Source organism: Oncorhynchus tshawytscha, linkage group LG33 (genome assembly GCF_018296145.1).
Source record: "Oncorhynchus tshawytscha isolate Ot180627B linkage group LG33, Otsh_v2.0, whole genome shotgun sequence".
Taxonomy (NCBI): domain Eukaryota; kingdom Metazoa; phylum Chordata; class Actinopteri; order Salmoniformes; family Salmonidae; genus Oncorhynchus; species Oncorhynchus tshawytscha.
Genome location: NC_056461.1, coordinates 323,189 through 569,649, shown reverse-complemented (window position 1 = coordinate 569,649; position 246,461 = coordinate 323,189). Strand labels below are relative to the sequence as shown.

Sequence of the window (246,461 nt, the reverse complement as noted above, 5' to 3'; positions counted from 1 at the left end):
ACATGTCAGTTCATGCTGCAAGAGCTCTGATAGGCTGGAGGACGTCCTCCAGAAGTTGTCATACTTTTATGGAAGGGGGTGAGAACCATGATCCTCCAAGGAAGTCAATGTACCCAGAGGAGAATGGAAGCTAGCTTTCCTCCGGCTACACCATGGTGCTACCCTACAGAGTGCTATTGAGGCTACTGTAGACCTTCTTTGCAAAATAGTGTGTTTTAATCAGGTATTTGGTGACGTGATTATATTTAGTATAGTTTCATCTAAAAGGGTTAACTTCTTAAATGTTTTACAATTTACATTATGAAATTCACTTTGGAGGATGGTCCTCCCCTTCCTCCTCTGAGGAGCCTCCATTGATGAAGAGGGATCCTGGAGGATGAACAGATCTTCTTATATACAGTAGATCATCTTACCATGATTAGTGCAGTTATTCATGATAAGTCAATGCATTTGCATATCGGTTTTCTAAATGAATAACACTTATACTCCTGTGAAACCTTTTGCTGACTTTTCCTGATATGAAAGGCAATGTCGGCGACAAAGCCTCTACTTTTATTTCCACCAACCGACCTAGTCGTGATTGCGGTTAAGTTCTGCCTACGTTTTAGTATGAAATGTATAATACTAAAATATTATTGGAATCTGTGAAAGTTGACATCAATTAAAGGGCAATTCCACCAACTCCATTTCCACAAAAACATTTGAAGCAATATCAATGTCAATATCAATGCATGGAAAAGATTAAGAACACCTTCCTAATATTATGTTGCACCCCTTTTGCCCTCACAACAGCCTCAATTGCTCATGGCATGGACTCTACAATTTGTGTGTTGAAAGTGTTCCACAGGGATGCTGGCCCATGTTGACTCCAATGCTTCCCCCAGTTGTGTCGAGTTGGCTGGATGTCCTTTGGGTACACACGGGAAACTGTTGCGTGTGAAAAACCCAGCAGTGTGGCAGTTCTTGACATACTCAAACCGGTATGCCTGGCACCTACTACCATACCCCGTTCCATGGCACTTAAATATTTTGTCTTGTCCATTCACCCTCTGAATGGCACACACAAACAATCCATGTCTGAATTGTCTCAAGAATTAAAAATCCCCCCCCCCATTATCACCACTGATTTGAAGTGTATTTAACAGGTGACATCAATAAGGGATCATAGCATTCATTTGGATTCACCTGGTCAGTCTTTCATGGATGGAGCAGGTGTTCCTAATGTTTTGTCGACTCCGTGTATAAAAAGCTTATCCCGGCAAGAATGTGGTAAAAATGGGACTGTATGAATTCGGAGGGCATAATCTGATGTCCTTTCCCGGTGTAGACTGGGGGAGTGCAGTTTCATTAAAAATGTTGTGCTGCAGTTTTTTACTGTTCATCCACATCCACGGGAATTCTTTTTTTCAACATTTTTATAAATGAATTACAAATGAAAAGCTGAACAGTCTTGAGTCAATCAGTATTCATTCCTTTTGCAAGCCTAAATCATTTCAGGACTAAAAATGTGCTTAATATGTCAAATAATAAGTTGCATGGACTCACTCATTACAGATTTTTAAATGACTAACTCATCTCGGTACCCCACACATACAGTCCAATTATCTGTAATGTCCCTCAGTTGAGCAGTGAATTTCAAACACAGATTCAGCTACAACAACCAGAGAGGTTGTCCGATGCCTCGCAGAGAAGGACACCTATTGGTAGATGGGTAAAACCAAAAAAAGCAGACATTGAATATCCCTTTGAACATAGTGAAGTTATTAATTACACTTTGGATGGTGCATCAATACACCCAGTCAGTACACTGATACAGGCATCCTTCCTAATTCAGTTGCTGGAGAGGAAGGAAACCGCTCAGGGATTTCATCATGAGGCCAGTGGTGACTTTAAAACAGTTAGACTTTAATGGCTGTGATAAGAGAAAAATTAGGATGGATTAACATTGTAGTTACTCCACAATACTAACCTAAATGACAGGATGAAAAGGAAGCCTGTACAGAACACAAATATTCCAAACATGCATCCTTTTTGCAACATGGCACTAAAGTAATACTGTAAAAAATGTGGCAAAGCAGTTAACTTTGTGTCCTGAATGCAAAGTGTTATGTTTGGGGCAAATACAACACATTATTGAGTACCACTCTCCATATTTCCAAGCATGGTGGGGGCTGCATAAGGTTTCAGTTATGCTTGTAGTCATTAAGGGCTGGGGAGTTTTTCAGGATAAAAAGGAAACAGAATTGTGCTAAGCACAGGTAAATCCAAGAGGAAACATGCTTCAGTGTGCTTTCCACCAGACACTGAGATTAATTCACCTTTCAGCAGAACAATAACCTAAAACACAAGGCCAAATCTACACTGGAGTTTGTTACCAAGAAGATAGTGAATGTTCCTGAGTGGCCAGGTTAGTTTTTACTTAAATCTACATGGCAAGACCTGAAAATGGTTGTCTAGCAATGATCGACGAACAATTTGAGCTTGAAGCATTTTGAAAAGAATAATGGGAACATGTTGCATAATCCAGGTGTGGAAAGCTCTCTTACCCAGAAAGACTCACAGCTGTAATCGCTGCCAAAGATGCTTCTACAAAGTTTTGACTCCGGTGTATGAATACTTAAATGACATCGTAAATACGTAAATGACATCTTTCTATATTTTATTTTAAATTAAATAAATTTGCCACAATTTAAAGAAAAGTTTTTTTCACTTTGTCATAATGGGGTATTGTGTGTAGATGGGTGAGAGGTTTTATTTACTTAATCCATTTTGAATTCAGGCTGTAACACAACAAAATGTGGAATAAGACAATGGGTATGAATACTTTCCAAAGAGTCTTTCTTGGTAAATGTCTGGGAAAGCATCATGATCATCACCGGGCACTTTCACCACCCTGTGAAGTTAATCATTAAAAACATGTTCTAATGTAGTCTAATTAACTGCATAGTTTCCTGAGTCGTAGTGGGAGGACCACACACCATATCATCGTGTGACTCCAATTTTACTTCAATATGATGGCTATTATATCAATATTTGCTAATAAAGCATTTCACCGCCATTTCTCGCATAAATCTTCTTTGGGATAGGGGCAGCATTTTCACTTTTGGATGAATAGCGTGCCCAGAGTGAACTGCTTCCTACTAAGTCCTAGATGCAAATACATGCATATGCGTATTGGATAGAAAACACTCTGAAGTTTCTAAAACTGTTTGAATGATGTCTGTGAGTATAACAGAACTCATATGGCAGGCAAAAATCTGAGAAGAAATCCAAACAGGAAGTGGGAAATCTGAGGTTTGTAGTTTTTGAACTCACCCCTATCGAATTCACAGTGGGATATGGATTATGTTGCACTTCCTAAGGCTTCCACTAGATGTCAACCATCTTTTAGAACGTTGTTTAAGGCTTCTCGTGTGAAGGGGGGCCGGATGGGAGCTGTTTGACTAAGGGCTCTGCCAGCAGCCTCGTTCTTAGTCACGCGCATTTCACATGAGAGGTATCTCGTTCCATTGCTTTTCTACAGACAATAGAATTCTCCGGTCAGAACATTATTGAACATTTATGATGAAAACATCCTAAAGATTGATTCTATACTTAGTTTGACAAGTTTCTTCGACCTGTAATATAACGTTTTGAACTTTTCGTCCGACTGGACGCGCTTTTGGTTTTGTTTACCAAACAGCCTAACAAAAGAAGCTATTTGGACATAAATGATGGACATTATCGAACAAAACAAACATTTATTGTGGAACTGCGATTCCTGGGAGTGCATTCTGATGAAGATCATCAAAGGTAAGTGAATATTTATAATGCTATTTATGACTTAAGTTGACTGCGCAACATAGCGGATATTTCTTGTGGCTGGTTTGGGCTCTGAGCACCGTTCTCAGATTATGCTTTTTCCATAAAGTTTTTTTAAAAATCTGACAGCAGTTGCATTAAGGAGAAGTGTATCTAAAGTTCCATGCATATCACTTGAATTTTCATCAACATCTCGATTCAATCTCTGATCCTTTGAGTGGGTGGGCAACATGTCAGTTCATGCTGCAAGAGCTCTGATAGGCTGGAGGACGTCCTCCAGAAGTTGTCATACTTTTATGGAAGGGGGTGAGAACCATGATCCTCCAAGGAAGTCAATGTACCCAGAGGAGAATGGAAGCTAGCTTTCCTCCGGCTACACCATGGTGCTACCCTACAGAGTGCTATTGAGGCTACTGTAGACCTCCTTTGCAAAATAGTGTGTTTTAATCAGGTATTTGGTGACGTGATTATATTTAGTATAGTTTCATCTAAAAGGGTTAACTTCTTAAATGTTTTACAATTTACATTATGAAATTCACTTTGGAGGATGGTCCTCCCCTTCCTCCTCTGAGGAGCCTCCATTGATGAAGAGGGATCCTGGAGGATGAACAGATCTTCTTATATACAGTAGATCATCTTACCATGATTAGTGCAGTTATTCATGATAAGTCAATGCATTTGCATATCGGTTTTCTAAATGAATAACACTTATACTCCTGTGAAACCTTTTGCTGACTTTTCCTGATATGAAAGGCAATGTCGGCGACAAAGCCTCTACTTTTATTTCCACCAACCGACCTAGTCGTGATTGCGGTTAAGTTCTGCCTACGGTTTAGTATGAAATGTATAATACTAAAATATTATTGGAATCTGTGAAAGTTGACATCAATTAAAGGGCAATTCCACCAACTCCATTTCCACAAAAACATTTGAAGCAATATCAATGTCAATATCAATGCATGGAAAAGATTAAGAACACCTTCCTAATATTATGTTGCACCCCTTTTGCCCTCACAACAGCCTCAATTGCTCATGGCATGGACTCTACAATTTGTGTGTTGAAAGTGTTCCACAGGGATGCTGGCCCATGTTGACTCCAATGCTTCCCACAGTTGTGTCGAGTTGGCTGGATGTCCTTTGGGTACACACGGGAAACTGTTGCGTGTGAAAAACCCAGCAGTGTGGCAGTTCTTGACATACTCAAACCGGTATGCCTGGCACCTACTACCATACCCCGTTCCAAGGCACTTAAATATTTTGTCTTGTCCATTCACCCTCTGAATGGCACACACAAACAATCCATGTCTGAATTGTCTCAAGAATTAAAAATCCCCCCCCCCCATTATCACCACTGATTTGAAGTGTATTTAACAGGTGACATCAATAAGGGATCATAGCATTCATTTGGATTCACCTGGTCAGTCTTTCATGGATGGAGCAGGTGTTCCTAATGTTTTGTCGACTCCGTGTATAATTTTGAATTTTCATCAACATTTATAATGAGTATTTCTGTGAATTCATGTGGCTCTCTGCAATATCACTGCATTCTTTTGTAACTACTGAACATAATACACCAATGTAAAATAAGATTTTTGGATATAAATATGAACTTTACCGAACAAAACATACATGTATTGTGTAACATGAAGTCCTATGAGTGTCATCTGATGAAGATCATCAAAGGTTAGTGATTAATTCTATCTATATTTGTGCTTTTTGTGACTCCTCTCTTTGGCTGGAAAAATGGCTGGGTTTTTCTGGGAGTTGGTGGTGACCTAACAATCTTTTGTGGAGCTTTTGCTGTTAACCTCTTGAAGCTAGGGGGCACTATTTTTATGTTTGGAAAAATAACGTTCCCAAAGTAAACGGCCTATTTCTCATGACCAGATGCTAGAATATGCATATAATTGACAGATTAGGATAGAAAACACTCTAAAGTTTCCAAAATTGTAAAGATATTGTCTGTGAGTATAACAGAACTGATATTGCAAGCGAAAGCCTAAGGATAATCCAATCAGGAAGTGCCTCTTATTTGAAACTTCAGTGTTCCTATGCGTACCTGTCCTTCATTTAAAGGGATATCAACCAGATTCCTTTTTCTGTGGCTTCCCTAAGGTGTCAGTCTTTAGACATAGTTTCAGGCTTTTATTTTGAAAAATGAGCGTGAAAGATCACATTGCGTAAGTGGATAGGTGGGGGCTCTCAGAGTGAGTTGGTGCGCAATTGAGTAAAACGGCCATTGTTCCTCCTGCTGTTATGGAAAAAGCTACACACTCGGTTGATATATTATCGAATATATATTTTTTAAACTTTGAGGAATGATTATAAAAAACGCTTGACATGTTTCTGTGGACATTATGAAGGCTATTTGGAATTTCCATCTGCGTTGTCGTGACCGGTCTTTCCTGTGGATTTCTGAACATAACGCGACAAACATACATCGGTATTTTGGGTATAACAATAATCTTTATGGAACAAAAGGAAGACTTGCTGTGTAACTGGGAGTGTCGTGAGTGAAAACATCCGAAGATCATCAAAGTTAAACGGTTAATTTGATTGCTTTTCTGATTTTCATGACCAAGCTTCCTGATGCTAAGTGTACATAATGCTATGCTAGGCTATCGATAAACTTACACAAACGCTTGGATTGCTTTCGCTGTAAAGCATAATTTCAAAATCTGAGACGACAGGGTGATTAACAAAAGGCTAAGCTGTGTTTCAAAATATTGCACTTGTGATTTCATGAATATGAATATTTTCTAGTAATATTATTTGACTGTTGTGCTATGCTATTCAGCATTGCTGATGACAATTATCCCGGATCAGGGATGGGTGGTTCAGAGAGGTTTAAGCATTTTTTAAATCAGACACTGTGGCTGGATTAATGACAATGTTATCTTTAAAATGGTGCTTAGTACTTGTCGGTTTGAGAAATTTGATTTATGAGATTTCTGTTGATTTGTATTTGGCACCCTGCAATTTCATTGGCTGTTGGCGAGGCAGTCCTAGACAGGATAATTAATTTTATCGGCACTAAAAGATCCCGCCACAAACGAATAAATGATATGTCGTCATTTTTATAAAATTGTACCGAAACTTCCAATTTCCATCGCCGCTGTCGTGATTAATTTGACGGTATGACTTTACTTACTTAAACCGTGGATGGAAATGTGGTTACTGGTATGAATAATTGCAGTCACAGTAATGTATTGAATTTACCAAGCTGACTTAAATAACTCTGACCACACATTAGAATATTGTGTAGGCCTACTGATCTGTCCAACCAGACACTTCCTCATTGCAGACTATTTTTGGATGTCACATGTCAGAATATGTGCCAGGTGGTGGCACTGTGGTTTCCTACATGGGAAACAAAAATCAGAACTAATGCATGATCACTGCATGGCGGCTCAAATGTGTGCGTCTCTTATGTTATCTACAATACATAGTTATGTAATGTACATGCACTTACAAGCTGTTAGATACAAAGGCTGTGTTTACACAGGCAGCCCAATGCTGATATTTGTTCCACTAATTGGTCTTGACCAATCGCATCAATCAGAAAAGATGAAAAAGATCTGGTCAGGAGTCCAATTAGTGAAAAAAAAACAGAATTGGGTTGCCTGTGTAAATGCAGTCTTACATAATTCTTACCTAAACACCTACCTTGATGTTTATTTCCTTGCTGCATGGTGTCTGATTTGTTTTGCATTTGATTTGAGATTTAAAAAATGTAGTGTAGAAGCTTTCAACCCTGTCTTAGGTGGTTTCATATGTAGAAGATTATTGCAAACCCTGAATGATGCCAGAAATAATTACCATATGGTACCTGAAATAAAATGATCAACCAAATAAATTATAGTATATAATATGAACCTGAAACGGAATAACAATATATTCATATTGGACATTGCAGTTTCCCCTATGTTCATCTAGCAGTAGTGGACCACTCTCAAAAAATATAATTGAAAGAAATGTTTTCAATGTGAAACTTTAAATGACTAAAACCCTGATATGAAGTCAATCAAATGTATTGATAAAGCCTTTACATCAGCAGATGTCACAAAGTGCTGTACAGAAACCCAGCCTAAATCCCCAAACAGCAAGCAAGTCTGAAGCATCTGGTTGGCGTTTTGTTCACTACCAAATATGGATGTGAGAGGAAGCCCAGTGTCTGGCAGTGAGAGAAGATGGAGCGAGATGTATTTGGGCAAACAGTCTGCCAATCTTCTCATTGAAGAAACATTTGATCTCAATACAGTTTAAACAATATGTTTTTATATTTTTAACCCCCCCCCCCTCACCCCAAATATCGTCGTTTTTTGTTGACAGCTTTTTTGCTCTATATATACAGTTGAAGTCGGAAGTTTACATACACTTAAGTTGGAGTCATTAAAACTCATTTTTCAAACGACTTCACAACAAAAGTGAAAAGATATTAGACAACGATAGGACAAAGTGACAGTAACAGACGAGCGTAACAACACATTTTTTCAAAATTGTATATACAAACATACAATAAGAAAAATAATAATAATGAGACATTGGATCACCTGCCGTAAGCTACATATTATACATTACGTGTGAAACACTATGTGAGGATTATATAGAGATTCAATCAATGAGATGTGGGAGGAGATTCTCCATATAGCCAATAAAAGGTTGCCATATTCTGTAAAATGTCTTTAACTTATTCCTCAAGCAGTAAATTATTTTCTCCAAAGGGATACAACTATTAACTTCCGATAGCCACATTGCAACTGGCAGGGAGGAATCCAATTTCCATTTCAAGGCAATCGCTAGCAATATTTCTGTTAGTTTTATAGTATGGCTTTGCCTAAGATTGGTGTTAGTAAAGTTGCCCAGTAGACAGACCTCCGGGTCTAAAGGGAATGCAACCCCGTGAATTGAGGATATGGTATCGCATACCCCCTGCCAGAAACCGTGTAGTTTTGAACACTGCCAAGTGGAATGGAGGAATGTTCCTTCATCTGAGCCACATCTAAAACACAGGGAGGATATATCTGGGTTGAACTTGTGCAGTCTAGATGGGGTGATATAGAGCTGATGGAGGAAATTAAACTGGATCAGTCTGTATCTGGAGTTCAATGTGGATGTAACACCATCCCTGCATAGGTCACTCCATAGACCCTCATAAAGATCAATACCCAGATCTTTTTCCCATCTAAGTCGGGGTTTATCTAGCCCAGGCACTGTTAGTCCTGACATAAGAGCATCGTATACACGGGAAATGGTCTTGAACAGTGGTTCGTCTGCGTGGCAGAGTTGTTCAATAGGTGACATCTTAGGTAGGTTCCATTATCCCTTGAGTCACCCTAATAAAGTTTCATAGTTGTAGGTAGCTAAAGAAGCCCCTGTTAGGTAAGTGGTATTTCTGTTTCAGCTGATCAAAAGACATAAGAACTCCCTCCTCGTAACAATGTTCCAGAAGAGTGATCCCCTTATCAGACCATGGTTACTATTCTGGATTCTTACTATTCTTACTATTCTGGATAAACATAGGAATCAATCTATTGTTCCATAACGGGGTTTTAGGGGAAAGGAATCCCCCTCGTCCGAACAGCAGTTTGCACCATGCCACGACAGAATGTATGATTAAAGGGTTGTCTGTGATGGTTTTTATAGATTTTCTGACCCATTTGTAAAACAATTCTGCCCCAGTGTCATCATTCACCTCAAACTTTTCAATGTTCAACCATGAGGGAGAGGGACCATTGTCAAACCTCTGAGCTAGAAACCTAGACTGTGCAGCCCAGTAGTACATTCTAAAATTGGGGAGGTTTAAGCCCCCTTAACTGTAATCAAGGGTCAGTTTATCCAGGCCAACCCTAGGGGTTTTGCCGTGCCAGATAAACCTTCTGGTCAGCTTGTCAAGAGAGGAAAAAAATGCTGCTGGAACAGGGAGAGATTGAAACAAATATAGAAATCTGGGCAGGACATTCATTTTACTTACCTCTCACTCTACTGGGTAGAATCAATGTAAGTCCATTTATAAAGGTCACCCTCCACCTTTTGCAACAAACTGGCCAGATTGAGTTTATATAGGTTGTTCAGATTATCATCCACCATTATTCCCAAATATGTGAAGCCCATAGGCGACCATCTAAAAGGAAACTTGTGCTTGATGGTATGATGGTCAAAGACAGACAACGGTAAGATATCACTTTTATAAAAATTGACCTTATATTCAGAGAAAGAACTATAACACTGTAGTAGGATCTGCAAGTGAGAGTGGGAGTGTTCTGGGTTTGTTAGAAATAAGATAAGGTCGTCCGCAAAGAGTGATAATTTATGGGTATGGGGGCCCACCTCAAAGCCATGTATGTCAGGGCACGTTCTAATAGCCTCAGCCAATGGTTCGAGGGCAAAGAGGTGGGGGCTAATTGGGCAACATTGTCTGTTCCCCCTAGAAAGAGGGAAAGAGGAGGAAGTAATCCCATTGGTAGCAATCCTAGCTTTAGGAGATTTGTAAAGTGATTTTATCAAATTTACAAATACGGTACCTAAACCAAACTTTTCCAAGACGCGGAAGAGTTATGGCCATTCAACCCTATCAAAGGCCTTTTCAGCGTCGAGGGAGACTGCGACACTAGGTATTTTGTTTTTGTTAGCTAGGTGAATTATATCAAAAAACCTTCTGAGATTATTGGAGGGCAATCTATTAATTATGAAGCCAGTCTGATCTGGGTTGACCAACAGGGGAAGACATGACTCCAGTCTCTTAGATAACATCTTGGTGACCAGTTTACAATCTGTTTTAAGGAGAGAGATTGGTCTATAGGAGGCGCACTTTAGCGGGTTTTTCCCTTTCTTGTGGATTACAGTAATCACTGCTTGAGAGAAGGACTCTGGAAAGCAGTTGTCTTCCCCGGCTTTTTTAAGTACCTCCATAAGGTAGAGGACCAACAGCTCCCTAAATTCTTTATAGGACTCTGGAGGGAAGCCTCCCGAGGAGATTTATTAGAAGGTAAGGATTTAATGGCCTCCAACAATTCAGGAACTGAGAAGTGTTCACTCAGGCGCTCGCTGTCTTCCCCTGACAGGCATGGGAGATTGAGAGAGGAGAGAAAGGAGTCGATCTCTGATAGATCATCGCTTGATTGGGAAGTGTAGAGGTCTTCATAGTATTTCTTAAAAGTATTATTAATTTCAGTAGGGTCGAAAGATATCTCATTAGTAAGAGTTTCTATAGCATTAATTGTCCTCTTACTTTCCTCTGCTTTCAGTTGCCATGCCAATACTTTGTGAGCTTTCTCTCCAAGCTCGTAATAACGCTGTTTTGATTTAGTGATGGCCCTCTCAGCTTGATATGTGTTCAGAATATTATATTTAAGTTTTTTATTTACCAAAAGCCTGTATAGATCTTTTGTCGGGCCTCTTTGGTAGGTTTTCTCTAGCTCAGAGATTTCAGATTCAAGGGCACTCAGTTCCGCACCGTGTTTTCTCTTCAGCCCTTTAGTATAGAAAATTATCTGTCTCCTCAGATAGGCCCAAAAAGGTGTCCCAAAGAATTAAATTGTCAGGAGCGGAGGGTTTGTTTGTCAAAGTAAAAATATTGACCTGCTCTTTGATGAATGCACAAAATTCAGGTTGCGTTAGGAGTGTAGAATTTAGTCTCCATCTATATGCTCCATTTACCTTGGTAGGAATGAAGATTGATTATACCAGAGGAGAAAGGTCACTAAGCAATCTGGGGAGATCCTCAACATCTAACACTCTATGAAACAGTTGTGTTGAAAGTAAAAAGTTATCTATGCGTGTGTGTGTCTTGTGTGGGTGTGAATAAAAAGAGTAGTCCCTATCCTGTGGGTGCAACTGTCTCCAGATGTCTAATAAATTGAGATATTTTATGAATGACATGGTGAGCTTGCCGGCTTTGGTAAGAAGTGAGGGTTTATGAGAGGACCTATCAAGAACTGTATCTAAACAAAAATTTTAATCTCCTCCAACCAGTAGCCATCCTGGTGGTGCTTGAGCGACCTGAAGGAAGACATTCTGAATAAATATATGGTCATCGAAGTTAGGAGCATAAATATTCAATAGGGTCCAAGACTCTGAAATCATATGCCCCTGCACCAAAACAAACCTGCCCGAGGGATCAGAGATGGTGTTGTTGAATGGAAATCTATCCTATGTAGATAATTAGGAAATGTTTCAACTTTGGTTTGAACACAGAAGTGACTTATGTGTCTCTTTAGGAAGGAAACAATAAACATAGAAAAAAAAAAAAAATCCCACCCACCCCGATTGTCAGACTAAAACAACAATCCCAACAATCAAACATGAATACACTTGTAGAGATACGTTGCTGCTCGTTTTCCATCTTGCTCTTACTAGCTAAACCTTGGCGTAAACTAAAACCTGCGAGCTCTCTAAGTTGAAAACAAACGTTGTGAATAGATATTTATGGCTGAATATTTACTGCCCACAGTAAGGGCTGCTTGAGTCTCTTTTCGAAAGATTAACATAATTGAGGGGGAAAGCAGTGGGCTGTCTATACCTGTCTATTTGTGGAGAAATCACCCTGATAAACTGTGATTTGACTAAAGAGTTAAACTATTTGCTTATGGATTCGCCTATACCTCGTGACCTGCTTTTTAAATGATATGAACAAAAACATTTTTTTGATTTGGAATGGCAAGTCAGACAAAATTAAAAGGGCCTATTTATACAACGAATATGAATTCGGAGGGCAGAAATTATTACAATTTAAAGCATTAGACCTCTCACTAAATTTGATCATATTACTCCAGTGCTAGCCTCCCTACACTGGCTTCCTGTTAAGGCAAGGGCTGATTTCAAGGTTTTACTGCTAACGACAAAGCATTGCATGGGCTTGCTCCTACAGGTAAATACCTGTCTTTATGGAAAAATTGTCCTGATTAACTCCTGTTTACTCACTCACTTATGGCACTGCCTACTCCTGATTATTTTATTTTTTCAAATCATAAGAGCAAAAAATATTTGCTTTATCTGGGGCGCTAAACCAGACAAAAAAAAATTAAGCATGCCTATCTATAAAATGAATGGGGTGGGTTGAGATTATTAAATATAAAAGCAATAAACCTCTTTAAAAGCTTCACTTATTTACTTGAACCCTAAATGGTTCTCAAGTAGATTACTAAGAAAGGTTCATCCATTGTTTAAAAATAGCCTTTTTGCCGATTGCCATGTCTCATTTTTGGTTAATTGAAAGAGTATGTCTTTTTCAAACAAAAATTGCAGAGCTGGCTACAATTTCTTTCCCCTGGAAATATAGAACACACAAATATTATGGCTGAACGCAAATATACTTGTTGATAAAATACCTGCATTTATGGGAAAGATGTTTGAAAAGGGTATTTTGTTCTTATATGATATTGTAAATTGGAATGGTATAGTTATTTCTTTCATGGAGTTATCAGAATTGTACAGGAAGGTCTGCTCAATCCAAGAGTACAATCAATTGATTACAGCATTACCCCAAAAATGGAGGTGGCAGGTGGCAGCAGGAGGAGGTAGGGAACTGGTCTGTCTGCCCAATATAAAGGATCAAAGCTGGCAGAGGAATAAAAAATAGCATATATAGGAAAGTCTACCAGTTTCATTTGAGTACCAGGATGTGGACCGCTGTGCCATACAGCTTTCAAAATAGTTGGGAAGAGATGTTTGATGTACCGCTTCCATGGTACAGGTTGTGTGAGTTGATAATGTATATAAAACAGCGCAAGATTCAAGACTTCATGCCTTTCAGCAAAAATTATTGTATAGGATTCTTGCCACCAACAACATGTTGAATATTTGGGGCATTCAACCATCGAATGATAGTCAAAGATGAAAGTATAAAAAAATAAAGTCAAAATATAACAGAGGTTTGAATGACACTGAGGGGCAGTGTTCTTGGTGTTTTGCCTGTGTAATGAATACTCAGGGAGAAAAAGGTGTAGATTCACGCGCAGAGCACGGCAGGTGTTTATTTCACCTTCTCAGAAGGCAGGAATCGTGGTCACAGGCAGTCAATGGTCATACACAGATAGGCAAACAGGCAGGTGAATCAAAACTAGGACTGAAGGCTTTAACTGGTTCTCACAAACGAGCTTGGAAAAGGCTTAGTAGAGTCAATACGAACAAAGGCACAAATAAAATGAACTGAACTAAATAAGGAGCTAATGAGACCAGGTGAGTAACTAACACAGGTGAAATCAATGAACAAAATTGAAAGACAGGGCTACGTTCAAGAACACAACGAAACAGAACACAAGGTTGACTAAGACAATAAATACAGAACCTTACAGCCTGAGGCTGATGCCGTGCAGGTGTTTGTACACCTGAACTTTAGTTCAGTTCTTTGAACTTTAGTTCTGGGCAGTTCCATTGTAACGAAAATGTGCTGAGACTTAAAATGCACTGAGACTTTTTCACTTAAAATTTATGCCAAACAAAACCCATTTGATTTTAAAGTTTAACAAACCATACAACTATTCACAATAACTACTTTTTAAATTTACACTGAACATTTGACAAAAACCACATTTACTGGAAGAATTGTGCCGATTACAAACTTTGGTAACAGAATTTTAGTATAAGCTCCCTCAGTTTTTAATGTAAGTTTTCCAAAACTTTACATATCTGCTCGAATTAAGATTCAAAGATGTCTGCAGAAGAATGGGGTATTAGCTATGACATGACTGTCACATACCGGTCTGTTTCTCCTGTCCTCGTGCTTGTCCCAAACCCCCTCCAGGTGTCGCTTATTATCCCTGGTGTATTTATCCCTGTGTTTCCTGTCTCTCTGTGCCAGTTCATCTTGTTTGCCAAGTCAACCAGCATTTTTCCTAGCTCCTTTTTCCCCCAGTCTCTGTGGTTTCCAAGTCCTCCTGGTTTTGACCCTTGCCTGTCCTGACGCCGAACCTCCCTGCCTGACCACTCTGCCTGTTCTGACCTCGAGCCTGCCTATCCCATTGTACTGTTTGGACTCCCCGATCTGCCTTTTGCCTACCCCTTTTGTTATAATAACTATCGGAGCTCAACCATCTGCCTCCTGTGTCTGCATTTGGGTCTCTCCTTGTGCCCTTATAATGACACCTTGAGTTTGAAAAAAAATATTTTGGTTATTGAACTACATTGGATTTACACCCAGTAACAGAATTGCATTATGTTACTGGGTGGATATGGATATGAATGTCAAATCAAATTGTATTTGTCAGATGCACCAACAACAGGTGTAGACCTTACAGTGAAATGCTTACTTACAAGCCCTTAATAACCAACAATGTAGTTTTAAGAAAATACCTTTAAAAAAGTAAGATATAGGAATAACAAATTATTAAAGAGCAGCAGTAAATAACAATAGCGGGGCTTTATACAGGGGGTACCGGTACAGAGTCAATGTGCGGGGGCACCAGTTAGTCAAGGTAATTGAGGTATTATGTACATGTAGGTTGAAGTGACTATTCATAGATAATAACAGAGTAGCTGAGTTATTAAAGTGACTATTCATAGATAATAACAGAGTAAAAGTAGCATTCCAGAGAGGGTGTGGGGTGAGGGAGGAAAATTATCTGGGTAGCTCTTTGATTAGCTGTTCAGGAGTCTTATTGCTTGGGGGTAGAAGCTATTTGAGAGCCTCTTGGACCTAGACTTGGCGCTCCGGTACCACTTGCCGTGCGGTAGCTGAGAGAACAGACGATGACTAGGGTGGCTGGAGTCTTTGACAATTTATAATTTTTAGGGCCTTCCTCTGAATGTCATTCTCTTCAAGGTGATGTATCTTAAGGTATACAAAGGTAGAAATATGCAATATCCTCTTTTGCATATTTGTGTATTATTCTACACAATGGCTAGTATTAATGACTTAATGGGGCGGCAGGTAGCCTAGTGGTTAGAGCATTGGGCCAGTAACCGAAAGGTTTCTGGATCGAATCCCTGAGCTGCCCCGGAAGAAGGCAGTTAACATCATTGTAAATAAGAATTTGATCTTAACTGACCTGCCTAGTTAAATAAAGGTTTAAAAAAATATTATAATAATGAGCCCTGCCGCCAAACAAGACCAAATTTGATTGGTCCAGACTGGACCAAATCTGATCCAATCAAAAATGTTTGGATAGACAGTACAGTACAGTAAGAGTGTAAGAGTGAAATATATATATATATATATATATATATATATATAGTTCAGTACATTATAGTGTGCTCTACTGTGTGGAATTCTACCCCACTCTCTTCTACTGTACTCTTTTCTTTATTGTACTGTACTGTACTCTAGTCTAACTGTACTGTATGTACTGTACTGAACCTTTCATTAATATACTTTTCTTTACTGTACTCTACTGTGCTCTACTCTACTTTTTCTTTTCTATACCCCACTGTACTGTGCTGTCCAAACTTGTGAAACGTAGACGTCTATGATTTGGTTCAGATTTGGCCGTTCTAAACTTTGTGAGGCATGTCCCACCACTATGCATGCAGGCTCTCTAACCACAACCGGGGATCAATAATGACTGTGGGATTGAATATCACTGAATATCACTGAATATCACTGAATTCCAATTGGAATAATAGGCTAATGCCATTGAAGGTATTTATCATATTGTTGCTCACTGAAACTCCCAAAGTCATCCAGCCGTTTAAATACTTTAAATAGTGCGGTCACCTAGAATTTCAGCACTGTTATGATTGGGACAGCGTTATCGTGGGTCTCGATAAATAAATTAATGTTTTTGTTTTCATGGAAGCTCCGTTTGGATATTTGGTTACAATTAGGCTTGGAAAATGTTAACGAAATTGAGGTGAGTGTTCATGAAAATAATGTATTGTCTAGTTTGCTCGTCTAACAGTGTTATCAGAACATTTTGCTAGCATGTTATGTAGCTAGCCTAGTATAACAGGTGGATTATTTTGCTCTTCACTTGCGTAGTAGCCTAGGCTATATCCCGACTAAAAGTACTTGGCTGATAATCAATCAATTTTGTTTAATCAAATCTCCTTCTGTACATTTGGTCATTTGATCTCTGGCTGGGCAAATACGTAATATCTGATCAGACATATTGAGAATGCACATTTAGCATGTAGCATAAATCAAGTGTATTATTTTGCTATTGACTCGTGTATATAGGCAACTCGAAAGCACACGGAGGTTGTGAAATATGAACACGAGACTCACATCCTATTGAAAATGTAGATTCTTTTCTGTGCATATCATGAAAGAAAATAGTCCCAATTTAACACCCTACATCTGCTCCCTACCAGGCGTAGAATCCACGTCCAGGCATAGCTCATATAAGGGCTTGCGCCCAGGTGGTGCAACAGGCATCATTTTTAGGTCCTAGTTAGAGCACAAGGACTACTTCAAAATAGAGAGAGCCTCAGTGGAGCTGCCCTTGCTATCACAGACGCTATAAAGGTACAGATACAAAATGAGTCCTCTATCTATCTCTACGGTGTCTTTCAAGTAACAGTATGTTCGCCCTCTGGTTGGTATTGTAATCGGAACTACGTAGTCCTTTCAGAATAGATAATAATACGAGTAATGATAAAGAACAGAGTGGCAACAGCATAGGATGAGTGTGAAAGTGTGTGTTGTTTGTGTGCGTTTGTAGTGTAAATGAATATGTGTGGGTTTTGTGTGAGAGTGTCAGTGTAGTGTGTATGAGTGAGTATGTACAGTGGTTCTGTCTTTAAAAGTTTGAGTTTATGCCGCGACCATTTGTGGTAGATGGTGGCAGATTGTGGTAAATTACGCCATTCTGGCAACAACGGCTGACACTTAATAAATAACGTTCTATAGAATTCTGTGACACCCCGCAAACTGGGCTGCAGTATGACAACTTTTAAAGGAAGAACCAGTGATTGTATACAGAGTGTACAAAATATTTCCTCTTTCTTTTTGAACACTTGCTCTTTCCATGACAGACTGACCAGGTGAATGCTATGATCCCTTATTGATGTTACCTTCAATTGGTGTAGATAAAGGGGAGGAGACAGGTTAAAGAAGGATTTTTAAGCCTTAAGACAATTGAGACATGGATTGTGTCTCAACGCTGCTGGGTATTTCACAGTCAACAGTTTCCGTGTGTATCAAGAATGGTCTACCACTCAAAGGTCATCCATCCAACTTAACACAACTGTGGAATGCTTTCGACACCTTGTAGAGTCCATGCCCTGACGAATTGAGGTCGTTCTGAGGGCAAAAGGGGGGCGTGCAACTCAGTTTTAGGAAGGTGTTCCTAATGTTTGTGAACTCAGTGTACAGTCTTGAGTGTGTATATAATCAGTGCAAGATAAGGTCAATGCAGATTGTCTCTGTCACCATTTAATTAACTATTTAGCAGTCTTATGGCTATTCAGCGGTCTTGTTGCTTGGGGCTAAAAGCTGTCTCAGAGCCCGTGGTCTGAGAGCTGATGCTCCGGTACCGTTTTCCCGGACTTTAGCAGAGTGAACAGTCTGTGGCATGGGTGGCTGAAGTCTTTGGCAATTTTTAGGTCCTTCCTCTGACACCACTTGATATAGAGATCCTGGATGGCAGGGGGCTCGGCCTCTGTGATGTACTGGGCCATCCGCACCAAACTATGTAGCGCTTTGCAGTCCAGGGCGGTGTCACGTCTGCTCCTCCTCTCTGGTGCTCGTTGTCGCCAGTTTACTCATTATTACGCACACCTGTCACACACACCTGCACCTAATGAGACAACTGAACTACATCACCTTCCTGATGACCTCCCCTATATATATCTGTCACTCCCTTTGGTTCTTTCCTCAGGAGTTATTGTTTCTATTTATATGTTTCATATCTGTACGCTACTCGTGTTTCTTGTTTTGTGCCATGTTCGTTTATTTATTAAATTTACTCCTTGTACTTGCTTCCCGATTATTAGCATACGCGTTACAGGTGGTGCATTTGCCATACCAAGCAGTGACGCAGCCAGTCAAGATCCTCTCAATGGTGCAGCTGTAGAACATTTTGAAGATTCGAGGGCTCATGCCAAATCTTTTCAGCCTCCTGAGGGGGAAGAGGCACTGTTGTGCCCTCTTCACAACTGTGCGGGTGTGTGTGGACCATGTAAAGTCCTTAGTGATGTGGATGCCAAGGAACTTGAACTCGACCCACTCCACTACAGCACTGTGGATGGGGGTGTGCTCTTCCCTCTTTCTCCTGTAGTCCAGGCCTAAATGCATAAAAATCTTGACAGCTTTATGAAATTAAATATTAAAGCCACACAATACAGGCTTCCATTGCACACCAAAAAAGCACAACCACAGTATATTGACAAATTATACCTAGCCTAACTATAAAACGTGGATGAGCATCCACACTGGAGCTCAGTTTGTTCAGTAGGCCTACATCTGTCAATCAACAGATGGCGTAAATCAGATCAACTCAGCCAGGGAAACATAGTAGACTATTATCAGTTTTCACACCTTTCATTATGTGACAATGGATAGGCTAACGGGTAGCCTACGGAATGTAGCCTATTGGAATATAATTAAATAACAAGGGGCCTATTGCAACCATCGACGGCACTAGATTATCGCCAGTTGATGTCTCGTTAAGCCATCAATAAGCACTAAATTGACCCACACAGCTGATCTCAATTGCAACAATTAGGGACAGATCAAAATGTACAGAATGGTTACCTGCAGGAAAATGGGGGATGGTCATGCTTTTAAAATTTCAGTTAAGGGGGAGTGTTTAGTCCAGGGGAGTCTCATGTCATTTGTAATTGATGAAAAGTCAATATTTCTCAGTGTTTTAGAATTAGTTGCTTATTAGGCTATATATCAATGTGTGCCGGATGCTGCCCCTTACCTCTGATTCGCCGCTGGGTGCGCAATATCAATTGAACCTATAGGATATTTAGTGTGGTTTTAACCAAATGATCCATAACCTATAAGCTATAGCCTACGAAGTGCATGCTGGGAGAAGCACAGAGCAAAATTACATTTCTAAGATAGCTGCTGGGATTTAAATAAAACGGGGCTGCATTACACACTGCAATGGAAATTCCAACCCTGAGCCCCTGCCTGCTCTGCTCTTCCTGATCAAAAATATTTTTGTGTGCTGCTTAACCAATGGCTCTGCTGTGTAGGGCTACGGTCAGAGTTCAGGAGGAGGGTCAAAGAAAGGTTTCTTCCAAAAATTATTTTTTAATTCTGCCTAGTCCAAAATATTTACTATCTTGCAGGCGGACTAGCCTTTAGCCAATTTTCTGTTTGGTTTGAGAAGGAGAACGCAAAGATGAGAAGGAGGACTGAAGGTCAACTTTGATAGTTTGATACTACTATAATTGAATTTATTGGCCATGATGTGATAATCAGAGTTATTGACCTCACAATTAACTCGATTCAAATAACTTACATTGTGGTGCTAAAACTTGAAGCAACAGAAGCGGCACAATCAATCGGAAATGGACAGCTCATGGTGTTGAAAGTAGGCAAATTCAAGTAGGCATAATTCATTTAAATGGTCTTAACTTTAAATAGACTTTATGAACAAAAAGAGGGCTTTGTGTTGGAGCCTATTTCTTCCTATTTAAGAAAGATGAGGTAGGCCTACCTGTTTGACAGAAGGAATTAGGCTAAAGGCTGCTAAATCCATCGATTTGTAAGTAAATTCCTCCACCTACCATGCGCTCTTTAAATAGCCTACCTCTGTGTCAGTGAAGGGCTGTTAAGTTAAAACCAAGAATCTAATTGAGGCGGTATGAGAGGGTATGGCAACAGTGAAGAGGCGACACCGGGATGCTCGCCTTCTAGGCAGAGTTGCAAAGAAAAAGCTATATCTCAGGCTGGCCAATAAATAGAACAGATTAAGATGGGAAAAAGAACACAGACACTGGACAGAGGAAGTCTGCCCATCCCAGAGTCGTCTCTTCACTGTTGACGTTGAGACTGGTGTTTTGCGGGTACTATGAAGCTGCCTGTTGAATACTTGTGAGGCGTCTGTTTCTCAAACTAGACACTAATGTACTTGTCCTCTTGCTCAGTTGTGCACCGGGCCCTCCCACTCTTTCTATTCTGGTTAGAGACAGTTTGCGGTGCTCTGTGAAGGGAGTAGTACACAGCGCTGTACGAGATCTTCAGTTTCTTGGCAATTTCTTGCATGGAATAGCCTTCATTTCTCAGAACAGGAATAGACTGACGAGTTTCAGATGAAAGTGCTTGGCCAAGTGTTTCTGGCCATTTTGAGCCTGTATTCGAATCCACAAATGCTGATGCTCCAGATACTCAACTAGTCTTATGAAGGCCAGTTTTATTGCTTCTTTAATCAGGACAACAGTTTTCAGCTGTGCTAACGTAATTGCAAAAGGGTTTTCTAATGATCAATTAGCCTTTTAAAATTATAAACTTGGATTAGCTAACACAACGTGCCATTTGAACACAGGAGTGATGGTTGCTGATAATGGGCCTCTGTACGCCTATTAAGAAATTCCATAAAAAATCTGCCATTTTCATCTACAATAGTCATTTACAACATTAACAATGTCTACACTATTTCTGATCAATTTATGTTATTTTAATGGAAATTTCTTTCAAAAACAAGGACATTTCTAAGTCACCCCAAACCTTTGAACGGTAGTGTAAACCCTACCAACGGGACATTAAAAACTGTAATATCTTATGTTTCACCGAGGTGTGGCTGAACAACGACATGAAAAACATACAGCTGGAGGTTTTTTTTCGGCAGGATAGAACAGTAGCCTCTGGTAAGACCAGAGGTGGCTGTCTATGCATATTTGTAAACAGCTGGTGCACAAAATCGAAGAAAGTCTCACGGTTTGCTAGCCGGAGGTAGAGTATATCATGATAAGCTGTAGACCACACTATTTAACAAGAGATTTTTAGTCTATATTCTTCGTATTTGTCTATTTACTACCACAAACCGATGCTGGCACTAAGACCGCACTCAATGAGCTGTATACGGCCATAAGCATAAGCAAACAGGAAGACGCTCATCCAGAGGCGCTCCTATTGGCAGGGGACTTTAATGCAAGGAAAATTAAATCAGTTTTACCTAATTTCTACCAGCATGTAAAATGTGCAACCAGAGGGAAAACAACTATACCTTTACTCCACACGCAGAGACGCGTACAAAGCTCTCCCTCGCCCTCCATTTGGCAAATCTGACCATAATTCTACCCTCCTGATTAGTGCTTACAGACAAAAACTAAAGCAGGAAGCACCAGTGACACGGTCAATAAAACAATGGTCCGATGAAGTAGATGCTAATCTACAGGACTGTTTTGCTAGCACAGACTGGAATATGTTCTGGGATTCTTCCTATGGCATTGAGGAGTACACCACATCAGTCACTGGCTTCATCAATGAGTGCATCGATGACGTCGTCCCGACAGTGACCATACGTACATACCCCAACCAGAAGCCATGGCAACATCCGCATTGAGCTAAAGGGTTGAGCTGCCGCTTTCAAGGAGTGGGACTCTAACCCGGAAGTTTATATAAGAAATCCCGCTATGCCCTCCGACGAACCATCAATACAGTAATAAGGTTGAATTGTACTACACTGGCTCCGACGCTCGTCGAATGTGGCAGGTCTTTCAAACTATTACAGACTACAATGGGAAGCATAGTCGTGACATGAGCGTACCAGACAAGCTAAATTACTTCTATGCGTGCTTTGAGGCAGGTAACACTAAAACATGCATGAGAGCATCAGCTGTTCCGGACGACTGTGTGATCACGCTTTCCATGTGAGTAAGACCTTTAAACAAGTCAACATTCACAAGGCCACAGGACGTGTACTCTGAGCATGCGCTGACCAAATGGCAAGTGTCTTCACTGACGTTTTCAACCTGTCCCTTACTGAGTCTGTAATACCTACATGTTTCAAGCAGGCCACCATAGTCCCTGTGCCCAACAAAGTGAGGTAACCTGCCGAAATGACTACTGCTCCGTAGCACTCAAGTCGGTAGCCTTAAAGTGCTTTGAAAGACTGGTCATGGCTCACATCAACACCATTATCCCAGAAACCCTAGACCCACTCCAGTTTGCATACCGCCCCAAAAGATCCACAGATGATGCAATCTCTATTGCACTCCACACTGCCCTTTCCCACATGGACAAAATAAACACCTATGTGAGAATGCTATTAATTGACTACAGCTCAGTGTTCAACACCATAGTGCCCTCAAAGCTCATCACTAAGCTAAGGACCCTGGGACAAACACACCTCCCTCTGCAACTGGATCCTGGATTCCTGATGGGCTTCCGCAGCTGGTAAGGGTAGGTAACAACTCATCTGCCACGTTGACCCTCAACATGGGGCCCCCACAGGGTGCGTGCTCAGTCCCCTCCTGTACTCCCTGTTCATGCATGACTGCATGGCCCGACACGACTCCAACACCATCATTAAGTTTGTCGATGACACAACAGTGGTATGCCTGACAACGATAAGACAGCCTATAGGGAGGAGGTGAGATACCTGGCCATGTGGTGCCAAGACAACAACCTCTCCCTCAACGTGATCAAGACAAAGGAGATGTTTATGGACTACAGTAAATGGAGGATGGGGCTGTATGGGGCTGTAGTGGAGCAGGTTGAGATCTAAAAGTTCCTTGGTGTCCACATCACCAACAAACTAACATGGTCCAAGCACACCAAGACAGTTGTGAAGAGGGCATGACAACCTATTCCCCCTCAGGAGACTGAAAGGATTTGGCATAGGTCCTCAGATCCTCAAAAGGGTCTACAGCTGCACCATCGAGAGCATCCTGACTGGTTGCATCACTGCCTGGTATGGCAACTGTTCAGCCTCTGACCACCTCTGACCAGTACATCACTGGGGCCAAGCTTCCTGCCATCCAGGACCTCTGTACCAGGCAGAGTTAGAGGAAGGCCCTATAAGCCCAAGATGCTTCTAAACAACTTCTACACCCAAGCCATAAGACTCATGAACATCTAATCAAATGGCTATCTAGACTGTTTGCATTGCCCCCCCCCCCTCTCTACGCTGCTGCTACTCTCTGTTATCTATGCAGTCACTTTAATAACTCTACCTACATGCACATGTTACCTCAATTACCTCGACTAACTGGTGCCCCCGCACATTGACTTTGTACCAGTAACCCATGTACAGTTGTGGCCAAAAGTGTTGAGAATGACACAATTATTAATTTCCACAAAGTTTGCTGCTTCAGTGTATTTGCATTGTGACCCTTCTTTTACAAGACCTCTGCAATCCGCCCTGGCATGCTGTCAATTAACTTCTGGGTCACATCCTGACTGATGGCAGCCCATTCTTGCCTAATCAATGCTTAGAGTTTGTCAAAATGTGTGGGTTTTTGTTTGTCCACCTGCCTCTTGAGGATTGACCACAAGTTCTCAATGGGATTAAGGTCTGGGGAGTTTCCTGGCCATGGACCCAAAATATCGATGTTTTGTTCCCTGAGCCACTTAGTTATCACTTTGCCTTATGGCAAGGTGCTCCATCATGCTGGAAGAGGCATTGTTCGTCACCAAACTGTTCCTGGATGGTTGGGAGAAGTTGCTCTCGGAGGATGTGTTGGTACCATTCTTTATTCATGGCTGTGTTCTTAGGCAAAATTGTGAGTGAGCCCACTCCCTTGGCTGAGAAGCAACCCCAGACATGAATAGTCTCAGGATGCTTTACTGTTGGCATGACACAGGACTGATGGTAGCGCTCACCTTGTCTTCTCCGGACAAGCTTTTTTCCCAGATGCCCCAAACAATCGGAAAGGGGATTCATCAGAGGAAATGACTTTACCCCAGTCCTCAGCAGTCCAATTCCTGTACCTTTTGCAGAACATGTCCCTGATGTTTTTCCTGTAGAGAAGTGGCTTCTTTGCTGCCCTTCTTGACACCAGGCCATCCTCCAGAAGTCTTCGCCTCACTGTGCATGCAGATGCACTCACACCTGCCTGCTGCCATTCCTGAGCAAGCTCTGTACTGGTGGTGCACCGATCCCGCAGCTGAATCAACTTTAGGAGACGGTTCTGGCACTTGCTGGACTTTCTTGGGTGCCCTGAAGCCTTCTTCACAACAATTGAACCGTTCTCCTTGAAGTTCTTGATGATCCGATAAATGGTTGATTTAGGTGCAATCTTACTGGCAGCAATATCCTTGCCTGTGTACCCCTTTTTGTGCAAAGCAATGATGATGGCATGTGTTTCCTTGCAGGTAACCATGGATGACAGTAGAAGAACAATGAATCCAAGCAACACCCCTCCTTTTGAAGCTTCCAGTACGTTTATTTCGAACTCAATCAGCATGACAGAGTGATCTCCAGCCTTGTCCTCGTCAACACTCACACCTGTGTTAATGAGAGAATCATTGACATGATGTCAGCTGGTCCTTTTGTGGCAGGGCTGAAATGCAGTAGAAATGTTTTTTTGTGGTTCAGTTCATTTGCATGGCAAAGAGGGACTTTGCAAATATTTGCAATTCCTCTGATCACTCTTCATAACATTCTGGAGTATATGCAAATTGCCATTATACAAAACTGAGGCAGCAGACTTTGTGAAAATTAATATTTGTGTCATTCTCAAAACCTTTGGCCACGATTGTATATAGCCTCGCTATTTTAGTGCGGCTCTTTAATTATTTCTTACTTTTCTTACTTTTTTAAAATTTATTTTTTTACTTTTTTAATGTATTTTCTTAACTGCATTGTTGGTTCAGGGCTTGTAAGTAAGCATTTCACTGTTGTTATAGGCGCATGTGACAAATAACATTTGATTTGATTTATACACTATTTTAAGGCCAGCTTTCGGAACTTTGGCTTTCCTGGATATAGCCACCGTATTGTGATCACTGCATCCAATGGATATGGATACAACTTTAGAACTAAGTTCTTCTATATATGTTATATCCTTGTATCATCAAATGAATTATCTAAGTGAGACTTAGAAATGGCTAACATATGAACATTATCTGATGTTAGCAAGTTATTGATTTCATTAACTTTATTTCTAAGGCTACATATATTAATATGAGCTATTTTCAGCCATTTCCTGTGTAGCTTATTAAAGATTAACATAATATGGAAAAGAGAAAACAAAACAAGAGAAAACACTTTTCAGCAGTCCATTAATCAATTTGTGTGTGTGTGTGTGTGTGTGTGTGTGTGTGTGTGTGTGTGTGTGTGTGTGTGTGTGTGTGTGTGTGTGTGTGTGTGTGTGTGTGTGTGTGCACAGCGGGGTTGAAGCTATGAACCCATAGGCTTGGCTCTCTCATCTCTTCCAGGCTTCTGGGAGGGAGGTCGGACATTTAGCCTTTCATAGATGATGTAAACAATGTCCCCACACGCTGTGGCAGCTTTCATGGCTGGGATGTTCTTTTTTTTTCTGGTGCACAGCTTCAGGATCGTCCTTGTTAAGGAAGATATAGGTTCCTCTCAAGTTCTTGGCTCTGTCCAGAACAGCTACCTTGTCCTTGAACCTCAGGAACTGTGAGTGGCCATGTTGCCTGGTGTACGAACTGTTAGGGTCAAAGTAGTGGTGGGTTTGTTGGGGATAGTGGTATATACCGTGCCTTCGGAAAGTATTCAGTCCTTTTGACTTTTTCCACATTGTTACTTTACAGCCTTATTATGAAATTGTTTTTTTTTTAAATCCTCAGCATTCTACACACAATCCCCCATAATGACTAAGCAACAACAGGTTATTAGACAATTTTGCAAATGTAAAAAAACAACAACTTATTATTAGATAACTATCCAGACCCTTTGCTCTGAGACTCAAAATTGAGCTCAGGTGCATCTAGTTTCCATTGATAATCCTTGAGATGTTCATACAACTTGATTGGGGTCCACGTGTGGTAAATTCAATTGATTGGACATGATTCGGAAAGGCACACACCTGTCTATATAAGATCCCACCATTGACAATGCATGTCAGAGCGAGCAAAAACCAAGCAATGAGGTCGAAGGAATTGTCCATAGGATTGTAGGATTCTCCGAAACAGGATTGTGTTGAGGCACAGATCTGGGAAAGGGTACCAAAACATTTCTGCAGCATTGAAGATCCCTAAGATCAAAGTGGACTCCATCATTCTTAAATTGAAGAATGGAATCACCAATACTCTTCCTAGAGCTGTCCGCACGACTAAACTGAACAATCGGGGGAGAAGGGCCTTGGTCCGGGAGGTGACCAAGAACCCGATGCTCACTCTGACAGAGCTCTAGGGTTCCTCTGTGGAGATAGGAGAAACTTCCAGAAGGACAACCATCACTGCAGCACTCCACAAATCAGGCCGTTATGGTAGTGCCCAGATGGAAGCCACTCCCCAGTAAAAGGCACAAGACAGCTTGCTTGGAGTTTGCCAAAAGGCACCTAAAGAATCTTAGACCATGAGAAACAAGATTATCTGGTCTGATGAAACCAAGATTGAACTGTTTAGCCTGAATGCCAAGCATCATGTCTGGAAGAAACATGGCACCATCCCGACGGGGAAACATGTTGGTGGCAGCATCATGCTGTGGGGATGTTTTTCAATGGCATGACTGGGAGATTAGTCAAGATCAAGGCAAAATGAACGTAGCAAAGTACAGAGAGATCCTTGATGAAAACCTTCTCCAGAGCGCTCAGGACCTCAGACTGGTGCGAAGGTTCACCTTCCAACAGGACAAAGATCTGAGCACACAGCCGAGACAACGCAGGAGTGGCTTCAGGACAAGTCTCTGAATGTCCTTGAGTGTCCCAGCCAGAGCCCGGACTTGAACCCGATTGAACATCTCTAGAGAGACCTGAAAATATTTGTGCAGCAACGCTCCCCATCCAACCATACAGAGCTTGAGAGGATCTGCAGAGAAGAATGGGAGAAACTCCATATAACAGGTGTGCTAACCTTGTAGCATCATACCCACGAAAACTTGATGCTGTAATTGCTGCCAAAGGTGCTTCAACAAAGTACTGAGCAAAGGGTCTGAATACTTATGTAAAGGTGACAGTTTTTTTACACATTTGCAAAAATTCCTAAAAAACAGTTTTGCTTTGTCATTATGGGTATTGTGTGTAGATTGATGAGGGAAAAAAATGTGATGCATTATAGAATAACGTAACAAATTTTGAAAAAAGTTCAGGGGTCTGAATACTTCCTGAAGGCACTGTACAGGATTTAGGGTTAGATTTCTTTTTTCCCCCTTTTCCCTTTTTTGAGAACAAAATGTGCAATTCCCTTTCCGACCTGTGAAAAGTCTGAAATACACAACAAAGCATCTAGTCTGCCGTAAAACCACACGAAGAAGAAGAAGCAGTCTGTAGGTTGATTGGGCATGTTTGAGTGTTAAACTGATAGTAGCCGACTGTAGACGGAAGTCGACAGGTAATGTTGGGGGAGGTACATACTGCACTGACAGCAATTCGGATAACTTGTGATGATTCTAGGAAACCCGACAATGGCAGACATGGCATTCGCCTTTGTTATTGTCGATGAAGTGGATGCTATCGATATTCCACTTCTCCTACACTAAGCTGAACTTAATCAACATGGCCCAAGGAATGAATAACCTGATAAAGAAATTAGATACCAGCCCAAGATCTTTCTAAGAGAGAAAAAAATACTAATTACAGATAATTTTTTATTTTATTTCACCAGGTAGGCAAGTTGAGAACAAGTACTCATTTACAATTGCGACCTGGCCAAGATAAAGCAAAGCAGTTCGACACACACAACAACACAGAGTTACACATGGAATAAAACAAACACAGTCAATAATGGGGTGGGGTGCAAAGGAGCAAAATAAATAAATACAGTAGGGGAAGAGGGAGTTGTTTGGGCTAAATTATAGATGGGTTATGTACAGGTGCAGTAATCTGTGAGCTGCTCTGACAGCTGGTGCTTAAAGCTAGTGAGGGAGATAAGTGTTTCCAGTTTCAGAGATTTTTGTAGTGATAAAGACTAATCTTCAGTTTAATGATGCCAAAGACACGACAAATGTATTTGGCTAAGGTGTATGTAAACTTCCGACTTCAGCTGTAAATACAAAACAAAACCAGGTAGTGAGTGCATAGGCTACTAGAATGTGAACATATACTGTAGGAGTTTTTGCGGCATATGGGATATGCTCTTCCTCATTATTATTTGTGATTGTTCAACATGGAATTGTAACAGATGTGATTAAATGGAGTCCACAAATATTCTTACTGTGTGGTAATTGATTGTATGTTAGCATCACTACAACCTGCAGTATATTTCTTTAATTCTCAATGTTCATGTTGTTTTTGTCAGTAAGAATGTCAAGCATGTCAATTTAATCACATGAAGGACAAAACACTCATTGTACAGAAAAGGATTCGACTATATACAGTGCATTCGGTAAGTATTCAGACCCCTTGACTTTTTCCACATTTGATTACGTTACAACCTTAATCTAAAATGGATCAAATTTGTCTTTACCCCGCATAATGACGAAGCAAAAACTGGTTTTCAGACATTTAAAAACAGAAATACCTTATTTACAAAAACAATGCAAGATGTTTTGAATACTTTACGAAAGCACTGTATGTTACTGGGTAAACAATAAGAAAAGGATTAGATTATACATGTACATCAGTTCACATAAGTTACCGGGTAAACAATATGCCAACCAATATACCATGCAGTCAAATGCACTTGGTATTAACCCCACGACTGTGGGGTAATTACTCAGTCAGGGGCCGGTTTCCTACACACAAATTAAGCTTCTAAAATTGCCAGTGTAGAAATACCCCAACATAACCGACGTGTAGCCTGCAATATGTCTAACATTTTATTCACACTTAATAGACAATTAACACATTGGAATTTGTTTGGTGAGAACAATATTACAGACAAGACCAATTGTAGGCTTTAACATGGGACACAACATCACAGTAACATCTAGATACATATATTAGCTATATTGTTGTTGGATATATCATTTATTTATGTTAGAAATGTGGATTACATGTAGGCCTACGTAATTACATTGTAAGGATGGAAGGATGAATATGTATTTAAGCTCTAAAAAGTTATCCACCCAAAACAGTAAACATACATCAATAATAACCAATCATAGGTGGCGACACCAACCATTTATGAGCATGTTAAAAAACAGAAGGTTGTCTCCCATATTGCTTCGGTTCCGACTTCATGTTGCAGTTGGTGAGGAACAACTGCAGAAATTTCCAGTCAACTGCAGTCAAAAGTTCATAACTTTAGATCACATGGTTGTTGTAAAGGTCATGCAGTCGACTTGTAGCAAAGATTGTCTTTCTCTCCTAACAATGGGAATCCTTGTCCACAAAGCGGCATGGTGGGCTGTCAAGCTCCCGCCTGTCCTTTCTTTGGATTGGTGGACACATCTCATTATTGTAATCCTCTTTTGAATATTCGGGTTGTTGACGTCAACCGCCTGTATTCAATGGAGAGAGATGCTATGCTACTAGCCTCATGCCATGAATATGCATAGCCATCACAGGTCCTACTTATATCAGTACACTCGTAACAACGTAAGCAGTACGAAACTTCTATTCGATCAAATAAACCTTACGTAGCAAATAAACTCTCTCATTGAACTCCATACAAAAACTCCTTGCTTGGTGGGCGAAACGATGATAAAAAAAACGCCACCTGCTGGAGGGAGACAGATTTTCCACCGAGGTGGACCGCTATTCCTCTTCCTCTCTGCATGTAGTCAAGTCAGACAATGTTTAAACACACAATGCAACACACTTTGAAAAGTGGTGACCAATGTTGGTTTAAGTCTTGACAAAAGTGATCCGCTTGAACCAAGAGGCCAGGGTTTCGGTGTAGAAGCACTGTTTGAACTGCTCCTATAGTTTTGCTTCGGTACTGCAGTTTAAAACTGACGCCAGGCCCAGAAAGACAATTTCCATAGATGGCCACAGAAGTCAGATATGAAAATTGCTACCGAGACACTTTAGTCATCACCTTTGTGCACAAAACATCCATTTAATTATTCAAATAATTATCGATGAGTCCAATTTTTTCCATCACTCACAGCCAATGTCTGCCATGTTTTTGGATAACATAATCGCTCCTCTCTTTGCACACAGGTATCAACCTGATGCAATTTGGATTAGTTGAACCATGAATCAGGGTGTGCAAGCCTGAGTAGATTACCTTGAAAACAACGGTAGGACATCTTGGATGCTGTCTCCAGCTGTTATTATACCTCAGTGTCTCGAATTATCCAATGTCTTTAAACCTTAGTGTGCCCTGGGTGTTTTCAGCTGCCAATGGTTTGTGCCTATTTACTGTTTAACTTTCTTTGCAGTTTTAAAATAAATCTACAACATTATTCTCAGTCATTGTTTTAATCCTTTTGAAGTCGTATCACATGCTGACAGACTTAAACACGAGTCACTTATCATTAATTGTCAACCTTTGAAAGTTGATCTAACGTTTTAGATGAGATTCAGTCATTGCCTAAAATTACTCAAAATACGCCAATTTATGCGCATTTTACGGTATGTAGGCGAAATGTCACTGCTCTATCGCTCCTCCCACCCGACCCTCCCCCAATTACCTACCTCCCCTCTTCCATAGAACCTAATAAACGATCAACTCCAGGACAGGAAATGGCGACGGCGGGGAGCCGGACCTCGTCGTCGGGAATGTGTGAGTCGAATAACAGCACAAACGTTGGAAGTGGTCCTCAGGGAAACTCAAGCACTCCTGGTCTTCCAAGCTGTCCCGGTAAGGCGGAGAGTAGTGCCGGGGAAACCTCGCAACGGAGACGTAAAGAGCTACTGAAAGTCCGAAGTGTGGATCTGGATAAGCCCGAGTCGCTGCTCCTGTCTCCAGAGACTGGGACGGCCCCGAAAGCAGTGCAACTGCACTTGTCTATGTCCTCGTCTGGTGCGGTGCAGGCTACTTTATTAGAGCAAACTCACTACATTCAGCAGAGCAACTCACTAACCGACCACACTGTCTCAGATAAAACAAGTACTAGTTTGTCTACAGACGCACAGGAATTGTTGAACACTTATTTAAAAAACAGCAGCGACCATCTCAGTCCCGATAATGGTGCTACCCGAACTTCAATAGAAGTGAGCGCTACACAAAATAGGTAAGGTTTATAAGATTGGCTCTTGTGCATGGATTTTTGATGATCATTAATACTTTGTTGGTTGCATTCTGTCAGTTGCACACATAACAGCTTGTAATTTGTTGCACAATTTTAAATTGATTTGTGAGATTTCCTCATCTTAACTTCCATTTATTGAATTCAAGTGCGTCTTTACTGTAAAGCGTGACAGTAAACGTTTTTATTGTTTTATAAATGATTAATTAATAATGATTATGCTTCTTATGTAGGCTATTTATATATTATAATTATTCAAACGCATATCCCAATTCCATGACCAGATAATTTAAGATCTGAAATGCTCCATATCTAACCCAGTATAACTTTTTGTGTAAACTATAAAGGAAAAAGTGATACTTTTCACAGATGTGTCACAGCAGCACTAGGTTGCACTAGCAATTGATTGTCGGGGAGTAAGATATTTAAATGTCATTACACTGAGAACATACGTGAAAAGCAAACAATATTTAAATACAATTGTCTTATTTATAAACATTTTGGATTTAAATCATTTATGTATGACAAACTCAGATTTATAGCAGGTCACCTGCTTCAAGCCGGTATTCCAATTCTACTGTTGATCCTTTGCTATGCAATGTTCTAACATTAAAATAAATGTACACACACACTACAATATATCTCTCAAAAACAATGTGACCTGTCATAATAATGTTACTAATTTACTCCTTGTTTTGTAATGGTTGTCATAAAAAAAAGAGTCAGCTTCTAGGTGTTTATTTCTGTGAGTAGTGTTTAACAGTCAACAGCTTAGTGTCAGTTATGGTTCCCGGTTAATTTACAGGGCATGCAGGTGCTTCGGCTCACTGAACATGTCAATTCTGTGTACCTTTACAGAATGAAGAGCCTCGGTTAATGAGTGATATATAGTGCATAGATCATTGAACATAATCACATGAGAAAGACGAGTCGCCTTGGATGAATGACAGCTTTTTAGAAAAGAAAGATTGTGAGACGACAATTTGTTGCAACATGAGACGTTGGCTTCTGGAACTGTGCATATAATAAAAGATGAATAGGATGTTGAAAGCTAAAGAAATGGATGGAAAGAGAGCTGGATTCCATTGTGGCGTTTCTTGTCCGGGATAATGGGCCAAGGCAAAACATCAGTATCCCCTCACCGCACAAATGTAGAATTCCAACAAACAACTGAACCCCATTCACCGAGACCCACTACTGGACCGCAGAGGCCCAAACCTTTTCTGACACAATCGTTTCCAGGTTGACCTTTAGTCCTCTCTCCACTGATCCTTTAGAAACAACACAATGAAATATACAGAACATTTGGACATTTCTGTATTATTACAAATGAACACAACAGCATTCATAATTGTAAGCAGCATACAGAAATGTTGGTCATTTCACTAACCACGTTTCCATCCCCAGTTTTTATGCGAGTTAAGTCATGTTGTATAAAAAAACAACAGCAGCTGTGATGGAAACAGGAAGATTCGCTACAATTTTATTAATGCTGACAGATAATTTGTTTGTTTGACAAGGTGGGATCTTTTTGTCTGTAAAATGATTTGTGTGATGGTGGTGGAAACGCCTTTGTGTGCAAATATTGACATAATTTACATCATATCGAAGTAAATTTGGAGTCACCCGATGATATGGTGTGTGGTCCTCCCACTACAACTCGGGAACCATGCAGTTTATTAGGCAACAAATGAAATAGGTTACGATGAACTTCACAGGGTGGTGAAAGTGCATTGTGATGAGCTTGATGCTCCTTTCCAATAAATATCGAGGTTCTTAGTCTGGTGATATGATGATCGATGCTTGACTGCCATTTGACAAATGCAGTGCCTCTAGAAAGTATTAATACCCTTTACTTATTCTCCATTTTGATTTTTTTCAGCCTGAATTAAAAATGGATGACATTTCTCACCCATTGCTACACATAATAATACCCAATAATGACGAAGTAAAGACACATTTTTTGAGATTTTAGCAAATTTTTTTGAAAATGAAATACAGAAATGTCTAATTTACATAAGTATTCACACCCCTGAGTCAATACACGTTAGAATCACCTTTGGTAATGATCACATCTGTGAGTCTTTCTGGCTAAGTCTCTTAAGCGCTTTGCACACCTGGATTGTAACAGCCCAAGGAGTGCCCAGCTGTTAAATGCTTCTGGTACAAAGTTAGACAATTAATTTTGAAGTGCATGAATGTAAATATTCAATGCTTTGCTTCTACTACTTTACTTAACGTTGGTGGCTCCTTGAATCTCTCAATCAATCATAGATTGAGCCCAGGACAAATATACTTGACTCTAAAGAATAATCTAATTTAAAGCCTAACACACAAATAAATAATCTATACTGAACAAAAATATAATCGCAACATGTAAAGTGTTGGTCCCATGTTTCATGAGCAGAAATAAAACATACCAGAAATGTTCCATACGTGCAAAAAGCTTTTTCTCAAATTTTGTGCACAAATTTGTTTACATCCCTGTTAGTGAAAATTTCTCCTTTTGCCAAGATAATCCATCCACCTGACAGGTGTAGCATTTCAAGAAGCTGCTTAAACAGCATGATTATTACACAGGTGCATCTTGTGCTGGGGACAAAAGACCACTCTAAAATGTGCTGTTTTGTCACAATGCCACAGATGTCTCAAGTTTTGAGGAGTGCAATTGGCATTCTCTGTTGCCAGAGAATTGAATGTTAATTTCACTACCATAAGCTGCCTCCAACATAATTTTTTTGAGAATTCGGCATTACGTCCAACCGGCCTCACAACTGCATGATTTATGTGTGTAACCACGCCAGCCCAGGACATCCACATCTGGCTTCTTCACCTGCAGAATTATCTGATATATGCCACCTGGACAGCTGATAAAACCGAAGAGTATTTCTGTCTGTAATAAAGCGCTTTTGTTGGGAAAAACTCATTCTGATTGGCTGGGCCTGGCTCCCAAGTGGGTTTGGCCTATGCCCTCCCAGGCCCACCAATGGCTGCGCCTTCGCCCAGTCATGTGAAATACATAGATTCAGTCCTAATGAATTCATTTCAATTGACTGATTTCCTTAAATGAACTGTAACTCAATAACATGTTGAAATTGTGCATAGCATTTACACTGAGTGTACAAAATATGAAGATCACCTTCGTAATATTTAGTTGCAACCCCCCGACTCCAATACTTTCCACAGTGACTCCAATACTTTCCACAGTTGTCTCAAGTTGGCTGGATGTCCCTTGGGTGGTGGACGATTCTTGATGAACACGGAAAACTGTTGAGCGTGAGAACTAGCAGCATTGCAGTTCTTGACATACTCAAACCGGTGCGCCTGGCACCTACTACCATACCCCGTTCAAAGGCAATTAAATATTGTGTCTTGCCCATTCACCCTCTGAATGGCACACTTACGCAATCTGTGTCTCAAGGCTTAAAAATCATTATTTAACCTGTCTCCACCCATTCATCTACACTGATTTCAAGTGGATTTAACAAGTGACATCAATAAGGGTTCATAGCTTTCACCTGGATTCACTGGTCAGTCTATGTCATGCAGTGGTGGAAAAAGTTCTCAATTCTAATACTTGAGTAAAAGTAAAGATACCTTAATAGAAAATGACTCATGTAAAAGTGAAGGTCACCCAGTAAAATACTAATGTAATTGTTAAAATATACTGAAGTTTCAAAAGTAAAAGTACAAATAATTGAAAATTCATTTAAAAAGAAAATTAAGGATAGCCAGGGTCACATTGCAACACATAATTTACAAACAAAGCATTTGTGTTTAGTGAGTCCACCAGATCAGCGGCAGGAGGGTTGACCAGGGATGTTCTCTTGATAAGTTGCGAATTTGACAATTTTCTGTCATACAAAGCATTCAAAATGTAAAGAGTACTTTTGGGTGTCAGGGAAAATGTATTTAGTTAAAAGTACATAATGTTCTTTATGAATGTAGTGAAGTAAAAGTTGTCAAAAATATAGATAGTAAAGTAGAGACACCAAAAAACGACTTAAGTAAAAATACTTTAAAATACTACTTAAGTACTTTATAACACTGATGTCATGGAAAGAGCAGGTGTTCTTAATGTGTTGTACACTCAGTGGGAATACTGTATATACTTCAGAAAGTATTCATACCCCTTGACCTAATCCACATTTGGTTGTGTTACAGCCTGAATTCCAAATGGATTCAATATTATTTTTGTCTCACCCATCTCTACACAATAGCTCATAATGACAAAGTGAAAAACATTTGTTTAAATTTTTGTAAATGAAATAAAGAAATATCTTATTTACATAGGTATTCACCTCCCTGAATCAATACTTTGTAACGGCATTTTTGGCCGTGAGTCTTTCTGGATAAGTCTCTAAGAGCTTTCCACACCTCGATTGTGCAGCATTAGCACATTTATTATTTTCAAAATTATTCTAGCTTTGTCAAATTGGTTGTTGATCATTGCTAGACAACCATTTTCAGGTCTTGTCATAGATTTTCAAGTAGATTGAAGTCAAAACTGTAACTGTAAGACTGAACCAGGTTTATCTGTAGGATTTTGCCTGTGCTTAGCTCCATTCCATTCATGTTTTATCCTGAAACTCCCCAGTCCTTAACAACTACAGTCATGGCCAAAAGGTTTGAGAATGACACAAATATTAATTTTCACAAAGTCTGCTGCCTCAGTTTGTATGATGGAAATTTGCATATACTCCAGAATGTTATGAAGAGTGATCAAATTAATTGCAAAGTCCCTCTGAATCCCCCCAAAAACATTTCCACTGCATTTCAGCCCTGTCATAAAAGGACCAGCTGACATCATGTCAGTGATTCTCTTATTAACACAGGTGTGAGTGTTGACGAGGACAAGGCTGGAGATCACTCTATCATGCTGATTGAGTTCGAATAACAGACTGGAAACTTCAAAAGGAGGGTGGTGCTTGGATTCATTGTTCTTCCTCTGTCAACCATGGTTACCTGCAAGGAAACGCGTGCCGTCATCATTGCTTTGCACAAAAAGGGCTTCACAGGCAAGGATATTGCTGCCAGTAAGATTGCACCTAAATCAACCATTTATCGGATCATCAAGAACTTCAAGGAGAGCAGTTCAATTGTTGTGAAGAAGGCTTCAGTGCACCCAAGAAAGTCCAGCAAGCGCCAGAACCGTCTCCTAAAGTTGATTCAGCTGCGGGATCGGTGCACCACCAGTACAGAGCTTGCTCAGCAATGGCAGCAGGCAGGTGTGAGTGCATCTGCATGCACAGTGAGGTGAAGACTTCTGGAGGATGGCCTGGTGTCAAGAAGGGCAGCAAAGAAGCCACTTCTCTCCAGGAAAAACATCAGGGACAGACTGATATTCTGCAAAAGGTACAGGGATTGGACTGCTGAGGACTGGGGTAAAGTAATTTTCTCTGATGAATCCCCTTTCCGATTGTTTGGGGCATCCGGAAAAAAGCTTGTCCGGAGAAGACAAGGTGAGCGCTACCATCAGTCCTGTGCCATACCATCAGTAAAGCATCCTGAGACCATTCATGTGTGGGGTTGCTTCTCAGCCAAGGGAGTGGGCTCACTCACAATATTGCCTAAGAACACAGGAATGAATAAAGAATGGTACCAACACATCCTCCGAGAGCAACTTCTCCCAACCATCCAGGAACAGTTTGGTGACGAACAATGCCTCTTCCAGCATGATGGAGCACCTTGCCATAAGGCAAAAGTGATAACTAACTGGCTCGGGGAACAAAACATCAATATTTTGGGTCCATGGCCAGGATACTTGGGCGGGTGGACAAATAAAACCCCACAAATTCTGACCAACTCTAAGCATTGATTATGCATGAATGAGCTGCAATCAGTGATGTGGCCCAGAAGTTAATTGACAACATGCCAGGGCGGATTACAGAGGTCTTGAAAAAGAAGGGTCAACACTGCAAATATTGACTCTTTGCATCAACTTCATGTAATTGTCAATAAAAGCCTTTGACACTTATGAAATGCTTGTAATTATACTTCAGTATTCCATAGTAACATCTGACAAAAATATCTAAAGACAAAGCAGCAAACCTTGTGGAAATTAACATCTGTGTCATTCTCCAAACTTTTGGCCACGATGGTAGAAGCATACCCATGACATGATGCAGTCACGATTATGCTTGGAAATATAGAGAGTGGTACTCAGTAATGTGTTGTACAGAAACATAACACTTTATATTCAGGACAAAAAGTTAATTGTTTTGTCAAATGTTTTGTACTTTTGCTTTAGATTTCATGTTTTGCATTCTAATAAGAGGTTCCCTTCTTTTCACTCTGTCAATTAGGTTAGGATTGTGGAGTAACTACAATGTTGATCCACCTCAGTTTTCTCCTATCACAACTATTAAAGTCTGTAACGGATTTAGAGTCACCATTGGCCTCATGGTGAAATCCCTGAGTGGTTTCCTTCCTCTCAGCGAACTGAGTTAGGAAAGACGCCTGTATATTTGTAGTGATTGGGTGTTTTGTTACACCATCAAAAGTGTAATTAATAACTTCACCATGCTCAAATGGATATTCATTGTCTTTTTTCTTGTTTTTAAAATTCATGAATAGGTTCCCTTCTTTCATTAACCTGTGCTGTAAGTCAAGGAGCATGGACAAGGTCAATGATTAATCAAAGCTCTGGATGTTCCAAAGTCATGAAATGTTGTGGAGGTTAGGCCTCAGTTCGGCTGAAGATCAAATGCATTACAACAAAAAATGGAGACCCTATTTTTATATACACTCTGTTCAAAAGTTTTAGAACACCTACTCAATTCAAAGGTTTTTCTTTATTTTTTAAAACTATTTTCTACATTGTAAAATAAGACTGAAGACATCAGAACTATGAAGTAACACATGGAATCATGGAGTAACCAAAAAAGTGTTAACCTCTCTGGGATATGTGGGACCTGGCCAAAAGCCAGGGAAAATGAAGAGCGCCAAATTCAAATAAATTACTATAAAAATCAAACTTTCATTAAATCACACATACAAGATAGCAAATTAAAACTGCACTTGTTGTGAATCCAGCCAACATGTCAAATTTCAAAAAGGCTTTTCGGCTAAAGCAAACGATGCTATTATCTGAGGATAGCACCTCCGTAAACAAAGAGAGAAAAGCATATTTTACCCTGCAGGCGCGACACAAAACGCAGAAATAAAAATATAATTCATGCCTTACCTTTGATGAGCTTCTTTTGTTGGCACTCCAATATGTCCCATAAACATCACAAATGGTCCTTTTGTTCGATTTAATTCCGTCTATATATCCAACATGTCCATTTATTTGGCGCGTTTGATCGAGAAAAACACTGGTTCTAACTTGCGCAACGTGACTACAAAATAACTCAAAAGTTACCTGTAATCTTTGCCAAAACATTCCAAACTACTTTTGTAATACAACTGTAGGTATTACGTTAAAAAAAGTAATTGATAAAATTGAAGACGGGATGATCTGTGTTCAATACAGGAGGAAAACAAACTGTAGCTAGCTTTCTGGTCATGCGCCTCTAACAGTCCACTTCAAGTGACCCTTGTTCAAGATGGCCGTACTTCTTCATTACACAAAGGAAAAACCTTAACCAATTCCTAAAGATTGTTGACATCCAGTGGAAGCGATAGGAACTGCAAGAAGGTCCCTTAGAAATCTGGATTCCCAATAAAATCCCCCCCCCCTAAAATCTGAATGGTTTGTCCTCAGGGTTTTGCCTGCTAAATAAGTTATGTTATACTCACAGACATGATTCAAACAGTTTTAGAAACTTCAGAGTGTTTTCTATCCAAATCACATAAGCATATCTTATCTTCTGGGTATGAGTAGCAGGCAGTTGAATTTGGGCATGCATTTCATCCGGTCGTGAAAATACTGCCCCCTGTCACCAAGAAGTTAAACAAATCTAAATATATTTTATATTTGAGATTCTTCAGCCTTTGTCTTGATGACAGCTTTGCACACTCTTTGGCATTTTCTCAACCAGCTTCTTGAGGTAGTCCCCTGGACTGCATTTCAATTAAAATTTAATTAAAAGTTAATTTGTGTCCTTCTTTAATACAATTGAGCCAATCAGTTGTGTTGTTACAAGATAGGGGTGGTATACAGAAGATAGCCCTATTTGGTAAAAGACCAAGTCCATATTATGGCAAGAAAAGCTTAAATAAGCAAAGAGAAACGACAGGCCATCATTACTTTAAGACATGAAGGTCAGTCAATCTGCAAAATTTAAAAAACCTTGAAAGCTTCTTCAAGTGCAGTTGCAGAAACCATCAAGCGATATGATGAAACTGGCTCTCATGAGGATCGCCACAGGAAAGGAAGACCCAGCGTTACCTCTGCTGCAGAGGATAAGTTCATTAGAGTTTACTGCGCCTTCGATTTCAGCCCAAAAAATACTTCAAGGAGTTCAAGTACAAGCAGCACAGTAATGAAATCATCAACATGTGTTGATCACATCTTTACTAATGCTGCAGAAATTTGCTTTAAAGCAGTATCCAAATCCATAGGTTGTAGTGATCACAATATAATAGCCATATCTAGGAAAACCAAAGTTCCAAAGGCTGGGCCTAATATAGTGTATAAGAGGTCATACAATAAGTTTTGTAGTGATTCATATGTTGATGATGTAAAGAATATTTGCTGGTCTGTGGTGTGTAATGAGGAGCAACCAGACGCTGCTGGTCTGTGGTGTGTAATGAGGAGCAACCAGACGCTGCTGGTCTGTGGTGTGTAATGAGGAGCAACCAGACGCTGCTGGTCTGTGGTGTGTAATGAGGAGCAACCAGACGCTGCTGGTCTGTGGTGTGTAATGAGGAGCAACCAGATGCTGCTGGTCTGTGGTGAGTAATGAAGAGCAACCAGACGCTGCTGGTCTGTGGTGTGTAATGAGGAGCAACCAGACGCTGCTGGTCTGTGGTGAGTAATGAAGAGCAACCAGACGCTGCTGGTCTGTGGTGTGTAATGAGGAGCAACCAGACGCTGCTGGTCTGTGGTGAGTAATGAAGAGCAACCAGACGCTGCTGGTCTGTGGTGTGTAATGAGGAGCAACCAGACACTGCTGGTCTGTGGTGTGTAATGAGGAGCAACCAGACGCTGCACGTGACACATTTATGAAACTACTTATTCCAGTTACTAATAAGCACCCATTCAGAAAATGACTATAAAACTGTTATATCCCCATGGATTGATGAGGAATTGAAAATTGTATGGTTGAGAGTAGAGGTCGACTGATTATGATTTTTCAATGCTGATATCGATACCGATTTATTGGAGGACCAAAAAAAGCCTTTACCGATTTAATCGTTTTTTTATATAGATATATTTGTAATAATGACAATTTATAACAATACTGAATTAACACTTTTATTTTACCTTAATATAATTCAGAAATAAAATCAATTTAGTCTCAAATAAATACATACTATTGAAACATGTTCAATTTGATTTAAATAATTCAAAAACACAGTGTTGGAGAAGAAAGTAAAAGTAAAGTATGTGCCATGTAATAAAGCTAGCATTTAAGTTCCTTGCGCAGAACATATGAAATTTGGTGGTTCCTTTTAACATGAGTCTTCAATATTTCCAGTTAAGAAGTTTTAGGTTGTAGTTATTATAGGACTGTTTCTCTATACCATTTGTATTTCATATACCTTTGACTATTGGATGTTCTTATAGGCACTATAGTATTGCCAGCCTAATCTCGGGAGTTGATAGGCTTGAAGTCATATACAGCGCTGTGCTTCAAGCAACAAGCACATGCACCGCATTAATTATATGCAACGCAGGACAAGCTAGTTAAACTAGTAATATCATCAACCATGTGTAGTTAACTAGTGATTATGTTAAGATTGATTGATTGTTTTTTATAAGATAGGTTTAATGCTAGCTAGAAACTTACCTTGGCTCCATGCGCTGCACTCGTGTAACAGGTGGTCAGCTTGCCATGCAGTCTCCTCGTGGATTGCAATGTTACCGAAAATGAAAACTTATGAAAACTTGAGATCGGCCCTAATTAATTGTCCATGCCGATTAATCGGTCAACCTCTAGTTGAGAGGGATGAGGCAAAAGGTATGGTAAATAAGTCTGGTAGCCCAACTGATTGGAAAACGTACTGAAAATTAAGAAATCATGTGCCTAAACTAAATAAAAGAAAATTAAACTATACTATGAAACAAAGATAAATGATATAAATAATGATTGTAAAACACTTTGGAGCACCTTAAATTACATTTTGGGAAAAAAAGCCAACTTGGCTCCATAATTCAGTGAATCAGATGACTCATTCATCACAAAACTCACTGATATTGCCAAATACTTTATTGACTTTTTCATTGGCTAGATAAGCAAACTAAGGGAAGACATGCTACCAACAAACACTGACACTACAAATCCAGGTATATCTGACCAAATTTAGAAATTACAAGTATTGTATATTTTGAATTCTGTAAAGTCAGTGTGGAAGAGGTGAACAAATTATTGTTGTCGATCAACAACGACAATCCACCGGGGTCTGACAATCTGGATGGAAATTACTGAGGATAATAGCGGACGACATTGCCACATCTTCAATTTAAGCCTACTAGAAGGTGTGTGCCCTCAGGCCTGGAGGGAAGTAAAAGTCATTCCGCTACCCAAGAATAGTAAAGCCCCCTTTACTGTCTCAAATAGCTGACCAATCAGCCTGTTACGAACCCTTAGTAAACGTCTGGAAAAAATTGTTTGACCAGATACAATGCTATTTCACAGTAAACAAATTGATGACAGACTTAAAGCATGCTTATAGGGAAGGACACTCAACAAGCACAGCACTTAGACAAATGACTGATGATTGGCTGAGAGAAATTGATGATATAAAAAGATTGTAGGGGCTGTCTTGCTACACTTCAACACCCACTGGCTGGGGTCTTTGACAATTTTCAGGGCCTTCCTCTGACACCGCCTGTTGTAGAGGTCCTGGATGGCAGGCAGATTAGCCCCAGTGATGTACTGGGCCGTGCGCACTACCCTCTGTAGTGCCTTGCGGTCGGAGGCTGAGCAATTGCCATACCAGGCAGTGATTCAACCAGTCAGGATGCTATCGATGTTGCAGCTGTAGAAGCTTTTGAGGATCTCCGGACCCATGCCAAATCTTTTTAGTTTCCTGAGGGGGAATAGGCTTTGTCGTGCCCTCTTCACGACTGTCTTGGTGTGTTTGGACCATTATAGTTTGTTGGTGATGGACTGCTTTTCTCCACTACATCACCCGATTCCTGCCACAAGCTCTACCATTACACCAGATCATCGCAGCTAGTTACCGGGTGGCTATTGTGGCTAACGTCCCTGTCTAGAAGCAAGCACCAGTTAGCCTTGAGCTAGGCCCATCTCCCGGCAAGCCAACGAAGTACACCAACTACAATTCCTCTCTTGCCAATTGGCCTCGACCCTTTGTCGACACGGCGCCCCGCCGATCCATCACGACCCGGTCTGCTGACATTCTGCTGATGTGCTCTCAACCGGAATCTCTGTGTCATGGATGTCAGTGAAGACCCATCTGCTTGCTCCAGCCCGCTAGCTTTCTGAATGCTGTGTCTCCCGCTTGCTTAGCGTAGTAACGACTAACGAACAGCTCCCTGTTTCATCTATTGCTGCTCATTGGACCCTATGATCACTTGGCTACACAGCTGATGCCTGCTGGACTGTTCATTAACACGGTACTTCATTTTGTTTATCTGTCGGCCCCAGACTCGAACTCAGGCCCTGTGTGTAGCTAACTGACCCTCTCTGCCCATTCATCGCATTGTTGTTGTCTTAGCTGTTTATCTGTTGTTGCCTTACCCCTTTCTGTCTTAGCTCTCCCAATCAACACCTGTGATTGCTTTATGCCTCTCTCTAATGTCAATATGCCTTGTATACTGTTGTTTCGGGTAGCTCTCGTTTTATTTTATTGCGGAGCCCCTAGTCCCGCTCAACATGCCTTAGATAGCTCTTTTGTCCCACCCCCCACACACGCGGAGACCTCGCCTAGCTTAACTGGTGCTTCCAGAAATGCAACCTCTCTCATCTTCACTCAATGCCTAGGTTTACCTCCACTGTACTCACACCCTACCATACCCTTGTCTTTACATTATGCCCTGAATCTATCCTACCACTCCCAGAAATCTGCACCTTTTATTCTCTGTTCCCAACACACTAGACGACCAGTTCTTATAGCCTTTAACCGTACCCTCATCCTACTCCTCCTCTGTTCCTCTGGTAATGTAGAGTTTAACCCAGGCCCTGTGTGTCCCCAGGCACTCTCATTTGTTGACTTCTGTAACCGTAAAATCCTTGGGTTCATGCATGTTAACATCGGAAGCCTCTTCCCCAAGTTTGCTTTATTCACTGCTTTAGCACATTCCGCCAACCCTGATGTCCTAGCCGTGTCTGAATCCTGGCTTAGGAAGGCCACCAAAAATGTAGAGATTTCCATCCCCAACTACAACATTTTCCGTCAACATAGAACTGCTGAAGGGGGCGGAGTTAGCCTGCAGAGTTCTGTCATACTATCCAGGTCTATGCCCAAACAGTTCGAGCTTCTACTTTTAAAAATCCATCTCTCCAGAAATAAGTCTCTCACTGTTGTTTCCTGTTATATACCCCCCTCAACTCCCAGCTGTGCCCTGGACACCATATGTGAATTGATTGCCCCCCATCTATCTTCAGAGTTCGTGCTATTATGTGACCTAAACTGTGATATATTTAACACCCCGGCAGTCCTACAATCTAAGCTAGATGCCCTCAATCTCACAGAAATGATCAAGGAAGCTACCAGGTACAACCCTAAATCTGTAAACATGGGCACTCTCACAGATATCATCCTGACCAACTTGCCGTCTAAATACACCTCTGCTGATTTCAACCAGGATCTCAGCGATCACTGCCTCATTCCCTGCGTCAGTTATGGGTCCATGGTCAAACGACCGCCCCTCATCAGTGTCAAACGCTCCCTAAAACACTTCAGGGAGCAGGCCTTTCTAATCGACCTGGCCCTGCTATCCTGGAAGGATATTGACCTCATCCCATCAGTAAAGGATGCCTGGCTGTTCTTTAAAAGTGCTTTCCTCACCATCTTAAATAAGCATGCCCTTTTCAAAAAATGTAGAACTAAGAACAGATATAGCCCTTGGTTCATCCCAGACTTGACTGCACTTGACCAGCACAAAAACTTCATGTGGCATATTGCACCAGCATCGAATAGTCCCCGTGATATGCAACTTTTCAGGGAAGTCAGGAACCAATATACACAGTCAGTTAAGAAAGCAAAGGCTAGCTTTTTCAAACAGAAATTTGCACCCTGCAGCACTAATTCCAAAAGGTTTTTGACACTGTAAAGTCCATGGAGAATAAGAGCACCTCCTCCCAGCTGCCGACTGCACTGAGGCTAGGAAACACTATCACCACCGATTAATCCACGATAATCAAGCATTTCTCTACAGCTGGCCATGCTTTCCACCTGGCTACCCAAACTCGGCCAACAGCTCCGCACCCTCGCAGCAACTGGCCCAAGCCCCACCCAGAAACTGGCCCAAGCCCCACCTGCTTCTCCTTCACCTAAATCCAGATAGCTGATGTTCTGAAATAGCTGCAAAATCTGGATCCATACAAATCAGCTGGGCTAGACAATCTGGACCCTCTCTTCCTAAAATTATCCGGCGTCATTGTTGCAACCCCTATTACTAGTCTGTTCAAGCTCTCTTTCATTTTGTCTGAGATTCCTAAAGATTGGAAAGCGGCCGCGGTTATCCCCCTCTTCAAAGCAGGGAGACACTCTAGACCCAAACTGTTACACACCTATGTCCATCCTGTCCTGCCCTTCTAATGTCTTCGAAAACCAAGTTAACAAACAGATCACAGAGCATTTCGAATCCCACCGTACCTTCTCCGCTATGCAATCCGGTTTCCGAGCTGGTCACGGGTGCACCTCAGCCACGCTCAAGGTCTTAAACGATATTATAACCGCCAATGATAAGACAGTACAGTGCAGCCGTCTTCATCGACCTGGCCAAGGCTTTCGACTCTGTCAATCACCGTATTCTTATCGGCAGACTCAACAGCCTTAATTTCACTAATGACTGCCTCGCCTGGTTCACTAACTACTTCTCAGATGGAGTTCAGTGTTTCAAATCTGAGGGCCTGTTGTCCAAACCTCTGGCAGTCTCTATCTGGGTGCCACAGGGTTAGATTCTTGGGCCGACTCTTTCCTCTGTATATATCAATGATGTCGCTCTTGCTGCGGGGGATTTTTTTGATCCACATCTACGCAGACGACACTATTCTGTTTACATCTGGCCCTTCTATGGACACTGTGTTAACAAACCTCCAAATGAACTTCAATGCCATACAACACTCCTTCCGTGGCCTCGAACTGCTCTTAAATGCTAGTAAAATGAAATGCATGCTCTTCAACCGAACGCTGCCCGCACCCGCCCGCCTGACTAGCATCCACTACTCTGGACGGTTTTGACCTAGAATATGTGGACAACAATAAATCAAATCAAATCAAATTTTATTTGTCACATACACATGGTTAGCAGATGTTAATGCGAGTGTAGCGAAATGCTTGTGCTTCTAGTTCCGACAATGCAGTAATAACCAACAAGTAATCTAACTAACAATTCCAAAACTACTGTCTTATACACAGTGTAAGGGGATAAAGAATATGTACATAAGGATATATGAATGAGTGATGGTACAGAGCAGCATAGGCAAGATACAGTAGCTGATATCGTGTACAGTATATACATATGAGATGAGTATGTAAACAAAGTGGCATAGTTAAAGTGGCTAGTGATACATGTATTACATAAGGATGCAGTCGATGATATAGAGTACAGTATATACGTATGCATATGAGATGAATAATGTAGGGTATGTAAACATTATATAAGGTAGCATTGTTTAAAGTGGCTAGTGATATATTTACATTTCCCATCAATTCCCATTATTCAAGTGGCTGGAGTTGAGTCAGTGTCAGTGTGTTGGCAGCAGCCACTCAATGTTAGTGGTGGCTGTTTAACAGTCTGATGGCCTTGAGATAGAAGCTGTTTTTCAGTCTCTCGGTCCCAGCTTTGATGCACCTGTACTGACCTCGCCTTCTGGATGATAGCGGGGTGAACAGGCAGTGGCTCGGGTGGTTGATGTCCTTGATGATCTTTATGGCCTTCCTGTAACATCGGGTGGTGTAGGTGTCCTGGAGGGCAGGTAGTTTGCCCCCGGTGATGCGTTGTGCAGACCTCACTACCCTCTGGAGAGCCTTACGGTTGAGGGCGGAGCAGTTGCCGTACCAGGCGGTGATACAGCCCGCCAGGATGCTCTCGATTGTGCATCTGTAGAAGTTTGTGAGTGCTTTTGGTGACAAGCCAAATTTCTTCAGCCTCCTGAGGTTGAAGAGGCGCTGCTGCGCCTTCTTCACGATGCTGTCTGTGTGAGTGGACCAATTCAGTTTGTCTGTGATGTATATGCCGAGGAACTTAACTTGCTACCCTCTCCACTACTGTTCCATCGATGTGGATAGGGGGGTGTTCCCTCTGCTGTTTCCTGAAGTCCACAATCATCTCCTTAGTTTTGTTGACGTTGAGTGTGAGGTTATTTTCCTGACACCACACTCCGAGGGCCCTCACCTCCTCCCTGTAGGCCGTCTCGTCGTTGTTGGTAATCAAGCCTACCACTGTTGTGTCGTCCGCAAACTTGATGATTGAGTTGGAGGCGTGCGTGGCCACGCAGTCGTGGGTGAACAGGGAGTACAGGAGAGGGCTCAGAACGCACCCTTGTGGGGCCCCAGTGTTGAGGATCAGCGGGGAGGAGATGTTGTTGCCTACCCTCACCACCTGGGGGCGGCCCGTCAGGAAGTCCAGTACCCAGTTGCACAGGGCGGGGTCGAGACCCAGGGTCTCGAGCTTGATGACGAGCTTGGAGGGTACTATGGTGTTGAATGCCGAGCTGTAGTGGATGAACAGCATTCTCACATAGGTATTCCTCCTGTCCAGATGGGTTAGGGCAGTGTGCAGTGTGGTTGAGATTGCATCGTCTGTGGACCTATTTGGGCGGTAAGCAAATTGGAGTGGGTCTAGGGTGTCAGGTAGGGTGGAGGTGATATGGTCCTTGACTAGTCTCTCAAAGCACTTCATGATGACGGATGTGAGTGCTACGGGGCGGTAGTCGTTTAGCTCAGTTACCTTAGCTTTCTTGGGAACAGGAACAATGGTGGCCCTCTTGAAGCATGTGGGAACAGCAGACTGGTATAGGGATTGATTGAATATGTCCGTAAACACACCGGCCAGCTGGTCTGCGCATGCTCTGAGGGCGCGGCTGGGGATGCCGTCTGGGCCTGCAGCCTTGCGAGGGTTAACACGTTTAAATGTCTTACTCACCTCGGCTGCAGTGAAGGAGAGACCGCATGTTTTCATTGCAGGCCGTGTCAGTGGCACTGTATTGTCCTCAAAGCGGGCAAAAAAGTTATTTAGTCTGACTGGGAGCAAGACATCCTGGTCCGTGACTGGGCTGGATTTCTTCCTGTAGTCCGTGATTGACTGTAGACCCTGCCACATGCCTCTTGTGTCTGAGCCGTTGAATTGAGATTCTACTTTGTCTCTGTACTGACGCTTAGCTTGTTTAATAGCCTTGCGGAGGGAATAGCTGCACTGTTTGTATTCAGTCATGTCACCAGACACCTTGCCCTGATTAAAAGCAGTGGTTCGCGCTTTCAGTTTCACACGAATGCTGCCATCAATCCACGGTTTCTGGTTAGGGAATGTTTTAATCGTTGCTATGGGAACGACATCTTCAACGCACGTTCTAATGAACTCGCACACCGAATCAGCGTATTCGTCAATATTGTTATCTGACGCAATACGAAACATCTCCCAGTCCACGTGATGGAAGCAGTCTTGGAGTGTGGAGTCAGCTTGGTCGGACCAGCGTTGGACAGACCTCAGCGTGGGAGCTTCTTGTTTTAGTTTCTGTCTGTAGGCAGGGATCAACAAAATGGAGTCGTGGTCAGCTTTTCCGAAAGGGGGCCTGGCAGGGCCTTATATGCGTTGCGGAAGTTAGAGTAACAATGATCCAAGGTCTTTCCACCCCTGGTTACGCAATCGATATGCTGATAAAATTTAGGTAGTCTTGTTTTCAGATTAGCCTTGTTAAAATCCCCAGCTATAATGAATGCAGCCTCCGGATAAATCGTTTCCAGTTTGCAGAGAGTTAAATAAAGTTTGTTCAGAGCCATCGATGTGTCTGCTTGGGGGGGGATATATACGGCTGTGATTATAATCGAAGAGAATTCTCTTGGTAGATAATGCGGTCTACATTTGATTGTGAGGAATTCTAAATCAGGTGAACAGAAGGATTTGAGTTCCTGTATGTTTCTTTCATCACACCATGTCACGTTAGTCATAAGGCATACGCCCCCGCCCCTCTTCTTACCAGAAAGATGTTTGTTTCTGTCGGCGCGATGCGTGGAGAAACCAGTTGGCTGCACCACCTCGGATAGAGACTCTCCAGTGAGCCATGTTTCCGTGAAGCATAGAACGTTACAGTCTCTGATGTCCCTCTGGAATGCTACCCTAGGTGTCTGGCTAGACTGTAAACTCTCCTTCCAGACTCATATTAAGCATCTCCAATCCAAAATTAAATCTAGAATTGGCTTCCTATTTTGCAACAAAGTCTCCTTCACTCACGCTTCCAAACATACCCTCATAAAACTGACTATCCTACCGATCCTTGACTTTGGTGATGTAATTTACCAAATAGCCTCCATCACTCTACTCAGCAAATTGGATGCAGTCTATCACAGTGCCATCCGTTTTGTCACCAAAGCCCCATATACTACCCATCACTGCGACCTGTATGCTCTCGTTGGCTGGTCCTCGCTACATTTTCGTTGACCAAACCCACTGGCTCCACGTCATCTATAAGTCTTTGCTAGGTAATGCTCCACCTTATCTCAGCTCACTGGTCTTCATAGCAACACCCATCCGTAGCATGCGCTCCAGCAGGTATATTTCACTGGTCATCCCCAAAGCCAAAATCTGCTTTGGCCGCCTTTCCTTTCAGTTCTCTGCTGCCAATAACTGGAACAAATTGCAAAAATCACTGAAGTTGGAAACTTATATCTCCCTCACTAACTTTAAGCATCAGCTGTCAGAGCAGCTTACTGATCCCTGCAAGTACACAGCCCATCTGTAAACAGCCCATCCAACCAACTACCTACCTCATCCCCATATTTGTTTTTGTTTTTCTGCTCTTTTGCACACCTCTATTTCTACTTGCACATCCTCATTTGCACATCTATCTAGTGTTCATTGCTAAATTGTAATTACTTCGCCACTTTTGTCTATTTATTGTCTTACATCCTTACTTCATTTGCACACACTGTATACAGATTTTTCTATTGTGATATTGACTGTAGTTTTGTCTATCCCATGTGTAACTCTGTGTTGTTGGTTTTGTCGCACTGCTTTGCTTTATCTTGGCCAGGTCGCAGTTGTAAACGAGAACTTGTTCTCAACTGGCCTACCTGGTTAAATAAAGGTGAAAAAATACCTGATCCGGTCGAGCCTCACTAGCCAGTTGAAGCTAGCTAGCTGCTTATAAAATTAGCTTTGGGCAACAGGGTAGCTGGCTAGCTATATATGTTCATGAATAGGAGAATAACAAGTGGCTACCTAGTTAATACTTAGTCACATGGATTCCTAAATCATTGGTGAGAATATTGAAAATAACTGCAGTTTCTACTGGTCTTTGTTTTCAGGCTGGTTGCATTTGTGCTAGCTAGGATGGTACCAAGCTCAAGCTAACTAGCTACCCCAGACGTTTCTAATAACATCTGTATCAAATATATTTGCAAACATGTTTGACACTGCTCGTTTGATCTTGCTCTTATTTCAATTGCTCACTCATACGTTTTCCCATTTGGGTCATTTGGGTCATGTGAAAGAAATGCTTTCACCCCCAACCACATCTTGCCAAGTGGATGGGTCTCTACAGAAGGTGTAAACAGAACAGCCAAATGGTTACTTGCATAGTAGCAATATCAGAAATAAATAGTGTCAATAAAATAATATTAATTATTTAAAAGAACAATAACAATATCAGTGATAGATTAGGATATGCATACAATCAGGGGTAAAGTGGCTGAGCAGCAGGATAAAAAAAATGAATGCAGAAACATATAGCGTGTGTGTTAGGAGAGAGTAATTTGAATAGAGGCACTGCAGATAGTGCTGATGACTGGTCTGTCCGAACCACGCAGGAAATCTTTATTTGGAGAGCCTCTTTCTGTCCTGCCCTTGAGTTAGGCACAGGGCATGTGTTGTCCATAGCCTCTTCGTCAGCAAAACTCTCTGATCTCAAAAAGATAAGTTTGTCTAGCTGTGTCCAGTCCGGGTGGTGCTTGTACAAGCAGACCATCTATGGGAGGAAGGATGTCAGCGCTGCACAGCAACTGAAACCTGGTCCCGAATGAGTCCGAACACTCCTTGGTGACAACAACACCAGGCTCCAGAGCATCAGAGCTGTAAAACAGGAAATAACAAAACAAATGTAGAAGACATTACATCCTTGCACAACATCACATCAATTCACCTCCTAAGTTTAGGATAAGAAGAATAACCTCATACAATGCAATGAAAATGATATTCACCTGAAGTGCTGGTATTGCTTGATCTGTGGCCGCGGCCTGAAGTATGGAGTCAGGTGTTGTTGCCAGCAGATAGCTTTCCACCAACACCGTACCATCCTCCAGTCCAACCAGCTGTGGGATGTTGACCCCTGTCAGTGCTGTCCTTCACAACACCAGCAATCTCAGACAAAGTGTTCACTCTGGTCTTTCTGAAGCGCTGCTTGATGAGGCTGAAGCACTAGTCGGGGGGGCAACTTGGTGTGGACTGTGATGTAGCTTTTGCATGGTCCACCAGGCACAATACCAGAGCACAGACTTGTTCTTGTTTTGGCCACTTTAGTTGTGAGGAGTTAAAAAGTAGATGGGACCTGGCTGCATCGGGTCAGAAGGATAGTGCACCCGTAAACAACAAAAGAACATTAAGATAAGTTAATGAACAGAAAGAATTATGTAAATCGTATCAATATCATTTTTTATGCATCATTGTCAGGTAAGTTTCACTTACCTACAAATGTGCAGAGCAGCAGCACTGCATACAGAAACATAATCTTGGAAACTGGAAGTTAAAATGATAACACACAGCCAGACTACACGTAACTCTGTAAAATACAGAAATAATGTGAGATTAATAAAAGTAGTGCCAATCATGTTGGAGGTCAATTAACCTCTTGATTCTAGCCATCCTGGATCCGGGATCGTGAATACAGCCTCAAGCTCATTACCATAACGCAACGTTAACTATTCATGAAAATCGCAAATGAAATGAAATAAATATGCTAGCTCTCAAGCTTAGCCTTTTGTTAACAACACTGTCATCTCAGATTTTCAAAATATGCTTTTCAACCATAGCAAAACAAGCATTTGTGTAAGATTATTGATAGCTAACGTAGCATTTAGCGTAGCATTCAGCATGCAACATTTTCACAAAAACAAGAAAAGCATTCAAATAAAATCATTTACCTTTGAAGAACTTCAGATGTTTTCAATGAGGAGACTCTCAGTTAGATAGCAAATGTTCAGTTTTTCCAAAAAGATTATTTGTTTATGACAAATCGCTCTGTTTTTGTTCATCACGTTTAGCTACGAAAAAAACCTGTATCCAGGAGTGTAATTATCCCCGCAGCTCATTAGCATAACACAACGTTAACTATTCATAAAAATCGCAAATTAAATGAAATTAATATGCTAGCTCTCAAGCTTAGCCTTTTGTTAACAACACTGTCATCTCAGATTTTCAAAATATGCTTCTCAACCATAGCAAAACAAGCATTTGTGTAACAGTATTGATAGCTAGCGTAGCATTTAGCGTTAGCATCAGCAGGCAACATTTTCACAAAAAACAGAATCATTCAAATAAAATCATTTACCTTTGAAGAACTTCGGATGTTTTCAATGAGGAGACTCAGTTAGATAGCAAATGTTCAGTTTTTCCTGAAAGATTATTTGTTTAGGAGAAATCGCTTCGTTTGGTGCGTCACGTTTGGCTACCAAAAAAAACAAAAATTCAGTCATCAAAACGCCAAACTTTTTCCAAATTGACTCCATAATATCGACTGAAACATGGTAAACGTTGTTTAGAATCAATCCTCAAGGTGTTTTTCACATATCTCTTTGATGATATATCGTTCGTGGAAGTGTGCGTTCTCTTCTGAATCTCATGGGAAAATGCCTCCAGTTGAAGATTACGCACCAATTTAGACAAAGGTCACCGGGCGGACCCCTGGTAAATGTAGTCTCTTATGGCCAATCTTCCAATGATATGCCTACAAATACGTCACAATGCTGCAGACAACTTGGGGAAACGACAGAAAGGGCAGGCTCATTCCTGGCGCACTCAATGCCATATAAGGAGACAATGGAAAACAGAGCCTCAAATTCTGCTCATTTCCTGTTTGAAGTTTAATCTTGGTTTCGCCTGTAGCATGAGTCCTGTGGCACTCACAGATCATATCTTTGCAGTTTTGGAAACGTCAGAGTGTTTTCTTTCCAAAGCTGTCAATTATATGCATAGTCGAGCATCTTTTCGTGACAAAATATTGCGCTTGAAACGGGCACGTTTTTTTATCCATAAATTAAAAGAGCACCCCCTATATCCAAGAAGTTAAATAATCAAAACGTGTTGTTTATGTTTTACATATCAAGTGTTGTCATCGATTCCTTGTAGAGATGCCACACTGCCGCTTTTGTCACATGGGATGGCAGCAGCTTTCCACCAAAGTGTTTGTGTCCTATTTTGGCATTATTATACAATAGATAGCCATAATCACCTTCAGACACACATGGCTAACTTAATGGGTCATGTAATCATCTGGCGAAGTGGAGTGTTTTGTTTAGACATGCTAGCTAAACAATTAACCATAATCCATAGAGTACTGGCAATACAAACTGATTGTCATAGCTAGCTAAAGTTAACCAAATACAGTGCCTTGCGAAAGTATTCGGCCCCCTTGAACTTTGCGACCTTTTGCCACATTTCAGGCTTCAAACATAAAGATATAAAACTGTATTTTTTTGTGAAGAATCAACAACAAGTGGGACACAATCATGAAGTGTAATGACATTTATTGGAGATTTCAAAGTTTTTTAACAAATCAAAAACTGAAAAATTGTGCGTGCAAAATTATTCAGCCCCCTTAAGTTAACACTTTTGCTGCGATTACAGCTGTAAGTCGCTTGGGGTATGTCTCTATCAGTTTTGCACATCGAGAGACTGACATTTTTTCCCATTCCTCCTTGCAAAACAGCTCGAGCTCAGTGAGGTTGGATGGAGAGCATTTGTGAACAGCAGTTTTCAGTTCTTTCCACAGATTCCACAGATTGGATTCAGGTCTGGACTTTGACTTGGCCATTCTAACACCTGGATATGTTTATTTTTGAACCATTCCATTGTAGATTTTGCTTTATATTTGGATCATTGTCTTGATGGAAGACAAATCTCCGTCCCAGTCTCAGATCTTTTGCAGACTCCATCAGGTTTTCTTCCAGAATGGTCCTGTATTTGGCTCCATCCATCTTCCCATCAATTTTAACCATCTTCCCTGTCCCTGCTGAAGAAAAGCAGGCCCAAACCATGATGCTGCCACCACCATGTTTGACAGTGGGGATGGTGTGTTCAGGGTGATGGGCTGTGTTGCTTTTACGCCAAACATAACGTTTTGCATTGTTGCCAAAAAGTTCAATTTTGGTTTCATCTGACCAGAGCACCTTCTTCCACATGTTTGATGTGTCTCCCAGGTGGCTTGTGGCAAACTTTAAACAACACTTTTTATGGATATCTTTAAGAAATGGCTTTCTTCTTGCCACTCTTCCATAAAGGCCAGATTTGTGCAATATACGACTGATTGTTGTCCTATGGACAGAGTCTCCCACCTTAGCTGTAGATCTCTGCAGTTCATCCAGAGTGATCATGGGCGTCTTGGCTGCATCTCTGATCAGTCTTCTCCTTGTATGAGCTGAAGGTTTAGAGGGACGGCCAGGTCTTGGTAGATTTGCAGTGGTCTGATACTCCTTCCATTTCAATATTATCGCTTGCACAGTGCTCATTGGGATGTTTAAAGCTTGGGAAATCTTTGTGTATCCAAATCCGGCTTTAAACTTCTTCACAACAGTATCTCGGACCTGCCTGGTGTGTTCCTTGTTCTTCATGATGCTCTCTGCGCTTTTAACGGACCTCTGAGACTATCACAGTGCAGGTGCATTTATACGGAGACTTGATTACAAACAGGTGGATTGTATTTATCATCATTAGTCATTTAGGTCAACATTGGATCATTCAGAGATCCTCACTGAACTTCTGGAGAGAGTTTGCTGCACTGAAAGTAAAGGGGCTGAATAATTTTGCACGCCCAATTTTTCAGTTTTTGATTTGTTAAAAAAGTTTGAAATATCCAATAAATGTCGTTCCACTTCATGATTGTGTCCCACTTGCTGTTGATTCTTCACAAAAAAATACAGTTTTATATCTTTATGTTTGAAGCCTGAAATGTGGCAAAAGGTCGCAAAGTTCAAGGGGGCCGAATACTTTCGCAAGGCACTGTAAGTTCAATGTTAGCTCATTAGCTAGCTAACATTAGGCTATAACTAGCAATGCAAATGGATTTCTGAGATAATATTACTACACACAGATCATAAATGTAATGTTAGCTAGCGAGCCAGCCATCTAACGTCAGCTAGCTAGCTAACAGTAAGCTTAAACTTAGGGTCTTTTGTTTATACATGGAGCTAGCTAGCTAGTTAAACAAGGAACCATAATCCCAATTCATAGAGTACTAGCAATACAAACCGATTGTCATAGCTAGCTAAAGTTAACAAAATAGGTTCAATGTTAGCTAGCTAACATTATGCTATAACTATCAATGTGAAATGGCATTCTGAGATAGTATTACTACACACAGATCATAAACGTAATGTTTGCTAGCGAGCCAACAGTCTAACATCAGCTAGCTAGCTAACAGTAAGCTTTAACTTGCAATGAAATAACTTTATGACTTGAAACTTATATCTTAAACTGTAGCCTGACTCTTTTCCGTATACAAGGATAAATGCTTCACCTCCGACTATAACCCCTTTCATTAAATAAGACATCCTGTGTCGTTTCCGTTTTGCATGTATAGCTTGCTTGGCCCGTTGTTGTGTCAAGTCACTCTGCTTCACACTGACCGTGTGCAATGCCATAAGAATCATCTTAAACTTCAGCCCCCACCCAAAATCTGACCATTTTACTCGCCGTACCAGAGCTGGTTAGGCTGTTTTCATGTTATCCTGAGCGTTGGTGACTGTAACTGTGCTCCTGGCAACAATTGAATTATGCTTTTTTGTTGACGTTTACTGACACCGGCCATATTCAACCAGTGTTGAGCATTTGTAAATTCATCAGTTATTCTGCGCACTGCTACACTCAGAAGAGAGTGTTCTGAAAAAGATGTTGCAGTGATGTTCTATGGAAATGGATACTTGCATAAGGGAGTATTTTGTTAAGTTTTAATACTCAATACATTTTTTTATGCCGCATTAGACAGGATTACCCTACGCATACTGACCAGCTCAAATAGACAGAAGCATGCTATATGGCAGACCAATCCAAACTCATCTCTCGCCGTGTCCAGGCCACTCATTATCTCAGCCAATCATGGCTAGCGGAAGGTTGCTGACTTTTTCTGTGGCTTAATCAACTAGGCTCGTAATTTAACAATTGTATTTGTATTTACATATGGCATACAAGTTTGTTATTATGAAAGTTCACATGTTCGAGAAGGCAAATCTGCCCAAAACTTTTAAAAAAAAGTTTACATTCAAACGGCTCTCCTGTGTAGTGACTCGCGACATACGCCTAGTTTCCTGAAACGGGTCACATATGTTAGTAGATGAAGAAGATTGCATTCTTCATTTCACCTGTCACATAATTTGTCATTATGAAGCTCACTGGCAGTCCCCAGTCACGTGGTCATGTTTACAAGCACTCAACGACCAGAGACCGGAGCCTTGTGAGTCACTCACTGTTGTGTTGCACGTGCCAGATTATCTAGTTACAGTACTAAATTCACAACTAAATGTTTACCAGCTAGATATCTTATAACTATTACGTTAGCTGTCTAAAACGTGCTAAATGCTCTCCAGTTGTGCATTTAATAGCTAGTTAGCTATCTAGTTAAGTGGTTAGCTTCTTCCTTGCTGTCTGTTTGTTTTGTGCATGCAGAAAACTGTGAGTAGCATTTTTCAGGTACTTGTACACTTGTATAGTTTAGGCCAGAGACTGTATAAAATAGTTTGCAATATGCTCGTTATCATTTAGTTAGCATTCTCTATGGGATTTTACATGTACTTGTTAGCATTGCTAACCTTTGGATTACATATCCTCAGTGTGTTTTGAAAACAGCGGCCCTTGTTTTCAATTCCAGTATTGCCGAATATCCTGGTATGGCACAAGGTCGGTATGAAAATCTGGGTACCGCCCAAAACTAAATTTAATAGCTATCTTTAACTACGTTTTTATCTGATAACCTTTTCAAAGGTCATGCGTTGTTGAGAGAGCGAAGCCTGGTAGTCGGCCTGTTTCTGTAGCCCTGCCCCAGCGGTAGCACAGGACTCCTCAGGTTTGGTGGGGTTTACATTTTGTTTAACCAGCCTTCCCGGGCATCCCCACAGTCACCAGAACCGGCTGTTTAAAGCCCGGGTTAGCTCAACGCTAAGAGCTGGAGGCCGCCAACAAAAGGCCTGGATATTTCCATCCCCATTAGGCGTGTTGGCAGGCCTAGGGTCGCCCCTCCCAGATTCTGTTTAGTTAGCAGCAGGACGAGGCAAGCTGGAGATTACATGTTAAAAGTAAGCACATGGGTTCCTGCCTAAACAGGGTCAGATTACCAGTTAAAACAACGGGTCTCTTGCAGGCCCTCAGTAGACGCATTCAACACAGCCCACATACACACAGATGTGTATACACACACACACACACACACACACACACACACACACACACACACACACACACACACACACACACAGCAAGTAAGAAAATAAGAACAAAGAGTATGAAATATTATGTGAGTGTTCTGGAGGCTTGTGGAGGTGAGAGAGGCTAGAGTCATTTACTGAATATACAGTGCCTTTGGAAAGTATTCAGACCCCTTGACTTTTTCCACGTTTTGTTACGTTACAGGCACTTATTCTAAAATGGATTAAACAAAAAAAAATCCTCAACAATCTAATATGCCAAAAACAAGTTTTTACAATTTGTTGCACTTTTATTATAAATAAATACCATATTTACATAAGTATTCAGACCCTTTGCTATTTGACTCGAAAGCTCAGGTGCATCCTGTTTCCATTGTTCATCCTTGAGATGTTTCTACAACTTGGAGTCCACCTGTGATAAATTGTGAGAGAAAAAAAACCAAGTTGTGCCAACTCTGTTCTACCCAAAGGAGTTGAGTCGCATAACTATAGCTGGCCATTTATGCGTATGGGGACCTTGCTTTGAAATAAAATATATGACTATATGATGTATTCATACCAAGTAACACGTGAACTTTAATTTATTACCTTAATAAGGGATTAATTAGGGCCTAAAAGTAGCTCTATTAAGAATCGTTCACTTATTGAACACGATGAGGCTGTAAGGAGGGTGACGGAATAGGAATTGTGAACCCCAAGTCAAAAACAGCGTCAGGGCAGTCAGGGGCAGCAGGTAGCTGTAAGCGAATGAGTGATGTGCATTTGGTGCAATACTAGCTATATCCAAGGCTCAGTGTAGCCTAGTGGTTAGAGCGTTGGACTAGTAATCAAAAGGTTGCAAGATCAAATCCCTCAGCTGACAAGGTAAAAATCTGTCATTTTGAACAAGACCGGTAACCCACTGTTCCTAGGCCATCATTGAAAATAGGAATTTGTTCTTAACTGACTTGCCTGGTTAAATAAAGGTTAAAAAAATAAAAATTCAAGTGACTGGCGTGTGAGATCCAAAAAGTGATCAGTGGAGGCATACATAATTGGGAGAAACTTAAGCGCTCAAAGTTACTCTATAACCTCAGTGGGGAATCCTCTAATATCAGAAAAATTGGATAAATAGCTCTTGTGTTTCATCGCAGAGGCTGTTCTGGCCCAGATTGACAAGTATAATTTTACAACCACATTACGTGTTGATAAACTGAAAGTTGTAATACTAGCTTGGGTGATTGATTGTTATTTTCACTCCCGATCCCCTCTGGGTTTTGCCATGGGCGATCAGCTTGTAAACAAGACGGTGTCAGAGCCAATTAATTGGTCCTCTCCCAGACACATGCTCCATGTATGTCCATAGGGGGGTAGCCGGCAGATCAACAATGGACAAAGGCATACATTGTGGGGCCCTCTCTTCTGATTCCAAGCCCCTCTTGTCACATAACGAGGAGGGTCCCTTGACTCTACTTTACCCCTCATTAGTTACAGCCTGAGCTGTTTATAGAAGGGCTTGGAAAGGCTTTCTTAGCCACGCCTTTCTTCCACAGTGTGTTCATCTGGGCAGCTGCCTTGGCCTCCTCACACTCCCCCAGATAAAGTTGTTTTGTTTCAAGCTACGTTTCCTCAAGCAGATTGCTGAAAACGCTGGCTTGTGCCTGGCTGAATGCTGCTGCATTCATCTTTTCACCCTCATTTGAGTGTCCCTGCCTTTGACGACAGCGAGGGAAGCACTTTTCTTCAGCTATCCACGAGCCAGTTTGAATGAGTCTTGGAAGAGATTACACATGTTGTTAGAGGCTCTGAGTTTCTTAGCGAGATACTATCTTGTCTTACGATAGAGCTGTTACCTGGTAGTCTAGTCAAAAACAACTTCTGATAGCCTCTGACAGTCAGCCTCACTTATCTACTGCTCCACAGAGAAGAGAACTTTGCAGTTCTACTGCAGTGCCAACCTTGCATATTGCTCTCCCTCCCACACTCTCTTTCTCTCCCTTCTCTCTTCCTCCCTGTCAGTAGTGCTAGAGGAGAGGCCATGCATGTAATTCTCTGGGTAGATTTGGCCCAGATTCTCCCATGAATCGAGTCGCTCTCACATGTGACTAGGGAGGGCCTGCTGAAATCCTGTGATCCTGTGCTGCTGCTGTTGCCTCTGCTCACTGTGAGGACGGGCGAGTGGAGCGAGCGAGGGAGAATGAAAGAAAGATGGATAGTTAGAGGATAGGGGGGTGTCAACCACTGCCCCATGTAGTAGCCACCCTTGCCCTGAGAGGCTCCCAGGGGGTTCTGAGTTTTTGTGTTTGGACATTTGTTAAAGTGTTTTGTGCTTTGCGTTTAATGCATGTACCCCTATGGGCCCTGTGCGAGCTCCATTGTTTTCCCCCTGTTAGCTTTCCTCTCCCGCGAGGATCCTGATGTGCACAAGGACAGCAGCTCCAAACATTATCTCAGAGAGATAATGACTGCAGCAGCCAGTATCTCATCCAATATACACGAGGAAAGGTCATTGGCAGTTCATGAACTATATCTACAGACTCCCATGCTAGCTCCTTTGCTATATACACAGTTATCCAGCTTCAGAATAAAGGTTATTACAGGCTCCATTCCGCTGATCTATGTGTGCATGCAGGCACGTGGGTGGAGTGGGATTTTTGGAGTAGCGGGGACACCTTTTGGTAACATGATATCCTTGACGGTCCCACTCCCATTCACAAGGGGGCAATGGCAACGTATTTTATTTTTGTCTTGATTTTGTGAAAACAAGAAAGAGTCGCCTTTCCTTGCTAGTAGTAGCTACAGTGGTTCCTCCTTTAAAAGTTGCGAGCTTACACCGTGGGACTTAGAGGTACCCAGCATCACGGCTTCATTGCTCCAGACCACCACAATGGGGAGGTAGAGCACTCATTATGCATTTGGGTCCCACAGTTTTTATATGACCAATCATATCGAGTGGTTCCAATGATGAATTTGATGCGAGCCACCCCTCCCTGGTGACTTTCTTCAGCAAAGATGGCTGACAAAACATTATGGGGGAAGCAGATGAAAGTAATTATAACGTCATAACAAGTCAAGCTAAAAACGTACAATTGAGAGGAATATGTTAGTTCATGTAGAGACAAACGATTGTGTATATTTTTTTGTCATAAAGTTAATTTACGAAAATTGCGACTTTGCAAGTTAACTGACTAGCTAACATTAGCTAGCTGGTGTAATGACATGAGTACAGTATGACTTGTAATTCGTGTTGTTTAATGTAGGGACTACTGAGAAAACTAGCAAACCAGGCTGTCATCTTGGGAAACAGTGGATGTAAAGAATCTAGCTAGCTAACGTAAACTCACCCCATTCCATATGAATGTGCACAACCGCAACATTCAAACAAAGACAACTAAATCGGACTGTAGCAACTGGGTTGACTACAAAATCTGGGTTGTGAACTACGCTTCTATGCAAGCGTTGATCGACATGCTAATGGCTCTATAGTATTGGAGAAAAGTTGAAAAAAACTGACCCTCCGTTACATCTAGACGTGTCATGCCGTAACGTACAGCACGCAAAAAGCAACTATTTCTGTCTTTCAATCTATCTCCACCAGATAGATGTAGCACTTCTCTCATCCTTTAAAAACAAGAAATGGACAGTGATGGGGGTAAGGGGGGATACCCAGTCATTTTTTGCGTCATCATTGCATACGATCATTATTCTCAAAGCCGCTGTTTACTTCTAAGATCACTTTAACACCACCCTAAAAACCCGATTCAAATTCGACACAAACCTTCAAATAGGTATGTAATGACACATTATATAAACTCTTTATAGTGTTTTATTTATATTTTAGAGGCGATATGGTGATAAGTTGGACAGATCGAGTGAAAAAAAGCAATTTTCCCACACAACATCTCTCCTTCTCACTATCACGGATTAGTTTCGCTTCCCCACCCGCCATTTTTAAAAAGACCCGACGGGGCTCTTTGCCTTCTTGAATCATGCAGAAACAAACGGGCAGCGTGGGGGTCATGGAATTGATTCTGTTGGAAAGGGGAGAAAATGTGCTTTACAATGGTATTGACATTACAGTTGATCTGGAAGTATTACGTTTTTGGGGTGCTAAAATAAGGTCAATTGTACGGACCAAGGCGATGTACAAAAGTGAGTGAGTTTACATTAATGCATTTACTGCAAATTGAATGTACAATTGTGAAAGCTTGCCTTGCCGTGTAATGCAGCTTAAATAACATAGCTAACTTTAGCTAACTATTTACTTGCTTAATGTGTAGTGGAGAATAAAAATAACTGTATGCTTATGGATGTATAGCTAGCTACAGTATTTAACCAATCTGTATGCCTATGGATCTGTAGCTTGCCACAGTCTGTAGCCGATCTGTGTATGGACCCTAAAACGTTAGGTTCTGAACTAATATTCATACCAATCTAAGAACCTCAGCTATCATAGTTGTTGTATCAACTTCAAGTCTGAATGGCATTAATGAAGCCTATGGATTGAGTAGAATATAATAACTTATACATGTACTGTAGTTATTACCACGCATGAGATCCCCACATTGTAGCCTGTACATTGAATATATTCACTGATAATGTACTCATATCCAATACCAGGTGTATCAAACTCCATTCGTTGAATGATGCTGTGTCTGCAGGTGTGTATTACAATTATACACTTCAACAGTGTTTACCACTCCTGCTCCTGGGACATCAATGATTACACAATGTAACTATGTAATAGACTAGAAACATGATTGATTTGTAATTCATATATACAGAAAGAAAACTACGCATATCTAACTCCCTTCATCTGCATTAATCTGAGGACACAGGATAGTATTTCAATGAGACATTTAATTTCAACCAGTGGAGAATGTAAAACGCTTTATTGAAAGAAGTTCATTATCCAGGTGTTTGAAATACATAATACATGCATTATAATTATGATAAAAATACCACTTGAAGCTTGATGATGACTTGATCATTTGAATCAGCTGTGTAGTGCCATGGCAAAAACAAGAATGTGCACAGGTGTTTGGAGCATTCCGATATGCCACAGCTGGTGAGGTCTTAGGTTTGCCTCTGTGCTTAAAGGGGGGTTACTCCAACTCTCTGTGAAATGCTGCAGATCTGCCCGCACACGAGGTAGGAACACATTCCACACGGAAGAGGTGGATAGAATTCGACAGGTCAAGGTATTCTTCTTCCAAATTGTGCATGTGAGACCGGATCCATGTACAACATTTTGTCACGTTTCTTCAAAATCGAACCCAGAAGCAGACCAGGACAAGGAGAGTAGGAAGAAGGTGAGTATTTATTTACAAGTGAATGTGAATGGGTAGATATATCCAGGTGGCGTAGCGGGCAGCGGTGGTGAGTTGATGGGAGTAAATAGGTGGATCCAATGGGAAAGCGGAATCCTCCGACGACCAGGCGGGAATGGGGTAAATGATCCGGGTGAGTAACTGAAGACAGAACAAACAGAGGTAAGTTTAAGGCAAGCAATACGTAAAAAACAACAAAACAAATTCTATCCAACTTGAGGCTGATACTATGGCACAACATACTGTTCATGGCTAACGATCCGGCAGGGAATGGATGTCAGGTCCGGGTTTATGAAGAGGAGAGATGATGATCAGGACCAGGTGTGCAGATAGCTGATGGGATACAGGTGCGGGTAATCAGAACTCCCAACTGGCTACATTGCCCGGCAACCAGACAGGGTGCGTTCCAGGACGCCGGAAAAAACACTCCAGAACAGAACACAGGCAAAAACCAGACTCAGGAAACGGGATTCGTGACAGTATCCCCCCTCAGACGAACGCCACCGGGCGGACTACCCGGAGCGCCAGGGTGGAGGCGGTAAAAGTCACGAAGCAGGTCATCGTCAAGGATCTGACGCCGAGGAATCCAACTCCTCTCCTCAGGACCATATCCTTCCCAATCCACTAAATACTGGAACCCTCGACCCCGCCGTCTGGAGTCCATGATGCGGCGCACCGTGTAGACAGGACCACCTCCGATCATCCGAGGAGGAGGAGGACGAGGAGGAGGGGGCAACAGAGGACTGAGGAGAACCGGCTTGAGGCAGGAGACATGAAAGGTGGGATGTACTCTTAGTGTAGCAGGCAACTTGAGTCGAACCACAACAGGATTAATGATCCTCTCCACTACAAACGGACCAATGAACTTCGGTGACAGTTTCCTCGACTCAGTCCATAGAGGAAGATCCCGTGTAGCCAACCAAACCCTATCTCCAACTGTATAAGCGGGGGCAGGAATACGGCGACGATTCGCCTGGATCTGATACCGGTCAGAAACCTTAAGGAGGGCCTTCCTGGCCCGATGCCAGGTGCGGTGGCAACGACGAATGTGGGTCTGGACAGAAGGAACCGAGAGATCCCGCTCCTGAGAAGGAAACAAGGAAGGTTGGTAACCGTACAGGCACTGGAAGGGAGACATCCCAGTGGCAGATGAAGGGAGAGTATTATGAGCATACTCGACCCAGGGTAATTGAGAGGACCAAGAGGTGGGATCAGAGGAAACAAGACAGCGCAGCGTGGACTCCATCTTCTGGTTGGCTCTCTCCGCCTGACCATTAGATTGGGGGTGAAATCCAGATGTGAGACTGACTGTAGCTCCAATGGCCAAACAGAAGGATTTCCAGACAGCAGAGGTAAACTGAGGACCACGGTCAGAAACAATGTCACAGGGCAACCCGTGGACCCTGAACAACTCCCTAACCAGGATCTCGGACGTCTCAGTGGCAGAAGGGAGCTTGGAGAGGGGAACAAAGTGGGCAAACTTGCTGAATCTATCCACAATGGTCAGAATAACCGTGTTACCAACAGAAGAGGGCAATCCCGTGACAAAATCCAGGGCCAGATGCGACCAAGGTCGCCGGGGAATAGGTAGGGGGTGAAGAAGCCCAGAGCTGGCCCGATTGGTACTCTTATTCTGCGCACAAACAGGACAAGCGGCAACAAACCTCCGGGTATCTTCTCCCATGGCAGGCCACCAAAATTGTCTGCGCAGTAACGCCATAGTCCGAGCAACACCAGGGTGACAAGCTATCTTGCTGGCGTGGGACCACTGAAGGACAGCAGAACGAACCGACTCAGGCACGAACAACCGACCGGGTGGACCGTTATCGGGCCCGGGCTGTGTCCGAAGAGCCGCCATCACCACCTCCTCAATCCTCCATGTAACGGCTCCCACGACAACGTTCTGGGGAAGAATCGTCTCAGTCTTGGCCCCACTCTCCTCCGTCTTGGAGAACATCCAGGACAGGGCGTCTGCCTTCCCGTTCTTCGACCCAGGTCGGAACGTCAGGGAAAAATTGAAGCGTCCAAAAAACAAAGCCCACCGGGCCTGACGGGCGTTGAGACGTTTAGCCGATTGCACGTAAGCCAGATTCTTGTGGTCAGTCCAGACCACAAACGGTTGCTCCGCTCCCTCCAACCAGTGATGCCACACCTCCAAGGTAAGCTTCACAGCGAGAAGCTCCCGGTTACCCACATCGTTGTTTCTTTCAGCTGGAGAAAGACGACAAGAGTAGAAGGCGCAGGGATGGAGTTTACCGTCAGTGGAGCTACGCTGGGACAGGATGGCGCCCACCCCCACATCAGACGCATCCACCTCCACAACGAACTGACGGGAAGTGTCAGGTTGAGAGAGAATCGGGGTATTGGTGAATCGGCTCTTCAAATCTAGAAATGCTCGGTCTGCCTCAGGAGACCAACAGAACTTTCTGGTGCAAGACGTCAGTACAGTTAAAGGGGCGGCCACCCGGCTGTAATCACGGATAAACCTCCGATAAAAATTCGCAAACCCCAGGAATCTCTGGAGCTGCAATCTCGTACCGGGCTGGACCCAATCCCGAACCGCCCGAACCTTCTCTTGGTCCATCTTGATCTCTCCCCTGGAGATGATGTACCCGAGGAAGGACATCGTGTGGGCGTGAAAATCGCACTTCTCAGCCTTCACGAACAGACGGTTCTCCAATAACCGCTGCAGGACCAGCTTGACATGCTGAACGTGGCTAGAAAGCTCCTTCGAGAAGATGAGGATATCATCCAGGTAAACGAACACAAAAATACCAATCATATCTCTCAGAACGTCATTCACCATACTTTGGAACACAGCAGGAGCATTGGTCAGTCCAAACGGCATCACCTGGTACTCGAAATGTCCCATCAGAGTATTGAACCCAGTCACCCACTCGTCCCCCTCTTTGATCCGAACCAAATGATAAGCATTACGTAAATCAAGCTTCGTAAAAACCGTAGCACCCTGTAAAGAATCGAAAGCCGAGCTCATCAAGGGCAGGGGATACTTGTTCTTGACCGTAATATCATTCAAACCCCGATAATCAATACACGGTCGAAGAGAGCCATCCTTCTTGCTCACAAAAAAATCCTGCTCCCAGAGGTGATGACGAGGGCCGAATGAGACTTGCAGCTAGAGACTCCTTGATGTAGGTCTCCAAGGCCTCACGTTCAGGTCGAGAGGTACTGTATAACCGTCCCTTGGGAAAGGCGGCTCCAGGAAACAGATTAATCGCACAGTCATAAGGTCGGTGGGGAGGAAGGGACTGAGCCTTCTGTTTACTGAATACTTCACCCAACTCGTGATATGTTTCTGGAACCAGGGACAAATCAGGAGGAGCAGAGTCACTGACCTGACTGGAAACGGCAGGAGAACTAAGACAGTTAGCATGACAATCAATGCTCCAACTAGATACCTTACCCGTCACCCAATCAAACGAGGGATTGTGTTCCTTCAGCCAGGGGTAACCAAGAACCAGAGGAACATGGGGCGAGGACAGAATGAAGAAGGAGATAAACTCTGAATGATTCCCCGACAACAACATCTTAACCGGTTCAGTCCTCATAGTGATCCGTGCCAGACTACTGCCGTTCAGAGTGGTTGCTTCAATGGCTTCCGGCAATTGCTCCTTGGAAAGCCCCAGCTGTTCCACCAAGTCGGCATCAATAATGCTGCCATCGGCACCTGAATCGATAAAAGCGACCAAGCTAATTTCCATAGCCAAATTCAACAAAATATGCAATCACCAAACGCAGGATTAAAATAAAAATAATTTCACTAACCTTTTGAAATCTTCATCAGATGACAGTAATATAACATGTTACACAGTACATTTATGTTTTTTTCAAAAATATGCTATATATATCCATAAATCTCTGTTTACAATGACGACATGTTCAAACAAATGCTACTCGAATGTCCGGAGAAATGCGATAGCTCCAGCATATGCCGTCAGCTAACATGGAATACACATCATAAACTTTGACTAAATATGCATGTTCTACATATATATAGAAAGATACACTTCTTCTAAATGCAATCGCTGTGTTACATTTATTTTTAACGTTACAGATTTCGTTCAATAGGCTATAATATGAGTCGGCGCTCAGGAATTAGCATTTTGCCTCCTCTACTTCGGAGTCCACAGAAACCCATAATAAACACATAAATATTCCCTTACCTTTGCTGTTCTTCCATCAGAAGACCTGGAAGGGTTTATACTTACCAAAAACAGCTTTAGTTTGGAAGTCTGTGTCTTTCGGTGATCAAACACGACATATTTCGGTTGAAATGCAGCCAAAAAGTCAAGTGGGTGCGCACCAAAACGTCGAAATTACATATTATATGTCGACTAAACTTGTCAAACTATGTTCAGAACACAGCATTAGCATGTTATCTAGCTTCACAGCAATTCTCAGGACGAAGAGAAACACACGAGTCGTTTAATCAATCTTGGAACAAAGACATCACCCGAGCAGAGCGCGCATGAGAGTAGCCTGTTTTCTCGCGTGACCGAAAGGTTTCGGCCCGCCAAAAGCCTCGTGAGCGAGCGATTCTCACAATGAGAAGCCCCATTGAAAGCAGACACCGCGCTGAAGAGATAGAAACTGTTCCCAGGACTGTAAGTGCTTGGGAAGGTAAGCACGGTTTTAAACGGTTTTAGAAGCTTTAGTGTTTTCTATTCAATAATAATTTTTATATGCATATATTAGCAATTTTTGACAGATTTTTTTTCTGTTTACTATGGGCACCCAATCACCCCAAAGGGGGCAGCAATCAGCCCTAGCTCCTAACAGGTTTTAACGAGCGCTGTGGACAAGCGGAGATGTAATGTCCTGAGCTACCACAGTAGAGACAGCTGTTGGTCTCACGTCTACGTTGGCGCTCCTCCTTAGTTAGCCCGTGTCGCCCCACTTGCATTGGTTCAGGATCTGGTGGCAAGACCCCTCCACTAATCCCGTGTGGGGAATAACGATCTATACGTTCTGGTTCACTTCCTGAACCGAATGGTAACCGAGTTGCTGATTGATTGGATGGGCCCCACTGCTTCTCCCTCTTTCTCTCTCGGACTCTATTATCTACCCAAATAGATAAAGTGACCAAGCTGTCTAGGTCACTAGGCTCTGGATAGGATATTAGCTCGTCCTTGAGTTGCTCCGACAACCCCTGGTAAAAAGCTGCTTGTAGTGACTCCTCATTCCAACCACTCTCCACAGACAATGTCCTGAACTCGATCATAAAGTCTGCCACACTGCGAGCTCCTTGGCGAAGAGTGAACAAACGTTTAGCTGCGTCCTTACCTCGGACTGGATGGTCAAAAAGCCTTCTCATCTCTCCCGTGAATTCCTGGTATGAAGCCATGCAGGTCTCCTGTCGCTCCCAAACGGCTGAAGCCCATTCCAGAGCTCTTCCACTCAGCAGTTCAATAACAAAGGCTATCCTAGCCTTGTCAGTGGCGTAAGAATGGGGCTGCAGATCAAACACTAACCCACACTGCATAAGAAACGAACGGCATCTTCCCAAATCCCCTTCATATTTATCAGGCGTCGGTACCTTGGGTTCACGGAAGGAGACTGCATCAGACACGGCAGGTGAGATGGGTGAAACAGGTGGTGAATGAATCGCCAGCAACCTGAGCTGATCCTGGATTTGTGTCAAGCTAGCAGATAAGTTCTGGATTGTACCCGCTATCTCCTGTAGCGCCGTCTTGTGTTGTCCCAATGTCTTCCCCTGCTGGGTAATGGCATGGCAAACGGAATCCAGGTCCGCTGGGTTCATCCTTGGCCGGATCGTTCTGTCACGTTTCTTCAAAATCGAACCCAGAAGCAGACCAGGACAAGGAGAGTAGGAAGAAGGTGAGTATTTATTTACAAGTGAATGTGAATGGGTAGATATATCCAGTTGGCGTAGCGGGCAGCGGTGGTGAGTTGATGGGAGTAAATAGGTGGATCCAATGGGAAAGCGGAATCCTCCGACGACCAGGCGGGAATGGGGTAAATGATTTGTCTAGAATGTTCCAGAGACCTTGAGATTTGAGTCTTTTAGCTATGTTCTCATAGCTCATAGTTCTCTGTGGCTTGGGTTTATGTGTTCTACGCCACCAGGAGCCATATTGACTGCATTTCCAGCTAGGAAATAGCTACTTTGCATAGTTATTCTCTTTGCAGCTGTCATTGGAATTCCTTCTATAGTGTCCTCTACCTGCCTTTGACACGTGCATTGGGATTGTCCAAGCCTTGTTTGAAAAGGGAGAGAGAGAATGAGATTGAGCCAGCCAACCCCCCCCTTCCTAAAACCAGTGTTCATTCTGCCTCATGAGCACCCTCCCCTTTGGAGGCCATGCTCCACTTTCAGCGCACTGGCTAGTGGGCCATTTATGTGTGCTCGTCAGGGCACTGCGCACAATCACACTGATACGTTGGGGGGAAGAGAGCACTAAATGTATTCGGTTGTGAGAATTGGAGCCCCCAGCAGGCACATTGGCCTGGTTTGTGTGTTGATGAGAACGCTGAGGGCTCCCAGGTGAGGTTAGTGGGGATTCCCCTGCTGTGAGAGGTAAGGTGTGGAGTGGTTGGGGTCCCCCCCCCCACCACAGTGGGGGCAGAGCGCTCTGAAAGACTCTGGGTGGGAGGAATTTCTCTGCATTCCATCTACATTCCAGAGCAAAGCAATGGGTACACAAAGCTCCCACTTGCCACCTGCGTCAGCTGTAGTGGAATGACTCAGATAAACTGTGTGTTGCTACTTTTGTGACTTTAAATTGTATATTGGAAGTTTATCAGACACATTTAGCAGGTGAGACCTTACTAGCACTACATTCAGAAGTTAGCAACACTTAAATGAAAGCTTCAGATTATTTCCAATATAAGATCTACAGAAAGTGAATACCCGATGAGTTAATTCTGTCAGCAGCCTAAATCATATGTGATTATGGAATAGAGAGACCTTTCAAAGGCAGGGTCACAGCTTTAGTCCAACATTTGGTAGATTTCTACTCTTGTATTTGTTTCAAATCAGAACTAGAGAACTCAGCTAGAAAAATATTGGGAAACAAACTAAATTGCTATTAAATGGGTAGACCTGCCATTACTAAGTCTCCAAAGGGGGGCCCTGAAAGGTACACTGTGGACTCTGTCCAGTTTCCTGTTTTGCATAATATTTGACATGAACTCAGCTTTTACCTCTTGCATGGTGCCCCAGTTACACTCCCAACCAGGGATGTGATTTGGACCCAAACCTCTTCAGGCGAGCAAACAAAACAGCAGATTATGTCAGAGAGGAACAAAATGAGTCTGTGCGGATGTCTCTGTGTCTCTGCTCTGTGTCTCTGCTCAAACCTTTTCATGGTTTTGGCCTTCTTAATAAGTTGTGGTTGTGTTTGTTGCATTAGCTTTAGGAAACCCTTTTTTTTAACGTACAATTGAAGTCGAAAGTTTACATACACTTAGGTTGAAGTAATTAAAACTCAGTTTTCAACCACTCCCCACATTTTTTGTCGGTTAGGACATCTACTTTGTGCATGACTCAAGGCATTTTTCCAATAATTGTTTACTGACACATTATTTCACTCTATCACAATTCCAGTGTGTCAGAAGTTTACATACACTAAGTTGACTGTGCCTTTAAACAGCTTGGAAAATTACAGAAAATGATGTCATGGCTTTAGAAGCTTCTGATAGGCTAATTGACATAATTTGAGTCAATTGGGTGTGTGCCTGTGGATGTATTTCAAGGCCTACCTTCAAACGCAGTGCCTCTTTGCTTTACATCATGGGAAAATGAAAAGAAATCAGCCAAGACCTCAGACTTTGTCCCCAGCCAAGACCTGGGGACAAAGATCATACCTTTTGGAGAAATGTCCTCTGGTCTGATGAAACAAAATATAACTGTTTGGCCATAAAGACCATCGTTATGTTTGGAGGGGAAAGGGGGATGCTTGCAAGCTGAAGAACACCATCCCAACCGTGAAGCATGGGGGTGGCAGCATCATGTTGTGGGGGTGCTTTGCTGCAGGAGGGACTGGTGCACTTCACAAAATAGATGGCATCATGAGGGAAATTATGTGGATATATTGAAGCAACATCTCAAGACATCAGTCAGGAAGTTAAAGCTTGGGCGCAAATGGGTCTTCCAAATGGACAATGACCCCAAGCATACTTCCAAAGTTGTGGAAAAATGGCTTAAGGACAGCAACGTCAAGGTATTGGAGTGGCCATCACAAAGCCCAGACCTCAATCCTATAGAAAAGTTGAGGGCAGAACTGACAAAGCGTGTGCGAGCAAGGAGGCCTACAAACAATGGCTCAGTTACACCAGCTCTGTCAGGAGGAACGGGCCAAAATTCACCCAACTTATTGTGAGAAGTTTGTGGAAGACTACCCGAAACGTTTGACCCAAGTTAAACAATTTTAAGGCAATGCTACCAAATACTAATTGAGTGTATGTAAACTTCTGACCCACTGGGAATGTGATGAAATAAATAAAAGCTGAAATAAATCATTCTCTCTACTATTACTCTGACATTTCACATTCTTAAAATAAAGTGGTGATCCTAACAGACCTAAGACAGTGAATTCTTACTAGGATTAAATGTCAGGAATTGTGAAACTGAGTTTAAATGTATTTGGCTAAGGTGTATGTAAACTTCCGACTTCAACTGTACCCATCGGATAGCATTTCCGCCCAATGACATCACCTCTGTCTGTAGTAAATCCCTTAAAAAAGTCTCAGAAGCAGGGAATCCTGTTTTTTCCCTCTTTGCATCAGATTGCTATTGAAGCCCTCAATCATTTTTGCTCTACCTATCATTTATCTGAATTGACAGGGGTGGCAGTGTATGGTTTCAAACCGGCAGCTTGTGGAATGCATCTTTCAAAATCTTGTGAAATATCTCAGGTCATGCTGTTGTTTTTTCCCTCGCCTGTCCACGTGATCTGAAGCGGAAGTAGGCAGTCGCTCCTCTTGATATTGGTTGACCAGTTTCAGTCTGTCAGGCATGTATATTGCAGGATATCTGCTTGGATTTATTTCCCCTCTCTGACCTAAACTGCTGTTTTGTTTGCTTGCCTGCGAGGAAACTAACGCCGAAGATAGAGCTTCAACACGACATCTGAAATGTCCCCTCAGTTGAGGTTATTACAAATTACGATATAGATTTTCATGTTTGTCTAGTTCAGACGGGCCATTTGAATATGTTGGAATGAAATGTCAATGGGTTTATTCCCCCGGACCTGTTGTTTCTCTAGAGAAAGAATGTCTTGTGATAGATGCTAAAATGTTCATACTCACGTGCTCCCCTGCCCCCCACACACTCCCATCTCTAGATAGAGGGGAATATGTGTGGGCAGGCTACCTGATGATGAAGATAACATTCAGTGAGGCAGAATTCCACTCTGTTTCAGTGGATGTTGTCTTGTGTGCTGTCTTCTATTGGGAACACTGATGCACTTTGTCACAATAGTTATTCCATGGCTGATTCTCTCACCATGGAAACGATGGACATAATCCTGCTTTGAAACTGCATTTGATTTTTCTGGCTGTTTACATTGCTGATGTTCTTTGAATCAGCATTAATAAGACTAATGGGTCTAAAAGCAACCAGATTCATCAGCAAAGTGGCTTAAATCACATTGATTGATTTGGAAGCACTCATTTAAAACGTCATCCCAATTTACGATCCACTTAAAACTACCTCCACCAGGTTGTTTAGTCTCATGACTTGACAAGTTGTTGTGGGGATTGCATTGCCTTTTTCAGTTCCTTTTCAGCTGTCTAACTGGTTCACTACCGTTGGTTCCCAAATTATAATAGAAACATTGCCTCAGATCTCAGGTCAACTTTTATTGGTCTGTCGAGGACATCTCCCAGGATCCATTAGTTCACCATTGGTTGCTCGCTTAGGTGGTCTGTGGAGTTAGATCACCCACTGCATGGTGATGATGCCAGCCAGCTGTAATACAGCTGAAGTTAAGTTACCTCCTTCCCCCCACACTAAAGTCATTGTTAATGTTGTAAATGACTATTGTATCTGGAAATGGCAGATTTTTTATGGAATATCTACGTAGGCGTACAGAGGCCCATTATCAGCAACCATCACTCCTGTGTTCCAATGGCACGTTGTGTTTGCTAATCCAAGTTTATCATTTTAAAAGGCTAATTGATCATCAGAAAACCCTTTTGCAATTATGTTAGCACAGCTGAAAACTGTTGTCCTGATGAAAGAAGCAATAACACTGGCCGTCTAACATTGGAACACAGGAGTCATGGTTGCTGATAATGGGCCTCTGTATGCCAATGTAGATATTCCATTAAAAATCAGCCGTTTCTAGCTACAATAGTCATTTACAACATTAACAATGTCTACACTGTATTTCTGATCAATTTTATGTTATTTTAATGGACATAGAATTAGCCTTTCAAAAACAAGGACATTTCTAAGCAAGCCTAAACCTCTGAACGGTAGTGTACATTAGTCAAAACAGTTGACCTTTTTGTTGCATCAGTTAGTCATGTGCATATGTTTCTTTCCCTTTTAAATGTACGTTTATTGGTTAGGCCAAATTCAATTGCTGCTTTTTGATTTGTCTGAAAGGTCACCTATGCCGTGTCCGTTTTGAAGTGGTGTTTAAAGTTGTTGTTGAGTCTCCTCAGCCTTGTTTTGACCAGAAACACCAGGCGCCGTCTGCCATTATCCTCCATTAAGCAGCAGTGGCTCCACTGTCCCCTCCAGCAGTGAACAAGTAACCAGAGTTTTGGGAGTGCAGAGGCTCATGAGAAAGTGTGTGTGCCCAGCGAGCCTGGCGCTGTGTGCGTGTGTGTATGTGAGTGAAATAGACTCCCAGCCTGCCGGCCCTTCCACGTCCCACCTCCACAGCCCCACAATGCCCCTTTGTTCCTGGACCACAGCACTGTGGGATAGCTGTTATTTGAGAGGCGAGGCGATGGCCACACCGCCAACCCTTTATTCAGAGGAAAGATGGTAAATTCCTGCTATCTGGTTTCATTGTCCCCACTCACTCACTGCCACTCATTAAATACACACAAGGCTTGCCACTAGTCCATAGGCTACAACTTTCAAGGCAGCACACTTGAGCCCCCCTCTGTTTGCGACCAACATGTCATCCACAGAGTAAAAGCCCAATACATGGTAGCTAAAGGCCTTCCCACACTAAGTCAGATTCACTCTTTTACGATTATTACATGTCACACTGCGATGTTACCAAATAAAAAATCTTCATATCAACCTGTCCAGATTGTACAATTTGCTTTAGTTCTGTCGTCACATTCTGCGATTGGCTGTTGAGGCTACGTCAGCCGACGTAGTCTACGTCAGCAGCAGTGGAGTATTTGATCTGTGCCAGCAGCGCAAGCCTCCCTCAGTGTTCATGTGTGAGTGAAGTGGAAAAACATAAATCAAATCAAATGTTATTGGTCACATACACATGGTTAGCAGATGTTAATGCGAGTGTAGCGAAATGCTTGTGCTTCTAGTTCCGACCGTACAATAATATCTAACAAGTAATCAAATAATTCCTAACAATTTCACAACAACTACCTTATACACACAAGTGTAAAGGAATTAATAAGAATATGTACATATAAATATATGGATGAGCGATGGCCAAACAGCATAGACAAGATGCTGTAGATGGTATAGAGTACAGTATATACATATGAGATGAGTAATATAGGGTATGTAAACATGATATAAAGTGGCATTGTTTAAAGTGATACATTTATTACATCCACTTTTTAATTATTAAAGTGGCTAGAGTTGAGTCAGTATGTTGGCAGCAGCCACTTAATGTTAGTGATGGCTGTTTATCAGTCTGATGGCCTTGAGATAGAAGCTGTCTGATAGAAGCAGTCTCTCGGTCCCAGCTGTGATGCACCTGTACTGACCTCGCATTCTGGATGATAGCGGGGTGAACAGCCAGTGTCTCTGGTGGTTGTTGTCCTTGATGATCGTTTTGGCCTTCCTGTGACATCGGGTGGTGTAAGTGTCCTGGAGGGCAGGTAGTTTGCCCCCGGTGATGCATTGTGCAGACCTCACTACCCTCTGGAGAGCCTTACGGTTGTGGGCGGAGCAGTTGCCGTACCAGGCGGTGATACAGCCCGACAGGATGCTCTCGATTGTGCATCTGTAGAAGTTTGTGAGTGCTTTTGGTGACAAGCCAAATTTCTTCAGCCTCCTGAGGTTGAAGAGGCGCTGCTGCGCCTTCTTCACGCGTTGTCTGTGTGGGTGGACCAATTCAGTTTGTCTGTGATGGGTACGCAGAGGAACTTAAAACGTACTACCCTCTCCACTACTGTCCCATTGATGTGATTAGGGGGGTGCTCCCTCTGATGTTTCTTGAAGTCCACAATCATCTCCTTTGTTTTGTTGACGTTGAGTGTGAGGTTATTTTCCTGACACCACACTCCGAGGGCCCTCACCTCCTCCCTGTAGGCCGTCTCGTCGTTGTTGGTAATCAAGCCTACTACTGTTGTGTCGTCCGCAAAGTTGATGGTTGAGTTGGAGGTGTGCATGGCCACGCAGTCGTGGGTGAACAGGGTGTACAGGAGAGGGCTCAGAATGCACCCTTGTGGGGCCCCAGTGTTGAGGATCAGCGGGATGGAGATGTTGTTACCTACCCTCACCACCTGGGGGCGGCCCATCAGGAAGTCCAGTACCCAGTTGCACAGGGCGGGGTCGAGACCCAGGGTCTCGAGCTTGATGACGAGCTTGGAGGGTACTATGGTGTTAAATTCTGAGCTGTAGTCGATGAACAGCATTCTCACATTCCTCTTGTCCAGATGGATTAGGGCAGTGTGCAGTGTGGTTGCAATTGCGTCGCCTGTAGACCTATTTGGGCGGTAAGCAAATTGGAGTGGGTCTAGGGTGTCAGGTAGGGTGGAGGTGATATGGTCCTTGACTAGTCTCTCAAAGCACTTCATGATGACGGAAGTGAGTGCTACGCGGCGGTAGTCGTTTAGCTCAGTTACCTTAGCTTTCTTGGGAACAGGGACAATGGTGGCCCTCTTGAAGCATGTGGGAACAGCAGACTGAGATAAGGATTGATTGAATATGTCCGTAAAACACACCAGCCAGCTGGTCTGCGCATGCTCTGAGGAAGCGGCAGGGGATGCCGTCTGGGCCTGCAGCCTTGCGAGGGTTAACACGTTTAAATGTTTTACTCACGTCGGCTGCAGTGAAGGAGAGTCCGCAGGTTTTGGTTGCGGGCCGTGCGTCACTGATTCATTGCTCCAGATCACCACAAGGGGGAGGTAGAGCACTGATTACTCTATTGGGTCCCAAGGCGCTGATGTGTCTCTATCTGACAATGAATGGGCAACATAAACAAAATAAAAACTGATAGTTGTGCATGACTTCAAAATAAAATTTCAGTGAACTGAATGATGAGGATGAAGAAGGTGATTGAATTTATAACAATAGTGTAAGAATTGCTATTCCTCTGTCCTGCATGCGCACACCCTGAAAAATACACTTATTTTGTTTCTACTCTTCAGTATTACTTACTAAAACTGTTGTTACACTAAGGTTTTTTATTCTAAGGGAAACAAAAACGTTGAATTATATTCCATGATATTTTTAAGATGTGTTGACTGAATATAAACAAGTGATGTCTGCTAAATAATCAAGTTGATGGCGCATTCATATAGCTTCGGCACCTACATAAAGCTGAATGACTCACTCATATAGCCTCGGCACCTACATAAAGCTGAGTGACTCAGTCATATAGCCTCGGCAGCTACATAAAGCTGAGTGACTCAGTCATATAGCCTCGGCACCTACATAAAGCTGAGTGACTTAGTCATTCATGGCTTTTATCAAAATAAATAAGTACCAACATTCTTTCTGATAGTCTTGAATAAAGAAATGTTTTGGTTATCCTGACCTGGACACCATTTATTATAATAGCCATTAAATAAGTTCATATTATTATTTACACTGAACATCAATATAAACATGCAACAATGTAAAAGATTTCACTGAGTTAGTTCATATAAGGAATATCATAAAAGTCAACACCATCAGTACTGACTGACTTACCAATCATGTATGTAGTAAATAAGTAGTGAAGCATGTGTTAGAGAGTAGAACTTGTAAGGTAGTGATGAATAGTTTTTTGTGGCGATATATTGCCATCTGGTGGTGACTAGAAACAATTTTATAAGAGGAATGATTACAAATTGATGGTCCTTGAAAACACATTTTTGTTCCTGAAAAAGTTATTGAATTTCACTTGCCACTGTCTATACGAACCCTATGAATGAGACTTAGACGTGTAGCATGGCAAGACCACCTATTATGTTACTCTACTCCCTCTCCCTTTGGTAGCCTTTTGAGCTAAAGCCTAGGCATTAGCTCAGGGAGCTAACGCAAATCTTCATGTCTTAGACAAGGTTACTCATACTCTGTAGAGTTCTCTTCCTCTGCTCTCTCTGCGGGCTCTTTAGTCACAACATGTGTTAGCTTCCCAAAATCCAAGTTTTCAGGTCTTAGACAAGGTTACTCATCATGCAAGCATGGTTCACCATACCACATCCCTACACTAGCACATTATGCCCACTCTGCAGAATGTATTGTTTAACTATGCTTTCTCTGTGGTTTTTGTGTAGTCGCGACATGGAGAGTATAGACACCCTGCGAGGCCTGCAAAAGATTGAGGACCGCCCTGAGGAGAGGATGATCCGGGAGAAACTCAAAGCTACCTGCATGCCCAACTGGAAGCACGAATGGCTGGAGAGACGCAGTAGGAGGGGCCCCGTGGTGAGCTGCTGTAACCTGACACACAAACACATGTGCGATCATGCAGACACACTCACATGCACGTATACACACACACACACAGGGCCATGATCTGCCCAACAATGCCTCTTTTTCAGACCTACTCAATGCATTTTATGCACGCTTCAACAATAACAACACCGTACCGTGCATGAGGGCCCCCGCCGACCTAGAGGACTGGGTGATCTCAACACTCGCAAGGCCGCAGTGCTGGATGGTATTCCAGGGAGCATGCACAGAAATGCTGGCAGGCATATTCACTGTAATTTACAACCTCTCCTTGTCCCAGTTTGTAATCCCCACGTCTTAAGATGACCACCATCGTTCCTGTTCCCAAAAACTCTTAAGGCTTCATGCCACAATAACTACTGCCCTTGTAGCACTCACATTTGTAATCATGAAGTGCTTTGAAATGCTAGTTATGGCACATATCTACTCCATCATCCCAGACACCCTAGACCCACCCGTCAAGTTTGCTGACGACACAAGGTTGGTAGGCCTAATCAGTTGGTTTTGGGTGGTGCGGACAGCCCAGTACATCACTGGTGCCGAGCTCCCTGCCATCCAGGACCTCTATCAGGCGGTGGGAAAGGAAGGCATGTCAAATATTTAAAGTCTTCATCCACTCAAGCCATAGACTGTTCTCTCTGCTTTCACACCGCAAGCAGTACCGGTGCATCAAGTCTGACACCAACAGGCTCCTGAACAGCTTCTATTCCCAAGCCATAGACTGTTCTCTCTGCTTTCACACAGCAAGCAGTACCGTTCATCAAGTCTGACACCAACAGGCTCCTGAACAGCTTCTATTCCCAAGCCATAGACTGTTCTCTCTGCTTTCACACAGCAAGCAGTACCGTTCATCAAGTCTGACACCAACAGGCTCCTGAACAGCTTCTATTCCCAAGCCATAGACTGTTCTCTCTGCTTTCACACAGCAAGCGGTACCGTGCATCAGACCTGACACCAACAGGCTCCTGAACAGGCTCCTGAACAGCTTCTATTCCCAAGCCATAGACTGTTCCCTCTGCTTTCACACAGCAAGCGGTACCGTGCTTCAAGTCTGACACCAACAGGCACCTGAACAGCTTCTATTCCCAAGCCATAGACTGTTCTCTCTGCTTTCACACAGCAAGCAGTACCGTTCATCAAGTCTGACACCAACAGGCTCCTGAACAGCTTCTATTCCCAAGCCATAGACTGTTCTCTCTGCTTTCACACAGCAAGCAGTACCGTTCATCAAGTCTGACACCAACAGGCTCCTGAACAGCTTCTATTCCCAAGCCATAGACTGTTCTCTCTGCTTTCACACAGCAAGCAGTACCGTTCATCAAGTCTGACACCAACAGGCTCCTGAACAGCTTCTATTCCCAAGCCATAGACTGTTCTCTCTGCTTTCACACAGCAAGCAGTACTGTGCATCAAACCTGACACCAACAGGCTCCTGAACAGATTTTTTTCTTAACTGACTTGCCTAGTTAAATTAAGGTAAAATAAAGAAATAAAAAAATAGACAGGTGCCTTTCCAAATTATGTCCAATCAATTGAATTTACTACAGGTGGACTCCAATCAAATTGTAGAAACATGTGAAGGATGATCAATGGAAACAGGATGCACCGGAGCTCAATTCCGAGTCTCATAGCAAAGGTTCTGAATACTTATGTAAGTAAGGTATTCATGTTTCTTGTTTTTTTTACATTTGCAAAAAAATCTAAACCTGTTTTCGCTTTGCCATTATGGCGTATTGTTTGTAGATTGCACATTGTAAATATGGTATTGGAACTGACCTTGTATCTAGGTTTCTTTGTTCTACCTTATGTTATTTTTAATGCTACATTGATATTGATTACTGCAGTGTTGGGTTTGGTACAATAAAGGCATTTGTGCACGTGACAATGAGAACTTAAAATGACTGCGTGTCTCCGTACTAACCGTTCGAAAAGCAATACGTTTTTTGGGGGGACGCACATTTTTCTCCTCTTTCACATCATGACTGTGTTCAAATCAATGATGCCATAAAGGGTGGACTGGCAGCCATTGTGAGTGTACCCAAAGGAGCAATGCAGGAAGTGAAAGTACGTCTAGCCATCAATGTAGGGTGTCCATCCTCTCTGCCCAGAGTGGGTGAAAACACGTTTTGGTAATGACATTTCACTTATGTTATAAAATACATTTTACCAAGACAAATATGATTCTTCATGTTTTGAATTGTTCAGTGGGATCTTTCTCTAACATATCATTAACATTATATCCAAGAAGTTGGATTTTCTAACCTAATACAGCCGATAATAAGCAACGAGTTCTGTTGACAGATGCGGTGCAGTTTTATCGCCAAAACTTTTGAGGATTTTACATTTTGTGGTCGTTGTAGCCACGGGTCGCAAATAGTAAGATTAGTATGGCAATTGCTGAATTCAATGTAAAAGGCTTTGAAAATAAAAACGCTTGGGGTACACTCAGTGCTCACAGATTTCACAGACATGCGTGTGTTTTTGTGAGAAGTCTTCGAAAAAGAACAGGAACTTTAATTAATATAAACAGAGTATACTACACTGAACAAAAATAGAAATGCAATATGCAGCAATTTGAAAGATTTTACTGATTTACAGTTCATGTAAGGAAATCAGTTGATATAAATTCATAAGGCCCTACTCTATGGATTTCACATGACTGGGAATACAGATATGCATCTGTTGGTCACAGATACCGTACAAAAAAGGTAGGAGCATGGATCAGAAAACCAGTCAGTATCTGGTGTGACCACCGTTTGCTTCATGCAGCACAACACATCTTTTTCACACAGAGTTGATCAGGCTGTTGATTGTGGCCTGTGGAATGTTGCTTAATGGCTGTGCGAAGTTGCTGTATATTGACGGGAACTGGAACATGCTGTTGTACACGTCAATCCAGAGCATCCCAAACATGCTCAATGGGCACATCTGACACAATGACACATCTGGTTAGTATGCAGGCCATGGAAGAACTGGGCCATTTTCAGCTTCCAGGAATTGTGTACATATCCTTGTGACATGGTGCTGTGCATTATCATGCTGAAACATGAGGTGATGGCTGAGGATGAAAGGCATGACAATGGGCCTCAGGAACTCGTCATGGTATCTCTGTGCATTCAAATTGACATTGATAAAATGCAATTGTGGTCGTTGTCCGTAGCTCATGCCTGCCCATACAATAACCCCACCGCCAGCCACCCTAAGGCACTCTGTTCACAACGTTGACATCAGCAAACCTCTCGCCCACATGATGCTGTACACGCTGCCTGCCGTCTGCCCGTTACAATTGAAACCAAGATTCATCCATGAAGAGCACACTTCTTCAGCGTGCCAGTGGCCATCGAAGGTAACCATTTGCCCACTGAAGTCGTTACGACACCGAACTGCAGTCAAGTCAAGACCCTGGTGAGCTTCCTTGAGATGAGATTCCTTGAGACGGTTTCTGACAGTTTGTGCAGTAATTATTTGATTGTGCATTCCTACAGTTTCATCAGCTGTCCAGGTGGCTGGTCTCAGACGATCCCGCAGATGAAGAAACCGGATGTGGAGGACCTGGGCTGGCGTGGATACACATGGTCTGCGGTTGTGAGGCCAGCTGGACATACTGCTAAATTCTCTAAAACAAAGTTGGAGGTGGATTATGGTAGAGAAATGAACATTCAATTCTCTGGCAATAGCTCTGGTGGACATTCCTGCAGTCAGCATGCCAATTGCACATGCCCTCAAAACTTGAGACGTCTGTGGCATTGTGTTGTGTGACAAAACATTTTGGAGTGGCCTTTTATTGTCCCCAGCACAGGGTGTGCCTGTGTAAGGATCCTGTTGTTTAATCAGCTTCTTGATATGCCACATCTGTCAGGTGGATGGACTTTCTTGGCAAAGGAGAAATGCTCACTAACAGGGATGTAATCGAGTTTATGCACAAAATTTGAGAGTTTTCAGGGATCTTTCATTTCAACTCATGAAGCATGGGTTGACATGTTGCATTAATATTTTTGTTCAGTATAAAATATGAAAATACTACGTCAGTTCTCAAAATCTATATTGTTTTATGTTTTATGTCCTCCAGATTTGAGAAGAAAGACGACGAGTACAATGGTAAGCTTGTCAAGTAGACTTAATTCTCACACAGCATCCAACCTAACTGACGCAATGCTATTTTCCTGATTTCTAACACATTTTTTCTCTGTCATCCATTTATTTAGTCTAATTTTGACCTACAAGGGTAAAGTCTTCAACAAGTTTTGAACGGTTTATGATAGAGACATTTTGGACCATTGGTTTTCTTAGAGGATTATCCACACAATTAACATTTTATTTTAACCAGATGCGTTTTTGATTGGACACCCTAAAATATGTGCTGTGATTTGTTGATTCAACTTAAAATACATTCCATTGTATGAGCCACATCAATTAACATCATTAGAATTCAAATTTGACATTACCATGACATGTTTGCATCACAATACAAGCTATTGCAAGAATCAGGGGTTATATCTTTCCTTTCTGTTTGTTTTTTGTGCAGAACGGCACCAGATTAAAATCATAACACGTCATACCTTTTTGTAGTTAATAAATCCAATGTTAAACTATAGTATCCTTAACAAGCATTGAAAAGGTTCATCCATTCTTCTCTAATTTAAAATGTCTCATAGCCTACTGACGTTCTTGCTACTAGACTATGCTTGCCTACAAACACACACACACACACACACCAGGTTTTCCATTAGCCGGTAGGCATAATTGCAAAAAAGACGATTAAATGAAATTGTAGCCAGGAGAGGCTGTCTATCATAGCCTTCAGCCCGAATTTGCGCTTCACCATCATTCTCACACTCATTGCGGGCATCTGCTGAGGAGAGAGAGGAAGAGAGTGTAACCTTGGTCTAGGCTTTTTTCTGAAACCAATTCAATAAAATTGTAGCCAGCAATGGCCAGGAGAGGCTGTCCGTCTAATGTCTAACAAGGAGAGAGCGAAAGAGAGTGGATCCTTGGTCTAGGTTACTGTTGATTACGAAGATGGAGGCCTTTTTGTTAAACAAATGTTAGATGAAAAAGAGCAGGCTTATGCCTACAGTGAAAAAGTGTACAAGAGGAATATCCTCTTTTATTGTAGTGGACTAAGATGGGAAGAAATTTAGTGTGCAACTCGCAATTCAGGTAGGATACAATTTTGGAACTTACATTTACATTTTTTTATTTTTTTTATAATCATTTGTTTTATTATTATTGTATATCATTGTTATTATTGTAAGCCTATTTATTAATTGAAACCAGATCTTTTTTTCCATATAAACAATGGCTTGACTTAATTTGAAAATTACCCCAATAAAGTTAAAGAATCTTTTGTGAAGGTTTGGTGTGGTGTGGCTATTATTAAGCTTTAGCTACTGCAAGCTATGATTGCAGTGAGCGCCGACGCTCCAACTGACTCCAACATTTGACCTTGAGGTGAGGAAGAATGTTTTAGGCCTACCAGAGTTACTCCTATAATCTAATAATATACTGTAATGCTTATCTTTATACAAAATATTTTGATTAAACATTCACGAGTTAGCCACCTTATGTAACCCTATATCTGTATAGCAGACGCAGTACCCATCTGACATAATCGGTGTTGTACAATGCCGCTGGTAAATTTATTTCTCTATCTCTCTGGGGCTAGGCCTAAGCTTATCTCCCTTTTATTTATATAAACAGTACCAGTCAAAAGTTTGGACACCTACTCATTCAAAAAGTTGTCTTTATTTTGACTATTTTCTACATTGTGAAATAATAGTGAAGACATCAAAACTATGAAATAACACATATGGAATCATGTAGTAACCAAAAACATGTTAAACAAATATATTTTCAATGTGAGATTCTTCAAAGTAGCCACCCTTTGCCTTGACGACAGCTTTAAACACGCTTGGCATTCTCTCAACCATTGTTAAATCAAATCAAATTGTATTTGTCACATGCGCCGAATACAACCTTACAGTGAAATATTTACTGACAAGCCCTTAACCAACAATGCCATTTTAAGAAAATACAACAAAAAAAGTTAGAGATAAGAATAGCAAATAATTAAAGAGAAACAGTAAATAACAATAGTGAGGCTATATTACAGGGGGTACCAGTAGAGAGTCAATGTGTTAATATGCAGGGGCACCGGTGTCGATGTAATTGAGGTAATTATGTACATGTAGGTAGAGTTATTAAAGTGGCTATGCATAGATAATAACAGAGAGTAGCAGCAGTGTGAGGGGCAATGCAAAGACTGGGTAGCCATTTGATTAGATGTTCAGGAGTCTTATGAAATAACACATATGGAATCATGTATACCACCCCTACCTTGTCACAAAACAACTGATTGGCTCAAACGCATTGACCAAACAACAGAGTTTGCCAGTGCTGTGATAAGATATTGTGTAAAATAATGAATCTGAAGAATTTATATGCACTGTATGTTTGTAAGCTGTTAAACTCTGACCCCCTCTGGTGGCATTTTCTAAACGACGCATACTATTGTATACTAATCTCATGAAATAAATGTTTTAAAACTTTTAAATAAATGTTTTAAAATGTTTTAAAACTATAATTCTGACTAACACATGCTTAGTACTGTTAGAAAGGAAACAATGTGACTACTACAGAGCCTGAGATACAGCAGACCCCCCCAAAATGTTTTTTTGAGGGGATGGGGGTCCCCAAAAATGTTTATGGTGAATAATATATTTGTCTAGGTTTGAGATATTAAAGAAAAAAAAAATATATATATCAAATTAGTAGATTTGGCTATTTCAGCCACACCCGTCACAGACGGATGGATAAAATTGAGCACACAGCCATCAATCTCCTTTGACAAGCATTTGCAGTAAAATGGCCTTACTGAAGAGCTCAGGGACTTTTAAAGTGGCACCGTCATAAGGATGCCACCTTTTCAACAAGTCAGTTTATCAAATTTCTGCCCTTCTAGAGCTACCCTGTTCAACTGTAAGTTCTGTTATAGTGACGTGGAAACGTCTAGGAGCAACAACAGCTCAGCCGCGAAGTGGTAGGCCACAAAAGCTCACAGAACGGGACCGCATTGTGTTAAAGCACATAGCGTGTAACAATCTTCTGTCCTCAGTTGCAACACACGCTAGCGAGTTCCCAACTGCCTCTATCGAATGTCTATTGAGGAGAGAGAGAAAGACTGTGGAGCCTTGGTCTGGGTTAATGCGTTTGAGCCAATCAATTGTGTTGTGACAAGGTAGGGTTGGTATACACAAGATAGCCCTATTTACAGGCTCTAACCAATAGTGCAAAAAAGGTATTATGCGAACAATTAGGTAAGTAAAAAAGACAGGCTATATACAGTAGCGAGGCTATAAAAGTAGCGAGGCAACATACAGACACCAGTTAGTCAGGCTGATTGAGGTAGTATAAACAGAGAGTAGCAGTAGCGTAAGAGAGGTGTTGGTGTGAGGCGGACACAATGCAGATAGCCCGGTTAGCCAATGTGCGGTTGGTCGGCACTGGTTGGTCGGTCCAATTGAGGTAGTATGTACATGAATGTATAGTTAAAGTGACTGTGCATGTATGATAATCAGAGAGTAGCATCAGCGTAAAAGAGGGGTTGGGGGGGGTGAGGTGAGGCACACAATGCAAATAGTCAGGGTAGCCATTTTATTACCTGTTCCGGAGTCTTATGGCTTGGGGGTAAAAACTGTTGAGGAGCCTTTTTGTCCTAGACTTAGCACTCCGGTACCGCTTGCCATGCGGTAGTAGAGAGAACAGTCTATGACTGTGGTGGCTGGGGTCTTGGACAATTTTTAGGGCCTTCCTCTGACACCGCCTGGTGTAGAGGTCCTGGATGGCAGGCAGCTTAGCCCCAGTGATGTACTGGGCCGTACACACTACCCTCTGTAGTGCCTTGTGGTCAGAGGCCGAGCAATTGCCGTACCAGGCAGTGATGCAACCAGTCAGGATGCTCTCGATGTTACAGCTGTAGAACCTTTTGAGGCTCTCAGGACCCATGCCAAATATTTTTAGTTGCCTGAGGGGGAATAGGCTTTGTCGTACCCTCTTCACGACTGTCTTGGTCTGTTTGGACCATTCTAGTTTGTTGTTGATGTGGACACCAAGGAACTTGAAGCCCTCAACCTGCTCCACTACAGCCCTGTCGATTAGAATCACTTTAAGACATGAAGATCAGTCAATCTGGAAAAGTTTCATCAAGTGCAGCCGCAATAACCCTAAAGCGCTATGATGAAACTAGCTCTCATGAGTACTGCGACAGGAAAGGAAGACCTAGAGTTAAGTAAGTTAGAGTTACCTACCTCAGAAATTACAGCCGAAATAAATACTTCAGAGTTCAGGTAACCAACACATCTCAACATCAACTGTTTAGAGGAGACTGCGTGAATCAGGCCTTTATGGTCAAATTGCTGCAAAGAAACCACTAGTAAAGGACACCTATAAGAAGAAGAGACTTGCTTGGGCCAAGAAACACACAGTGGGAATCTATCCTTTGGTCTGATGAGTCCAAATATGAGATTTTTCTGAGACACAGAGTAGATGAACAGATGATCCCGAATAGCCTATCAGAAGCTTCTGAAGCCATGACATAATTTTCTGAAATTTTCCAAGCTGTTTAAAGGCACAATCAACTTATCGTATGTAAACTTCTGACCAGTGGAAAGCTGAGCAGGGGGCCTCCCCCAGGGGGAGTGGAGCTGGGTGGTTAGGACGGTTTCGGTGGAAAACCAGGATTATGGTTGGGTAGAGGATGTCCTGGGAAGGGACCCAGGACCGTTCTTTGGGTCCGTACCCCTCCCAATCCACCAGGTAGTGGATGTGACCACCCATGCGCTTGGAGTCAAGGAGGGCTTGGATGGAATTAGCCGGTGCACCGCCGGCGTCAAACGGAGGAGTACAGACTTCAACTGTAATTGAGCGTAGCATGTACAGTTGAAGTCGGAAGTTTACATACACCTTAGACAAATGCATTTAAACTCAGTTTTTCACAATTACTGACACAAGCATGGAGAAACAAAGATGTAAAAATATTCCATGATAACTGAATATAAGCAAGTCATGTCTGCTAAATAATCAAGTTAGGTTTCTCCAGAAATAAATATTTCTAAATAACAAACTGGCTTTATTTACAAATTAGTGAGAATGTCTCACCCCATGTTCGATCATTGCCAACAAAGGGTATATAACAAAGTATTGAGAAACTTTTGTTATTGACCAAATACTTATTTTCCACCATAATTTGCAAATAAATTCATCTGGATTTTTTTTTCTAATTTGGTCTGTCATAGTTGAAGTGTACCTATGATGAAAATTACAGGCCTCTCATCTTTTTAAGTGGGAGAACTTGCACAATTGGTGGCTGACTAAATACTTTTTTGCCCCACTGTATATAAACATGTACGTCCAAAGGCATATAAAGGTAAGCCCTCATATGTCCGCACATTAACATATTAATCCTTATGCATAAACGTGTGTCCATATAAATATACACTCACATGCAGGAATGCTACACACATGAAGTATAAAAACAGATACACACAAACATCACAGAACAACACATACAGTACATATGTGCTTTGCTTACTGAGTCACACTCAATATTAACAACATGATCGTCGTAAGAAGCGGACCAAAGCGCAGCGTGGTGTGAATACATTGTTTAATGGATGACGAAAAACACGAAGTAAACTGAACAAACTAACGTGACTGCTAATGAAACCGTGCAACCATGCAACGTAACATAGACAATCACCCACAACCCACGATGACAAAACAGGCTACCTAAATATGGTTCCCAATCAGAGACAACGACTAACACCTGCCTCTGATTGAGAACCATATCAGGCCAAACACAGAAACAGACAAACTAGACATACAACATAGAATGCCCACTCAGATCACACCCTGACCAAACAAAACATATAAACATACAAAGCAAACTAGTCAGGGCGTGACATACAAGCGACTATCAAATATTCCCTACTCTACTAAAGACTGATATGATACTGTTTTTGCTTTGAAATAAGGATTTTTTTTCATGACTAAGTGAAATCTAGCAGACTAAGGGAATTGGACATTTTCCAACTCTGGGCATTGCACTAATTAAATTGCAGCCAGTCTTTCACAGCAGACACAGATGCTGACTTCTAAATTGACCTCTAGTCTGGCCCCTGTGTGCCATTCAGAGGTAGAATGGGCAAGACAAAATATTTAATTGCCTTTGAACGGGGTATGGTAGTCAGTATCAGCCACACTGCTTTGTCTCAAGAACTGCAACGCTGCTGGGTTTTTCACGCTCAACAGTTTCCAGGTTCCCCATCAAGAATGGTCCACCACCCAAAGGCCATCCAGCCAACTTGACACAACTGTGGGAAGCATTGAAGTCAACATGTGGAACGCGTTTGTGTAGTGTCCATGCCCCAACCAACTCAATATTGGGAAGGTGTCCCTAATATATGGTATCCTCATGGTAAGTATTATGGTAATATAGCTACATCTTGCCTTCAGATTGGCTGGGTGGAATGTCACCATAATGCTTCCACCTTGCCAATTCTCTAAGATCTACAGGAGTGGCTAGGGAATAGGGTTTTGACCAGATTTTGCATTTAGCCACTGTAATGGAACTCTGTCATTTGGCCCAACCCCAAACCACATACTGACATCCCACTCCCCCTCTCTCTCCCTCCCTCCCCCTCAGGTGGTGAAGCCCATCCCCCTGCGACCAGACGGGAGCGAGGCAGGTTGCAAGGGGGCCGAGGATGAATCCAACACGCTCACCAACGCTTCCCCCCAGCAGATCGGTGGCCTCCGCAGCCCCTCCCCTGGACACCCCTCTTCCTCCTCCTCCTCTTCCTCTGGCAGGGCCTGCGGGAAGCCTGAGTCCCCAGGGGTGCACAGGAAGAGGGCCTCGCCCGTGCCAGTGAGTAGCCACACACACATACGTAGCATGCATACACACACATATGAGAACATCAGCTATGTGTTTAAGCGTACTTCATAGTATTTGAGAATGCATAGACATATAGTTTCAAGTTTCAAATATTATTCGCCACGTGCACAGGATACAACAGATGTAAAACAGTATAGGGAAATTCTTACCTTGACTTCATAGCTCTTTCCCAAGAATGCAGTGATCATAATATAGATTAAAAAAAACTTCAATGAACTATGATGTGAGTTAAAGAAACATGAGAATGCAAGACATTTTATAATAATATACCACTGATTAGATATTAACCCTCTTCACTTTGGGTTTGAAGAATTGTTAAGTCCTAAGTGACTATTTATTAGACAATAACTATGAATGGGAGAGGAATAAGACTTGTTTTTATTTGAGGCTGTCTTGATCTAATGTTGATGTCATTTTGTTATTGTTGATTTGTTGTTGTGTAGTTTCAGAGTGGCAGGGTGACCCCCCCTCGCCGGGTGCCCTCCCCAGATGGATTCTCCCCCTACAGTCCCGAGGAGACTAGTCGCCGTGTCAACAAGGTCATGAGGGCCCGCCTCTACCTACTGCAGCAGATAGGCCCAAACTCCTTCCTGATTGGAGGAGACAGCCCTGACAACAAATACAGGGTGTTCATTGGCCCACAGGTAAGAAGTGCTCGCAGTCCACTCAGATCAATGAAAAAAGATGAGACAGAATTAAAAGACACACGCTCAATTTCAAATCAACTCCCTCTACCCTATAGGTAATAAAATGATTGGATGGGTGTTTAATATTACATAAATTCCACCTAGCCTATCAGAAGACAAGGTCACCGTATTGCCTATTATGCTTATGCAGTTATTTCAAATGTATAAGTAGCTAGTTGGAATTGGGCCTTTTGTGTCAGTTTGATTTAGCTGATGCAAGTTTGCGAGATTCCAACTGTCTGGCAAGATTGAGGCTAAGCTGCAACAAGACCCCAACTTTTACCAAATTGCATTTACAGCAATAGATTTTCGTTTTAAAGGGACACTTGGAATGAAGCCCTTTATTCCATTGTTATAATGGCGCCGGTATGGATAGCTGCTGTTTTACGGGCTCCGAACCAACTGTGCTATTTTGTTTGTTTTTTGCATTGTTTGTCAATTATTTTGTAGATAATGTTTCTGCTACATCTCTTATGAGCAAGAAGAGCTTCTGGACATCAGAACAGCTTGAACTGGACAAAGATGTTTTCTTTAATGAGTCTGACGCGAAGGATATACTGCTTAAGACCAGGACCAAATCCCTGTCATTAGCGTGAAGAAAAGATGGAGAAAAAGGGGAAAGAGAGTGGGGTGCCTTGTAAAAATTAGTCGACGAGTAGGTAAACCAACACTACCCTCTGTATTGTTGGCCAACGTGCAATCGGAAAACAAACTGGACGATCTACGATTTAAGATTATCCTACCAACGGGACATTAAAATCTGTAATATCTTATGTTTCATAAGGATAATATAGAGCTGGCTGGGTTTTCCGTGCATCAGCAGGACAGAGCAGCTACGTCTGGTAAGATGAAGGGCTGGAGTGTATGTCTATTTGTCAATGTCTGCTGGTGCGCAATGTCTAATATTAAAGAAGTCTCGCAAAGTATTGCTCGCCTGAGATTTATACCTCATGAAAAGCTGTAGACCACACTATCTACCAATAGAGTTCTCATCTATATTATTCATAGCTGTCTATTTACCACCACACATCGATGATGGCACTAAGACCGCAGTCAACGAGCTGTATAAGGCGATAAGCAAACAAGACAATGCTCATCCAGAAGCGGTGATCCTAGTACCGGGTGACTTTAATGCAGTGTAACCTCTTTTCTACCAGCATGTAACATGTGCAACCAGAATTTGAAAAGCTCTAGACCACCTTTACTCCACACACAGAGACGCATACAAAGCTTTCCCTCCATTTGGCAAATCTGACCATGATTCTGCTTACAAGCAAAAACAAAATCAGGAAGTACCAGTGACTCGCTCAATGCGGAAGTGGTCAGATTATGCAGATGCTACCCTACAGGACTGTTTTGCTAGCACAGATTTAAATATGTTCCAGAATTCATCCAAATGGCATTGAGGAGGAGTATACCACCTCAGTCACCGGCTTCATGAACAAGTGCATCGACGACGTCATCCCCACGGTGACCGTACGCACATATCCCAACCAGAAGTCATGGATTACAGGCATCCCCTGTACTGAGCTAAAGCTGCCGCTTTCGTGGAGCAGGACTCTAACCTGGAAGCTTATAAGACATTCCACTATGCCCTCAGACGAACCATCAAACAGGCAAAGCGTCAATACATGACTAAGATTGAATCCTACAACACCGGCTCTGATGCTCGTCGGATTGTGGCAGGGCTTGCAAACTATTACGGACTACAAAGGGAAACCCAGCCACGAGCTGCCGAGTGACGCGAGCCTACCATACGAGCTAAATGCCTTTTATGCTTGCGTCGAGGCAATCAACACTGAAGCGTACATGAGAGCACCAGCTGTTACTGACGACTGTGTGATCACGCTCTCCGTAGCTGATGTGAGCAAGACCTTTAAACAGGTCAACATTCACAAAGCTGCTGGGCCAGACTGATTACCAGGACGTGTACTCCAAGCATGCACGGACGAACTGGCAAGTGTCTTCTTTCAACCTCTCCCTGACCTAGTCTGTAAAGGTAACCTGCCTAAATGATTACCGCCACATAGCACTCACGTCGGTAGCCAGGAAGTGCTTTGAAAGGCTGGTTATGGCTCACATCAACACCATTCCAATTCGCACACCGCCCCAACAGATCCACAGATGATGCAATCTCTAGCGCACTCCACACTGCCCTTTCCCACCTGGACAAAAGGAACACCTATGTGATAATGCTGTTCATTGACTACAGCTCAGCATTCAACTCCATAGTTCCCACAAAGCTCATCGCTAAGCTAAGCTCATCACTGACCCCGGGACTTAACACCTCTCTCTGCAACTGGTTTCTGGACTTCCTTACCCCAGGTGGTAAAGGTAGGCAACAACACATCTGTCACGCTGATCCCCTCAAAGGTGCATGCTTATTCCCCTCCTGTACTCTCTTTTCATCCACTACTGCGTAGCCAAGCACGACTCCAACACTGTCATTAAGTTTGCTGATGACACAACAGTAGTAGGTCTAATCACTGACAACGATGAGACAGCCTATAGGGAGGAGGTCAGAGACCTGGCAGTGTGGTGCCAGGACAACAACTTCTCCCTCAATGTGATCAAAACAAACGAGCTGATCGTGGACTATAGGAAGAGGAGGGCTGAACAGGCCCCCCTTCACGTAGACGGTGCTGTAGTGGAGCAGGTCGAGAATTTCAAGTTCATTGGTGTACACATCACCAACGAACTATCATGGTCCAAACACACCAAGACAGTCGTGAAGAGGGCACGACAACACCCTCAGGAGAATGAAAAGATTTGGTGTGGGTCCCCAGATCCTCAAAAAGTTCATTTGAGAGCATCCTGACCGGTTGCATCACCGCCTGGTATCACAACTGCTCAGCATCTGACAGTAAGGCGCTACAGTACGGCCCACTACATCACTGGGGCCAAGCTTCCTGCCATCCAGGACCTTTACACTAGGCGGCGTCAGAGGAAGGCCCAAAAAATTGTCAAAGACTTCAGTCACCCAAGTCATAGACTGTTCTCTCTGCTACTGCAAGGCAAGCGGTACCGGAGCGCCAAGTCTAGGTCCAAAAAGCTCCTTAACAGGTACTGGTACCCCCTCTATATAGACTCGTTATTGTTATTTCATTTTCTTGTGTTACTTTTTCTTTTCTATTTACTTTAGTTTATTTAGTATATATTTTCTTAACTATATTTATTGAACTGCATTGTTGGGTAAGGGCTTGTAAGTAAGCATTTCACGGTAAGGTTGTAAGGGCGCATGTGACAATTAACATTTTATTTTATTTGATCTACTTCCACAGAGTCAGATGAAGTCATGGATACCATTTTTATGTCTCTGCATCCAGTATGAAGGAAGTTAAGATGTAGTTTTGCGAGCCAATGTTAACTAGTGTTAACGCAATGACTAGAAGTCTATGGTATCTACTAGCATGCTAGCTTGAGCTAACGCTAGTTTTCAACTTCCTTTAAATGCTTGCGAAGACATAAAAAAAGATATCCATGAGTGCCCCTTACTCAGGGGAAGTAGATAAAGAGCCTCATTGCCAAAATCCTGAAGTATCCCTTAAGAATTTACTTTACTTGTACATTGGCCAGCTTGTTTTTTTTACCCAGCCATTTGCTACTATAGAGATGGATTGATGTAGAGCTCCATTGCCTCTTACTAAAGGTTTACACTACCTTTGTCAAAAGTGATGCACTATATGTGGACTACAGTGTCATTTGGAACGCACACAATGATTCTTAATCAGATGTAGATTAAATTGGGCTCCTGAGTGATTTTTGACTGAGTGTTCTGTCGAAAAAGGGAAGTTGCTGTAGATGTGTTTTTTTGCATCTCTGTGTGTGCTTGTGTGTCTGTGTAGCAATTTATGAGTGTGTGCATGTGCATGTGACCATAATGGAGTGTCTATGTGACCACTGTATGTATATACACACACACATTCATGAGTAACCCCCGGTCTGCGTTCATCCTCTCCTCTCTCTGTAGACCTGTAGCTGTGGCCGAGGGGCATTCTGTATCCACATCCTATTTGTCATGCTCAGAGTCTTCCAGCTGGAGCCCTCAGACCCCCTGCTCTGGAGGAAAAGCCTCAAAAACTTTGAGGTAACCTTCCAGCAACCAACCGACATGCCCTCTAACCAATCTGTATAATTCCCCTTATCCACCATAGTGCTTGAACTGTGCTTGACAGGACAATGTGGAAAGACAATATCCGTGCCAGCACAGTATGGTTCGGGTCAGCACAATAGTGTGAAAGGGGTATACATGATTTGTTGAACCCATTGTATGTAATGACCAATTTTCTAAAAACTTAAGAGCCAGAATATGTCCACTTTAGAATATGTGACTCACCACCTGGATTCGGTCTTTTGTAGCAAAATTTGAAATTGTGTTTGTTTTACATTTTTTTTTTTTACATTGGATTAAAGTAGAGACCCAGAGCTACAAAATGGTATATCATACTGCATTGTTGGGGAACAATGGGAAAGTAATTCTGCTTTGAAAGTTGATAAACTTGTAAACTCAATGGCCTTTGAATGTTTTGGTACCTTGTGAAAAGCTCTTCTTTGTTTACATTTTTTATTTATTTCACCTTTATTTAACCAGGTAGACTAGTTGAGAACAAGTTCTCATTTACAACTGCGACCTGGCCAAGATAAAGCATAGCAGTGTGAACAGACAACAACACAGAGTTACACATGGAGTAAACAATTAACAAGTCAATAACACAGTAGAAAAAAAGAAAAAAAGAGAAAAAGGGATGAGGAGGTAGGCGAATAATTACAATTTTGCAGATTAACACTGGAGTGATAAATGATCAGATGGTCATGTACAGGTAGAGATACTGGTGTGCAAAAGAGCAGAAAAGTAAATAAATATAAACAGTATGGGGATGAGGTAGGTAAATTGGGTGGGCTATTTAACGATGGACTATGTACAGCTGCAGCGATCGGTTAGCTGCTGAGATAGCAGATGTTTGAAGTTGGTGAGGGAGATAAAAGTCTTTATTTATTTACTTTTGCAATTCGTTCCAGTCAAAGGCAGCAGAGAACTGTAACGAAAGGCGGCCAAATGAGGTTTAGGTATGATCAGTGAGATACACCTGCTGGAGCGCGTGCTACGGGTGGGTGTTGCCATCGTGACCAGTGAACTGAGATAAGGCGGAGCTTTACCTAGCATGGACTTGTAGATGACCTGGAGCCAGTGGGTCTGGCGACAAATATGTAGCGAGGGCCAGCCGACTAGAGCATACAGGTCGCAGTGGTGGGTGGTATAAGGTGCTTTAGTAACAAAATGGATGGCACTGTGATAAACTGCATCCAGTTTGCTGAGTAGAGTATTGGAGGCTATTTTGTAGATGACATCGCCAAAGTGGAGGATCGGTAGGATAGTCAGTTTTACTTGGGTAAGTTTGGCGGCGTGAGTGAAGGAGGCTTTGTTGCGGAATAGAAAGCCGACTCTAGATTTGATTTTAGATTGGAGATGTTTGATATGAGTCTGGAAGGAGAGTTTACAGTCTAGCCAGACACCTAGGTACTTATAGATGCCCACATATATTCTAGGTCGGGACCATCCAGGGTGGCGATGCTAGTCGGGCGTGCGGGTGCAGGCAGCGAACGGTTGAAAAGCATGCATTTGGTTTTACTAGCGTTTAAGAGCAGTTGGAGGCCACGGAAGGAGTGTTGTATGGTATTGAAGCTCATTTGGAGGTTAGATAGCACAGTGTCCAAGGAAGGTCCAGAAGTATACAGAATGGTGTCGTCTGCGTAGAGGTGGATCAGGGAATCATCCGCAGCAAGAGCAACATCATTGATATATACAGAGAAAAGAGTCGGCCCAAGAATTGAACCCTATGGAACCCCCATAGAGACTGGCAGAGGACCGGACAACATGCCCTCCGAATTGACACACTGAACTCTGTCTGCAAAGTAGTTGGTGAACCAGGCAAGGCAGTCATTAGAAAAACCGAGGCTACTGAGTCTGCCGATAAGAATATGGTGATTGACAGAGTCAAAAGCCTTGGCCAGGTTCGATGAAGACGGCTGCACAGTACTGTCTTTTATCGATGGCGGTTATGATATCGTTTAGTACCTTGAGCGTGGCTGAGGTGCACCCGTGATCGGCTCGGAAACCCCATTGCACAGCGGAGAAGGTACGGTGGGATTCGAGATGGTCAGTGACCTGTTTGTTGACTTGGCTTTCGAAGACCTTAGATAGGCAGGGCAGGATGGATATAGGTCTGTAACAGTTTGGGTCCAGGGTGTCTCCTCCTTTGAAGAGGGGGATGACTGCGGCAGCTTTCCAATCCTTGGGGATCTCAGACGATATACGAAAGAGAGGTTGAACAGGCTGGTAATAGGGGTTGCGACAATGGCGGCGGATAGTTTCAGAAATAGAGGGTCCAGATTGTCAAGCCCAGCTGATTTGTACGGGTCCAGGTTTTGCAGCTCTTTCAGAACATCTGCTATCTGGATTTGGGTAAAGGAGAAGCTGGAGAGACTTGGGCGAGTAGCTGCGGGGGAGGCGGAGCTGTTGGCCGAGGTTGGAGTAGCCAGGAGGAAGGCATGGCCAGCCGTTGACAAATGCTTGTTGAAGTTTTCGATAATCATTTATCGGTGGTGACCGTGTTACCTAGCCTCAGTGCAGTGGTCAGCTGGGAGGAGGTGCTCTTGTTCTCTATGGACTTTACAGTGTCCCAGAACTTTTTGGAGTTAGAGCTACAAGATGCAAATTTCTGCCTGAAGAAGCTGAACTTTGCTTTCCTGACTGACTGTGTGTATTGGTACCTGACTTCCCTGAACAGTTGCATATCGCGGGGACTATTCGATGCTATTGCAGTCCGCCACAGGAAGTTTTTGTGCTGGTCGAGGGCAGTCAGGTCTGGAGTGAACCAAGGGCTATATCTGTTCTTAGTTCTGCATTTTTTGAACGGAGCATGCTTATCTAAAATGGTGAGGAAGTTACTTTTAATGAATGACCAGGCATCCTCAACTGACAGGATGAGGTCAATATCCTTCCAGGATACCCGGGCCATGTCGATTAGAAAGGCCTGCTCGCAGAAGTGTTCAAGGGAGCGTTTGACAGTGATGAGGGGTGGTCGTTTGACTGCGGACCCGTAGCGGATACAGGCAATGAGGCAGTGATCGCTGAGATCCTGGTTGAAGACAGCAGAGGTGTATTTGGAGGGCCAGTTGGTCAGGATGACGTCTATGAGGGTGCCCTTGTTTACAGATTTAGGGTTGTACCTGGTGGGTTCCTTGATGATTTGTGTGAGATTGAGGGTATCTAGCTTAGATTGTAGGACTGCCGGGGTGTTAAGCATATCCCAGTTTAGGTCACCAAACAGAACAAATTCTGAAGCTAGATGGGGGGCGATCAATTCACAAATGGTGTCCAGGGCACAGCTGGGAGCTGAGGGGGGTCGGTAGCAGGCGGCAACAGTGAGAGACTTATTTCTGGAGAGAGTAATTTTTAAAATTAGTAGTTCGAACTGTTTGGGTATGGACCTGGATAGTATGACATTACTTTGCACGCTATCTCTGCAGTAGACTGCAACGCCTCCCCCTTTGGCAGTTCTATCTTGACGGAAAATGTTATAGTTGGGTATGGAAATCTCAGAATTTTTGGTGGCCTTCCTAAGCCAGGATTCAGACACGGCAAGGACATCAGGGTTAGCAGAGTGTGCTAAAGCAGTGAGTAAAACAAACTTAGGGAGGAGGCTTCTGATGCTGACATGCATGAAACCAAGGCTTTTTCAATCACAGAAGTCAACAAATGAGGGTGCCTGGGGACATGCAGGGCCTGGGTTTACCTCCTGGCTGTGCAGAAGGTAAAAGCTGCTAGCAGTGGCTAACAATGACTAAATAGCTTGTAGCTAGTTAGCTGGTTAGCTTCTGAATGTGTTCTAAAATTTAAAATAGTGATTCCGTATCACATTGGGTGTTGGCAGGTTACCGGAAGGTATAATCGAATTAAAAATCGAAAAGAGATTGAAAATAAATATGGGTCCAGTGAGTGGTTGGGCTGGCTGGGGACACGGCGATTCAGACAGTTAGCAGGCCTGTGCTAACAAGCTAACAGTTAGTAGGCCGGGGCTAAACAAGCTTGCAGTTAGTAGACCGGGGCAGGCTAGCAGTTAGCAGGCCGAATTAGCAAGCAAGCAGATAGCAAGGGCTAGAAAGTTAGCCTTTGGGGGACGTCGCGATGGGGTTAAGTCTGTTTATGCCTCTTCATGCGGTGACATCGATAGACCGGTTGTGGAATTATTAGGGTTCCAAATAGCTCTAGGTAGCTAAGCAGGCCTAGCTGGTTAGTATAATGGGCCTTCAGCGGGCATCGTGCCTGAGTCCTTGGGCAGAGTATGTCGGTATTCCAGTCGTAGGGGATCTGCGGGGTCCATGCCCATACCGGCTGTAGAAGGGGTCAGGATATTGTAGCCCAGGAGTATGCTTCGGTGGTAGTACAGGAGCTCTGGCCGGGCTAGCTTCAAGCTAAGTGGATGGAAACACTAGCCAGGAGTAGTCATCCGGGGTTGCGGTTAGCTAGTTGTGAAGATCCAGATGAAAATGTTCCATTTGCGGTGGGAATCCGGGGATGAAAATAATAGGTCCGATATGCTCTAGTTAGAGTCGCGTTGTTCGAACTGGCGAGAGCTTTCCGAGCTAAAGGTTTGCTGACTGATAGCTGGTAGTTAGCTGGCTAGCTTCAGTTGAGGGGTTCCAGATCCGAAGTAAATATAAATACTTTAGAAAAAAAGCAGATCTTGGATTCGTCTACACCCATTCATCATCGTTCACACCCTCTTAAAGTGTAGCCCCACCCATCTTGTTTCGAGCGCACATTTGACGCTCTGGCCAATGATTTGTTTACCTATGGATAACATGAAAACAGTCTAACCATCTCTGCTGGCAACAATCTCATTACGCTTCTTTGTAGACATTTACTGATGCGGGCCGTATTCAAACACGTGATGTACACATTAGCTTAAGACATGTAGCTAGCTAGTTAAACAATGAACCTAGCTAGGTAAACAATGTGTAAAATAACACACGTCACGTAACGTTAGCTAACGAGCCAGCCAGCTAACGCTAGCTAGTTAAACAACAATGAACATAGTGCCAAATCATGTCGTTACTACACTGCATGAATATGCTGGGAACTAACTAACCAGGTTCAATGTTAGCTAGCTAAAATTAGGCTCTAACTAGCAAAGCAAACAGCTCTGGAATACGAAAAATAGGGAGCAAGCCAGTTGGGGAGACAGCCAGCTAATGTTAGCTAGTTAGCTAACAGTACACTTTAGCTTGAAATGAAGCCACTTTCTGTCAAAATTAGAAACATGTAATATCTAAAAATTCTGCTAGCTAATGCTAGATTATCTTACCTGTGTACATCATCATGCATGATGGACACATCTCCCTGTCATGGATGCCATGCCAGAGTTGCCCTTAGTTTGAAGATGTAATCCGGTTTTCTCTTTAGCTATCCAACTCTATTTCCACTGATGTCAAACCCTGATTCTCCAGACAGTGGACACTTAGCTATGCAGCTCCATTACACAATACTATTTTTTTTAAAGCCGTGTTCGACAGGATTACCAACAGACTGACCAGCTCAAATATACAGAAGTCCTCTATTTGGTAGACCAATCATCTCTCCTCTCTCAGCATGTCCAGCCCACTCATTAGCTCAGCCAATCATGGCTAGTGTTAAGGTTGCTGACTTTTTCTGTGGCTTAACCAACAAGGTTCGTAATTTAGCAATTTTATTCGTATTTACAAATGGCATACAAGTTTGTTATTACGGCACATGAAAGTTCACATGTTTAAGAAAGGCATTTCTGCCCAAAAAATGCATTTTGATTAAAAAATATATTTTTTACATTCAAATGGCTCTTGTGTGTAGTCGTGACTTGTGACATACGTCTCGTTTCCTGAATCGGGTCGCATATGTCCATTTACAATGAGGATAACTTTCAGTGACTTGCACTGTATTGAATGCACGTTAGAAAAACGTAGATACTTCATGATGGTTAAGGTTGACCTCTATGGTAAACTGGCTCCGGGGTGAAGTATCCCCTAGGGACAGATCTAGGATCATCTTCCTCTGCCCCAATCCTAGCCTTAATCACAAGTGGGGGAAATGTTAAACTGACCCAAGATCAGCATCTAACTGTATCATTGTCTCCACGTCGTCCAGGTGGAGAGCTTGTTCCAGAAGTATCACAATCGCCGCAGCTCGCGCATCAAGGCGCCATCGCGCAACACCATCCAGAAGTTTGTGTTGCGCATGTCTAACCCCCTCATGTCCTGTCCATCCAGCACCTCCAGCGCCTCCAGCAACGAGAGCAGGTAGAGTAGACACACGCACGCACATGAACAGTCAATCGCACACAGATACACCAGGTTTAGATGTTGTACTGTAAAACCTATTTTCCCAGAAGGCCCTTGAATACGTCCAAGTTGTATTTTGATACATGTTTTGATAGATGTTTAGATTTTTACATTAACAGCACACTGATTCTTTGGAGAACCAAAAACGTTACTGGCTAATTTTTCCTTTATTTGTATCTTTCCTTTCTTTTTCCGTCTTTCTGTCTCTTAATGTTTCTCTCCCCTGTACCTCTCTCTCGTGCTCTCTCTCTCGCGCTCTTTTGTGCTCTCTCTCGCTCTCTCTCCCTTTGTTCCTATCTCCCATGTCTTTCTTCATCCCTCTTTCTTTCCCCTAATCGATTTCTCTCTCCCCCTCTCTGTCAGTAGTCTGAAGGATGAGGAGGAGCAGATGTGTCCTATCTGTCTGTTGGACATGCTGGACGAGGAGAGTCTGACTGTGTGTGAGGAGGGCTGCAGGAACAAGCTGCACCACCACTGCATGTCCATTTGTGAGTACAACTGTACACTATCAAAAACGGTGGAGGCTGGTGACTTGACAAATTGAGGAGAATGAGACCCACGGCATAGGCGTGGACCGCACAAAGACGACAAGGTGTGTTTCAAACTGTTTTAACCTAAAACATTTAATAAAGATACATATAGTAACATATTATGGGAGTGTGAATGAGGGCTACTTAAAGTGTTGGGAAGGGATCACAGCAGTGATAAAATGAGGGTATGAGGTTGAGTTGAGGTGTTCAGAGGCTTGATTTCCTGATTGCACGTTGAGGTGTTCAGAGGGTTCAGTGCAGGACAGGCTCATCATGGACATATGGTGTTGGAGAAGAGCTCTACTCTTCCACTGAGGGCAGGACAGGATTTGACTGAGAAGACAAAAACAACAACACAGTTAGACAAAAGAGCTAAGAATGAGCTAGTCCAAGCAAGGACTAAAATCACATTGATTTTTAATAATGTGATTGTGTTTGTGTATGTGATTGACTCTACATACAGTAATGAGAGAAAATTGACAGGGCTACTCAATGCTTGAAAAGTAAACATTCAATGTGCCAATGGATGAGAGGGCACATGAGACACATGGCTTCAGTTCATATCAGAGACATTTGAGTGACATTTGAGTGGAGTGGTCATCTCCTCTTAACCGTTTGACACGTACCAACAAAAGGGTGTGATCATTCTATAGTGGTCCCTTAGAACGTCCAGTTTTGATTGACACAACAGTCAGTATTTGAGCTGGTCAGACAGCTTTTTCACAGAAACATTTTGCACAAACACAGTCCTTACAACGTTATGTCCTAAATGTGACCCGTTTATTTTTGGATGCAATGTTGAGACATTGACAGAAGTGGTGACAGCATAACACAAAAATGTAGGCTACATTAGTCCTAGCACTATCTGAGGAAAGACATAACACAGTCATATTTAGAGAACTCCTGGCTGACATAAACCACAATATGAATTAGCTAATTGTAATTACTACTGTGAGTCTCATAAAGACACGGCGGTTGGAACCAAAAATCTCAAAAGGACAGAGTTCCACTGGTCTAATGTCCATTGCTCGTGTTTCTTGGCCCAAGCAAGTCTCTTCTGATAGGTGTCCTTCAGTCGTGGTTTCTTTGCAGGAATTCAACCATGAAGGCCTGATTCACGCTGTCCCCTCTGAACAGTTGATCTTGAGATATGTCTCTTCCTTGAACTCTGTGAAGCATTTATTTTGGCATTTATTTTGGCATTTATCTGAGGCTGCTAACTCTAATGACCTTATCCTCTGCAGCAGAGGTAACTCTGGGTCTTCCTTTCCTGTGGTGGTCCTCATGAGAGCCAGTTACATCATAGCGCTTGATGCTTCTTGCAACTGCGCTTTCAAGAAACTTTCAAAGTTCTTGAAATTCTCCAGATTGACTGTCCTACATGTCTTAAAGTAATGATGGACTGTAGTTTCTCTTGGCTTATTTGAGCTGTTCTTGGCATAATATGGACTTGGTATTTTACCAAAAAGGGCTATCTTTTGTATACCACCCCTACCTGTGTAAGGCGGGGCTTCCGGTGAGACAAGGTGTTCATTGGCCTTGCAGGCATGATTCTATTGTCCTTCAGTAGAGGGCACTAGTGTGCAAACTCCCCATAGCTGTGTTGTACCTCGTTTCCCTCCTTCAGGTTAAACAGTGCCTTACACACACACATGCAATGCACCCCTCCAGGTACTCCTGTTCCATTTCCCCCTGCACACACACACACACACACACACACTTCCAGCACTATACAGCCCCCTCGATAGAAATCTGATATGTTCATCCCGAGGCCCTGGCCCTTCTCTTCTCTCTAAAAACTCAAGTCTAATTTTTGCTCCATTTTATCGGAGCCTTGACTTCCGTGACAGCCAGTCGGTGCATTGTCCCCTATTTAAACTGGGGGTAGAGCTAATGTTGTCTGTCTCTCTGTCTGTGTCTCGCAGGGGCTGAGGAATGCCGGCAGAACCACGAGACGCTCATTTGCCCCCTCTGTAGAACCAAGTGGAAGTCCCATGATTTTTACAGGTAATTTTAAGATGTACGCCGTCTCGAACTCCTGGTCAAGACTCCTGGAGTGGGGGATGAATTCAGCAGCCTACCAGCTGGTTGTGTGAAAGGCAGGGGAAGCGGCTTCACTATATTTGTTTCTGGGAGGAAAGGAAACATCTGCCTCAGTCTGAGACGTCAGAACAGCTTTTCCGTTTTGCAAATCTCATGCGAGCTGAATGCGAGTTATGGTTAACTTAAAGTTAGCTAACTATTAAATGGTTTATAAGCTATTTATACTGTATGCTCACGAAGTGTTAATGATTTAAACTAGAGCATTTAGTGTGGAAATGCACTCAAACCTGTGATGGATTTATTGTAGACTACGTCAATGGCGCAACAGTAGACTAGAGACAGGAAAGAGCCTTGAGTGTTTAGCGGTGAGATAAGCTATATTAGACTATGCCTCACATAGCTAACAGTGTGTCATTACATTAGCATTTTAGCATGGCACTAGGCTATATTAGACTATGCCTCGCATAGCTAACAGTGTGTCATTACATTAGCATTTTAGCATGACACTAGGCTATATTAGACTAGACCTCACATAGCTATCAGTGTGTCATTTCAGTCAACTCAGTCTGTGTAGCCATTTGTTAGCAATTTAGTTAGCTATTTAGTAGTCTTATGGCTTGGGGATAGAAGCTGTTCGGGAGCCTGTTGGTGTCAAACTTGATGCACTGGTACAGCTTGTTGTGCGGAAGCAGAGAGAACAGTCTATGGCCTGGATGGCTAGAGTCTTTTAACAATTTTCCAGGCTTTCCTTTCACACTGCCTGATTTAGAGGTCCTGAATAGCAGGGAGCTCTGCCCCATTGATGTACTGGGCTGACGCAACACCCTCTGTAGCGCCCCACGCTTTGTAGCGCCATGCCATCGAGGGCGGTGCTATTGCCATATCAAGCGGTGATGCAGCCAGTCAAGATGCTCTCAATGGTACAGCTGTAGCATTTTTTGAGGATTTGAGGGTGCCAAACATTTTCAACCACCTGAACGGGAAGAGGAGCTGTCGCGCCTTCTTAACGACTGAGCTTTCGACCCACTGGGCTGCAGTGGAGGGGTTGCAGTGGAGCGGTCAGTGGACTTGCAGTCCTTGGTCTTACTGACGTTGAGGGAAAGGTTGTTGTTCCTGCACCATACTGCCAGTCCACTGACCTCCTCCCTGTAGGCTGTCTCATCATTGCCGGTGATCAGGCTACCACCGTCGTGTCGTGAGCAAACTTGATGATGGTGTTGGAGTCGTGCGTGGCCACGTAGTCGTGGGTGAACAGGGAGTACAGAAGGGGACTAAAGGGGTCTACAGACAAACGCAAACAGTGCTGACGGAGCGTAGTGCGGTGTTTCAATGTCGTTTTCATCACAAAAGGGGTGGCTCCTTGTTATTCGCTTCGTCATTTGACACAGTTTTTTCCTACCTGGAAATTGAGACCACCATTCCTTGCGATGACTGAGGGGCAGTACTAAGTGAGTTTTGCAACGGAAGTCCTGCCCCTGTGTCTACATCACATATTTTCCAATATCATTTCTAGTATAAACTCAGAACCAATGAACATTCTTCTACTTTGCTTCTGCTACTCTCAAGCTTCCTTTTTTGTGCTTTTTATTTGAGATTTTCTAAGCGTAATTATGTCTGTCCAGTTTTGAGGAGCGTCTGTGCAAGCTGGTGAGACAATAAGAGAACCTTTACAACCCTTCGATGGGGTTGTATTTGGACAAGCATGCAAAAGACGACAGCTGGAGGGAGATTTCACGAAATTTGAACACCAATACTGATGTCAAAGAAGCATTGAAAAAGAGCCAGTATGTTCCCAATTTGAAAAGGGTGAAGGAGATGAGGAGTGGGGCTGCCACTGGTGTGTAGGGGTCCCACCGTTTGTCAGACAACAGGATTGGCTCGGTGTTCACGTGAAACATCGTCAGACAGACACCAATATGCCGGATACGGTATGTACTCGTCATACATCCAAGTCTATTTGTACAGTGTGTGTGTTTGGGATCTTATGTTTAGCAGACCTAGTTAGAACATGTAAAATTAGTTATTTTCTGGATGGGAGAAATTGTGAGTGGGAAATATTCAGTGCCTGTGTTGTTGTCATAATGATTAGCAGGGCTAGTTCAAACATCTGACACAGGCACTGTGGTGTGTGCTAATTAGATTGAGATGTTAATGAAATCAGCTATTTTGGGTAAACATTTTAACTCAAAGGAGCCAATGGAGATGTTTTAAGATTTCTTGCATAGTATTCTAATGTATTCACCATCTGCTTGTAGGTGTTGGAGGGTGGTGGTGTGTTGGACAGTCCAGAGACAGAGCTGAGCCCTGAGGGCCAATCTACCGGTGGTTCATCGCCCCTTGATTCATCATCTCCCCAACCTGGTTCATCACCTCTCAGGCCCCTCTACCCAACACCCAGGTCCCTTCTCACCAACACCCATCCCACCGTCCAGGCTCACCCTTGCTCTCTGCCCTGCAACTCCATCAACCTCCGCCCCATCTCCCCGACCCAGCTCCAGTGGCTGGAAGAGGAAGACAGCTGAGGGTCCTTCGGACACTGACACGATGCAGCAGGTGGATGACTTAAAGAAACGGCAGCAGTGTCCAGTAAAGTCTGTCTACGACATCATGGTGCCATGGACGGTGTCTAGTCCTGCTGATCAACATCTCCCGTTCGTCTCACCCCGTTTTCATTTATTTAACCAGGCAAGTCAGTTAAGAACAAATTCTTATTGACAATGACAGCCTACACCAGCCAAACCCGGATGATGCTGGGCCAATTGTGCGCCGCCCTATGAGACTCCCAATCACGGCCAGTTGTGATACAGCCTGGATTCGAACCAGGGTGTATGTAGTGACGCCTCTAAGACTGAGATGCAGTGCCTGCGCCACTCGGGAGCTCAAAAATGTTGCTCTGTGCTTTTTTTTCTTATTCATACTTTAGGGTAGTGGGTATTTTTTTGTGCCGTTTTTTCATACTTCCTCATTCACATTGAATGAGTTGCTGGTATATACAGTACTTTTGTGTTTTTTCTCTTATTTCCCCTTTCATCACATTTTTTACATTTCCTCTTGTGATGGAAAATAAATATCTAAAAGGTCTGCAAATGTATTTGTCTAGTTATTTTTACTTGTGGCAGAAAATATTACTGTTTTGAATCAGTCACTCAGTAAACTTGTACTGCTTTGTACATGAGCTGTCTAGATGAGGTTAATGTATTGGCGGGTCTGCTCTTAATGTCTACAGCTGGACACTCACCCATGTACTAAAGCACAAAGGTCTCCATTGAAAGGACACTACACATGACCATGTACAACCTTGTTATGTAGATGAGGTTAATGTCTCGAAGGTCTAGCCTTGTTGTCTACAGCTGGACAGCCATTCTCACCCATGTACCATAGCAGAAAAGTCCCCATTGTAAGGCCACTACACATAACACAAGGTTAGATCAATGTCTTGACGGTCTAGCCTCCCAAAAAGTGACTGTCATTATAGTACTCTTTATTGTGATTTGTAAAGTGTGAATAAGAAAAACAGCAAAACCAAGTGTGTAAGTCACAACATGACATAATCAACCAGAAGAAGAGAACGTACAGTATCAGTCAAAAGTTTGGACACACTTACTCATTCAAGGGCATGTCTGCTTTTGTGGCTAAAGAGTAGTGTCGTAAAGCATAAAAAAATAAAAAGCTTAAATATCACATTTACATAAGTATTCAGACCCTTTACTCTGTACTTTGTTGAAGCACCTTTGGCAGCGATTGCTGCCTCCAGTCTTCTTGGGAATGATGCTACAAGCTTGGCACACTTGTTTTTGGGGAGTGTCTCCCATTCTTCTCTGCAAATCCTCTCAAGCTCTGTCAGGTTGGATGGGGACCGTCGCTGCACAGCTATTTTCAGGTCTCTCCAGAGATGTTCGATTGGGTCCAGGCTAGGACTGGGCCACTCAAGGACATGCAGAGACTTGTCCCAAAGCCACTCCTGCGTTGTCTTGGCTGTGTGCTTAGTGTCGCTGTCCTGTTGGAAGGTGAACCTTCACACCCAATCTGAGGTCCTGAACACTTTGGAGCAGGTTTTCCTCAAGGATCACTCTGGACTTTGCTCCGTTCATCTTTCCCTCGATCCTGACTAGTCGACAAGTCCCTGCCGCTGAAAAACATCCTCACAGCATGATGCACCACTATGCTTCACCATAGGGATGGTGCCAGGTTCCTCCAGACGTGACACTTGGCATTCAGGCCAAAGTGTTCAATCTTGGTTTCATCAGACCAGAGAATCTTGTTTCACATGGTCTCAGAGTCTTTAGGTGCCTTTCGGCAAACTCCAATCGGGCCGTCATGTGCCTTTTACTTAGGAGTGGCTTCCGTCTGGTCACTCTACCATAAAGGCCTGATTGGTGGAGTGCTGCAGAGATGGTTGTCCTTCTAGAAGATTCTCCCATCTCCACAGAGGAACTCTGGAGCTCTGTCAAAGTGACCATTGGGTTCTTGGTCACCTCCCTGACCAAGGTCCTTTTCAAAAGAATACTCAGTTTTACTGGGTGGCCAGCTCTAGGAAGAGTCTTAGTGGTTCTAAACTTCTTCCATTTAAGAATGATGGAGGCCACTGTGTTCATGGGGACCTTCAATGTCGCATAAATGTTCTGGTGTCCTTCCCCAGATCTGTGGCTTGACACAATCCTGTCTCAAAGCTCTACAGACAATTCCTTCGAACTCATGGCTTGGTTTTTGCTTTGACATGCACTGTCAACTGTGGGACCTTATATAGAAACTTGTGTGCCTTTCCAAATCATGTCTCAATTGAATTTACCACAGGTCGACACCAATCAAGTTGTTGAAACATCTCAAGGATGATCAATGGAAACAGGATGCACTTGAGCTCAATTTCGAGTCTCATAGCAAAGGGTCTGAATACTTACTTAAAATATTATTTCCGTTTTGGTGTTTAACAAATTTGCAAACATTTTTAAAAACCTTTTTTCACTTTGTCATTATAGGGTATTGTGTGTAGATTGAGGAGGAAAAATATTGATATAATCAATTTTAGAATACACCTGTAACGTAACAAAATGTTGAAAAAGTAAAGGGGCCTGAATACTTTCCGAGTCAAGAAGAGTGCCTCAGCCCTTCTTGCTTGGTGAGCTACTCTGGCTCCCCAAGCCCACTAGTGGATATACTGTACACTACACAAGGCTGACTTCCTCTCTGGGTGGAACGAAACGAAAAGAGTCCGCTGAAACAAATAATGATTCCACCCACGTGAACGCACACACGTACAATACGTCAACGGAGTGGAGCCTTACGCACACAACCCTCTGTGCCCCCATGTTGAGGTTCTGCCTACCCTCACCACCTGGGGCTGGCCAGTCAGGAAGTCCAGGATCCAGTTGCAGAGGGAGGTGTTCAGACCCAGAGTCCTAAGCTTTAACTTTATTGCCCCTAGTGGCGAAGGAGACGTGTTTATGGAAGTTGGGCATAACATGTCATAATGACGCAGAATTAAAATCGTTGGCTGCCAGAAAAGCAGCCTCCGAATGTACAGCACCAGTCAAAAGTTTGGACACTCCTACTCATTCAAGGGTTTTTCTTTATTTTGACTATTTTGTACATTGTAGAATAATAGTGACGACATCAAAACTATGAAATAACACATTGAATCATGTACTAACTGAAAAAGTGTTAAATATATTTTAAATATATTTTATATTCTTCAAAGTAGCCACTCTTTTGCCTTGATAACAGCTTTGCACACTCTTGGTATTCTCTCAACCAGCTTCACCTGGAATGCTTTTCCAACAGTCTTGAAAGAGTTACCACATATACTGAGCACTTGTTGGCTGATTTTCCTTCACACTGCGGTCCAAATCATCCCAAACCATCTCAATTGGGTTGAGGTCGGGTGATTGTGGAGGCCAGGTCATCTGACGCAGCACTCCATCACTCTCATTTTTGATCAAATAGCCCTTACACAGCCTGGAGGTGTGTTAGGTCATTGTCCTGTTGAAAAACAGATGATAGTCCCACTAAAAGCAAACCAGATGGGATGACGTATCGCTGCAGAATGCTGTGGTAGCCAATCTGGTTAAGTGTTCCTTAAATTATTATTAAACCACAGGCAGTATCACCAGCAAAGCACCATCATACCTCCTCCTCCATGTTTCACGGTGGGAACTACACATGCAGAGATCATCCGTTCACCTACTCTACTTCTCACAAAGACACAAATCTCAAATTTGGACTCATCAGGCAAAAGGACAAATTTCCACTGGTCTAATGTCCATTGCTTGTGTTTCGTGGCCCAAGCAGGTCTCATCTTCTCATTGGTGTCCTTTAGTAGTGGCTTCTCTGCAGAAATTTGCTTGCTGCCGACACAGAGCCCCGTCGATCCATCACGACTGGTCTGCCTACGTAACCGTCCGAGGGGGTTACAACAGGCTCTCCCGTTGCTTCGTCCCCCTGAGGCCCATCTGCTAGCCTACTATCCCCGGCCTGCTAGCTGTCTGAATTGCTGTGTCCCGGATGTCCTTGCAGTGTCTGAATCCTGGCTTAGGAAGGCCACCTAAGCCAAAATCCTGGCTTAGGAAGGCCAACACTAACTATAACATTTTCCGACAAGATAGAACTGCCAAAGGGGGCGGAGTTGCAATCTACTGCAGAGATAGCTGCAGAGTTCTGTCATACTATCCAGGTCTGTGCCCAACAGTTCGAGCTTCTACTTTTAAAAACCCACCTTTCCAGAAACAAGTCTCTCACCATTGCCGCTTGTTATAGACCCCCTTCATCCCCCAGCTGTGCCCTGGACACCATATGTGAATTGATCGCCCCCCATCTATCTTCACAGTTTGTACTGTTAGGTGACCTAAACTGGGACATGCATAACACCCTGCTGTTTTACAATCTAAGCTAGATGCTCTCAATCTCACAGAAATTATCAAGGAACCTACCAGGTACAACCCTAAATCCGTAAACATGAGCACCCTCTCAGATATCATCCTGACCATCTTGCCCTCCAAATACACCTCTGCTGTCTTCAACCAGGATCTCAGCGATCACTGCCTCATTGCCTGCGTCCGTAATGGGTCTACGGTAAAACGACCACCCCTTATCACTGTCAAACGCTCCCTAAAACACTTCAGGGAGCAGGCCTTTCTAATCGACCTGGCCCAGGTATCCTGGAACGATATTGACCTTATCCCGTCAGTAGAGGATGCCTGGTTGCTCTTTAAAAGTGCTTTCCTCTCCATCTTAAATAAATCAAATCAAATCAAATCAAATTTATTTATATAGCCCTTCGTACATCAGCTGATATCTCAAAGTGCTGTACAGAAACCCAGCCTAAAACCCCAAACAGCAAGCAATGCAGGTGTAGAAGCACGGTGGCTAGGAAAAACTCCCTAGAAAGGCCAAAACCTAGGAAGAAACCTAGAGAGGAACCAGGCTATGTGGGGTGGCCAGTCCTCTTCTGGCTGTGCCGGGTGGAGATTATAACAGAACATGGCCAAGATGTTCAAATGTTCATAAATGACCAGCATGGTCGAATAATAATAAGGCAGAACAGTTGAAACTGGAGCAGCAGCACAGTCAGGTGGAAGTTGAAACTAGAGCAGCAGCATGGCCAGGTGGACTGGGGACAGCAAGGAGTCATCATGTCAGGTAGTCCTGGGGCATGGTCCTAGGGCTCAGGTCAGTTGAAACTGGAACAGCAGCATGGCCAGGTGGACTGGGGATAGCAAGGAGTCATCATGTCAGGTAGTCCTGGAGCTCAGGTCCTAGGGCTCAGGTCCTCTGAGAGAGAGAAAGAAAGAGAGAAGGAGAGAATTAGAGAACGCACACTTAGATTCACACAGGACACCGAATAGGACAGGAGAAGTACTCCACATATAACAAACTGACCCCAGCCCCCCGACACATAAACTACTGCAGCATAAATACTGGAGGCTGAGACAGGAGGGGTCAGGAGACACTGTGGCCCCATCCGAGGTCACCCCGGACAGGGCCAAACAGGAAGGATATAACCCCACCCACTTTGCCAAAGCACAGCCCCCACACCACTAGAGGGATATCTTCAACCACCAACTTACCATCCTGAGACAAGGCTGAGTATAGCCCACAAAGATCTCCGCCACGGCACAACCCAAGGGGGGCGCCAACCCAGACAGGATGACCACAACAGTGAATCAACCCACTCAGGTGACGCACCCCCTCCAGGGACGGCATGAGAGAGCCCCAGTAAGCCAGTGACCCAGCCCCTGTAATAGGGTTAGAGGCAGAGAATCCCAGTGGAAAGAGGGGAACCGGCCAGGCAGAGACAGCAAGGGCGGTTCGTTGCTCCAGAGCCTTTCCGTTCACCTTCCCACTCCTGGGCCAGACTACACTCAATCATATGACCCACTGAAGAGATGAGTCTTCAGTAAAGACTTAAAGGTTGAGACCGAGTTTGCGTCTCTGACATGGGTAGGCAGACCGTTCCATAAAAATGGAGCCCTGCCTCCAGCTGTTTGCTTAGAAATTCTAGGGACAATTAGGAGGCCTGCGTCTTGTGACCGTAGCGTACGTGTAGGTATGTACGGCAGGACCAAATCAGAGAGATAGGTAGGAGCAAGCCCATGTAATGCTTTGTAGGTTAGCAGTAAAACCTTGAAATCAGCCCTTGCTTTGACAGGAAGCCAGTGTAGAGAGGCTAGCACTGGAGTAATATGATCAAATTTTTTGGTTCTAGTCAGGATTCTAGCAGCCGTATTTAGCACTAACTGAAGTTTATTTAGTGCTTTATCCGGGTAGCCGGAAAATAGAGCATTGCAGTAGTCTAACCTAGAAGTGACAAAAGCATGGATTAATTTTTCTGCATCATTTTTGGACAGAAAGTTTCTGATTTTTGCAATGTTACGTAGATGGAAAAAAGATGTCCTTGAAATGGTCTTGATATGTTCTTCAAAAGAGAGATCAGGGTCCAGAGTAACGCCGAGGTCCTTCACAGTTTTATTTGAGACGACTGTACAACCATTAAGATTAATTGTCAGATTCAACAGAAGATCTCTTTGTTTCTTGGGACCTAGAACAAGCATCTCTGTTTTGTCCGAGTTTAATAGTAGAAAGTTTGCAGCCATCCACTTTCTTATGTCTGAAACACATGCTTCTAGCGAGGGCAATTTTGGGGCTTCACCAAATAAGAATGCCCCTTCCAAAAAATGTAGAACTAAGAACGGATATAGCCCTTGGTTCATCCCAGACTTGACTGCCATTGACCAGCACAAAAACATCCTGTGGCGTTCTGCATTAGCCTCGAATACCCCCCACAATATGCAACTTTTCAGGGAAGTCAGGAACCAATATACTCAGTCAGTTAGGAAAGCTATGGCTAGCTTTTTCAAACAGAAATTTGATTCCTGTAGCGCTAATTCCAAAACGTTTTGTGACACTGTAAAGTCCATGGAGAATAAGAGCACCTCCTCCCAGCTGCCCACTGCACTGAGGATAGGAAACACTGTCACCACCAATAAATCTACGATAATTGATTATTTCAAGAATAATTTTTCCACGGCTGGCCATGCTTTCCACCTAGCTACCCCTACATCTCAGCATCCCCTGCAGTAACTTGCCCAACCCCCTCCCCCCCTGCTTCCACGTCACCCAAATTCAGACATCTGATGTTCTGAAAGAGCTGCAAAATCTGGATCCATACAAATCAGCTGCGCCAGACAATCTGGACCCTCTCTTTCTAAAATTTTCCGCTGAAATTGTTGCAACCCCTATTACTAGCCTGTTCAATCTCTCTTTCGTATCGTCTGTGGTCCCCAAAGATTGGAAAGCTGCAGCGGTCATCCCCCTCTTCAAAGGGGGAGACACTCTAGACCCAAACTGTTATAGACCTCTGGCAGTCGCTATGGGGGTGCCACAGGGTTAAATTCTCGGGTCGACTCTTTTCACTGTATATGTCAATGATGTCGCTCTTGCTGCTGGTGATTCTCTGATCCACCTCTACGCAGACGACACCATTCTGTATACATCTGGCCCTTCTCTGGACACTGTGTTAACATACCACCAAATGAGCTTCAACGCCATACAACACTCCTTCCGTGGCCTCCAACTGCTTTTAAATGCTATTCCGCCTCCCTCACTCATGCCGCCAAACATACCCTTGTGAAATTGACTATCCTACCAATCCTTGATTTCGGCAATGTCATTTACAAAATAGAATACATCCAGTTTGCTGAGTAGAGTGTTGGAGGCTATCACAGAGCCATCCGTTTTGTCACCAAAGCCCCATATACTACCCACCACTGTGACCTGTATGCTCTCATTGGCTGGCCCTCACTTTTTATTTTATTTATTTATTTATTTCACCTTTATTTAACCAGGTAGGCTAGTTGAGAACAAGTTCTCATTTACAACTGCGACCTGGCCAAGATAAAGCATAGCAGTGTGAGCAGACAACACAGAGTTACACATGGAATAAACAAATTAACAAGTCAATAACACAGTAGAAAACAAAGGGGGAGTCTATATACAATGTACAATGTGTGCAAAAGGCATGAGGAGGTAGACGAATAGTTACAATTTTGCAGATTAACACTGGAGTGATATATGATCAGATGGTCGTGTACAGGTAGAGATATTGGTGTGCAAAAGAGCAGAAAAGTAAATAAATAAAAACAGTATGGGGATGAGGTAGGTGAAAATGGGTGGGCTATTTACCAATAGACTATGTACAGCTGCAGCGATCGGTTAGCTGCTCAGATAGCTGATGTTTGAAGTTGGTGAGGGAGATAAAAGTCTCCAACTTCAGCGATTTTTGCAATTCGTTCCAGTCACAGGCAGCAGAGTACTGGAACGAAAGGCGGCCAAATGAGGTGTTGGCTTTAGGGATGATCAGTGAGATACACCTGCTGGAGCGCGTGCTACGGATGGGTGTTGCCATCGTGACCAGTGAACTGAGATAAGGCGGAGCTTTACCTAGCATGGACTTGTAGATGACCTGGAGCCAGTGGGTCTGGCGACGAATATGTAGCGAGGGCCAGCCGACTAGAGCATACAAGTCGCAGTGGTGGGTGGTATAAGGTGCTTTAGTGACAAAACGGATGGCACTGTGATATACCGCATCCAGTTTGCTGAGTAGAGTGTTGGAAGCCATTTTGTAGATGACATCGCCGAAGTCGAGGATTGGTAGGATAGTCAGTTTTACTAGGGTAAGCTTGGCGGCGTGAGTGAAGGAGGCTTTGTTGCGGAATAGAAAGCCGACTCTTGATTTGATTTTTGATTGGAGATGTTTGATATGAGTCTGGAAGGAGAGTTTGCAGTCTAGCCAGACACCTAGGTACTTATAGATGTCCACATATTCAAGGTCGGAACCATCCAGGGTGGTGATGCTAGTAGGGCATGCGGGTGCAGGCAGCGATCGGTTGAAAAGCATGCATTTGGTTTTACTAGCGTTTAAGAGCAGTTGGAGGCCACGGAAGGAGTGTTGTATGGCATTGAAGCTTGTTTGGAGGTTAGATAGCACAGTGTCCAATGACGGGCCGAAAGTGTATAGAATGGTGTCGTCTGCGTAGAGGTGGATCACTACTTATCCGTTGCCAAACCCACTGGCTCTGGGTCATCTATAAGTCTTTGCAAGGTAAAGCCCTGCTTTATCTCAGCTCACTGGTCACCATAGCAACACCCACCCGTAGCATGCGCTCCAGCAGGCATATTGCACTGGTCATCCCCAACGCCAACTCCTTCCTTTTCGCCCCCTTTCCTTACAGTTCTCTGCTGCTAATCACTAGAACAAATAGCAAAATAGGAATTGTGATACAGTAAATTATAAGTGAAGTAATCTGTCTGTAAACAATTGTTGGAAAAATGATTGTGTCATGCACAAAGTAGTTGTCCTAATGGACTGGCCAAAGCTATAGTTTGTTAACAAGAAATATATAATATAACATACCACTGAATGAGCTCAGGCCGTACCATAAGTACATGCATGTATGCTAAATACACTATCCTCAATCATATCTTTGAACTTTAAGTACCACAGAATGCTCAGCAGGGCTTACCTAGGGCCTATGCTGGTGCCCGGGCTCTCTGTGTGTGTGTGTGTTTATGCACGTTTATGCGCGAGTGTGCGCGTCTGCGTTTGTGTGTGCACTCATAGGTTTGTCGTGAGCTGAATCCTCTCCACGGCTCGGTTAGATGAGCTAGACAGCCAGACACCAGCCCTTGTTTTGTGCGTCTGCCTGGGAATGAAATGATTAGAAGCCCATTTGTTGTTGTTTTTCTCCCTCAAGCCATGAATACAATCAGAAAGGGTCTGTGTTACCCCCTCCGCTTCCTCCCTGCACTGAAACCCTAACCAGTTGTTTTTCGCTGAAAAATGTCAAACCGCCATTATGATAATGATCCGCAATTTCACATGACCCTTGTGCCAATCCAACAGGTCGGACAGAGTTTCGAAAGAAGGGATTCAGATTTTTTCACCAGTTTGGTGCCAGTTTGGTGCCTGCTGTCTTCAGAAAAGGGAATTTTACCCGTCCTCTCCTTTGACTAAATTCCCCCCATTTCATCCCGTTTGTATAACTATATTCCTGACCGTGCCTGTATCAGCATATTCTCGACCAAGGCATTTTGTAATATCAGTTGCTCAAAACATGAAAATGCTAATACTCAAATTTACAATTCAAACCTTGAATCTACTGCCACCATTTTTAAAAGTCCCCCAAAAGTTGCTAAAACCTGGCTGACTTTGGCATCTTTCTCGGCAGGCATGACCCCTCCTCTGTCTCTATTGAGAACGCTGCAGCGGTGGGTCATCCCCAGGCGTCATCATCGTCCCACAGCGAGGGGGACTCCAGAGGCTGGTCATCGTCCCAGGATGGGGACTTCACCCTGCCCCAATTCGGGGTCCAGCAGGTCCCCCAGAACTACAAAGAACTGGCCGAGCCCTGGATCAAGGTGAGAGGGGTGGAAAGATAGATGTGGGGTCTAATAATGTCGACCAGACCTGGATCAAACACATATGTACAATACTTTCAAATACTTTATTTACCATTTGAGCTTGCATTTTGTGACTATTCCATTCCATTTTGGAATTGTTCCATTACACTAGGCAAACAAAACCAAATGTCTTCATCCCTTTGCATACCAAGAGGGTTTACATGTAGTTGATGTCTGTATCAGATCGGTGCCATATTCCGTTCGTAGTTATAATTTTGTGTGTCCTCCTCTCCAGGTGTTTGGCATGGAGTTGGTGGGCTGCCTGTTCTCCAGGAACTGGAACATCCGGGAGATGGCCCTGCGGCGGCTGTTACATGACGTCAGTGGCGCGCTCCTCCTGGCCAATGGAGAGCACTCCTGCCCGGGGGCCGGGGCGGGCTGTACAGAGGTGTCAGGTGATGTGGTGTTGGAGTCATGCTGCAGCGTCCTTTCCATGGTGTGTGCTGACCCTGTCTACAAGGTCTACGTGGCCGCACTGGTGAGACTCTTTAATATTACTGTACCCCCACAGATGCTGTGAAACTAAGAATCAAGTTTTACTGTGTAATTCTATAACTGTACCATACTCCAGCTGTCAGGGAAAGTATTGTGAACCCTTTAAAGTCTTAGGCCCCATCCAGAAACAACTCCGAGCCCAGCGATTCCCAAAAGTTTATCTTTATTAGGATGCCATGATGACAGCTAATCTTGTATGTATTAAACGATAGAAAATCAAACTAACTTCTGTAATTTGATCAAAGGAAAGGATTGGATATGTCTAAGAAATATGGTTGTAGATCCATCTAGTGGTTGTTTCTGGACTGGGCCTTTTGATATTCATACGTGTTCCTGATAAGTGAAGGCCCATATATCAAATCTATCTTCACTTGATTAGCTGATTCGCGCTACCTGATCTCTGCGTTCGCCCTTTGGCCCTTCTCCCTCCCACACAATATTGATGAAAGTTATCTCTTGAATTGTGCTGAAGTTCACTTCAACAACAAGGTAGTCTGGTTAGCTCTAAAGTCCACTGAACATCCAGGAAGTCTCAACAGAGACAAACCAGCAGGGATTCTCCAGGGACAGACTGAGCGAGAAAAAAAGGTCTTTCTCGCTATTTATTTACTTGGTCTCTTTGAATAATAGTTTTTTTTTTTAAGTATTTGTCATTTAGCAGACACTCTACTGTAGTGAGTGCATACATTTTTCATAGTTTTTTAAAACTTATCCCTTGTGGGAATTGAGCCCACTACCTGGCGTTGCAAGCGCTATGCTCTACCAACCTAGACACACGGGATCCTAGTTCTTGGTGCGTGTTTTAAAATATGCAGGCCCTCTGGACAATCGACATTTCCCCAAAGCACTTTGCTTCAGCAGAGCAGCAGTTATGGAAAACAAAAACAATTCTGTCCTCTTGGGGGTTTTCCAGGGTGTTTAGTAGCAGACAGACTTTGGTGTTTACTGTATACTACTATCAAGACAAAGAAGGGGATGGTGGTGATGGCGGGTGGACAAAGAATACCACGGGCACCACCAGATTTGGAGTGGGCCAGATCGACTTAAATTGTTGCTTTGAAAAGGCTCTATTTTGTTTGAGGTTGAAGAATGCCCTCGCATCGCGGGGCAAAGTCGTTAGCTGCGTGTGCACTACCTGGGACCTTGTAGCAAGTGAAAACAGCAGAGCCACCATTTCAAGAACTTAGAGAAGTTGGGGCTCTTATTTTCTTACCTTTTCGTACCATGTGATGTGGCCCTCACTATTGGAAGTAAACGCTTGTTTATTGATATGATCTGTCTCCTAAGAGTGGAGTAGACTGGGAGTCATGGAGTAATGGGGGTTGAGAGGGAGAGGAGTAGACTGGGAGGCATGGAGTAATGGGGGTTGAGAGGGAGTGGAGTAGACTCGGGAGCATGGAGTAATGGGGGTTGAGAGGGAGTGGAGTAGACTGGGAGGCATGGAGTAATGGAGGTTGAGAGGGAGTGGAGTAGACTGGGAGGCATGGAGTAATGGGGGTTGAGAGGGAGTGGAGTAGACTGGGAGGCATGGAGTAATGGGGGTTGAGAGGGAGTGGAGTAGACTGGGAGGCATGGAGTAATGGGGGTTGAGAGGGAGTGGAGTAGACTGGGAGGCATGGAGTAATGGGGGTTGAGAGGGAGTGGAGTAGACTGGGAGGCATGGAGTAATGGGGGTTGAGAGGGAGTGGAGTAGACTGGGAGGCATGGAGTAATGGGGGTTGAGAAGGAGTGGAGTAGACTGGGAGGCATGGAGTAATGGGGGTTGAGAGGGAGTGGAGTAGACTGGGAGGCATGGAGTAATGGGGGTTGAGAGGGAGTGGAGTAGACTGGGAGGCATGGAGTAATGGGGGTTGAGAGGGAGTGGAGTAGACTGGGAGGCATGGAGTAATGGGGGTTGAGAGGGAGTGGAGTAGACTGGGAGGCATGGAGTAATGGGGGTTGAGAAGGAGTGGAGTAGACTGGGAGGCATGGAGTAATGGGGGTTGAGAGGGAGTGGAGTAGACTGGGAGGCATGGAGTAATGGGGGTTGAGAGGGAGTGGAGTAGACTGGGAGGCATGGAGTAATGGGGGTTGAGAGGGAGTGGAGTAGACTCGGGAGCATGGAGTAATGGGGTTGAGAGGCAGTGGAGTAGACTGGGAGGCATGGAGTAATGGGGTTGAGAGGGAGTGGAGTAGACTGGGAGGCATGGAGTAATGGAGGTTGAGAGGGAGTGGAGTAGACTGGGAGGCATGGAGTAATGGGGGTTGAGAGGGAGTGGAGTAGACTGGGAGGCATGGAGTAATGGGGGTTGAGAAGGAGTGGAGTAGACTGGGAGGCATGGAGTAATGGGGGTTGAGAGGGAGTGGAGTAGACTGGGAGGCATGGAGTAATGGGGGTTGAGAGGGAGTGGAGTAGAAACGGGAGCATGGAGTAATGGGGGTTGAGAGGGAGTGGAGTAGACTCGGGAGCATGGAGTAATGGGGGTTGAGAGGGAGTGGAGTAGACTCGGGAGGCATGGAGTAATGGGGGTTGAGAGGGAGTGGAGTAGACTCGGGAGGCATGGAGTAATGGGGGTTGAGAGGGAGTGGAGTAGACTGGGAGGCATGGAGTAATGGGGGTTGAGAGGGAGTGGAGTAGACTGGGAGGCATGGAGTAATGGGGGTTGAGAGGGAGTGGAGTAGACTCGGGAGCATGGAGTAATGGGGTTGAGAGGCAGTGGAGTAGACTGGGAGGCATGGAGTAATGGGGTTGAGAGGGAGTGGAGTACACTGGGAGGCATGGAGTAATGGAGGTTGAGAGGGAGTGGAGTAGACTGGGAGGCATGGAGTAATGGGGGTTGAGAGGGAGTGGAGTAGACTGGGAGGCATGGAGTAATGGGGGTTGAGAGGGAGTGGAGTAGACTGGGAGGCATGGAGTAATGGGGGTTGAGAGGGAGTGGAGTAGACTGGGAGGCATGGAGTAATGGGGGTTGAGAGGGAGGAGTAGACTGGGAGGCATGGATTAATGGGGGTTGAGAGGGAGTGGAGTAGACTGGGAGGCATGGAGTAATGGGGGTTGAGAGGGAGTGGAGTAGACTGGGAGGCATGGAGTAATGGAGGTTGAGAGGGAGTGGAGTAGACTGGGAGGCATGGAGTAATGGGGGTTGAGAGGGAGTGGAGTAGAAACGGGAGCATGGAGTAATGGGGGTTGAGAGGGAGTGGAGTAGACTCGGGAGCATGGAGTAATGGGGGTTGAGAGGGAGTGGAGTAGACTGGGAGGCATGGAGTAATGGGGGTTGAGAGGGAGGAGTAGACTGGGAGGCATGGAGTAATGGGGGTTGAGAGGGAGTGGAGTAGACTGGGAGGCATGGAGTAATGGGGGTTGAGAGGGAGTGGAGTAGACTCGGGAGCATGGAGTAATGGGGGTTGAGAGGGAGTGGAGTAGACTGGGAGGCATGGAGTAATGGGGGTTGAGAGGGAGGAGTAGACTGGGAGGCATGGATTAATGGGGGTTGAGAGGGAGTGGAGTAGACTGGGAGGCATGGAGTAATGGGGGTTGAGAGGGAGTGGAGTAGAAACGGGAGCATGGAGTAATGGGGGTTGAGAGGGAGTGGAGTAGACTGGGAGGCATGGAGTAATGGGGGTTGAGAGGGAGTGGAGTAGACTGGGAGGCATGGAGTAATGGGGGTTGAGAGGGAGTGGAGTAGACTGGGAGGCATGGAGTAATGGGGGTTGAGAGGGAGTGGAGTAGACTGGGAGGCATGGAGTAATGGGGGTTGAGAGGGAGTGGAGTAGACTGGGAGGCATGGAGTAATGGGGGTTGAGAGGGAGTGGAGTAGACTGGGAGGCATGGAGTAATGGGGGTTGAGAGGGAGTGGAGTAGACTGGGAGGCATGGAGTAATGGGGGTTGAGAGGGAGTGGAGTAAAAACGGGAGCATGGAGTAATGGGGGTTGAGAGGGAGTGGAGTAGACTCGGGAGCATGGAGTAATGGGGGTTGAGAGGGAGTGGAGTAGACTCGGGAGGCATGGAGTAATGGGGGTTGAGAGGGAGTGGAGTAGACTGGGAGGCATGGATTAATGGGGGTTGAGAGGGAGTGGAGTAGACTGGGAGGCATGGAGTAATGGGGGTTGAGAGGGAGTGGAGTAGACTGGGAGGCATGGAGTAATGGGGGTTGAGAGGGAGTGGAGTAGACTGGGAGGCATGGAGTAATGGGGGTTGAGAGGGAGTGGAGTAGACTGGGAGGCATGGAGTAATGGGGGTTGAGAGGGAGTGGAGTAGACTGGGAGGCATGGAGTAATGGGGGTTGAGAGGGAGTGGAGTAGAAACGGGAGCATGGAGTAATGGGGGTTGAGAGGGAGTGGAGTAGACTCGGGAGCATGGAGTAATGGGGGTTGAGAGGGAGTGGAGTAGACTGGGAGGCATGGAGTAATGGTGGTTGAGAGGGAGTGGAGTAGACTCGGGAGCATGGAGTAATGGGGGTTGAGAGGGAGTGGAGTAGACTGGGAGGCATGGAGTAATGGGGGTTGAGAGGGAGTGGAGTAGACTGGGAGGCATGGAGTAATGGGGGTTGAGAGGGAGTGGAGTAGACTCGGGAGCATGGAGTAATGGGGTTGAGAGGCAGTGGAGTAGACTGGGAGGCATGGAGTAATGGGGTTGAGAGGGAGTGGAGTACACTGGGAGGCATGGAGTAATGGAGGTTGAGAGGGAGTGGAGTAGACTGGGAGGCATGGAGTAATGGGGGTTGAGAGGGAGTGGAGTAGACTGGGAGGCATGGAGTAATGGGGGTTGAGAGGGAGTGGAGTAGACTGGGAGGCATGGAGTAATGGGGGTTGAGAGGGAGTGGAGTAGACTGGGAGGCATGGAGTAATGGGGGTTGAGAGGGAGGAGTAGACTGGGAGGCATGGATTAATGGGGGTTGAGAGGGAGTGGAGTAGACTGGGAGGCATGGAGTAATGGGGGTTGAGAGGGAGTGGAGTAGACTGGGAGGCATGGAGTAATGGAGGTTGAGAGGGAGTGGAGTAGACTGGGAGGCATGGAGTAATGGGGGTTGAGAGGGAGTGGAGTAGACTGGGAGGCATGGAGTAATGGGGGTTGAGAGGGAGTGGAGTAGACTGGGAGGCATGGAGTAATGGGGGTTGAGAGGGAGTGGAGTAGACTGGGAGGCATGGAGTAATGGGGGTTGAGAGGGAGTGGAGTAGAAACGGGAGCATGGAGTAATGGGGGTTGAGAGGGAGTGGAGTAGACTCGGGAGCATGGAGTAATGGGGGTTGAGAGGGAGTGGAGTAGACTCGGGAGGCATGGAGTAATGGGGGTTGAGAGGGAGTGGAGTAGACTGGGAGGCATGGAGTAATGGGGGTTGAGAGGGAGTGGAGTAGACTGGGAGGCATGGAGTAATGGGGTTGAGAGGGAGTGGAGTAGACTGGGAGGCATGGAGTAATGGAGGTTGAGAGGGAGTGGAGTAGACTGGGAGGCATGGAGTAATGGGGGTTGAGAGGGAGTGGAGTAGACTGGGAGGCATGGAGTAATGGGGGTTGAGAGGGAGTGGAGTAGACTGGGAGGCATGGAGTAATGGGGGTTGAGAGGGAGTGGAGTAGACTGGGAGGCATGGAGTAATGGGGGTTGAGAGGGAGGAGTAGACTGGGAGGCATGGATTAATGGGGGTTGAGAGGGAGTGGAGTAGACTGGGAGGCATGGAGTAATGGGGGTTGAGAGGGAGTGGAGTAGACTGGGAGGCATGGAGTAATGGAGGTTGAGAGGGAGTGGAGTAGACTGGGAGGCATGGAGTAATGGGGGTTGAGAGGGAGTGGAGTAGACTGGGAGGCATGGAGTAATGGGGGTTGAGAGGGAGGAGTAGACTGGGAGGCATGGATTAATGGGGGTTGAGAGGGAGTGGAGTAGACTGGGAGGCATGGAGTAATGGGGGTTGAGAGGGAGTGGAGTAGAAACGGGAGCATGGAGTAATGGGGGTTGAGAGGGAGTGGAGTAGACTCGGGAGCATGGAGTAATGGGGGTTGAGAGGGAGTGGAGTAGACTGGGAGGCATGGAGTAATGGGGGTTGAGAGGGAGTGGAGTAGACTGGGAGGCATGGAGTAATGGGGGTTGAGAGGGAGTGGAGTAGACTGGGAGGCATGGAGTAATGGGGGTTGAGAGGGAGTGGAGTAGACTGGGAGGCATGGAGTAATGGGGGTTGAGAGGGAAGAGTAGACTGGGAGGCATGGATTAATGGGGGTTGAGAGGGAGTGGAGTAGACTGGGAGGCATGGAGTAATGGGGGTTGAGAGGGAGTGGAGTAAAAACGGGAGCATGGAGTAATGGGGGTTGAGAGGGAGTGGAGTAGACTCGGGAGCATGGAGTAATGGGGGTTGAGAGGGAGTGGAGTAGACTGGGAGGCATGGAGTAATGGGGGTTGAGAGGGAGTGGAGTAGACTCGGGAGGATGGAGTAATGGGGGTTGAGAGGGAGTGGAGTAGACTGGGAGGCATGGAGTAATGGGGGTTGAGAGGGAGTGGAGTAGACTGGGAGGCATGGAGTAATGGGGGTTGAGAGGGGTGGAGTAGACTCGGGAGCATGGAGTAATGGGGTTGAGAGGCAGTGGAGTAGACTGGGAGGCATGGAGTAATGGGGTTGAGAGGGAGTGGAGTAGACTGGGAGGCATGGAGTAATGGGAGGTTGAGAGGGAGTGGAGTAGACTGGGAGGCATGGAGTAATGGGGGTTGAGAGGGAGTGGAGTAGACTGGGAGGCATGGAGTAATGGGGGTTGAGAGGGAGTGGAGTAGACTGGGAGGCATGGAGTAATGGGGGTTGAGAGGGAGTGGAGTAGACTGGGAGGCATGGAGTAATGGGGGTTGAGAGGGAGTGGAGTAGACTGGGAGGCATGGAGTAATGGGTTGAGAGGGAGGAGTAGACTGGGAGGCATGGATTAATGGGGGTTGAGAGGGAGTGGAGTAGACTGGGAGGCATGGAGTAATGGGGGTTGAGAGGGAGTGGAGTAGAAACGGGAGCATGGAGTAATGGGGGTTGAGAGGGAGTGGAGTAGACTCGGGAGCATGGAGTAATGGGTGTTGAGAGGGAGTGGAGTAGACTCGGGAGGCATGGAGTAATGGGGGTTGAGAGGGAGTGGAGTAGACTGGGAGGCATGGAGTAATGGGGGTTGAGAGGGAGTGGAGTAGACTGGGAGGCATGGAGTAATGGGGGTTGAGAGGGAGTGGAGTAGACTGGGAGGCATGGAGTAATGGGGGTTGAGAGGGAGTGGAGTAGACTCGGGAGCATGGAGTAATGGGGGTTGAGAGGGAGTGGAGTAGACTGGGAGGCATGGAGTAATGGGGTTGAGAGGGAGTGGAGTAGACTCGGGAGCATGGAGTAATGGGGGTTGAGAGGGAGTGGAGTAGACTGGGAGGCATGGAGTAATGGGGGTTGAGAGGGAGTGGAGTAGACTCGGGAGCATGGAGTAATGGGGTTGAGAGGCAGTGGAGTAGACTGGGAGGCATGGAGTAATGGGGGTTGAGAGGGAGTGGAGTAGACTCGGGAGCATGGAGTAATGGGGGTTGAGAGGGAGTGGAGTAGACTCGGGAGCATGGAGTAATGGGGGTTGAGGGGGAGTGGAGTAGACTCGGGACCATTGAGTAATGGGGGTTGAGAGGAAGTGGAGTAGACTCGGGACCATTGAGTAATGGGGTTTGAGAGGAAGTGGAGTAGACTCTGGAGCATGGAGTAATGGGGGTTGAGAGGGAGTGGAGTAGACTGGGAGGCATGGAGTAATGGGGGTTGAGAGGGAGAGGAGTAGACTGGGAGGCATGGAGTAATCGGGGTTGAGAGGGAGTGGAGTAGAGTCGGGAGCATGGAGTAATGGGGGTTGAGAGGGAGTGGAGTAGACTCGGGAGCATGGAGTAATGGGGGTTGAGAGGGAGTGGAGTAGACTGGGAGGCATGGAGTAATGGGGGTTGAGAGGAAGTGGAGTAGACTCGGGAGCATGGAGTAATGGGGGTTGAGAGGGAGTGGAGTAGACTGGGAGGCATGGAGTAATGGGGGTTGAGAGGGAGTGGAGTAGACTGGGAGGCATGGAGTAATGGGGGTTGAGAGGGAGTGGAGTAGACTGGGAGGCATGGAGTAATGGGGGTTGAGAGGGAGAGGAGTAGACTGGGAGGCATGGAGTAATGGGGGTTGAGAGGGAGTGGAGTAGACTCGGGAGCATGGAGTAATGGGGGTTGAGAGGGAGTGGAGTAGACTGGGAGGCATGGAGTAATGGGGGTTGAGAGGAAGTGGAGTAGACTCGGGAGCATGGAGTAATGGGGGTTGAGAGGGAGTGGAGTAGACTGGGAGGCATGGAGTAATGGGGGTTGAGAGGGAGTGGAGTAGACTGGGAGGCATGGAGCAAATGGCGTTGACAGGGAGAGATAGTGTGCATTGTGTGTGTGAGCATGAAAGAGCGAGTGGGACAAAGTAGTTAGAGGGAGGGAAGCATGAGGGGGAGGAAGGAGTAACCTTGCCTGCCTGGCAGAGGGAGAGTGAGAAAGAACTTTGAATCTGTCTCTGGGCAGCGTTCCAGTGCAACGCTCTATCAGTCACCAGTTCCCACGCCTCTTCTCTCTCTCTGGGAGTCAGGCTGGGGCGGAGCACCACCAAGTCTCCACCTCCTGCCAAGGCCACAGTGGCCTCTCTAATGGCCTTGAGGTCAGGCCCAGGCAGCCATATTGTCACAGGAATAGACAGGGTCGTAACTCGGCGGGGTCAAAAGTACAATTCCTCCCACCACTGAACCACAGTGTTATGTTAGGGTGCTCCAAGAGGTCTTGTGTTTCTCAATGACTCTCAATGACTACTAAATTCGCTTGATATATAGAATTCTCAAATCATATTTGATACTAAGTTCTCAGCCATTAGTTTGATCAGCCCATCTAATATTTTGTGATGAAGCTTTTCACTACACATCACCATATCTCCTTTTTAACTTTCCACACACTGGACACACAGTAACAATATTGGTACTTTATGTTTGAGTTGTAAATGTGAACCCTGGTCTCTTGTCCTCTTTCTGTAGAAGACCTTGCGGGCCATGCTGGTGTACACGCCCTGCCACTCGGTGTCTGAGCGCTCACGGCTGCAGCAGCTGCTCCGGCCCGTGGTGGAGACTATCCTTGTCAAATGTGCCGACGCCAACAGGTAAAGTCCGTCTCAAACTAACAAGTGGGATAGACATGCGAGCCTGTGAGGGGTTCACTGCAACTGCTAGTAGCTAGTGCCCTCTGGTGGGGAATACAAAACATGACATGCACTTGTTAGATCTCCCCACTGATCATATTGTGTGATGTACTGTATATCAGGGGTATTCAAATAGGAGCCAGGAGGTCCAGAGCTTCTTTTCTGTTCTACCTTATAATTCATTGCACCCACCAGGTGTCCCAGTTCTAAATCAATCATTGATTAGAGGGGTCAAATGAAAATCAGCAGTGGAACTGGCTTTGAGGTCCAGATTAGAATTTGTCTGATATACATCTTCAAGAATTGACTCAAACATGACCACCTTTTCTTGTGATATAATACTGTATTCATTAGGTTGATAGTACATGAATTAACAGATTACATTCCCCATGTCTCATTTCAATGTCTCAATTGCACAATGTGCAGTCTTGGTTAACCCAGAACTACAATCTCGCTGGTCAGATATGTTTACGTCGTCTGTTCACTTTAGATTACAAACTGTAAAATAAAAAAAAGATTTCAAAATTAATGAAAAGCATTAGCAGTCTAGCATGGACATAAATACATTTTGAGTGTCGTTTCTCTGTGTCATGTCCAGTCGTACCAGCCAGCTGTCAGTGTCAACACTACTGGAGCTGTGTAAAGCCCAGGTAGGAGAGCTGGCCGTGGGCAGAGAGATCCTCAAAGCAGGTAAGAACTACAAATCCCATTTTCCCCCGCTGGGTGTTCAGCGGAAATAGCATCTCTCCTCATATTACTCAAATTGATGTACAGTGGTTTGCGAAAGTTTATTTTTAAAAAACTTTTATTTTACTAGGCAAGTCAGTTAAGAACAAATTCTTATTTTCAATGACGGCCTAGGAACAGTGGGTTAACTGCCTGTTCAGGGGCTGAACGACAGATTTGTACCTTGTCAGCTCGGGGATTCAAACTTGCAACGGTTACTAGTCCAACGCTCTAACCACTAGGCTACCCTGCCGTATTCAACCCCCTTGGCATTTTTCCTATTTTGTTGCCTTACATCCTGGAATTAAAATAGATTTTTGGGGGGTTTGTATCATTTGATTTACACAACATGCCTACCACTTTGAAGATGCAAAATATTTTTTACAGTGAAACAAACAAGAAATAAGACCAAAAAAATGAAAACTTGAGTGAAATGGGTGAAATTGCAGCAATTACAGCTGAAAGTCTCTTGGGGTATGTTTCTACAAGCTTGACACATCTAGCCACTGGGATTTTTGCCCATTCTTCAAGGCAAAACTGCTCCAGCTCCTTCAAGTTGGATGGGTTCCGCTGGTGTACAGCAATCTTTAAGTCATACCACAGATTCTCAATTGGATTAAGGTATGGGCTTTGACTAGGCGATTCCAAGACATTTAAATGTATCCCCTTAAACCATTTGAGTGTGGCTTTAGCAGTATGCTTAGGGTCATTGTCCTGCTGGAAGGTGAACCTCTGTCCCAGTCTCAAATCTCTGGAATACGGAAGCAGGTTTCAGAATTTCTCTGTATTTAGCGCCATCCATCATTCCTTCAATTCTGACCAGTTTCCCAGTCCCTGACAATTAAAAATATCCTCACAGCATGATGCTGCCGCCACCATGCTTCACTGTGGGGATGGTATTCTCGGAGTGGTGAGTGGTGTTAGGTTTGTGCCAGAAATAGCGTTTTCTTTGATGGCCAAAAAGCTCAATTTTAGTCTCATCTGACCAGAGGACCTTCTTCCATATGTTTGGGGAGTCTCCCACATGCCTTTTCGCGAACACAAAATGGGTTTGCTTATTATTTTCTTTAAGCAATGCCTTTTTTTCTGGCCACTCTTCCGTAAAGCCCAACTGTGTGGAGTGTATGGCTTAAAGTGGTCCTATGGACAGATACTCAAATCTCCGCTGTGGAGCTTTGACGCTCCTTCAGGGTTATCTTTGGTCTCTTTGTTGCCTCCCTGATTAATGCCCTCCTTGCCTGGTCCGTAAGTTTTGGTCAGCGGACCTCTCCAAGTTTGTGGTGACATATTCTTTACATTTTTTAATAATGGATTTAATGGTGCTCTGTGGGATGTTCAAAGTTTCGGATATTTTTTTTGTAGCCCAACCCTGATCTGTACTTCTCCACAACTTTGTCCCTGACCTGTTTGGAGAGCTCCTTGGTCTTCTTGCCGCTTGCTTGGTGGTGCCGCTTGCTTGGTGGTGCCGCTTGCTTGGTGGTGCCCCTTGCTTGGTGGTGCCCCTTGCTTGGTGGTGCCCCTAGCTTAGTGGTGTTGCAGACTCTGGGGCCTTTCAGAACAGGTGTAGATATACTGAGATCATGTGACAGATCATGTGACACTTAGATTGCACACAGGTGAACTTTATTTAACTAATTATGTTACTTCTAAAGGTAATTGGTTACACCAGATCTTATTTAGGGGCTTCATAGCAAAGGGGGTGAATACATATGCACGCACCACTTTTCAGTTTTTTATTTTTTTATTTTTTTTAAATAAGTATTTTTTTCCATTTACATTAAATCCAAATAAAAATCTATTTAAATTACAGGTTGTAATGCAACAAAATAGGAAAAATGCCAAGGGGATGAATACTTTTGCAAGGCACTGTATGTGACTGTAACTCATGTCTTAACAACAGTTTACAAATTTAAAAAAGACCCAACTGACTACTCATTGTAAACGTCTCTACCTTTCTCCCAGGGTCCATCGGTATTGGCGGGGTGGACTATGTCCTGAACTGCATCCTGGGGCCCCAGACGGAGGCCAATAACTGGCAGGCCCTGATGGGCCGCCTTTGTCTGATTGACAGGCTCCTGCTAGAGTTCCCCGCCGAGTTCTACCCCCACATAGTTTCCGGAGGGGACTGCCACCAGTCTCAGACCCTGGGGGAGAGGTCCGTGATTTTATAGTCATATCATATAGCCATTATTAAATGGGCCATTGCACTCAAATAGCCTAGTGAATGGAGGCTGTACGCTTTCCTGCCGGTCTGTTATGTAGGCTACTTGGGTTTTATAGTGGAGCATATGCTTAATATATAATATGAGCAGCTGAGAAATAAATATAAGAACACTTACTTCACTCCATGCATCAACCACTGTTTGACGAGCATGCTCTCGCTGCTCGATAGGTGAGATTCTCCCAAACGCTATGCCATGGTCTCTCTCCAACCTTGTTCCTGCAGCTACCCTGTGCTTAGTTTGGGAAACCAAGTGTTATCTGTTCGGGAACATCAATGTTTTCGCAAAGAAATACGATAATACAGTCCACACTCAACAGCGATTACTCAAATTTTGGAGTATAGGCTAGACCAATTATGTACCAAAACATCTTAAATCAGTTTTATGTTTTTCATACATACAGTTGAAGTCGGAAGTTTACATACACTTAGGTTGGAGTCATTAAAACTTGTTTTTCAACCAACTCCACAAATTTCTTGTTAACCAACTATAGTTTTGGATAGTCGGTTAGGACATCTAATATTTGCATGACAAGTAATTTTTCCAACAATTGTTTACAGACAGATTATTTCACTTATAATTCAAGCAGCATGCCACCCTGCATACCACTGCTGGCTTGCTTCTGAAGCTAAGCAGCATTGGTCCTGGTCAGTCCCTGGATGGGAGACCAGATGCTGTTGGAGGGCCAGTAGGTGGCACTCTTTCCTCTGGCCTAAAAAATATCCCAAAGCCCCAGGGCAGTGATTTGGGACATTGCCCTGTGTAGGGTGCCGTCTTTCGGATGGGATGTTAAATGGGTGTCCTGACTCTCTGAGGTCATTAAAGATCCCATGGCACTTATCGTAAGAGTAGGGGTGTTAACCCCGGTGTCCTGGTTAAATTCCCAGTCCGGCCTTCAAACCATCACTGTCACCTAATAATCCCCAGTTTACAATTGGCTCATTCATCCCCCTCCTCTCCCCTGTAACTTTTCCCCAGGTCGTTGCTGTAAATGAGAACGTGTTCTCAATCAACTTACCTGGTAAAATAACGGGGGGAAAAATACAAATTTACTGTATCACAATTCCAGTGGATCAGAAGTTTACATACACTAAGTTGACTGTGCCTTTAAACAGCTTGGAAATGTTCCGAAAAGGATGTCATGGCTTTAGAAGCTTCTGATAGGCTAAATGACATCATTTGAGTCAATTGGAGGTGTATCTGTGGATGTATTTCAAGGCCTACCTTCAAACTCAGTGTCTCTTTGCTTGACCTCATGGGAAAATCAAAAGAAATCAGCCAAGACTTCAGAAAAAAAATGGTAGACCTCCACAAGTCTGGTTCATCCTTGGGAACAAATTCCAAATGCCTGAAGGTACCACGTTCATCTGTACAAACAATAGTACCCAAGTATAAACACCGTGGGACCACGCAGCCGTCATACCGCTCAGGAAGGAGACACATTCTTTCTCCTAGAGATGAACGCACTTTGGCGTGAAAAGTGCAAATCAATCCCAGAACAACAGCAAAGGCACACTTGTGATGATGCTGGAGGAAACAGGTACAAAAGTATCTATATCCACAGTAAAACAAGTCCTATATCAACATAACCAGAAATGCCGCTCAGCAAGGAAGAAGCCCCTGCTCCAAAACCGCCATAAACAACGGTTTGCAACTGCACATGGGGACAAAGATTGTACTTTTTAGAGAAATGTTCTTTGGTCTGATGAAAAAAAAAAACTGTTTGGCCATTTTTTTAACCTTTTATTTAACTAGGCAAGTCAGTTAAGAACAAATTCTTATTTTCAATGACGGCCTAGGAACAGTGGGTTAACTGCCTGTTCAGGGGCAGAACGACAGATTTGTACCTTGTCAGCTCGGGGGGTTTGAACTTGCAACCTTCCGGTAACTAGTCCAACACTCTAACCACTAGGCTACCCTGCCGCCATGTTTGGAGGAAAAAGTGGGAGGCATGCAAGCCAAAGAACACCATCCCAACCGTGAAGCACAGGGGTGGCAGCATCATGTTGTGGGGGTGCTTTGCTGCAGGGGGGACTGGTGCACTTCACAAACTAGGTGGCATCATGAGGTAGGAAAATTATGTGGGTATATTGAAAGCAACATCTCAAGACATCAAGTTAAAGCTTGGTCGCAAATGGGTCTTCCAAATGGACAATAACCCCAAGCATACTTCCAAAGTTGTGGCAAAATGGCTTAAGGACAACAAAGTCAAGGTATTGGAGTGGCCATCACAAAGCCCTGACCTTAATCCTATAGAAAATATGTGGGCAGATCTGAAAAAGTGTGTGCGAGCAAGGAGGCCTACAAACCTGACTCAGTTACACCAGCTCTGTCAGGAGCAATGGGCCAAAATTCACCAAACGTATTGTTGGAAGCTTGTGGAAGGCTACCTGAAACATTTGATCCAAGTTAAACAATTTAAAGGCAATGCTACACTCAATTAGTTTTTGGTATGTAAACTTCTGACCCACTGGGAATGTGATGAAAGAAATAAAAGCTGAAATAAATCATTCTCTCTACTGTCATTCTGACATTTCACATTCTTAAAATAAAGTGGTCCTCACTGACCTAAAACAGGGATTTTTACGAGGATTAAATATCATGAATTGTGAAAAACTGAGTTAAAATTTATTTGGCTAAGGTGTATGTAAACTTAAGACTTCTAATGGCACAATGATCATTTTAATTCAGTTTTCTTTTCAGGTTTAAAAAAAAAATCATTTCAACTTGATTTATCTAGGCAAGTCAGTTAAGAACAAATTCTTATTTACAATGACGGCCTACCAAAAGACAAAAGGCCTCATGTGGGGACAGGGGCCTTCGATTATTTTTTTATTAATACAATATAAATATAGGACAAAACAGGCATCACGACAAGAGAGACAACACAACACTACATAAAGAGAGACCTAAGACAACAACATAACAAGGCAGCGAAACATGACAACGCAGCAATGGTAGCAACACAACATTACAACAACGTGGTAGGAACACAACATGGTAGCAGCACAAAAACATGGTACAAACATTATTGGGCACAGACAACAGCACCAAGGTCAAGAAGGTAGAGACAACAATACAAAGAATCGACAACTGTCAGTAAGAGTGTCCATGATTGAGTCTTTGGGCATAATCTCTAATATGCATGGCAGAAAAACATAAAACTGATTGAAGATGGTTTGAATGAATTATCACCTTAAATAGCACTGTCCATTTCTTTGTATTGGGCTTTGAAGCAACATCCACAACAACCATATTTTACACTGTTTCAATCTGCCATTCAAGTTCTTTCTTCAAATGTATCATCACAGTGAGGTGAGTTTTAAAAGTATGATAGGCCTACTGTTTTGATGATAACTGTTTGTTGTGATTTTCAATGGCATTTGCATTGATGTCAGAGTGGTTAGAGGGACAACAGAGCCCCGAGGACCAGGCCATTAGAACCTGATTGTGGTAGTTAGCAAGTTGGGTATTACAAAGGCATGTCCAGAGTGCATAAAATGAGATTATCATGACTCAATGGCCACGTGGAATTTTACTGCAGTCATCGGTAATACTGTCACTGTAACAGCCCTAGCCGTGCATTATCATGCTGAAACATGAGTTGATGGCGGGAGATGAATGGCACGACATTCATAAAATGCATTCAATAAAATGCAATGGTGTTCCTTGTCTGTCACTTATGCCTGCACATACCATAACCCCACTGCCACCATAGGGCACTCTGTTGACATCAGAAAACTGCTCACCCACACAACGCCATACACGTGGTCTGCGGTTGTGAGGCCGGTTGGACATACTGACAAATTCTTTAAAACGACGTTGGAGGCAGCTTAGGGTCGAGAAATGAACATTCAATTCTCTGGCAACAGCTATAGTGGGCATTCCTGCAGTCAGCATGCCAATTGCACGCTCCCTCAAACCTGAGACATCTGTGGCATTGTGTTGTGTGACAAATATGCACATCTTATTGCCCCCAGCACAATGTGCACCTGTGTAATGATCATGTTGTTTAATTAGCTTCTTGATATGCCATTCCTGTCAGGTTCCTGTCAGGGGGATGAAATGCTCACTAATAGGAATGTAAACAAATTTGTGCACAGAATTTGAGAGAAATAAGCTTTTTGTGCGTACAGAACATTTCTGGGATCTTAATTTCAGCTCATGAAACATGGGACCAACACTTTACATGTTGCGTTTATATTTTTGCTCAGTGTATATCACATCCCATTGGGTACAGACGTCAATTCAACGTCTATTCCACGTTGGTTCAACATAATTTCATTTAATTGATGTGGAAATTATGTTGATTCAGCCCAGTGGGAAAGAAAGGAGTGGTTTGTGACACACAAGCACAACCGTGGGTTAATGCTGGATCTAATTGAATCAAGCCCCTAATTGTAGAAAGAAGATAAAACGGACTGGAGTACAGCAGAGTCTGCATGGAACCTAGTGATGCGTTGCCACTCATCAAATCAAATCAGGGGGCGGAGCTAGCATGTTGGAGTGAACGGCTGTGCGTGAGAGGCTCCTGCAACTTTTTTGCGAAATAATCTAATTTAACCTACTTTATGGCACTTTTTACAACAAACGTTTCTTTCTAATACAAGATTGTAACTTTTTATATGAAAATGCCGAGTAATAAGCGACCAAAGGACAATAAATCGACAGCGGAGGCCTACTCCCCACTAAACAACGAGACAGACATGGCGGGAGGCACATGCAACAACGTGACACTTACAGAACATACCCGGGCTCTGGGGGAGCTACGTGTTGCTATAGCTGAGGATCTTAAGGCCACTATTGCTGAGCTGGACACCAAAATCGAGAGCGTCATTCGAACGGTCGCTTCGCATGGCCAGAGTATTGTGGACCTTGAGAAAGCTTCTGAATTCAACGCTGATAGGATCGACGAGTTAGAGAAGCTATGCACGTCATTGCAGGATACTGTGCAGAGGCTTTCTGTGAAAGTGGTGGACCTGGAGGGCCGATCCAGACGTAATAACCTTCGCGTTGTTGGTCTGGCAGAGGGGATAGAGGCGGGCTCTCGCCCTACCAACTTCTTCGCCAAGCTATTGAAGGATGCAATGGGATCGGATGTTTTGGATTCGGATCCCCAGCTGGACCGCGCACATCGCTCCCTTGTCCCAGTGCCTGGACCGGGCCAACGTCCTCACCCAGTAATAATCTGTTGTCACAGTTTCAAGACCAAGGATCTTATCCTGCGTGAAGCTCGAATGAGGGGCAACCTGTCACATAAAGGGCATCCATTCCGTGTCTATGAGGATTATGCGCCCGATGTGGCAAAGCATCGCGCCGACTACAGAGATGTCATGACCAAACTCTACAAACTCCATCTTCGCCCAGCCTTACTCTTCCCTGCAAGACTAAGAATTACCCCGCCTTCCGGTGAGAAGATTTGGCTCTCCTCGGTTTTGGACGCAGAGAAGTTTATCCGGGGATATACACCAATCCCCGTACAGGTTAGAGTGCCTTGTTATTGCGTGTCAGGGTCTGTTCATGGACTCGAATCCATACTATACCATATTGGGTTAAAACGTATTAAACGGGCTCAACAAGGGCTACCGAGCATGTAAGACGCTGAGCAGACCAATGGATGGCGGTCAGAGCTCTCATTTAACGTTAAATACACTTTCATCCCGGCTGTGCTCAGCGATGCATATTTTTACTTCCAGGTTTGATCACTGACACCTTCGGACGGATATACTTATATTCCCCCACTTTTGTTTTGTTTCGTTATTTATTTTACAATCCTTACATCACTCTTACTACCATACCATTTATTTATTGCTTGCAGGGGACTGGGGGTGATGGTTGGGAGGGGGCAGACGCCTGGTTAGCAAGTTGATGTTTTGTGCCGTTCTGCCTTTGTCTGGCCGTGGGCCTCTCTCCCGACTAGAGTCCCACCAGCCCTCTGTAGTGCTTATGTATGTGTAGGTGTGCGTAAATATAATTACTATTTGTACTTTATTACTATTTTCTCTTAGCATTTTAGTATTATGTATGTGTATATTTTAAATCAGTGTAGATTGTTATTCTGGGGTATGAATGTTTGTATGTGTATGTGTGCATATGGATGTATATACATATTCTTTAAATATATATTTTTATATATGATTTTTTTGTGTGGGTTTGTATACATACATGTATATGTATGGATGTGTGTGTATGTATGTATATATATGTATATATAGGTATGTATGTATATATGTGTGTGTGTGTGTATATGTGTGTATATGTGTGTATGTATGTGTATGTGTATATATATATATATGTATGTGTGTATGTATGTGTATATATGTATATATATATATGGTATATATGGTATATATTTTTATTTCTTTCTTATTAAACATGTTTTTTTTATGGGGGAACGTTTAATTTAACAAATCCTTGTTCCGATCTCCTGACCCACAGTATGTAAAGGTACGGCTGACTAGGTCGGTTGCGGATGGTTTATTTTTTGACCGGCAGTGCTTAGCAATATTATCTTGAGGCTATATCTTGCTTATCTCTGGGATTGACCCAGGATGACGCTTAAATGCGCAATATGTTTAAGTTGCAACTTATTCGGTTTAGGTTTATTAGATGCTAACTGAACACTTAACTCGCGGGAGCCTCCTCAGTTCATATGTTAGTAGAAGTTCTAGGATAGTGAGAGGTGAACGTATAGTTGGGATTTTATTTTTGTTTTACCTCTTGTTCGAGGTCGCGCCGTGCTTTTTTGGCATCGGCCAGACAATGTGTTTATTATTTTTATTTTTCCTTTTTTTTCTCTCCTGTTTGTACATGCCTGTTAAATGTGGGTTGATGGGGGGGGTAAGTGTTGGGGAAATTAGGGGAACAGGGTGGGAAGTAAAGGTGCTTGCAGGGGGAGGGGTGGGTTGGATACTGCTCGGGTGTAGGTGCTACATATGCTGATCGTGATGGTTTGGTGCGCTTTCTTACCTTTTTATCAAGTTACATGGTATGCAGGCCACCATAGGAACTACAAACGAGAGGAGGGCGGGGCTTACATTCACTTCCTGGAATGTCAAGGGTTTAAACGAACCAATTAAGAGGGGCAAGGTCCTAGCCCACTTGAAAGCACTCTCGTCTGATATTATATTTTTGCAAGAAACCCATCTGAAGAATAACTCTCATAGCAGACTTAAGTGTAGGTGGGTGGGGCAAGTGTATCACTCTAACTTCTCTGCCAAAACGAGAGGCACAGCGATTCTGGTACGGAAAGGAATTCCCTTTCTACATAAAACCACTATTGCGGATAAAGAGGGTCGGTATGTGATCGCAATAGGAGAAATCCACTCTACCTCAGTAACTCTACTAAATATCTATGGGCCAAACATTGACAACCCCTCTTTTTTCAAAAGAGTCCTTGCCCTGATTCCAGATATCTCCCATACTAACCTGGTCATTGGAGGGGACCTTAACTGTGTGCTAGACCAATATTTGGATAGATCCTCTACCCGGCGAACCCCTACCTCCTATTCAAGCGAATTCTTGAATACCTACATAAAAATTCTAACTTATTTGATATATGGAGGATCGCTAACCCTACGGGTAGGGAATACTCCTTTTACTCTCATGTTCACAAGGTTTACACTCGAATTGACTACTTTTTGTTGGATGCTAGACTACTCCCCTATACCTGTAATGTGAGGTATCATGATATTATAATCTCGGACCACAGTCCACTCACCTTCTCCCTGAGATTGGGTAACATTGTACCAAACGAGAAGGTCTGGAGGTTGAATCCTCAGCTCCTCACAGAACCAACATTCTGTGAATATCTTAAAGACCAAATTAAATTTTTCTTTGATACCAACAACAACACAGAGACCTCCCCAGCATTATTGTGGGAAACACTGAAGGCTTATCTGAGAGGCTGTATCATCTCCTTTCAGGCTGCCAGGAGTAGGCAAAACAGAGGAAAACTGGAAGAACTAGAGGGACAAATTCACTTACTGGATAGGGAGAATGCTAGCCACCCATCTATGGAGAAACATAAAAAAATTACCTCTTTAAAATTTGAATATAATCAGATTCTCTCAGCTAAAATTTCTAAATCTTTTCTCTATGCCAAGCAAAAATATTTTGAGTTTGGTGACAAACCACACAAATTACTCACCAGACAACTTCGAAAAAATGTGAGTGACCGAATGATTCACAGGGTTAAATCTGCATCTGGGGAATTACTCTCTTCCCCCAAAGACATCAATGACAGATTCCGGCAGTTTTATGGGACTCTATATACATCTAAAGCGGATCCTAACCCCTTAATTATGCAAACATTTTTGGAGGACTGTAATCTTCCTGCCCTGAACCAGGAAGATTCTAACTTCCTGAATAAGGAAATATCTCTTGATGAAATCCGAGAAACAATTAAATCTCTAAAGAGTGGCAAGACCCCGGGCCCAGATGGATACCCTGGTGAATTCTATAAAACATTCAGCAACATGCTCTCCCCTATCTGCACAAAATGTTGATTCAGGCCAATGAGGATGGAGCTCTCCCTTCTACTTTGGACGAAGCGTTCATTACAGTTATACATAAGAAGGGTAAAGATCCAGAAGAGGTAGGGTCATACAGACCAATATCTCTCCTTAATACAGACCAAAAGATTTGAGCAAAAACTCTGGCTAACAGGCTTAGCACTTTAATTGGCAAATTGGTCCATTCGGATCAGACCGGCTTTATCCCTAACAGAAACTCATTCTTCAATCTCAGGCGCCTCTTCAATATTATGTATTCTCAGAGGTTACCCAACGTGGACCTTGCCGTCATATCTCTTGACGCCGAAAAGGCCTTTGACCAAGTTGAGTGGCCCTATCTATTCAAGGTCCTACAGAAATGTAATATTGGAGATAGGTTCATAAATTGGATCCAGCTTTTATATAGGAACCCCTGTGCCAGAATACTCACTAACCAATCATTGTCGCCCCGATTTAACCTCAACAGGGGGACAAGGCAGGGTTGTGCGCTTTCGCCTATGCTCTTCGCCCTAATTATCGAACCGCTCGCTCAGACGATTAGATCTCATGCAGCAATACACGGCTACAATACTAAAGATACTCTAAATAAGATCTCCCTATACGCAGATGACATCCTCCTCTATGTAACAGAACCCCAGGCTAGTATCCCAGCTATTCTTGATGTGATCAATTTGTTTGGTACCTTCTCGGGATACAGAATAAATTGGAACAAGAGTGAATTAATGCCCATACGGTCGCAAAATACCTCCTGGCTAGAACATCTCCCATTTAAGTTATCTTCAGAAAAGTTTACCTACCTAGGAATTGTAGTTACCAAACAATACTCCTTACTATTTAAAGAGAATTTCCCCTCTCTGATACAAAAACTCAAAGCAAACATACTATTTTGGAGAACTCTCCCAATTTCTCTGCTCGGAAGAATTAATGCCATTAAAATGGTCTTCCTCCCAGAACTGCTCTACCTATATCAGAACATCCCAGTATTCATACCTAAATCCTTTCATAAACAACTGGACTCAATTATCAATCCTTTTATCTGGGATTATAAAACACACAGGATAGGTAAAAAACACCTCTGTAAATCCAAGATGGAAGGAGGATTGTCTCTCCCAAATTTTATATTTTATTACTGGGCCGCTAACCTCCGCATTGTTACGTTTCTGTTGGATGACGTACTCCCGGCATCCAGCTGGCTTAGTATGGAGCGTGAGGAGTGTCACCCCTTCTCTATTGGCGCTGTGATTTTGTCGCCTGTCAATCTGGAGATGTCACTTTATTGTAACAATCCTATAATACATAGCACAGTCCGAATCTGGGAGCAAATTAAAGTCCACTTTGAGCTCAGACCAATGTCATTCATGCTCCCTGTCGCCAGGAATCCCTCCTTTGCCCCTTCTAACCTTGATAACACCTTTGAGAGTTGGGGATAAGTACCATAGGGGATTTATACATAGAAGGGACCTTTGCTTCCTTTGAGCTGCTGAGGGAAACTTAGAATCTTCCCAGAAGTAATTTTTTCAGATACCTACAAATTAGAGACTACGTTAGGAAACACCTCCCAACATTTGGGAATGCTAAACCTTCCATGTTTGACGGATGCATAAAGATATGCCCCACCTCAGATAAACTGATATCGCGTCTATATGATGCTTTTCAATCTGTTAGCACACCTTCTACTGATGCCATCAAGGCAAAATGGGAGGAAGAACTAGGGACTGACATCTCAGTGGCAGACTGGGAAGAGAGCTTGGAGTATATCCACACATGCTCCATTAATTCCAGACATCGTCTCATACAATTCAAGGTATTACACAGATTACACTATTCCAAAACTAAACTGCATAGGATATTTCCTGACACATCCCCTACATGTGATAAATGTCAGGCTACGCAGGGTACACTACTCCACTGCTTTGCCCTATGCTCTAGCTTGCATGGTTATTGGTGTGGAATTTTTAGGATCCTCTCTGAAGTTTTGGAGACTTCAATAGATACAGACCCGCTTCTGATAATCCTGGGAGTATCTGAGTCCCTAAACGGATTAACCAACCCCCAAAAACAACTAATCTCGTATGGTCTCATCTCGGCAAAAAAACTAATCTTGTTGTTTTGGAAAAGGAGGGAAGCGCCCTCTACCAAATTATGGCTCAGTGAATTGGCAAACACTGTACACTTAGAAAGAATTAGATATATTCTGAACAATAAATTTTCAACATTTGATAAAATCTGGCAGCCTTTCCTCTCCTACTTGGACGAGTCGGCGCTGTGAATTTGTACTTATTAACACACTCTCAATTGTAATATTTTAATCTACCTTTGGGCAGCGTGTGCTGGCCCTACCACCCGAGCAGTTGGGAGGGGGGATAGGGGATGGGGAGGGGGGTAGGGGGACATCTTCCCTCTTTCTTTCTATGTGTCCTTGTTTTGTATGTCGTGTTTTGTATTATTTGTTCTGCACCCAGAACTCTGGGTCTTGTTGTTCCTGTATGCTCTTTTATGTTTAGATAAGAATTGTATACCTGTCATGTATACCTATACACCATTTTTGTGTGTGTTTAATAAAAATATTTGAAACGGAAAAAAAAGACCAAAAAAAAAGACCAAAAAAATCAAATCAAATTTATTTATATAGCCCTTCGTACATCAGCTGATTTCTCAAAGTGCTGTACAGAAACCCAGCCTAAAACCCCAAACAGCAAGCAATGCAGGTGTAGAAGCACGGTGGCTAGGAAAAACTCCCTAGAAAGGCCAAAACCTAGGAAGAAACCAGGCTATGTGGGGTGGTCAGTCCTCTTCTGGCTGTGCCGGGTGGAGATTATAACAGAACATGGCCAAGATGTTCAAATGTTCATAAATGACCAGCATGGTCGTATAATAATAAGGCAGAACAGTTGAAACTGGAGCAGCAGCACGGTCAGGTGGACTGGGGACAGCAAGGAGTCATCATGTCAGGTAGTCCTGGGGCATGGTCCTAGGGCTCAGGTCCTCCGAGAGAGAGAAAGGAAGAGAGAATTAGAGAGAGCATATGTGGGGTGGCCAGTCCTCTTCTGGCTGTGCCGGGTGGAGATTATAACAGAACATGGCCAAGATGTTCAAATGTTCATAAATGACCAGCATGGTCGAATAATAATAAGGCAGAACAGTTGAAACTGGAGCAGCAGCACGGCCAGGTGGACTGGGGACAGCAAGGAGTCATCATGTCAGGTAGTCCTGGGGCATGGTCCTAGGGCTCAGGTCCTCCGAGAGAGAGAGAGAGAGCGAGAGAGAGCGAGAGAGCGAGAGAGCGAGAGAGAGAGAGAAAGAGAGAACGCACACTTAGATTCACACAGGACACCGAATAGGACAGGAGAGGTACTCCAGATATAACAAACTGACCCTAGCCCCCCGACACATTAACTACTGCAGCATAAATACTGGAGGCTGAGACTCATCAAACCAATGAAGGTTTTTGCATGGGTGGAGTTGGCTGGCAGCAGACTGGGCTGTAGGTGAAGCAGGCCAGGTACTGGTGGCCGCAGGCTTGGCACTGGATGAATCATGTTGGACTCTAGTGGGAGTGGGGCTGGCAGCAGAGAAGTCAGCAGTGGGGGTGGTGAAGTCATCCAGAAGACTGCGAACTGTGTTGGCTGTGGTTAATATCAGCATTGCAGTATAATTCATGTTTTTAATCTGATAGTCCAAGAGAAAGTCGGAGAAGGTTGGCTAGCTAGCTAGCTACAGTCCTGTCTCGATCGTGCACTGTCTGGACGTCGCTCTTTTTTTCCCAAGTGGTTGAAAGAGTCATCCAATAGCGTCGCACCCCTCCATTGTTCGAAATATGGAGTGGTGTGAGGCTGTGTCCTTCTTCCAAAGAATGAGAAGCTATACATGGTTGGCTTTTGAAACATGGACATGGAGATGGTGATTGGACATGGTTGACAGCCTAATGTGAGTTAAAATAGCGCCACCCGCGGCCCCGGGTTCCATTTTTACAGTCTTTGGTATGACTCGGCCAGGAATCAAACTCCCAGTCTCAGGGTGGACACTCTAACCACAAGGCCACTGAGTAGGTATAGCCTGGTATATCCTCGACCACCGAAACAAGGTCAAGACCTTTTAGACTGGAGTGCGTAGCCTTTGACACATAGCCTTGACCTGGTCCATTAATCTAAATGTTCATTGCCAGACTCTTAAGGTTCTATTATATATTCTCTGGGCCTTTTAAAAAACACCTCAAACTTTATTAGAAATGGTGTCCTGATTTGTAGTTTGTTATTCAGTAGTTTGGGCTATTTGTAATGTTGTTAGCATTATGGAAACGCTAAACCTTTTTTTCAAGTAATAATATGTAGGCTCATAACCACTCTCCATTCTGGATAACACTTTCTTGAATCATACATGCACACAGTGCATTTATTGCAAGATTTTTACACTCTCTAGGGAATAGGGAGTCATTTGAGACACAGACTTTTAAGTTGCCCTTCTCCTCTCTCCAGGTATCAGAAGCTGCTTCCCTTGCTGAGCTTCGCACTGCAGTCCACCGACAACTCCCACTCCATGGTGGGTAAGCTGTCTCGCCGCATTTTTCTGAGTGCCGCACGCATGGTGGCCCGCGTGCCGCATGTCTTCGTCAAACTCCTGGACATGCTTAGCATCATCAGCTCCACGCACTACGCCCGCATGCGCCGCCGCTTGCTCGCCATCGCCGAGGAGATGGACATCCTGGACGCCCTCAATCTGAGCCTGGAGATCATGGAGTACAGCCCTAGTGATGCACATGAACTGGTCAGCGCCGCCTTCCTGAAGCCCTCCGCACCTCAGAACTCGCCCAACATGACAGAGAGCAACACACCAACGCATACGATTCAGCTAGCCAGTGGAAAGGGAGGGAGAGGTTGCTTTGGCAAGGTAGAGGCAAGTCCTGAGGATATAACTGAGAAGTTAGCGGCCATTTCGACTAGTACCTGGCATGCCGATATGGCAGCTTCCGCTTGCAGTGGGGCCCATGCCGGGCACCCAAAGCTCCCTGTTCGGGCACGTAACTGCCTCCTCAGCCAGTTTCTGAACTCCTCCTCTTCCAGCCAAGCCCCTAGCCTCCCCTCGCGCTCCACCTCCTTCCCGGGCCCTGACAGCAATCCCAAACCCCGACCCCAGAGTTTCGTCCCCAGCAAGCTGGCATCTTCTGCCTCCTCCTGCTCCCCTGGCGCCCAGCGCATGTTCCACCAGCAGAAGCCCTGTAGCAGCAAGGACCCTGAGAAGCAGCTCCCCTCCCCCTGCTTCACCCAGGAGCGACACGTCCCCTCCAGCCAGATCCACAGACCAAAGCCCTCCCGATCCACCACCCCCGAGGGGCCCAAGGTCCTCTGCACCCCGCCCACCCCAAGAGTCTCTAAGCTGGACCTCCAGTGGGAGTCGACCAGCCTTTCTACTAGCACCTCCGGAGGCGAAGGCCTCTCCACAGGGGGCCACATGGGGGGAGCCACCACCCTTATCACCAGCGAGGACAGCTGCTTCACCCTTGTGGAGGAGAAGTTCTGCGCCTTGAACGCCTCAGGCGAGCTCAATTCCTCCATAGAAGACCTCTTGGAAACCTCAATATCGGCAGCCGGCGATGCCACCACCGTCACCTTCCAGTCGGAGGTGGCCGTGCTATCGCCAGAGCAGGTTGGGGACATGCCAGGGGGTGGGGGGGCTGTGGGGACGTACAGTGAGGACGTGACGCAGCACCAGAAGTGCAAGGAGAAGATGGAGGCGGAGGAGGAAGAGGCGCTGGCCGTGGTCATGGCCATGTCAGAGTCACAGGATGCACTGCCCGTCATCCCCCAGCTACAGGTGGACAAGGACCAGGACTGCATCATCGTCCAGGCAGATGTGAGTTAATTAAATCACCCTCAGTTACTTACGAACCTATAAGACACAGATTTTGTGTAAAACTGGACAAAAAAAATCATTTGAACTGAGAATCTTCCTTTAGCTTGCTTCTTAGTTCAGGTCCGGCAAATTAACCAATAAAGGTTTAGACTCCATAAAAATGTAGGGAACATTGAACATTGTTACACCAAAGCTCACCAAAGCTCATGGACTTCATCTGAAACACATCATACATATCAATCTGTTGACTGCTAAACCATATTATAAACCGGTTAGTTTGGGTCCTGGATGCTGATTGGTTGAAACAGCATTTTCCGCCTTGTGTATATCAGACAATATACCACGGGTATGAGACAAAAATACTTGCTTACTGTTTTATTTAGGTTGGTAACCAGTTTATAATAGCAATAAGGCACCTCGGGTTGTGGTGTATGGCCAATATACAACAAGCCTTATTGCTTAAATGATTTACAAATGATTTACAAATCATTACAAAAATGATTTACAAATAGTATCCCCCACCAGCTCTCCAGAAAAGCCCAAAAAGTCTAACATGTAGCATGTACAGGTAACATCTAAAATAATGGAAACGCTTTAGTAAATGATGGATACAAAGTATATTGAAAGCAGATGCTTCCACACAGGTGTGGTTCTTGAGTAAATTAAACAATTAACATCCCATCATGCTTATGGTCATAGATAAAAATGCTGGGCAGGCCATTATTTTGGCTACCATGGCTATGCCTCCATAGGATGACAATGGGCACAAGTGGTAATTGAATAGTTTGATTAGCATGAAAACGATATAAACAATAAGCCATGACTGAAAAATATTGGTTGTTTACAAAATTGAAGAACCATTAAAATAGATAGAAAACTCAGGTCCTGGTTTCGAGGTCAGTAGTAACCAGTGCTGTGGGAGGTTTGGACCTATCACCAGGAGCAGTGGGCAAATGTTATACTGCTACTTGTGGGCCCGTGAAAAGGTTCAACGAAATTGTGTGAGGGGTAGGAATGGGTGGATTTCTCCATCCCCTTCTCCGGCCGTTGTATTTGACAGTTTTCAGTCCCTGGAGAAAACACGTTGTGCTATCCAGAAGCACGAGTACATGACATCAATAATCTGCTCCCTAACATTATAAACCTGCATCAGGACATCAATAATCTGCTCCCTAACATTATAAACCTGCATCAGGACATCAAAAAGCTGCTCCATAACATTATAAACCTGCATCAGGACATCAATAATCTGCTCCCTAACATTATAAACCTGCATCAGGACATCAATAAACTGCTCCCAAACATTATAAACCTGCATCAGGACATCAATAAGCTCCTCCCTAACATTATAAACCTGCATCAGGACATCAATAAGCTGCTCCCAAACATTATAAACCAGCATCAGAACATCAATAATCTGCTCCCTAACATTATAAACCAGCACCAGGACATCAATAAACTGCTCCATAACATTATAAACCAGCATCAGGACATCAATAAGCTGCTCCCTAACATTATAAACCTGCGTCAGGACATAAATAAGCTGCTCCCTAACATTAGAAACCTGCATCAGGACATCAATAAGATGCTCCCTAACATTATAAACCTGCATCAGGACATCAATAACCTGCTACCAAACATTATAAACCTGCATCAGGACATCAATAAGCTCCTCCCAAACATTATAAACCTGCATTAGGACATCCATTACCTGGCACCAAACATTAAAAACCTGCATCAGGACATCAATAACCTGCTCCCTAACATTATAAACCTGCATCAGGACATTTATAACCTGCTCCCAAACAGCATAAACCTGCATCAGGACATGAATAAGCTGCCCCCAAACATTATAAACCTGCATCAGGACATTAATAAGCTGCTCCCTAACATTATAAATCTGCATCAGGGCATCAATAAGCCTCTCCCAAAACATTATAAACCTGCATCAGGACATCAATAAGTTGCTCCCAAACATTATAAACCTTCATCAGGCCATCAATAAGCTGCTCCCTAACATTATAAACCTGCATCAGGGCATCAATAAGCCTCTCCCAAACATTATAAACCTGCATCAGGACACCAATAACCTGCTACCTAACATTATAAACCTGCATCAGGATATCAATAAGCTTCTCCCAGACATTATAAACCTGCATCAGGACATCAATAAGCTCCTCCCAAACATTATAAACCTGCATTAGGACATCCATTACCTGGCACCAAACATTAAAAACCTGCATCAGGACACCAATAAGCTGCTCCCTAACATTATAAACCAGCACCAGGACATCAATAAGCTGCTCCATAACATTATAAACCTGCATCAGGACATCAATAAACTGCTCCCTAACCTTATAAACCTGCATCAGGACGTCAATAAACTGCTCCCTAACATTATAAACCTGCATCAGGACATTTATAACCTGCTCCCAAACAGCATAAACCTGCATCAGGACATCAATAAGCTGCCCCCAAACATTATAAACCTGCACTAGGACATCAATAACCTACTACCTAACATTATAAACCTGGATCAGGACATCAATACGCTTCTCCCAGACATTATAAACCTGCATCAGGACATTTATAACATGCTCCCAAACAGTATAAACCTGCATCAGGACATCAATAAGCTGCTCCAAAACATTATAAACCTGCATCAGAACATCAATAATCTGCTCCCTAACATTATAAACCAGCACCAGGACATCAATAAGCTGCTCCATAACATTATAAACCTGCATCAGGACGTCAATAAACTGCTCCCTAACATTATAAACCTGCATCAGGACATTAATAAGATGCTCCAAAACATTATAAACCTGCATCAGGACATCAATAACCTGCTCCCGATCATTATAAACCTGCACTAGGACATCAATAACCTACTACCTAACATTATAAACCTGCATCAGGACATCAATAAGCTGCTCCATAACATTATAAACCTGCATCAGGATATCAATACGCTTCTCCCAGACATTATAAACCTGCATCAGGACAATTATAACCTGCTCCCAAACAGTATAAACCTGCATCAGGACATCAATAAGCTGCTCCATAACATTATAAACCTGCATCAGGATATCAATACGCTTCTCCCAGACATTATAAACCTGCATCAGGACATTTATAACATGCTCCCAAACAGTATAAACCTGCATCAGGACATCAATAAGCTGCTCCATAACATTATAAACCTGCGTCAGGACATAAGTAAGCTGCTCCCTAACATTAGAAACCTGCATCAGGACATCAATAACCTGCTCCCTAACATTATAAACCTGCATCAGGACACCAATAAGCTGCTCCCTAACATTATAAACCTGCATCAGGACATCAATAAGCTGCTCCCAAACATTATAAACCAGCATCAGAACATCAATAATCTGCTCCCTAACATTATAAACCTACATCAGGACAGCAATAAACTGCTCCCTAACCTTAAAAACCTGCATCAGGACGTCAATAAACTGCTCCCTAACATTATAAACCTGCATCAGGACATCAATAAACTGCTCCCTAACATTATAAACCTGCATCAGGACATCAATAAACTGCTCCCTAACATTATAAACCTGCATCAGGACATCTATAACCTGCTCCCAAACAGCATAAACCTGCATCAGGACATCAATAAGCTGCCCCCAAACATTATAAACCTGCATCAGGACATCAATAAACTGCTCCCTAACATTATAAACCTGCATCAGGACATTAATAAGATGCTCCAAAACATTATAAACCTGCATCAGGACATCAATAACCTGCTACCTAACATTATAAACCTGCATCAGGACATCAATAATCTGCTCCCAAACATGATAAACCTGCATCAGGACATCAATAAACTGCTCCCTAACATTTTAAACCTGCATTACGAAATCAATAAGCTGCTCCCAGACATTATAAACCTGCTTCAGGACATCAATAACCTGCTCCCTAACATTATAAACCTACATCAGGACATTAATAACCTGCTCCCAAACAGTATAAACCTGCATCAGGACATCAATAAGCTGCTCCAAAACATTATAAACCTGCATCAGGACATCAATAAGTTGCTCCAAAACATTATAAACCTGCATCAGGACATTAATAAGCTGCTCCATAACATTATACATCTGCATCAGGGCATCAATAAGCCTCTCCCAAAACATTATAAACCTGCATCAGGACATCAATAAGTTGCTCTCAAACATTATAAACCTGCATCAGGCCATCAATAAGCTGCTCCCTAACATTATAAACCTGCATCAGGGCATCAATAAGCCTCTCCCAAACATTATAAACCTGCATCAGGACATCAATAAGCTGCTCCCTAACATTATAAACCTGCATCAGGACACCAATAACCTGCTACCTAACATTATAAACCTGCATCAGGATATCAATAAGCTTCTCCCAGACATTATAAACCTGCATCAGGACATCAATAAGCTGCTCCCAGACATTATAAACCTGCATCAGGACATCAATAAGCTGCTCCCAGACATTATAAACCTGCCTCAGGACATCAATAAGCTGCTCCCTAACATTTTAAACCTGCATCAGGACATCAATAAGCTGCTCCCTAACATTATAAACCTGCATCAGGACATTTATAACCTGCTCCCAAACAGTATAAACCTGCATCAGGACATCAATAAGCTGCTCCATAACATTATAAACCTGCATCAGGATATCAATACGCTTCTCCCAGACATTATAAACCTGCATCAGGACATTTATAACATGCTCCCAAACAGTATAAACCTGCATCAGGACATCAATAAGCTGCTCCATAACATTATAAACCTGCGTCAGGACATAAGTAAGCTGCTCCCTAACATTAGAAACCTGCATCAGGACATCAATAACCTGCTCCCTAACATTATAAACCTGCATCAGGACACCAATAAGCTGCTCCCTAACATTATAAACCTGCATCAGGACATCAATAAGCTGCTCCCAAACATTATAAACCAGCATCAGAACATCAATAATCTGCTCCCTAACATTATAAACCTACATCAGGACAGCAATAAACTGCTCCCTAACCTTAAAAACCTGCATCAGGACGTCAATAAACTGCTCCCTAACATTATAAACCTGCATCAGGACATCAATAAACTGCTCCCTAACATTATAAACCTGCATCAGGACATCAATAAACTGCTCCCTAACATTATAAACCTGCATCAGGACATCTATAACCTGCTCCCAAACAGCATAAACCTGCATCAGGACATCAATAAGCTGCCCCCAAACATTATAAACCTGCATCAGGACATCAATAAACTGCTCCCTAACATTATAAACCTGCATCAGGACATTAATAAGATGCTCCAAAACATTATAAACCTGCATCAGGACATCAATAACCTGCTACCTAACATTATAAACCTGCATCAGGACATCAATAATCTGCTCCCAAACATGATAAACCTGCATCAGGACATCAATAAACTGCTCCCTAACATTTTAAACCTGCATTACGAAATCAATAAGCTGCTCCCAGACATTATAAACCTGCTTCAGGACATCAATAACCTGCTCCCTAACATTATAAACCTACATCAGGACATTAATAACCTGCTCCCAAACAGTATAAACCTGCATCAGGACATCAATAAGCTGCTCCAAAACATTATAAACCTGCATCAGGACATCAATAAGTTGCTCCAAAACATTATAAACCTGCATCAGGACATTAATAAGCTGCTCCATAACATTATACATCTGCATCAGGGCATCAATAAGCCTCTCCCAAAACATTATAAACCTGCATCAGGACATCAATAAGTTGCTCTCAAACATTATAAACCTGCATCAGGCCATCAATAAGCTGCTCCCTAACATTATAAACCTGCATCAGGGCATCAATAAGCCTCTCCCAAACATTATAAACCTGCATCAGGACATCAATAAGCTGCTCCCTAACATTATAAACCTGCATCAGGACACCAATAACCTGCTACCTAACATTATAAACCTGCATCAGGATATCAATAAGCTTCTCCCAGACATTATAAACCTGCATCAGGACATCAATAAGCTGCTCCCAGACATTATAAACCTGCATCAGGACATCAATAAGCTGCTCCCAGACATTATAAACCTGCCTCAGGACATCAATAAGCTGCTCCCTAACATTTTAAACCTGCATCAGGACATCAATAAGCTGCTCCCTAACATTATAAACCTGCATCAGGACATCAATAAGCTGCTCCCTAACATTATAAACCTGCATCAGGACATCAATAAACTGCTCCCGAACATTATAAACCTGCACTAGGACATCATTAACCTGCTACCTAACATTATAAACCTGGATCAGGACATCAATAACCTGCTCCCGAACATTATAAACCTGCACTAGGACATCAATAAGCTGCTCCCTAACATTATAAACCTGCATCAGGACATCAATAACCTGCTCCCTAACATTATAAACCTGCATCAGGACACCAATAAGCTGCTCCCTAACATTATAAACCTGCATCAGGACATCAATAAGCTGCTCCCAAACATTATAAACCAGCATCAGAACATCAATAATCTGCTCCCTAACATTATAAACCTACATCAGGACAGCAATAAACTGCTCCCTAACCTTAAAAACCTGCATCAGGACGTCAATAAACTGCTCCCTAACATTATAAACCTGCATCAGGACATCAATAAACTGCTCCCTAACATTATAAACCTGCATCAGGACATCAATAAACTGCTCCCTAACATTATAAACCTGCATCAGGACATCTATAACCTGCTCCCAAACAGCATAAACCTGCATCAGGACATCAATAAGCTGCCCCCAAACATTATAAACCTGCATCAGGACATCAATAAACTGCTCCCTAACATTATAAACCTGCATCAGGACATTAATAAGATGCTCCAAAACATTATAAACCTGCTTCAGGACATCAATAACCTGCTCCCTAACATTTTAAACCTGCATTACGACATCAATAAGCTGCTCCCAGACATTATAAACCTGCTTCAGGACATCAATAACCTGCTCCCTAACATTATAAACCTACATCAGGACATTAATAACCTGCTCCCAAACAGTATAAACCTGCATCAGGACATCAATAAGCTGCTCCAAAACATTATAAACCTGCATCAGGACATCAATAAGTTGCTCCAAAACATTATAAACCTGCATCAGGACATTAATAAGCTGCTCCATAACATTATACATCTGCATCAGGGCATCAATAAGCCTCTCCCAAAACATTATAAACCTGCATCAGGACATCAATAAGTTGCTCTCAAACATTATAAACCTGCATCAGGCCATCAATAAGCTGCTCCATAACATTATAAACCTGCATCAGGACATTAATAAGCTGCTCCATAACATTATACATCTGCATCAGGGCATCAATAAGCCTCTCCCAAAACATTATAAACCTGCATCAGGACATCAATAAGTTGCTCCAAAACATTATAAACCTGCATCAGGACATTAATAAGCTGCTCCATAACATTATACATCTGCATCAGGGCATCAATAAGCCTCTCCCAAAACATTATAAACCTGCATCAGGACATCAATAAGTTGCTCTCAAACATTATAAACCTGCATCAGGGCATCAATAAGCCTCTCCCAAACATTATAAACCTGCATCAGGACATCAATAAGCTGCTCCCTAACATTATAAACCTGCATCAGGACACCAATAACCTGCTACCTAACATTATAAACCTGCATCAGGATATCAATAAGCTTCTCCCAGACATTATAAACCTGCATCAGGACATCAATAAGCTGCTCCCAGACATTATAAACCTGCATCAGGACATCAATAAGCTGCTCCCAGACATTATAAACCTGCCTCAGGACATCAATAAGCTGCTCCCTAACATTTTAAACCTGCATCAGGACATCAATAAGCTGCTCCCTAACATTATAAACCTGCATCAGGACATCAATAAGCTGCTCCCTAACATTATAAACCTGCATCAGGACATCAATAAGCTGCTCCCGAACATTATAAACATGCACTAGGACATCATTAACCTGCTACCTAACATTATAAACCTGGATCAGGACATCAATAACCTGCTCCCGAACATTATAAACCTGCACTAGGACATCAATAAGCTGCTCCCTAACATTATAAACCTGCATCAGGACATCAATAAGCTGCTCCCTAACATTATAAACCTGCACCAGGACATCAATAAGCTACTCCCAAACATTATAAACCTGCATCGGACATTAATAAGATGATCCCAGACATTATAAACCTGCATCAGGACATCAATAAGCTGCTCCCAGACATTATAAACCTGCATCAGGAATTCAATAGGCTGCTCCAAGACATTATAAACCTGCATCAGGAATTCAATAGGCTGCTCCAAGACATTATAAACCTGCATCAGGACATCAATAAGCTGCTCCCAGACATTATAAACCTGCATCAGGAATTCAATAGGCTGCTCCAAGACATTATAAACCTGCATCAGGACATCAATAAGCTGCTCCCTAACATTATAAATCTGCATCAGGGCATCAATAAGCCTCTCCCAAACATTATAAACCTGCATCAGGACATCAATAAGCTGCTCCCAGACATTATAAACCTGCATCAGGACATCACTAATCTGCTCCCAAACATGATAAACCTGCATCAGGACATCAATAAGCTGCTCCCAGACATTATAAACCTGCATCAGGAATTCAATAGGCTGCTCCAAGACATTATAAACCTGCATCAGGACATCAATAAGCTGCTCTCAAACATTATAAACCTGCATCAGGACATCACTAATCTGCTCCCAAACATGATAAACCTGCATCAGGACATCAATAAGCTGCTCCCAGACATTATAAACCTGCATCAGGACATCACTAATCTGCTCCCAGACATTATAAACCTGCATCAGGACATCAATAAGCTGCTCCCAGGCATTATAAACCTGCATCAGGACATCAATAAGCTGCTCCCAGACATTATAAACCTACATCAGGACATCAATAAGCTGCTCCCTAACATTATAAACCTGCATCAGGACATCAATAAGCTGCTCCCTAACATTATAAACCTGCACCAGGACATCAATAACCTGCTCCCGAACATTATAAACCTGCACTAGGACATCAATAACCTGCTACCTAACATTATAAACCTGCACTAGGACATCAATAAGCTGCTCCCTAACATTATAAATCTGCACCAGAACATCAATAAGCTGCTCCCAAACATTATAAATCTGCACCAGAACATCAATAAGCTGCTCCCAAACATTATAAACCTGCATCAGGAATTCAATAGGCTGCTCCCAAACATTTTAAACCTGCATCAGGACATCAATAAGCTGCTCCCAGACATTATAAACCTGCATCAGGATATCAATAAGCTGCTCCCAAACATTATAAATCTGCACCAGAACATCAATAAGCTGCTACCTAACATTATAAACCTGCATCAGGAATTCAATAGGCTGCTCCCAAACATTTTAAACCTGCATCAGGACATCAATAATCTGCTCCCAAACACGATAAACCTGCATCAGGACATCAATAAGCTGCTCCCTAACATTATCAACCTGCATCAGGACATCAATAACATGCTCCCGAACATTATAAACCTGCACTAGGACATCAATAACCTGCTACCTAACATTATAAACCTGCACTAGGACATCAATAACCTGCTACCTAACATTATAAACCTGCATCAGGACATCACTAATCTGCTCCCAAACATGATAAACCTGATTCAGGACATCAATGAGCTGCTCCCAGACATTATAAACCTGCATCAGGACATCAATAAGCTGCTCCCGAACATTATAAACCTGGATCAGGACATTAATAACCTGCCTCCGAACATTATAAACCTGCATCAGGACATCAATAACCTGCTCCCTAACATTATAAACCTGCATCAGGATATCAATAAGCTTCTCCCAGACATTATAAACCTGCATCAGGACATCAATAAGCTGCTCCCAGACATTATAAACCTGCATCAGGACATCAATAAGCTGCTCCCAGACATTATAAACCTGCCTCAGGACATCAATAAGCTGCTCCCGAACATTATAAACCTGCACTAGGACATCATTAACCTGCTACCTAACATTATAAACCTGGATCAGGACATCAATAACCTGCTACCTAACATTATAAACCTGGATCAGGACATCAATAACCTGCTCCCGAACATTATAAACCTGCACTAGGACATCAATAAGCTGCTCCCTAACATTATAAACCTGCACCAGGACATCAATAAACTGCTCCCTAACATTATAAACCTGCATCAGGACATCAATAAACTGCTCCCTAACATTATAAACCTGCATCAGGACATCTATAACCTGCTCCCAAACAGCATAAACCTGCATCAGGACATCAATAAGCTGCCCCCAAACATTATAAACCTGCATCAGGACATCAATAAACTGCTCCCTAACATTATAAACCTGCATCAGGACATTAATAAGATGCTCCAAAACATTATAAACCTGCATCAGGACATCAATAACCTGCTACCTAACATTATAAACCTGCATCAGGACATCAATAATCTGCTCCCAAACATGATAAACCTGCATCAGGACATCAATAAACTGCTCCCTAACATTTTAAACCTGCATTACGAAATCAATAAGCTGCTCCCAGACATTATAAACCTGCTTCAGGACATCAATAACCTGCTCCCTAACATTATAAACCTACATCAGGACATTAATAACCTGCTCCCAAACAGTATAAACCTGCATCAGGACATCAATAAGCTGCTCCAAAACATTATAAACCTGCATCAGGACATCAATAAGTTGCTCCAAAACATTATAAACCTGCATCAGGACATTAATAAGCTGCTCCATAACATTATAAACCTGCATCAGGCCATCAATAAGTTGCTCTCAAACATTATAAACCTGCATCAGGCCATCAATAAGCTGCTCCCTAACATTATAAACCTGCATCAGGGCATCAATAAGCCTCTCCCAAACATTATAAACCTGCATCAGGACATCAATAAGCTGCTCCCTAACATTATAAACCTGCATCAGGACACCAATAACCTGCTACCTAACATTATAAACCTGCATCAGGATATCAATAAGCTTCTCCCAGACATTATAAACCTGCATCAGGACATCAATAAGCTGCTCCCAGACATTATAAACCTGCATCAGGACATCAATAAGCTGCTCCCAGACATTATAAACCTGCCTCAGGACATCAATAAGCTGCTCCCTAACATTTTAAACCTGCATCAGGACATCAATAAGCTGCTCCCTAACATTATAAACCTGCATCAGGACATCAATAAGCTGCTCCCTAACATTATAAACCTGCATCAGGACATCAATAAGCTGCTCCCGAACATTATAAACCTGCACTAGGACATCATTAACCTGCTACCTAACATTATAAACCTGGATCAGGACATCAATAACCTGCTCCCGAACATTATAAACCTGCACTAGGACATCAATAAGCTGCTCCCTAACATTATAAACCTGCATCAGGACATCAATAACCTGCTCCCTAACATTATAAACCTGCATCAGGACACCAATAAGCTGCTCCCTAACATTATAAACCTGCATCAGGACATCACTAATCTGCTCCCAAACATGATAAACCTGCATCAGGACATCAATAAGCTGCTCCCAGACATTATAAACCTGCATCAGGACATCACTAATCTGCTCCCAGACATTATAAACCTGCATCAGGACATCAATAAGCTGCTCCCAGGCATTATAAACCTGCATCAGGACATCAATAAGCTGCTCCCAGACATTATAAACCTACATCAGGACATCAATAAGCTGCTCCCTAACATTATAAACCTGCATCAGGACATCAATAAGCTGCTCCCTAACATTATAAACCTGCACCAGGACATCAATAACCTGCTCCCGAACATTATAAACCTGCACTAGGACATCAATAACCTGCTACCTAACATTATAAACCTGCACTAGGACATCAATAAGCTGCTCCCTAACATTATAAATCTGCACCAGAACATCAATAAGCTGCTCCCAAACATTATAAATCTGCACCAGAACATCAATAAGCTGCTCCCAAACATTATAAACCTGCATCAGGAATTCAATAGGCTGCTCCCAAACATTTTAAACCTGCATCAGGACATCAATAAGCTGCTCCCAGACATTATAAACCTGCATCAGGATATCAATAAGCTGCTCCCAAACATTATAAATCTGCACCAGAACATCAATAAGCTGCTACCTAACATTATAAACCTGCATCAGGAATTCAATAGGCTGCTCCCAAACATTTTAAACCTGCATCAGGACATCAATAATCTGCTCCCAAACACGATAAACCTGCATCAGGACATCAATAAGCTGCTCCCTAACATTATCAACCTGCATCAGGACATCAATAACATGCTCCCGAACATTATAAACCTGCACTAGGACATCAATAACCTGCTACCTAACATTATAAACCTGCACTAGGACATCAATAACCTGCTACCTAACATTATAAACCTGCATCAGGACATCACTAATCTGCTCCCAAACATGATAAACCTGATTCAGGACATCAATGAGCTGCTCCCAGACATTATAAACCTGCATCAGGACATCAATAAGCTGCTCCCGAACATTATAAACCTGGATCAGGACATTAATAACCTGCCTCCGAACATTATAAACCTGCATCAGGACATCAATAACCTGCTCCCTAACATTATAAACCTGCATCAGGATATCAATAAGCTTCTCCCAGACATTATAAACCTGCATCAGGACATCAATAAGCTGCTCCCAGACATTATAAACCTGCATCAGGACATCAATAAGCTGCTCCCAGACATTATAAACCTGCCTCAGGACATCAATAAGCTGCTCCCGAACATTATAAACCTGCACTAGGACATCATTAACCTGCTACCTAACATTATAAACCTGGATCAGGACATCAATAACCTGCTACCTAACATTATAAACCTGGATCAGGACATCAATAACCTGCTCCCGAACATTATAAACCTGCACTAGGACATCAATAAGCTGCTCCCTAACATTATAAACCTGCACCAGGACATCAATAAACTGCTCCCTAACATTATAAACCTGCATCAGGACATCAATAAACTGCTCCCTAACATTATAAACCTGCATCAGGACATCTATAACCTGCTCCCAAACAGCATAAACCTGCATCAGGACATCAATAAGCTGCCCCCAAACATTATAAACCTGCATCAGGACATCAATAAACTGCTCCCTAACATTATAAACCTGCATCAGGACATTAATAAGATGCTCCAAAACATTATAAACCTGCATCAGGACATCAATAACCTGCTACCTAACATTATAAACCTGCATCAGGACATCAATAATCTGCTCCCAAACATGATAAACCTGCATCAGGACATCAATAAACTGCTCCCTAACATTTTAAACCTGCATTACGAAATCAATAAGCTGCTCCCAGACATTATAAACCTGCTTCAGGACATCAATAACCTGCTCCCTAACATTATAAACCTGCATCAGGACATCAATAAACTGCTCCCTAACATTATAAACCTGCATCAGGACATCTATAACCTGCTCCCAAACAGCATAAACCTGCATCAGGACATCAATAAGCTGCCCCCAAACATTATAAACCTGCATCAGGACATCAATAAACTGCTCCCTAACATTATAAACCTGCATCAGGACATTAATAAGATGCTCCAAAACATTATAAACCTGCATCAGGACATCAATAACCTGCTACCTAACATTATAAACCTGCATCAGGACATCAATAATCTGCTCCCAAACATGATAAACCTGCATCAGGACATCAATAAACTGCTCCCTAACATTTTAAACCTGCATTACGAAATCAATAAGCTGCTCCCAGACATTATAAACCTGCTTCAGGACATCAATAACCTGCTCCCTAACATTATAAACCTACATCAGGACATTAATAACCTGCTCCCAAACAGTATAAACCTGCATCAGGACATCAATAAGCTGCTCCAAAACATTATAAACCTGCATCAGGACATCAATAAGTTGCTCCAAAACATTATAAACCTGCATCAGGACATTAATAAGCTGCTCCATAACATTATACATCTGCATCAGGGCATCAATAAGCCTCTCCCAAAACATTATAAACCTGCATCAGGACATCAATAAGTTGCTCTCAAACATTATAAACCTGCATCAGGCCATCAATAAGCTGCTCCCTAACATTATAAACCTGCATCAGGGCATCAATAAGCCTCTCCCAAACATTATAAACCTGCATCAGGACATCAATAAGCTGCTCCCTAACATTATAAACCTGCATCAGGACACCAATAACCTGCTACCTAACATTATAAACCTGCATCAGGATATCAATAAGCTTCTCCCAGACATTATAAACCTGCATCAGGACATCAATAAGCTGCTCCCAGACATTATAAACCTGCATCAGGACATCAATAAGCTGCTCCCAGACATTATAAACCTGCCTCAGGACATCAATAAGCTGCTCCCTAACATTTTAAACCTGCATCAGGACATCAATAAGCTGCTCCCTAACATTATAAACCTGCATCAGGACATCAATAAGCTGCTCCCTAACATTATAAACCTGCATCAGGACATCAATAAGCTGCTCCCGAACATTATAAACCTGCACTAGGACATCATTAACCTGCTACCTAACATTATAAACCTGGATCAGGACATCAATAACCTGCTCCCGAACATTATAAACCTGCACTAGGACATCAATAAGCTGCTCCCTAACATTATAAACCTGCATCAGGACATCAATAACCTGCTCCCTAACATTATAAACCTGCATCAGGACACCAATAAGCTGCTCCCTAACATTATAAACCTGCATCAGGACATCAATAAGCTGCTCCCAAACATTATAAACCAGCATCAGAACATCAATAATCTGCTCCCTAACATTATAAACCTACATCAGGACAGCAATAAACTGCTCCCTAACCTTAAAAACCTGCATCAGGACGTCAATAAACTGCTCCCTAACATTATAAACCTGCATCAGGACATCAATAAACTGCTCCCTAACATTATAAACCTGCATCAGGACATCAATAAACTGCTCCCTAACATTATAAACCTGCATCAGGACATCTATAACCTGCTCCCAAACAGCATAAACCTGCATCAGGACATCAATAAGCTGCCCCCAAACATTATAAACCTGCATCAGGACATCAATAAACTGCTCCCTAACATTATAAACCTGCATCAGGACATTAATAAGATGCTCCAAAACATTATAAACCTGCTTCAGGACATCAATAACCTGCTCCCTAACATTTTAAACCTGCATTACGACATCAATAAGCTGCTCCCAGACATTATAAACCTGCTTCAGGACATCAATAACCTGCTCCCTAACATTATAAACCTACATCAGGACATTAATAACCTGCTCCCAAACAGTATAAACCTGCATCAGGACATCAATAAGCTGCTCCAAAACATTATAAACCTGCATCAGGACATCAATAAGTTGCTCCAAAACATTATAAACCTGCATCAGGACATTAATAAGCTGCTCCATAACATTATACATCTGCATCAGGGCATCAATAAGCCTCTCCCAAAACATTATAAACCTGCATCAGGACATCAATAAGTTGCTCTCAAACATTATAAACCTGCATCAGGCCATCAATAAGCTGCTCCATAACATTATAAACCTGCATCAGGACATTAATAAGCTGCTCCATAACATTATACATCTGCATCAGGGCATCAATAAGCCTCTCCCAAAACATTATAAACCTGCATCAGGACATCAATAAGTTGCTCCAAAACATTATAAACCTGCATCAGGACATTAATAAGCTGCTCCATAACATTATACATCTGCATCAGGGCATCAATAAGCCTCTCCCAAAACATTATAAACCTGCATCAGGACATCAATAAGTTGCTCTCAAACATTATAAACCTGCATCAGGGCATCAATAAGCCTCTCCCAAACATTATAAACCTGCATCAGGACATCAATAAGCTGCTCCCTAACATTATAAACCTGCATCAGGACACCAATAACCTGCTACCTAACATTATAAACCTGCATCAGGATATCAATAAGCTTCTCCCAGACATTATAAACCTGCATCAGGACATCAATAAGCTGCTCCCAGACATTATAAACCTGCATCAGGACATCAATAAGCTGCTCCCAGACATTATAAACCTGCCTCAGGACATCAATAAGCTGCTCCCTAACATTTTAAACCTGCATCAGGACATCAATAAGCTGCTCCCTAACATTATAAACCTGCATCAGGACATCAATAAGCTGCTCCCTAACATTATAAACCTGCATCAGGACATCAATAAGCTGCTCCCGAACATTATAAACCTGCACTAGGACATCATTAACCTGCTACCTAACATTATAAACCTGGATCAGGACATCAATAACCTGCTCCCGAACATTATAAACCTGCACTAGGACATCAATAAGCTGCTCCCTAACATTATAAACCTGCATCAGGACATCAATAAGCTGCTCCCTAACATTATAAACCTGCACCAGGACATCAATAAGCTACTCCCAAACATTATAAACCTGCATCGGACATTAATAAGATGATCCCAGACATTATAAACCTGCATCAGGACATCAATAAGCTGCTCCCAGACATTATAAACCTGCATCAGGAATTCAATAGGCTGCTCCAAGACATTATAAACCTGCATCAGGAATTCAATAGGCTGCTCCAAGACATTATAAACCTGCATCAGGACATCAATAAGCTGCTCCCAGACATTATAAACCTGCATCAGGAATTCAATAGGCTGCTCCAAGACATTATAAACCTGCATCAGGACATCAATAAGCTGCTCCCTAACATTATAAATCTGCATCAGGGCATCAATAAGCCTCTCCCAAACATTATAAACCTGCATCAGGACATCAATAAGCTGCTCCCAGACATTATAAACCTGCATCAGGACATCACTAATCTGCTCCCAAACATGATAAACCTGCATCAGGACATCAATAAGCTGCTCCCAGACATTATAAACCTGCATCAGGAATTCAATAGGCTGCTCCAAGACATTATAAACCTGCATCAGGACATCAATAAGCTGCTCTCAAACATTATAAACCTGCATCAGGACATCACTAATCTGCTCCCAAACATGATAAACCTGCATCAGGACATCAATAAGCTGGTCCCAGACATTATAAACCTGCATCAGGACATCACTAATCTGCTCCCAGACATTATAAACCTGCATCAGGACATCAATAAGCTGCTCCCAGGCATTATAAACCTGCATCAGGACATCAATAAGCTGCTCCCAGACATTATAAACCTACATCAGGACATCAATAAGCTGCTCCCTAACATTATAAACCTGCATCAGGACATCAATAAGCTGCTCCCTAACATTATAAACCTGCACCAGGACATCAATAACCTGCTCCCGAACATTATAAACCTGCACTAGGACATCAATAACCTGCTACCTAACATTATAAACCTGCACTAGGACATCAATAAGCTGCTCCCTAACATTATAAATCTGCACCAGAACATCAATAAGCTGCTCCCAAACATTATAAATCTGCACCAGAACATCAATAAGCTGCTCCCAAACATTATAAACCTGCATCAGGAATTCAATAGGCTGCTCCCAAACATTTTAAACCTGCATCAGGACATCAATAAGCTGCTCCCAGACATTATAAACCTGCATCAGGATATCAATAAGCTGCTCCCAAACATTATAAATCTGCACCAGAACATCAATAAGCTGCTACCTAACATTATAAACCTGCATCAGGAATTCAATAGGCTGCTCCCAAACATTTTAAACCTGCATCAGGACATCAATAATCTGCTCCCAAACACGATAAACCTGCATCAGGACATCAATAAGCTGCTCCCTAACATTATCAACCTGCATCAGGACATCAATAACATGCTCCCGAACATTATAAACCTGCACTAGGACATCAATAACCTGCTACCTAACATTATAAACCTGCACTAGGACATCAATAACCTGCTACCTAACATTATAAACCTGCATCAGGACATCACTAATCTGCTCCCAAACATGATAAACCTGATTCAGGACATCAATGAGCTGCTCCCAGACATTATAAACCTGCATCAGGACATCAATAAGCTGCTCCCTAACATTATAAACCTGCACCAGGACATCAATAAGCTACTCCCAAACATTATAAACCTGCATCGGACATTAATAAGATGATCCCAGACATTATAAACCTGCATCAGGACATCAATAAGCTGCTCCCAGACATTATAAACCTGCATCAGGAATTCAATAGGCTGCTCCAAGACATTATAAACCTGCATCAGGAATTCAATAGGCTGCTCCAAGACATTATAAACCTGCATCAGGACATCAATAAGCTGCTCCCAGACATTATAAACCTGCATCAGGAATTCAATAGGCTGCTCCAAGACATTATAAACCTGCATCAGGACATCAATAAGCTGCTCCCTAACATTATAAATCTGCATCAGGGCATCAATAAGCCTCTCCCAAACATTATAAACCTGCATCAGGACATCAATAAGCTGCTCCCAGACATTATAAACCTGCATCAGGACATCACTAATCTGCTCCCAAACATGATAAACCTGCATCAGGACATCAATAAGCTGCTCCCAGACATTATAAACCTGCATCAGGAATTCAATAGGCTGCTCCAAGACATTATAAACCTGCATCAGGACATCAATAAGCTGCTCTCAAACATTATAAACCTGCATCAGGACATCACTAATCTGCTCCCAAACATGATAAACCTGCATCAGGACATCAATAAGCTGCTCCCAGACATTATAAACCTGCATCAGGACATCACTAATCTGCTCCCAGACATTATAAACCTGCATCAGGACATCAATAAGCTGCTCCCAGGCATTATAAACCTGCATCAGGACATCAATAAGCTGCTCCCAGACATTATAAACCTACATCAGGACATCAATAAGCTGCTCCCTAACATTATAAACCTGCATCAGGACATCAATAAGCTGCTCCCTAACATTATAAACCTGCACCAGGACATCAATAACCTGCTCCCGAACATTATAAACCTGCACTAGGACATCAATAACCTGCTACCTAACATTATAAACCTGCACTAGGACATCAATAAGCTGCTCCCTAACATTATAAATCTGCACCAGAACATCAATAAGCTGCTCCCAAACATTATAAATCTGCACCAGAACATCAATAAGCTGCTCCCAAACATTATAAACCTGCATCAGGAATTCAATAGGCTGCTCCCAAACATTTTAAACCTGCATCAGGACATCAATAAGCTGCTCCCAGACATTATAAACCTGCATCAGGATATCAATAAGCTGCTCCCAAACATTATAAATCTGCACCAGAACATCAATAAGCTGCTACCTAACATTATAAACCTGCATCAGGAATTCAATAGGCTGCTCCCAAACATTTTAAACCTGCATCAGGACATCAATAATCTGCTCCCAAACACGATAAACCTGCATCAGGACATCAATAAGCTGCTCCCTAACATTATCAACCTGCATCAGGACATCAATAACATGCTCCCGAACATTATAAACCTGCACTAGGACATCAATAACCTGCTACCTAACATTATAAACCTGCACTAGGACATCAATAACCTGCTACCTAACATTATAAACCTGCATCAGGACATCACTAATCTGCTCCCAAACATGATAAACCTGATTCAGGACATCAATGAGCTGCTCCCAGACATTATAAACCTGCATCAGGACATCAATAAGCTGCTCCCGAACATTATAAACCTGGATCAGGACATTAATAACCTGCCTCCGAACATTATAAACCTGCATCAGGACATCAATAACCTGCTCCCTAACATTATAAACCTGCATCAGGATATCAATAAGCTTCTCCCAGACATTATAAACCTGCATCAGGACATCAATAAGCTGCTCCCAGACATTATAAACCTGCATCAGGACATCAATAAGCTGCTCCCAGACATTATAAACCTGCCTCAGGACATCAATAAGCTGCTCCCGAACATTATAAACCTGCACTAGGACATCATTAACCTGCTACCTAACATTATAAACCTGGATCAGGACATCAATAACCTGCTCCCGAACATTATAAACCTGCACTAGGACATCAATAAGCTGCTCCCTAACATTATAAACCTGCACCAGGACATCAATAAGCTGCTCCCAAACATTATAAACCTGCATCGGACATTAATAAGATGATCCCAGACATTATAAACCTGCATCAGGACATCAATAAGCTGCTCCCAGACATTATAAACCTGCATCAGGACATCACTAATCTGCTCCCAGACATTATAAACCTGCATCAGGACATCAATAAGCTGCTCCCAGGCATTATAAACCTGCATCAGGACATCAATAAGCTGCTCCCAGACATTATAAACCTACATCAGGACATCAATAAGCTGCTCCCTAACATTATAAACCTGCATCAGGACATCAATAAGCTGCTACCTAACATTATAAACCTGGATCAGGACATCAATAACCTGCTCCCGAACATTATAAACCTGCACTAGGACACCAATAAGCTGCTCCCTAACATTATAAACCTGCATCGGACATTAATAAGATGATCCCAGACATTATAAACCTGCATCAGGACATCAATAAGCTGCTCCCAGACATTATAAACCTGCATCAGGACATCAATAAGCCTCTCCCAAACATTATAAACCTGCATCAGGACATCAATAAGCTGCTCCCTAACATTATAAACCTGCACTAGGACATCAATAACCTGCTACCTAACATTATAAACCTGGATCAGGACATCAATAACCTGCTCCCGAACATTATAAACCTGCACTAGGACATCAATAAGCTGCTGCCTAACGTTATAAATCTGCACCAGGACATCAATAAGCTGCTCCCAAACATTATAAACCTGCATCAGGAATTCAATAGGCTGCTCCAAGACATTATAAACCTGCATCAGGACATCAATAAGCTGCTCCCAGACATTATAAACCTGCACTAGGACATCAATAAGCTGCTCCCTAACATTATAAATCTGCACCAGAACATCAATAAGCTGCTCCCAAACATTATAAACCTGCATCAGGAATTCAATAGGCTGCTCCAAGACATTATAAACCTGCATCAGGAATTCAATAGGCTGCTCCAAGACATTATAAACCTGCATCAGGACATCAATAAGCTGCTCCCAGACATTATAAACTTGCATCAGGAATTCAATAGGCTGCTCCCAAACATTTTAAACCTGCATCAGGACATCAATAAGCTGCTCCCAGACATTATAAACCTGCATCAGGATATCAATAAGCTGCTACCTAACATTATAAACCTGCATCAGGACATCAATAAGCTGCTCCCAAACATTTTAAACCTGCATCAGGACATCAATAAGCTGCTACCTAACATTATAAACCTGCATCAGGACATCAATAAGCTGCTCCCAAACATTTTAAACCTGCATCAGGACATCAATAAGCTGCTCCCAGGCATTATAAACCTGCATCAGGACATCAATAATCTGCTCCCAAACACGATAAACCTGCATCAGGACATCAATAAGCTGCTCCCTAACATTATAAATCTGCACCAGAACATCAATAAGCTGCTCCCAAACATTATAAACCTGCATCAGGAATTCAATAGGCTGCTCCAAGACATTATAAACCTGCATCAGGAATTCAATAGGCTGCTCCAAGACATTATAAACCTGCATCAGGACATCAATAAGCTGCTCCCTAACATTATAAACCTGCATCAGGACATCAATAAGCTACTCCCTAACATTATAAACCTGCATCAGGACATCAATAAGCTGCTCCCGAACATTATAAACCTGGATCAGGACATTAATAACCTGCCTCCGAACATTATAAACCTGAATTAGGACATCAATAACCTGCTACCTAACATTATAAACCTGGATCAGGACATCAATAAGCTGCTCCCAGACATTATGAACCTGCATCAGGACATCACTAATCTGCTCCCAAACATGATAAACCTGCATCAGGACATCAATAAGCTGCTCCCAGACATTATAAACCTGCATCAGGACATCAATAAGCCTCTTCCAAACATTATAAACCTGCATCAGGACATCAATAAGCTGCTCCCTAACATTATAAACCTGCATCAGGACATTTATAACCTGCTCCCAAACAGTATAAACCTGCATCAGGACATCAATAAGCTGCTCCCTAACATTATAAACCAGCATCAGGACATCAATAACATGCTCCCGAACATTATAAACCTGCACTAGGACATCAATAAGCGCTCCCTAACATTATAAACCTGGATCAGGACATCAATAAGCTGCTCCCAGGCATTATAAACCTGCATCAGGACATCACTAATCTGCTCCCAAACATGATAAACCTGCATCAGGACATCAATAAGCTGCTCCCAGACATTATAAACCTGCACCAGGACATTTATAACCTGCTCCCAAACAGTATAAACTTGCATCAGGACATCAGTAAGCTGCTCCCTAACATTATAAATCTGCATCAGGACATCAATAAGCCTCTCCCAAACATTATAAACCTGCATCAGGACATCAATAAGCTGCTCCCTAACATTATAAACCTGCATCAGGACATCAATAACCTGCTCCCGATCATTATAAACCTGCACTAGGACATCAATAACCTACTACCTAACATTATAAACCTGGATCAGGACATCAATAAGCTGCTCCCTAACATTATAAACCTGCACTAGGACATCAATAACCTGCTACCTAACATTATAAACCTGCACTAGGACATCAATAAGCTGCTCCCTAACATTATAAATCTGCACCAGAACATCAATAAGCTGCTCCCAAACATTATAAATCTGCACCAGAACATCAATAAGCTGCTCCCAAACATTATAAACCTGCATCAGGAATTCAATAGGCTGCTCCCAAACATTTTAAACCTGCATCAGGACATCAATAAGCTGCTCCCAGACATTATAAACCTGCATCAGGATATCAATAAGCTGCTCCCAAACATTATAAATCTGCACCAGAACATCAATAAGCTGCTACCTAACATTATAAACCTGCATCAGGAATTCAATAGGCTGCTCCCAAACATTTTAAACCTGCATCAGGACATCAATAATCTGCTCCCAAACACGATAAACCTGCATCAGGACATCAATAAGCTGCTCCCTAACATTATCAACCTGCATCAGGACATCAATAACATGCTCCCGAACATTATAAACCTGCACTAGGACATCAATAACCTGCTACCTAACATTATAAACCTGCACTAGGACATCAATAACCTGCTACCTAACATTATAAACCTGCATCAGGACATCACTAATCTGCTCCCAAACATGATAAACCTGATTCAGGACATCAATGAGCTGCTCCCAGACATTATAAACCTGCATCAGGACATCAATAAGCTGCCTCCGAACATTATAAACCTGCATCAGGACATCAATAACCTGCTCCCTAACATTATAAACCTGCATCAGGATATCAATAAGCTTCTCCCAGACATTATAAACCTGCATCAGGACATCAATAAGCTGCTCCCAGACATTATAAACCTGCATCAGGACATCAATAAGCTGCTCCCAGACATTATAAACCTGCCTCAGGACATCAATAAGCTGCTCCCGAACATTATAAACCTGCACTAGGACATCATTAACCTGCTACCTAACATTATAAACCTGGATCAGGACATCAATAACCTGCTCCCGAACATTATAAACCTGCACTAGGACATCAATAAGCTGCTCCCTAACATTATAAACCTGCACCAGGACATCAATAAGCTGCTCCCAAACATTATAAACCTGCATCGGACATTAATAAGATGATCCCAGACATTATAAACCTGCATCAGGACATCAATAAGCTGCTCCCAGACATTATAAACCTGCATCAGGACATCACTAATCTGCTCCCAGACATTATAAACCTGCATCAGGACATCAATAAGCTGCTCCCAGGCATTATAAACCTGCATCAGGACATCAATAAGCTGCTCCCAGACATTATAAACCTACATCAGGACATCAATAAGCTGCTCCCTAACATTATAAACCTGCATCAGGACATCAATAAGCTGCTACCTAACATTATAAACCTGGATCAGGACATCAATAACCTGCTCCCGAACATTATAAACCTGCACTAGGACACCAATAAGCTGCTCCCTAACATTATAAACCTGCATCGGACATTAATAAGATGATCCCAGACATTATAAACCTGCATCAGGACATCAATAAGCTGCTCCCAGACATTATAAACCTGCATCAGGACATCAATAAGCCTCTCCCAAACATTATAAACCTGCATCAGGACATCAATAAGCTGCTCCCTAACATTATAAACCTGCACTAGGACATCAATAACCTGCTACCTAACATTATAAACCTGGATCAGGACATCAATAACCTGCTCCCGAACATTATAAACCTGCACTAGGACATCAATAAGCTGCTGCCTAACGTTATAAATCTGCACCAGGACATCAATAAGCTGCTCCCAAACATTATAAACCTGCATCAGGAATTCAATAGGCTGCTCCAAGACATTATAAACCTGCATCAGGACATCAATAAGCTGCTCCCAGACATTATAAACCTGCACTAGGACATCAATAAGCTGCTCCCTAACATTATAAATCTGCACCAGAACATCAATAAGCTGCTCCCAAACATTATAAACCTGCATCAGGAATTCAATAGGCTGCTCCAAGACATTATAAACCTGCATCAGGAATTCAATAGGCTGCTCCAAGACATTATAAACCTGCATCAGGACATCAATAAGCTGCTCCCAGACATTATAAACTTGCATCAGGAATTCAATAGGCTGCTCCCAAACATTTTAAACCTGCATCAGGACATCAATAAGCTGCTCCCAGACATTATAAACCTGCATCAGGATATCAATAAGCTGCTACCTAACATTATAAACCTGCATCAGGACATCAATAAGCTGCTCCCAAACATTTTAAACCTGCATCAGGACATCAATAAGCTGCTACCTAACATTATAAACCTGCATCAGGACATCAATAAGCTGCTCCCAAACATTTTAAACCTGCATCAGGACATCAATAAGCTGCTCCCAGGCATTATAAACCTGCATCAGGACATCAATAATCTGCTCCCAAACACGATAAACCTGCATCAGGACATCAATAAGCTGCTCCCTAACATTATAAATCTGCACCAGAACATCAATAAGCTGCTCCCAAACATTATAAACCTGCATCAGGAATTCAATAGGCTGCTCCAAGACATTATAAACCTGCATCAGGAATTCAATAGGCTGCTCCAAGACATTATAAACCTGCATCAGGACATCAATAAGCTGCTCCCTAACATTATAAACCTGCATCAGGACATCAATAAGCTACTCCCTAACATTATAAACCTGCATCAGGACATCAATAAGCTGCTCCCGAACATTATAAACCTGGATCAGGACATTAATAACCTGCCTCCGAACATTATAAACCTGAATTAGGACATCAATAACCTGCTACCTAACATTATAAACCTGGATCAGGACATCAATAAGCTGCTCCCAGACATTATGAACCTGCATCAGGACATCACTAATCTGCTCCCAAACATGATAAACCTGCATCAGGACATCAATAAGCTGCTCCCAGACATTATAAACCTGCATCAGGACATCAATAAGCCTCTTCCAAACATTATAAACCTGCATCAGGACATCAATAAGCTGCTCCCTAACATTATAAACCTGCATCAGGACATTTATAACCTGCTCCCAAACAGTATAAACCTGCATCAGGACATCAATAAGCTGCTCCCTAACATTATAAACCAGCATCAGGACATCAATAACATGCTCCCGAACATTATAAACCTGCACTAGGACATCAATAAGCGCTCCCTAACATTATAAACCTGGATCAGGACATCAATAAGCTGCTCCCAGGCATTATAAACCTGCATCAGGACATCACTAATCTGCTCCCAAACATGATAAACCTGCATCAGGACATCAATAAGCTGCTCCCAGACATTATAAACCTGCACCAGGACATTTATAACCTGCTCCCAAACAGTATAAACTTGCATCAGGACATCAGTAAGCTGCTCCCTAACATTATAAATCTGCATCAGGACATCAATAAGCCTCTCCCAAACATTATAAACCTGCATCAGGACATCAATAAGCTGCTCCCTAACATTATAAACCTGCATCAGGACATCAATAACCTGCTCCCGATCATTATAAACCTGCACTAGGACATCAATAACCTACTACCTAACATTATAAACCTGGATCAGGACATCAATAAGCTGCTCCCTAACATTATAAACCTGCATCAGGACATTTATAACCTGCTCCCAAACAGTATAAACTTGCATCAGGACATCAGTAAGCTGCTCCCTAACATGATAAACCTGCATCAGGACATCAATAAGCTGCTCCCTAACATTATAAACCTGCATCAGGACATCACTAATCTGCTCCCAAACATGATAAACCTGCATCAGGACATCAATAAGATGCTCCCAGACCTTATAAACCTGCATCAGGACATTTATAACCTGCTCCCAAACAGTATAAACCTGCATCAGGACATCAATAAGCTGCCCCCAAACATTATAAACCTGCATCAGGACGTCAATAAACTGCTCCCTAACATTATAAATCTGCATCAGGGCATCAATAAGCCTCTCCCAAACATTATAAACCTGCATCAGGACATCAATAAGCTGCTCCCGAACATTATAAACCTGCACTAGGACATCAATAACCTGCTACCTAACATTATAAACCTGGATCAGGACATCAATAAGCTGCTCCCAGGCATTATAAACCTGCATCAGGACATCACTAATCTGCTCCCAGACATTATAAACCTGCATCAGGACATTTATAACCTGCTCCCAAACAGTATAAACCTGCATCAGGACATCAATAAGCTGCTCCCTAACATTATAAACCTGCATCAGGACATCAATAATCCTCTCCCAAACATTATAAACCTGCATCAGGACATCAATAAGCTACTCCCTAACATTATAAACCTGCATCAGGACATCAATAAGCTGCTCCCGAACATTATAAACCTGGATCAGGACATCACTATTCTGCTCCCAGGCATTATAAACCTGCATCAGGACATCACTAACCTGCTACCTAACATTATAAACCTTTATCAGGACATCAATATCTGCTCCCGAACATTATAAACCTTCACTAGGACATCAATAACCTGCTACCTAACATTATAAACCTGGATCAGGACATCAATAATCTGCTCCCTAACATTATAAACCTGCATCAGGACATCAATAACATGCTCCAAAACATTATAAACCTGCATCAGGACATCAATGAGCTGCTCCCAGACATTATAAACCTGCATCAGGACATCACTAATCTGCTCCCAGACATTATAAACCTGCATCCGGACATCAATAAGCTGCTCCCTAACATGATAAACCTGCATCAGGACATCAATAAGCTGCTCCCGAACATTATAAACCTGCACTAGGACATCAATAACCTGCTACCTAACATTATAAACCTGGATCAGGACATTAATAAGCTGCTCCCGAACATTATAAACCTGCACTAGGACATCAATAACCTGCTACCTAACATGATAAACCTGCATCAGGACATCAATAAGCTGCTCCCAGACATTATAAACCTGCATCAGGACATCAATAAGCCTCTTCCAAACATTATAAACCTGCATCAGGACATCGATAAGCTGCTCCCAGACATTATAAACCTGCATCAGGACATTTATAACCTGCTACCTAACATTATAAACCTGGATCAGGACATCAATAACCTGCTACCTAACATTATAAACCTTCACTAGGACATCAATAACCTGCTACCTAACATTATAAACCTGGATCAGGACATCAATAATCTGCTCCCAAACATGATAAACCTGCATCAGGACATCAATAAGCTGCTCCCAGACATTATAAACCTGCATCAGGACATCAATAACCTGTTTCCAAACATTATAAACCAGCATCAGGACATCAATAACCTGCTTCCAAACATTTTATACCTGCATCAGGACCTCCATTAGCTGCTCCCAAACATTTTATACCAGCAACAGGAAATTGAGTCTATCAAAGTTCATGTGGGATTCAATGGCATTTTGAAGGGCAGCTCAGAACAGCTGAAGCATGTTCAACTTCCACCTGACTGTGCTGCTGCTCCAGTTTCAACTGTTCTGCCTTATTATTATTCGACCATGCTGGTCATTTATGAACATTTGAACATCTTGGCCATGTTCTGTTATAATTTCCACCCGGCACAGCCAGAAGAGGACTGGCCACCCCACATAGCCTGGTTCCTCTCTAGGTTTCTTCCTAGGTTTTGGCCTTTCTAGGGAGTTTTTCCTAGCCACCGTGCTTCTACACCTGCATTGCTTGCTGTTTGGGGTTTTAGGCTGGGTTTCTGTACAGCACTTTGAGATATCAGCTGATGTACGAAGGGCTATATAAATAAATTTGATTTGATTTGATTTGATTTGAAGATGGATTTTAAAGAACCGATTGGGTCTCTCCTTGACACCAACAAACACCCCATAATATCTGTCCCTCTGCCCTCCCTAAATCGTAGCAAAGAATGGTTCAGAATAAATTTATCCCTCTATAACTGGCTACCATTGCAGCTCTGTGGGAGGAACATTTATTGACATTTTTGATACCTAATGGAAATAAAGCTTGCGTTATAAGGAGGATGGGATCCACCCAAATAATTTGGGTTCCTGGATCCTTTCACAGTATTATAAGGCTGCTTTGAGACAATGACTTATCAATGACCCAAGCCCAGCTCAGTTAATCCGTACCATTGTGTTACTGAGTTGTCATAATGCTTTAGTAAATGTACATTATTCCAGGGGGCGTTGGAACACACAATGTAAGTAACCTAATTTATGTCCCTCTAACTGCCCTGAATGCCTCCGCTGATCCTACAGCTATTGTAAGTAGTAATCATGTGCCTATGAACCATAGTTATACTGTTAGAACTGAGGCAGTGTGCCATAGCAGGAATTCCACTGTGTGCATCTCACCCTGCACTAACATAAATAATATGAGCATGTCTACCTCTGCTAAGCTTCCCAGTAAAGCAATAAAAACAATCAAGAATCTCAGAAAAGTGCTAAAAGTAACCCATGTTAACAAATCTAGCTTAAGAAACAAGGTCAATGAAATCAATAATTTGCTAGTAACAGATGACATTTGAATTCTGACAATCTCTGAAACTCACTTAGATAATACCTGTGATGACACATTGGTAGCAATACATGGTTATAAGATCTACAGAAAAGAAAGAAATACAAAAGGTGTAGGTGTGGCCATTCATATTCAGAACCACATTCCTGTAAAGATTAGAGACAATTTAATGTTTAAAATAATGTTGAAGTATTATAGCTACAGCCATTTCTGGTGGGAAGCTGCTATAGACCACCAAGTGCTAACAGTCAGTATCTGGATAACATGTGTGAAATACTTGATAATGTATGTGATATCAACAGAGAGGCATATTTTTTCTGAGTGGTTTAAATATTGATTGGCTTTCATCAGGCTGCCCACTCAAGCGAAAGCTTCAAACTGTAACTAGTGCCTGCATCCTGGTTCAGGTTCTCAGTCAACCTACCAGGGTAGTTATAAACAGCAGAGGAATGAAATCAAAAACATTGTTCACATCTTTACTAATGATACAGAAATTAGCTTGACAAGCAGTATCCAAATCCGTCAGATGTAGTGATCACAATATAGTAGCCATATCTATGAAAACCAAAGTTCCAAAGGCTGGGACTACTATAGTGTATAAGAGATCATACAATATGTTTTGTAGTGATTCCTATGTTGTTGATGTAAAGAATATTTGTTGGTCTGTGGTGTGTAATGAGAAGCAACCAGACACTGTCCTTGACACATTTATGAAATTGCTTATCACAGCTACTAATAAGCACGCACCCATTAAGAAAGCGGCTGTAAAAACTGTTAAATTCCCGTGGATTGATGAGAAATTGAAACATTTTATGGTTGAGAGAGATGAGGCAAAAGAAATGGCAAATAAGTCTAGCTGTACAACAGATTTATATTTGTATTTATTATGGATCCCCATAACACGGCAGCATATACTCTTCCTGGAGTCCGGCAAAATTAAGGCAGTTATACAATTTTAAAAACATTACAATACATTCATTACAGAATACACAACACACTAAGTGTGTGCCCTCAGGCCCATACTCCACTACCACAAATCTACAGCGCAAAATCTATAGTACGTATGTTATCATGTGTATGTATGCATGTGTCTGTGCCTATGTTTGTGTTAATTCACATTCCCAGCTGTTCCATAAGGTGTATTTTGACCTGCTTTTTAAATCTGATTCTACTGCTTGCAGCAGTTATTTGATGTGGAATAGAATTCCATGTAGTCATGGCTCTATGTAGTACTGTGCACCTCCCATAGTCTGTTCTGGACTTGGGGACTGTGACGAGACCTCTGGTGGCATGTCTTGTGGGTTATGCATGGATGTTCGAGCTTTGTGCTAGTATTTTAAACAGACAGCTCGGTACCTTCAGCTTGTCAACACCTCTTACAAAAACAAGTAATGAGGAAGTCAATCTCTCTTCCACTTTGAGCCATGATAGATTGAGGTCTCTGTGTACTTTTAAGGACCAGCCATGCTGCCCTGTTCTGAGCCAACTGCAATTTTCCCAAATCACTCTTTGTGGCACCTGACCACACGACTGATCAGTAGTCCAGGTGCGACAAAACCAGGACCTGTAAGACCTGCCTTGTTGATAGTGTTGTTAAGAAGGCAGAGCAGCGCTTTATTATGGACAGAATTCTCCCCATCTTAGCTACTGTTGATTCAATATGTTTTGACCATGACAGTTTTGACAAAGTTGTCCTCCAACTAGGGCACACCGCCTCAGCGCTAACAGTGTAACTCTGGTTCATAGGCTCATGATTACTGCATACAATACCTGTAGGATAAACAAGTATTCGGTGCAATTAGGGGTACATAAATTAAGTTACTAACATTGTGTTTGCCAACACCCCTAGGATAATGTACATTTAATGCAGCATTTTGACGACTCATTGTCACAATGGTAGGGATAAACTGAGTTGGTCTTGGGTCATTGATAAGTCATTGTTTCAACGCAGCCTTGAAATGCGTGGACAGAGTCCACGAGTCAAGATGATTTGGATGGACTCCGTCATTCCTGTAGAATATCTTCTGTTTCCAGAAGGTGTCAAAGTTATCTATAAAAGTGACTCAAGCAGAGCTACAATAATTTGTGTAAGGCCGGGAGGCCAGTAGCCTGCTGAATCTTTGGCAAACATACTGCAAATTGAGAAATCATGTGACTAAACCGAATAAAAAGAAGAAACTGCACTATGAAACAAAGATAAATTAAATAAAGAATGATAGTAAAACGCTCTGGAGAACCTTAAAATCTCATTGGGATAGGCGTGCCGCTAGCGGGACACCTCGACAACATCCGGTGAAATTGCAGAGCGCCAAATTCAAATTAAATTACTATAAATATTTAACTTTCATAAAATCACAAGTGCAATGCATCAAAATAAAGCTTAACTTGTCAGATTTCAAAAAGGCTTTACTGTGAAAGCAAACCATGCGATTATCTGAGGACAGCGCCCCGCATACCAACACATGAAAACCAGGCAGGTGCGACACAAAAGTCAGAAATAGCGATATAAAAAATGCCTTACCTTTGATAATCTTCTTCTGTTGGCACTCCAAAAGGTCCCAGTTACATCACAAATGGTCCTTTTTTTTCGATAATGTCCTTCTTTATATCCATAAAAACTCAGTTTAGCTGGCGCGCTTCAGTCAATTATCTACTCAGTTTCCCTCCATCAAAATGAATCCCAAATGTTACTAATAAACTTTTCCAAACATGTCAAACAACATTTATAATTAAACCTTAGGTATCCTAATACGCAAATAAACTATACAATTTAAGACGGAGAATAGTATGTTCATTACCGGAGATAAATAAAAAAGAACGCGTTTTCCTCCACGCGCTTGGAAACACAACAGCCAAAATGGGAGCCACCTAGAAAAACTACCATTTCTGGGTCATTTTTCCAAAAAACAGCCTGAAACTCTTTCTAAAGACTGACATCTAGTGGAAGCCAGAGGAATTGCAATTTGGGAGGACTTGGGCTCATAATTATAGTACTAGCCATTGACAACAGTGGTAAGCTGAATTGTTTTTTGGGGGGGATGGTTTGTCCTTGGGGTTTTGCCTGCCATATAATTTATGTTATACTCACAGACATACTTTTAACAGTTTTAGAAACTTTAGAGTGTTTCCTATCTAAATCTAAATAAATTATATGCATATCCTAGCTTCTGGGCCTGAGAAACAGGCAGTTTACTTTGGTTACGCTTTTAATCCGGCGTGAAAATTCTGCCCCCTATCCTAATGAAGTTAAATGACATTTTGGGCAAAAAGGCAAACTCCGCTCCATCATTCATTGAATCAGATGGCTCACTCATCACAACACCCACTGATATTGCTAACTGTCAGAGCAGCTCACAGATTATTGCACCTGTACATAGCCCACCTATAATTTAGCCCAAACAACTACCTCTTTCCCTACTGTATTTATTTTGCTCCTTTGCACCCCATTATTTTTATTTCTACTTTGCACATTCTTCCACTGCAAATCTACCATTCCAGTGTTTTACTTGCTATGTTGTATTTACTTTGCCACCATGGCCTTTTTTTTTGCCTTTACCTCCCTTATCTCACCTAATTTGCTCACATCGTATATAGACTTGTTTATACTGTATTATTGACTGTATGTTTGTTTTACTCCATGTGTAACTCTGTGTCGTTGTATGTGTCGAACTGCTTTGCTTTATCTTGGCCAAGTCGCAATTGTAAATGAGAACTTGTTCTCAACTTGCCTACCTGGTTAAATAAAGATGAAATAATTTTTTCTTTTTAAAGAATTTAATTAAAGATCAGCAAACTTAGGCATGACATATCGGGCAACAAACGCTGACACTACACATCTAAGTATATCTGACCAAATTATGAAAGACAAGAATTGTAATTTTGAAATCCGTAAAGTCAGTGTGGAAGAGGTAAAAATATTATTGTTGCCTATCAACAATGACAAGCCACCGGTGTCTGACAACTTGGATGGAAAATGACTGAGGATAATAACGGACGATACTGCCACTCCTATTTGCCATATCTTCAATTTAAGCCTACTAGAAAGTGCGTGCCCTCAGGCCTGGAGGGAAGCAAAAGTAATTCCCCTACCAAAGAATAGCAAAGCCCCCATTACTGGCTCAAGTAGCCGACCAATCAACATGTTTCCAACCCTTAGTAAACTTTTGAAAAAATTGTGTTTGACCAGATACAATGCTATTTTACAGTAAACAAATTGACAACAGACTTTCAGCAGGCATATATGCAAGGACACTCAACAGGCACAGCACCTACACAAATTTCTGATGATTGGCGGAGATAAATTGATGATAAAAAGATTGTGGGGGCTGTTTTGTTAGACTTCATTGCGGCTTTTGCCATTATCGATCATGTCTGCTGCTGGAAAAACATATGTGTTATGACTTTACATGCCACTGGCTTTGAGTAAAGCCAGTGTGTCTTTATATGCGGATGACTCAACACTATACACGTCAGCTACCACAGCGACTGCAATGACTGAAACACTTAACACAGTGCTGCAGTTAGTTTCAGAATGGGTGGAAAGGAATAAGTTAGTCCTAAGTATTTCAAAAAACTAAAAGCATTGTATTTGGGACCAATCCCCTAAACAACTAAATCTTGTAATGAATAATGTGAAAATTGAGCAAGTTGAGGTGACTAAACTGCTTGGAGTAACCCTGGATTGTAAACTGTCATGGTCAAAACATATTGATACAACAGCAGCTAAGATGGGGAGAGGTCTGTCCATAATAAAGCGCTACTCTGCCTTCTTAACAGCACTATCAACAAGGCAGGTCCTACAGGCCCTGGTTTTGTCGCACCTGGACTACTGTTCAGGTGCTACAAAGAAAATTGCAATTGGCTCAGAAAAGGACAGCACAGCTGGCCCTTAGATGTGCATATAAATCTAACATTAATAATATGCATGTAAATCTCTCCTGGCTCAAAGTGGAGGAGAGATTGATTTCATTACTACTTGTATTTGTGAGAGAAATTGACATGTTTAATGCACCCAGCTGTCTGTTTGAACTGCTGATACACAGCTCGAACACCCATGCATACCCAACAAGACATGCCACCAGAGGTCTCTTCACAATCCCAATGTCCAGAAAAGACTATGGGAGGTGCACAGTACTACATAGAGCCATGACTACATGTAATTCTATTCCACATCAAGTAACTCATGCAAGCAGTAAAATTAGATTTAGAAAACAGATAAAAATACACCTTATGGAACAGCGGGACTGTGAAGCAACACAAACATAGGCACAGACACATGCATACAAACACACGATAACATACGCACTATACACAAACATACACATGGATTTTGTGTTGTAGATATGTGGTAGTAGAGTAGGGGCCTGAGGGCGCACACTTAATTTGTTGGGAAATCTGTTGTGAATGTATTGTAATGTTTTGTAAATTGTATAACTGCCTTAATTTTGCTGGACCACAGGAATGGGGATCCATAATAAATACAAATACAAATCCTTCAGCAATGTCCATCCAGAACAAGGATTAATGATGATCCACTCACACACACACACATCCAAGACCACTCTGAGTCTGTCTTGTGACTGACAATGATTGTGGTTCTGAAAAGAAAGAATAAATCAACTTCAATTGTAGCACTGATATGCATGACATGAAAGTACAAGATAGCATATAACATTGTAATAAGGCCATACATAAATGAACTAGTAAACAGGCTCCGTAAGCTAGAGCTCTTGTACATAAACAAATATACAGTGCCTTTGATATAATAACTCACTTCGTTCCCTACCGTCAAGGCGCGCATGCAGGGCTGTAGCCATAGGCAACCACCCACAAATTCCCAATGCAACCAACAATATTTTACTTTATACAGTGCATTTGGAAAGTATTCAGACCCCTTGACTTTTTCCAAATTTTGTTACGTTACAGCCTTATTCTAAAATTGATTTTAGAATAAGGTGTTTAGAAATTTGTGCTAATATATTGAAATTAAAAAACATTCAGACACTTTGCTATGAGATTTGAAATTGAGCTCAGGTGCATCTTGTTTCCATTGATCGTCCTTAATTGGAGACCACCTGTGGTAGATTCAATTGATTGGACATGATTTTCAAAGGCACACACCTGTCTATATAAGGTCCCACAATTGACAGTGTATGTCAGAGCAAAAACCAAGCCATGAGGTCGAAGGAATTATCAGTAGAGCTCCGAGACAGCATTGTGTCGAGGCATAGATCTAGGGAAGAGTACCAAAAATGTCTTCAACATTGAAGACCACAGTGGCCTCAATCATTCTTAAATTGAAGAAGTTTGGAACCACCTAGAGCAGGCCGTCCGGCCAAACTGAGCAATCGAGGGCTTTGGTCAGGAAGATGACCAAGAACCCGATGGTCACTCTTGACAGAGCTCTAGAGTTTCTCTGTGAAGATGGAAGAACCTTCCAGAAGGACAACCATCTCTGCAGCACTCCACCAATCAGGTCTTTATGGTAGAGTGGCCAGACGGAAGCCACACCTCAGTAAAAGGCACATGACAGCCCACTTGGAGTTTGCCAAAAGGCACCTAAAGACTCACACCACGAGAAACAACATTCTCTGGTCTGATGAACCCAAGATTGAACACTTTGGCCTGAATGCCAAGCTTCACGTCTGGAGGAAACCTGGCTCCATCCCTACAGTGATGTTTTTCAGCAGCAGGGACTGGTGCTAGTCAGGATCAAGGGAAAGATGAACTGAGCAAAGTACAGAGATATCCTTGATGAAAACCTGCTCCAGAGCGCGCAGGTCCTCAGACTAGGGGAATGTTCACCTTCCAACCGGACAACGACCCTAAGCACACAGCCAAGACAACGCAGGAGTGGCTTTTTGGACAAGTCTCTGAATGTCCTTGAGTGGCCCAGCCAGAGCCAGGACTTGAACCCGATCTAACATCTCTGGAGAGACCTGAAATTAGCTGTGCAGGTACGCTCTCCATCCAACCTGACAGAACTTGAGAGGATCTGCAGAGATGAATGGAATAAACTCCCCAAAAACAGGTGTGCCACGCTTGTAGTGTTATACCCAAGAAGAATTGATGCTGTAATCGCTGCCAAAGATGCTTCAACAAAGTACTGAGTAAAGGGTCTGAATACTTACAAAAATGTAATATTTCAGTATTGTGTGTAGGGTTGATGAGGATTTTTTTCCCTCATCAGTTTTAAAATAAGGCTGTAACATAACAAAAGATGGAACAAGTCAAGGGGTTTGAATACTTTCCCAAGGCACTGTATAGCAAATACAGCAATGTAAAAATGTCTACGAATATAACCCAGATTATAAACTGGGTGGTTCGAGCCCTGAATGTTGATTGGCTGACAGCCATTACATTGGTGAGCAGTTTTTAATAGCAATAAGGCACCTCGGGGGTTTGTGATATATGGCCAATATACCACAGCTAAAGGTGTTGCATCTTGCCTAAGAATAGCCCTTAGCCATGGTATATTGGCCATATACCACACCCACCCCCGTGCTTTATTGCTTAAATATAGCATGAGCTATATAAAAAATAATCTAGCATAGCACCATGCATGAGAAATGCTAACAAACGGGTAAATGCTAATAAGCATGCTAAATCCTAATACATTCTGAATTAAATTGTTAATGCTAGAACTAACGCTAGTGAGACCGCGAGCTAGCTAACACCCTCAATACAAATGGTAGTTATAACAATAGTTAACATTGAGCTCCGAAAACAACGAGACATAAACATCTTAAGGCACTTTAAGATGCAGGCACAATAAAATATCAGACAGCAAAAGTATTTTAACCACAGGAGAAAGACAAGTAGGATGGAAAACATGAAATGCTGTCAGTATGGTGAAAGTAAGTTTCTGACCGAAGCACTTTTCTGACATCTGCCCTGCTCGTGCTACACTGAACGTCCCAGGAATACTAACTGCTGATAGGCTAACATAATGCTGTCTGGCATGACCTTGACCAATAACAACTAAAGAAGTTTGGGTTTGTGAATAGGAGGCTGAACTGCCTATGTAGAAAGCACTAAATAGCTGACTGAAGCTGGCCATTTTTTACAATGGCCGTCTCAGTCACCAGATCTCAACCTAATTGGACACTTATGGGAGATTCTGGAGAGGCGCCTGAGACGTTTTCCACCACCATGAATAAAACACCAAATGATGGAATTTCTTGAGGAGGAATGATGTCGCATCCCTCCAATAGAGTTCCAAACACTTGTAGAATCTATGCCAAGGTGCATCGAAGCTGGTCTGGCTGGTAACGCCCTGTTAAAACCCTTTATGTTGGGGTTTCTTTATTTTGGCAGTTAATTGTATGTGTATAGGCAATAGGCCGAGGCCACGTTCAGTCGACAGATGTGAAACGTTGCAGATAGAAACGTCATAAATAGAACTGACGTGATTCCTGGCTACATGTCAGAAATGCATGTTTGATCTACATAATATCTATCTGAGTGTTCCACAAGATCGTATCCTGCCCTGGTATGGGATGGCACACTGACATGATGTCTTCTATGGTTCCCCAGACCCCAGAGACTCTGACTGGCCTTACCAAAGCAAAGCAGCCCTACAGGGAGAGCCTCGAGTGGCTGAAGGGCCAGCAGATTGGCTTGGGGGCCTTCTCCTCCTGCTACCAGGCCCAGGACGTGGGCACTGGCACCTTGCTGGCAGTCAAACAGGTGAGAAGAGGAGACACACAAGGCAATCAGAGATCCTATCCTAGGGCTGATTCTCCTATGATGAATTCCAAACAACCCCTATGTACTCCTGTTGATATGATAGAAATGGATAGGTATGAGCAATATTGTGAAAATTCATCCTAGCCGTTCAGAGGGCAAGGGGGACCTATTACCATATTTTCTATACCGATTCAATTCTTTCAGATCTGCAGGAGTGTCTAGGATTGGGAGCTAGGTGTTGTTTCTAGGTAGGCACTATGGATTCCATTTCAGAGTTAATTCAATTTTAACACGTGACATCAAACTGAGATGTAGCCCTTAAAGAGAATGTCCAGCTCATTCATCCCCTAATAACCATGAGTGTGTGTGTCCTCTCCATATAGGTGACATATGTGAGGAACACATCGTCGGAGCAGGAAGAGGTGGTGGAGGCTCTGAGGGAGGAGATCCGGATGATGGCCCACCTCAACCACCCCAACATAATCCGCATGCTGGGGGCCACCTGCGAGAAGAGCAACTACAACCTGATGGTAGAGTGGATGGCAGGTAAGTGCCTTTGATGATGACACATCCAACGTTGAACAAACGTTGAACAAACGTTGAACAAACGTTTCCCGCTTTCATCCTTTGTTCAATTCAAATCAATCCAGTTTGATTTAGATTTATTTATTTTTTATCTAATTTGATAGATTATTGTTTCCTGCTTTTTATCTTTGTGACATGATCAATCATTATGTCTTTTTTTACTTTTCAAAATGTATAGTATTAATTGAACTTGTATTACTAATGAGAGAACTTTCAAGTTATGGGATGAATATGTATCAGCTGCAATAACTTCATGTAACTAATTAAGAAATTCCAGAAGTTTAACATCATAGTAGATATTGTAACTTCTGACCCTATCCCTCCTACTATGAAGCATTGTCCTCCCTACTATAACAATCACCCTGTTGCTCCCTTGGAAATAGAATGACTAGGTTATAGTAATTCTATCTCTATGGTTTACCCTCTCTATGTTGTGTCCAGGTGGGAGTGTGTCCCATCTCCTTAACAAGTACGGAGCCTTCAAGGAGGCTGTGATCATCAACTACACGGGGCAGCTGCTCCGAGGACTGGCCTACCTCCATGAGAATCAGATCATCCACAGAGACATCAAAGGTGAGTGCGCACACACACACACACACACACACACACACACACACACACACACACACAATCAACCTCCAGCACACAGGAAATCCCTGCTGTAATTGTGCTGCCTGTCACAGAGCTGAAGGAAGGGGGATGGCAAGCCCCTATGTGCCAGACCCATGACACAAACAAACTCATTCATGTGTTCCACGTTTTAGCTTTTGACTGTGGGGGCTTACTATAATAAGGGCTTGGGAATTTTACTGGTCAGGACATCCTATCTCTTCAATAACTACCCTTCCCCCACTCTACTCTCTCTCTCCCCCAGGTGCCAACCTGCTGATTGATAGCACAGGTCAGAGGCTGCGTATAGCTGACTTTGGGGCTGCTGCCAGACTGGCCTCTAAGGGCACTGGAGCAGGGGAGTTCCAAGGCCAACTCCTGGGAACCATCGCCTTCATGGCCCCAGAGGTAAACATGGATGACAGAGAGAGACTAAATCTGTGTCAGAATTAGCACTCTCTTCCCGGCATTTAGTGCACTAATTTTGACCAGAGCCACAGAGCATTTCAGACACACACACTGTGTACAAGTGATGGCTGACATGAAGCTTGTGAGCATAAAGCTAGAAAATTCTGCCACTTAAACGAATGCCCTAAGATCAAAACCTCTCAATCCTCTGTATCCTGTTTGTGGAGAGGATCTGAAAGAGAAAGAAGAAACAGCGGCAGAAGCAGTAGCCTTCTGTGGGGGCTGTTTTTTTGAAGAGGTCCCTGAGGATGCTGATTATGAACTGGGCTGGTAACCAGGTTAGCTAGTTGAGAACAAGTTCTCATTTGCAACTGCGACCTGGCCAAGATAAAGCGTAGCAATATGACACATACAACAACACAGAGTTACACATGGAATGAACAAAACATACAGTCAATAATACAGTAGAAAAAAATAAAGTCTATATACAGTGAGTGCAAATTAGGTCAAATAAGGGAGTTAAGGCAATAAATAGGCCATGGTGGCGAAGTAATTACAATATGGCAATTAAACACTGGAATGGTAGATGTACAAAAGATGGATGTGCAAGTAGAGATGCTGTGATGCAAAAGGAGCAAAATAAATAAATACAGTATGGGAATGAGTTAGATAGATGGGCTGTATACAGATGGGCTATGAACAGGTGCAGTGATCTGTGAGCTGCTCTGACAGCTGGTTTTTAAAGCTAGTGAAGGAGATGGGAATCTCCAGCTTCAGTGATTTTTGCAGTTTGTTCCAGTCAGTGGCAGCAGAGAATTGGAAGGAAAGGCGACCAAAGGAGTTGGGGGTGACCAGTATACCTGCTGGAGCGTGTGTTACGAGTAGGTGCTGCTATGGTGACCAGCGAGCTGAGATAGGGCGGGGCTTTACCTAGCAGAGACTTGTAGATAACCTGTAGCCAGTGGGTTTGGCGACGAGGATAAAGCGAGGGCCAGCCAACGAGAGCGTACAGGTCGCAGTGGTGGGTTGTATATGGGGCTTTGGTGACAAAACGGATGGCACTGTGATAGACTACATCCAGTTTGCTGAGTAGAGTGTTGGAGGCTATTTTATAGATGACATCTCCGAAGTCAAGGATCGGTAGGATGGTCAGTTTTACGAGGGTATGTTTGGCAGCATGAGTGAAGGAAACTTTGTTGCGAAATAGGAAGCCGATTCTAGATTTAATTTTTGATTGGAGATGCTTAATGTGAGTCTGGAAGGAGAGTTTACAGTCTAGCCAGACACCTAGGTATTTGTAGTTATCCACATATTCTAAGTCGGAGCCGTCCAGAGTAGTGATGCTGGACGGGCGGGCAGGTGTGGGCAATGATCGGTTGAAGAGCATGCATTTAGTTTTATTTGCATTTAAGAGCAGTTGGAGGCCACGGAAGGAGAGTTGTATGGCATTGAAGCTCGTCTGGAGGTTAGTTAACACAGTGTCCAAAGAAGGGCCAGAAGTATACAGAATGGTGTCGTCTGCGTAGAGGTGGATTAGAGAATCACCAGCAGCAAGAGCAACATCATTGATGTATACAGAGAAGAGAGTCGGCCCGAGACTTGAACCCTGTGGCACCCCCATAGAGACTGCCAGAGGTCCGGACAACAGGCCCTCTGATTTGACACACTGAGCTCTATCAGAGTAGTTAGAGTAGTCTATCAAGTAGTTGGTGAACCAGGCGAGGCAATCATTTGAGAAACCAAGGCTTTTGAGTCTGCCAATAAGGATGTGGTGATTGAGTCGAAAGCCTTGGCCAGGTCGATGAATACAGCTGCACAGTAATGTCTATTAACGATGGTGGTTATGATATCATTAAGGACCTTGAGCGTGCCTGAGGTGCACCCATGACCAGCTCGGAAACCAGATTGCATAGCGGAGAAGGTACAATGTGATTCAAAATGGTCAGTAATCTGTTTGTTAACTTGGCTTTCGAAGACCTTAGAGATGCAGGGTAGGATAGATTTGGGTCTAGAGTGTCTCCCCCTTTGAAGAGGGGGATGACCGCGGCAGCTTTCAAATCTTTGGGAATCTCAGACGATGTAAAAGAGAGGTTGAACAGGCTAGTAATAGGGGTTGCAACAATTTCGGCAGATAATTTAAGAAAGAGAGGGTCCAGATTGTCTAACCTGACTGATTTGTAGGGGTCCAGATTTTGCAGCTCTTTCAGAACATCAGCTATCTGGATATGGGTGAAGGAGATATGGTGGGGGCTTGGGCGGGTTGCTGTGGAGGGTGCCGGGCAGTTGACTGGGGTAGGAGTAGCCAGCTGGAAAGCATGGCCAGCCGTAGAGAAATGCTGATTGAAATTCCCAATTATAGTGGATTTGTCGGTTGTAACAGTGTTTCCTAGCCTCAGAGCAGTGGGTAGCTGGGATGAGGTGCTCTTAATCTCCATGAACTTTACAGTGTCCCAGAACTTTTTTTGAGTTTGTACTGCAGGATGCAAATTTCTGTTTAAAAAAAGCTAGCCTCTGCCTGTGCTTTGAGAGACTAGTCAAGGACCATATCACCTCCACCCTACCTGACACCCTAGACCCACTCCAATTTGCTTACCGCCCAAATAGGTCCACAGACGATGCAATCTCAACCACACTGCACACTGCCCTAACCCATCTGGACAAGAGGAATACCTATGTGAGAATGCTGTTCATCGACTACAGCTCGGCATTCAACACCATAGTACCCTCCAAGCTCGTCATCAAGCTCGAGACCCTGGGTCTCGACCCCGCCCTGTGCAACTGGGTACTGGACTTCCTGACGGGCCGCCCCCAGGTGGTGAGGGTAGGCAACAACATCTCCACCCCGCTGATCCTCAACACTGGGGCCCCACAAGGGTGCGTTCTGAGCCCTCTCCTGTACTCCCTGTTCACCCACGACTGCATGGCCACGCACGCCTCCAACTCAATTATCAAGTTTGGGGACGACACAACAGTGGTAGGCTTGATTACCAACAACGACGAGACGGCCTACAGGGAGGAGGTGAGGGCATTCGGAGTGTGGTGTCAGGAAAATAACCTCACACTCAATGTCAACAAAACTAAGGAGATGATTGTGGACTTCAGTAAACAGCAGAGGGAACACCCCCCTATCCACATCGATGGAACAGTAGTGGAGAGGGTAGCAAGTTTTAAGTTCCTCGGCATACACATCACAGACAAACTGAATTGGTCCACTCACACAGACAGCATCGTGAAGAAGGCGCTGCAGCGCCTCTTCAACCTCAGGAGGCTGAAGAAATTCGGCTTGTCACCAAAAGCACTCACAAACTTCTACAGATGCACAATCGAGAGCATCCTGGCGGGCTGCATCACCGCCTGGTACGGCAACTGCTCCGCCCACAACCGTAAGGCTCTCCAGAGGGTAGTGAGGTCTGCACAACGCATCACCGGGGGCAAACTACCTGCCCTCCAGGACACCTACACCACCCGATGTTACAGGAAGGCCATAAAGATCATCAAGGACAACAACCACCCGAGCCACTGCCCGTTCACCCCGCTATCATCCAGAAGGCGAGGTCAGTACAGGTGCATCAAAGCTGGGACCGAGAGACTGAAAAACAGCTTCTATCTCAAGGCCATCAGACTGTTAAACAGCCACCACTAACATTGAGTGGCTGCTGCCAACACACTGACTCAACTCCAGCCACTTTAATAATGGGAATTGATGGGAAATGATGTAAAATATATCACTAGCCACTTTAAACAATGCTACCTAATATAATGTTACATACCCTACATTATTCATCTCATATGCATACGTATATACTGTACTCTATATCATCTACTGCATCCTTATGTAATACATGTATCACTAGCCACTTTAACTATGCCACTTTGTTTACATACTCATCTCATATGTATATACTGTACTCGATACCATCTACTGTATCTTGCCTATGCTGCTCTGTACCATCACTCATTCATATATCTTTATGTACATATTCTTTATCCCCTTACACTGTGTATAAGACAGTAGTTTTGAAATTGTTAGTTAGATTACTTGTTGGTTATTACTGCATTGTCGGAACTAGAAGCACAAGCATTTCGCTACACTCGCATTAACATCTGCTAACCATGTGTATGTGACAAATAAAATTTGATTTGATTTGATTTTGATTTGTATATTGGTTCCTAAATTCCCTGAAAAGTTGCATATCACGGGGGCTATTCGATGCAAATGCAGAACGCCACAGGATGTTTTTGTGCTGGTCAAGGGCAGACAGGTCTGGAGTGAACCAAGGGCTATATCTATTTCTGGTTCTACATTTTTTGAATGGGGCATGCCTATTTAAGACGGTGAGGAAGGCGCTTTTAAAGAATAACCAGGCATCCTCTACTGTCGGGATGAGGTCAATGTCGTTCCAGGATACCACGGCCAGGTCGATTAGAAAGGCCTGCTCGCAGAAGTGTTTTAGGGAGTGTTTGACAGTGATGAGGGGTGGTCGTTTGCTCGCAGACCCATTACAGATGCAGGCATTGAGGGAGTGATCGCTGAGATCTTGGTTGAAAACAGCAGAGGTGTATTTGGAGGGTGAGTTAGTTAGGATGATATCTATGAGGGTGCCCGTGTTTACGGATTTGGGGTTATATCTGGTAGGTTTATTGATCATTTGTGTGAGATTGAGGGCATCAAGCTTAGATTGTAGGATGGCCGGGGTGTTAAGCATGTCCCAGTTTAGGTCAACTAGCAGCACAAGCTCAGAAGATAGATGGGGGGAAATCAAATCACATATGGTGTCGAGGGCACAGCTGGGGGCAGAGGGTGGTCTATAGCAAGCGGCAACGGTGAGAGACTTGTTTCTGGAAAGGTTAATTTTTAGAAGTAGAAGCTCAAATTGTTTGGGTACAGACCTGGATAGTAAGACAGAACTCTGCAGGTTATCTTTGCAGTAAATTTCAATACCGCCCCCTTTGGCAGTTCTATCTTGTCGGAAAATGTTATAGTTAGGGATGGAAATTTCAAGGTTTTTGGTGGTCTTCCTAAGCCAGGATTCAGACACGGCTAGGACTTCCGGATTGGCGGAGTGTGCTAGGGCAGTGAATAAATCAAACTTCGGGAGGAGGCTTCTAATGTTAACATGCATGAAACCAAGGCTTTTACGGTTGCAGAAGTCAACAAATGAGAGAGCCTGGGGGATGGGAGTGGAAGTAGACACTGCAGGGCCTGGATTAACCTCAACATCACCGGAGGAACAGAGGAGGAGTAGGATAAGGGTATGGCTAAAGGCTAACAGAACTGGACGCCTAGTGCGTTCAGAACAGAGAGTAAAAGGAGCAGATTTCTGGGCACGGTAGAATATATTCAAGGCATAATGTACAGACAAAGGTATAGTAGGATGTGAATGCAGTGGGGGTAAACCTGTGCCTATAGTGATAATGAAAGAGATATTGTCTCTAGAAATAGCATTTAAACCAGGTGATGTCACTGCGTGTGTGGGAGGTGGAACTAAATTGTTAGCCGAGGCGTGTTGAGCAGTGCTAAAGGCTCTACAGTGAAATAAAACAATAGTTACAAACCAGAACAGCAATCGACACGGCATGGTGACGTTAGGGAAAGGCATGCGTAGCCGGGTGATCATACAAGTCCAGTGCGTGGCTTCAAGCAGCTAGCGGCGTTGAAGCCATAGTCGTGAACTGTGTGGCTTCAAGCAGCTAGCGGAATTGAAGCCATAGTCGTGATAAAGAATGAAGAAAGAGAGCAACTAAATACAGACCCAACAAAACATGATGGGAGGCTCCGTGATAAATTTAACTCGTTGGCAGAGTCACATCCTTTGGTTTGACATTGTGTCCATCCACCAAAAATAAGTCTGTTGTGTAACTATGGCTTGCCATTTCAGTCCATTCTGCTGCTAAAGTGTGCGTGTGTAGTGTGTGCGTGCATTAAATGCTCAAATTCAATAAACAATGTATTTGTCCATATGTTGACACCTTCAGTATATGGTTGACTCTGTAGGTGCTACGTGGACAGCAGTATGGCCGGAGCTGTGATGTGTGGAGTGTAGGCTGTGCCGTCATCGAGATGTCGTGTGCCAAGCCCCCCTGGAACGCAGAGAAACACTCCAACCATCTAGCCCTCATATTCAAGGTACTGTCAATACAAGTAGTGTGGTCCTGTATGGCTCAGTTGGTAGAGCATGGCACTTGAAATGTCAGGATTGTGGGTTTGATTCCTGGGGCCACCCAATGTGAAAAATGTACACGCGCATGACTACAAGTCTCTTTGAATAAAAGTGTCTGCTAAAGGGCATTTATTATCGTTATAATTAAAGCCACAAAGTTAGGATTTTAAGGAAACCAAGGAAACCATGTCCAGTCACTTAGATATGTGATCAATTTGTCTTCAGGACCAGAAATATCTTATACCTAGACATTATATTGTTGGTCATTAGCATTATCATTGAATATGCGACCCACAAAAAACTGCACAATCAGTGTTTTCCCCAACTAGATGGAGTTGGCACTCTCTGCTTGTAAGGCTGAACTGAAATAATTGACAGGATAGACTGTCACAACATTACTTTATATTGATTGATGTACACAGATATAGCTGTAAAGACTCACGTATAGTTGTAAAAGACATACAGTACTCTAGTGACTTCATAAAGCATTCATACCCCTTGACTTGTTCCACATTTTTTTGTGTTAGAGCCTGAATTCAAAATTGATTAAATATTTGTTTTTCTTTTCACCAATACCCCATAGTGACAAAGTGAAAACATGTTTTTAAAAATGTTTGCTAATTTATTGAAAATTAAATACCGAAATATCTATATATTATATTCTATATTCAGACACCTAAGTCAATACTTCATAGAAACACCTTCGGCAGCGATTACAGCTGTGAATATTTCTTGATAAGTCTCTAAGACCTTTCCACAACTGGATTGTGCAACATTTGCCCACTATTAAAAAAAAAAAGTATTCAATCTCTGTCAAATTGGTTGTTTATCATTGCTAGACAACAAGTTTGCCACTCAGGAACATTCACTATCTTCTTGGTAAGCAACTCCAGTGTAGATTTGGCCTTGTGTTTTAGGTTTTTCTCTTGCTGAAAAGTTCATTAATTTCCCAGTGTCTGATGGAAAGCAGACTGAACCATGTTTTCCTCCAGGATTTTGCCTGTGCTTAGCTCCATTCCATTATTTTTTTTATCCTGAAAAACTCCCCAGTCCTTAAGAATTACAAGCATACCCATAACTATACTTGAAAATATGGGGTGTGGTACTCAGTAATGTGTTGTATTGGATTTGCCCCAAACATAACACTTTGTATTCAGGACAAAAAGTGAATTCCTTTGCCACATTTTATGCAGTATTACTTTATTGCCTTGTTGCAAACAGAATGCATGCTTTGGAATATTTTTATTCTGTACAGGCTTCCTTCAATTTCACTTTGTCAATTAGGTTAGTATTGTGGAATAACTGCAATGTTGTTGATCCATCCTCAGTTTTCTACTGTCACAGCCATTAAACTGTAACTGTTTTAAAGTCACCATTGGCCTCTTTCCGGCAGTTAGGAAGGACGCCCGTATCTTTGTAGTGACTGGGTGTATTGATACACCATCCAAAGTGTAATTAATAACTTCACCGTGCTCAAATAGATATTCAATGTCTGCTTTTTTAAAATGTTTACCCATCTACCGATAGGTGCCCTTATTTGCGAGGATTTGGAATACCTCCCTGGTTTTTGTGGTTGAATCTGTGTTTTAAAATAGTACTGCTTCACTGAGACCTTACATAATTGTTAAGGTCATATTGAAAAACATAATTCCACATAATTCCACTTTCAGGCAGAATTTTATGAGATTTGAGAACATATTGTGAGTGATTTTAGACCATTCCTCTATGCAGAGTCTTTCCAGATCCTTGATATCCTTCGCCTGCGCTGATGGACTGCCCGGCAGGTAGCCTAGTGGTTAGAGCGTTGGGCCAGTACCTGAAAGGTTGCTGGATTGAATCCCTGAGCTGACAAGGTACAAATCTGTCGTTCTGCCACTGAGCAAGGCAGTTAACCCACTGTTCCCTGCCACCGAAAATGTGGATGTCGATTATGGCAGCCCCCCGCACCTCTCTGATTGAGAGGGGTTGGGTTAAATGTGGAAGACACATTTCAGTTGAATCCATTCAGTTGTACCACTGACCAGGTATCCCCCTTTCTTCAATTCAAACCACAGGTTTTTAATAACCAGGTTTCTATCCAACCTTTTTATGCGAGTAAAGTACATTTCGGGTATATAAAATGTCATGACAAGCTTGATGGGATCAGCAATTTTGACAGTAAACTTTCCACATATTGACCCCAGAAAATACCCTAGAAAAGGTGGGATATTTTTAAGCGAGAAATAAAAACACTTTATATGCAAATATTGATATAACAACCATCATATTGAAGTAAATTCTAGCCACACAGTAATATTGTGTGGTCCTCCCACTATGACTTTGGAAAGCATGCAGTTTATTAGTCTGCAGATTAAATAAATTATGATGAACTTCACAGGGTAATGAGCTTCACACTTCACACTGATGTAACTGAGTCAGGTTTGTAGGCCTCCTTGCTCTCACAATATTTTTCATTTATGCCCACACATTTTCTATAGGATTGAGGTTAGGGCTTTGTGATGGCCAATCCAATACCTTTACTTTGTTGTTCTTAGGCCATTTTGCCACAACTTTGGGAGTATGCTTGGGGTAATTGTCCATTTGGGAAGATCCGTTTGCGACCAAGCTTTAACTTCCTGACGGATGTCTTGAGATGCTGCTTCAATATATCCACATATTTTTCCTCCTTCATGATGCCATCTATTTTGTGAAGTGCAGCAGCACCCCCACAACATGATGCTGCCACCCCCGTGCTTCATGTTTGGGATGGTGTTCTTCGGCTTGCAAGCCTCCCCCTTTTTCCTCCAAACATAATGATGGTCATTATGGCCAAACAGTTCTATTTTTCTATCTAGTTCTATCAGACCAGAGCATTTCTCCAAAAAGTATGATCTTTGTCCCCATGTGCAGTTGTAAACCGTAGTCTGGCATTTTATGGCGGTTTTGGAGCAGTGGCTTCTTCCTTGCTGAGGGGGCTTTCAGGTTATGTCGGTAAAGAACTCGTTTTACTGTGGATATACAGTGGGGAGAACAAGTACACTGTACACAACCTCACTGAGCTCGAGCTGTTTTGCAAGGAGGAATGGGAAAAATGTCAGTCTCTCGATGTGCAAAACTGATAGCGACATACCCCAAGCGACTTACAGCTGTAATCGCAGCAAAAGGTGGCGCTACAAAGTATTAACTTAAGGGGGCTGAATAATTTTGCACGCCCAATTTTTCAGTTTTTGATTTGTTAAAAAAGTTTGAAATATCCAATAAATGTCGTTCCACTTCATGATTGTGTCCCACTTGTTGTTGATTCTTCACAAAAAAAATACAGTTTTATATCTTAATGTTTGAAGCCTGAAATGTGGCAAAAGGTCGCAAAGTTCAAGGGGGCCGAATACTTTCGCAAGGCACTGTATCATGCAATAAAATGCAAATTAATTACTTAAAAATCATACAATGTGATGTTCTGGATTTTTGTTTTAGATTCCGTCTCTCACAGTTGAAGTGTACCTATGATAAAAATTACAGACCTCTACATGCTTTATAAGTAGGGAAAACCTGCAAAATCGGCAGTGTATCAAATACTTGTTCTCCCCACTGTAGATATTTTTGTACCTGTTTCTTCCAGCATCTTCACAAGGTCTTTTGCTGTTGTTCTGGGATTGATTTGTACTTTTCGCACCAAAGTACATTCATCTCTTTCCTGAGTGGTATGACGGCTGCGTGGTCCCATGGTGTTTATACTTGCGTACTATTGTTTGTACAGATGAACGTGGTACCTTCATACATTTGGAATTCGCTCCCAAGGAAGAACCAGACTTCTGGAGGTCTACACATTTTTTTCTGAGGTCTTGGCTGATTTTATTTTTAATTTCCCATGATTTCAAGCAAAGAGGCACAGAGTTTGAAGTTATGGCCTTATAGTACATCCACAGGTACACCTCCAATTGACTCAAATGATGTCAATTAGCCTATCAGAAGCTTCTAAAGCCTAAAGAAAATGCACAGTCAACTTAGTGTATGTTAACTTTTTTCCCACTGGAATTGTAATACAAGTGAATTATAAGTGAAATAATCTGTCTGTAAACAATTGTTGGAAAAATTATATGTGTCATGCACAAAGTAGATGTTCTAACCGACTTGACAAAACTATAGTTTGCTAACAAGAAATTTGTTGAGAGGTTGATAAATGAGTTCTAATGATTCCAACCTAATTGTATGTACACTTCCAACTTCAACTGTATACGAGAGTAGGTGTTATGGACATTAGAGTAGTATGTATAGTCCATAGATACTTTTGCTATTAGTTTTTTTCCAGATATCTATTTTATTTTACCTTTATTTAACTAGGCAAGTCAGTTAAGAACAAACTCTTATTTAGAATGACGGCCTAGGAACAGTGGGTTAACTGCCTTGTTCCCGGGGCAGAACGTCAGATTTTTACCTTGTCAGCTCGGGGATTCCATCTTGCAACCTTTCGGTTACTAGTCCAACGCTCTAACCACTAGGCTACCTGCCGCCCTATCATTCCCATTCGTTAGTAAAAGAGTTCAATATCTTTGCAGATCTTGGGTTTGTGGTGGGGACTTGAGATGATTTGTCCAGGGTTGGGTTGAGGGTACAATTAAAATCTCCAGCCACCACTCCAAAGGAAACACAATGCTCATTGAACAGGGTTATAATTTTTTACATGAAAGCAGGACTATCTGTGTTAGGGGCGTATATGTTTAATATAGTAATTGGTTGCCCATACAGTGACCCAGTTATCAAAATAAATCTCCCCCACAGATCAGATATGTATTTGTCAATTATGAATGGAACATGCTTATGGATAAGAATGGCTGTGCCTCTACTGTTTGTTTGATTTGAAAGACGAGAAATCCACCTCTCCCACCCAAGCTCTGCAGAGTTTAGCAAGTTCATTACAGAGGTGTGTCTCTTTTTTAATAGTGTGATGTTTGCTTTTTCCTTTTTAAGAACACATATCTTTTTCCATTTTATTACATGACCAGGACCATGGCAGTTCCATGTCAGTAGATTTAAGGTACTAGTCAATGTCATCAAGCAGTAATCGAACTGTAGTGAAAGTTACCTCTGGGTAAAGGTGGATAATAGTTACAGCTGTGATCATATAAAAGATAAGTAAATGGTGTACATAAAATAACAATCTCTGAACACCCCAGCCGAGTTCCCAAACAACTCAACATATCCCTTTGGATCTATTAACCCCACGCTCAGTCTCAATTCTGTGTTCCAAAAAACGGGAACAATTTTGGACCAAATAAAATAAATTATGCAGCAAATCCTTAAAACTTCTTGACGCACCCATCCCGTTAGCGGGATCATTTTCATCAACATCCGCTAAATTGCAGAGCGCCAAATTCAAATTAAATTACTAAAAATATTTAATTTTCATGAAATCACAAGTGCAATATAGCAAAACACAGCTTAGCTTGTTGTTAACTTCTTATGGTATAGGGGACGGTTGCGTCCCACTTGGGCAAAAAATGGGGAAAATGCAGCGCGGCAAATTCCAAACGATTCTATAAAAATCTAACTTTCATTAAATCACAGATGTAAGATACTCAAATAAAGCTACACTCGTTGTGAATCCTGCCAACGTCAGCATAACAAGCTATTATCTGATGATAGCACAACAGTAAACAAAGAGGGTAGCATATTTCAACCCTGCAGGCGCAACACAAAACGCAGAAATAAAATATAAAACATGCCTTACCTTTGACGAGCTTCTTTTGTTGGCACTCCAATATGTCCCATAAACATCACAATTGGTCCTTTTGTTCGATTAATTCCGTCCATATATATCCAACATGTCAATTTATTTGGCGCGTTTGAACATTTTGGCGCGCTTCCAAAATGCTCAACGTCACTGCAAAATATTTTAAAAGTTGCCTATAAACTTTGCCAAAATATTTCGAATTATTTTTGTAATACAACTTCAGGTATTTTTAAACGTTAATAATCAATCAAATTGAAGACAGGTCTATCTGTTTTCAATAGAGCACGAGAGGAAACTAACGCTACTTTTCAAGTCTTGGCCAACTCTCAACAGCGTTACCCTTTTCCAGGATGGCCCTACTTCTTCATTGCACAAATGAATAACCTCAACCAAATTCCAAAGACCGGTGACATCCAGTGGAAGCGGTAGGAACTGAAAACAAGTTCCTAAGAAATATTGTTTGCCAATGAGAAGTCAGTGAACAGACAGAGACCTCAAAAAAAAGTGTGAACGGTTAGTCCTCTGGGTTTTGCCTGCTACATAGTTTTAGAAACTTTGGAGTGTTTCCTATCCAAATCTACTAATAATATGCATATCTTATATTCTTGGCATGAGTAGCAGGAAGTTGAAATTGGGCACGCTATTTATCCAAAAATGAAAATGCTGACCCCTATACCTTTAGAAGTTAATCCACCTGGCGTGTCAGATTTCCATAAAGCTTTTTGGCGAAAGCATAACAAGCGTTTATGTAAGAACATCTCTCTCAGTAGACAAAATATTACAAACAGCTAGCAGCCTAGCTGTTTGGTCAGGAAAGTCAGAAAAGCAATAAATTAAATCGCTTACCTTTGATGATCTTCGGATGTTTGCACTCACGAGACTCCCAGTTACACAATAAATGTTCCTTTTGTTCCATAAAGATTATTTTATATCCAAAATACCTCCATTTGTTTGGCGCATTATGTTCAGAAATCCACAGACTCGAGCGGTCACGACATCGCAGATGAAAATTAGTATCTGTAAAGTGCGTAGAAAGATGTCAAATGTTTTTTATAATCAATCCTCAGGTTGTTTTTACAATATACAATCGATAATATGCCAACCGGAATGTAGCTTCTGGTTCTTTCTCGCTAATTTTTCAAAATAAAAGCCTGAAACTATGTCTAAAGACTGTTCACTGCTTGAGGAAGCCATAGGAAAAGGAATCTGGTTGATATCCCTTTAATTGGGGGCAAGGCATCAAACGTCCATCGTACGTTTTTTAGCCAAAAACGAAAATACTACTTAAGTTAAAATCAAGATGAATCTATAGGATAAGTTGTTTGTTTTTATTAAAACAAAATATCAACAGGATAAGGCCATGGGGATAAAATTGACACAGTGAGGCTCCTGTTAGGTCTGTAAATGAGTCGTAATCGACAGGCTATAAATGGTGAAGGCCTATGTGAAAATGATAACTACCAATAATAATGAAAAGGGGAGAAAATAAAGATAAAAGTTTAGTAGGCCTAGGTTAGGCTATAGGGCCTATCCCTCTCTCAGCTAAAATAAAATAAATTCAAATTAGATGGCTATGATGACATTTAATGGGGCGGGTGGGTCATTGAATGTCGGCTATATGTCTTCTCACCTCCTTTATTAATAACAGTAATCACTTTTAATCATTGGTCCATTTCTCAGTGGCCAGCATTGTCCTTCAAAAAATGTTTTGCCCTCTTCGGGAGTTTTGAAGTGTAGCAGGGCTCCTTGGTGAAGAATCCTGAGCTTGTTTTGGTATTTGAATCCCCTAAAGATGCCTCAGTCAATGGAGTATTTCTTCACCTCGTCAAACTCTTTGCGCTTTCGCCGTATTCCAGCAGACAGATCTTGGTGTAAGGTGAGTTTGACATTACCCACTGTAATGGTGTTGATTTCAAATCAAATCAAATCAAATTTTATTTGTCACATACACATGGTTAGCAGATGTTAATGCGAGTGTAGCGAAATGCTTGTGATTTTTGCCCCCTGTAGGACTCGTTCCTTGTTGGTGAATCTCAGGAAACATATGGTGATTGGGCACAGTGGTTGTCTGGCTGCTGGTGGGGGCCTTAGTGCTCGGTGAGCTCTCTCCAGTTCTATGGGCCTGTCGGTGGACAGGTGGAGCCACTCAGGAAGTTTGTCTTGCAGGTAGCGGATCAGTGGCATGTTTCCCTCTTCTTTTTTGGTCAGGTTTAATAGGAACACAATTATTCCTTCACCCCCTATTTTCCATGTCCTCTGTTTTCTCTTCCAGATGCTCTATTTTCTTTTTAGCAGATGCTATTGTTTCCATGGCATCTGCCAGTGACTTTTCCACGGATAGGATTCGCCCCTCTGCCTCATCCAGGCACCCCATGTTGATGCTTATCTTGTTGTTGATGTCAGGCAAAGCATTTTCCAGGGTTGTCACCTTGCCCCCTATCACTCTGAGCTGAGATAACTTTGATCTAATTTGATGTTGAGTTCTGTACGTTGGGATCTTAGCTCAGAAAGGATGTCTTCAACAGAGTGCGAGGTTGGCAGTTGTTGGCCCTCGCGAGGGGACGGGTCCTCTTGCTCCTAGCTAATGGCACTATCTTTTTCTGAAGCTAGCTGTTTCTCGGAGGCTTTTTCCACGGCTATTGGTCGAGTCTGGGTAAAAATGTCAACTGTAATGTCGCCTTTTGTAGCCTCCATGATTGTTTTACTAAAGCTAATGGAGTTTTAACTTGAAGTGGGGGTAAGATTAAGAATTGGAAACTACTTGTGCGGAGCTCTTAGTTCATGTGGCCATCTCGTTCAAGGGTCACATGATCCCCCTATAGCTCAGTATTTCAATTGTTTATTTTGTACAGTCATTTTTGCTCATCTTTATCAAGGGTGTCAATAATTTCGGGACCCCACTGTATATATAGCTGAAAAAGCACCCTATTGGCCTTCCTCTTTCATCCAAAGTCCTTGTGGTTGATAGGGTTTCTACAGTATCATAACTTCACCCTTACCTCCTCTCTCCCTCTCCCCCAGATTGCGAGTGCCACCTGTGCACCCTCCATCCCTCCCCAGCTGACTGCGGGACTGAGGGACGTTACCCTGCGCTGCCTGGAGCTGCAGCCCACGGACCGTCCCCCCTCCAGGGAACTCCTCAAGCACCCCATCTTCCGTCTCAACTGGTAGTCCCCAACATCCTCCCCCAGTCCACTACCCTCCCTATCCCAAAGCGTCCGTACGGAAATACTACTGAAGGCCTAGCCAAGCCTGGTTTCTCTCCTCCTCTAAAAGCTTCCAATCAGACCAACCTCCCTAACCGCTACCATTACTACCTTCCTTGCACCCCAGACCCTCCCCAGTCAAGAGTGGAGGGCCTGGGATGGACAGTAGTATCTGGGCCCTCCTCTCTCCCTCCCTTCTACTATGGCCTCAAACTGCTGTATCTTAGCACAAAATGCAAAAAGCAAGTCGCAAAATTTCTACTACGAAAATGGTGCATTCTTAGTCACAGGGCCATGCTGGTATACTGTAGTCTGTATTGCTCTTCAAGGCTTTGTTCTGGTAATGAAATGGTTCCTTAACCACTTCCGTAGCCATTTTGCAGTGCCGCAAAGGTTTCAAGAAGTTATTCCCATTTTAAAAACAAGTCCTTAGAAACACAAATGGAAGACGATGGAGTAAAGATGGTTTTTATCACTTATGTTGTATCGTCTGGTCAGAAGTCTCAGAAGAAAATCACAATGAAGCGGTTTAATCGGTTGATTTTGTGCATAACTGCGTTTCTACAAAGATGCCTTTAAAATGTGCATTTTACTGTTGGGCCATCAAGCTTAGTCGAATAATCATGAAGAACACTTAAGTGTTTCAGGGATTGCTGACATATCTAACAGAAACTTTGCTAGTTTGGCAAGCTTAACACTGAATGTGAACGCTTATGATGCCAGTATTTGTCTGAACTGTTTTTTTGTTTTTAAGATTTTGCTTTTAAGACATGCAAAGACATAAAACGTTTGGACACACCTACTCATTCAAGGGTTTTTCTTTATTTTTAGTATTTTCTACATTTTAGAATAATAGTGAAGACATCAACACTATGAAATGACACGTATGGAATCATGTAGGAACCAAAAAAGTGTTAAACGAATCAAAATATATTTTCTTCAAATAGCCACCCTTTGACTTGATGACAGCTTTGCACACTCTTGGCATTCTCTCAACCAGCTTCATGAGGTTGTCACCTGGAATGTATTTCAATTAACAGGTGTGCCTTCTTAAAGGTTAATTTGTGGAATTTCTTTCCTTAATACGTTTGAGCCAATCAGTTGTGTTGTGACAAGGTAGGGGTGGTATACAGAAGATAGCCCTATTTGGTAAAATACTAAATCCATATTATGTCAAGAAGAGCTCAAATAAGCAAAGAGAAACGACAGTCCATCATTACTTTAAAACATGAAGGTCAGTCAAGCCGGAAAATGTCAAGAACTTTGAAAGTTTCTTCAAGTTCAGTCGCAAAAAACATCAAGCAGTATGATGAACCTGGCTCTCATGAGGACCGCCACAGGAAAGGAAGACCCAGAGTTACCTCTGCTGCAGAGGATAAGTTCATTAGAGTTATTATCCTTTTTCCCCAAATAAGACTCATCTCAACATCAAGTGTTCAGAGGAGACTGTGTGAATCAGGCCTTCATGGTCAAATTCCTGGAAAGAAACCATTACTAAAGAACACCAATAACAAGAAGAGACACGAGCAATGCACATTAGACCAGTGGAAATCTGTCCTTTAGTCTGATAAATCTGAGATTTTGTCTTTGTGTGACGCAGAGTAGGTGAGCGGATGATCTCCGCATGTGCGGTTCCCACCGTGAAGCATGGAGGAGGTGGTGTGATGTTGTGGGGGTGCTTTGGCCAGTGACACTGTCAGTGATTTATTTAGAATTTAAGACACACTTAACCAGCATGGCTACCACAGCATTCTGCAGCGATACGCCATCACATCTGGTTTGCGCTTAGTGGGACTATAATTTGTTTTCAACAGAACAATGACCCAACACACCTCCAGGCTGTGCAAGGGCTTTTGACCAAGAAGGAGAGTGAGGGAGTGCTGCAACCCAATTCAAATCAAATCAAAATCAAATCAAATGTATTTATATAGCCCTTCGTACATCAGCTGATATCTCAAAGTGCTGTACAGAAACCCAGCCTAAAACCCCAAACAGCAAGCAATGCAGGTGTAGAAGCACGGTGGCTAGGAAAAAGTCCCTAGAAGGAAACCTAGAGAGGAACCAGGCTATGTGGGGTGGCCAGTCCTCTTCTGGCTGTGCCGGGTGGAGATTATAACAGAACATGGCCAAGATGTTCAAATGGACTGGGGACAGCAAGGAGTCATCATGTCAGGTAGTCCTGGGGCATGGTCCTAGGGCTCAGGTCCTCCGAGAGAGAGAAAGAAAGAGAGAAAGAGAGAATTAGAGAGAGCACACTTAAATTCACACAGGACACCGAATAGGACAGGAGAAGTACTCCAGATATAACAAACTGACCCTAGCCCCCCGACACATAAACTACTGCAGCATAAATACTGGAGGCTGAGACAGGAGGGGTCAGGAGACACTGTGGCCCCAACCGCCAACAACATGGTTTGGGAAGAGTTGGACCCTGGAGTGAGGGAAAAGCAGCCAACAAGGGCTCAGCATATGTGGGAACTCCTTCAAGACTGTTGGAAAAGCATTCCATGTGAAGCTGGTTGAGAGAATGCGAAGTGTGCAAAGCTGTCATCAAGGCAAAGGTTAGCTACTTTGAAGAATCTGAAATATAAAATATATTTTGATTTGTTTAACAATTTTTAGGTTACTACATGATTCCATATGTGTTATTTCATAGTTTTGATGTCTTTACTATTATTCTACAATGTAGAAAATAGTAAAAAAATAAAGAAAAACTCTTGAATGAGTAGGTGTTTCCAAACTTTTGTCTGGTACTGTGTATGTAACAAAAATTGTTATATTGAGTGAACAAAACATTAAGAACACCTGCTTTTTCCATTACAAATTTACCAGGTGAACCCAGGTGAAAGTTATTGATGTCACTTGTTTAATCCACTTCAATCAGTGTAGGTGAAGGGTAGGAGACAGGTTAAATAAGGTGTTCCTAATGTTTGGTATGCTCAGTGTATATTTATTATATATATATATATATATATATATATATATATAAACGGATATGTTTCTTAGCTTTTTGGATGTTATATTCTCTCTTCAAAACTATCCTTACGAATTGAGACATCTGTTGAGTATGGAGGTAAGGTCTCCCAACAACATTTTAATGTCGGGCCACGGCGTTAAAAGAAATCCCCCGTCGGCCTCTTAACTGCTGTTACGATTGAGCTGTGTGCGTCACGCATATTTGTTTATTTGTTTATAATTTAATGAACCTTCAAAACCTCTATTTTCAATATTGATCTACCATTCTTTTGGTGATATTCCGTTGTAGAATATCACACAACAATTCAGTTATTTTTGATCTGAGAACTATTTGTTTTTTTAATATGTTATAAAATCCGTATATATATCTGAGGTTTTCTCAAACTTATTTTTTCCATGGGGGATTTTCTATTTGATAAATATAAATGCTGTTCAATGTCGTTTTTTTGAGTCAAGTGATATTTCTGAACTCAAGCTAGACTTTTTTGCTTGTAAATGTTTTTTCTCTCTCTCTTTTTAATTAGTTCTTTCTCAAGCATGATCCTAAATTGTGTTACTTGTATGAACTATAACTCTTCAAGTGTTGTTGTTCTCGTCTCAGTTAAGAAAGTAAAATGATGATAATTAAGATGAAAGGTTTTTTTTATTGAATTGGAAATATGCATTTAATTGCTATTTTTATATTTGAATCTCTAGTTTAAAGGGTTCAAGAGTTCGAATTCCATAATGGCAATGGTTTGAGACAATTTTAAAAAATACTGTTTTTTTGTTGCATACAATTGTATATATTTAATACTAATCATATTTCTTTATGTGGAGTATAAGCTGATCAAGCTTGAAGACTTAAATGTAAATAAATGTGAAGTTTGGTAGTTAAAATTATTGTACTTGAGTGTATTTTTATACCACACTATTTTCCATAAATATTAGTTTTTGTTCCTACTTCTGGTTATTTTTCTTATCTTACTTTTCAATGTATTTTTAAAAGCTTTAAAGTTATGCACTCGTCTTTTTTTATATACTGGAAGAAAAATCTGTTTCGGTCAAATTCATAAAAGCTAGTCAGTATTACTTCAATTTGTCATGTCTGGTAAGAATTATAATCTCTCAATGCCTTCTGAATCCTCCTCTTATCCACCTGTGTCTCAGCCAGCTTTCTAGTCTTTATGTATTATATTTTCTCATTTTATGTTGATGTGATGTAATCTTGTGTCCTTTTTTGGATCGGAGTTGGCTTGAAATGTGTGTGTGAAATTGAATGCTGTTTCCTGTGCCACTTGGTGGTACCTTTTTATTTGTAAAGAATGTCTATTGCTCTTTTATTCCAGTCTCCACTACCTCATGTGTCCTATAGAGTCTCTTCTACCAAAGTTCACTTTCTAAATATATATATAAATATACAGTATATTCTTTTTTATTGACTATTGTGTTTTTTGGTTCCTTTTTTCAAAAATTCCAGGGCTAAGGGCTAACTTATATTAGCACATTTTTTGTGCAAAAATCTCATGAAATCTCTGGGTTATGAAGAAAAAAAATGAAACTATATCCTGTAAGTTAAAATATATCAAGATATTTTAATTATTCAAATCTTTACCCTATTCGAAGCATTTTATATCATGAATTTGAACTTATTTTATAGTAAATAAACAAAATATTTGGGGAAAAGTTTCTTGTCCCTCCTGTCATTTTGCCAATGTACCATGTGTTACATTTATCAATACAGACAGGTATTATTCACTTTAATATGAATTACTGAAGCAGGAAGGGCCCGGAGTCTGGGGGTGTTTCCCTGCTTCTGCTCCTAACTTGTCATAAAAATAATACAAATACAAAAGGTGTTAGGAATGTGGTTCTCTTTATAAGCAAAACAAAAATATACTTCAGACAGAGTCCTTTTCAGTCAAACCTGCTCAACTGAGTTTCCGAGATGAGGTGGGGAAAGATGCACATACAGTAACTACAGTGTATTTGGAAAGTATTATAAGGCACTGCATCTCACTACAGACCCTGGTTAGATTCCAGGCTGTATCACAACCGGTCGTGATTGAGAGTCCCATAGGGTGGAGCACAATTGGCCCAGTGTCTTTAGGTTTTGGCCCGTGTAGGCCGTCATTGTAAATAATAATTTGTTCTTAACTACTTAAAAGGTTCAATATATTTTTTTAACTATTCAGACCCTTCACTTTTTCCATATTTTGTCACATTTTGCCTAATTCTAAAATTTATGAAATTATAGATTTTTTTTCTCATCAATCTACACACAAGCCACTTATTTATAACTTTTGCCTTATGGCTAGGTGCTCCATCATGCTGGAAAAGGCATTGTTCGTCACCAAACCTCCCAACCATCCAGGTGACAAGTTCCTCTCGGAGAATGTGTTGGTAAAATTCTTTATTCATGGCTGTGTTCTTAGGCAAAATTGTGAGTGAACCCACTCCCTTGCCTGAGAAGCAACCCCACACATGAATGGTCTCAAGATGCTTTACTCTTGGCATGACACAGGACTAATGGTAGCGCTCACTTTGTCTTCTCTGGACAAGCTTTTTTCTGGGTGCCCCAAACAATCATAAAGGGGATTCATCAGAGAAAATCAGAGAAAATGAATTTACCCCAGTCCTCAGCAGTCCAATCCCTGTAACTTTTGCAGAATATCAGTCTGTCTCTGATGTTTTTCCTGGAGAGAATTGGATTCTTTGATGCTCTTCTTGTCACCAGGCCATCCTCCAAAAGTCTTTGCCTCACTGTGCGTGCAGATGCACTCACACCTGCCTGCTGCCATTCCTGAGCAAGCTTTGTACTGGTGGTGCCCCGATCCCACAGCTGAATCAACTTTAGGAGATGGTCCTGGCGCTTGCTGGACTGTCTTTGGCTCCCTGAAGCCTTCTTCACAACAATTGAACCGCTCTCCTTGAAGTTCTTAATGATCCGATAAATGGTTGATTTAGGTGCAATCTTACTGGTCGATATATTCTTGCCCGCGAAGCCCTTTTTGTGCAAAGCAATGATGACGGCACAAGTTTCCTTGCAGGTAACCATGGTTGACAGAGGAAGAACAATGATTCCAAGCACCACCCTCCTTTTGAAGCTTCCAGTTTGTTATTCGACCTCAATCAGCATGACAGAGTGATCTCCAGCCTTGTCCACACCTAACACATCTGTGTTAATGAGAGAATCACTGACATGATGTCAGCTGGTCCTTTTGTGGCAGGACTGAAACGCAGTGGAATTTTTGGGGGGGGATTCAGTTCATTTGCATGATCACTCTTCATAATATTTTGGAGTATATGCAAATTGCCATCATACAAACTGAGGCAGCAGTCATTCTCAATACTTTTTGCCACGACTGTACATTCATTGCACTATTGCAGTGACAAACTGTGCCCACAAACTGTTTGGGCTTGCATAAAGCTGACCCATTTGAAGTTATGACTGAACATGAGAAAATTGGTTTGGTGTCTCCAGCTTGAATGGTATAAGAGTTACTGTTGGTGAGTCATTTTATGCAAATATATATAGTCATAATTGAGACATGTTTTTAAGAATTGGAGGTTAGGATAGCCTGAACATGTGAAAGTTGGTTTAGTGTCTCTAGCTTGAACTGTTGAAGAGTTACTGTGAGTTATTTTAGGCAAATTTTATAAACATTTATATAGTTATAATAAACACAAGCAATATAAGTTGGGTCAGTGTGAACATCTCAACGTTGGTTTGGCGTTGATAGCTTAAATGGTGTAAAAGGAGATACATGCCCACATTTCAACATTTTCCTCATGTACAGTTGAAGTCAGAAGTTTACATACACTTAGGTTGGAGTCATTAAAACTTGTTTTTCAACCACTCCAAAACAGTCTTGTTAACAAACTGTGGTTTTGGCAAGTCAGTTAGGACACTTTGTGCATGACACAAGTCATTTTTCCAACAATTGTTTACAGACACAGTGAAATAAATATCTTAATTCCAGTGGGTCTGAAGTTTACATACACTAAGTTAATTTAAACAGCTTGGAAGATTCCATAAAATGTGATGGTTTAGAAGCTTCTGATAGACTAATTGATATAATTTGAGTCAATTGGAGGTGTACCTGTGGATGTATTTCAAGGCCTACCTTCAAACTCAGTGCCTCTTTGCTTGACATCATGGGAAAATCAAAATAAATCAGACAAGAACTCCACAAGTCTGGTTCATCCTTGGGAGCAATTTCCAAATGCCTGAAGGTACCACGTTCATCTGTGCAAACAATAGTATGCAAATATAAACACCATGGGACCAAGCAGCCGTCATACGGCTCAGGAAGGAGAAGCGTTCTGTCTCCTAGAGATGAACGTACTTTGGTGCGAAAAGTGCAAATCAATCCCAGAACAGCAAAGGACCTTGTGAAGATGCTGGAGGAAACAGGTACAAAAGTATCTGTATCCAGAGTCCTATATTGACATAACCTGAAAGGCCGCTCAGCAAGGAAGAAGCCACTGCTCCAATACCGCCATAAAATGACAGACTACGGTTTAGAAGTGCACATGGGGACAAAGACCATACTTTTTGGAGAAATGCTCTGGTCTGATAGAACTAGATAGAAAAATAGAACTGCTTGGCCATAATGACCATCGTTATGTTTGGAGGAAAAAGGGGGAGGTCTTGCAACCCAGAGAACACCATCCCAACCGTGAAGCACAGGGGTGGCAGCATCATGTTGTTTGGATGCTTTGCTGCTGGAGGGACTGGTGCACTTCACAAAATAGATGGCTTCACCAGGAAGTAAAATTATGTAGCTATATTGAAGCAACATCTCAAGACATCAGTGAGGACGTTATAAAGCTTGGTCGCAAATGGGTCTTCCAAATGGACAATGACCCCAAGCATACTTCCAAATTTGTGGCAAAATGTCTTAAGGACAAACAAGTCAAGGTATTGGAGTGGCCATCACAAAGCCCTGACCTCAATCCTATAGAAAAGTGGGCAGAACTGAAAAGCTTGTGAGAGCAAGGAGGCCCACAAACCTGACTCAGTTACACCAGCTCTGTCAGGAGGAATGGGCCAAAATTCACCCAACTTATTGTGGGAAGCTTGTGGAAGGCTACCCAAAAATATTTGACCCAAGTTGAACAATTTAAAGGCAATGCTACCAAATACTAATTGTGTGTATGTAAACTTCTGACCCCCTGGGCATGTGATGAAAGAAAGAAAAGCTGAAATAAATCATTCTCTCTCCTATTATTCTGACATTTCACATTCTTAAGATAAAGTGGTGATCCTGACAGACCTAAGACAGGGATTTCTGACTTCAACTGTAGGTCTATGGCAACTTTATTCCCTTTGAAATGCATTGGGAGCTCATTTAAGTATTGTTGTAATTCAAAAACCCGAAATAATATCAAAACTATTTTCTCAAGCAAAGTTGGGGCAGCACATTTGGATGTTGGTTTCGTGTTAATAGCTTAAGTGTGGTGTGCATGCTAGCTTTTTTTATAGGATGTGTCTGTCGCTTGAACGGTTCAAGAGCTACTGTTTGTGAGTTATATTATTGAAATTTATATAGTTATATTTTATAAACATTTTAAGAAAATATCTTTCAAAAGTAAGAGATAAGAATAACAAATAATTAAAGAGCAGCAGTAAATAACAATAGCGAGGGCTATATAGAGGGGGTACCGGTGTCGTAATTGAGGTAATATGGACATGTAAGTAGACTTATTAAAGTGACTACGCATAGACAATATCAGAGTAGCAGCAGCTTAGAAGATGGGGGCAATGCAAATAGTCTGGGTAGCTATTTGATTAGATGTTCAGTCTTATGGATTGGGGTAGAAGCTGTTAAGAAGCCTCTTGGACCTAGACTTGGCACTCCGGTTCCGCATGCCATGCAGTAGCAGAGAGAACAGTCTATGACTAGGGTGGCTGGAGTCTTTGACAATTTTTATGGCCTTCCTCTGACACTGCCTGGTATAGAGGTCCTGGATGGTAGGAATCTTGGCCACGGTGATGTACTGGGCCGTACGCACTACCCTCTGTAGTGCCTTGCGGCTGGAGGCCGAGCAGTTTCCATACCAAGCAGTGATGCAACCAGTCAGGATGCTCTTGATGGTGCAGCTGTAAAACCTTTTGAGGATCTCAGGACCCATGCCAAATCTATTCAGTCTCCCGAGGGGGAATAGGTTTTGTCGTGCCCTCTTCACGACTGTCTTGGTGTGCTTGGACCATGTTAGTTTGTTGGTGATGTGGACGCCAAGGAACTAGAAAGCTCTCAACCTGCTCCACCACAGCCTCATCGATGAGAATGGGGGCGTGCTCGGTCCTCCTTTGCTGTAGTCCACAATCATCTCCTTTGTCTTGATCACATTGAGGGAGAAGTTGTTGTCCTTGCACCACATGGTTAGGTCTCTGACCTCCTCCCTATAGGCTGTCTCATCGTTGTCAGTGGTCAGGCCTACCACTGTTGTGTCATCAGCAAACTTAATGATAGTGTTGCAGTCGTGCCTGGCCGTGCAGTCATGAGTGAACAGGGAGTTATGGAGGGGACTGAGCACGCACCCCTGAGGGGCCCCCTGTGTTGACGATCAACGTGACGGATGTGTTGTTACCTACCCTTACCACCTGGGAGCGGCCCGTCAGGAAGTCCAGGATCCAGTTGCAGAGCGAGGTGTTAAGTCCCAGGGTCCTTAGCTTAGTGCTGAACATTGAGGGCACTATAGTGTTGAAATAGCATTCTCACATAGGTGTTCCTTTTGTCCAGGTGTGAAAGGGCAGTGTGGAGTGCAATAAAGATTGCATCATCTGTGGATCTGTTGGTGCGGTATGCAAATTGGAGTGGGATAATGGTGTTGATGTGAGCCATGACCAACCTTTCAAACCATTTCATTGTTACAGATTTTTTCCCTCTGGTTGCAAATTTAACATGCTGATAGAAATTAGGTAAAACTGATTTAAATTTCCCTGCAGTAAAGTCCCCGGCCACTAGGAGCGATGCCTCTGGATGAGCATTTTTCTGTTTGCTTATGGCAGTATTCAGCTCATTGAGTGTGGCTTTAGTGCAAGCATCGGTCTGTGGTGATATGTAGACAGCTACAAAAAATACATAACTCTTGGTAGATAGTGTGGTCTACAGCTTATCATGAGATACTCTACCTCACACCTCCTCCATGCTTAATGGTGGGAACCACACATGCGGAGATCATCCATTCACATGCTCTGCGTCTCACAAAGACACAGCGGTTGGAACCAAAATTCTCAAATTTGGACTCCTCAGACCAAAGGTGTCCCCAAACTTTTGACTGGTACTGTATATGGTTTATAAAAGTAAAAAGAAAATTGAAGTTGGGAATAGCCTAAATGTTTTAAAGTTGGTCTTATAATTTAACTGGCTCAAGAGTAGGAGCATTTTAAATAGCTACCACTGTATTACTGTGGTTCTAATTATTACTATTTTTTTTTACATTTCACCTCTATTTAATCAGATAGGCTAGTTGAGAACAAGTTCTCATTTACAACTGTGACCTGGCCAAGATAAAGGAAAGCAGTGTGACACAGACAACAACACAGAGTTACACATGGAATAAACAATAAACAAGCCAATAACACAATAAACAAGTCAATGACACAGTAGGGAAAAAAATAAAGTCTATATACAGTGTGTGCAAAATGCATGAGGAGGCAGGCAAAAAATTGGCCATAGGAGCAAATAATTACAATTTAGCAGATTAACACTGGAGTGATAAATGAGCAGATGATGATGTGCAAGTAGAGATACTGGTGTGCAAAAGAGCATAAAAGTAAATAAAAACAGTATGGGGATGAGGTAGGTAGATTGGGTGGGCTATTTACAGATGGACTATGTACAGCTGCAGAGATCGGTTAGCTGCTCATATAGCTGATGTTTAATGTTGGCGAGGGAAATAAAAGTCTCCAACTTCAGCGATTTTTGTAATTTGTTCCAGTCACTGGCAGCAGAGAACTGGAAGGAAAAGGCGGCCAAATGAGGTGTTGGCTTTGGGGATGATCAGTGAGATATACCTGCTGGAACGTGTGCTACGGGTGGGTGTTGTTATCGTGACCAGTGAGCTGAGATAAGGCGCAGCTTTAGCTAGCATAGACTTATAGATGACCTGAAGCCAGTGGGTCTGGCGACGAATTTGTAGCGAGGGCCAGCCGACTAGAGCATACAGGTCGCAGTGGTAGGTGGTATAAGGGGATTTGGTAACAAAACGAGGCGGCCATCTCTGTCGGCACCAACGATGTTAGGATGAAACAGTCAGAGATCACCAAGCGCAACATAGCTTCTGCGTGTAAATCAGCTAGAAAGATGTGTCGGCATCGAGTAATTGTCTCTGGCTCCCTCCCAGTTAGGGGGAGTGATGAGCTCTACAGCAGTCTCACAACTCAATCGCTGGTTGAAAACTGTTTTCTGCCCCTCCCAAATGATAGAATTTGTAGATAATTGGCCCTCTTTCTGGGACTCACCCACAAACAGGACCAAGCCTGACCTGCTGAGGAGTGACGGACTCCATCCTAGCTGGAGGGGTGCTCTCATCTTATCTACCACCATAGACAGGGCTTTAACTCCTCTTGCTCCACAATGAATTAGGGTGCAGGCCAGGCAGCAGGCTGTTAGCCAGCCTGCCAGCATAGTGGAGTCTGCCACTAGCACAGTCAGTGTAGTCAGCTCAGCTATCACCGTTGAGACCGTGTCTGTGCCTCGACCTAGGTTGGGCAAAACTAAACATGGCGGTGTTCGCCTTAGCAATCTCACTAGGATAAAGACCACCTCCATTCCTGTCATTATTGAAAGAGATCATGATACCTCACATCTCAAAATAGGGCTACTTAATGTTAGATCCCTTACTTCAAAGGCAATTATAGTCAATGAACTAATCACTGATCATAATCTTGATGTGATTGGCCTGACTGAAACATAGCTTAAGCCTGATGAATTTACTGTGTTAAATGAGGCTTCACCTCCTGGCTACACTAGTGACCATATCCCCCGTGCATCCCGCAAGGCGGAGGTGTTGCTAACATTTACGATAGCAAATTTCAATTTACAAAAAAAGACGTTTTCGTCTTTTGAGCTTCTAGTCATAAAATCTATGCAGCCTACTCAATCACTTTTTATAGCTACTGTTTACAGGCCTCCTGGGCCATATACAGCGTTCCTCACTGAGTTCCCTGAATTCCTATCGGACCTTGTAGTCATAGCAGATAATATTCTAATCTTTAGTGACTAATATTCACATGGAAAAGTCCACAGACCCACTCCAAAAGGCTTTCGGAGCCATCATCGACTCAGTGGGTTTTGTCCAACATGTCTCTGGACCCACTCACTGTCACAGTCATACTCTGGACCTAGTGTTGTCCCATGGAATAAATGTTGTGGATCTTAATATTTTTCCTCATAATCCTGGACTATCGGACCACCATTTTATTACGTTTGCAATAGCAAAAAATAATCGGCTCAGACCCCAACCAAGGAACATCAAAAGTCATGCTATAAATTCACAGACAACACAAAGAGTCCTTGATGTCCTTCCAGATTCCCTCTGTCTACCCAAGGACGCCAGGAGGACAAAAATCAGTTAACCACCTAACTGAGGAACTCAATTTAACCAATTTAACCTAAACTACTGAAAGAGCTGCTTCCTGTGTTTGGCCCTCCTATGTTTGTCACGAATCCCGCTTCCTGAGTCTGTGTTTGCCTGTGTTTCTGTCCTGGAGTGTGTTTCCGGTGTCCTGGAACGCATCCTGTCTGGTTGCCGGGCGAATTAGCTTGTTGGGAGATCGATGTTCACCCGCACCTGTATCCCATCAGTAATCTGCACACCTGTCCTGATCATCACCTCTCCCCTTCAAAAGCTCTGACCTGACATCCATTCCCTGCCGGATCGTTAGCCATGAACAGTATGTTGTGCCATAGTATCAGCCTCAAGTTGGATAGAATTTGTTTTGTTGTTTTTTACGTATTGCTTGCCTTAAACTTACGTCTTCAGTTACTCACCCGGATCATTTACCCCATTCCCGCCTGGTCGTCGGAGGATTCCGCTACCCCATTGGATCCACCTATTTACTCCCATCAACTCACCACCGCTGCCCGCTACGCCACCTGGATATATCTACCCATTCACATTCACTTCTTCCTACTCTCCTTGTCCTGGTCTGCTTCTGGGTTCGATTTTGAAAGATCGTGACAATGTTGAACATAATAAACGGCTCTCTATCCACCGGATGTGTACCAAACTCACTAAAAGTGGCAGTATTTATAAAGCCAAACCTTGACCCAGAAAATATTTTAAAAACTATCAGCCTATATCAAATCTTCCATTCCTCTCAAAAATGTTTGAAAAGGCTGTTGCGCAGCAACTCACTGCCTTCCTGAAGACAAACAATGTATACGAAATGCTTCAGTCTGGTTTTAGACCCCATCATAGCACTGAGACGGCACTTGGTGTTCCTCAAGGTTCCGTTTTAGGACCACTATTGTTTTCACTATATATTTTACCTCTTGGGGATGTTATTCGAAAACATAATGTTAACTTTCACTGCTATGCGGATGACACACAGCTGTACATTTCAATGAAACATGGTGAAGCCCCAAAATTGCCCTTGCTAGAAGCATGTGTTTCAGACATAAGTGGATGGCTGCAAACGTTCTACTTTTAAACTCGGACAAAACATATCAAGACCATTTCAAGGACAGCTTTTTTCCATCTACGTAACATTGCAAAAATCAGAAACTTTGTCCAAAAATGCAGAAAAATTAATCCATGCTTTTGTCACTTCTAGGTTAGACTACTGCAATGCTCTACTTTCCGGCTACCCGGATAAAGCACAAAATAAACTTCAGTTAGTGCTAAATACAGCTGCTAGAATCCTGACTAGAACCAAAAAATTTGATCATATTACTCCAGTGCTAGCCTCCCTACACTGGCTTCCTGTCAAAGCAAGGGCTGATTTCAAGGTTTTACTGCTAACCTACAAAGCATTACATGGGCTTGCTCCTACCTATCTCTCTGATTTGGTCCTGCCTTACATACCTACACGTACGCTACGGTCACAAGACGCAGGCCTCCTAATTGTCCCTAGAATTTCTAAGCAAACAGCTGGAGGCAGGGCTTTCTCCTATAGAGCTCCATTTTTATGGAACGGTCTGCCTACCCATGTCAGAGACGCAAACTCGGTCTCAACCTTTAAGTCTTTACTGAAGACTCATCTCTTCGGTGGGTCATATGATTGAGTGTAGTCTGGCCCAGGAGTGGGAAGGTGAACGGAAAGGCTCTGGAGCATCGAACCGCCCTTGCTGTCCCTGCCTGGCCGGTTCCCCTCTTTCCACTGGGATTCTCTGCCTCTAACCCTATTACAGGGGCTGAGTCACTGGCTTACTGGGGCTCTCTCATGCCGTCCCTGGAAGGGGTGCGTCACCTGAGTGGGTTGATTCACTGATGTGGTCATCCTGTCTGTGTTGGCGCCCCCCCTTGGGTTGTGTCATGGCGGAGGTCTTTGTGGGCTATACTCAGCCTTGTCTCAGGATGGTAAGTTGGTGGTTGAAAATATCCCTCTAGTGGTGTGGGGGCTGTGCTTTGGCAAAGTGGGTGGGGTTATATACTTCCTGTTTGGCCCTGTCCGGGGGTGTCCTCGGATGGGGCCACAGTGTCTCCTGACCCCTCCTGTCTCAGCCTCCAGTATTTATGCTGCAGTAGTTTGTGTCGGGGGGCTAGGGTCAGTTTGTTATATCTGGAGTACTTCTCCTGTCCTATTCGGTGTCCTGTGTGAATCTAAGTGTGCGTTCTCTAATTCTCTCCTTCTTTCTCTCAGAGGACCTGAGCCCTAGGACCATGCCCCAGGACTACCTGACATGACTCCTTGCTGTCCCCAGTCCACCTGTCCGTGCTGCTGCTCCAGTTTCAACTGTTCTACCTTAATAATAATAATAATAATAATAATATTATTCGACCATGCTGGTCATTTATGAACATTTGAACATCTTGGCCATGTTCTGTTATAATCTCCACCCGCCACAGCCAGAAGAGGACTGGCCACCCCACATAGCCTGGTTCCTCTCTAGGTTTCTTCCTAGGTTTTGGCCTTTCTAGGGAGTTTTTCCTAGCCACCGTGCTTCTACACTTGCATTGCTTGCTGTTTGGGGTTTTAGGCTGGGTTTCTGTACAGCACTTTGAGATATCAGCTGATGTACGAAGGGCTATATAAAAATAAATTTGAAAAAAATTACATTGCCCCACTGATTTTTCCAATAATTATAGTCCTCTTTGCATGAACGTGTTTCTTTAACGAATACAGTTACATTGCAGTCCTTACAAAACAACAAAAAGCTTCTCTTCAACAGGTTTCGTATCCCCCTGGCATTGATTGACAAACTTCAAGTCCATATCTATTGAATAGAAAGAAAAATCCTATGCAATTTCAACTCTACCCTCTATAAAAAGTTGCTTCATATATGTATTTACAGAGGTCTTAACTTGTAAACAGTAACACCATAATTCAAAACTAGAACTCTGTTTGCAGTGGGGAAGGAGCTACCTTGTAAACCTACCGACAGAACAAAATCACCACAGTCGTATTTCTTTTCCGTGGTGAAAAAGGCTCCGATTCCCCTGTAGTATCCACCCTTTCCTTGATTTCGGGCCTGTTGTACAAGAGGCCACAATTTTGCCTTTGTTGCCTTGTCTGCTGCAGTCAAGTTCTCACCGAATCTAAACTTTCTTTCAGAAAGGAGCTTTCCTTTGCTTTCTTCCAAACTGCATCTCTCGCTGTGCGAAAAGCAAACTGGATGATGATCGAGCGGCTGAAGATGGCATCAAGTTTCTTCCCAATACGATGAGCGACATCCACAGCCATATATCCATCAGGGAAGTCCGGTGCCACACGGTTACAGAGGTCTCTTACTAAGCACTTCACATCCTCATCTTGGCTCTCGGGGACACCGTAAAGCCGTGGCCCCCACCTTCTCTGGTAACTGCTCTTGCATGTCTGCGATGGTCTTCTCCTGTGCAGTGAATTTCTCAGAAGTAGCAGTGTTTTCAAGTTTAAGCTCTTTGATACTCTCGTATGCATGATTCAGAGAGGTCTCGAGGTCAACTATTGTTTTCTGTGTTTTCACTTATCATTTTCTCCAGCCCATCGGCTCTTTCGTTTATCTTTGCAGAGACAGCATCGATTATGTTGACCTGTAGTTCACGCAAAAGACACAGAAATAATTGTCTTTTGGGTGCAGGTCTATTGACTGGTTTTTCAGAATCAACCGAATGTCCAGAATCCTCCATTTCATCTCCTGAGGAGTCAGGTGGTGTTTTTTCTCCAATGCATGAGTGCTCAGTTAGCAACTGCCTTCTCCTCCCTTTGCTCTTTCGCACATTTTTTTCTTCCATTTCTCAAAGTTTCAGATCAAATTAGCGGGGTCGACTAAGTGTTGTTCTCTATTGTGTTTACTATAAACCAAGTTCTGTTACATTTAAGTAAGTTTGAGAGGGATAAAAGTTAAGGTTACTCGGAGCGAGCTGAAATCTCATCTGCACTCGCCGCCATCTTCCTGGAACCCCAAGCTAGGCTCTTCATTGACGGGTTTTTGCTCTCTTTCTCTAAATTGGAACAAGCTGAAGCAACAATCCCGGTATTTCCCGACGAAACCGGAAGAGTCATTCTAAAATTGTAAAGCATATATTGTCTGGATTTGATTACAGCTTTGATTGGCACAAAAATGAAAGTCTGATGCTACCTGAGCATGATGAGCCATACATTAAATACATTTAATGAGCCCTACATTAAAATACATTTTATGAGGCCAAGCCCCAAAAGACCAAATGAGTGTGCACATTACACACGACAGAAAAACATAAAAGCTCATACATGTAGCTATGTTAAAATAAGGCAACACCCGAGAGACAGATGGAGATGTGTAAATTAGATGCACATTCAGTCCTTTGTTACTGAGGCATATGCTGCACCAAATGTAGGGACCACAATGGAAATAAGTCCCAGTCTTCATTGTGTAATCCCGGTCACTTTTAAAATATATATACACACACACACACACACGTCTTTTTTTCTGACAAATAAAATCAATCAACCCAAACTGTGCAGTGGCAATTTGATGAATGGAAAGAGACATCTGTTACAAAACACACAAACGTTTAATGACATTCAAATATTGTCAAGCCAAGCCTTCGATACTAGGTAAGCCTACTAGGTAGGGAGGGATGTATTTTGTGTTTGTCGAGATTGACAGTCTGTGGTGTTGGAAATGCAAACCATGATATTGAAGTGCCCGAAGTTGGTATGTTTTGTTTATTGGTTGTGTGGTTCATTGGCACAGAAACCGGTTGGTGGAAAATGTGTTGCATATATTTTATATAATTATAAATATTCATCAAAATGTTGAAAATCTGATGTCCCCCTAGCTGATCATTGTCTGCAACCGTCTCTGATATTAGCGGCTTGTGTCTTTTTTAATATTGAGGAATATTTCACTTTCTCTGCTCATAGGAGTAAGAACAGGAATTGGTGCATGACGCAGAAATAACGCATGAGTTTCCCCATCAGCTGGAAGACTGTGTCCCCTTTTCGCAGAAGAGGGTACGTGGAGTGGTAAGTGCCAGAATTAAGCCTAGACAACCGTACCACCGTGTGGCTGTCGCCTACCATTGAACATCTGACTGAAATGACATGACCTAATACCAACTCCTTACTAAAGTCTGCGTGATGCCTGCATGTAAATAAACCTAGGTAACAGTACCACCATGTGACTGTCGCCTACCATTCAACATCTGACTGAAATGACCTAATACCAACTCCTTACTAAAGTCTGCGTGATGCCTGCATGTAAATAAACCTAGGCAACAGTACCAACGTGTAACTGTTGCGTACCATTGAACATGTAACTAGTGGTTCTTCCTTATGCCGCGACCGTTAGTGGAAGATGGTGGCATTCTGTCATTGCATCACCCTATCACAAGGGGGAGTTAGAACGCTGATCTATCGGTAGTCTAAACTGTGACAATTAATGGAGGTGTTTTCAGTCTGAGAGTCTCTCCTCTGGAACTAGAGTTCTGCATCAGGCAACAACAACAAAAACAGTCGGTGGTCCTGGAGTTAAGAGAGAACTTGGGCAAATATGAGGGAATTTCACTTGACATATGGACTGGCAATTTTTGAAAAATAGGCATGCTGGGCTTTTGTTATCTCCCTCTAAAAACAAATAAATCATTCTAAATAATACACCCAACAAAAATCCCACAATACATGTGTAAATACATTTGACCGTTATGCTTATCCATCTATAGAAGCATTTGCATAATTGTACTTCTCAACTGTGTCATGGCTGGCCTGTGAGGATCAGGTTAGCATGGATCACAGTTCTACAGAGATATCTCTCCCTCCCACACAACCTCACGTCCATTGTAAATTCTAAAGCAGCCGGCCAACTCCTTTCTGGTCTTTAATGTGAGAGACTTGGATGTCGGTGTGCCTTATGTAGAGTTTACAGCCCAAAACTACAGAACATGAAATTAATTGACTTCAGGACAATAGATTTCATCATCCGAATGGGTGGGAATAAGGATGGATGGAATAGAAAAATGTCTATTTTACGATGTTATTAAAAGTTAAATGAGGATGTCATAACGAAAACAGTTTTCATAATGTGTATGTGATGTTTAAATACATTATGTTTTGTAGAAAATATTCAGATGAAAGATAATGTTTTGGTGACAATAAGACTGTGATTTTAGTTGTCTAAACGAGATCATAGTAAATCCTAATACCTTGTCTTAGGGACGCCCCAGGGAACCTTTTTTAGATACTATATGATTCCATGTGTTATTTCATAGTTTGGATGTCTTCACCATTATTCTACAATGTAGAAAATAGTAAAAATAAAGAAAACCCTTGAATGAGTCCAAACTTTTGACTGTTACATACACACACTTGGTCTACCAGACTTTGTCAAAGTATTGAAGTGAAACACAGACCACACTTGACATGACCACAGTCCAAATATCACATTAGAACAAAAATCTATTTTTTCCCAGGTTATTAATGGAGTGCTTTCCTCTCTTATGGAAAAAGCTATTTTTTCTTCCCACGGGCCCAATCTCTGTATGGATGTGGTACTCTACTCCCTTGACGCATGAACTGACTCAAACTGTCTGTGCACTATACTAATACAGACTCCAAATATGTGGTTGTGTTGTGGTTGTGACTGCGTGTGCTTGGTCCGACCATGACGCAAATCATGAGGATGAAGAAAGACACTAGGTAACCCAATGAGGTCCATTAAATCTGTTCCCCAACTTCGGTCCTAGAGCCATTTATTCAGCCAGTATCCACAAAGTGTCAGAGTAGGAGAGGTGATCTAGGATCTGTCCACATAAACATATGCATTATGATACAAAATCCAAAACTGGTCCTAGACAATCTCTCCTACTTTAGTGCTTTTGCTGAATGTAGCGGCAGGGGGTGTCAATGTGTCAGCCTGCAGTGTGTGTCTCGAGTTGAATAGAGAGCATTATCATCGCCACCCTTCAATAGCTATATTAGCCACCAAATAGCTCACACCTGCAACAAACATATTGAGTTTGTCCGCTGTGGTGGATTTCATACTTCAGATTAAGTAATTAAGAGTTCTCTATTGAATTCCTTATCATGATTTTTATTCCTAAGCATAAAAAGCCTAGAGAAATCACCATTGTGTATTAAGTTGCCAAAAGTGCCAAATCAGCATACGAGCTTCCTGTTTAAAAAGTCAACTAGCCCTGCATTTAAAAAAATAAAAAAACAACCCTCTAGGCATTTGTGCAGTCTTTGTTCATTCGGATGGTATTGAAGGGTGTGCTCTCATCTCTCATACTTACAGCATTTTAAATGTTTTTAAAGTTTGATTGCTGTTGGACTCGCTTTGTACAGCCCTCGCTTTGTACAGCTTTGATTGGCTCATATTTGATGGATTGGATTTGGTTCATTTGATTATCTGTCCAATGGTATGGCTTCTTCATCTGGCTGCTGCAACCCACTCTGCTTGGCTCCTTCCTAACCATCCCATTTTTATTTGATTTAATTGCTGTACTTTTCTATCAAGTCTGTTATCAGTAAGATTTTTGGTCAGTTTCACTATTACCTGTGAATGACGTGGAAATCCCTTACCATCCCATTCCATCACTCGTTTCACAAGTGTTTATGTTGCATGCATATGTGTGTGTGTATGTGTGCGTGCATATGTGTGTGTCCATAAGTATTTGTGTGTGTGCTTTACCAGCAAGTAGATGTCATCTTCTCACCACTCTGAACTTCCACTCTTTTTTTTCTCTCTCTGCTATGTCCTCTGTAGGTGGTCCTGATGCTGTCAAAAATGTGACCAAGGCTCTGGGTGACCTCTTCAGTGCCACCAAGGCAGCGGCTGGCCAGCCTCACGACGACCCTGCCATGCTACAGCTGAAGAACTCAAACAAGGTAAAATAGTTTCCTTCTGGGCCTAAGAGGTTGAGGTTGCTGCTCTTGGCACATATACCATCCCCTGCATGTGTTGGATCGAATCCCGCCCCACTGGTCTTCACACTATGTTCCCTGTATCTGGGGGGTAAGAGAAGAGAGAGAAAAATGCACTTCAACTTTTAGATTGCTTAGAACACCAGTAAAATAAAGTGTGGTAACTGAGACATTTACAATATAATCAGGAGTTATCATAATCACATCAGTCACTGAAAAGGGAGGCTTCGCTCAGTTATTCAGATTTTGTTCAATGTAAACGCAAGTAATTATTCTCAGTGATAGGCAGTATACGGGTATTATTGCATGTTGACTAACCAATTGCAGTGAAATTTGATTAAATTTAGTCATAATGTCACAGATCCCCCCGGTACTGATGCTCATTCTGTTCACCAGCTTCTGAGGTCTACATCACCGGCTTTCTAGGCTTCACTGAACAGGATTCATTATCATCAATCCCGGACTGTGACACATAATCAGTTTCACATATTTTATTCAGGAGTCTAAGTCTAGTAGATTGGCTTGATAGCAGCGTTCGTTGTTGGTTGGCAAGCAAGAAAAACTTGACGTTACACATTGTTCACTTTTGGGAAACTGGTCCAGCCAGTTGGTAGCTAATTATCATGAGTTGAAATAAAGCAAAATGATGTACTAATATGAAAGTATAAACCTGCCATAAGGATGATGGTTAAGAAGTTATGAATTAGGTCCCAGGCTCCTCAGTTGAAGCTGGACACGCATCGGACAGTCCTTGCACTTTGAAATCCACGCACACCGTGGCGTATAACACCACCCACCGTGCAAAATGGCATGAAAAGAGTGTGTCCCACGGGGGAGCATCTCCTTAAGTTGACTGGAATCTTTCCTTGTTTTACTATCCTTGTGGGGACTAAACTGCAAAGGCATAACATTTCTTTAAAAAAATCTATTGTCCTCATTAATGAAAATGACAATTGAACAGGTAAATAGGTATGATAACCTAGCAGAATACATACAATTAGGCATAATGATTATGGCTCTAGATTATGGCTCTAGACAAAATGATCTGACTTCCGGACAGGAGGCTAATCCCCACTCCAGACCAGCCCCCTACAACAACGCATACTTTGGGCCCCCTCAGATTTTTGGGGTGCATGACGCCCCTGCACACAGCTGTCAATTTCTTCTGAAGTTACTTTATAGCCCAAACACATGGACACACACCATCTCCAGGCTCCTTTTACGAGAGAATAAATGGGTTAATGGGTGTGAACTGTGTGTGTTAGTTTGACACCTCTGCTATAGGCAGTACAAACAGCTAGACAACACAAACCGATATTGGACCAGGCTACAAAGACAAAGGGTAATGTAAGGCTATTTTTAGGGACTAGGGTTATAATTAGGGTTAAGGTTAGGGGTTAGGTTTAAGATTAGGAAAATAGGATTTTGAATGGAAATACATTTTTAGGTCCCCACGAGGATAGAAAAACAAGTGTGTGTGTAGCCATGGCAACTGCTGAATCCACCCTGTTCACATTAACGCTCTTTATATGTCTCTCAATAGGTCTGTTTTTTCTCTTTCTTCTGTTGATCTCTTCCTCTCCTCTATCCATTTTCACACACCCTTCTCTCTACCAGACACAATGCCTGACAGAATACACCAGGGTGGTAGAGAGCTCTGGACTTTAATTAAGGGGAAAAAAAGCTCTGCTCCAAGAGAGGAACAGAATTAAGACCTGTCCGTGTGTCCCCCAACTCTTTAACATGGGTGATTCTCCCGAACTTAGTATTACTCTTGGTAAATTGAAACGATAGTATTTTATCCATTACAAAATAAAAATCTCTCAATTTATTGTCTATGGCAAATTAGTCATCTTATGTCAAGGATTTCCTCCTCTTCTTCCGAAGAGGAGAGGCGAAACGGATCAGAAGACCAATGTGCGGCGTGGTAAGTGTCCATGGTTCTTTTAATATGTAAATGTACACATGAACACAAAACAATAAACATGGAATGTGTGAAACCCTAAACAGTCCTATCTGGTGCAAAGACAGAGACAGGAACAATCACCCACAAACACACAGTGAAACCCAGGCTACCTAAGTATGATTCTCAATCAGAGACAACTAATGACACCTGCCTCTGATTGAGAACCATACTAGGCCGAAACATAGAAAACCCCAAATCATAGAAAATCAAACAGACTGCCCACCCAACTCACGCCCTGACCATACTAACTAAATACAAAACACAGGAAATAAAGGTCAGAACGTGACATCTTAACTGTTCAGATTTAATGATTTTTTTACACATTTTCCAAATGCTAGGCACCTTAGTTCTAGTGAAGGGAAATCTTAACTCTACAGCATGCAATGACATTCTATTCTGTGCTTCCAACTTTGTGACAACAGTTTGGGGAAGGCAGCATGACAATGCCCCTGTGCACAAAGCGAGGTCCATACAGAAACGGTTTGTCGAGATCAGTGTGGAGGAACTTGACTGGCCTGCGAGCCAGGCCTAATCACCCAGCATCAGTGCTAATGCTCTTGTGGCTGAATGGAAGCAAGTCCCTGCAGCAATGTTCCAACATCTAGTGGAAAGCCTTCCCAGAAGAGTGGAGGTTGTTATAGCAGCAAAGTGGGGGACCAACGCCATATGTTCTGATGTTGTACGAGCAGGTGTCCACATACTTTTGGTCATGTAATGTACCTTAAAAGTAATGGGCCTCAGGATCTCGTCAAGATATTTCTGTGCATTCAAATTGCCATCGATAAAATGCAATTGTGTTCAATGTTTGTGGCTTATGGCTGCCCATACCATAACCCCACCATGGGGAACTCTGTTCACAACGTTGACATTAGCAAACCGCTCGCCCACACAACGCCATACACGTGGTCTGAAGTTAAGGCCAGTTGTACTTACTGCCAAATTCTCTAAAACAGCGTTGGAGGCAGCTTATGGTAGAGATATTAACATTCAATTTTGTGGCAAGTCAGCATGCCAATTGCACGCTCCCTCAAATCTTGAGACATCTGTGACATTGTGTTTTGTGACAAAACTGCATATTTTAATGTGGCCTTTTATTGTCCCCAGCACAACGTGCACCTGTGTAATGATCATGCTGTGTAATCAGCTTCTTGATATGCCACACCTGTCAGATGTATGGATTATTTTGTCAAATGAGAAATGCTCACTAACAGGGATGTAAACAAATGTGTGCAAAACATTTTAGAGAAATATGCTTTTTGTGCATATGGAACATTCCTGGTATCTTTTTTTTCAGCTCATGAAACCAACACTTTACATGTTGCGTTTTATATTTCTGTTCAGTGTAGAAATAATACCTCTACGTTTGTCCGCTGGTCCCCCAGGTGATGGTGACCAATGTGACGTTGCTCCTGAAGACTGAAGGCGGTGGAGGACGAGGCCACACGGGGGCTGGAGGCCCCCATCGAACACATGGCTGTGTGTGGCACTGGCATACATAGTAATTATATTTCTAAAATTGTCATTCTAATTCTATACCATCACAGAGGACAAGTCTCTTTAAAAATTTCACTTAAAGCAGAAACATTCGTTTAATTCAAAATCAACCAATTTTCATTTGAGAATAGTATAATAGAATATAACTTTTTAGATGGAAATGACAACTTAACGCCTTGTCAACCTGCAGAAACCTTGAGTCAACCATTGTGTTTTATATTAGCAGTTAAATGGCATTATTACTTTTAGGTGGAATATTCTGATACCTTAGAAATGGGAACTCCACCCCTCAGGGAACTCCACCCCCCATTCAGCTGAAAAGGTGGCGCAGGGAATTCAAAAATATTATTTTGAAATATTTAAACTTCACATTAACAAGTCCAATACCTCAAATGAAAGATAAACATCTTGTTCATCTACCCATCATGTCTGATTTTTTAAATGTTTTACAGCAAAAACACAACATATATTTATGTTAGACCACCAAATCAAAAGGGAAAACGCAGCCATTTTTTCCAGCCAAAGATAGACACAAAAGCAGGATTAGAGATAAAATAAATCACTAACCTTTTGAAAATCTTCATCAGATGACTCATATGACATGTTAAATGTATTGTGTATGTTTTGTTCGATAATATTCATATTTATATCCACAAATCTCAGTTTACATTGACGCCATGTTCAGAACTGCCTCCAAAATATCCAGAGGAATTATAGAAAGCTACGCCAGATAACAGAAATACTCATCATAAACTTTGACTAAAGATACGGGTTCTACATATAATTAAAGATACACTGGTTCTTAATGAAACCGCTGTGTCAGATTTTTTTTTTTAAACGTTACAGAAAAAGCCTAACATTGCAATAATCTGAGATGGCGCTCAGACATAAAAGTATTTCTCCGCCATGTTGGAGTCAACAGAAATACGAAATTACAACAGAAATATTCCCTTACCTTTGATGATCTTTCATCAGAATGTAGTGCAAGGAGTCCTAGTTCCACAATAAATCGTTGATTTGTTCCATAATGTCCAATACTAGTGTCCAAGTAGCTGCATTTGCACATAGCTTTGAGCTCACGTGCCCAAAAACTGACTGCTGGTCCAGGATAACTTGCACCAAAACGTCCAAAAGATATTCCAGGTCGAATAAACTGGTCAAACTAAGTAGATAATCAATCTTCAGGATGTTATTATCATATATATCCAATAACGTTCCAACCAGATCATACGTTTTCAGCTGGAGCCAAATGGAACGGCGGTAGCACCCACAGAGAAATGCGCCACAGGAAAATGGCAGTCTGTCAGGACACTGACTATTTCCCCTCCCATTCGGTCAAAGTTCACAGCAAATGCTCCATTCCACTTTCTGAATGAGGACATCTAGTGGAAGGCGTAGGAAGTGCTACCAGATTCATATATTTTTGGGAAAGGAGGGGGCGATGACGTCAAAGTTGCCCCACATTCAGAATTTCACTTCTTGTTTGGAAGATTAACAGAACTCATAGGGCAGGCATACTCACAGACATAATTCAAACAGTTTTAGAAACTTCAGAATGTTTTCTATCCAATAGTAATAATAATATGCATATATTAGCAATCTAGGACAGAGTAGGATGCAGTTCACTATGGGCACGCAATTCATCCAAAGTGAAAATACTGCCCCCTATCCTCAACAAGTTAAGCCCTCATATTTTTGGAGAACTTTCAGCAACATTTCAGTCTCCAGTTCTGTTGTCATGACCTCTGTAGTTATCATGTACTGTAGCTGTCACTGCTTTGTTATCATTTGGAATGAAAAGCTCTAATTAATACCTTTTGTGTAATTATCAAAATGAATACAACTAGCAAAAATACAATGTCAACTGCAGTAGTAGTGCAACGCACCCTCATTTGTGACCCTGTGAAGGCCAGGATATAGCCAGGGTTCTTTGCACTGAGGCAGAGGTTGTGTATTAAGTGGTAGGGACTGACATAATTAGTTATCATTCTCAGTTTATTCTCTACTGTATGGAATTTTCTCCCCTTATCTAATTTATTACCAATTTGTGCCAGTCAAACATAATGTGACGGGGTAACACGCATAGAAATATAATTACTCAAAATGGCCGCCAATCCCACACATCATAAAATGTTAACTTGAAGAGGAATGTCCGCTCTAGTACTTTTATTTCTGTTAAAAAAGACAGCATAGCTAGAGGGGTGAGTCACCAATTGAAACTGCGTAGTATCTGAATTAGTAAAGGTTCAGAATTAGCGACCCCCCCCGAAAGGAAAGAATCCAGTCTTCACCCCTGTATAAAGCAGCATTCAAAGGGGGATCCATCCACAGCATAACGTATACATCGATCCCAAAATACAAGACCTGCCCCCGTAACTGGGCAAAGTGTCAATATTGTCCCAAGGGGTGTCGCCAAGACACAATCAGGGATTAGGTTTCCCTGGTGACCACCATTGCTCCAGGATTCCACTCAGACACTAACCAGCAAGAGACTACTCGAGGTGCAGGGATATTGTAAATATATTTGAGAACTGTCAAATTGCTTGTTAAACATAAAACGGACAAATATTAAAACTTGCAATTTGTGCATTTACTTTGACATAGTCAGACTTTCATGTAAATTGATGTCAATTTACATGAATGCACAGATCAAGATAGAATCCCGCCCTGGTTAACCCTTTGTACCCGTACACGGGCTGAAAATTGCACATTTGGGAAAATGCCTAAATTGGAACGCAGTGGCTGTACAGTAACAAGCTACACATGCTCCCAGAGCTCTGGCTATGCGCCAAACAGAGCAGTATGGGTTTTGACTGACAGCCGTTCTGAATTTGAGAACCTCTTGGGACAAGTTATCCCCCTCCCTCCTGCTAATTGGGCATCTTTTGCCATTTGTTTGTTGTCTGAGTAAGGGATATGCTGTAAATTAAGAGTACTATGTATTTTGAAAGATGAGAAGTTGAGGATGAAACTAAATACAGCTTTAAATGTTGTACAAGCAAGCCAAACACAAAATGTGCACTTCACATGTCCATATCATTAAACTCATGTCATAAACAGTGTCAATGTTTATGATGACAATGTTTGTTGTACAGTTTGAGATGACATTGTGTTGTTCTGTGAGCCAAAGTTGGTTTATTGTGAAGAAATTTCACTGCGACACGCAACTGAATGCCTCCTTTCTATCCGTTTCCCTGAATTGCATTGTGAAAGCTTAACACTAATGTTGTATTTTATAACTTAGCTGGTCATGTTGGCAATTGAACAAGCGTTAATATTATGCCCACCTGACCCAGATTCTGATTTATAATGGACAGTTTTTGGATTGTATAAACAATTGTGCGCCATCAATGTTCCGTCAATGTTCTGGGTCTCACTGTTGACTGTCATGGTGTAGCCGGTGAGTAAGGCCACATGATTGACCTGCACGAGAGTGGAGTTCCATTGACCGAGTGCCTGGGTTCATACTTACACCTCCACAGCCCTAAGAACACTGTCCTAAGCACATCCTAGATCAGATCCACACTATTTATCCTTACCTGGCTTTTTTGGGCTAGGTGTCCCGCTAGCGGGATAATCCCGACAACATTAGTTGAAATTGGCGCCAAATTCAAATGACAAATTCGTAATATTAAAAACATTCATGAACAAACAAGTGTCTTAAATCATTTAAAAGCATAACTTATTGTTAATCCAACTGCATTGTCAGATCTCAAAAAGGATATACCGCAAAAGCATACCGTGCGATTATCTGAGGACAGCGCACCTCAATATTTTTTCAACCAGCACAGGCTTCACAAAAATCACAAGTAGCGATTAAATAAATCACTTACCTTTGAAGATCTTCCTCTGTTTGCAATTCAAAGAGTCCCAGCTACAACATGAATGGTCATTTTGTTCAATAAAATCTTTCTATCCAAAAAAGTCAGTTTAGTTGGCGCCATTGATTTGAGTGATCCACTCCTTCAACATGCAGACAAAGGAATCCAAAAAGCTACCCTCATTCATGCGAGCCAAAAGACTACTTTTCCTGTTGAGCGCCCTTTGGAAAGACTATTACCTGTTCGTTTTTCAAGAAACAAGCCTGAAACCCTGTTGACATCTAGTGGAAGCCATAAGTACTGCAATCTGTGAGGAATTGTTATATATAGTCCCATAGACTTGCATTGGAAAGGCCTGTGACCTCCCCCCCAAAGAATTCTGCATGGATTTTCCTCAGGTTTTTGCCTGCCAAATTAATTCTGTTATACTCAGATTTTATTTGAACAGTTTTAGAAACTTGTGTTTCCTATCAAATTCTTCAAATTATATGTATATCCTAGCTTCTGGGCCTGAGTAACAGGCAGTTTACTTTAGTCACATCAGTCAGGATGAAATTCAGGATACTGCCCCCCTAGCCTGATGCGGTAGCACAAAAAAGGGGCTCTGAGGACACCTCCTTCGCTGGATCAGCACACACCGTCACACCGGCTCCGCCTCTTGAGTGGGGGCCAGATAGCTGGCCGGATAGCTGCGTGAGTCTAGATATAAGAGCATACAAAGGGAAAGCGAAAGCAAAGCAAGAGGTACTCTAAGTCTGATTGATATTATCTAGTTACTAATAAGCACACACCCATTAAGAAAATGACTATAAAAACTGTTAACACCTCTTGGATTGATGAAGAATTGTATGGTTGAGAGGGATGAGGCAAAAGGTATGGCAAATAAGTCTGGCAGCCCAACTGATTGGCAAATGTATTGCAAATTAAGAAATCATGTAACATCTTCAATTTAAGCCTACTAGAGAGTGTATGCCTCAGGCCTGAAGGGAAGCTAAAGTCATTCCGCTACCCAAGAATAGTAGAGCCCCTTTTACTGGCTCAAATAGCCGATCAGCCTGTTACCCAACCCATAGTAAACTTCTGGGGGGGAAAAAATGGTGTTTGACCAGATACAATTGTCACGCCCTGACCGTAGAGAGCTTTTTCTGTCTCTATTTTGGTTTGGTCAGGGTGTGATTTGGGTGGGCATTCTGTGTTCTTTTTCTATGTTTTGTATTTCTTTGTTTTGGCCGGGTCTGGTTCTCAATCAGGGACAGCTGTCTATCGTTGTCTCTGATTGGGAACCATACTTAGGTATCTTTTTCCCCACAAGGGTTTTGTGGGTAGTTATTTTCTGTTTAGTGTTTGCACTTTACAGGACTGTTTCGGTTTCATTTATTCTCTTGTTATTTTGTATTAGTGTTCAGTTCAATAAACAATTATGAACACTTACCACGCTGCGCTTAGGTCCGACTACTCTTCCTCATCCGACGACGAAAGCCGTTACAACAATGCTATTTTACAGTAAACAAATTGACAACAGAATTTCAGCATGCTTATAGGGAAGGACACTCAACAAGCACAGCACTTACACAAATGACTGATGATTGGCTGATAGAAATTGATGAAATGATTGTGGGGGCGGTCTTGTTAGACTTCAGTGCAGCTTTTGACATTATTGATCATAGTTTGCTGCTGGAAAAATATATTTGTTATGGCTTTACATCCCCTGCTATAATGCAGATAAAGAGTTAGACAACTAACAGAACAGTGATCTTTAATGAAGCCTCTCAAATATAATCCAGTTAGAGTCAGTAATTCCCCAGGGTAGCTGTTTACCACTGACTTTGAGTAATGTCAGAGTGTCTATGTACACAGATGACTCACCACTATACATGTCTGTTACTACAGCGAAATGACTGCAACACTCAAAGAGCTGCAGTTAGTTTCAGTGGGTGGAAAGGAATAAGTTTGCCCTAAATATTTCTAAAACTAAAAGCATTGTATTTGGAACAAAACACTCACTCAACCCTAAATCTCAACTAAATCATGTGGAAATTGACCAAGTTAAGATGACTAAAGTGCTTCAAGTAACCCTAGATTGTAAACTGTCATGGTCAAAACATATTCATGCAGTCGTAGCTAAGATGGGGAGAAGTCGGTCTATAATGAAGCGATGCTAAAGGCCCTAGTTTTGTCACACCTTGACTACTGTTCAGTCATGTGGTAAGGTGCCACAAAAAAGGACTTTTGCAATTGGCTCAGAACAGGGTAGCACGGCTGGCCCTTGGATGTACACAGAGAGCTAATATTATTAATATGCATGTCAATCTCTCCTGGCTGAAAGTGAAGGAGAGATTGACTTCATCACTAATTTATTTATGAGAGGCATTGACATGTTGAATGTACGGAGCTGCCTGTCTAAACTACTGGTTACACAACTCGGACACCCATGCATACCCCACAAGAGGTCTCTTCACGGTCCCCAATTCCAGAACAGACTATGGGAGGCACATAGTACTACATAGAGCCATGACTATATTGAACTCTATTCCACATCAAGTAACTGATGAAATAAAATTAGATTTAAAAAAAAACACATGCACACGATAACAGCCGCACAATACATACACATGGATTTAGTACTGTATTTATGTGGTAGTGGTGTAGGGGCCTGAGGGCACACAGTGTGTTGTGAAATCTGTGAATATGTTGTAATGTTTTTAAAATTGTATAAACTGCCTTAATTTTGCTGGATTCCAGGAAGAGTAGCTGCTGCTTTGGCAGATGGGGATCCATAATAAATACAAATACAAATGCCCTACACCTGTCAGGTCAACCTGGCCAGTGCCACCTCACTGGAGGACACACTGAGGGCACTGATAAGTGGGGCACTGCCTGGGGCTGGCTAGAGCCATATACTGCTGTTTTCAACTCTAGAGACAGCAGGAGTGGTAGAGATACTCTGAATAATCGGCTATGAAAAGGCAACTGACATTTACTCCTGACGTGCTGACTTGTTGCACCCTCGACAATACTGTGATTATTATTATTTGACCCTGCTGGTCATTTATGAACATCTTGGCCATGTTCTGTTATAATCTCTACCCAGCACAGCCAGAAGAGGACTGGCCACCCCTCATAGCCTGGTTCCTCTCTAGATTTTGGCCTTTCTGGGGAGTTTCCTGACCACTGTGCTTCGACACCTGCATTGCTTGCTGTTTGGAGTTTTAACTGGGTTTCTGTGCAGCACTTTGAGATATCAGCTGATGTAAGAAAGGCTATATAAATGAATTTGATTACTGTATTTAGAGTTTGGTTAACTCAGTTGGAAGTCAAAAGACCACCATGTTCACACCAAATGTCCCCAGACTACTCCATTCTGCATGTTTAAAACATAGAAAATTATATTTGATGCAAAAACATTTGCTCAGACAGATTTTGTTTAACCAGTAATAAAAATAATCTCAAAGATGGAAGGTAAAAATTATTGGCACCACGGTTTGATACCTTTCAATTCCTCACCTTAATGGCACTGAGCCTTTTTCTAAATTGTTTTATGGGATTGGAGAACATATTGGGGGTGATCTTAGGCCATTCCTCCATGCAGAATCTTTCTAGATACTTGTGGCCAAGTTTCAGACTCCTGGCAGTGGCAACCAGGTTTTGGCTAAAATCTCCTGCTACTGGGTAAACTTGGCAGCAAGTGGATCTTCCAACAAGACAATAACCCCAAGTACACATAAAAATCCACAAAGAAATTGTCAATTGACAACAGAATCAACATTTTGCAATGGCCATCTCAGTCTCCGGACTTGAACCCCATTGAAAACCTGTGGTTTGAATTGAAGAGGGCAGTCCGTAAGCGCAGACCAAACATTGGAGAACCTATCTCGTAAAACATTTTAGAAAAAAAAAAACTCCGTTTCGTTATCCTAGCAAGGAGAGGTATTGAAATGTATAGAAAACAGGGGTGCCAATAATTCTGACCCCTATCCTTTGGAGAACAAAAAAAAGAATAATCTCTGAGCAGTTGTACTGTATAAAATAATCATTTTTGTTGCAAATAACAGTGGCAAGAAAAAGTATGTGAACACTTTGGAATTACCTGGATTTCTGCATAAATTGGTCATAAAATTGTACCTGATCTTCAGCCAAGTCACAACAATAGACAAACACGGTGTAACGAATCTCGCCGTCATTGGTGGAAGGAGAGGAGAACCAAAATGCAGCGTGGTAAGTGTTCGTCATCTTTTAATAGAAAAACCAAAACAGTTCTGCAAGGTGCAACAAAACACTAAACAGAAAATAATCACCCACAACCAAAATGGGGAAAACAGGCTACCTAAGTATGATTCTCAATCAGAGACAATGATCGACAGCTGCCTCTGATTGAGAACCATACCAGGCCAAACACAGAAATACAACATAGAAATAGAACATAGACTACCCACCCCAACTCACGCCCTGACCAAACTAACAAAAAGACAAAAAAGGAACTAAGGTCAGAACGTGACACACGGTCTGCTTAAGGAGCAGTTCTCTCTCTGTAGGTCTAACCTGTCATGGTAATTAATTCTAATCAAAGGAGAGAGACATATATAGAAATTATACAAAGGTACATTGTGCTCTTTTGCAACAGACATCAAGATTTACATGGCGCCAAATATCTGTCTCTAGTTCATTTATTGCTTGTTCATACAGAAATAATAATGTAACCTAGGACACTAGGTCATTCCCTCAAATGATTAGTCCAGTGTTCATCTTCCATACAGAAAAAATAAACTGGAGATTGGGTCTCCCTGGCACCGACAGACAGGCACACAGACACTAATCATGGAATGGAATGTTGTCTTATCACCAAGCCATCATAAATCGACTGTCAGTGTAACATCTCAGAGGCTCATCTCAGTTCACATAGACACATGAGAGTTCTAAAAACCATATTGTTGCCGCTCAGAAAAAGCAGACCATGTGAATGTACTAATATAGGAATACATTCTAATATAAAAGTAATGTGATTAACATAATGTTGTAATTCTATGACAAACCCTAAGAAGTTCTGGAAACGGTTAAAGATGTGGAGAATAAACCCTTCCTCCTCACAGTTGCCCATGTCCCTTAATGTTGATGATTATTACTGACAAAAAGCACATGGCTGAGCACTTTGCCCATCCAACATTTCCTCATCTCCCATCCCTTATATGCATGAGACCTGGCCCTCCCCGGATTTCGTATTAAACGCTATACAACAAAGCTTTCTTAGTGTCCAACAAGCTTTCTCTGCCCTTAACCTTGTTCTGAGCACTTCCAAACCAAGGTCATGTGGTTTGGTAAGAAGAATGCCCCTCTGCCCACAGGTGTGATTACTTCTTCTGAGGGTTTAGAACTTGAGGTAGTCACTTGGGCGTATGGCTAGACGGTCCACTGTCCATCTCATAGCACATATCAAAGCTACAGGCTAAAGTTAAATCTAGACTTGGTTTCCTCCATCGTAATTGCTCCTTTTTCAACACAGCTGCCAAACTAACCCTTATTCAGATGCCCATCCTACCCATGTTAGATTACAGAAACTTAATGTATAGATCGGCTTGTAAGGGTGCTTTCGAATGGCTAGATGTTCTTTACCATTTGGCCATCAGATTTGCCACCAATGCTCCTTATAGGACACATCGCTACACTCTATACTCCTCTGTAAACTGGTCATCTCTGTATACCCATCACAAGACCCACTGGTTGATGCTTATTTATAAAACCCTCTTAGGTATCTCTCCCCCTTATCCAAGATATTTACTGCAGTCCTCATCCTCCACATACAACACCCGTTCTGCCAGTCACATTCTGTTAATAATGTTTACATATTTTGCTTTACTCATCTCATATGTACAGTTGAAGTCAGAAGTTTACATACACTTAGGTTAGTCATTAAAACTTGTTTTTCAACCACTCCACAAATTTTCTTGTGAACTAACTATAGTTTTGGCAAGTCGGTTTGGACATCTACTTTGTGCATGACACAAGTAATTTTACACGGTATCACAATTCCACTGGGTCAGAGGTTTACACACACTGTTGACTGTGCCTTTAAACAGCTTGGAAAATTCCAGAAAATTATGTCATGGCTTTAGAAGCTTCTGATAGGCTAACTGACATAATTTGAGTCAATTGAAGGTGTACCTGTGGATTTATTTCAAGGCCTACCTTCAAACGCAGTGCTTCTTTGCTTGACATCATGGGAAAATCCAAAGAAATCAGCCAAGACCTCAGAAAAAAATTGTAGACCTCCACAAGTCTGGTTCATCCTTGGGAGCAATTTCCAAACGCCTGAAGGTACCACGTTCATCTGTACAAACAATAGTACGCAAGTATAAACACCATGGGACCACACAGCCATTTATCCCGCTCAGGAAGGAGACACGTTCTGTCTCCTGGAGATGAACGTACTTTGGCGCGAAAAGTGCAAATCAATCCCAGAACAACAGCAAAGGACCTTGGGAAGATGCTGGAGGAAACCGGTACAAAAGTATTTACAGTGGGGAGAACAAGTATTTGATACACTGCCGATTTTGCAGGTTTTCCTACTTACAAAGCATATAGAGGTCTGTCATTTTTACCATAGGTACACTTCAACTGTGAGAGACAGAATCGAAAACAAAAATCCAGAAAATCACATTGTATGATTTTTAAGCAATTCATTTGCATTTTGTTGCATGGCATAAGTATTTGATACATCAGAAAATCAGAACTTAATATTTGGTACAGAAACCTTTGTTTGCAATTGTAGAGATCATACGTTTCCTGTAGTTCTTGACCAGGTTTGCACACACTGCAGCAGGGATTTTGGCCCACTCCTCCATACAGACCTTCTCCAGATCCTTCAGGTTTCGGCGCTGTCGCTGGGCAATACGGACTTTCAGCTCCCTCCAAATATTTTCCATTGGGTTCAGGTCTGGAGACTGGCTAGGCCACTCCAGGACCTTGAGATGCTTCTTACGGAGCCACTCCTTAGTTGCCCTGGCTGTGTGTTTCAGGTCGTTGTCATGCTGGAAGACCCAGCCACAACCCTTCTTCAATGCTCTTACTGAGGGAAGGAGATTGTTGGCCAAGATCTCGTGATACATGGCCCCATCCATCCTCCCCTCAATACGGTGCAGTCGTCCTGTCCCCTTTGCAGAAAAGCATCCCCAAAGAATGATGTTTCCACCTCCATGCTTCACGGTTGGGATGGTGTTCTTGGGGTTGTACTCATCCTTCTTCTTCCTCCAAACACAGCGAGTGGAGTTTAGACCAAAAAGCTCTGTTTGTCTCATCAGACCACATGACCTTCTCCCATTCCTCCTCTGGATCATCCAGATGGTCATTGGCAAACTTCAGACGGGCCTGAACATGTGCTGGCTTGAGCAGGGGGACCTTGTGTGCACTGCAGGATTTTAATCCATGACGGCGTAGTGTGTTACTAATGGTTTTCTTTGAGACTGTGGTCCCAACTCTCTTCAGGTCATTGACCAGGTCCTACCGTGTAGTTCTGGGCTGATCCCTCAACTTCCTCATGATCATTGATGCCCCACGAGGTGAGATCTTGCATGGAGCCCCAGACCGAGGGTGATTGACCGTCATCTTGAACTTCTTCCATTTTCTAATAATTGTGCCAACAGTTGTTGCCTTCTCACCAAGCTGCTTGCCTATTGTCCTGTAGCCCATCCCAGCCTTGTGCAGGTCACTTGTGAGGACCGTTCACTTGTGAGGACGGCAACATAAACCTGAAAAGGGCGAAAACACTTGCATAAAATTGGTCGGTTTTTCATTTAATTATTTTGTTCTTTGCTGTGTATTTGGAAATATCAGATAAATTCTCTATTGCATTTTCTACATAGTTTTTTATCTAGACGAAAGTGTTTATTTGAACATGTTCAAACTATCTTAATAACAACCTTTCAACTTTTCCAAAAGTAATTGTGAGTGAAGCACATATTTTATACAGCACATCTTTTTCTGATGGAATTATGCAGTCAGCTGCTGAATTAAGATACTTCCTACTGGGCACATAATGTCATTTCAACGTGGAAATGTGGATTATATTTGTTTGAGACGTTTATCAATGAGATTTCTACCTCTATTCACCCCCTCAAAAAGACCGCCAGAAGTTTGGTGAATTCTCAATTTGTTATCCCTGTGCTTTCAACCAAATTTCAGTGGAAAAACAACGTCAGATTTTTGGTTTAGTTATCACCTAAATGTGTTATCACTGTACTTTTAATCATTTAAAAGTGCAAAAAAAGTTAAAAACACTTTTCAGATATTTTGTATTTAAACAACTTGGTGTTATTACTGTGCTGCATTTAATAGCACAACCAAATGACCTGGATTTCAGTTCCATTAAAAGTCCATATTGCAAGTGATCAATGTTGTTCAAGACTGCACAGATTATTATTGCAATTATGAAGATCTCCACAGACTTGTGATCTTTGCATGCTATCTTGAACATGCACGCTTTCTATGATTACACAGGAAGACATTTAGTTACAGTAACCTAAAAATGTGGTCATGGATGTTTCAAGTTTCACGTTTTATTAGTGGTATGTACAGGATACACATGGTATACACTGTCCAACCAAATGCTTACTTGCAGGTTCCTTCTTGACAATACAATAACAATACCAAATAAGAAATGATAAGAAAACGAGCATAAAGTAAATGGCTAAGTAGAATAGATAAAACATTTTAGCATAAGTGTAATGTAGGAAGGCACAATTTATAATTTAAGTATTCGGAGGTCTGATGGCTCGTCTCTGAGCCTTTTGGTTCAGACATGTTTTGACAGAAAGGTAGTGAACAGCTCATGGCTGAGGTGTGTGGGGTTCTTGATGATGCTGCGGGCCTTCCTCAGGCACGGTTTTGACGAGATGTCCTGGATCAATCAATCAATCAAATGTATGAAGCACCTTTTACTTTAGCAGATGTCACGGAGCACTTATACAGAAACCCAGCCTGAAACCCCAAAGGGCAAGCAATGCAGATGTAGAAGCACAACGGTTAGGAAAAACTCCCTAGAAGGGCAGGAACCTAGAGAGGAAAGAGTCTCTGAGGGATGGCCAGTCCTCTTCTGGCTGTCTGGTGGAGATTAGAAGAGTACATGGCTATAAAGGCCTGATCGTTCAAGATTTTAAATGTTTATAGATGACCAGCAGGGAAGGGAGAGATGGGAGCATACTTAAGATCACACAGGACACAAGATAAGGAGCATTACACAAGAAAGGAAAGACTGACCCTAGCCCCCCGGCACATAAACTATTGTAGTATAGATACTGGAGACTGAGACGGGGAGTCGGGTGGGGGTCGGGGGACATCAAATCAAATCATCAAATCAAATCAAATTTTATTTGTCACATACACATGGTTAGCAGATGTTAATGCGAGTGTAGCGAAATGCTTGTGCTTCTAGTTCCGACAATGCAGTAATAACCAACAAGTAATCTAACTAACAATTCCAAAACTACTGTCTTATACACAGTGTAAGGGGATAAAGAATATGTACATAAGGATATATGAATGAGTGATGGTACAGAGCAGCATAGGCAAGATACAGTAGCTGATATCGAGTACAGTATATACATATGAGATGAGTATGTAAACAAAGTGGCATAGTTAAAGTGGCTAGTGATACATGTATTACATAAGGATGCAGTCGATGATATAGAGTACAGTATATACGTATGCATATGAGATGAATAATGTAGGGTATGTAAACATTATATAAGGTAGCATTGTTTAAAGTGGCTAGTGATATATTTACATCATTTCCCATCAATTCCCATTATTAAAGTGGCTGGAGTTGAGTCAGTGTCAGTGTGTTGGCAGCAGCCACTCAATGTTAGTGGTGGCTGTATAACAGTCTGATGGCCTTGAGATAGAAGCTGTTTTTCAGTCTCTCGGTCCCAGCTTTGATGCACCTGTACTGACCTCGCCTTCTGGATGATAGCGGGGTGAACAGGCAGTGGCTCGGGTGGTTGATGTCCTTGATGATCTTTATGGCCTTCCTGTAACATCGGGTGGTGTAGGTGTCCTGGAGGGCAGGTAGTTTGCCCCCGGTGATGCGTTGTGCAGACCTCACTACCCTCTGGAGAGCCTTACGGTTGAGGGCGGAGCAGTTGCCGTACCAGGCGGTGATACATTGTGGCCCTTCCGACGATACTCCTGGACAGAGCCAACCAGGTAGGATATAACTTCCACCCACTTTACCAAAGCACAGCCCCCACACCACCAGAGGGATATCTACAGACCACCAACTTACTACCCTAAGGCAAGATGGAGTATAGCCCACAAAAATCTCCCTCACGGCACGAGCATGGGGGGGAGCACAAAACCAGACAGGAATATCATGTCAGTGACTCAACCCACTCAAGTCGAGTATAGGGGAAAAAGCCTGGCACAACGTCCCTCCTAGGGACGGCATGGGAGAGCACTACCAAGCCAGTGAATCAGCCCCCGTAATAGGGTCAGAGGCAGAGAATCCCAGTGGAGAGAGGGGAGCCAACCAGGCAGAAGTTCATCACCCTAGTGCCTTGCCTTTCACCTTCACACCCCCTGGGCCAGACTATACTCAATCATCAGACCTACTAAAAAGATAAGTCTTCAGTAAAGACGTAAACGTCTCTCACATGGATCGGCAGACCATCCCATCAAAATGGCCCTGCCTCCAACTGTTTGCTTAGAAATTCTAAAAACAATAAGGAGGCCTACATCTTGTTACTGTAGCATACGTGTAGGTACAGTATGTACGGCAGGACCAAATCGGAGAAATAGGTAGGAGCAAGTCCATTTAAGGCTTTGTAGGTTGGCAGTAAAACCTTGAATTCAGCAAGCCATCGTAGAGAGGCTAGCACAGGAGTAAAAATATTATTGCAGCCATACTAAATACTAGCTGAAGTTTATTTAGTGCTTTCTCTGGGTAGCCAGAGCGTAGAGCAATTGCAGTAGCGTAATTTTGAAATGACAAATGCAATGATTAGCTTTTCTGCTATACAGTGGGGCAAAAAAGTATTTAGTCAGCCACCAATTGTGCAAGTTCTCTCACTTAAAAAGATGGGAGAGGCCTGTAATTTTCATCATAGGTACACTTCAACTATGACAGACAAAATTAAGGAAAAAAATCCAGAAAATCACATTGTAGGATTTGTAATGAATTTATTTGCAAATTATGGTGGAAAATAAGTAAAAACTGGAATCTTGACCACTTCTACAAGTTAGACAAATAGTTAGAGGGTGTGACATCTTCGTCTTCTTCCCTATGATTCAAATCTGTTCGTGGAACAAAAATATATTCTACGGATCTAACGGTACAGCTGTTTTAGTAACTGCACTAACACAACTACTGACCACAACCACAGACCACAAAACTACTGACCACAATCACAACTACTTCCCAAAACTACTGACCGCTACTGATCACAAGTACTGAAAACAATCTCAAAACACTGACCACAACTACTAAACCACGCACCTACTTACCAAAACTACAGACCACAACCACAGACCACAACCACTGATCACAACTACTGAAATACGCAACTAACGACCAGAAGCACACAACTGCTGACCACTACTTACCAGAACTACCAACAACAACTACTGGCTACTAAACAACAACCACTGACCACAACTACGGACCACAACTACTGACCACATCTACTGACTACAACCACAAAAAACGACTGACCACAACCACAAACATGCTTACCAAAACGACTGCCCACTACCGACAACTACTTACCACAACTATTGACCACAACCACACAACTACTGACCACAACCACACAACTACTGAACCACACAAATAATGACCACAACTACACAACTACTAACCACAACTAATGAAATAAACAACTACTGAACCACACAACTACTGACCACAACTACTGATCACAATCACAAACTACTGACCACAACTACTAAAGCACACACCTACTTACCAAAACAACTGATCATTACTGACCACAACCACTGATCACAACTACCGAGCACACAACTACTAAACCATATAACTAATGACCAGAAGCACACAACTGCTGACCACTATTTACCACAACTACTGACGTTAACCAAACAACTACTAACCACAAAAACTACTAACCACATCTATTGAGAGAGACAGAAGCTGTTTTTCAATCTCAAGGCCATCAGACTGTTAAACAGCCACCACTAACATTGAGTGGCTGCTGCCAACACACTGACACTGACTCAACTCCAGCCACTTTAATAATGGGAATTGATGGGAAATGATGTAAATATATCACTAGCCACTTTAAACAATGCTACCTTATATAATGTTTACATACCCTACATTATTCATCTCATATGCATACGTATATACTGTACACTATATCATTGACTGCATCCTTATGTAATACATGTATCACTAGCCACTTTAACTATGCCACTTTGTTTACATACTCATCTCATATGTATATACTGTACTCGATATCAGCTACTGTATCTTGCCTATGCTGCTCTGTACCATCACTCATTCATATATCCTTATGTACATATTCTTTATCCCCTTACACCGTGTATAAGACAGTAGTTTTGGAATTGTTAGTTAGATTACTTGTTGGTTATTACTGCATTGTCGGAACTAGAAGCACAAGCATTTCGCTACACTCGCATTAACATCTGCTAACCATGTGTATGTGACAAATAAAATTTGATTTGATTTGATTTGAATAGAAACCCTTGACTTTGTGAAGTTATGTCATACCAATACTATTCAGATTAACAATGGTATTCTGTCCTGATGAATCATTCTCAGATTTACACTTTTTGATAGGTGCTACAGTAGGGGAAAAGTGTAGGTTTGTAATTGAGGCGATTGTGATGAAGCCCTTTTGGCTACCGTTTATTGGCATTTCCCACCGACCAACGGTGAAATTGTACTATGGGAGCTTATTGAATGTGCCACTTTTTTGGTTTGTTTACATTAAACCATGCTTACCATATTACTTGTATTGTGTTTACCTGTTTTGGTAATGCAAATGTTTTAGAAGTTTACAGTACTATTGGCACATTTTATCTGTAAATGTCATGTTACTGTAAAAGCACATCAACAGAACTGTAGTTTTACAGCAAAAAGACTATAAAATAAATTATAGTAATTTAATGGCAATTCGAGTTGCCAAGTAAATCCTGTACATTTCATAGATACAAAAAATTACTGTAAAATAGAAGCACAATAATATATTGTAATCAGAAAGGTGTACAGGTACTGTAAAAATACAGCAAATTGCTGTTATTTATAAACAGTAAGTTATTGTAATACAGCAACATGTAAATCTAATTGACTGTTTTTACAGTACTTTTACTGGCAAAGTTTTTGCTAGTAATTTACTGTAATTTGTACAGTACATTTTTTTACAGCGTAGGTAACATACACTGACCTGTAGAGCACCTAGGCCTATATGTCTACATGATATGGTGCAATGGTAATGACACTAACAACACCTCAAGGATCAGGCTAGGGTAGGCTACATACAGTGCATTCAGAAGGTTTTCAGACCGTTTGACTTTTTCTACGTTTTGTTATGTTACAGCCTTATTCTAAAATTGACAAAATATTTTCCCCCATCAATCTACACACAATACCCCATTATGACAAAGCAAAAACTAGTTTAGACATTTTTGCTAATTTATTAAAAACAAAGTGAAATATCACATTTACATAAGTATTCAGACCCTTAAATCAGTACTTTGTTGAAGCACCTTTGGAAGCGACTACAGCCTCGAGTCTTGAATATGACGCTACAAGCTTGGCTCACCTGTATTTGGGGAGTTTCTCGATTTCATCTAAAGCTCTGTCAGGTTGGATGGGGAACGTTGCTGCACAGCTATTTTTAGGTCTCTCCAGAGATATTCGATCGGTTTCAAGTCCGGGCTCTGGCAGGGCCACTCAAAGACATTGAGATTTTTATTTAACTTTTATTTAACCAGGCAAGCCAGTTAAGCATAAATTCTTATTTTACAATGACAGCCTACCCCGGGCCAAACCCTCCCCTAACCCGGATGACTCTCAATCACGGCCAGTTGTGATCGAACCTGGGTCTGTAGTGACGCACTAAGATGCAGTGCCTTAGACTTCTGCCATCCCGAAACCACTCCTTTGTTGTCTTGGCTGTGTGCTTAGGATTGTTGTCTTGTTGGAAGGTGAACCTTCGCCCCAGTCTGAGGTCCTGAGGGCTCTAGAGCAGGTTTTCATCAAGGATCTCTCTGTACTTTGCTCCGTTCACCTTTGTCTCGATCCTGACTAGCCTCCCAATCCCTGCCGCTGAAAAACATCCCCACAGCATGATGCTGCCACCACCATGCTTCGTCGTAGGGATGGTGCCAGATTTTCTCCAGACGTGATGTTTGGAATTCAGGCCAAAGATTTCAACCTTTGGTTCATCAGACCAGAGAATCTTGTTTCTCATGGTCTGAGAGTGTTTAGGTGCCTTTTGGCAAACTCCAAGCAGGCTTTCATGTGCCTTTTACTGGAGTGGCTTCCGTCTGGCCACACTACCATAAAGGCCTGATTGGTGGAGTGCTGCAGAGATGGTTGTTCTTCCATCTCAAGAGGAACTCTGGAGCTCTGTCAGAGTGACCATTGGGTTCTTGGTCACCTCCCTGACCAAGGCCCTTCTCCCCCGATTGCTCAGTTTTGCTGGGTGGCCAGCTCTAGGAAGAGTCTTGGTGGTTCCAAACTTCTTCCATTTAAGAATGATTGAGGCCACTGTGTTCTTAGGGACCTTCAATGCTGCAGATATATTTTGGGTCCCTTCCTGTCTTTTGGTACACAATCCTGTCTTTGAGCTCTACGGACAATTCCTTGGACTTCATAGTATAGTTTCTGCTCTGACGTGCACTGTCAACTGTGAGACCTAATATAGACAGGTGTGTTCCTTTCCAAATCATGTCCAAATCACTTACATTTACCACAGGTGGACTCCAAGTTGTAGAAACATCTCAAGGATGATCAATGGAAACAGGATGCACCTGAGCTCAAGTGCGAGTCTCATAGCAAAGGGTCTGAATACTAATGTAAATAAGGTATTTTCTATAAATTAGCAAACATTGTCACTGTTTCCATTGTAATTATGGGGTATTGTGTGTAAATTGCTGAGGATTTAATGAATGTTATAATAAAGCTGTAACATCTGCCCCTGCCACGCCCTCTACTTCTCATCCTGTCTCCCTAACCTGCCATCACTCCCCCAGTGCTCTCTCCCTCTCTCTCTCTCTCTCTCTCTCTGTGGGTGTATTTGATAGTGAGTGGAGATAGGTGTGCTGGAGTCAGAGCAGATCCCCACCAGCTGCAACTTGTTCCATAATAAAGACCTCTACAAATACTCACCCTTGCCACGTCCACACTGCCAGATCGTAGCCTCAGTCGGTCTGCATTTCAAGCCGTTTGTTCCAGCATTGATCTTGTTATCCTGTGGTGCCTGTTTTCCCAAGCCTGATGCTGCTTTTCTCTCTGCTACAGTTCTGTCCGCTCTGACTCTGGTCCCTGTCTCCAGTCCCTCTTCTCATCAGTCCTGCTTCCCTGCTCTACTGTTTCCTTGGATTCCGCTCCGGACCTGCTTACCCTGCCCCTACTCCACTTGCCCCGGCCGCAGCCTCAGTTCCTGGTTCCCTGCTACATGCCCAAACTCGACCCTGGCCTGCACCCCATTTCTCCCTGCTTTTCAGTAGATACCTTGGCTACCTTATCCCTGTCTCCTCGTCTGAGTCTGTACTTGGGTTCACCTGCTCCACCCCGTGTAACTGTGGAAAAAGTCAAGGTCTGAATACTTTCCGAAGGCACTGTTGCTGACAACGTCTTATCTTTAGCTAATATGTCTTCATTATTACAGAAGAATAAACTCACAACAAGATCATTATTTACAAGTTAGGGGCGAGCCAATTACAGAAAATAGCTTCTACCGGAGAATTGTATAACTTGGACACTGTCTCGTTGGCCTAACGTCATATCCTAATTTGACTTTGGTGCAGGTGTTCGTCACATTACCGTCTCTGGTAAACACATACTATATGAAATAAAAAGTTTATTTGTCACATTCACAGGATACAGGTGTAGTGAAATCTTTTGTTTAGACATAGCTAGCTAGCTAAACAATTAATAACCATAATCCAAACTCATGTTACTTCCCTACATGAATCTGCAGCTAGCTAACCAACCAGGTTCAATGGTAGCTAGCTAGCTAACATTAGGCTATAACTAGCAATGCAAATGGCTCTGAGATAGGAATAATATTACTACACAGATCATACACGTAACACTCGCTAACAGAAACGTTTAATATTTGAAAATGTAGCTAGCTAGACTATTACCTGTATACATGGATGGACCCTTCTCCCCCTCTGTCACGGATGCCATGGTTGCCCTTAGTTTGAAGATGTAATCCGAAGACAGGTGTTTAATTCAACAGCCTTCTGTGTGTTTTCTTTTCGACTCCCTCTGCATATTTGCAATCAAACGGCTGAATTCTCCTTTAGCTATCATACTCTAATTCCACTGATTTCAACACTCAGTCCTCCAGAAAGCGGAGCTCAACACTTTTGCAGTTCTACGTGATGTATTTTATTTAAAGACGCGTTAGAAAGGATTACTTACATACTTACCAGCTCATGTTATAGACAAGAAGCGTGCTACAAAGCAGATCAATCTGAACTCATCTCTCGGCATGTCCAGCCCATCCATTAACTCAGCTAATCATGGCTAGCGGGAAGATTCTCATCTTTTTCCGTGGCTAAACCAACTAGGCTTGTAATTTATTTATAGACGGCATATAGGTCTGTTTTTAAGGGACATGAAAGTTCACATGTTCCAGAAGGCAATTCTTGTCACGTTCTGACCTTTATTTCCTTTGTTTTGTATTTATTTAGTATGGTCAGGGCGTGAGTTGGGTGGGCAGTCTATGTTTGTTTTTCTATAATTTGGGTATTTCTATGTTTCGGCCTAGTATGGTTCTCAATCAGAGGCAGGTGTCATTAGTTGTCTCTGTTTGAGAATCATACTTAGGTAGCCTGGGTTTCACTGTGTGTTTGTGGGTGTTTGTTCCTGTCTCTGTCTTTGCACCAGATAGGACTGTTTAGGGTTTCACACGTTCCATGTTTATTGTTTTGTAGTGTTCATGTGTACATTTACATATTAAAAGAACCATGGACACTTACCACGCTGCATATTGGTCCTCTGATCCTTTTCGCCTCTCCTCTTCAGAAGAAGAGGAGGAAATCCTTGACAGAAACACCCACCCAACTCGGACCAAGCGGCGTGGTAAACAGCAGCGACGACAGCAGCAACAACAGCGGCCAGCATCACAGGACTCCTGGACATGGGAGGAGATACTGAACGGAGAGGGACCCTGGGCACAGGCTGGGAAACATCGGCGTCCGAAATCAGAGCTGGAGGCAGCGAAAGCTGAGCGGCGGCGATATGAGGAGGCAGCACGGCAGTGCGACAGGTACGAGAGGCAGCCCCCAAAACATTTTTTGGGGGGGGCAGACGAAGTGTGGTACTAAGCCAGGTAGCAGACCTGAGCTCACTCCTCGTGCTTATTATAAGCAGCGCATTACTGGTCAGGCACCGTGTTATGCGGTTAAGCGCACGGTGTCGCCAGTGCGTGCCCATAGCCCGGTGCGCTATAGGGCAGCCGCCCGAAAGTGCCATGCGAGTGTGGGCATTGAACCAGGGCGTATGGTGCCTGCTCAGCAGGTCTGGTCGCCGGTACGCAGTTTTGGTCCAGGTTATCCTGCGCCGGCTCTGCGTGCTGTGTCTCCGGGGCGCTGGGAGGGTGCAGTGCGTCCTCTGCCTGCGCTCCGCTCGTGCCGGGCAAATGTGGGAGTGGAGCCTAAGGGAGAGGTGCGTGTAGTAAGCACTAGATCTCCCGTGCTTACCCACAGCCCGGTTCAACCTGTGCCTGCACTCTGGAGGGTCCGGGCTAGAGTAGTTGTCCAGCCTGGGGAAGTGGTGCCAAGGTTGCGCACCAGAGCTCCAGTGCTCCCCACAGCCCGGTCCTTCAGGTGCCTCCTAACACCAAGCCTCCTGAAGGTCTCCCCAGCCTGGTGGTTCCTGTGGCAGCCCCACGCACCAGGCTGTCTCTCTGTCTCCTCCCTGCAGGTGGTCCTGTCTGTCCGGCGCCGCTGTCCGGCACCGCTGCCGGAGCCTCCCGCCTGTCCGGCGCCGCTGCCGGAGCCTCCCGCCTGTCCGGCGCCGCTGCCGGAGCCTCCCGCCTGTCCGGCGCCGCTGCCGGAGCCTCCCGCCTGTCCGGAGCCTCCCGCCTGTCCGGCGCCGCTGCCGGAGCCCCTCAGCCCAGAGGCGCCAGAGCCCCTCAGCCCAGAGGCGCCAGAGCCCCTCAGCCCAGAGGCGCCAGAGCCCCTCAGCCCAGAGGCGCCAGAGCCCCTCAGCCCAGAGGCACCCGAGCTTCTGCCCCTCTGTCCCGAGCTTCTGTCCCTCTGTCCAGAGCTTCCGCACCTCTGTCCCGAGCTGCTCCTCTGTCCCGAGCTGCTCCTCTGTCCAGTGGGGTCATTGAGAGGGGTGGCCATGGGTAGAAAGCCACGGAGGCGGACAATGAGGCGGACTAAGACAATGGTTAAGTGGGGTCCGCGTCCCGCGCCAGAGCCGCCACCGCGGACAGACGCCCACCCAGACCCTCCCCTATAGGTCAAGGTTTTGCGGCCGGAGTCCGCACCTTTGGGGGGGGGGGGTCCTGTCACGTTCTGACCTTTATTTCCTTTGTTTTGTATTTATTTAGTATGGTCAGGGCGTGAGTTGGGTGGGCAGTCTATGTTTGTTTTTCTATCATTTGGGTATTTCTATGTTTCGGCCTAGTATGGTTCTCAATCAGAGGCAGGTGTCATTAGTTGTCTCTGATTGAGAATCATACTTAGGTAGCCTGGGTTTCACTGTGTGTTTGTGGGTGTTTGTTCCTGTCTCTGTCTTTGCACCAGGTAGGACTGTTTAGGGTTTCACACGTTCCATGTTTATTGTTTTGTAGTGTTCATGTGTACATTTACATATTAAAAGAACCATGGACACTTACCACGCCGCATATTGGTCCTCTGATCCTTTTCGCCTCTCCTCTTCGGAAGAAGAGGAGGAAATCCTTGACAATTCTGCCCAAAAAAAACATATATAAAAAAAAAAACATAAACAAAACAACATTTAAAAAAAAGGTTATGTTCAAATGCCTCTTCTGTGAAGTAGTGACGCGACAAACTCCTAGTTTAATGAAACGGCACAATTTGACTGCTACAACAGACGGAATGGCGTCAAAGGACACGCGCCGATACCCCGAGTATGACTGGGCATGGGTGGGCCAGATATGTGTGAAAACGACCTAAAAGGGGTGCAGAAACTGATCAGCACCCCCATTTTATGTTAATTCTATATTCTATTATCATATGGCCAACCATCCCTCTAGCTACCACTTATTCCACACTATGCCTTCTATGTCCCATGGTCCCTCAACTTCAGACACTTTTGAACTCTCCATCTTATCTCTATAAATCCACCCTACCTTTACCCATTTTCCACATGTTGCTTCCTTCACTTTTTCTAGACTTAGTTACACGCTTAAAAGTGTTGGACTGTTTCTCCCACCTGGGTAGTGATTTCCTCCTGGTTATTCTGAGGTTCAGAATGAATGCAGTGATAAATGTGCTGCTTACAACTGACATCAGCAAAATTGACAAGAAGGGTGTTGATATTAACTCAGCAAAAAAAGAAACATCCTCTCACTTTCAACTGCGTTAATTTTCAGCAAACTTAACATGTGTAAATATTTGTATGAACATAAGATTCAACAACTACGACAAACTGAACAAGTTCCACAGACATGTGACTAACAGAAATGGAATAATGTGTCCCTGAACAAAGGGGGGGTCAATGAAAAGTAAGTCAGTAGCTGGTGTGGCCACCAGCTGCATTGCATCTCCTCCTCATGGACTGCACCAGATGTCAGTTCTTGCTGTGAGATGTTACCCCACTCTTCCACCAAGGCATCTGCAAGTTCCCAGACATGTCTTGGGGGAATGGCCCTAGTCCTCCCCTCCGATCCAACAGGTCCCAGACGTGCTCAATGGGATTGAGATCCAGGCTCTTCGCTGGCCATGGCAGAACACTGACATTCCTGTCTTGCAGGAAAGCACACACAGAACGAGCAGTATGGCTGGTGGCATTGTCATCCTGGAGGGTCATGTCAGGATGTGCCTGCAGGAAGGGTACCACATGAGGGAGGATGTCTTCCCTGTAACGCACTGCGTTGAGATTGCCTGCAATGACAACAAGCTCAGTCCGATGGTGCTGTGACACACCGCTCCAGATCATGACGGACCCTAGCAGCCCACTTTGTTGAAGCTAACCATCCTATCTCCTCCCTCAAATACATAGTTATTGAGCATTTTACCACATCAAGGAGAGGTAACATTGAGACCCTTCTACAGAGGGAGTCCCACTGAATCTCCTCCCTAATAACACTGACCCCTAGTGGTTTGAATATTGAATTTGATCTCAGGTCCGTTCTATTAACAGTTCAACCCACACCGCATATCATGTTCCTCATGTTGATGATGCTCATTATGCATTGTTTGAACCAAAAATATGAAATTAAATAATGAAACAAATATGAAAGTAAATTAAATGTAACAACAATGATTGTTGATAATAACATTATGTATTCTATTTCTAATCATGTTACCAAGATTATGTCAATTTCCCCATGTATTCAACATCTTGACATGGTGTAAAATATGTTTAACAGTTCCACTTTTTCATCCCCATTACCTTGATTACTATGACACACCCCTCACTGTGTTCATTGGCTGTACTAATTGCACTGTTTGTCTCCATCACCTGGTTCAAGCATTTACCATGAAACCCTGAAGAAGGCATTGCATACCAAAACGTTGGTTGTTATACCCATTAGGGTTGGGCGATATGGCCAAAATATCATATCACAGAATTTTTCACCTTTTTAAAAGTATTTTATGTTTATGAATAATAAAATATATACATTTGCTTTTATGAGTAGTGAGTGATCTTAGGGTGGCAACACATACATTCTAGGTGATTTCAATGAGTCTCTCGCCATTCTGATTGTTTTATACTGTTCAATTACACTGCAACTGATTTCTGCATTTCCTGTACTCTTTTGAGATCAATTCCACGAAGAGCTGCACTATATGAGCAAAAAAATCTAGGCCTTATTTCGAACCAAATGTTGCAATTGAGACTTTCCTTGCAATTTCGATCAAAACACTTGGGTGAAACTTTTGGAATAATGTCAAAAATATAATTATTCTAAGATAATAGTGGGCACTTTGAATACATTGTTTGACATGACAATTAATGAAAATGCCAGGGAGGAGTTATTGTGACAGGGTAGCAGTGTTCATCTTTGGCTACATTAAATGTTTTCTCTTCGCTACTACTTCATGTAGCTAACATATTCATGCTTCGCCTATTCCACTTTGATTTAGAAGATACATTTGCACAAACAACGTGCTGACTTAGGCCTACACCATCACTGGTATCAGGCTGTATAGCTAGCTACGCTTGCTCTGACTC

At 42.8% G+C, this 246,461-nt stretch overlaps 1 protein-coding gene across 2 annotated transcripts; it reads left to right on the top strand.

Annotated features, from left to right (window-relative positions):
* The first annotated feature begins 31,322 nt into the window (after window positions 1-31,322).
* LOC112230734 (mitogen-activated protein kinase kinase kinase 1) lies at window positions 31,323-198,007 on the top strand. Of its 2 annotated transcripts, none has more exons than XM_024396986.2 (20): window positions 31,323-31,826; window positions 77,861-78,011; window positions 88,741-88,962; window positions 89,436-89,636; window positions 93,649-93,765; window positions 99,862-100,013; window positions 100,422-100,543; window positions 102,511-102,592; window positions 115,348-115,537; window positions 115,815-116,057; window positions 125,070-125,191; window positions 125,829-125,920; window positions 127,919-128,111; window positions 141,167-142,541; window positions 180,320-180,472; window positions 180,856-181,018; window positions 181,499-181,630; window positions 181,932-182,074; window positions 188,070-188,201; window positions 196,967-198,007. In XM_024396986.2, the coding sequence occupies exons 1-20, from the start codon at window positions 31,336-31,338 to the stop codon at window positions 197,114-197,116; spliced, it is 4,626 nt and encodes a 1,541-aa protein (XP_024252754.1). In that variant the 5' UTR covers window positions 31,323-31,335; the 3' UTR covers window positions 197,117-198,007. The 2 variants fall into 2 exon arrangements, with proteins under 2 accessions (XP_024252754.1, XP_024252753.1); XM_024396985.2 differs by having other exon boundaries at window positions 100,419-100,543.
* Window positions 198,008-246,461: the final 48,454 nt, after the last annotated feature.

Bases quoted from the DNA above. Each gene is read 5' to 3' on its own strand.
- LOC112230734 (XM_024396985.2), top strand. From the start codon at position 31,336: ATGGCGACGGCGGGGAGCCGGACCTCGTCGTCGGGAATGTGTGAGTCG. The intron at 100,544-102,510 runs GTGAGTACAACT...TGTGTCTCGCAG, and splicing joins CCACCACTGCATGTCCATTT to GGGCTGAGGAATGCCGGCAG. The intron at 125,921-127,918 runs GTAAGAACTACA...CCTTTCTCCCAG, and splicing joins CAGAGAGATCCTCAAAGCAG to GGTCCATCGGTATTGGCGGG.